This window comes from Balaenoptera ricei, chromosome 7 (assembly GCF_028023285.1).
Source record: "Balaenoptera ricei isolate mBalRic1 chromosome 7, mBalRic1.hap2, whole genome shotgun sequence".
Taxonomy (NCBI): Eukaryota; Metazoa; Chordata; class Mammalia; order Artiodactyla; family Balaenopteridae; genus Balaenoptera; species Balaenoptera ricei.
In genome coordinates, this window is record NC_082645.1 from 107,574,127 (window position 1) to 107,862,484 (window position 288,358).

General features: G+C 42.5%; 3 protein-coding genes and 1 long non-coding RNA gene across 5 annotated transcripts; 2 read left to right on the forward strand and 2 right to left on the reverse strand.

Annotated features, from left to right (window-relative positions):
- Positions 1-37,363: 37,363 nt before the first annotated feature.
- Positions 37,364-85,463, reverse strand: WDFY1 (WD repeat and FYVE domain containing 1). The gene is made up of 12 exons (XM_059928815.1): positions 85,232-85,463; positions 67,065-67,132; positions 62,573-62,646; positions 55,904-55,958; positions 54,278-54,428; positions 52,558-52,670; positions 50,278-50,404; positions 48,016-48,121; positions 43,038-43,139; positions 41,298-41,428; positions 39,677-39,785; positions 37,364-38,881 (listed from the first exon to the last, which is right to left on the reverse strand). The coding sequence occupies exons 1-12, from the start codon at positions 85,366-85,368 to the stop codon at positions 38,822-38,824; spliced, it is 1,233 nt and encodes a 410-aa protein (XP_059784798.1). The 5' UTR covers positions 85,369-85,463; the 3' UTR covers positions 37,364-38,821.
- Positions 85,464-88,662: 3,199 nt separating this feature from the next.
- MRPL44 (mitochondrial ribosomal protein L44) lies at positions 88,663-95,419 on the forward strand. The gene is made up of 4 exons (XM_059927441.1): positions 88,663-88,880; positions 90,465-90,933; positions 93,850-94,028; positions 94,876-95,419. Exons 1-4 carry the CDS (start codon positions 88,702-88,704, stop codon positions 95,045-95,047), a joined length of 999 nt encoding a protein of 332 aa, XP_059783424.1. The 5' UTR covers positions 88,663-88,701; the 3' UTR covers positions 95,048-95,419.
- A 7,702-nt stretch (positions 95,420-103,121) lies between these two features.
- Positions 103,122-179,152, reverse strand: SERPINE2 (serpin family E member 2). Of its 2 annotated transcripts, none has more exons than XM_059928817.1 (9): positions 179,070-179,152; positions 132,168-132,448; positions 128,841-129,068; positions 123,309-123,506; positions 112,612-112,810; positions 110,396-110,496; positions 107,725-107,811; positions 104,831-104,914; positions 103,122-103,882 (listed from the first exon to the last, which is right to left on the reverse strand). In XM_059928817.1, exons 2-9 carry the CDS (start codon positions 132,424-132,426, stop codon positions 103,845-103,847), a joined length of 1,194 nt encoding a protein of 397 aa, XP_059784800.1. In that variant the 5' UTR covers positions 132,427-132,448; positions 179,070-179,152; the 3' UTR covers positions 103,122-103,844. The 2 variants fall into 2 exon arrangements, with proteins under 2 accessions (XP_059784800.1, XP_059784799.1); XM_059928816.1 differs by lacking the exon at positions 179,070-179,152 and adding an exon at positions 178,458-178,656.
- On the forward strand, positions 178,976-182,115 carry LOC132369267 (uncharacterized). The gene is made up of 3 exons (XR_009504314.1): positions 178,976-179,441; positions 179,985-180,155; positions 181,387-182,115. It is a non-coding gene; the product is annotated as an uncharacterized LOC132369267 (long non-coding RNA).
- The last annotated feature ends 106,243 nt before the right edge of the window (positions 182,116-288,358 follow it).

The following is a 288,358-nucleotide window of genomic DNA, read 5'->3' on the forward strand; positions in this document are numbered from 1 at the left end:
CCCTCAGGGCAGGACACTTCACATAGGTGGTCTTACCTGGCCTTCAAACAACCTGTAAAAGAGGGGGTGCTGTGCCCACTGTACAGATGAGAGCCTGAGTCTCAGAGGCGGTGAGACCAAGGCAAGCATAGACGGCTAATGAGGCCGAGCTGAGCCTACAATCAAGGCACCAAGGTGAAACAGGAGGAAAGGAGGCAGGGCACAACCTCTGAAAGAATGACACAGCCCGAGGACATGACATAAACTGATTAGAACCAAATGGGTCCAAGATGGCAGACAAGTCGACTTCCACTAGACCTTGAGCCTCAGTATATGCTCACTGTAACACATCAGCAAACTAAATGACACACCCACAGGCTCCATGACAGTTCCAAGACCGACCATAAGGATCAAAGAGTGCGGGGTGGCCCAATTCCTGGAAATCCCCGCCCCTTCCCGAAATAGCTGGAATACTCCTCCCACTCATTAGCCTATGAAATTACCCACCCCTATAAATACTGACAACTCCATACCCTGGTGCCTTTCTCACCTTGTGAGATGGCCCACACTCTGTCTGTGGAGTGTGTTTCTCTCTAAATAAATCCGCTTCTTACCTATCACTTTGTCTCTCACTGAATTCTTTCTGCAATGAGACATCAAGAACCTGAGCTTCATTAAGTCCTGAAACCAGGTGTGTGATCTCAGTTGGAAGACTGTGGGTTTTGGTCGGGTTCAAGCCCCAATCAGAGTTTTGGCTGGGTTCAAGTCCCAATCTCAGGTGCACGGTTTCAAAGGCTCGAGTTGATTCTCGCTGAAGCCTCACACCTGGCAGAGCCACTCAGGACACTCAGTGGGGGATAAGCCATGTTTATTCAGAATACCCATGGATCTTAGTGGAATTACTTGCATTTTTGAGTCTTGACTTCCCTATCCCATCTTTGCTCCCTTTTGAACTCCACAGCAGGCCCACCAATAATGAGGCCAACCCCGGGGAGGACCCAGAGGCCCTGTATATCACGGTGCTCCACCAGGAAGATGGTCCAATCCTGAAGGTGCCTTTGATTCCAAATCTACTGCCATAAGCAGAAGCCAGGGAGCACGGTGGGTGATGTGGTTCAGATCAGGCCATCTCTGAGCAGATTGGTGTGATTCTGTGCACAAAGCCCTGGTATTAGGTCAACTCGATTTATGAGTTTCACTTCTCAGATCACTCTATAACTACATAGTAACAGAAAGTACAGAGAATTTAGTAAAAGCCACCGTGGAGTCCATAGAGGGGAAGTGGGGTGGGTGAGGTTACAAATCAGGGACATGGGAATAAAGCAAAATGATGACAGTCTATAAACCAGAATATCTAGAAACTGATATTCTAGAAATTGAGGAAAGTAAAGCTACAAGTTTAATAAAATAAAAGAAGCGGACTTCCCTGGTGGCACAGTGGTTAAGAATCTGCCTGACAATGCAGGAGACACGGGTTTGAGCCCTGGTCCAGGAAGAGCCCACGTGCTGCGGAGCAACTTAGTCCGTGCGCCACAACTACTGAGCCTGCGCTCTAGAGCCTGTGAGCCACAACTACTGAGCCCGTGAGCCACAACTACTGAAACCTGTGCGCCTAGAGCCCGGGCTCCACACAACAAGAGAAGCCACCGCAATGAGAAGCCCGCGCACCGCAACGAAGAGTAGCCCCCGCTTGCCACGACTAGAGAAAGCCCGCGTGCAGCAATGAAGACCCAACGCAGCCAAAAATAAATTTATAAAAAAAAAAAAAAAGAAGCAAAGGAGAAGCCAAGTTCAAAGCCAGCCTGTGCAATTCCTGCATGGCAGCACACGTTTGATTGAAGCCTGGCCCTGCTGTTCTTCAGTGCCTTCCCATTAGTGTCTTAAGCAATCAACATCTCCAGTAATCCCCTCTGCAGTGTTCAGGAATTCACCTCGTCATGGGGAAACTTGTGGTTTGAGGACTTATGTTTTTAGAAAACTTCTTTTCAAAACTGGACATTTTTTATTCCAAATTAAAGAACCCTATCCAATATGTTTCTAAAGAATATTTTTAGAAAATTTTCTGTTAAAAATATTATAGGTTCACTGTAGATTTGGAAAACACAGGAAAGTGTTGTTTTAAAGCCCCACTCTTAATCTTACCATGAAGAAATAACCACTGTTACATTTGGTATATTTCCTTTCAGACAGATTTCAGACAGAGGCGAGGAGGGAAATTTAGTTTTTAAAACAAAAATTGGAATCCTACCATATGTACTGTTTTATAGCCTACTGATTTTTTTGTTTGTTTGGGGCTTTTTTTTTTTTGGTAACTGAACAAATATTAATTGAGCATCTGCTTTGTGCCAAGAACTGTGTTGGCTACTGGGCATAGAACAATGAGAAAAAAAAAAAAGGCATGGTCCCTCTCAAGATGAGTATGCACTGCTATAGGGAAGACACTTTTTTCTGTAACTAACATACATAAATGTGTGATTATCACAAAGGAGAAAGTGCTGTGCAAACATGTAAAAAAGTTCCTAGCAGACATTTGTTGTTTGCCTCTCCAGGATCCAGTCTCCCTGCCTCCTGAAGTCCCAGTTTAGGTTTGGGGACCCAACACACACATAACGCTTAGCCTTAGGGGTAGCACATGGCCTGACAGTGTCCTAGTGGATCAAAGCATTGCTTTCCCATGGTGACGATGATTGGTTCTAAAATAGGCATATGCTTGGAGTCAAGTAACCTAAGCCAACAAGACTAAATTCTGGGACACTTATTGGGATCTCCTTGGAGAAGTATATCCACTCTTCCTCCTAGGTTTGTAGGTGAAGAAGGAAGCCGGAGCCACTGCAGCCATCTTAGCATGAAAGGTGAGCTTCTCTTTGGAACCAGCACCAAAGAAATGCGGCCAAGAGACACTTTTTGAGTCCTGGATCAAGCCAGAAACTAATCCTGGATTTTGCAGTTACCTGAACTAATTTGGTTGTCACAGTTTGGGTGATTAAGATGATTTGAGGCATAAATGAGTCAGGTAAGGTTTCTCTGAGAAAGGGAGGTATAAGGTGAGATCTGAGGAATGAGTAGGAGTTAAGCAGGCCTGGAGCAGGAGGGAGGTGAGGAGACCAGTTGAAGGCAAGAAACAGCATGCTCGTGCTCAGGAGCCTGGAGCAGGTGAAGCTGCAGAACACGGGTCCAAAAAAGCTTGAGTGCAGGGACGGGGCAAATCACGCAGGGCCCTGGAGGTTGGATTAAGCATTCAGAATATGAGATCAAGAAGTGGGAAACCATTTAAGGCTTACAAGTAAAGAAGTGTCAAATTTGTATTTTAAAGATGTTTATTAACAATTTGCTGTGGTGCGGAGAACAGAACTGGTGGCAGACAGGAGAGGATACAGGGCATCTGGGTGGTCTTTGCAATATTTCAAGTGAAAGATGATACAGTGACTTTGACCACGATGCTTGTAATGGATTTTTTAAAAATATATTTATTTATTTATTTATTTGGCTGCATCGTGTTTTAGTTGCGGGATCTTTCGTTGCGGCACGCGGACTCCTCTCTAGTTGTGGTGCACAGGCTCTAGAGTGCACAGGCTTACTTGCCCCGTGGCATGTGGGATCTTACTTCCCCTGACCAGGATCGAACCTGTGTCCCCTGCATTGGAAGGCGGATTCTTAACCACTGGTTCACCAGGGAAGTCCCTGGAATTTTTTTACTTAATGCTATTTTGTGAGAATCTCTCAATATCAATTTCTAGTTAAAAAAAACAAAAACAAAAACACAGTGACTTCCCTGGTCGCGCAGTGGTTAAGAATCCGCCTGCCAAGGCAGGGGACACGGGTTCGAGACCTGGTCTGGGAAGATCCCACATGCTGCGGAGCAACTAAGCCCATGCACCACAACTACTGAGCCTGCTCTCTAGAGATGGGCGAATCAATAAGAAACCTGTTTGGACTTCCCTGGTGGCGCACTGCTTAAAGATCCGCCTGCCTATACAGGGGACACGGGTTTGATCCCTGGTCTGTGTGCCACAACTACTGAGCCCATGTGCCACAACTACTGAAGCCCGTGCGCCTAGAGCCCGTGCTCCACAACAAGAGAAGCCACTGCTCTCCACAACTAGAGAAAGCCTGCGGACAGCAACGAAGACCCAACGCAGCCAAAAAAACCACCAACAACAACAACACAATACTTAAAGGACATATAAATAGCCTATCCTTGGGCTATGCATATTCTATTTCCTTATAACTGACACATAATGAAATTCCAGGAATCTAAGTCCTTATGACTAAATACTGAGATTGTTTCCACTTGTTATTTTATGAATATTATTCAATACAATGGAAATCTTGTACATAAAATTTTTCTCCAAGCTTCTGGTTACATCAGGATAAATTCATAAAATTCAAATTACTAGTTGAAAGAATAAACCTTTTGAAGCATCTCTCTCTATATATATCCAGCTTACACTGGTCTATATTCCCACCGGTAATAAACAACCCACATAACTCTTGAATTAAGAATAAATTTCAGTATAAACAGAGTTCCAGCTGAATTCAGTTGGAGAAAACTCACAACTCTGCTGGCCTGTCTCAGTTTAAATTCCTGCCCACACATTTAAATATCCTTTAGGGCCAACTGGCAGTCTCACCACATCCCCCAGCCAACTTGCTCCCCTCTGCTGAAGGACTGCTGAGGACCTTCTCTCCTCATACTTCAGCACCTCCTCCCCTTTCCTCCCAATAGCTTTTTATTCCACTGAGAAAATAGAAGCAATCAAAAGACACAGTGCTATATTTAAAATAGATAACCAACAAGGACTTACTGTATAACACAGGGAACTCTGCTCAATACTCTATAATAAGCTAAATGGGAAAAGAATTTGAAAAAGAAGAGATATATGTATATCTATAACTGAATCAGTTTGCTGTACACCTGCAATTAACACAAAATTGTTAATCAACTATATTCCCATATAAAATAAAAATTTAAAAAAAAAAAGATAACTTCCCCAGCCTTAAAACACCAGTGTTCCAGCCTTCCCGAATTCTCTCATGTCTCCCCTTGCTCGTCCCTCCATTACTACCACGGATGGCCTGTCTGGACCTGTCTGCTTGGGTACGAAGTACCCCCCGCCCCTCACAGAGGCAAGGAGCCTGTTCTGGAATTGCCACACTTTTTTTCATCATCACTTCCTCCCATTCTACAAGCCCATCCCCATACAACATTTAAACATGCAGTAATATCCTCCATCCTTTAAAAACAAGACAAAACTTCCTTTGGCCTCGTGTTCCCTTCTAGCTGCTACCCTATATCTCCTCTCTCCTTTATAATAATGTTAGGGGAACCACTGACTGAAACCGCCCACCCGGGCCAGGCACCACAGTAACCATTTGCATGAGTTATCTTGCGACAGGAGGTTCTGGTAAGGAACGCGGAGGTAACAAGCCACCATCAACCAGAAGAATTTGGGAAAGGTCAAAAGGACAGAGGAGACCCCTGTCCAAATGTCCTACCAACTTCCCAGAATCCTTCTCGCTGGAATCCATCTTGGCTGAGCGATGCACGTGCCACCAGGAAGGACCCTGAGTCAAAGTGATTGGCCAGAGACAACCCGGAAACTAACCCCATCACCATAAAACCTGAGACTGTGAGCCACACGGCAGAGCAGGTCTCCTGGGTTCCCTCACCTTCCTGCTCTCCGCCCTGGTGCCCCTTCCCAATAAAGTCTGTTGCTTTGGCAGCACGTGTGTCTCCTCGGACAATTCGTTTCAGAGTGTTAAACAAGAGCCCGCTCTCGGGCCTGGAGGGGTCCCCCTTCCTGCAACAATAAAGACTCAGTTAGCTGTTACTCCCTGTCTTTGCCTCCTCTGATCCCACATTCTTTTGAACCCACTGCCATTAGGCTTTTGCCTCCACCACACTGCTTTTATCCAGATCGCCAATGAGCTCACGTTGCCCAGGCTCGTGGGCAGCACTCAATCTTCATCTCAGTCCACCCATCAGCCAGGTTTGACCAAACTGCATGCAACCTCCTCCAGGAAACACTGTCTCCTTGGCCTCCAGGACACCACTCTCTAGGCTCTCCTTCTGCTTCACTGGCCCCGTCCTTTTGCCTTTGCTAAATCCCCCTCATCTTCCAATCCTCTAAGCGTTGGCCTACCCAGGCTCAGTGTTTGGACCTCTCTCATCTTCACACTCACTCCCTAGTTTAGCTGAGATGTGGCATGAGTGAAGATAGTGTTTCAAAGCCACTATTGTGTATCTGAACCAATTTTTTTTTTTTTTTTTTTTTGGCTGCGTTGGGTCTTCCTTCCTGCGCTCAGGCTTTCTCTAGTTGCGGCAAGCAGGGGCTGTTCTTCATTGCGGTTCGCGGGTTTCTCATTGTGGTGGCCTCTCTTGTTTCGGAACCTGGGCTCCAGGCACATGGGCTTCAGTAGTTGCAGCACGCAGGCTTAGTAGTTGTAGCTCGCGGGCTCTAGAGCATAGGTTCAGTAGTTGTGGTGCACGGACTTAGTTGCTCCGTGGTATGTGGGCTCTTCCCAGACCAGGGATCAAACCCGTGTCCCCTGCATTGGCGGGCGGATTCTTAACTACTGTGCCACCAGGGAAGTGCCCTGGACCAATTTTTGAAGGGCCCTAATGTCAGTCAAATAATTCCTGTTTTACTTTTAGACAATGAAGATCTATTGAAGTTTTTATAGTGGGGTTGAGCATGTCAGGAGGGGCTTCAAGTGGAAAAGGTTAGCATGTGGCTGAAACAAAGCTGTGCTTGAAAGAGATTAACTTGAGAAAGTATTTGGCTGCAGGGCATAAGGACATGATGCCTGGAGGGACTGTTCAAACAACTAGATGCCCAATCAAGTGGGACTTGAAGTGTACTTTTTGAGATTTGAGAAGAAACTAGTAACCTGGCCAAGAAATTCAGTGTGTGTATGTGACTTAATTCACTGACATGCATGTAGGCACATGCACACATGTGCATACACACACACACACACATCCCCAATAAAGGCAAAATTTCCACAAGAATTCAGTCCCTTTGTGTTATGGCTTTTAATGATTATTGAAACCAATCACCAGGGAAGGCAGTCCACAAACTCTCAAGCTGTTTCCATTTCTATATAAGCTTGTTTCCAACATGATTTTCATACAGTAGGGATTTATGGAAAGAGGGTTGCAAGCCCTAGAGCCAGAGTTGTGGTGGAGTTGGGAAATATCCTTGAGGAAGGTGGGAAAGCCAGATGCTGCAGGTTTACTGTTGAAACCAAGCGGGGCCCTGTGGGGCTCCCAGGCACGGAAGCCCTTTTGTTCCCCCTTCCTTGTAGGCAAGACTCCAGCCTCCATGACCTTCCCTGAGTTCCAGAGTTGAACATTTGTTAATCAAGGGAGGAGTAGCCGAGAAACCACCTGAGGCAAGATTAAAGGGACCAGAGAAGTTCATCAAGATTAGGAAGACCAACCACCTGAGACGAGATGAAGGGAGTGCAAGCCCTTCTCACACCCTCATCTGGCTGGAGACCCCACCTTTGAACCATTGTTATAAAAGCCCTCATCAAATCCTCCCGGGTTGCTACGCAGTTTTTCTAGGCAGAAGCCCAGTGTGTCCCCCTTTGCCCGGCAAAGTAATAAAGCTGTCCTTTTCTACTTCACCCAAAACTCTGTCTCTGAGACTTGATTCGGCCCCGGTGTTACCAAAAGAGAGGCCAAGTTTTTGGTAACACTGTCACCCCTACAAGTTCTCAGTGGCGGGTACTTTGAGACTCCTCCCTCTTAGGGGAAAGTCCTAGACTGCCAGGCCCCATTGGTGCCTCGCTAAGTTAAGTATGCCCATTATCTCTAGAGACCACAAATTGGCTTTAAAAACATAGCTACAGGGGCTTCCCTGGTGGCGCAGTGGTTGGGAATCTGCCTGCCAATGCAGCGGACGCAGGTTCGAGCCCTGGTCTGGGAGGATGCCACGTGCCGCGGAGCGACTGGGCCCGTGAGCCACAATTACTGAGCCTGCGCGTCTGGAGCCTGTGCTCCGCAACGGGGGAGGCCGCGGTGGTGAGAGGCCCGCGCACCGCGATGAAGAGTGGCCCCTGCTCGCTGCAGCTGGAGAAAGCCCTCACACAGAAACGAAGACCCAACACAGCCATAAATGAATAAATAAATAAATAAATAAAATTTAAAAAAAAAAAAAAAAACATAGCTACATGCGTATCACCAAGAGTGGGCTGGTCTAACATCTCTTCCCGACATACTGAAGGATTCGTGCAGACATTGCAAATCCCTGAGAATGTGAAATTATTAAAGCATGAGACAAATATCCCTGCAGTTACCTGCATTTCTGCCTTAGAGGTTTAATGGTATCTAACCAGAGGTATGTACTGATTAATACTATTCAAATGTTAATTTATCACACTGTAAATGCCAGATTGTCTTTAGAAAAGAAAAAAGGTACAAAGTGTGCCTTTGTGTGTGTGTGGAGTGGGGGAGTGATTATGCAAAACCCTTCCTGATTGAATTCTTAACAGTAATCTTTGGAATCTGCAGATAAATGAGACTTACTGATGTCATCAAACAAGATTTGTCAGGAAATGTACAAGGTCATTCTTTTTTCCTTATCATAATGGTAATCTGGTTAAAGGCTAACTAAAATAAAAATAAATGGAATGGGAGGAGTAGTCCCTGGGTTTCTCATTTTGTTAATCTGGTCAAATACAAGATACCTCAACAAAGCAGGCAGATGGTTATCACTGCCACACCGAAGGAGAAAAGAAAATGGAATGCAGATACACCTTGATATTGACTGGCAGCTACAATTACCATTAACAATGCAGAATATGTCAGTGTAGTGGGTGCCATGGAAACTGGAGAGCCTTAGAAACAATTTATTGTGTGAGAGCTGGCCTTCGATTTGATCCTCCAGTCATGTTCAGAGACTTGCCTTCCCCATTCTGGGTCTTGGTTTCAAAGGATTGACATCAGTCCTGACTGCTGCATTGCGCTTTTGTCTGACTTCTGCCACCATTTTCTCACTGCTTATATCCACCCGACTTTGAATTCTGAATGCTCAATCACCATGGTCCAGGAAGTTCTTGTGGCCACTCACAATACCCAGTGGTGACGCTGATGAGTTGCCCAAGACATAGATGTGATGTTTGGGGCCAGATTTATAGCTGGGTAGGAGGGGGCTTCAGTTTGTTCTGAAGCTTAATGCCACATTGGTATCATACATTGGCAGTCTCCTGTGAAATATACTGAACTCCATGGTTGATATTTAAATTTCACATCAACCAGAGAATCCTTTGCCTTGGTGTTCCTGATAAGCAACAACTTTTGGTTTTGTAGCATTTAGTTGAACTCCCCATGTAATCCTGTGGTCATGTGTAGGCTAAGCATGTGTACAGAGTCACTAGATAAATGTATATGTTGGGCAAGAGACTGAACGTCAAAGCCAGTGATTTCCAGGGCGGGGAGTGGGGAGGGGGATGGAGAACAATTAGAATCACCTGGTCCTCAAGTGAGTTGGGACAGGGAAAGAGTGGAGAGCTAACATCTCCCCAAGGTAATGTGCTGGGATTGTCTTATGGGAGGAGAGGAGTTTCTGCAATCAGATGCCCTGAGTGCAAGTCTGGTCTCTCTTCTTACCCGCCATATGAATTTGGGCACTATGTTTAACCTCACTGTGCCTCAATTTCCTTATCTCATTCTTATGCCTCCTAAAGATGTTAGCAGTATTAAAAAGTCCACACTCAATAATTATAGCTGTTACTACCACTAGTAGTAAATTTGATAAGTATTAACTTTATTTAAAAGCTGCCTTGTATACTCACTGACCAAAACACCTTTTCCAAAGCATGATGTGCCTTCTTAAAAGCATGTTTCAAAGCCATGGAGAGAGCTAAGTGGGATGCATGGTAGCTCCGTGGGTCCAGCCAGCTTGTCCTCAGCAGTGCAAGCCACACGTGACTTTCACATGAAACTCAAGTAATAAGCAGAATAATAATCTGCACACACAAGCAGGACTTGGGCGATCACATGGTCTCAAGGATCTTTAGGGTAAGTGATGTGAATGCCTAGGGGAGATGGTCACCTAAGAAAATGTCAGCTCACTGCCTCCTACATTCAGGAATTTGTGAGAGAGTATTTTTCCTCCCTCTGTTGAGAGAGATCAGGTTCTCTGCCTTCTAATTTCCATCCTTATAATATTATGCCATCATAAATACCTGATTACATGTCGGCTTTTTTCTTTTTCTTTTTTTTTAATAATAATAGCGAACATTTATTAACTGCTTACTGCGATTCCAGTAGAGGGTTTTAAATGTATTGCCTTATTTAATACAATTATCCATTGATATAGGTTGTATGTACTATTTGCATTTTTTTAAATTGAAGTATAGTTGATTTACAATGTTGTGTTAGTTTCTGGTGTATAGAAAAGTGATTCGGTTGTATATATATCTACATAGATATATTCTTTTTCATATTCTTTTCCATTATGGTTTGTTACAGGATAATGAATATAGTTCCCTGTGCTCTACAGTAGGACCTTTTTGTTTATCTATTTTATATATAGTAGTGTGTATCTGTTAATTCCAAACTCCTAATTTATCTCTCCCCCCCTTTCCTCTTTGGTAACTGTAAGTTTGTTTTCTATGTCTGTGAGTCTATTTCTGTTTTATAAATAAGTTCATTTGTATCATATTTTAGATTCCACATATAAGTGATATCGTGTGATATTTGTCTTTGTCTGACTTACTTCACTTAGTATGATAATCTCTAGGTCCATCCATGTTGCTGCAAATGGCGTTATTTCATTCTTTTTTATGGCTGAGTAGTATTCCATTGTATATATGTACCACATCTTCTTCATCCATTCATCTGTCAATGGACATTTAGGTTGCTTCCATGGGGCTGGAGCACAATGGAGAGCAGAGCAGTTGAAGATCTTGGTCTCAGGTGAAGCAAGCCTCGAGGGCTCTGATAGAGCTAGAATTTTATTTGTAAAAAAATCTCTTTCTTTTAGCTTTCTAAACAAAATGGCACCCTAATCTCATGAGTTCCCATGATTAATAAATTCATGAACAGAATGCTCATTCCCCACTCCTCTCTCCTCTCTCTGAATCCTTCTTTAAATGGTGTCACCTATCTCAACCCTTGGCTATGGGGGTATTTGCTTACCTGAACTCCCGTAGACAGCACAGGAAATCATTTTTCTTGGAATGTGGTGATTGGGAGTGATCCACATTTTTCACTGCTCCCAATTAGTAATCATTGAGCATTTGCCTAGATAGTTCTCTTGCATTAAACCTACACTTCCAGGCAAAAGGGGAGTGTGAATATTAGCTCAGAGTTTGACTTCTGGTAAAATGAAGTTCCCAGAGCAATAAATAACTTTTCTGTTCCTGCTGGATTTAAAGACTAGATTCTAACAGTCTTATGAGAGTTAGGTGTTAGTACAGCTTTCAAGGAAAACCAGAAGAGTGAGCTAATTTCAAGCCAAGACATGGCAGTAGAGACCCCCTGTGTTCATTTTGAGTAATAGCTGCTAGCATGAACCTGTTTTTCTCCTGACTTAAGAAAATTAGAGGAGGGAGGGATAAATCAGGGACTTGGGATGAACACACGCACACTACTCTGTATAAGGTAGATGACCGACGGGGACCTACTGTATAGCACAGGGAACTATATCCAATATTCCGTGATAAACTATATGAGAAAAGAATCTAAAAAAGAATGAATATATGTATATGTATAACTAAATCACTTTGCTATACACCTGAAACTAACACAACATAAATTAAATTAAATTAAATTAAAAAAAAAAGTGAATGGATTCCAATTACATGCCTTACAGACAGTAAGAATGTAATCAATGTTTGCTAAATTGAAATGAATTGATTTGAATACTTGGATAATAAAAAAAACACACACACACAAAAAAAACAAAGAGATTTCTCCCTAAATTGTATTAATAAAAATAAGTGACATTTCACATAAAAAAAGAGAAAATTAGAGGAGTTAAGTGGAAAAATGTCCTTTATGCACCAGGGCCATTCTTAGGAACTTTATTTTTTCTATAATTAGTTGCCACCTTTCCAAATAAACAAGTCAGCTCAGATTCAGTGGTACTAAGAAGTAGGGCCAGTAATGAACTGTCTTTCAGCCATACTGAGCCTTAAGTGTTACCATCTGTGAAAATATAAGTTTGGTCCATGTACTGTGCAGCGGCCGTTTCAACTCTAAACTCCCACACATATATATTGTATGTGATGAGGACTGGAGATGTGGATTCTAGTCTTGCCTTTGCCTTGGGATGTTCAAGTCACTGAGCCTCACCAGGTCTCAGGGTCACAGAGGAGCTGGGGGATTGCATCAATGCTCTCCTAGGCACTTCTCAGCTACTTTAAACTTGTAACCTTCAAAAGTTCCATGCAACTTCCCAGGCTTAAAAGAGTCACCATTGCAACTTGTCCAAATCTATGGCATTCCCCAAGCTTGGCTCTCAGACTGGGCAGCTCCCATTACACTGTGGTCTCTGTCCCCAAATGAGAGGACATGATTACAAAAGGCCAGTCAGGAACCAGAGAAGAAAGACTCAGACGTGAAACCCTGGGATGCAACTTGGGCTTTTCAAACACCCCCTCATCAAGCAGGGCTGGGAACTGGGTCTGGGATCTGCCCGACACTGTCTTCGCCTTCATGACAATACCCAGCCTCCACCTGCTGGGCATGAGGGCCCTCTAAGTGCCTAGCAGGCCTCTGAGATGCATTATTATTCTTTGAATTTCTAATCTTCTGGCCCACTCTGGTGCATCAAAAAAGTTCAAATTTATATCTATAGAATGGAATTACTCAGCAATAAGATAAGTAAACGAAAGGTTCACTCAGCAGCATAGCTGAATCTCCAAGTCATTATGCTGAGTAAAGGAAGACATACAGAAAACAGTACATATGGTACAATTCCATTCATATAAAATTCCAGAAAATGAAAGCTAATGTATAGTGATGACAGAAAGCAGATCAGTGTTTGGAGACAGAGACGCAAGGGGGATGGATAACAAAGGGGCATGAGGAAGATTTGAGGGTGAGGGCAAGATCCATTACCTCGCTTGTGGTGATAGTTTCATGGGTGTATACACATGTCAAAACTCACCAAAGTGTACACTTCAAAGATGGGCAATTTATTGTATGCCGGTCGTACATCAATTAAGTTGTAAAAAAATACATATGCATTTATTATATAATTTAAAAGCGACTGAAAAATATAATAAAAAAACAAAAAAAGTTCACGTTTACTGAGCATTGAATATGCGGCAGGCAGGGTGCAAAACACCTTGTATGTATTAACTAATTTAATCTTCACTACAAGACTGTCTGCAGGTAATTACTCTCCCCACCTTATAGACAAAGAAATCTTAAGCCAGAGGTTAAATAACTGGTCTGAGACCACACAGCTCCTAAGGGAACTTGCAGTCCAGGCATTCGACTCCACAGCCCATGGTCATGGCCACCCCCCCCCACCAACTGAACCCTAACAGCTTTGCAGAGTGGGTGCTCAATGAATACATGTTGAATGAATCAATTTTTTAATTTATAACTCCAAATGCTCTATATTTATTTATTTAAATATTTATTTATTTGGTTGCGCTGGGGGCAGGCGGGCTCATTAGTTGAATGAATCAATGCTGAATGAACGTTTGAGTGAATCAAAATGGAACTCACTTCAAGAGTCAAGATCCCGGGTTTCCCTGGTGGCGCAGTGGTTGAGAATCTGCCTGCCAATTCAGGGGACACGGGTTCGAGCCCTGGTCTGGGAAGATCCCACACGCCGCGGATCAACTGGGCCCGTGAGCCACAATTACTGAGCCTGCGCGTCTGGAGCCTGTGCTCCGCAACAAGAGAGGCCGCGATAGTGAGAGGCCTGCGCACCGCGATGAAGAGTGGCCCCCGCTTGCCACAACTAGAGAAAGCCCTCGCACAGAAACCAGGACCCAATACAGCCATAAATAAATAAATTAAAAAAAAAAAAAAAAAGATTCAAGATCCCACTGAGGAGTGTTCCTGGACTCCAGATTCTCCTAGCCCCTTCCCTTCCTTTCTGGCCCCTAAGGGACTCTTGGCCAGCAGGTCTATTCCGGGCCCATGGAGGCTGTTTCCCCTCCATGAGTACAGAGCACTCTTGGTTACCCTTGGAGAGGTGGCCTCACTCAATATCGCTCAATCCTGCTGAATCAGATTTTATGGGTTTTTTTCTTTGATTGGTAATAAGCACCCCTGGGGCTGGGTCAGGGAACACTTGCGTGCACTGCCCAGTATTGACATTTTGTTCTTTTTAGGCCATGAACCAGGAACTCAGGATGCAATCAGACCACACACCTCAACTCTCCACCCCAAAGTAGGTTTTGCCTCAAGGGGCATATCCCACGCACCGCTCTCCTCTTCTCCATCGACTTCCCCAAAACATGTTCAATCTCCACCTCATCGCCATCATTTCTAATGAAAGGGAGGGAGAGGAAAGAAACTAATATCTATTATGGATACTAAGCTAGCTACTTTAAACACCTTGTGCTTTACATACGCAATATTATTGTACTCATTCTACAGGTAATGAAAGCAATGAGTGGCCCGGATGTTTGCATAACTTGCCAGTGTTAACATATCCAATGAGCAGCAGCCCTGGAATTCAATCCCAGATAAACCTGGGAGCAAAGTCCACGCACTTTCTACCCCACGCTGTCTTGAAAGTGTTTATTGGCACTTCCTGTAGGCTTCCTCTAGGAAGTCAGAATCAACGCTTGGGCAGAAAAACCAGAATTTGAGGAGCATTTCTTCACCTATAAAATAGGAATAAAAATAGTTCCTACCACAGAGGGTTTTTAAAAGGATTAAATCAAATAACCCAGATGAAGAATTTAGCACCGCCTTTAGAAAAGAATAAGCACCACCACTCCTCCTCCTCCTCCACCTCCTCTGGACCGCAGGGAACCCACACTCGGCCTCACACAGGAGAAACAGTAATGCCAGGCCATTTGGAAGATGAAGCAGCAGCATGGTGGTAAAAAATAAAAGGGGGGCGGGGGGGAGTAAAGATGTAACTTTACATCCAGACGGGCTTGGCCTCAAATGAACACAATTTAAAATCATATGCTGGCAGCAAATATGTTTTGAATAGAGAAATTAGCTAAGCTCTAATTCAGATTTATAAATGAACTGCCGAAAATCCAACAGAGAAAATGTACAAATGCAAAGAGAAAGCAACAAATAACAAGAACACAGCATACTGAAGATGTTATGTGCTGTAGAAATTGGGCCTGACCCCCATGCTAAAATGTAAGCATTGGATTCAAGAACAAAATGCAATACAATACATATTCTGTGCCTTTTTAAATTTTTTTAAAATTTATTTATTTATTCATTTTGGCTGCGCTGGGTCTTCGTTTCTGTGTGAGGGCTTTCTCCAGTTGTGGCGAGCGGGGGCAACTCTTCATTGCGGTGCGCAGGCCTCTCACTATCGCGGCCTCTCTTATTGCAGAGCACAGGCTCCAGACGCGTAGGCTCAGTAGTTGTGGCTCACGGGCCCAGTTGCTCCGCGGCATGTGGGATCTTCCCAGACCAGGGCTTGAACCCGTGTCCCCTGCATTGGCAGGCAGATTCTCAACCACTGCGCCACCAGGGAAGCCCTCTGTGCCTTTTTTTTCAGCATGCAAGAGGCCATTCTTTGAAGGTGGACATTTTCAATTTTATTTTTATAAAAATACGGTAAATGGAAAGAAACAGGCTTATTAAAATTTAAGATTACAGTTAGGGACTTCCCTGGTGGTGCAGTAGTTAAGAATCCACCTGCCAATGCAGGGGACACGGGCTCTATCCCCGGTCCATGTGCCACAACTACCGAGCCCATGCACCACATCTACTGAGCCTGCTCTCTAGAATCCGTGAGCCACAACTGCTGAAGCCTGCACGCCTAGAGCCCGTGCTCCGCAACAACAGAAGCCCTCACAATGAGAAACCCGTGCATCGCAACGAAGAGTAGCCCCAGCTCGCCGCAACTAGAGAAAGCCCATGCGCAGCAACGAAGACCCAACGGAGCCAAAAATAAATAAATAAATAATAAATAAATAAATAAATAAATTTATAAGATTACAGTTAGAGGGAACCAATGTGGGAAAAGCTGTAAATTAAAGCTAAAGAGGTGAAACTACATGGACCTATGCATGTTTTAAAAATCTTTAGTATGCAGTAGCTTCTGCATAACTTCCTACTCACAGTTTTCTCTCTTTTCCCCAGGGAAACACTTTAATTAAGTTGTATATCTAGATCTGTATCGGTATCTCTATCCCCTAGGGATTCTTCACCAACCAATCTAACTAGTCCTTCACTAACCATCTTCACGTCCTACTCAGTGCTCCCCTCTCAACACAACTAAGGAGTCATCTCCAATTAATTGAAGCTTCCCAGGAAGATGGACTTTTCCTTCTTATTAAACTCTGTGTATTGCCCAAAAGACCCTGGAATTTTAATTAAGGTCCAGATAGATTATAAATAGTTCCTGGACACCAAAATGTCAGCTAACCCTTTCTGTTTTATTCCATCATCGTGTAATATTAAATCCAGCACTCAGAGATTCATGTGTTTTATTTATTGCTATATACCTAGTGTTTTGCTTCAACCGGTGCCAGAAACTAAATATGTGAAGAGGATATTTGACTGAATGAATAAATAAATAAATACATGAATCAATATTTACCCTCTTTGAAACATTGGTTCTTCAATGCTCTACTTTTTAATTTGACTTTGTTGAAATCACCAGTTGGCTGTAAGTAATAACCCAATATTCTTTCATTTCACCAGAGATATCTAGAAGAATATATTGGACATTTTTGTTGTCGTTGAATTAACTCTGAGCCCTGTGATGTCAGGAAAAAAAAAGGCAACTAGGTTTCAAGACTTAAAGCACACACACTTCCTTTCATGTTCCTTTGAATATTTGCTTTCTAGACACTAAGCGCAAACACTGAGGCAAATTCTGTAATGGTATTTTATTTTCTGAGCTGTAAATGCCCCTCTGGATCCTGCTGTGACTTGGTTTTGAGACTTAGGCAATAGGTGGAAATAAATCCAGCACTCTGCATTTAATTAGAAGCTTTCACTGCATTCATTAGAATGCGGATAAATAGTTTAAATAGGGAGATTAAAGAGCAATTGAAATGATTATAGGAGTACAGAAACAACTTTGCTACTAGGGAGATTTTTCCTAAATGTGCAATTGCATTTTCAACACAATTAGGTACTTAATTGTGTACTATCCTTAATTAATACATTTTAACACATAAGCCATTAGATTGAAAAGCAAAAGGTACCCTTGTCTACTGCCTTCTGGAAATCTGAAATCTGAAAACTATTTGGAGGTTCCTCCCTACCCTTTACCCAGTAAGTTTTGAATGGTTCAAATTCACATAAGTATAACCTGCTTAATATTTGTAAACAATGCTTAAAGTTTTTCTAAAGAATTTGTTAGGAATAAAATAGATAAACAACAACAAGGACATACTATATGGCACAGGAAGCCATATTCAATATCTTGTAATAACCTATAATGGAAAAGAATCTGAAAAAGAATATGTAAATATATATGTATATATATATATATATACATATACATATATAGAGAGAGATAAAACCAAATCACTTTGCTGTACACCAGAAACTAACACAACATTGTAAATCAACTATATTTTAATAAAAAGTCATCTGTTTTGAAAAATAAACTTCATATAATATTCAAAAATAAATAAATAAAAACAAAACGAATTTCTAAGGAGCCATGTGAAAGAAATATATATCCCATTCCCAGACACCAGCTACAAATTTAACTTTGTTGTATAATTAGGACTTTGACATTTGTTACCATAATTAAATATGAAGGTTTGAGAAAACACTATATTAAAATGTACATTTCTTAATTTTCATTTTTCTGCTTTTACAAGTTGTGGTTGAAATGTGGCAGAAAAAAATCTTCAAGTAATTCATTATAACTATATCACTGATGTCCAGGTTTTATGAAGACTAACAGGGTTTTTTTTGGTGCGGGGAGAGGGAAACACAAAATTGTTTAAAAACCCTCAGCACTCAACCAATAAAATAATTCATTCAAGAAGCAGGATATAAAAAAAAAAAAAATGGTTCTGAAGAACCTAGGGGCAGGACAGGAATAAAGACGCAGATGTAGAGAATGGACTTGAGGACACGGGGAGGGGAAGGGTAAGCTGGGATAAAGGGAGAGAGTGGCATGGACATATATACACTCCCAAATGTAAAATAGCTAGTGGGAAGCAGCCACATAGCACAGGGACATCAGCTCGGTGCTTTGTGTCCACCTAGTGGGGTGGGATAGGGAGGGTGGGATGGAGACGCAAGAGGGAGGGGATATGGGGATATATGTATACATATAGCTGATTCATTTTGTTATACAGCAGAAACTAACACAACATTGTGAAGCAATTTTACTCCAATAAAGATATTTAAAAAAGAAAGAAGCAGGATATAATTTCAAAAGACAAAAACAAATCAATAACCTTCATATACACAATTACCAGTTAGAGGATATAATAGCTGAGAAACCTGCATTTACCCTAACAACAAAAATGAAAGAAAAAAAAAAACCACTTGGGAATAAATTTAACACAAAATGTGCAAAACCTTAGAGGAGACCAAAATTTTCCTGAAAGACACAAAGTAGATTTGAACAAAAGGAACACATTCTCTTTTGCACAAGATGACTCAACATTATAAGATGTCAGTTCTCCCTAACTTAATTCATAAATAACTTATCCCAATAAAAGTACCAAGGCATTGTTTACAGAGCTAGACAAGTAGAAATGAAGTTTATATGGAAAAATAAACATTCAAGAACAATCAGGAAACATTTTAAAAGAGCTACAAAATAGACTAGCCCTACTAGACACTAACACATACTACGAAGCCTTTAGAACTAAAGCAGTACAGCACTTTGTGACAGGAGCAAATAGACCAGTGGAATGGCTTATAAAGTCGAGAGACAGACCCAAATCTATTCGGAACTTTATGACAAAGCTTATCTCGAACCGCTGACACAAAGATGGATTTTTTAATAAATGGTACTGGTACACTGATTTATCATTTGGAAAAAAATAAAGTCAGGTCTATATGTCACGCCACATGAGAGTAAACTCCACAGGAATCAGGAATCTAACTGTAAAAAAGAAAGAAAGGGAGGAAGAGATAGAGAGAGAGAAAGAGGGAGGAGGGAGGGAGGAAGGAAGGGTAAGAGAGAGAGCAAGAGATAAAGGAAGAATGAAAGAGAAAGGAAATCACACAGGACTAAAGAAAACATATAAATTCCTCTTTAACCTGTGTATGTGGAAGAGTTTTTCTAACAAGAGACAAAATCAATAAAAGATTGATAACTTTGGCTACATAAAATTTTTTTAAAAATTTTATGGCAGGAAAAAAACACCATAAGTCAAAAGACACATGAAAAACTGTGGAGGGACTTCCCTGGGGGTCCAGTAACTGGGTTAAGACTCCACACTTCCACTGCAGGGGCCACAGGTTCGATCCCTAGTTGGGGAACTAAGATCCAGCATGCCACATGCAGGATCAAACAAGACAAAAAAAGAAAAACTGGGGAAACATTTCTTGCCACATAGCCACAGAAAAAGGGCTAACTTCCCTAACATAGAAAGAACTTCTCAGAATTGAGAACAAAATGATCAAAATACCTGACTGAAAAATCTCTCTCTCTCTCTCTGTCTCTCTCTCTCTCTCTCACACACACACACACACACACACTCACACATACACACACACACACACACACATGCACAAGTTGTTTTTGTTTGCTTTTTGTTTTTTATTGAGGTATAATTGACATCCCACAATGTTTTAAATGACCATTAAATATATGTAAAGATGTTCAACTTGAGAAATGCAAATTAAAACTGGAGATTCCTCAACTTTTTGGTTAAGGATCGATCATTAAACAGTATGACAAAAAACTCTGTTGGCAGGCTGTGGGGAACAGGCTCTCTCATCCATTGCTGTGGGAATGCAAACCGGTTCAACCGTTATGTAGGGTAACTTGGCACATCTAACAAAACTATATATGTGTTTACCTTTTGATCCAGAAATTCCAGTTCTAAGAACACACATGAAGATACACCTCCAACAATACAAAAATACAGTGCACAAAATAAATCTCTGTGACATTATTGGTAATTGCAAAATATTGGAAACCACATGTAATCTGTGCATAGGAGGCATCTAAATAAACTATGGTACAGCTATACTTTGCAGCAGCACAAATGAATGAGAAGAACTTCCGTGAACTGATGTGGGTGGTTCCCAGGATATATTGTTAAATGAAGAAAGCAAAGTATAAGAGTATGTATAGTACGCTACCTTCATACAACAAAAAAGAGCAAACAAAACACACGTGCATCGGGGCTTCCCTGGTGGCGCAGTGGTTGAGAATCTGCCTGCCAATGCAGGGGACACGGGTTCGAGCCCTGGTCTGGGAAGATCCCACGTGCCGCGGAGCGGCTAGGCCCGTGAGCCACAATTACTGAGCCTGGGTGTCTGGAGCCTGTGCTCCGCAACAAGAGAGGCCGCGATAATGAGAGGCCCGCGCACCGTGATGAAGAGTGGCCCCCACTTGCCACAACTAGAGAAAGCCCTTGCACAGAAACGAAGACCCAACACAGCCATTAAATAAATAAATAAATAAATAAAATTTTAAAAAAGAAAAAAAAAAAAAACACACGTGCATCTGCCTCTTGTGCAAAAGGAGCCTAAACCAGGCACTGTCCGATTATTTACCCAGGGACTGTGGGTGGGATGGGAGTGGAGAAGCTAGGAAGGGGCTAGGGGAATGTCACTTTTCTACGTATAGCTCTGGGCACAGTTCTAACATTTGGATCCAGGTTAATGTTTCACATCTGTATTAGTCCGGGTTTCCTAGAGAAACAGAACCAATAGGATGTGTATATATAGATGGCCCCCAACCTATGATGGTTCGACTTAAGATTTTTCAACCTTACCATGTTGTGAAAGTGATACGCATTCAGTAGGAACCATACTTCGAATTTTGAATTTCACTCTTTTCCAGGGCTAGCGATACTCAGTTCCATATTCTCTTGTGATGCTGGACAGTGGCAGTGAGATGCAACTCCCAGTCAGGCGATCATGAGAGGAACAACTCATACATTTAAAAACATTCTGAATCCAACAACCATTCTGTTTTTCATTGTCAGTAGAGTATTCAATAAATTACAGGAGATATTCAACACTTTATTATAAAATAGGCTTTGTGTTAGATGATTTTGCCCAACTGTAGGCTAATGTAAGTGATCTGAGCACGTTTAAGGTAGGCTAGGCTAAGCTATGATGTTTGGTAGGTTAGGTGTATCAAATGCATTTTTGACTTAAGATATTCTTAACTTAAGATGGGTTTATTGGGTTGTAACACCATTAAGAGTTGAGGCAGATCTATATATAGAGAGACATTTATTTTAATAAATTGGCACATGCAATTATGGAGGCTGACAAGTCCAAAACCTGCAGGGTACAGTTTTTGGACCATATCCCCTCTGGTTAAAGATAAAGAACTGTTAAATACTGGATCAGAATTTAGGAAACAAATTCTTCCTCTTCTCTCTCCTCCCCCCAACTCGTCCTCCTCCTTTCCCTTCTTCTTTGGAGATATAGATTAGGAATTCTAAAACTATTTCCTGTATGTTCTAGGATCCAACAAGTAAGTAAATATATTATGGGTCATGGGAGACAGGTTTCTCACTGTTGTAGAAGGGAGTCATAAATGCAGAAAGAGTGGGTGGTAGAATGAACCCTGTAGTGTTGGCTTGACGTTGGAATTATCATTAAGAATGCATGATAGGGAATTCCCTGGCGGACCAGTGATTAGGACTCCATCCTTCTACTGCAGGGAGCACAGGTTCGATCCCTGATTGGGGACCTAAGATCCCACATGCTGTGTGGCACGGCCAAAAAAAAAAGAAAAGAAAAGAAAAAGAATGCACAATAGAGGTATAGAATAGATATAGGTATGTGTAGGTATATATGTATATGTATATATGTGTGTGTGTGTGTTTGTGTGTAGACATATATCTATTTCCTAAACTCTCTCCTTTGAAAAGGCCTAAAATCAGTAATATCCCAGAAGCAATGAGCTCACCTAAAACCCAGATCTTGCTTCTATATACCATGAAATAAAACAAACTTTGAAGAAATGACAGGTACCAGGGCTGACAAGGGAAAGCATAAGAAAAGCCTGGAATGTCTTGTTGTGCCAGAAAGTAAGCAAAGAATGATAGTGACATGTTAAGAGGACACAAGAGCCAGTTTGCAAGGACTCCCATGGGAAAAATCTAAACTAATTCAAGCAATAAAATAATAATAAAAAAGGATTATAACCTATTGGATAAAATAAGAATTCACTAGTCTACATGGATTGATTGATTTATAAACAAACAAACAAGAAAACAGATGAAGGGAAAGGCAAAGCTTTTTTTAAAAATTTTATTTATTTTTTATACAGCAGGTTCTTATTAGTCATCCATTTTATACACATCAGTGTATACATGTCAATCCCAATCTCCCAATTCATCCCACCACCACCCCCACCACCCACTGCCACTTTCCCCCCTTGTTGTCCATACGTTTGTTCTCTACATCTGTGTCTATTTCTGCCTTGCAAACAGGTTCATCTGTACCATTTTTCTAGATTCCACTTATATGCGTTAATATACATTTGTTATTCTCTTTCTGACTTACTTCACTCCATATGACAGCCTCTAGGTCCATCCACATCTCTACAAATGACCCAATTTCATTCCTTCTTATGGCTGAGTAATACTCCATTGTATAGATGTACCACATCTTCTTCATCCATTAGTCTGTCGATGGGCATTTAGGTTGCTTCCATGACCTGGCTATTGTAAATAGTGCTGCAATGAACATTGGGGTGCATGTGTCTTTTTGAATTATGGTTTTCTCTGGGTAGATGCCCAGTAGTGGGATTGCTGGGTCAAGGCAAAGCTTTTCTTACTAGAAAGCAACTAATAAATGTAGAATAAATGCTGGAATTAAAAAAATCATCAAGCAGTCTTGGTGAGTACCAAGAAAATCATCAAGCAAGAATCACCAATGGACGCTGAAACTAGTGGGTGAAAATTTGAAGAGTAATAGGGTGTTCATAGAGTCTCAAAGTATTCATTACATGTGTTACTGAACCAGGTTGGTTTGCCCAAAGCGCCCCAAGCCAAACACTGAGATGCCAAGGGTTGTAGCAGGGAAGGGGTTTCTTCACAAGGCAGCCAAGTGAGGAGATGGGAGAACAATTCTCAAATCGGCATCCCTGAGGGCGAGGGGCTTGGGATATTTATGGGTAGAGTATAGGGTGGTCAGAGGTGCAGGGGAAGGTGATTTGAGGCAGGAAAAAGGTGAGGTAATTGCTGCTCTGCACAGACATATCTGAGTTACGTGCTCTTCATGGGATGCATGTTCAGAAAATGGTGGCATTAGCTTGATCTGAGGCTGGAGATTTTGACCCTCTGACGTCAAAAGGTCAGACTGGACAGCTGCCCAGGCCCAGTTTGAGGGTTGGTGGTCCCAACCAGTCTTAGCCAGCTCCAACTGTTATGACAGCAACCCATAGGTCAGAGGTATTATCCAAGGTGGGGGGGGAGTTAGGGAGTCTTGCGATATATTACCAAGACTGTGTGAAGCTTGGAGGGTATACAACTTGCAAAAATAATTAAAGAGAGCTTAGTCAGTGAAGGCAGTTTACAGGACATTATTTATTAAGAGAATTATAGTTTAAGGGATCTAACCGATGACTGCCTTCAGTTTCACATGTAGTAAAATATTAACATTTGGAGAATTTGGGAGGGTGCATGGGAATTCTTGCAACTTTTTGTAAGTCTGAAGTTGTGTCAAAATAAAAAGTTAAGAAAAAAGCAGTTGACAGCATTCCCAATTATTGATCATTGAGGACCAAGATAAATTCAACAGTCTTATGCATGTCCCAGATGATTGGACTTTTTTAAAATAATGTTTAAACGCTGACAAATACACCAAGACCATTTGTCTTTTAAAAAAATTTTTTATTGAAATATAGTTGATTTGCAATGTTGTGTTAGTTTCAGGAGTACGGCAAAGTGAATCTTTTTTAGACTCTTTTCCATTATAGGTTATTACAAGATATTGAACTTGGAACTAGGAGCTACTGTATAGTTCCCTGTGTTATACAGCAGGCCGTTGTTGGCCATTTGTTTTGAAGGACTTATTTCTGTAATATATTTTCTATTTTTTAAAAAGATGATTATTGTAAAGACAAAAGGCCATTGAAATCTTTTTTACCTGGGGTGAAAGTCACTGTGAAATCATTGAAAACTAGAATTTAGTTGCTCTTTTCTCTAGTAATCAATTAGCAATACTGTGTCAAAGTAAAGAAAGCTGGGTGTTTTGTGGGGGTGGCGGTGGTCAGTGGGAAGGAAGGAAGGAAGCTTTCATATCTTGAGAGAGGTGGTGGTTATGCTTTAGCTTTTAATTCATGAACTTAAAATGGAAGCTTTAAACATTTTAGATTAAAATTACATTATGAGTAAAATGATGTCATAATAGTTTTAAGTCTTGGAGCTAAACTGGAAACCTAATTAAAATCAACATATATATCACTCATAATTATGACTATTAAACAATGTGAATTAATTTCAAAATCAAAATAGAAATTAAAAATGGAAAAATGCATCAAACATACTCTGTAGAAATAATAATTCAAAATCTTCTTTTCAAAATTTAATTCTAATGAAAATTGATCCTGTTTTAACTGGGTCTCTTGTAGAGTCTGATAGAAACTTTAACCTTGACTAATTTGGGGGAATATAACAAAGAAACAGAAGGAATTTGAGTATGACAACGTTTATATTTTATGAGAACTTGCAAGAGTGTTGGTATTAATCTAAAATTTGCCTCCCTGAGTAATATAAAGCCTGTCTGTTTATAGACAGAGAGGTGTTTATTTTAATTTACTAAGGCTTAATAAGCTGTATTTTGAATCTGCATAACATATCCTGAGCACACGTCCTATGTGCCAGGAACCATTCTAAACACTTCTACATGGATTAATTGATGTGGCCATAACAACCTCCCAATGATGAAGGCACCACCACAACCTTCTCTTTAGAGATAAGGAAACTAAGGTGCAGAGAGGTTAATTAACTTACCCAAAATCACACAGCCAGTAAGTGATAGCTGGGATTCAAGCCCAGGCATGAAGTCATCAGGGGATGCACTCCTACCCATTATCCCACACTGCCTCCCCTTCCCAAACAAAGTTAGTTGCTTGTAAAAGAAAGGGCTATCACCATTAACAACAAAAACTAAATTTTTTGAATTTATCAACTGTATTTATCATCAGTCCCAAAGAGGTTATTCTGTACATTCTTTGAAATAAACTATGTGAATTTCCTACTCCTGGGACTTGAAATATGAAACACTGTGATCCGCTTAACCCTTGGGCATGGTGCCCCAGAGTTCACTGAGATTGACCAATGTTTCCTGACATGTATAAAGTGTTTAAATTACAACTTGCCGAACTTGAACTAATGAAGAGAAGACACTAGGCAACTTTTTAGATAAATGAAAGGCCAGCGAAGGGAGAACAATAACCATTTATTTTCACCAAAAGCAAAAAAACAAAAAAACTTCCGTTTCAGCAAGAATGCTGAAGAATGCTGGGCTGGGCTGTTAAGAACGTCCTCACATTCTTCGTAAATCACACAGACAGGTGGTTTTGCAGAGTCCATATGGGAACGTGTATGGATTAGAGAGTCCCTGGGTATTTGTTTCAATCTAGATTAAAACGTGAAATGAGGGGCTTCCCTGGTGGCGCAGCGGTTGGGAATCCGCCTGCCAATGCAGAGGACACGGGTTCGTACCCCAGTCCGGGAGGATCCCACATGCTGCGGAGCAACTGGGCCTGTGAGCCACGACTACTGAGCCTGCGCGTCTGGAGCCTGTGCTCCACAACAAGAGAGGCCGCGATAGTGAGGGGCCCGGGCACCGCGATGAAGAGTGGCCCCCACTTGCTGCAACTAGAGAAAGCCCTCGCACAGAAACGAAGACCCAACACAGCCAAAAATAAATAAATAAATTTATCAAAACAAACAAACAAACAAAAAACTTGAAATGAGAAGCAATAGTTCTTAGAAATGGAAGACTCCAGGGACAAAACTCTTTGTTCAATATCTCCTGACTCGACTCCAAATCTCTATTTTGGTTGAGTGTTCCCTTCACTAACTCATTCTCATGACAGAGATTTCCTGAGCACCTGCCATGTGCCAGGCACAGTCCCAGGTGCTGTGACCAGGGCTGCGTTATGACTTCTGTGGGCCCCAGGCCACTCTTGCCATCATGGCCCCCTGTCCCCATAAAAATATCTTAAATAGTATATTTTATGACTACGTTGGTATAAAGTCAAATATAATCCAGGCTAGACTCGTTATTATATATTCATTCTTCTTATCTTCATTTTTTCTTCTGATTTGAGAAGGAATTAAAATAAAAATGCTTTTGTGAGCCTGTAGGCATGATGCTTCCTAAACCTACTGGACAAGCAGGCTGTTTGTGACAAAGAGCTTATATTTTCATTGAGCTTATAGTCTAAGGCGAGAGAGAAATATTAGTCACATTATTCACATTAGTAAATGAACGAAGAGGACAGCTTCAGATGATGGTAATTCCTAAGAAGATGAGGGTAACGTGACTCAGGTCAGGACTAGGGTGCAGCATGTGAGGCTCCCGGGGCATAACATTTAAGGAGTCAAAGCCACACAAGCTATTAATCCTGAGCTTGTAGGACCCTGAGGGTGAGGGTGATTCTGCACCATTTAATGGAACCAGAAAGCGAATGAAGGTGAACAAGCTTCCATTTAATTTCACTTATAATTAAAAGTAAGAAACCAAGATTTAAAAGCCCTGAGGCAGTCTGGAGCGGTTGTAGTTTTGCATGCACCCTGCATACCAGATCGCGTGCCTATCAATGATAAAGGTATCAGTGGACACTTCACCCTTTTAAAATGGTATATATAAAATTATTAACTACAATGGACAAGAAAACAAATAAAATGGTATAACTGCAATGACTATTCCATGCTGGGATAATAAAATGTCTGCAGACCCCCTTCTCAAATGGACAAGCTAGGCATCTAACAAAGTATCCTGGACTAGTTCCCCACACCCACACCTCCCGAGGAGCTGAACAGTCCGGCAGGCATGACATTTATGCAGCAGTAATTCCCCTGCAAGCTCTGCCACCGTTCATCAATTCCCTCCTATTAAACATCTCCAAGGAATTCCCCAGCGGTCCAGTAGTTAGGACTCTGCACTTCCACTGCAGGGCGCACGGGTTCCATCCCTGCTCCGGGAACCAAGATCCCACATGCCACCTGGCACGGTCCAAAAAAACCCAAACCAAACAAAAAACCATCTCCAAATAATTCCCCGGCGGTCCAGTGGTTAGGACTCTGCGCTTCCACTGCAGGGCGCATGGGTTCCATCCCTGCTCCGGGAGCTAAGATCCCACATGCCGCCTGGCATGGCCCCAAAAAACCCAAACCAAACAAAAAACAATCTCCAAATAACAGAAGTCTAGAACGACGTAAAAATGTAGTTTATCAGGCATTCCTAATTCACAGATCATCTGGCACCATAGTGAATCCAGATGTCAAAAATAAAATGGTGCCAAAGTCAGCGTAGCAAAGATACAGAAACTATAGGTAACTCATATACCTTCTCTTAGAAACCTTACATACTTAGATACCTATGATTAGCAATTATGTATTTATTATGCGAAAACTATAGGTAGGACCCAAAGCAACCTGGCTTCAACAGCCTTTGGCAGCAATGTGTTCAAGGGATATGAGACAATAAACAGTAAGGACAGAAGCCATTCAAGTTGAATAAATGGGTAAATGCAGTGGATTTGTAGGTATAAAGATACTGGAGGATCTATTGATTCAGGAGAGGGGAGATTTAGAAGGCAGTGACACTTTTTAATCAATAATTAATTTTGTCTTACACAACTGGACAGTTGAGTAACATATTATGAAAAACAAATAGTGAAAATGCCAGCTGCTAAGGTCCAGTGGAGGAAGAGTGTCCCCGAGGGCTGCAGCAGAATCTACAGGCAGTAGAGTCAAAATGGAATTGAATCCCGGCTCCTCCACTTAGTAGGCTGGGCAAGGTCACTGAACTTTAATGTCTCTGAACCTTTCAGAACTTTAGTTTCCTTCTCTGTAAAATGGGGATTCGTTCTCATTCATGGATGTTGTGTGAAATAAAGAAAAAATGCACACGGAATATTGGCTTGGCATCTGGTCAGTTCTGAGTATGCTGGGTTCTTTTTGTGGTACGAGTTCCGATCAGGGTTCCCCAACATCTACTTTTCAGCTCAACAACTGATCGTACTTCTGAGCTATATGGCAGCCCCACCCTTCCCAATGCTCAGGGGAAAACTTGGAGCGTTTTCTGACTGAGCCGCCATCATTTCTCTCCTGGATTACTTCCCAGCCTCTTCAGCTACCTGCCTGCCCGCATCACTACAGCATATGGGCAGCAGAGCAGCCAGTGACCCTCTTAATATGCGAGTCAGATCACGTCACTCCTGTACTCAAAGCCTTCCGGTGGCTCCTACCTCACTCCGTAAAAGCCAGCATCCTTGCAGTGGCCTCCGTGATCCAGCCCCCACTGAGCTCTCACTTTCTCTGCTAAAACTCTCCCCGTCACTCATTCCACTGCAGCCACTCTGGTCTCCTTGCTCTTCCCCCGACACATCAAGCTCACCCCTGTCTTGGAACCTCTGATCCAGCTACCTTCCCTGGGAACTCCTTCCTTGATTTCCACTTAGCTATCTTCCTCACCTCCTTCAAATCCTTTGAACATGTATCACCCTGATCACTCTATTTGGCAAACTACCCCTACCCACCACCTGCATGCTCCATTTGTGGCAACCTGTTCTTTGCCTTTTCTCCATAGCACTATTAACTTCTAGTATACTGTATAACTTATCTATTAGGCTTACTGTGTATTGTCTGTCTCCCTCTGTAGGAATGTAAACTCCACAAGGGCAGGATCTTTGTTTTGTTCTTTTTTGTTTTTTTCTCAAGGATCTAGAATAGTACCTATACATGGTAGAAACTCAGTATTTTTTCAATGAATGGTGGTGTGTCAATAAAAACACAATATATATGATGTAATACACATCACATATAGTAACGTTTCAGTGCTTGGAAAACTGGGAATTCCATAATTCAGAACTCTCCATGCCCTAATCATGGTACATAACTTGCATTTACATAATGGGCAAAAAACATTGAGAAAATTAGAGCACCCTTAAATATGGCCAGTATAAAATCTGAATATGCTTAGTACAGACTGGGTTAATTCAAAACCAAATTCATGTGGCAGCCTGGATGGGAGGGGAGTTTGGGGGAGAATGGATACATGCTGTGCACCTGAAATTATCACAACATTGTTTTTTGTTTGTTCGTTTTAATTTATTTATTTTTGGCTGCGTTGGGTCTTTGTTGCTGCGCGCAGGCTTTCTGTAGTTGCAGCGAGCAGGGGTTTCTCTTCGTCGCGGTGCGCAGGCTTCTCATTGCAGTGGCTTCTCTTGTTGCGGAGCACGGGCTCTAGGTGTGTGGGCTTCAGTAGTTGTGGCATGCAGGCTCAGTAGTTGTGGCGCACGGGCTTAGTTGCTCCGCGGCGTGTGGGATCTTCCCGGACCAGGGCTCGAACCTGTGTCCCCTGCATTGGCAGGCGGACTCTTAACCACTGCACCACCAGGGAAGCCCTATCACAACATTGTTAATTGGCTATACTCCAACATTAAATAAAAAGTTAAAAAAAGAAAACAAGTTTAATGTGGCCAGAAGGGAAATCTCAAAGAAAAATTTGGAGTGGAGGTAGGGTGATGGGCTTGGTGGGTAGGAACGTGGAGGCAATCTGAAGAAAGATAATGAGGATCATGACCCATTAGCTACAGGTCCCTGGAGTACTCTTACGAGAAAGAAACCCAATTGTTTCTGAAGAAGCTCGTGGGTACTATGTTGCCTTGGGTCCACTTCTCTTGCTTGGGTTGGCGGGTGGGTAGGGACGGTGCTCTGCCCTATGGCTCCCAGATGAGGAATTAATGGCTTGTTGTTCAGGTTACTACTGCTGTGTAACAAATCACCCCACAACTTAACAGCTTAAAATAAGCATTTTATCTTGTTCACAGTTTTGTGGATCACGAATTGGGGAAGGGCTTACCTCGGCAGCCCTCGCTTGGCTCCTCTCCTGCTGTGGCAGTTGTCAGCTGGACCTGCAGACATCTGAAAGCTCAGATAGGCTGCCTCCAAGATGGCACACCCACGTGGCTGGCAGGTAATGCTGGCTGTCAGACGGAGCTCAGCTCTGCCGCCGACCACAACACCTGTTGGTCTCAGGTGGCTGGTTTCCCGCAGAGAACCAGGTGGAAGCTGCGTGGCATTTTCTTATCTAGCCTCAGACACTGCACTGTGTCACTTCTGCCATATTCTATTGGTGAGTCACTAAGGTTGGCCCAGATTCAAGGGGAGGGTACCTAAATCCCACCACTCAACAGAAGGAGGGTCTAAGCATTTGCAGAAATATTTTTAAACCATCATACCCATCAAACATGAAGCTGCAGAGTGTTGTCTTCTGATTAGGTCTTAATGATGACCAGACTCCCAGAACTAGTGCTTGATGCTTTAGAAACATCTCATGTCCCCCGTGTACTTATCTTCTATAACCTCTCTACACTTTTCTCTAACTGTTCTTTCCAGCCTCTGGAAACTGTAATAGTAGCTTGGAAGGTGAGACAGGGTGGGTAGGAATGATGGTGGTGGAGGAACAGGAATTTCACACTACGGACTCACTCCCTAAGAAAATTCACCTAAGTTCCTTGGCATTTATGCACACAGCACCCAAACTGTACACAAACAGGCATCATTATTTAAGTGTCTATGATGTGCCTGAGCCTGAGCTCCATGCTGTGTTTGCACAAGTTCTCTGCCCCCTAGAAGTTAGAGAGAGGAAAACAAGAACCGCATGGTTAGACAGGAGCAAGCAAGGAGAACACAGAAGTCAGGGAGATAATGACGGGACAGTTTAGAACTTGGGCTTCTACTGTGAGTGGTGTGGAGTCGTGAGGGTTTTGTGTACGGGAATGGCATGATCCGAGTCGTGTTTTAACAGGTGTGTTGAGTAACAGGCTGTTAGGGGCAGGAGGTAGGAGACTGGTTAGGAGGCCACTGGAACAACCCAGATGACAGGGAACTGGATCACGGTAATAGCAGCTGAATGGTGAAAAGTGGCCGTACTGGGATACATTTTGAAGGTAGAGCCAATAGGCTGTACTGAGGTTTGTGTCTGCAAGCTTGCCTGTATTTTCAGCACACATTTGCAACTTGGGATTCATCTGATAGATTACAGCTGACATGACTCCAGCAGCAAAAGACATTTGATGCCATGTCAATAAAATACAAGAAATAGGAAAGTACAATAATAACGCAGAAATAAAGTCCCAAGTCACTTGAGCAAAGAATTATTTTTACACAAGTAAATTCAGAAATAAAACAAATTTGTTTGACCGTATGTTTTTTCCTCTCCCTTCCTCTTTTTGACACTACACTGGGTTAATTCAACCAGGTGTTCCTACTTAATTTTAGAAGTTGCTCTCCAATTAGTTCCTCTAACTCCAGGTAACAGCTCAAGGAAGAGCACACAAAACGTTCAAAGTATTCAGCCTAATGTGGCATTTTCAAAGGATGGGAAGAAACAAATGTATGATGGGCAATGAGGATACAGACAGAAAGGCTGGTCCCTGCCTTTCAGAGGCTCTCAGGCAAGAACCAGAGCACATGTTAGCAGGCCATCACCATGTATGTATCAAGTCTCCTGTCGTGAGTTAAAGCATGTGGTGGGTCCAGAAGAAGAGTTTAGATAAGCCTGCAATTGTTTGAAGATAATTTTCCTTTCTGTGACTTAAGGTATCTTGAATTCAACAAATTGTGCAATCATGCAAATTTTGTTATCACAGCATTAACTGGAACAATCTACAGCTATTGAAATATCTGGTTACCAATATCTTGTCAAAAGAATATCATATTATTTAATAAGGGAATGATACTTTGAATTCTGAAATAGTAAAATCATGTAACTGTTTTGTGACTTTATTAGTTGGGTTTGATTTTGGTGGAGTCACGGGCTGTTGGCTATTCTTAAATGTTGCAGGAATAGAGGAAAATCCCTGTTACGAGAGCAGATTTAAGTAAAAGTCCCTTACCAGTGTCACAGGCTTAACAGCCATACTTTAGAAGAGTGATTCCCAAGTTCTTTCAAATTTATTAGCTTGATCTGGGGACACTGCTACATTCTTTGCTGTGCATTAATGTGAATCTATTTCAGATAAAAATACAATTTACTTTCTGGAAGGAATTTTTTAACAGTTTCAAAATGATGTATAAATAGTAGAGGATCATAAATATCATAAAACACAGATTAAGAATCACTGCTCTTTGGAGTATACGGGAAATGATTGGTTTGTAAGAAACCTGGCGTCATAAATGTCACCACAGAAGCCACCTATCAGTGACACCACTGATTCACGAGTCCGGGGTGCGGGTGAGGGGGTGACAAATAGAATTCTAATGCCCCTCTTGACCTTAAACTCTAGGGTGTGGGAAAACATACCACACATCCCTTGCTAATGGTGTAACGAAATTTCTATTACTTTATCTTTCTCCAGGATCTAAAATTTCTTCAAATATGAAAGACCCAGATGGGGTACTAGAAAAAGAAGCATGAGTTTTGAGGTCAGATAGACCAGAGCTTGAATCTTCAGTTTTCCACTTGGGTTTGACCTGGGAAGCTATCTCACAGGCTCCATTTCTATACCACAGGTGACAAGACTAAAGTCAAGAAGGTGGTCTCATAGTGTGTTACTCAACTGTTGTGGGAAACTATAGGTATCAATATGTAATAAACTCCCTAAGGGGTGGTTTGTGTGTGCAGTGAAAAGATTTAGAAAGAGATCTAACTATAGTCAAGGAAACTTAGGGACTAAAGAGTGATGGATGGGAAAGGAAGCTATAACTCAAGTATCAGCATTACCCTGCCGAGAATGTTTTTATAAGTAAGCCAGGTGAAACCTACAAAGGGAAGGCAGGAAACAACTTGCTGGTCTGTTTCCACTTTCCAAGGGAAAAGCCACCAGCTGACTCTCCAGCACCCTTGGCAACAAGCACATCAGGCTGTCGTAACAGCATCGAGGTCATCCAGCCAACCTTTTATCCCCCGCATCCTTGTCCACCGCACAGCCTGCCAGAGGTGACCTGGGTTCTATCTAGACTGTCTTACAGAAAGCCGTACATCAACAAACTGGAATTCCATAGATTAAGACACTAAGCTACGCCTGTTTATTGCCTATTCAAAGGAACAAATTCAAGTGTTGGCAATGGTATGAGGATATTAGCAATAAGAATAAACACAATATGCATATTCTTTGACCTAGCAATTCCTACTTCTAAGAATTTATCCTAATAATTGGAAAAATGGGAAAAGATGAATATACAAGCATGCTGAGTTTAGTATTTTAAGATATTTAGTGTTTTAATTAAAAATTCAAATATTCAAAAGATGTATAATCTAATTTCAACATGGGATTGGTGACATACACGATGGTTCAGCCACATAATGGAACAAGGGAATACCACTGTCCAGCCTAAATTATGCTGCAGCTAAAACCCACACACACATACCCTGCCTCAGTGCACTAAAACAACAAAGATTTATTCTCCCCTCACGTAACACCCACTGCAAGTCCAGGGCAAGCCGGGTTCCACGGGGTGGCTCGGCATTATACTCCTCTATCAACATGCACTTCCGTGACCGCTCAGGAAGAAACTGGTGGTTGAGCCTCTCGCCTACCATTAAATGCTTCTGCCTGTACGTCATTGGCTGAAGTCAGTCACGTGGCCTTACCTAACCTCACAGAGTTGGAGACGGGCAGTCCCAGTACACGTTCGGACAGCACAGAGCTAGCGTCCACTGCAACTTTGCAGCAGCTAATAATGCTAACAGCGTGCACAATTTTTTGACATGGGCCAACTATCCGTACTACATCAGGTGGGGAAAAAAGGTAGTCACCCATGAACACCATATCTATAAGTGTGTGTTCTATACGTACATGTGCATTTAAAAAAAACCCTGGAAAGAGGCACAGCATAATTTCAACAGTGGTTTCTCTGGGTGGTTGGACTAAGGGGTTTTTAAAAAATCTTTTAGATATTTGATATTTAAAATACCAAATATTTTTGGTATTATCTTTTTATTTTCCTTTTCTTTTTATTATAATAAACATATTATTATTATATTTTTTTCTTTGGCCACGCTACGCACCTTTTTGGGATCTTAGTTCCCCGACTAGGAATCGGACCTGGGCCCCTGGCAGTGAGAGCACCGAGTCTTAACCACTGGACCGCTAGGGAATTCCCAATAAACATATTATTTTGGTGATGAGAGAAAATAAAGCTTTAGTGTTTAAAAAAAAAAAAATCAATAAACTGTCATTCTGATCTCTAAACCAACCGCTTATCAGTTAAGCTGAGGACTCAGTTCTCCTGGGTCTGAACCACCCTGTGTTTCTTCATAAGACTGAGCTGTTGGCGAGGGGACCTAGGGAGGGATCATGGTGTTTCCACGTGGCTCAGGGCACTCAGGGGGCCTGTATATCCTGAGTGATCCGACTCCAGGGCTTCACAAACTTCAAAACAGATCATACCTACTTCCTTTATATAAAACTCTCATTACACACTAGCACATGAAGGCAGGCGGTATGAAGAAGGCACATGCTTTCAAGTCAGACAGACAGTATCTACTTGGTTTTCTCATTTGTAAGACGGGGAAAACAATGCCTTGTAGAAGTGTTGCCGGGACTGAATAAGGCAAAGTCCGCAGAGCACCCAGCACACAGACACTGCTAAACCACGGTAGCTACTACTGCTGCCCTATGTCCAGATCAAACATAACAAAAGCCAAATTAAGCAACAGAGCAACAAGCAAGGAACACTTTATTGTACGCATGCACGTTCTCAAAAAACCACAAAAACAGAACCCGCAAATAGAAGCAAAGAACAAAGTTTTCTAGCTGTCTGGGACACGCAGGGCACCCTATACTATAGAAACATAGCTAGTACAAGACAAAATGTACTAATCAACATTGCCCTTTGCTTCCCCAGTCAAAAAAGTCTATAGAGAAAAACACTTTAAATTGTATTCTAATATAAATTTGTGGCACAATTCAACTTCAACTTACTCAAAGAGCTACTGTATAGTAAATAGCAGAAAATAGAGTAGACATTCAATAGTCTGCTCACAATCAACAATTAAGCAATAGACACTTGAATAAATATAGCATGTATTACTTACTTGTTCAACTTCACATTTATAATGAGGAGATGGTTTATCATTAATAGTAACGGGTTCCTTACATTTTAGGAGATACCAGGTCCAGTAATGGAAGTAGGACGTAATTTAATGAAAACTGATTTTAGAAAGTATCTCCTTGGGTCTGAGCCACTATGGTATTTATTCCATACTTAGGCCAGTTTCAACAGTTTACAATTGTAGGTATTAACAAACTGAATGCTTCAGGGGGAGAACAAAGTGACGCCATCTTCTAGAGCAATATGTTTTGTTTATATCCTCTAGGCAGCAGGATAGAACTAGGACATAGTAAACAGAGATTTACAATGTAATGAGTAATCTGTTTCCATCTCATGCTATAAGGGTATATTCCTATCACTTGCACTAATAAAGAGCAATTTTAGAACGCGTTTAGAATGAAGAATTGGCAAGTCCTGATCACAAACATACTAGATCTAAACAGAAGGATATTCTCTAACATTCTGTACTTTGTGATCCCTAATTGCAACTCAGCATGAGTATTCAGGAATGGAAAAACCAGTAAACCCTTACTCGAAGAACTATTTTAAGTGACCCGTTTAAGAGTAACGCAGTCAAAATAAGGCAATAACTAGAAGTCTAGCTGTACTCTATGTGCCCAGTCACTAAAATAGTGAAAATAATTTTTACCCACCTTTATAAAAAATATTACCCCATTTGCTACCTAGTGTGGGATAGAGACAAGGCAAGCCTGTCATGTGCGTTTCAAAAAAAAAACTGGTAATAAGCTCTGGTGGAGAAAAAATACATTGAAACATTCTCCTTTCCTTTTCTGGATACCCTGCTCCAATTCTTCCTCACACAGACCTTTCCTCCTTGACTTAGGTTAACCCCTTAGGAAGCGCTATATCAGCCTTATATTCTCTATGAAACACTGAGTTTTTCATTAAGGATTTTTTAAAAGAAAAGAAGTCTCAAAGCTATGGCATATTCTCAGCAGCTGCGAAACTCTGCTCAGTCTACCACAGACATCATAAAATCATATTTTACAGAGGTTAAAGGAAAGCAAAACCACAGTTCGGCCTTCTTCAACATGGCAAGGGATAGATCATATTCTATTTTCCTTGCAGGACTTCATAAAATCCCCAGGATAGCACCTTTGTATGAGCTGAACCATTGACTAAACTAAGCTAACACTCAACACTGCCATTCAGGTTACCATCACTCAAATTTTCTTCTGGATTATGTTAGTAACAGACATTATGCAAAGGGCCTAGTAAAAATTTTTAAAGAAAACATCTTTTTCAGGTGATATAACACAAAAATTACAAGGAGCAACAAAGTCGACTTCTACTGCAGATCATTCTAGAACATGATGTGCCTGACCTCCTTTCCTTATTTGTGCCACTTGGCCATTAAGACATCTTAGTTTAACTGCCTGTCTTAAAAAACTATTATTTAAAAAATTCATACAGAGTGAAGTAAGTCAGAAAGAGAAAAACAAATACCATATGCTAACACATATATATGGAGGAATCTAAAACAAAAATGGTTCTGATGAACCTAGGGGCAGGACAGGAATAAAGACGCAGACGTAGAGAATGGACTTGAGGACACAGGGAGTGGGAAGGGTAAGCTGGGACAAAGTGAGAGAGTCGCACTGACATATATACACTACCAAATGTAAAACAGATAGCTAGTGGGAAGCAGCTGCATAGCACAGGGAGATCAGCTCAGTGCTCTGTGACCACCTAGAGGGGTGGGATAGGGAGGGTGGGAGGGAGACGTAAGAGGGAGGAGATATGGGGACATATGTATATGTATAGCTGATTCACTTTGTTATAAAGCAGAAACTAACACACCATTGTAAAGCAATTATACTCCAGTAAAGATGTTAAAAAAAACATTTTAATTAACAGCTGTTATTTTAAAATATTTAGTCCCTTAGTTATATCATACAGAACAATGTTGTCTTGATATGATCCCCCAAAAGCGATGCAGTAGTTTTTTTCAATATCCATTAGTAAGACTAACAAAAATATTTTTGCTATCTATTTTAAAATCTGTCCTTACAAAAAGTCGACTTGTCTCCACTCACTTCCATAGCCCTAAAATAACAGATACACGTTTTGCTGTTAAAAACAAATAGATATTTGAATATTAAAAGACAGGCTCCCCATTCCCTACCTCTTCCCCATCCTGGTACTAAGTCGCCGAAAACTTTTAAAATGCCGTTTGATACAACAGATTTTGCTAATTGTTATGAAAGTAATTTACAAGTGAGGAATTACTGTGCAGGACCTGGCTAACAGTTACTGCTCTGGATTACCGATTTCCTTCTATGAAATAAGTTATAACTAAAAGTCGACCTAGTTTAAAAAGCTTTGGAGTTCTTTTCTGAGGTGTCTATTAAATTGCCACAGTATCACAGGGGCTCATCTTGGACCTGCAAACAGACTGTGTCTTTTAGGAGGACTGGGCTGTCCCATGGAATGGACTGACCGTTTCCCATCCCAGGCATGCTGGTAGCCGGGTTTTCCATTAGTCGTCACTGACCGCAGTCAGAAAGCGTCAGGCGGCTTGTGCAAGTCCCGCGTTAGCAGCACCATAGAAACGTCTTGTCCTCAGAGCACATTTGGGGGAAAGGGAAGAGTGTGGACTGCCTTGGTTAGTACAGAAACTGTACAGCTCACTGAGTGACAATCTGAGAGTTCGCCCACGGCTTGCTGGCTGGGACGAGAAACAACTGAGGCGGGCCACACACTAAGAGCAGACGTGGCACCGCCTGGAGAGGACAGATATCGTTAAGAGTTTTCTCAGTGGCTAGGGGTGGAGAATATTCACAGACTGCCAGCAGACGAGGAGGGTCTCTGGGCTCCTAAGTCCCGCTGCACCCCCCAAGGGAGAGAACAAGTCCTCCTCCCCTGACCCCTGCTCTGCCTGCGGAGAAGCGTGGGGGCCCGTGCGGGCCCAGCAAGCCCGGGGAGAAGCGCGTTTGTAGTTGGAACTGCTTGAAGAAAGTTCTAGGCTTTAACTCTTCCGTTCGGTATTTTTCCCCCGAAACTCTCGCGTGCTAAATGACTGCCTCGGCACACGTCAGCTCACCACTCCCGAGGACGTCTCGCTGGAGTAAATAACTCCACTCCTCGGGGACCCGCTACATCCCACGGGTAGTTCCACAAATGCCCCAAAACACACCTCTACATTTTTTTTTTCTTTTTAAAAACGTTGACTTGTTTGTTAGTGGCTGCTGTCCGTCCACGCGACAGTGACCGTGGAGCTACAGGGAAGCATCGTGTTTGGTGAAGGCTGATGCTGGGAAGGCGCAGACCCCGCCCGGCTCCCGGATCAGTGTGGAGAAAACCCAGTCGCCAGGCTGCAGCCCACCACGGGCGTCATGTCCCAAATCTGCAAGAGAAGGGGGGGGGCCTGGAGACGCAGCACCGGTCACGGTCACGTGGCCCCCCAGGAGGCGCTGCTGGCGCTGAGAACAGACAGCTGTTACACTCTCAAAGCGGCCAGCATAACTCATTCTCTGCTTTCCCTACAAAACCTTCTCGAGATTTACATAGCGACGAAACAGCGTGGTCGGCTAAAATATGAAAAAAAGCTTATAAGCAGTATCTCTCTCGACACCTGCAAATTACATCATCATGATGTTTTACTATAAATTTACTTTTATTTTTAATAAAAAGCCCACTGGGGAAAGGCCCATTTTTTTTTTTATTATGAAATAAACTATGTCATCGTTTTACAACTCAAGAGTGGTACTAAGGATAAAACACTTACTTTCAGTTCCTGCGTTAGCCACCCAGGGATTTAATAAAAAAGCGTGTGGTTATTTCGTATACATGGGAAGCCTTCTGCCCAGGATGAAAGGATCAATAGCCAGGGAAGGAGTGATCAGAGAAAGGGGTCAGCTAAGGCCCGGCAGGGGGAGGGAGGACCCTGGGGCTGGCTCAGTGCAGACAGTGACAGAGGTGTGCCAGGCCCTCACTGGCTCACCTGGAGAGACCGACGTGGCCGAGGGAGACACCACCAAGGGCGTGGAAACTCACAAACATGCAGTTTGTTTCCAGGTTTCCACGTGGCTATAGGTTGTTCATCAAAAGGCAAGGCGAGCTTGCCAATCAGAAATGCCTTATGCACATTCATAGCATGACGGTGGGGCAGTCTACACTGAGGTGCTAACTGGCAGGTTACCTTCACCACGCGATCGGTCCCGCAGGTCACCATCAGGCCCCTAGCAACATCCATGGACATGTGGGAGATGTTATGTTTTCCTTCGTGAAAGGTTGCTAGAGAAGTCCGACTAACAGAGAGAAAAGAGACCATTTAAACTCACCCCACTGTTTCTAGAGGTAAGGGATGAATTTTCTTAGCAACAGAGAGGAAATACGATAACACTGTCAAAATTCGCTCCTAAAAATGTGGCTACAGTTTTGAAAACTATAATTAAAGGATGATGGAAAGCATGATAAGTTGCAAGACTGTTTTATAAAAGATTTTCTAAAACTCCCAAAATAACCAAATTTTTTTTTTCTTTTTTTTGTTTTTTAGTGGAAAGGCTGGTACCTTCCTAGACATCAGGACAAGCCTACACTGCATGAGATCCCAGGCTGCAGGCTCCCCCGGAACCCTGGTGTGAGAAGCAGCACTCCTGCGCACACTGACCCTCACTCTGCTCCAAAGCCCGCAGCAGCCCAGGCCCCATCACCAGCTCACGGACCGACACCAGTGGTGCCGCACTAGCTTTCCATACTTGGGCCTCCACCAAGGTGTGTCCGTCTGCTACTTTCCAAGACGATTCAGAAAGGAGCAAAAGAGGGCTTCCCTGGTGGTGCAGTGGTTGCAAATCCGCCTGCCAATGCAGGGGGCACGGGTTCAAGCCCTGGTCTGGGAAGATAGCACATGCCGCGGAGCAACTAGGCCCGTGCGCCACAACTACTGAGCTGCGTGCTGCAACTACTGAAGCCCGCGCGCCTAGAGCCCGTGCTCCGCAACAAGAGAAGCCACCGCAATGAGAAGCCCGCGCACCGCAACGAAGAGTAGCCCCCGCTCGCAGCAACTAGCGAAAGCCCGTGCGCAGCAACGAAGACCCAACGCAGACAAAAATGAAAAAAAAATAAAAATAAAAGAAAGGAGCAAAAGAAAATGCTGATTCTGTCCAAATGGATCTGTCTGAGTCAGGAGAGAATGGAGGACAGACAGACTTGTCTTACACATAAATAGTTATTTAAGAACAGATTGCTAGGTCAGATTGTTGTGGAAGAGAGAACATGGGTCTCCGGAGTTTTCCCACAAATAAAATTTCCACGTGCGTGTGTGCACAGGTGGAAGCGGGGGCGCTTTTGCAGGGCGCCAGCTCAGCCACCCATCAGCGTGCACGCGGCCTTGACCCTCACAGCATCCCGAGTGGCGCGGGCTCGCGGCCCCGGACTGGTCTTAGCTGCATCATTTCTCACAGTGTTTGGGAGAAACTCGTCTTAAGTCATAAAGCTAGGGCAGAATCCTCTTTAGAAACTGTTTATGAAAGGGATAAACGAGTGGGCAGAAATACAGCTGATCCTGAACAACACGCTTCCAACGGCATGGGTCCGCTTATACCCGGAGTTTTTTCAACGGTAAATACCACAGCACTACGTGATCTGCAGAACCGTGGATAGGAAGGGCCAACTCTTTTTATACCCAAATTATCCACTACGCGGAGGGCTGCACCTCTGACCCTCGCGTTGTTCAAGGGTCAACCATGTACCTGTATCATTTCTCAGGCTCTCCCACTGCAGATGGACACACAAAAAGATAAAGATAAGCAAACACTCACTCCTCGTCCTTGATGGAGTCATAGCAGGAATCGCAGACGCGGACCTGGAACTCAAAGCCCATGACAGGGTAGCTGGAGCGCTTGCTGCTGCACTTCCCACAGACAGCCTGCCCACACTTCCTGCAGTGATGCTTCGGGGACCAGAAGGAGGAAAGGGAGGAGTTTACCTTTTGCTTCAATGCAGTGATGCTTCGGGGACCAAAAGTAGGAAAGGGAGGAGTTTACCTTTTGCTTTAATGCCCGTGGCCTCACTTCAGAGTAGGGGAAATGGGATTGGGACAATGTGCCTCGAATTATAATCACCCCCCATTCAATGTATCAATAAACACGCCAAAGGCAGACAATATCAACACCCGTTGAGGATTTCCAAATATCTTTGCTTTGTTATTGGTCAAATACTAGTTTTCATTCATTCATATTATCTGCCTAGGCGACCATAAACAACATTGTTAAGACCAAGTTCAAGCTCGTTCAGGAACCCAAATGGCTAGAGACTTCAGGAGGGAAAAATGTATTCCTATTACAGAGAAAAGTTTTGATATAAAGTTTTAAATGTAATTTGCCCTCATTAAGAAACAGATACCCATAATCATGTTGTGCTATTTCTTTTCATCTTTCCAATTGTGATTCTGGAAATAAGCACCAAGAACATTCCAAAATAGCCCAGTTATTATTACTAATTTTAACATATATATATTTTTTTAAACCACTAAAAGCTTTGTGACCCACACCTTTCCTCTCTCTACCACTAGTTGTTAACTCATAAGATTAAAATTAATTCTTCATGTTTCCTTTGAAGTAGAGACTACTTCACACACCAGTTAGCAGCAGACATGCGTTGCGAAAGCTAGGCGAAGGATGCAACGTGGGTGCTGTTTCCGAGCGTTAGAATGTTATGAATGCGGAAACAATTCCTGCACTGCCTGCCAGTCTCATATCTGACCTTGCTGTAGAGTAGCTTCATAGGTAAAGTCCAAGAAAGTTTATTAACACACACAAACTTTCCGTCAACCCCTTAGAGAGGTGCAACCAGTAATAAAAGGAATAAAATTGGCATTCTTTTTCACTTACCTGCACAAATTCATATTCAATCTGAATGAATGGCTACCTTCAAGGCTACTGCAGAACTATGTTTTTTGCAGAACGTTAGTGTTACGTGACTACCCAGTGATAAGCGCTTCCTTGAAATCTGTAGGCTATTTGGGACATGTTTCTTCAACTAATTAAAAAAAATAAAAAACAGTACAGACTTGAAACATGCTTAATAGAAATGCTCCAGGTACACTTACGTGGAACAATTTAGGAATAATCTAAAATTCTCGGTGTCAGAGTATTCCAGTGAGGGCTAATCTGTTACTTTTTATCTGTTCGTGCAAGCATTAGGCTTAGATGCCCTAGTTCATTCTGATTTTGTGCTGGGCTAGTGCAAACACTGACTTTAACAAGTAATAGTCCTAAACTCAAAACTCTTTCATCTATTTACGAATAGGCTCTCAGGGTTTTCTGCGCGTCCCGGCTTTTCCAGTGCAGGACAAGCAAGGGCATAGTTTGGTAACAGTCTCGCAATTACCCCGGGAAAGGCCCTGCTCATTGTCAGTCACACAGTGATGGTGGTACCACAAAGGTGGGATTTAACAGCATTTACAGGGAAAAGTGTGATTCCAAACAAAATGACAGATCAATCACGTAAATAACAAAATACAGAATTAACCCAGTGAGGACTCGACGCTGGCTACTCACCTGTCTCAACCCCAGTGTCTTCGTGTCCCACATCTGCTTTATATTCCAGAAAAAGGGCTGCTCACATTTCTGACAAGAATCACTTTCTAACCACTGAGGAGCCTGGGGGAGGAGAAAGTGAAACCCAGCATCTGAGCAGCTGCAGGTTTACACTGAGTGGTCAGAAGTTAATACGACAGTTCCAGACCTTGGTGGGGTTATCCTTTTTTTGAACTCTTCAATATATTATAGCTGTTGCCATATTCAATATTATGTTTGTGTTTTGAATAATCTTTATCATTTTTGCCATGTTTTCAGGATTGCTCATTCGTAATCTATCGATAGGAGGGAGTAGTTCAATTTGTATTATGAACTCTTACGAGTTGTCTTCATGTATTTCTTTTTTATGCCCAAAGTTTTTAAAGTTGTTTGATAACTATATCCAGTTGAGCAAAAACCTTTCTTGCAGAACCTGACGAACTACCGCTTGGGAAGGCTTGTGGGGTCACAAGGTGACCAACAGGAGTTCTTCGGGGTGGGCATCATGTCAGACAGATTAGTTGCCCCGCCCCCACTCCCAGCTCCCGTGCGTGGGTGTCCTTCCCTCCCTGTGCCCGCACAGCCAGCCTGCAGACCCCCATTCGAGCAGTGATCTCTCTGCACTGCAATTCTTTATGCACATTTCCTTCCCCCAGCCCTTTCGACTAACCTATGGATTAGTCACTGGCCTTTTCATCTTTAAATACGTTCAGCCTGTCACAGGGTAGGCTCTCAATGAATTTTTGTTGAAACATGGCAATTAGGCCTCAAAATTACTTCACTGAGAACTTAGAAAATATTTCTCTAAACAAAACATTACAAGTTGTATTCGATTACAGGATGAACCTGCTAAAAGTCTCTTTAACCTCAATCATGCATCATCATATACGTGCAGTAAAAATAGAAAATACTATTTCCATAAAATTAAACCAAAGGTCATGAAGTAAGAAATAACCTTTTCTTGATCTTGAAAGTTAACACTCAAGAAAAATGTATCTGATAAGAGGAGATGATGGGAGAACCACAGGAACTGACCTACACTGATCCTTATAAAATACGCAGTGAAGATGGTCAGCTTTACAGAGATTCGAAAGGGGACTTCTGGTGGTTTAAAGAATGAGTGTCCCAACTTCTTTTTTGTTTCCTATTTCATCAAAACTTTTGGCTTTCCTATTTCTTATTTTACATGGTACTAGAAATATTTCTGTATAGGACAGCCATTACGAAGGTCTTTCTTTCGGGGGTTGGGGGGTAAGGCACTCACAAACAGAATGAAGTGGGCTGAGACAGAGGAGAGGTTTCTTTAAATAACTGTGCTAACGTTGGAAATGGGAAGGGAGGACAGAAAGAGTGATAAAGAGATGCGCACCTCCGTGAGGAAGATTACTACTTGATGTAGAATTACTTGTTTCTGTGACCAGGGAAGAGAGAAGGTGGTTTGAAAACACTGCCTGTGAACAATGTTCCTGAAGGAGAAACGGTGATTACGACGACACGACGGGCCCTGCTGCCAACAACGTGGGGACATTAAATGGCAGGGGGAAGGAAAGCAGGGGCCACTGTCTAGTCTTATGTTTGTGACACACGCCAGTGTAACTCCTGCAATACCACCCACGTAAGGAACAGTCACGTGGAACAAGATGAACGCAAAAACATATTCATGGCAGCGATATTCAAGTATGAGTGTACACTGCATAAGGCTGTGAGGATTAAATGGGGCAACATTTGCGAAGTGTTTTGCATAACGCCTGGTATATACAGAGGGCCTTATAAGTCCAGCAGTGTGCCAAGGGTTTTATATGCCTTATTTTGCTTAATTTTCAACACGACCCTAGGAGATGATACAGAGCAACATTCTCCCCATTTTACAGGCAAAGAAACTGTGGCTCAGAGATTGAAGTGACTGTCCATGTTGGTTAGTGGGTGGAGCTCCCAGTAGACCCAAGAGTCCAGCCCACAGCCCTGCACTCGTCCACTGCGCTCTACACAGCCTCTGGACATGGTCCTCTTCGCTTCAACATGTCAGGGTCTCCAAACATGTTTCTGGAGTATGACAACCAATGGGGACTGAGTTTCTGCCCTCAGGAAGCATGCTTCTGCCTAAGGGTTAGGAAAGAATATTACTTTGCGGAGCTGGAGGGCAGAGGGGCATGAGGGAAGGAAAACATATGCTTAAAATAATTTGAGATAACAAATGAAAAAATGAACTCAGAAATAAACAGACTTTTTGGAACATATTTTGATATAAGAAATACCCATAACTTTGTTTCTTTTAACAGAATTAAGTGTTATGGTGTAAGCTATCATGAACCATCCTATTAAATGCTTATTCTCCAAGGAGACAAAGTTTTCTTTTATGCTGAGAAGAGCTGAAGAGAACATTAATCAAGTTTTCTGTTTCACTCTCTTTTCTACATCTTGTTCCATCTGCCTAATCTGGACGAAGATGATGTAACAAGAATAACCCCAATGCACTGCTGCTGCTAATCGCTGTGCTCATCTACTTCGCACTAATGTATAAAATAGTATCCATTCTGTGATCGACCAGCTCCAGATAAAGTTCTCATTCCAAGAGGATTCATTCTCATTATTGCTACTTGCTCATTTATGTTTCATGCCTACTTCCAGAAAGGAGTCCCTTTGATTACAATCTGGCAGGGAGGTAGATCTGCTTCCAGCCTGCCAGTGTGGTGGCCGACAGCCACTGTAGGCTGGGGACACTCCACTCAGTGTTTCCAGGTGACTCAGAAAGAAATTCCAGCAAACACCGTGGTGCTAGAGAATCTGAGATTAACCCTCTAGGCCTGTGCCTAAAGAAGTCCTACAAATTGTCCAAAACCCTAACTCAAGTTCAGAATCTAATAGATTGGAGGCTGCTTACTTTTGCACTAATATTTACTCAGCTGGTAGAAACAAAACAAAACAACAACAAAAAACCCCCAAAAAAACCTACTAAAATTGCTGCATGTTTTTGACATAATCTTCTTTCCCACCAATACTGCCAACCATTGAGACAGAAAAGCTCGTAGAGCAAAACGTGTTACCAGCTGTGTGCTCATGATTTGGGGTACTCTTCCATAAGTGACTACAAGGAAACGAGTGACACCCACAGGAATGACAGGACTGTCTTTTCTTTCCCTAGAGGCACAAATAAACTCCACACTCACATAACCTTGAAGGTAAGAACTCTGCTTCTACTTTCTACATCTAAAAGAACTTACCAAGGATGAGAATAGTGGATTGAAATCCAAGTGGTTAAACCCTTACAAGAGCCACTAGTAGCATCAGGCCCCAATGGTCTCCTCCCTCACGATCCAGGGAACACAGAATAAGACTGAAAAACAACAGGCCGAGTCTAGGAAATAGAACAGTATACTAGCTGCCACTGTTGCATGTAACTAGCAGATGATAAATATAAAACACAGTTCAAATAAATCTTTGCAAAGAAAGTATTACACATTCTGTAATATCGAGCCAATGTTACATATGTTTAATAACAAGTTACTCTAAGCCTTACCAAAAGATCTTTAGAAAATTCAAAAAGGGAAATTAACCAGCAGATATGCAATCAAGATTTCCTCTATGTGACTTGTCTTACAAGGTCACTAAAAAACTAGCAATCGGTACTTCTCCAGATGACGGACTGCATTTTATCATTTATACGGTAGTCTGTTTCCTTCACCAGATTACAAGCTTCTTGCAGGTATGAATCTTTGTGTATAAAGCATGGTAATCATAAAGTCTGGAAGTGAGTAATATTGCAATTTCTTTTAAATAGACTGAACCCCTTTGATTACGTCCCTAGGGTATGCTAAAGATGCAAGTTTATTCAGTGAGAATCAGACTCACAAGTAATTAGAGGCAACACAAAGCAGACGCATGCAGGGGTGGGTGGGAATGCTGCATTCACGCCTGGGGTCCACCACAGAGGTGTGCAGCATACTGACCTACATGCTGTGTAAAGGACAGCACCCGGAACACATCATGTGACATCACGCAATACAGTATGTACTGCAATGCAGTATCATTTATGATGCATATGCACCTAAGTTTCCAGACTTTAGGGCCACCCTTTAGATGCTCAATAAATGCTTCTGAAGTTAAACCATAAGTCTTTAACACCCCTCACACTAAAATCTTCTCTGGAATCAACTCCGCTATCTACGTCACAGGTTTTAAACGCCACTTGGAAAAGACAGATAAATACCTGTGCTGGCAGAGATAAGAATGGAAATCCTGCCTGGAAATCATCTGACAACATCTATAAAAAGCATTCAGAATGTACATATCCTTGACCCAAAGGGTCTATTTTCAGAAATTTGTCTGAAATAAATAATTGAACAATCACACAATGACAAGGTCAAAAATGTTCACTGCAGCATTATCTGAAATAGAAAAAAAGACAGAGAGATTGCTTAGATAGAGTGTCTGTCTAAAGAATTGGAAGAGACCTTAGAAGTCATCTCATTCAGCTATTTCACTTTATGGAAGAAGGAACGGAGACTCAGGGAAATTCAGGCACTTAGAACTCAGGTCTCCTGAACAGAACACTATGTAGACATGGGCTCAGTGGAAAATAAAAGCGGAGAACAGAGATGTATTTTCCCAGAGGAGCTATGCCCCTGGTGCGCGTCTCGGGGACCCCAGGACAGGTGTGCAACCTCGGAGCTCCTCCCCACAGTCACTTCCCTGGGCGTGCCAGACCGTCTCCCGTGTCCTCTCCTTGCCCTTCTCTGTGAAAATCAGCCTAAATGCCTGGCTGTGTGTATCGCTTGTCCCTGTGGAAACTCTCCAATGAGTAGTGAATGCAGCGCAAAGTGACATGCAGGACCCTGTCAGATGATAATCAGTAAGAGCTGGGACTGTCTGCACCTTGGCTGGCATCTCCGGTCACTGGGTAGAAAACCAAGAGGCAGGCTGTGGGAGCTCTCCTGATCAGCCTTGCCTTACCCTCTCTTACCTCCTCTCTGCTAACGTCCATGTTCCACACTGCAATTCCGCCGTCTGAGGAACAGGAGACCAGCTGCCTCGTGAGCTGAAGGTAACACAGCGACTGCACCCTGTCACTGCAAACAGCACACACAACAGTTACATGTCTCAATGTGGAAAACACAGACATCACCTTCATGCAGGCTCAAATCTCTCCCCTCGCTGGAATCAGCAACTGACATTTTATCATTGGTGATCTGGATCCCAGTATAAACTTTAATTGGCATTCTATAACTTATTATACAGAATAATAGCTTCTATGAAATAAACACTACTAATCAGTCATTAAGATCTGCAGGTCAGAGTCCCCCACCAGCGGCTGGCAGGAGCCCTATTTGTGGGGAGACGCTAACTCCACGTCTTCCCACACCGCCATCTTGTTTATAGCAATACAATCTCACCTCAAGAAACAAGAAAAATCTCAAATAAACAATCTAACCCTACACTTAAAACAACTAGAGAAAGAAGAACAAAGAAAACCCAAAGTCAATAGAAGGAAAGAAATCATAAAGATCAGAGCAGAAATAAGTGAAATAGAAAGGAAGAAAGCAATAGCAAAGATCAATAAAACTAAAAGCTGGTTCTTTGAGAAGATAAGCAAAACTGATAAACCCTTAGCCAGACTCATCAAGAAAAAAAGGGAGAGGACGAAAGCAATAAAATTAGAAATGAAAAAGGAGAAATCACAACTGACACTGCAGAAATAGGAAAGGATTACAAGAGACTACTATAAACAACTATATGCCAATAAAATGGACAACCATGAAGAAATGGACAAATTCTTGGAAAGGTACAATTTTCCAAGACTGAACCAGGAAGAATTAGAAAATATAAACAGACCTATCACAAGTAATGAAATTGAAACTGTAATTAAAAACTTCCAACAAACAAAAGTCCAGGACCAGATGGCTTCACAGGCGAATTCTATCAAACATTTAGAGAAGAGCTAACACCCATCCTTCTCAAACTCTTCCAAAAAATTGCAGAGGGAGAAACACTCCCAAATTCATTCTACGAAGCCACCATCACCCTGATACCAAAACCAGAAAAAGATATCACAAAAAAAGAAAATTATAGACCAATATCACTGATGAACATAGATGCAAAAATCCTCAACAAAATACTAGCAAACAGAATTCAACAACACATTAAAAGGATCATACACCATGATCAAGTGGGATTTATCCCAGGGATGCAAGGATTCTTCAATATATGCAAATCAATCAATGTGATACACCATATTAACAAATTGAAGGAGAAAAACCATATGATCATCTCAATAGATGCAGAAAAAGCTTTGGACAAAATTCAACACCCCATTTATGATAAAAACTCTCCAGAAAGTGGACATAGAGGGAACCTACCTCAACATAATAAAGGCCATATATGACAAACCCACAGCAAACATCATTCTCAATGGTGAAAAACTGAAAGCATTTCCTCTAAGATCAGGAACAAGACAAGGATGTCCACCCTCACCACTCTTATTCAACATAGTTTTGGAAGTCCCAGCCACAGCAATCAGAGAAGAAAAAGAAATAAAAGAAGTACAAACTGGAAAAGAAGAAGTAAAACTGTCACTGTTTGCAGATGACATGATACTATACACAGAAAACCCTAAAGATGCCACCAGAAAACTACTAGAACTAATCAAGTGAATTTGGTAAGGTTGCAGGATACAAAATTAATGCACAGAAATCTCTTGCATTCCTATACACCAACAACGAAAAATCAGAAAGAGAAATTAAGGAAACATTCCGATTTACCATTGCAACGAAACAAATAAAATACCCAGGAATAAACCTGCCTAAGGAAGCGAAAGACTTGTACTCAGAAAACTATAAGACACTGATGAAAGAAATCAAAGATGACATAAACAGATGGAGAAAAATACCATGTTCTTGGATTGGAAGAATCAACATTGTGAAAATGACTCTACTACCCAAAGCAATCTACAGATTCAATGCAATCCCTATCAGACTACCAATGGCATGGTTGTTACTACCAATGGACTAAGGAGGAAGAAAACCCTGGCCTCTATTTTTGCTACAGAACACCAGACACTGAGGACTCACGGAAAAGCAGTTAGGAGCAGACTGAGTGAGCCCTATCAAGCAGGGCTCACTGTCTGCTAAAAGACGGGGTTTAGGAGAAAGTAGTCTCAGAACGCTAACACCTCCCCCGACCTGCCCCAACTCAGATTCTTTCCCCAGCCTCACAAACGGTCACGCACTGGTGGCCCTGGAGCAAGAGCGCGCGGCCTTTCCTTCCTCCGATGTCCCACATGATGATGCTGTTGTCGGAGGCTCCTGAGAAGAGTAACCGTTGAATAGGGTCCCACCAGAGGCAGGCGACACTACCTAGGCGTGAGAGAGGGAGGCTAAATGTAACTCTACGTCAGGACATACACATGTGAGGCAGAAGACCGAACGAGGCCTAGCTGAGTCTTTAAGTAAAAATGCATTTTCGTTGTACAAAAGGGCGTTCAACACTTTATCGCGAGCCACAGAGAAGGCACAGCACGTCCGCTGTCCCGAGCTACAAGATTAGGATTTTCAGTTGTATATCAAACTGCTTTGAACACAAATGTGTTTAAAGAAGATTTCCCTCGTCTATACCAAAAAATTATAAAATAGCTGTATATGAGGGTTAGTTCAGAAAAAGCTTTTGAAGAAAAAAAAAATAGTTACCAATATCTAATGAGAAAAGGCAGTGAAGTTTTCTGTGGTTGGTTATCTTATATAAGATTAAAATCTAGATGATTCTAGGGCTCTGGGACCTTGCAGGTGTCTTACCGTAGGATGCCTACGTTTAAGAAAACTGAATTAAGTATCTCAGAGAAAAAAAAAAAGAGATGCAGGTGTACCATACAATTATGCCAGAGAACTTAGGTAAAAAAATCCAAACCCTACATTTCACGCTCTATATTGGCTAAACTTATTAAATTTGATATCCTTGGGAAAATCTTTCTTTCTACAGATTTCTCTTTCAACAGATCTCTTCATTGTTCCATTGACTGCTGCTTGCCTAGAAAAAAACTATTAATAAACTTAATAAAATTGAACCAGTCACACAAGCTAATAATATTTTTGGTGGGTATACAGAAAACTGATAAAGCCACATTCAAAAGCAACCAACAGAGACTAGTTTCTCACAGAAGCTTAACGAAAGTGAAAAAAGAAGTATTGTGCAAAACTGGCTTCAGGGATCAACTCTGCAGAAATCCTGACCCTGTTTGATCCTATGCCCCATGCACTTCAGCTAGAGGCCTAATAGCAGACAAGCAAGGTCTTTCTACATGAACACTGCTAAGTAGTTATCAGAACCCACTCTGTCCTTAGCAACCCAGAGAATACTTAACAGCATGGGGATCATGAGACCATTAGTCATAAACAGAAAGTGGTTTCTGCAGGGCCTGTGCTTTCCTGCCTAAATCTATTCAAACTTAACTGTCCTTCTCTCTCCCTTTTCCCCTTCAAGGTCCCTGATCTGATAGACTCGGTTTTACATACATAGATTAGCTATGGAGGACATTTAACTTGTTACGCTTAAAAACACTATTTTCATAAATAAGTCCATCATTAATTCCTTCAACAAACCCCCAATTCTTCGATGTGAACCAGATGGCCTCAGAGCTTCTCATTTGTTACTCAACATAGCCGATTGAGTTTCAAAGCCCTTCCACGAAGTCTGGCCAACTCACCACCCTACAGAAATGATAAAAGTCCACCCAGTCATTCTTTTCCCTCGGTCCCTCCCCCGGGGATGTTTCCCAAGTAGAGGCAGAACCAACTCATACATTTCTTCTAATCGTACTCACCGACTACATCTTGCTTGGTGTCCTAGAAGGTGACAAATTTAAAACAGTAATAACAACATTCTTCCAAAGGTCTCACCATTTATAAGACATTTTAAAAGGTCTTCAAAAATCATTTAATTTGGGCTTCTCTGGTGGCGCAGTGGTTGAGAATCTGCCTGCCAATGCAGGGGACACGGGTTCAAGCCCTGGTCTGGGAAGATCCCACATGCCGCAGAGCAGCTGGGCCCGTGAGCCACAATTACTGAGCCTGCACGTCTGGAGCCTGTGCTCCACAACAAGAGAGGCCGCGATAGTGAGAGGCCCGCGCACCGCGATGAAGAGTGGCCCCCGCTTGCCACAACTAGAGAAAGCCCTCGCACAGAAACGAAGACCCGACACAGCCATAAATAAATAAAAATAAATAAAATTAAAAATTAAAAAAAAAATCATTTAATTTAAAAGGTAAACAAAATAGAAAGTATTATCCACACAAGCAATCTAGAAGGGATTTGGACAACACAAAACCCTACCCAACACCCTGCCTTCACTTAGCTTTCACTCTTTGAGATCTTTTGAGATTTAATTCCCCTATCTGGCCAATCAAACTGAAATCTGACAGATCATAAGGAGCTGATCATTCGTGAAACCACAGAGCCGAGAACTAAATTTGGATGCCCAAATTAGGTGAAAAACGGCAGTGATTATACAGCCTACCTTCATGTCCTTTAAGGGTGGTAATAACTGAGCAGGAGCTCTGTTCAAGCTTGAGCAGGGTGATCTGTCCAGAACAGTCGCCGACAAAAGCATACTGGGTATCAAAGTCATATCTGTGGAGAAGCAGTCAAGGACGTATAATACAATCCATCTCAAAGTTATAAAGAAGAAAAGGTACATTCTAAAGAGAAGAAGCACAAACCTAAAACTATGAGAAGAGAAAAGAAATACCCAACTGAAAATCATACAACATGTAAATATGGAAGAAAAAGAATGTTTTAAGCTAGAATTATCAGGAAAATTAATATTCATTCATTCAACAAGAATACACTGAGTAGCTGCTACTATTCCAACCAGTATCCTAGGAATTGGCAACAAAAATGTTAAGAGCTGATAGAGAAGACAGACATAAAAACAAGTGATTATAAGCAAGTTATAACAAAGTGTTAAAAAGTAAAACACTCAATAATGAAAACAGCCAAAAACAACTGGAAGAAAACTGCTTTTCATGAAATATCTCTGGAAATAGTGTAAAAATGACAGCAAATATGGACGTGAACCCACCTTTTTGGGGGGCCTAGATGATTTAGCGTTAAGTGAAGAGGATGGTTTAAATTGCTGTGAAGAGTTTAATTTTAATCATCCAAAAGGCAGTCATTTGGGGTAGTAGGAAACTTTAAATTTAAAAATATATTAACTATTGGCAACAACTCATTACTTTCTTGGTTGCTTTATGGCCATAGACATTTGTGGCAAATCAGTAGTTTACACACAATAAGATAACTACTATTTTAATTCCAAAACATAGATCAAAAGGAGGACCACAGGCTGGGCCATGATTATGTGATTCTGTGCCATTTTCTATCAATCCATACGAAAGCCAAACACATAACAGAAAAACTTATTTAGCACATGATACATCTGAGTAGTCTTCCCTTGTTTGATTCTAAAGCATATGGTACTATTTTAAATATCTCATGTTGTGCATTCATTTGTAGCACACATTTTTTTATAAAGGCTTTCAATGGAAGAAAAGAATTTTACTACACCAGACATCCAGCTCTCAAAGAGAGACTACTGCGGGGCATTTGCCTGTTGCTGACAGCCTTGACCTCGCCATCACTAAGATACACAGCTACCACAGGCAGCCTTAAGCAAGAGCGAGCTCTACGTGAAACAAATCTCATAGAGTAGTAGAAAAATTTGAGACCAGCAATTTTGTAACATTTGGGGTATCCTGAGGCACCTCTGAGAGTATTATAAGGATTATGAACCCTCTCCAAACACACACAAAAAACCTAAAAAACTCCTTGTAGCCCATTTATGAACTCCAGGGTAACAGACCCTTCTTATATTCTCCTGTGGGGTCTGCAAATAAACCATCACCAGGAGAGTCGTTCCTTTCTTTCCTTATACAACAGAAAGTCTTTTCTTTCACTTTGCAAAGCAAAGGAGTGAAGGGAGGGGTCTGCGTTAATGAGGTTTAGGTTTTCCGAGATTCTGTATTAAAACACCTAGAGCACATCCCAGCAGGGAACAGCAATTCATTTAATTATTATCTTTAATAAACCAACTTTATAGCAAAAAAGCAGAGACAGAAATTCTTAGATTTTATGTGAAATATGTAGGCATCGTTCAGTCTTTGGATGTCAATCAGCAATTTCCAAGCAGATTCAAAACTAACTCCTGAGAGCGGGAGGCGCTGGGCGGGGAAGGATACTGCAGACACGAAGCCCAGGAAGTGGAGAAGTGCCGCCCGAGCATGCTCCCACTGCGGGTGCACATCCAGCTGACACACTTGTCGTGGCCGGTGCTGATCACCCACTCTGTGGCCAGGCTGAAGATAATCGCGGTCACCCGGTTCTGATGAGCTGTGGGGACAGAGAGGGAAAGTCTGCGCCCTTCAGGAAGAAATGTGACCTTTGGAATCCAGTCTCCGTGGGTGTGAACTGAGGCTCCCCTTCTCCACTTGGTCGGCCTGCAGACTCACGGGCTCAGCAGTCCTATCCCGGAGATGCCCGCACTCCAAACAGGCTGCAGAGCATGTGCCCGCCCCAACCCCAGATCTATCGCAGGCTCTCCGTGGCCCTGCCCTCTGCCTCCCTACAGGGAAGACCATCAGAAGCTACAGATCATTACAGAGTAATGCTCAAGAGGGATTCAAATAATATATTAGAGAACTGATTAAAAAACACACATACAACTCTCAATGAGTTCCCTATGGAAAATAGCAGTCTTATCTCAACAGAATAGGTTTGTTTGTTTTTTACTGTCAATACCTTTAGTGTTTTGACTCTTTAGAAAACACTGGCACTGTAAAAAAGGGCAACTGAAATTTTCTGAAATTAACCTTTTATTATTTTTAAGATGAAGCATTTGTAAAGTTCTGCATTCCAAAGCAATAGCTGAGAATGAGAAGGTGTTCAATTACCTAACTTCTAGAATATTTGTATTTCCAGGTCAATTGCAAGCCACACCAGGGCAGTGACCTGTCTACTTTATCTGGAACAGGATCTTGCATGCAGCTGGTGTTTAATAAATGCCCAGTTTGATGAATGAAGTCAGAGGCTAGACAGAGACACCGCTGACCTTGCTCTCAGCTGTGTAGGCTGCTTCAGAAAAACGGAGGGTCTCTCTTATAAATCAATCAGCAAAATCAGAAAACACTACAACTCCCAGGAAATATGGGCAAAATTATGAACAGATATTCATAAAACATGACAAATGGCCAACATTAAATAAAGCTTAAATAATTTTAAAACTGAGAACTATTTTTGACTATCAAACTGGCAATAAATATTTATAAAGATCAATATAGACTTAATAATGAACAGGCACTCTCAATCACCACTCATTAAAAATTGCTGGAAAGAGTTTTGCAAAATAAATCCAGAGTATTAAAAAAAGTTTTAAAGTTTGACCCAGTTATTCTACTTTTAGTAATCTGTCTTAAATAGAAGTAATCAGAGTTACAGAATTAGAGTCAGAGTAACCATCAAGGACACACACACACATGTGTATATACATATATGTGAAATACACACACAGATATGTATACACACATATACACACCATCATATATGTTAGTATGTGATATCAAAAAATGGAAGCAGTATACATTTTCAAAAACAGAGGAATGGTTAAATTAAATCTGACACATGCACCCAATGGAATAGTATACAAAATTTCAAATGTTAATAAGCAGGAAAAGGATGGTACATAACTCTGAAGAGCTAATAGCCTCCCACATAACTGGGGTAACAAAACTTTTAAAAAGTTAATGTGAAAACCTAATTTTGATCCTAAGACATGGTATTCTAGTTGTGTGTGTGTGTATGATAATTACCTGGGTAGGTCTTGATAAAGTTCATTTTATTAAAATCTTCAGAAACGTGAAATTCCTAAAAGTAAACACATGCAATAAGAAAACAGTTATGGTTTTAAAAACAACAGGACCTTAACTTTCAAAAGGAAGTAAAATCCAAAAATGGCCATCACCAGCCTCGGGACTCAAGATTAGCTACATAAGAACAATAGGGACTTGCTTCTTGGTCCTGTCCTCGGGTTACCATTTCTTTTGGAAGCAGACAAGTAAAGAAAGTGCTGCTGACCAGTACAGCATTTTTGTCCAGTTCTTCCTCTACAGATGAGTGCTCTGTATTTCCTCTCCCTCTAATTGCAAAGGAGGCATCTTGTTCATCTTGCTCTCTTGGCTTCACTAGAATTTCCTCAAGATGATACATACAAAGCAAAACTACAAAGACCCCTTAGGAACAGAATTCTCAGCACCAGTGAAAATAAGGCATTGGGTATCTGAGGCAATAGAAGAGGAAAATTACATATATTTAATATAGAAACACACACTAAAAAGGAAATTTAGACACTGTGGGTGTTTTTTTTTGTTTGTTTTTTAATACTCCTGTATCTTCCAAAATTTATATAGACTACGTAATACTTTATAACTAGGAAAAAATTAAAAGTACATATTTCTTAATGAGAAAATGAGCCTCAGCATAAAACTGAGAAGATAAAACTCTAAAGAAAAAGCACTAATTAAAAATTCTATTGATCAGTGCTAAATTGATAAGTTCTTAAGAGTCTCGATAACATGGAACATTATGAATTGCTGATTGGTCAGGATGAAAAAAAAAAAAAAAACAACCCACAAAGGAATACTGATTCCTTGTCCTCCACCTTGGTTTTTTGCAAAGTACAAAAAATGTACCAGCATTTTATATATACTAATTTCTATTCGGGGGAAATCAATAGATTAATACTAACTAATAATAAATTGGATTTACATTGCCCCTTTCCACTGAGGAGCTATAAGAATTTTTATATGCCATCCTAAAACCGCAGAGGGTACCCTTGAACCACGAGCCACAAGAATGGTTCCTAGAGAAATAAATGCATGACCACTACCACCACTGGAGAAGGTATTTGAGGCTTGCACTCGTGGCTTCTCGTTACATATGTGTGCACACATCGCCACGATATTCCTATAAAATCTTCAGAAGGAGTAAAACAAGACCACCGGCATTTATTACTACACAACGTATACACAGCAGCCCCAAGCAGGTGGGCGCTGACCCCCAAGCCTGCAGCTCCCCAGCCCTCACCAGCTGCCCACTGTTGCGTGAACTGCTTAAGCAGAGAGCCTGTCCTTTCTCCTGGCTCTTTCTTTCTTGGCTTTTAAACACACTCAAGGCTTCCTCTCCTTTACTTTAAAAAGCAAAACAAGCAAAGAAAAAACAACAAAATTCTCTTAATGATACTAAAACTTTCTTCATCCCCTCCTCAGCCAAAGCCTTCTCTACAGATGAGCCCACACTCACCACGTTCAGGGTCTCTAGCTCCTCACCCCGGTCACTGTTGAATCCACCTCACCGCAGGGCACCACCCCCGCTGCATGGGAAGGGCTCTCCCTGCAATCACCAGCTGCTGTCTAACTGCCATCCCCAAGGTCGTGTCACTGCCCTGATCTTAGGCTCTCCTCCCACATGGCCCATTCCGTCTCTGTCTCCCCTGTGGGTTTCCAACCCCCTGACTTTCTCTTAAATGTTGATATTCCCCAGGGAACATGACCTTGGCCCTCTGCTCTTCCCATCCTACCTGCTATCCCTAACTGACGCCAGCCACAGGTGTGGTCTCCACTGAGACCTAAATTGGGAGGACTCCCAACCCCAGCCCAGACCAACCCCTTGGGCACATGAACCCAACTGTCAAAGCTGAACCTGTCACCTTTGCCCTCAATATCAGCACGTCTCCTGTCTCAGGGAGCAGCTAACCGTTCACCATCATCTTGGCTCGAAACCGGACGCCACCTTATCAGCACTGCTATTAAACACCTACATCTAATCAAACATCTTCCACTTATCGGCACACTGAGCAAACAAACAGACACCTGACCGTTCCATCCTCCCCCACCGCATGCTTTCCAATGGCTCCCCATCAAGCAGTGATTCCCTGATGCACTCGATCCTGAGGGTCACCGAAAGGCCTTGCTAAAATATAGAGTCCCAGGCCCCTCCCTAGCGCTTCTGAAGCTGTGGGTCTGGCATGGAACCAGGCAACGTGAGTTTCAGTAAGTTCCCTGAATGATAAACGTGACTGACTATGCAGGCTTGGGAAGCCCGGCTTACACGGTGTAGTCCAGGCTCCTTAAGGCACACTCAGGATCGCCATTTCCCCTTCCTTCCTGGCTGGCTTCCTCGTCAGCCCCACTCCTAAATCAGAGTCATTCAGCACTCAGGCCCGGGGCCTGTCTCTTCTCATTCTCTCCCCAGGTGATCACAGCTATTCTTATGGCTTGAAAGATGTCCTATGTGCAGATGACTCCCCAACCAGGGCTCCCACTGGGCTCCAGGCCTGCAAATCCAATGCCAACTCCGCATCGCCATTGGGTGTGTCACTGGTACCTCAGCTGCACAGCTGGTTCCTCACTGTCTTCTTTCCCTCTAAATGCCCCCCTCTCCTCACATACCCCTAAGCCTTTCTCTTCTCAGTAAATGATACCTCTGTCTACCAGTGACTCAAGCCAGAAACCTGGCTGTCACCGGAGTTGCTCCTCCTCCTCCCCTCCCCACACCCAACCTGCCACAGATGTATGTCAGTCACCTGCTTCTGTCCATCGTCACTGCCACTGCCCTCTCATCCACAAGGCGACAACACCTGACGGTCCCGCCTCCACTCTTGTGGTCCCTCAATCCACTCTCCACTGAGCAGCCAGAGTGATCTTTTAAAAATGTGAATTAAATCACGCCATTCTTCTGCTGAAAACCCTGTAAGGGCTTCCCACAGATTTACAAAACTTAAAACTTCACCCAGACCTCCAAGGCCCTGCGTGACCTGGCCTCAGCCCACTTGTCCCCTCGCCCCTCGTCCTGCCCCGTCGCTCAGCACCATCCAGCCAAGATGACCCCCTTCAAGTCCTCAGACACGGAGATCTTCCTGCCTCGAGTCTTTACTTGGACCTTCACGTCTGGAAAACTTACTCTGGCTCTGCCTGGCTGTCTCCTACCTGCCCTTCAGGCCTCAGCTGAATGTCACATCCCTGGAGCGGTCTTCCTTCCTGACGATCCTGTCTCCTAGGAGCGGGGCCACACATCTCTCTGGATTCCCTCTTTCACTGCGCCTGTTCACTTCTTCACAGCATCTACCACAACCTGCAACTTGATGTTTACTTGTGTATTACCTGTCCCTCCCACGAGGCCATAAGACTCCTGAGAGCAGGGACCATGTCCACCTTCTTCCTAATTAGCACTCTGCACGCATGACACCTAGTGCTGAACTCAAGGCTCTCTATGACCCGCTCCAGCCATCTCTTCAGTCTTACGTGCTTCATGCTGCCAAGCTGCTTCATTCTTGTTCCCTGTGCACACTCTGACTTAAAAAACCCCTCTGTCTTTGCTCATACTGTCCTCTGCGTCTGGAAGTCCTCCTCCTCCCTCTTTCCTGGTTAACTCCTAGCCATCCTCTATGACTCAGCACAGTAATAGGCTGGCCTTGCCGCTCTCCGGCCAGGTGCAGGCACCGGTCTGTGCTCTCACTGCTCTGTGTGCAGTTCTGTAAAGCAGTGATACTCAAAGTGCGGTCTGCGGACCACTGGTCCTGATGAAAGAAGCAGAGAAACAGGCAATGTGTGTTCAGAAACCTTTACAGCAATTTAATATTATTATGACATCCAAGCAGACAAAACCAGCAAATTTCCTCAATCAACAATGTAATACCCAAAATATCAATCCAGCAAACTAAACTCAAAGCAAACCAAAGGAAAAATAATAGAGTTGAAATACATTATCAGAGAACAGAAAAAAAACAATAGAGAATCAATGATATCAAAACTGGTTCTTTGAAAAAATCAACAAAATTGACACACATTTAGCCAGAGTGGTGAAGAAAAAAAGAGAGACGACTCAAACTACTAAATTCAGGAATGAAAGGGGGAGCGTTACTATAAACCTTACAGAAAGAAAAAGGACTGTAAAAGGCTGCTGTGAACAATTACATGCCAACAAATTAGATAAGCTAGATAAAATGGACAAACTCCTAAAAAGACATAAACAACAAACACTGGCTGAAGAAGAAATAGAAAACCCATAACAAGTAAACAGATTAAATTAGCACTCAAAAAACTTCCCAGGACGAAAAGCCCAGGACCAGACGGTTTCACTGGTGAAAATCTTCCAAGCTGAAGGTCCAAGTCTTTTACAACTCAGCAATTAAAAAAAAAAAAAAAAAAAGGCAAAGGACTTGAATAGATATTTCTCCAAAGAAGATACACAAATGACTAACAAGCACATGAGAAGATGCTCAAGATCACTAGCTATTAGGGCAATGCAAATCAAAACCATAATGAGATACCACTTCACACCGACTAGGATGTCCATAATAAAACAAAAACAAACCCAGAAAATAACAAGTGTTGGTAAATATGTAAAAAACTTAGAACCTTTATATATTGCTGTTGGGAATGTAAAATGGTATAGCAACTTTGGAAAACAGTTTGGCAGTTCTGTAAAAAGTTAAGTACAGAGTTACCATATGACCCAGCAATTCCATTCCTAGGTGTATATACCCAATAAAATTGAAAACTTCGGTTCACACACAAACTGTTATGCGACTATTCACGGCAATATTATTCATAATAGCCAAAAAGTAGAAACAACCCAACTATCCATCAACTAATGAATGGATAAACAAAGTGTGGTATATCTATGTAACGGAATATTATTCCACCACAAAAAGAAATGAAGTATTAATTCAGGCTACAACATAGATGAACCTTGAAAATACTATGCTAAGTGAAAGAAGCCAGACATAAAAGGATATACATCTTATATGATTCTGTTTACATAAAATGTTTAGAATAAGCAAATCTCTGAATTCAGAAAGTAGATTAGTGACTGCCAGGAGCTGAAGGAAAGGGGACTGTAGTGTGACTGCTAATGGGTGCAGGATTCCTTTTTTTGGGGGGGTGGAGGAGCTGATAAAAATGTTGTAGAATTAGAGTATTAATGGTTGCATGATCTTGTAACTATACTATAAGACCAATGAATTGCACACTTTAAACTGGTGAATTTTATGGTATATGAATTACATCTCAGTTAAATATATGCACACACACACACAGTTAGACCCACAAAAATACCAATCTATAATAAGCTGAAAATTTAAATATCCGGTCCGAGACGTATAGCCTCAAAGAGTTATATGAGCTGTTGGCTGAATGACTAGTCCCTAGTCTTGTTTTCCTTCCTCCTCATCTTACACACACACACACACACACACACACACGCACGCGCGCGCTCTCTCCCACACTGTCCTTGCCCCAGCCTCCTCCTTCATGGGTTCAGGGATCAGGGCTGCTACAGGACTCACGTTCCCTGCACGAAGGCTGTGCTTTGTGGGCTAGACTGAGCACCAAACCATCAATCATGACAGCATTCAGAGCTCCGTGGAACTACAGATGGTCCCTGACTTACGATGGTTCAACTTATGATTTTTCAATTTTACGATGGTGCTAAAGCAATACGCCTTCAGTAGGAACCACGCTTCGATTAATGTTGAGCTTTTCCCAGGTGCCTGATATGCCGTACGGTCCTCTCTCATGACGCTGGGCAGGGTCAGCCGCAGCCCCGCTCAGTCATGCGATCGTGAAGGTTAACAACCAACACACTTACCATCATTCTGGACTCACACAATCATTCTGTTTTCCACTTTCAGTACGGTATTCAAGAATTGCATGAGATATTCAATGCTTTATTATGAAATAGGCTTTGTGTTAGGTGATTTTGCCCAACTGTAGGCTAATGTAAGTGTCCTGAGCACGTTTAAGGTAGGCTAGGCTAAGCTATGATATTCAGTAGATTAAGTGTATTAAATATATTTTCTTTTTTAAATTAATTAATTAATTTTTTTTTTTTTTTAAGTTTTGGCTGCGTTGGGTCTTCGTCGCTGCGTGCAGGCTTTCTCTAGTTGTAGCGAGCAGGGGCTACTCTTTGTTGCAGTGCACGGGCCTCTCATTACTGTGGGTTCTCTTGTTGCGAAGCACGGGCTCTCGACGCGCGGGCTTCAGTAGTTGAGGCTCACGGGCTCAGTAGTTGTGGCTTGCAGGTTCTAGGGCACAGGCTCAGTAGTTGTGGCACACGGGCTTAGCTCCTCTGCGGCATGTGGGATCTTCCCGGACCAGGGGTCGAACCCATGTCCCCTGAATTGGCAGGAGGATTCCTAACCACGGCTCCACAAGGGAAGTCCCAAATGTATTTTCAACTTATGATATTTTCAACTTACGATGGGTTTATCAGGACATAACCCCATCATAAGTTGAGGAAGATCTGTAGTTTACAATTAAGCACTAACTAAAATTAATCCATTTTTTGGCCTAACATCTGTACTGAATGAAACATTTTCTAATGCCAAACAAGCAGGCATTCATTGTTAGCTTTATTTACACTGTCCAACAGGAGTGAACACGGGAGGTCAATATAATGAATACATTCTGGAAGCTACCTACCATCACGGCTCCGTTATCCTGGCCCACAAATATCCGTCTGCTATCATGATGGTAAGCCATAGCAGAGCAAGGAGCTGCCAGAAAGACAAAGACCACGTTACGCGCAAAGCTAAGCATGTTAAGTCATTGTTCAAGGTACATTATTAAGAAGAGCTATAAAACTTAGGTTAAAAGAGGGCAAAAACACTTTATAAAAAAAAAATTACTAAAATTCTGTTGTCTTAGTGTAAAATATTAACTTTAACAATCTTCCAAGTTACTTTTATAACTTTGGGTGACGCGAGCTCCATGAAGTTTCATCTGATTGAAACTCCTACCTGTTTCTGGAAAGGTCTGGGGTCCAGTGCTTAGAGCAGGTGATCTGCTACCCAAATTCCACAGGTCATCCTGCCCCTCCCGCTTCCCCATCGCACATAAAACAGCACCTGGCATCTGTGGAAAGAAGGGTTCCCAGCACCACAATTCCCTTTCCGTGGCATGTGAGCAAGCTGGGAAAGCCACTTTGGGATTACTTGGTTTTTTTTCCCAATGATGAAAAAAATGTTCCGTTTTGTGATGACTCACACAACTCCAGTTTATGGTAACGAGTTGTGAGGGGTAGACATGTTCCTTTGTCCATAGCATGTCATGTGACTAGGACAGCCCCGACTCTTCCCACGTATGCACCCCTCTTCCAGCTTCTACATAGTCTTCTTCCAGAAAGCATGGGCCAGAGAATGAGTTTCACAAAGGAGAAACTCTAAATCGTCTCCTCTGCTAAAAATTAGAATTAAAGTGATTTAGAAAATGGAACATTTGGAAAAAGAAATGTTTGGGTTCACTTCAGCCTTAAGAATTTTAATTGAGTGTGGAAAGAAATGCATGCTAGGAAATAAACAAACAAATCTGAGTTTATTTTGAAATAAAACTTCTTAAAAAAAGTAAAAGAAAAATCTTATAAATGAAGTTACCATTTGCAAACAGTTTAAAGTTCTCTAACTACAATGGCTGATATTCTCCACCAAAGGAAGAAAATAAACTACAATACTGAATTGTACTCAAAGGCAGAAACATAGTTAGCTGTATGATCAGACTATTTCAGTTGCATTCAAAAAACTATCTCGTTGAAATATAGAGACCAAAACTGTCTACACACAAAACAATTAGAACTGACTACAAGTTTGTACACCCTTATCCACCATATTGATGTTTGAAACTACAAAGAACGATCATGTTTAAGAATTATAACCACAAAGATATATGTGTCTTCATACAAAGTGCTTTTTAATAACCATGCATAAAATTATCTTTGAGAAATCAAATCTCTTTGATGATTTTAAAGATTCACTGTCATTATTTTTGCTTGCTTTTCAGTTGGTACTAAATCTTAATGCTTTAGTTTTAAGCTTCTTTTCAATTCTTTTTATGCCCAATGTTATAACTAACTGTACATAAACATGTTAAAATCTTTTGTGTAAAAATTACAATGTGCTGAGTAATTTTATAAGACTAGAGAATTCTCACATATTTAAAAAAAAAAAGCCTCGCTAGTTTGCTTTGTATCTAAAAATGTCCTGGCTTTTTTCCTAGAAGGGAAGCTTCTACTGAGATAAACTATAATTTTTTTTTAATGTGAATGTTCACATAGCTTTATAAACAAGCAAAACACAAATCATCTTTCAAATCAGTGACCTTTTAAAAAGGCACCATTGCAGTCCAAAATCATATGCTTAAAACTTTAGTTTTGTAAACAAAGGGTTTTCTGGAATATAGTCAGGCTCTTTCATTTATGTATTCCTTATGGCTGCTTTCACATTACGATGGCAGAGTTGAGAAGTTGTCACAGAGATTGTTTGGCCCATAAAGCCTAATATTTATGTCTGGCCCTTTGCAGAAAAAGTTTGTGGACCCACCCCATATTGCAGTGAGCAGCACAGTTTTGGAGTCAGATGGGCATGAACTGGAATTCCAACCTCTGGCCTCAGTTTCCCTGTCTACTAAGTGGTGAAAATATCGTCTACCTTATATAGCTGTTGGGATGATTTCATAAAATAGTACCAAAAAACAAAAATGCATGAGGCACATAGTAGATACAGAAACTAAGAGTTACATTTTTCTTCAGCTAAAGCAGATTCTGAAAGTTATTTTTGTTATGTGAGGTAATGTTCTGAATCATAATTGGTCCACGTATAGCAACATTCTAAGGTTTGCTTACTGATCACCTCTGTCAGGTCACAGGAAACAAATCGGTGGATGGCCACTAAAACGTCCTCAACTGGGTAATCTGCAGACAGTTTTTAAAACCAACATGGCACTTTCCTTCTCATACTTCAAATTTAATTTTAAAATAAAACAGACAAGCAGTTATTTCTCAAAATTCATTCATTCTGTTTTCTTCTGGCAGTGTTCTTGCAATTTCATCAGTAGACACCGTTCCAGATGGAGGTGATAAAGAGGCATCTGGAAGCAACAGGCTGCATACGTGTAGATACAAACATGAAGGTGTCAGTCACCCACAGCAGAGATGTGTTTTTACCAGTCTTTCCAGCCACAGCGCTGGAAGCTACTTCTGGAGGCTACAGTTAGGCCAAGATAGCAAGGGATGGCAACAGAGAAAGCAAAGCCATGTGCCCAAGACCCAAAAGCCAAGGAAGAGTGTGCACTGCTACTGCTAGGTTCTGGTGCCCTGGGAGAGAAATCAATTACAAAGTGAACTAAATATCTGGGGGAAATACAAGCCAAGGAGTCACTGAACTAAACACTGGACAAACATCTATCTCAGTCTCTCTCTGTTCTTAAGAGCATGAACTCCAAGGTTGAGGTCTCAGGAGACTGAGCTGTGGCCAGATTATGAAGTGCGGGGTAATGGAGAGGAGGGAGGGATAACAGCAAGAGCGTTAGCAGGACTGGCCACAAAGACGGCAAAACATCCCCCAGCACAGGTAGCAGGTCCCCAGGCTGTTGCTGTTCCCGGCTATCAGATCTACCACTGGGTCACTGGAAGTAAGGAGTTATGTGTCTAAGAGAAGCCTCTTATTTTTCAGTTGGGTAAAGGATAGGCTCAGAGGCCCAGGGTATCCCACCTACCTCTGCCCTGCTCCCTAAAAATCCCAAAGTAAATTTATCAAACGGGCTCCACAAGCACATTCACAAGACATCAGCTGCTTCCTATTTCACACTGAGTAACCAAGGTGACAAATCCACAGACACACACGGACACAGGATGGGAGGTACTACTTACTGCCTGGCACAGTAAATCATGATTAGGGTTTCAGGTAGTCTTGACACACTGCATATGGTAAAGTTTTATGGTTCCTTTTAAAATAGTTAGCTTTATACCAGTATTCCAAAGAGTCCACTTCATTTTCATTGAATGGTTATCAAGATAGAGAAGATAACCAGCCTGCCCAAGCTGTCAGTAGAAGGCAGAACAAATGAAAATCCTGACAAACTATTAATTATTTGTGGAAATGCTTATAGGATCTAAACCCTGCACGTACCCTGCGATAAATGTGCAGATGAGAAAGTGCTAGCCAAGAAAGGAGGTGCTTGGAAGGATAATTCAAGCTGATATAAGGAGTTTGCTGAATAACAGGCAGCTCTGTGTTTGTAAGAAACTCCACAGCCCCCGGAATAACTCTTACGGGAACTATGAACCGTGTCCACAGCGTCTGGAACTAGCAAACACTCTTCTTTGGAGAACTTCGTAACAGTCGTCACTAGCAAACCATCAAGCCTGCTCCAGAGCCTTTTGTCTTTTCCTAGGGGATCCTCTGATTATTGAAACCTTAACTGAGGAAAACCCCTCATTAAGGACCAAAACCACCAGGAAATAAGCAGCTACGGATGCCTTCCGTGTGGCCACTGCGGGTGGCAGGACTCAGCCCCAGCTTGGACCCGGGTGGTATCCAGGCACTTTTTTCAAGAAAGGATGGAGAAGTGGGAGATAAGGATGCAAAGCTGCTTAGATCTGCAGGAAGGGTTGGATTTAAATGTAATTTTATATCACTACATCTCAGGGCTGTTCTAAAATCTCAATGCAAAAGCTTTATCATCAGGGTTTATTTTCAGAACATATTTGACTACTGAGAAAAATCTCCATTTAGAATGCGTTGTGCCTTGTACCAGATCTCTCAACAGTACCCAGAGTTTATGAAAAAGTTGGGCAAAAGGCCAGTTAAGAAGGCAGAGGAGTGTTCAGAGCTCTGTTTTAGTGTCAATATCAGCTATTACTAAGAAGAAAGTTACTACTAATAGAAGTTGGCAAAATGAAGACAAAGGAAAATGGAGGAGGTGGGAGGCTTTCCTCTTCCTTTTATTTTTTCCAGTTCTGTTCAAGTCCGCTTCAGTTAAGCCGGTAGACCCAGCTTCATTCGCAAGAGAAAGGGAGTTTTCCCATGGTTTAACACAGCCTATCAGAGGTATTAGGCAACTAAGAAGCTCATTTTGAAATCTAGCGGCATTTTTTTAATCAGGAATTTTGAAATTTAAATCCTCAAAGACAGCTACTCACAGGCCATTGTGTGGTAAATGCTGGGCCAGTACTGACCGCTGTCTCTTTTCAGCCATACTCGGATAGTTCTGTGGGGAAAAGAAAAGAAAAAAACGAGTAGTTTTTAGTAATTTTACCTTCTTTTCTGCTCCAGGCAAACTTTTTATTTTATTTTCAATACTGTTTCCCATTGACCTTATAACATTAATCAACTGGACAAATTAGACAAATACACACACAGAGTATTATGGTATACTTTATACTAGTATATATGTGTATATACACACACATATTATATAGTTACCTACAGTATGTCCATACATGGTAAGTTTTGCAGTAACTAGGAGTCAGGATTCTAAATAACTTTAATAATATGGAAAATGTTCATTATATAATGATATACAAAGAAAGCTGAGAACTATTAACTACTTTTCTTGGCAACAAACTGCAAACTTGGTCGCTTGGCTGCCTCAGCCAAATGAGAGTCGTAGACGTAAATGGAAAGAAAATGTTTCTGGAGAACTGGGAGCGACGTGCGTACAAAGCAGAGCCCACACCACTGCTCGTTCACAGATAATTCCCAGTCGTCTCGGCCCCGGGAGGAAATCCTTCCACACCCGTCTCTGAGCCTCTCCTTTCACCAGAATGCACACAGAGAGATGAGGAAATCCTGGACACAGGCAGGAAAATGACACACGACCAAAACAGCCAAGGTTTAATATTTTGGCTTATCACCTCAGAAGAACAATATGGAATATTTCTCCAGCACTCATGGAACCTCCAGGAAGCTCTGGGCCTCTTCCTCTTCAGAGTAGGACACTCACTGCCTTTTCCGGCACAGCCGTGCTCTGCCTTCGCAATGACTCCTAACTGTCTCAGCGTCCCTTATTGTCAGCTCTGTCACACTCTTGTATTTCTAACAGCAACGCAGATTCTGGCCCACAGCCAGCACTGAATTAATGGTTGCAACCTTGAACTAAAATACAGTAAGGCTAAATGTTGACACTATGTTTCCATTCTGCTTGAAGTTCAAGACAAGTAAGACAGGTCTATGAGGATAAAAATCAGAATAGTGGTTGCTTCTGGGCGTGAGGACAGAATGCAGTGAAGGGATATGAGGGAACCTTCTAGGGCCACGGTAAGGCTCTGGGGAGTAGGCGACGCGGGTGTATGCATTTTTCAGAACCTGCCCAGCTGCACTTAAGATCTTACAGATTACTGTAAATGATTAGAGCTAAATAAAAGAAAATAAAGACCAGATGTTGACTTCCATTCATCCAAATAAATAAGATGACCTAGCAGCACAGCGGGAATCAGGCTATCTTAAATGTGAACTGGCCGTACAGGCCTTAGTGTGGGAACAGCCATTTGTACAACACGACCCATCTTCCAGCCACTGCTAACTGGTCACGATGGAACCTTCGGCCAAGGTGAATCACTCAGAGTTTTTCTCTACATCGCCCCTCTGATCACAACTGGCCAGACCAGAAATGGGATCCGTCAGTTCCTTCCCTGGGATATCAGAAACCAGGAGAGACAGACATAGATCAGTATGTCTCCAGTAGTTGACATGACTGTTTCTGGTCACACATCTGGCAATTTGGACTGGAGAATTTTGTACGTTAATAAAAGGGAAAGAATGAAGCCGACCGAAGAGGAGAGGCAGGAGCAAACTGGAGACAGGCCAGGTGGAAAGTCCCCCATGCCAGCTGCTCCTGAGGCCGCTACTTCCCTAGACTTGGGTTCCGTGAGGCAGGTGTCCCAGCATCCTCACCATAAACACCCTCAGCGGCTTAAGCGAGTCTGAGTAATTTTTGTTATTTGCAATCAAACAGGTACTCATACACTGTGTCTGTGTGGGACACCATGAAGACTCTCGGACACCGTCTCTTCGTTCAAGCACCATTAAACAAGGTCCTACGTGACAAAGTTCACAAGGCAAGGCAATCAGGCAGACTCCTTCAGGAGTACCTATATTGTGATAGGAAGTTCTAGAAAGTTCAAGTTCACATCCAAAATTAAAAGGGAAAGAGAGAGAAAGATCAGACTAAAGCATCTGGGAACAGACCTATACTTTTTACTGTCTGTAGTTCGACATCTTAAATCAAAATTTGACACTCTTTGAGGTAACGTTTTAAACCACTGCTATTATTTCTGGGTTCTTGGTTACTGTTCGTGATTATTTAGTTTTCTTCTTCCACAAACTTCAGAGGTTAAGACTTTTTCATGGAACAGATCTTTCTAGTTTGAAACCATTTAAATGAAGCTATGAAAAATACTTAATGGGGACTTCCCTGGTGGCACACTGGTTAAGACTCTGCCTGCTAATGCAGGTGACACAGCTTCGAGCCCTGGTCCGGGAAGATCACACATGCTGCGGAGCAACTAAGCCCGTGCGCCACAACTACTGAGCCCATGCGCCACAAGTACTGAAGACTGCATGCCTAGAGCCCATGCTCCGCAACAAGAGAAGCCACCGCAATGAGAAGCCCGCGCACCGCAACAAAGAGTAGCCCCTGCTCGCCACAACTAGAGAAGGCCCGCACACAGCAATGAAGACCCAATGCAGTCAAAAATCAATAAAAAAATAAATTAAAAAAAGAAACTTAATGGCATGGGAAAATGTTCATGATATAATGTTAAGTAAAAGCCCTATACAAAATTGGTAAGTGCAGTATACCAACTTTATTTTACAGTACATCTGGTCAAACCTCTAGATCCAACTACCAATCTACGGGAAATGCAGAGGAACACAGTATACATCACCACTGGGGTGCATTCAGCAAAAATCAAGACTGCAGGAAACTCTATAGACAAATGACCCAGTTTCTTCAACATGTAATTTGCAAGGGGGAAGAAACAGAAATGGAGCACCAGCCTGTGACTAAAGAGGTCTTAACAGGCACGTCAAACATTCTCAATGTGGAGACTTGGTTAAATCCTGATTCAATCAAACTGTTAAATATACATATATTATTATGAAACAATTGAAAATACATACAGTGACTAGATATTTGATATTAAAAAATACTGTTTAGGGACTTCCCTGGTGGCACAGTGGCTGAGAATCTGCCTGCCAACGCAGGGGACATGGGTTTGAGCCCTGGTCCAGGAAGATCCCACATGCCGCGGAGCAACTAAGCCCGTGCGCCACAGCTACTGAGCCTGTGTTCTAGAGCCCGCAAGCCACAACTACTGAGCCCACATGCTACAACTACTGAAGCCCACGCGCCTAGAGCCCAAGCTCTGCAACAAGAGGAGCCACCGCGATGAGAAGCCCGTGCACCGCAACAAAGAGTAGCCCCCGCTCGCCGCAACTAGAGAAAGCCCATGCGCAGCAACTAAGACCCAACAACGAAGACCCAATGCAGCCATAAATAAATAAATAAATAAATTTATTTAAAAAAAAAATACTGCTTATTTCTTTAGGTGTGATAATGGTGTTGCAGGTTTTTGCTTGTTTTGTTAAGAAGGAAGCAGTAATGCCTACCTGGGACACTGGCCCTTGTCTCTGTTCTCAGCATGCCCACCGCCGTCCAGCCCTCACCACTCACGCCTCAGTGCAGCCTCCTCTCAGGTCATGTGGTGGGCTCATCCCTCTGGCCCACCTCGGGCATGTCGACTACTGGCTACATCTCCCAAGGAACCATGCATCCCACTGCCCCTGTGTTCAGAGCCCACCAGCCGTTGTCTCAAATCAGGGGTTCAACTGACATACTTATGATTCCCAGACCCAGACCCTACATCCCAGCAAGCTGTCAACCTCAGATGCCCCAAATACGCTGAGCTCAGGTTATGTCCTAATCCCTCCTCCCTCACCACTCCACCAAGGACTTTTCTCTCTAGGCAGTAGTTCATCTGGGCAGCACCCGCAGGATGGGTACCATTTCAGCATGACCTCCCTCACCTAAATTAATCAATAGAAGCTTGTAATGATGATCCTTAGGCCTGAACTACTAACACAATATTACATTCTGTTGACTACATTTTATGTTACTTAGTACAGAATGTTTATGGATACATTTCATTATTTATGTTCAACACAGGGGATGAAACAGGAGTTATAAGAAGTTAAAGGCCAACTCACCTCTAAGCATTAAATCTGTTCAAGGATTCTACTCCACTTGCAAAGACAGGTCAGCAAAGGCCAAGGCACTTGAAGATGAGAGCACCGTACAGCGCCTTCATTCACTCAAAGGGATTAAACCTATCTGTCTGGTTTTTTAAGGGTCTAAAGACCAGAATGCTGATGTAGTCTAAAAGCCCCCAAATCAACCCCGTAAGTTGTGGGTCATGAATGCATTGGTAGCTCAATGGAGCCCTCAGTGGCTCATGCTTTTCCCTGAGTCCTCTTGAAAGAAGAGTGATTTCAGACAGCACGGAAGTCACTGTGAGCAGGAAACCTTAAAGGTTGTCTCTTCCATCCAATCATCTAACCTGGAAAAGTCAAATTTTAACTTCATGCAGCTTAGTCCAAGGTCAAAATGGGACCTACCTAGACCCCAGCATCTTTGAAACACAGTATTATTTCCTTTGGAGGACAAACATCAGTTACTACCATTTGGTCTGCACCCAGCTGGCACACTAGGAAATTGGCAAGACTTAAATTATCTCTTGGGGTGTTTCATTTGGAAATTATTTATCACATCCAGGCTGAGAGAAGACCATCCTTTTTTGGGAATCAGGTTCCGAATCAGGCAGCTGACCTTGATAGTTGGCTCTACCTCTGTACTCACACTTTCTATCTGGAATTCCCTTCCTTCTCTTTTCAAGCCAAACTGTTTCCCTTCCTTGGGGGACGCATTAAACTCTCCCACTTCTGAGATAAAAATCAAAATGATATTAAATTTAACTCCTAATACTCCAGCACTCTCAAGAAACTATGATATTAAACAAAGGTGTATAATTTCTACTAAGTAATATAGAAATTTGTTTTGTACTGTAGTCAGAATATGCCTCATTGGTTTAAAAAAATGGTTATAAAAACAGGCTTAAGTTGGGCTGTTTATTTAAAAAAAAAATCAATAAATTTCACAGACTAAAAAAATTTACTATTCAGAAAACTGGAAACAAAATCTACTAGTCACAATAAAACAGTTTAGTAACATTTTACAGGAGCAAACTATGAAAAACTCTAGGATGATATTAATGAACGATATAATCACCAAAGTGTCAGGATCAGATGGCTTTATTTTTCCAAAAACCACAATATTTTTCTGCCTAGATGAATGTCTAAGACCCTCTCTGACTGAAGTAAAACAGCTTAACTTTTTCCTTCACTATTTTGACAACCTACACCCACTCACCTAAACTCATTTTATGTTTTGCTTGCTGCTTATTCTACCCATTCTTCTAGTACAGGGATCTTGTTTGATGTTCCAAGACTGCGTCAATCTGGAAAACAAGTCTTTCCTTAAAACCAGAACCTTAGAAACATGTTCATCTTTGCCAAGATCTATTTTTAAGTTGTTTTAAAAACAATAGTCTGATATTTTTCCAAAAGGTACTTAGAAAGGAAATGTGTCATCTCTTTCAGAGCCTACGCTACTACAAGTGCTTTTCAATCTTCCCCACGCTCCTGCTGTGGAGGACTGCACCATCAGTCTCGTCTGCCCTCCTCGTTTGAGAAGCGTGAACTCATGTAGGGCTGCAGCGTTTTCCATGGAGACACGAGAGGAAGTCTCTCTGTAAGGCTATAGCCCCACTGTATGCACATCAAACCATCATCTTATCTGTCTCGTTGTTCAGCACGGTGGATCACCATCCATTTATTTTCTAAATAAATGAAATGCCAAAGTTGGATTGTTATTTCTTTACTTTAAATATTTCAGACGGAAATGTGTTTAAAATGTATTGCGGGGCAGGGCTAAGCCAAGGAACAACTGAAAACAGTAATAACATGCCATTTCTAGGGCTCTCGTGATTTTCTGTCGGCATTGTACATCAGAGCTAATTCTTTGGCAAGAATTTTGCTCCACAGAGTGAGAAACACGTTTCCTGCCTAATAATAATGGTAACAGTAATAACAATGATGATGATGGTAACGACCACAATAAACTGATTTAGGAATTCCAGGCTTGGCAATTGACCCTGAAGAAATTTTTTAATAGATGAAGAAAAGAACTACATATTTTAAAAAGTTCATATGAGCATTATTCAAAGGAGTAAAGTTAGGGGAAAATGTTAAATAATGAAATGGGTTAATGACACATTCATTCAACTGCCTATATAGTCATTAAAATTAGTTATGAAGACCATAGAACCATGAAAAAATGTTTATAATATACTAAGGTTTTTTTTTTTTAAGCTTAATATAAGATGATAGAACTAAATTCCATAACTGCGCTGAGTCGGGCTGGGCAGGGAGGACAAGGAGGCTGATGAAGGGCAGAAAGACAGAGAGAAGAGAACACGCCCGCGGGGCAGACAAGGACACTGGTTCCTGGGGGGCGGGGGGGGGGGGGTGGTCCCCAGAGAAAAGATGTGGAGCAGCTGAGAAGCGGGGGAAAACAGCAGGGCCACTAACAGTTAAACACCTCCTCATAAGCCTCGAGGCACATAAGGACTTATCTTGTCTGATTTTTTTTTTTTTAATTTATTTTATTTATTTATTATTTTTGGCTGTGTTGGGTCTTCGTTGCTGCGTGCGGGCTTTCTCTAAATGCGGCGAATGGGGGCTACTCTTCATTGCGGTGCATGGGCTTCTCGCTGCAGTGGCTTCTCATTGCGGAGCACTGGCTGGATCTAGGCGTGTGGGCTTCAGTAGCTGTGGCATGTGGGATCAGTAGTTGTGGCTCGCGGGCTCTAGAGTGCAGACTCAGTAGTTGTGGCGCACGGGCTTAGTTGCTCCACGGCATGTGGGATCTTCCCAGACCAGGGCTGTGTGGGATCCTCCTGGACCAGGGCTCGAACCCATGTCCCCTGCATTGGTAGGCGGATTCTTAACCACTGCGCCACCAGGGAAGCCCCTCTTGTCTGATTTTCAAGGGTACCTATCTCAAATTCTAAATGTAAAAACCGCCCCCTCCCTGGGAGCGTGCCCGTTAAGTCATTACCACTGAGAGCAAGTGAGGCTGAGGAGAAAAACGGGGGTCAGACTGAAGATCTGGAGCAGCTGCAGGCACTAGAATCAGAGGCAGTTTCAAATAGGGCTCGACCACTTTCCTTTTTTCAGTGCAGCAGAGTCTAAGAGGCCCTGTGCCCCCACGGAGTCTGTCAGGGGATCTGCTGCACCCATGGAGGTCAGTGCAGAGGAGTGGAGAGGGCCTGGACACAAGGGCTAGAGGTGCTGGGTGGACGGGGCCTCGAGAGCATGAGTTACGCCCCGGGAGCAGTGAGCAGGGGCACAGTGGGCAGAGCTGGGCAAAGAAGTCCCGTGCGGAAAGGCAGGAGAGAGAAGACACCAAAAGGCACAGGACTCGATGGCCTGAAAGATACAAGGCAATAAACCGCGCCTCTTTCACAAACGTGTCCCCACTTAACTTCTCAAAGTTCCCAGAGAAGAACTCCAGTGGCACAGACGCTACCTCCTGCCTTCTGCGTATGCCCTGGGAGTCTAGAAAAGCTGTGGTCTGTTGAGAACGTGATGCCACACCCTCAAGGCAAAGATGACAGCCAAGACCTCCATTTTATACTTAGGGAGGCAGAAGTCAGGAGGGAGAAAGTCCTAACATCAAAGAAACCAACAGCAGCCCTGGGTCAGATTTTCTAACTCTGTCTACTTATTCTGCCAGAAGGTGATGAAAATTCACATTTCAAAACAATACCAAGGTAAATAATTCAAAGCAAAGAAGCTTTATATGGTAATTAATTAATATATAGAACAATTTTTTAAAGGGCATTCAGAACACTCTACATTTTATCCTCCAAAGCAGTAACTCCTAAACAATAAGGAAACATGAAGCATTAAATTCCTTTTTTCTCCAAATAAATGCAGAATGTGGAAAAGTCCAGGTCTAACTCCAAAATTCTCACTTAGCTCAAAACAGTCCTGACTTCTGTGCTCAATATGTACAGTGATTCTAACAAAATCTCTCACTACCTCAAGATCAACTGCAGTATACGATACAATAAGTAAGTGCTTGAGGCAGCAAGTTGCAAAAATGGGCCCAATTCTTTACCCGTCCCTGCATCCCTGCCCTTTACAACGTGACACTGTAGCTCTTCCCATCAAGAGGTGGAAGCTACTTCTCTGATCTTGAAAATGGGCTGCCTGGTGACTTGCTTTGGCCAGAAGAACGTGGTTGTAGCAATGCAGCGCCAGCTCTGAGTAAAGAGGCCCTCTCTTGGAAGCCTACCATGGTTACATGAACAAGAGGGGCTAGCCCGCCGGAGGATGAGAGATGGCACAGAAGAGAGCCCCACTGTGCCAGGTGAAGCCGTCCTCCACAGGGCTGCGGCTAGCAAGCCACGTGAAAGAGACGGGCTAAGATGAGCAGGGCCAACACGTGTATAAGTGAGCCTGGCTGTGACCAGATGGACTGTCTAGGTGACCCATAGGCTCATGATCAATGATAACACTTGTTGTTTTAAGCCACTGAATTTTCGGTTGGTTTGCGACATAGCAATAGCGAACTGATACAGTGTTATCTGTTCCAAGCAGTATATCTTTAAGAATAGTTATGGGACTTCCCTGGTGGTGCAGTGGTTGAGAGTCTGCCTGCCATTGCAGGGGACACGGGTTCGAGCCCTGGTCTGGGAGGATCCCACATGCCACAGAGCAACTGGGCCCGTGAGCCGCAACTGGGCCTGTGAGCCACAACTGCTGAGCCTGCGCGTCTGGAGCCTGTGCTCCGCAAAAAGAGAGGCCGCGATAGTGAGAGGCCCGCGCACCGCGATGAAGAGTGGCCCCCGCTCGCCGCAGCTGGAGAAAGCCCGTGTACAGCAACGAAGACCCAACACAGCCAAAAATAAATGAATAAATAAATAAATAAATAAATAGATAAAATTAGAAAAAAAAAAGAATAGTTAAGAATCTGACCTTAAAACTGGAAACAAAAACAGCGTTTGGCATTGACCAAGTGTCAAGAATTTCAAAGTACTTAGTAAACACGTAAGTCCACTTTAACTTTTAACTGAGCTCTAGGATCCTCACTTTGCTCAGATGCTAATTCGATTCCCAAGAAACTGAAGACATTACTGTAAAAGCATAAATGAAGTCATTACTCTTAATTAAATATTATTCAATATTTTCATCCTGTCTGTCAAGGATAATAATTCTGTATGTTCTTTTACCTTACTACAGTAGATACATAAAAAGCAGACTAAAAACCAAAGGTTTGATTAAGAAAGAAGTACTTATTCCAGGGAGATTAATCTGTGATCTGCTCAAAGACATTCCTGATGAGGAGCAGAGAGGCTCCTTTTATTTCTTCCAGTCTCTTTGTTTGACTCTTTCAAAGAGCTGACTGATAGCAAGTTAAAGATATACTTTAGGAAATCACCAAGTCTATAAAGCCTCATCTGCTTAAGCTACAGCGTACTAGAGCAAAGACAGATTCAAAGCATGATTTTTCTTCTAAAAAGCACTGGCTCTCAAAACAGGAGGCACCTCGTGTAAGTCATGATTAATACCATTTTCAAACCTGTAACTCCATGAGAACATACATTTGGTTCAACACATATTATTTTCTGGTATGATTACCTTGAAAATCATGCCCACACTTTGATAAACAGATTCAAATAGCACACAAGTGTTTCTGTAAAATCACAAGGCCAAGTTCCACCTCAACGGACACATCAGCATTTCTACAACCAGCTTTTTTTTTTTTTTTTTTGGTGAGTATGACTTTTTTTATTTTAACATCTTTATTGGAGTATAATTGCTTTACAATGGTGTGTTAGTTTCTGCTTTATAACATAGTGAATCAGCTATACATATACATATATCCCCATATCTCCTCCCTCTTGCGTCTCCCTCCCACCCTCCTTATCCCACCCCTCTAGGTGGTCACAAAGCACTGAGCTGATCTGCCTGTGCTATGTGGCTGCTTCCCACTAGCTATCTATTTTACATTGGTAGTGTATATATGTCCATGCCACTCTCTCACTTCGTCCCAGCTTACCCTTCCCCCTCCCCATGTCCTCAAGTCCATTCTCTACGTCTGTGTCTTTATTCCTGTCCTGCCCCTAGGTTCTTCAGAACCATTTTTTTTTAGATTCCATATATATGTGTTAGCATAAAGTATTTGTTTTTCTCTTTCTGACATACTTCATTCTGTATGACAGACTCTAGGTCCATCCACTCACTGCAAATAACTCAATTTGGTTTCTTTTTATGGCTGAGTAATATTCCATCGTATATATGTGCCACATCTTCTTTATTCATTCATCTGTCGATGGACACTTAGGTTGCTTCCATGTCCTGGCTATTGTGAATAGAGCTGCAGTGAACATTGTGGTACATGACTCTTTTTGAATTATGGTTTTCTCAGGGTATATGCCCAGTAGTGGGATTGCTGGGTCGTATGGTAGTTCTATTTTTAGTTTTTTAAGGAACCTCCATACTGTTCTCCATAGTGGCTGTATCAATTTACATTCCCACCAACAGTGCAAGAGGGTTCCCTTTTCTCCACACCCTCTCCAGCATTTATTGTTTGTAGATTTTTTGATGATTAAAACCAGCTCTTTTAAAAAAGTTCTCAGGGGACTTCCCTGGTGGTCCAGTGGGTAAGACTCAACACTCCCAGTGCAGGGGGCCCAGGTTCGATCCCTGTTTGGGGAACTAGGTCCCACATGCATGCCACAACTAAAGATCCCATGTGCTGCAACTAAGACCTGGCACAGCCTAAATAAATAAATAAATAAATATTTTTTAAAAATTAAAAAAAAAAAGTTCTCAAAAAAACAGCCTAATGGGGCTTCCCTGGTGGCGCAGTGGTTGGGAATCTGCCTGCCAATGCAGGGGACACGGGTTCGGGCCCTGGTCTGGGAAGATCCCACATGCCGCGTAGCAACTGGGCCTGTGAGCCACAACTACTGAGCCTGCGCGTCTGGAGCCTGTGCTCCGCAACAAGAGAGGCCGCGACAGTGAGAGGCCCACGCACCGCGATGAAGAGTGGCCCCCACTTGCCACAACTAGAGAAAGCCCTTGCACAGAAACGAAGACCCAACACAGCCATAAATAAATAAAATTTAAAAAAAGAAGAAAAAAACACCCTAATCATCCCAAAATAGCTAAATAAAAGCAATTTAACCATCTTTAAATTGTAAACTGATATACAGGGGTTATTCAACAAAATGATTTAAAAGAATACAGGGTATAGCATATGCTACAAATTAATTAAGCCCCAGGCCTGATTTCTTTTAAACTCTGAACAAACAGTAAGTTTGGGGAAATCTGATTTTCCAGTCACTCTTAGGATTGCTGATGTTATTTTGTATCTTGGTAAATCACTAAACATTTGTGTTACCTACTACAAAGGATATTTTTTTCCTAGTCTGACAGTACCTCCAGGGCCACCTACAAAAATGTGTAATTCTGGTAGCCTGGCTGGTTTCTATAACATTAAAATGTTAGCCTAAGAGGGAGAGGAAAGGATATGGTACAATCTGCTTTTATCAAATAAACAGCAGTTTCCTTCCAGCCAAGTCTCCTGAACTCTGCCCTCTTCATTACTGCGGCAGAAAGCAGCCTTTCTCCTTTGATAACAAAGGGGGGAAACACTAGATTTTTATTGAATTGATTATCTAAACTGAAAGGCAGAGAAACCAGCCTCTTTCTACAGAGGAGAATCAGACTGGTTTAAAAAAATTAAAATTTCCACCCCCTTCTACAGTCTAGGGAAGGAATCCGGGGCAGCTTCAAGGGTCCATGACAATGGTGACTCTCAGACTGCAGATCATGTCACAGGCAGATTTTTATCCCGGAGGGAGGGCCACTTGCACTTGTGTGGTACTTGCACCAACCCCTAAATGAATAATGCTGCTCTAGAAGCCTGATGGCTGGGTTTTCTACCTGCAGATGTTTTCTTTTTTACTTGAGGAACCACTCCTGCTGTTATCTTTTCACTGTTAGCATAAAAATTATTTTTTTGTGACCTCTGTGCCACCCAGGAGGGTAAAAGCTATCACAACCTTTGAGGAGCAGGGGCAGGAGGATAGGATGGAGTCAATCAATGTAGGGTCCAAGCAACACCGATTCTTGAATTAAAAATTAGAAGTTTCAAACTCTGTTCACAGCCTAGAAGTCTTGAAACGCAAGGTTAAACTAACCTAAAAGAAGCACCGTTGGAGGCCGTAAGGAAGAAGCCTGTGTTTCAATTCTGGTCCATGCTTCTTCATTCCTACCAGGTTTATTTGTTCATTGATTCACTCAAACTAACATTTGAGAGACCGCTGACCACATGCTTTCCTTCTGGGAGTCTGGAATTTCAGCACGTGTGAGGCAGAGGCTGCCTTCATGACCAACTCCTAGTGAAAGCCTTGGGTAGTGAGTCTCCAGCCACCTATCATCGGTCTCCAGTAGACGGTATTTCACACATGTGATGTAACTCACTGCTGGAGGAACGGAGCACCTCATGAGTGCCTCCACAGGGCCAGGACTCTTGGAAGCTCATGCCTGGTTTCCTCTAGACTTCACCCCACGCCTTTCCCTTCATGGATTTCGTTTTGGGTTGTCCCACTGTAATAAATCATGGCTGTGACCATGACCGTATAATGACAGTCCTAGTGAATCAAGGAAATTGGCAGTGGCCTTGGCGCCCCCTAACACAGCAGGGCAAAGATTTTTATAAGGGAAAACTTATGACTGACGTGACTTGTAAGTGACCAAATATGGAAATGATGAAAAGGCATAACTCGAAGACAGTTATAAGAACTTAGGTCTGTAAGTGACCCCCAAAACGGTATTATCCTATTCAGACAGGAGAAATTTCATTTTATTTACACACACACACACATACATACCCACAGACACAGTAAGCAGAGACATCTTTAGCGTCTGATAAGGTTAAAGCAATTAAATGGAAAATAAATGGGAATGAAAACAGTAATAGCCAACACACAAAAAGCGCTTTATCTGTGCCAGGCACAGTTCAAAGTGCTTTGCATATGAATTCATCTAATTCCCACAAAACCCTATGAGGTAGGTGCCTTTATTATCTCCATTTTGCAGATGAGAAAACTATGATACAGAGAGAATAAGTAACCTGCCCAGGGTCACATGGCTGGGATTCAAACTCTGGCATTCTGGATCCAGAATCTGTTCTAAACTATGCTATAAACAGAAAATGATCATAACAATGAAAAACTACTCTAACAACAGAGGAATAAATGCTCTCCCACCCAGGCTTCCCGTTTCTCACTTCTTCACTTTATTTTATAACACAAACGAAAGAGTCTATTTTTAGGCACTGCGTGACAACAAAAATACAGTGGTTAACATTCTGGTTTTCTGTATAAACTAAAAACTTCCAGCTACGCCAGGTTTCCTCCTAAGCATAACACTTAAAAATCAAGTTGTTTATTTAAGATTGTTTCCATGTGAACAGCTACTAAATATACATTTTTTCCTTCAAACCATCTTAATATGCTTAGAAATGTCTAAAAGGAAACAAAAAATTAAATAGCTGGTGTAACAAAAAAAAAAGGAAGATGCCACCAAAAATATTTTAAAAGTTGATTTTCTATAATCTCTATTATTTACCAGCCTAAGAGCAACATCCTAAAATATCTTAAAACATATGAGATATCTCTTTGTTTGACTTGGGCCAGACAAAATTGAGTTTCTTGCAGAAATCAATCTTGGCTTACAGGCCCCTGAAGCAATAGTATTAGCACGCTTTTCTCCAAACTCTATTTTTCAAAAAATGAAGACAGCGGGCCCACAGCCTTAACTTATTGATAAGGCTTTTAATAAAGTTTTTATCTTTAAAAAATGCTATCTATCCTTTTCAACCAACTGACTAATTTTTTGGTGCAGTTCACAGCAAAGAAGTTCAAAAAGCAAACGTGTCTAGGGAATCAATTCCTGCTGCCTCACCACATTTCAGTTCTGTCCTGAAAGCAGAGTCTCATTTTCTGTTTCCCTTTACCAGGAAAATGACTGCTGCGGTTCAAATTCTGAAACGTAATACTGAGGTTATTACTTTTATTTTCACAGTCTCCTGACTAGAAAGACAGTCATACTCCATTGACTCAAGAATATTTTTTTTCACTTTACAAATGTATCACCCTACTTTGCATGCTCAAATATTCTAGTTCCAAAGTGCAAGCAACTGAAAACTAAACTTTAAAAATACTAATTAAGGTTTCATGAAGAATGAAGTTTAAGCAAAAGAGCTTAGGGTACTTATTACTTCAACAAAATAGAAATGGATGCATGTGAGAGTAGCGCCCTTCTCTGTTAACCCTTCATGGCACTGTAACCCCTGAAGGTTTCTGATTAGACCCCTAAGCTCACTGCCCAAACCATTACCAGTGACACCAGGTCCGATGGAATTAAGCTGAATACTCCACATTGGTTTATTACTCCCTGGGCGGGGGGGGATTCTCTGTATTTAGCTCTATCATATATAGTTTGGTTTTACTGGGAAATAGGTGGGTATATCTAAATGACTCCAGGCAAATACATCCCAGAAGCTGACAAAAAAGAGGACAAAGTATAAACAGTATTCTCTCCCAGTGGGTTTCCACAGGCAAGCACCATGACGGGTAATTCTCCGTTTGCGTAGAGCAGTGGTCCTCAAAGTTTGGTTCCTAGACCAGCAGCATCAGCATGTGGAACTTGGCAGAAATGCAAACTCTCAGGCCCCGCCCCAGACTTACTGAACCAGAATCTCTGTGTTTTAACAAGATTTATCTCCATGCGACTCTGATACACACTCAAGTTTGAGAACCACTGTCTAGAGAGACCAGATAAACAAGTACATTAAGCCTAGACCAGGGTTTCTCAACCTGGGCATTATTGACATTTGGGGCTGCATAATCCTTTTTCATGAGGGTCTGTCCTGTGCATTAAAGGATGTTGAGCATCCTCTACTCACTAGATGCCAGGAGTACCCTCCCCCAGTTATGACAACCAAAATGTCTCCAGATATTGCCAAATGTCCCGGGGGGAGGGGGGAGGGGGGAGGGGGGAGGGTGTGGAAGGCAGAATCCTAGCATTTTACACTTGCTGCCAGAGTAGACAATCACTGACACTGCCTGGACTCAGGTTTTCCAAATGTGTAGAACTAGGGCCACGGCAGAAAGAACTGGGGCCTCAGAGTCAGACCTGGGTTCAAATCGCAGTCCTGTCATTTACCAGCTACATGACCTTGGGTACTTACTCAGTGTCCTTTGTGCCCCAGTTTTCTAAATGGTCAAATGCCCGTTACAATAAGATGCCTACACCAAATGTTCCATAAAACTCCCAGCGGGGCCTGGGGCAGCGCCTGCAATTAAATGCATTGCTATTTCTGCAGTGAAACAAATGAATATTCACACCACATGGGACAAATAAAGATTACAAATAGTCTCAACTATACAGGCCAAGTTTTAGCACCAATGAGTTTTCAGGCCTAACTCACACAAAAAAACAAACAAACAAAAGCACATTTGACTTTTTAAATGCTTTGAATTTTGGAACTGCTGATAAGACTAGGTGACTGAACCCACCTCACAGGGAGATGTGAGGATCGGATGCAGTCACGTACATTGGTCCACTCTTCTGTACTGAGAGAGGAAAGGGACTTTTAAAAGGTTAACTATTGGTATTTCTCAAGTACAAATTCTGATCATGTCATTTGCTTGCTTTGAACTCTCTGATGGTCCCCCACTGCTTGCAAACTGAAGTCCAAATTCTCCTGTCCTTTCCCTCTGCCTGGACCAGGGTCACACAGACCATTCCTCTCTCCAGTGATTTCTCCTCCGGGAGGCTTTCCTTGAAACCCAGCCCTCACCCAAGGATACTCCTTCCTCTGTGTCTCCCCAGCACCCAGGAAGCTGAGAGCACATGGCCATCTCTTCACCACAACATCCAGCCCTTTGGAAAACACAATTTCAGCATCAGTTTTTTCTACCCACTGGTCTAGCATGGGCCCGGCATACAGTAAGTGTCCAATAAATGCTTGTTTGATGAATTAGGGCGGTCAGTGTTCTATTTCCTCAACAAGCTGGTTCTATCAGATCAGAGGCCATAAAATCAATGATTCCTAAGTTATATAAGGGTGGGTGCTATGACTTTTGATCCTTGTTCTATCTCTAGGGCCTGGCACTCAGTAAGTACAGTATTGCTAAATATAGAAATGAGTGAATAAATAAATGATTGAAGAATATGACACATATTTATGACAATGTAAAAACAAACCACCACATCCAACAACAAAAACCCCATAGCCGTGTGCTTTTGTAAATATCATAAAGTGTAGCACCTGCTGAAGAGTGTCCTACCTTCCAGGATGGTCCATGGGCCTGAAACACAAATTAGAAACCCAAGGCCCCAACCCTCGCCTGGTCCAGTCATCTGCCAGGACCCTGCTGTGCCCCAGTGACAAAATGAGCTGATATAAGGCTCCCCCAGAACACTTCAGTCCCAGAGCAGCTAAGTAATCACTTTCCATAAAACATTTATCAGCACTGCTCCTGGCCAATAATCTCAAATATTCAGCGACTGACCCAACACACGAGTCATGAATAAAATATTTTACCGAATAAAGACAGCTAACTTGTATAAAGCGTTATCTGCATCTATGCTCATATCATGCAAATATCATTATTCTGTCCTTTGCCTTTTTTTACATTCCCCTCTTCTCCCTGTGGCTCATGCATCCCTCTCTCTCCCATTCCCATCCTGGTGACGCACCCACACCCAGGTCCCACCAAGGTCAGCTACGTGTGAATTGCCTGCTCACAATAAACTCACTCAAAAGCAAAATACAAAGGTCAAACAGGCACTGAGGGCTTCAGGTTTCCTCTTTCCATTTGGGACAGGCCCTCAAAGGTACTTATTTCAAAAGATAGATTACGAAAGGCCTCCAGCTTTAAGAGAACAGCAGTACCTTCCTTCTTCCAGAAAGCCTTTCCACTTTTGCAATATCACCATTTAAGACCACTCATTGTAGCAAGGAAAGGCAGCTTCTCTCAGTAACATCAGTCATTTCCTCCAAATTCCCACAGAAAAGCCACTAACCTTTTAAACTTTTAGGGTTTAAAAAAATACCAAAGTTTTAAAACAAACAACTTCTCTCCGATCCAATCACACAGCCCTGGGAAGACCAGAGAGCTGGACTGGGGAATCCTGGGGTGCATTTGTGGCGTCACCAGTATTTCTGTGCCTCTCCATGGGCCTCAGTTTCCTCTTGGATAGAATGAGAAAATCGTATCAGATCAGTGTTTCCCAAAATACGGTGGGCAAGACGTCGTGTTACAAGATAGAGCTGACTTTAGGTGACACAGATGAACATGTTTTAGCTATTAGTTTAATTTTTTATGGCAAGTGATAACCGGTTTTCCATTAATAGTGGAAATATCAAATTATCTTAAAAATAAAAGTATCTTTCACTGTTCTTATTTTAAGTTTTTTCTTAAATGAGTCACTTTTAGAAAAAAAAAAAAAAGAAACTATTATGTAAATAACAATTCAGGTGGTCCCAGCTGCTGTGATAAAATAACTGATCTAAGGACCTGGTGTGCGCGACACAAACAGAAGTGTAAACTCCAGCGTAAAGTAGAAGGAAGACCGTTGAAGGCCCGGGAGGTTTGCTGCAAGAAGGGAATCACTGGCACCGGGTCCCGCGGTCACCGGCCGCCAGTCCCGGCTCCCAGAGAAAGCGGCTCGGAACTGACCGAGGAGGGGACGCATCCAGCTCTGGGCGAAATCCCACAGAGGAAAGTGCGGGGGGGGGCGGGAGTCCCAGACTGGAGGGACGTGGCGGGGATGCGGGTCTCGGGCTGGCAGAGCGCAGTGGACGGGGGTGGGACAGGTGTCCCGGACTGAAGGTGCGAAGCAGGTACCCGGCGTCCCGGGCGGGAGGGGCGCGGCGGGGGTCGAGACTAGAGAACCCAAAAGCGGGAACCCTGGACGGGGGTGGGGCCCAGAGGCCAGAAAGGGCGGCAGGGGCGACAGGCCGCGGGACCCGGGGGCCGTGGACGTCCCCACGAGAAAAGGGACGAGGCCGCTGACCCCACGGTCCCTACACCCGGTCGCCGGCGGGAGTCCGGGCGGCCCCCGTCGCGCCTCGGCCCCGCGCTCGACCCTCCGGCCCTACCTGTCCTCGCTGGCTGTGATCACGCCGTCCTCCTTGGGAATGAGCAGCGCGGCCGTGACGGCGTCCTGGTGCCCCTCGATCTTGCTCAGCAGCACCGGGCGGCTGCTCTGCGGCCTGGAGTGGATCTCGGCCGCCATGTTCGCACAGCAGCGGCGGCGGCGGCGGCGGCGGCGGCGGTCTTCGCGGCGGGCGGCCCATCAGCTGATGGCCGGGCGGGGACCTGCAGGTTTCGCTTCGGTTCCTTGGCGGTGAGGGAGCCGCGCCGCCGTAAGCTCCCGAGTGCTGCCGCCAACGATCGTATTGGCTGGGGAAGACGCGCAACTAAAATTACTTGGCAGAGAGAGAGAGAGGCCCTTAGGGATTTGCCAGAGCAGTGGTGAAACTCACAAAGGTTGAAAAGTAAAGTCATTCACCCAGGAGTGGATTGAGCAGATGGCGGCGAAGAGGAATTGTCCCCCAAACCAGAGCCTTGGGAAAATAATAATACTACATTGTATCCATTCTAAGAAGCCTTTGTTTGGACCACAGCTCCATTTCAGACATGATAAAGTGTGAAAAAATGAGTGCAATTTAGAATCTTTGAAAGGCACTCATTGAGGGGTGACTATATACCAAGCACTCTCCCAAAATCTTTACATGGGTTATCTCAATACTGATAACAACCATAAGAGGTGGAGAGATAAGTGCTTTTTTAATCTCATTTTGGAGATGAGAAAACTGAACCATGGAGAAGTTAAATCACTTGCTTAAGGTCACAAAGCTATGAGAAAGAGAAAAGCAGCCCTGGACCTCTAGGAGCTGGCCTGGTACTGTCAGCCAGACTTGGGTGTTGCTAAGAGCTGGTTGGGTGCTCACAGCTGGTTCCTGTGGAAAACATAAACGTCACTGAACCAAACTTGGGACCATTAGGCCGCAGTGCAGCAAAGCCAACCTACTGACACCAGGTTGTGGTGAAGGAAAGTACAGCGTTTATTTTCAGGGCACCAAGCAAAGAGAACGGGCAGCTCGTGCTCAAAAGACCCAACTCCCTGATGGCTTTCAGGGAAGGGTTTTTAAAGGCAACATTTGGGGTGCGGGTTGCAGTTTGTGGACTTTCTTCTGGTTGGTTGGTGGTGAGGTAACAGGTTATGTTTCAGAATCTTAAACATCAACCTCTGGTTCCAACTGGTCTGGAGTCTACGTGCTTTTGGTCAGCCTGTAGTCACCATCCTCCACCTGGATGGGGGGGGGGGTCTTAGTTTCTGCAGAATACCTCAAAGATATGCATCAGACTGCTATGTCTCTTCCTTGAGGAGGAGCAAGGACTCTGTTTTATGGCTAAACGATTTTTTAAGCTATCATTACTTTCCTTGCTTGACTGCTTTTCCTTTGTTTCTGTGTTCCTTCACTCCCCTAATTAGTAACTGAGTCTGCTCTTTGGAACTCAGGGAAGACCTAGTGACTAAAGCCTTTTTCTACAAACAAGAAACTGGGGACATGGAAGGGCTTTTTTGTCCTGCTTGGTTTCAATCCCCCCCTTTTCTTTAATACTCCTCAATGAGAAACTTTCAATACAGAGACACTTCATTTAACATTATTGTGCTCCAACTAGATTATTAGATCGTTTGTTAGATTATTTCTCTCAAGATATTGCAAAAATACAGTTCCCTGTGCTTTCTTCCATTCCATTTATTTGACTAATGTTCCATGAATTTTCAATACTTCACATTGCAGTGTAATACAAAAACCAATCACAATCCCCTCTCACCTTTTTTTAGAGAACTTGCTTCATCCAGAAATTCATCAGCTTGTTTTGTGATATGTACCAAATCCCTCTTTTCTTCTCTCCCTCCCCATAGGGAACCTTTTTACAAGCTGGAATGAACAGTTCAGATTCTTCCTCTTGAAAAGTTAAGCTAAGAGACCTAAACTGTTGTATGACCTGTCAAAGACAAATAACAGCTAGACAGTAGTTAATAACAGATTGTATTTAGGAACTATTGTAACAAGGGAAAAGGGACCCCAGCATACAACTGGGATCAATTCCCAATATAGCATGGACAAGTGGGGATTTGAAGCCAAGGAGCAGGGTGGGTGGTCAGTGGGTGGAAAAGTACTAAGAGGAAACATCAGGGGTAAAGGAGGAGTCTGGCTAAACCAAGTTGACAGAACTCTTGCAGAAGGCAGGCCAGGGTGATCAGACATCACTGGAGGATAGAGAGGCTTATAAATTTGATTAGATATCAAGGATGATGAGATAACGAGGATGGGGGAGCCTCTCTAAACTGACTTAACAGGATTCTTGCTGAAACTGGGTGATGCAGGCCTGTCAAGGGGGGGACACTGGAACCTAAGATCAAAGCCTTGTTGAGGAGAGGGCTTACAGCAGCCTGACTGAACTTTGGTCAAGGGAGAATCTTTGCCAGATCCTAACATCAGAGATTCTTGAGCTAAGTAGTAATATGTTTGGGTCTGTGTTTCAGGGAGATGAATGTAGGTGAGATGTGCGAGAGAAGAGAGGAAGGTATAAGATTGATTACAATGAAGGCTGATTACAACAACCTGGGAGGGAGGTAGGCTAAGCCATCTGGTAGCTGCTTTCAGTCTAAACTGAAAAAAGGCTTGGCAACTAGACAAAAGAGGGTGTTTGTGGAAAAAGGAACAACTGAAGACATAGGAACCCAATCTGGGTGAGGAGGGATTTTAACGCCATTAACAAGGAGACCACAGAAAGAGGTGCCGCTTTCAACATCTAGGTGTTCCGCACCCAACTCAAAATTTGAGAATTCAGACAAGACTTCCTTTGTGATTTAATATTAAATTTAAAATATATATTTACAGTTTGGTAAGAAAGCAATATAATGATATTGCTAAAGAGTGAAAGATTAAAAAAAGACATAAGTCCACTGTTCCCATTTTGATGTATTTTTTTCCATTCTTTCCCTTTTTTTTTTTTTTTGCTGTAAAAAAGTTCGTACTTAGTTTTTAAATAAAAATGTTTATTTTGGATAAATCAATATGTTTTAGTATAGGGCTCCTAAAACGAAGGCCTCTGGAGACATGCCAGGTAAATATTTTTTCATAAATAGCGGCTGGATTGATGGTCTGGAGCTCTAAGACATGTTGATAAGAAGTGTTTTCTTTTTTTGAGAATTTAAGTGTTTTCTTTAAACTAAACGTGAAACAACTTTTTTGTTTTACTTCAACTAGAACGGAAGGAACGAGAGCAACTGACAGGATGAGGAAACTTTTCCAGAAATTCCTGCACCCAAACGCCCAGCAGGCCCTATTCCCTCAAGAGAAATTCCCAGGCGCGCAAAAACACCAACGTTTGCGCATGCGCACTAAAAACATTCCCCCCCAGTCGCGCAACCCGCCGCGCGCTGGCTCCGCCCCGGCCTCGCTCTCCTACCCCAGTTCCGGGGGAACTGTGTTACCGCGACGCTGGGCCGACTTTCTTCCTTCCGCCGTCCCTTGGTTTCTTCTGCGCGATGGCATCCGGGTTGGTGAGGCTGCTGTTGCGGAGGCCCCGCTGCCTCCTGGCACCGGCCGTACCCGCTCTCGCCCCGCCGATTCGGGGAGTGAAGAAGGCATTCCGCGCCGCCTTCCGCTTCCAGAAGGAGTTAGAGCGGTGGCGCCTGCTTCGGTGCCCGCCGCCGCCCGTGCGCCGGTAGGAGCCACCTCGGGAAGGGGTAGGGGTGGCGCTTGGGGACCCTGGCCTCCCCTCCCCGCAGCTTCGGCCCGGCGGCGGGAAGGATTGCTCACTGCTGGTGCGCTCCCGGCTTGACCCTAGTTGTGCGATAGGGACCCGCGCGGGACGTGGACGCGTGGTCGAGGCAAAGGGAATGATGGGTTTCTGCTAAGGGGTTGGGCGCGTGGCTGCCCCCGACGCTTTCGGAACTCCCATTTAGAATCCGAAAGTTGTGAGAAATGAGGCCGGCTGGAGGGTGATTTTTATCTGGGCTTGGGTGTTGTAGCCCCTGCTTTGTGATGATGCCTGCGAATTCTTTGGGTACGGACAAGAGGGAAGAAAGCGCTCCACAGTATTGCGATTTAGGGCAAGAAAAAATTATACAATCACAAGTCCACTGTCCAGAGAAAAAGGGAAACGGTTTGGCTTTAAGTTTCTGCCGAAATTAATCTTGTTCCAGTAGTAGAAAATCTGGTAGGAATAGACGCAGATCTTTATGGCTTCAAAAAAGACCCTACTATGCATGAGGTCTTGCACCTTTTTCTCTTTAATAATGTGTCTTTGACATGTAGTTGTGGCTATACAGGTAGATGCACCTCACTCTTTTACGACTCCATTTATGGGTGTTTGAGTTCCATACTGTTGCTATTACAGCCCATGAAACAGTGTACATCTGTTAGTTACACCGATGTAACAGCTTTGAAGTTATTACTCTTTTGGAAATTTAGTATGAAAATTTGATAGGTACTTTAATGTTGCCCTCCAAAAAAAAAGGTTGATCCGGTTTATACACCTACTAGGAGGTGTATACGTGTTCATAGTCCTATATGCTTTCAACACAGAATATTAAGTTCTTTCTAAAAAGAAAAATTAAATAATGTTTCTTCTTAATTCACATTTGATTATTGTGAGGTTAGTCACTTTAGGCTTTTATAGTTGGAAGAAACTTTATGGATTGTATAGATTATATACATCGCATGACTTACAACCCATATCTTTATACTTTGCTGCACTTTTTTACTTAAAAGAGTTTTATTTTCGATTTATTGTCTTTATTTTAAAAAAGACCTATTAATCATTCTTGAGAATGATTATGAACTTTTAACCTATTTGTAATATTGATACTGGATTATTTAATTGCTAATTTAAATGGTTGTTTTCAAAACTTAAAATAATAGAATACAAGATAAATATACTTACTGTTTATGGGTTGACCCTATGAAATTATAATTTGTATTTCATATCTAAGTATGAAGCGTAGTCCCATTTAGAGCAGAAGTAAAGAACCTGAAAGTTAGGATAATGGCTTAGTCTCTGATGTTGAAGAACCACTTTGATGTGGCATTTGACTCAAAGGGAAAATTAATCTGGCAAAGAACCACAAGTAACCATGTGACATAAGTTTTAATTTTCAGAAAATCGGAGTCTGGAATTTAAATGAAACTCAGTATTTTAAAATCTCCTTTATATAATTAATAAAATTGCATCGCAATGAAAAATGTTTGCATCATAGTAACATCTTGTTGTTCTCTTTACCATCTATCTTCTGTTTTATATTTTCAGTTCAGAGAAGCCCAACTGGGATTACCATGCTGAAATGCAAGCATTTGGCCATCGGTTACAGGAAACCTTTTCCTTAGATCTTCTCAAAACTGCATTTGTTAATAGCTGCTATATTAAAAGTGAGGAGGCCAAACGCCGAAAACTTGGAATAGAGAAAGAAGCTGTTCTTCTGAACCTTAAAGATAATCAAGAACTATCTGAACAAGGGACATCTTTTTCACAAACTTGCCTCACACAGTTTTTTGAGGACGCATTCTCAGACTTGCCCACTGAAGGCGTTAAAAGTCTAGTCGACTTTCTCACCAGTGAGGAAGTTGTGTGTCATGTGGCTAGAAACTTGGCAGTGGAGGAGTTAACGTTGAGTGCAGAATTCCCAGTCCCCCCAGCTGTGTTAAGGCAGACTTTCTTTGCAGTGATTGGAGTCCTGTTAGAGAGCAGCGGACCTGAGAGGACTGCACTTTTCATCAGGGTAGGTGATTGTTAATTGCACACGCTGGGACATGCTTGAGGTAGACAGAAAGAAACATTTCTTTTTGTACTTAATGTCCTTGCTCTATGACCTCGGCAGGTTACGTGTGAGTTTTTCTCCCTGCCCAAACTGAGAAAGACCTAAAGCTTTTTTGTGGAGCTGTCTTAACTATTCCATTTGTCTCTTACTGAGGACAGCATCAGAGGTGAATACTAAATTCTGGGTTGTGAGTTCGTAAGCACCGCAAGCCATGTCTTTAGCTTTACATCCTCAGGTACAAGGGTAGTGCCTACATGGTAGATGCTCAGTAGATGTTTAGTGAATGAATGAGTCCAAAGGACACTATTGGAGGGCCTAGTATGGTTAGGGAGCTCCATGCTTAAGTACTAGCTGCTGTTCTGTTCTTCTAAAGTGATACAATCTTGGATTTCTGGGTCCCTATGATGTATACCTAACTCCTTGTTAGCCAGTAGCTTGGCTAATTAAAATACTTAATAAATAATTGGTATAACTTAACTCCACTGTCCTTTTAGAATTGTTAACTGGGAGAAGTTTCATCCTTTGCTTTTGGATGAAAACATGAGTTTTTGGTCTTTCTTACATAATGGATAGTCCAGGCAATCACTTCAAGTCACAAAAACAGTCTTGATTCAGACCTTTGAACGTCAGGTGTTTTAAACCAGCATCCCTTACTGTTGGAATCTATTTATTTAGTTTTTTTTTTTTTTTAATAAGATTTTTTAAAAATTATTTATTTATTTATTTATTTTTGGCTGTGTTGGGTCTTCGCTTCTGTGCGAGGGCTTTCTCTAGCTGCGGCAAGCGGGGGCCACTCTTCATTGCAGTGCGCGGGCCCCTCACCATCGCGGCCTCTCTTGTTGTGGAGCACAGGCTCCAGACGCGCAGGCTCAGTAGTTGTGGCTCACGGGCCCAGTTGCTCCGCGGCACGTGGGATCTTCCCAGACCAGGGCTCGAACCCGCGTCCCCTGCACTGGCAGGCAGACTCCCAACCACTGCACCGCCAGGGAAGCCCTATTTATTTAGTTTTGACACTGAGTTTGCTCATTTTGATCAAGAAGGATACCTGTATTAACCAACACTCAGACTTCGTTCATAGATGAGACCTGTCTTCCTCCTTCCCCAACCAAGGCTTATAATAGGTAGCCTACCTGTTTGCCTTTGGGAAGCAAGCATGTTAAGTGACCCCTCTGGAGGGGAGCTGAGGGAAAAAAGGAAAGCAGAAGATATTTACTTCATGTCTGTAAACTGGTTTAGTGCTTTCTGAGCCTGATCAGTGTTTAAAACAGACTCTAGTGAGCATTTTGTTCCCCGCTGGAACCGTGTAACCCGATTCCTTTACATGGGGGTTGGCTGTCAGTTTCCTGGGTGGGATTCCTTTCAAAATGACATCCCTTCTGTGAGTTCCACGTCAGGTCTTAAGGATTTGTATACCTCTGATATCAGGTGCAGACTTCCACCCCACTACTGCAGGCAGCTTCTGCCAGCCTGTTAAGCACGAGTGTGTGTTGGCTGCCAGTTGACCGAACATCGCTTGCCTCAGACTCAGAAGCCAGTGGACCCTTTGAAGCCCTCTAGGCTTAAGGTGAAAAGGGAAGCCTCTCCTGCCCCTTCCTCCCCCTGCAATTAAATAGCTTTTTCTAAAGAAATTCTGACAAAATCCTCCCTTGATTTCCATTCTCTCCCTATCACTATAGCTTACGTAGAGGCTAGAACTGCCTAATTTTTGGTCACCTTTTTGAAATTTTCACAGGGTAGTCATGAGACCATTTTGGAAATACTTGTTTACCATAGTGCCTCTGTTGACAGTTCCAATTGTAGATCCTTGTAGAGTCAGATAATTCAGATATCCATTTCTAAGTCAAGAGCTTTGATATCTCCCATAGTAGAACTGACTGCATTGGTGGTACAGTGGTGAGTGTAGCTGCCTTCCATAGTAGAACTGACAGGTTTGAATTGTCTTATTTCATTCACTTGTCCACCTAATATTTATTGTCTGCTGTGTGCCGGGCACCGTGCTGAGCGCTGAAGCCCGAGCTTAGTAGCATTCGATCCTTGCCTTCAGGGTCCTGCTCACAGCTCATTAGGCAGATAGAGTGGAATGTGGGCGGTGCTCCCAGTTATTGTAAGGAGTAGGGGGAGCTCAGGAGGCAACAACTAACTCTAGCAGGGCTAGGGAAGTTTTACAGAAGTGACACCTGCCCCAAGAAGGTCATTCCAGGAAGAAACCTTGAGGATGAGCTTCTGCTCTAGGAACTACAAGTAATTTTGTGTGGTCAGATCATTTTGTATCTGGGGAAATGATGGGAGGTGGGTCTGGACCTTTTAGAGCCAGTGTGGGGAAGATCTTTTGAAACTGTGCATCAGTATTACCATCACTGAGAACGTGCTAGAAATGCAGACTCTCGGGCACCACCTCAGACTGCTAATGAGAATCCCTGGGAGTAGGGCCTAGGAATCTGTTTTAACTAGGTCTCCAGCTGATACGTAAGCACCCAGAATTTGAACAGCGCTATTTTTAGCCATGCTGAGGAGTCTCTATTTGATGGTCTGGTAAAGGCTAATGTGGAGACACAGCTGGAGAAGCTCTGGGTAGGGGATCTTCATGATCAGATGTGCGTTTACTTGTTGATTTTGATTTACGGTATTAATTTCAGGTGTGCAATATAGCGATTCAACATTTTTATAGATTATACTCCACTTAAACTTATTATAAAATATTGACTGTATTCCCTGTGCTGTACAATATATCCTTGTGGTTTATTTATTTTATACATAGTAGTTCTTACCTCTTAATCCTGTTAAATTTTTAAATTTCTATAAAAAATGTACTTTGAATTATGGCCCTTATTTTCTTTATACTAATTTAAATGTATCAATTGTATTTTTTATATGCAGGACTTCTTAATTACTCAAATGACCGGAAAAGAACTCTTTGAGATTTGGAAGATAATAAATCCCATGGGGCTACTGGTAGAAGAACTGAAGAAAAGGAATATTTCAGCTCCCGAATCTAGACTTACTAGGCAGTCTGGAAGCACCACAGCTTTGCCTGTGTATTTTGTTGGCTTATACTGGTTAGTAAAATTTTAATCTTAACTTCATAATATTGATCGGAAGCCTTAAAAACTGACTTTTCACAATTTTTTAGTATAACCTGTGATTGCATTAAAAGATTTTTTAAAAATCTCATTCCCATGGTTATCTAGTTGCTACTTCCTTTCCTGCTGGTCATCCTTAGGGGAAGGTAAATAATCTGTGGTATGCTAATAGTAGCTTTTGTTAACCAACTATTCACTGTAGAATTTCATGGAGTATCTGCTAATCTAAATATTTCTGTAAAAAAATTTTGACTCATAAGTATTACAGATTTAACCCCAATCCACACTTGTAACAGCTTCAATTGAGCCTAGAACTGGGAAAGAAAAGAAACTAAACGTTGTCCACCAAAAATGAATAATTCAGCCCATGCTGAGAACATTTTTGGTTTCTTCGTAACGGTTGACCTGCCTCAAATTGATTTCAGGTGGATTGAAGTGTTAAATGTAAACTGTGAATATCTAAGGTAACTAACTAAAATTTAGGTAAATATTTTTCTGATCTTTATGTGATGTAGGACTTTATAGGTATGAAAGCAATGGAAGACATCACAAAGGAGAAAATTGATAATATTTTAAGAAGTTTCTTCTTTAGTTTTAATTGAAGTGCAAAGCAAAATGAGATACTCTTGCGTATCAGATTGGCAAGCTTTAAACACATCCTTTATCAGCAGTTCATACACTGCTGGTAGAAAGAAAAAAAACGCAATATTTCTGTTACTTCTGGTGAATACTGTTGCCAAAATTAGATCAGGCAAAACTGATATGTGCACTTTGTTTTATGATACACCATGTAATTTTAGGCTACTGTTGGGTTTTTTCCTAGTGATAAAAAGTTGATTGCGGAAGGACCTGGGGAGACAGTGATGGTTGCAGAAGAAGAAGCTGCTCGAGTGGCACTTAGGAAACTCTACGGATTCACCGAGAATCGCCGGCCCTGGGACTATTCCAAGCCCAAAGAACATGTGAGAGCAGAAAAGGCCATCACTGGCAGCTAGCCAGCCAGAGATGTGGCAGCCTGAAATTTGTAAGCAAAACAGTGAGACAAGTGTCAAAAGACGTTCAAAGCTGGACATTTTTTAAATTCTAAAGAAATATATCTTATTCCTCATACTGAGTTCCTAAAATTAAACAAGTATTGATATTTATCAGGTCACTTTTTTTTCTTTTTAATCATTTTTGTTTTGTCAAAAGTCTTTTTTGTTATTTTTCTGATAAATTTTAACTAAAGTTCTTGATTTTATTATTGTAAATATTTAACTTGTACAGTTAGGTGTATTTTATTCCCTTCTAGCTTTGAGGTATCATAATTTGAATATACGTTTTATGTGAAGTTTGCTGTAATGCCAATAAAAAAGTTACTCTTTTAAGTGTTTCATTGTAGCTTAATTTGCTATACCCAGGTTAGTGAACTTTGCCTCTCTAGTATGGCTTTAGCTAAAAAGTAATGTTATAACTTAACCTTTAGAAATGTAAGGGGCTGTTTATAATAATTAGGCATTTACATGAACTCTATTCTGTCTAGGTTTAAAATTCTGTATACTAATTAATTTCATAGTTATTCAATATCTATAAAACGAATGGCAGGGAACATATGTTTTATGCTTTTAAAATAAAACAGAAATCAAAAGCAGCTTAAAATGTTGAAGCTAATGGAAAAATAAAGTATGTATTTATCAATTAGTATTCCATAATCATCATCATAACTACCATGTACCAGGCACTCTTCTAAGTATTTTATTATAACACGTTTAATTCAGTAGAGGACAAATCTTAAAAGAGTGTGTCCTTCTGGTTCTTTAATCCTTTGTGTTCAATTCAGTAATCCTTCTCCTGCAAATTCCCTTTGATTTATTTCTTTTCAACTTTTTGGCAACAGTAATAATTTTTAGTTTCAGTCTGCCAGTAGTCACTCCCAGAGGTTAACAAGAAAAGTGGGACTTGGGAGTTGAGAATAGAAAAGTGGTAAAATGTTTAAACTGACAGCACTTTTGCCATGAAATCTTTTTTATAAGGGAAGATGAAGGATCTTTGAAACTCCTTTCCTGAGACTGGTTAGGAAAGTGGACTTAATGTTATATGTAAGAGGGCTCACAGCTATGACAGCTAACACAGAGACCGCTTTTGGAGGGAAGTTTGAGAATGACCTAGTTGGCAGAATTAGTAGGCTAAATGTAAACTATTTCACCTTTCTTTTGAGAGTAACTCCAACTCCTAATAATTCAACACAGGGATAGTGGACCAAATCCAGTAGTAAAATGCTACTCTTATGCATATCATTCATGACAAGTAAACCTGACTTGATAAGCATCTCATTGACACCATAGGAGGAAAGAGATTATAGAAAGTTTCTGGGACGCAAAAGATGGTACGTGTCCTCCGACCACTTACTCATCCAGCGTGTGCAAAATGTCAGATTCTAGCTAGAGCAGTGTTATAATTTTATTTTAGTTCAATATTTTTTTGAAAAGTCTTTGGAGAACTCAGTGGCAAACTCAGTAATCCTTTCTTTTTCCCCATAAATTTGTGCTGATCTTTCTCCTGTTCAGGGCAGTTTGTAGGACCTTAATCTACAAGGTTGGAGGGGAACTATCCTCAGGTTTTCAAGCTTCTAAACTTGAATGCTTTTAGATTAACATGTGGAACAAATCTAGCTCTAGTTCATGAAAACTGCTTTGCAAGAGATCCAAATCCCTTGAAGAAGAATGATTTCAACACAATTCTAAAGTCTTAGAACCTAAATTAAGTTATACCTTTTAAAAGCACCCATTAAAACATGATGGACTAGAATGCAGAAAACAAATATGCTTTTGCACTTCTGTGTGAAATAGCTTGAAACTTGGAACCAACCTGGACAACTACTTAATTTGCTGTATGAGAATAAATACTGCATAAGTTTGACGTATGGGCAAGAGGAACATGTGGGTCTGAGGGTGTTGCCAAAAGGGGTTTGTGCCCAAGAGCATTCAGTGACCATTCGGAGAACTCCTGTTTGACTGAAGTCTAATCCACGTTGAGAAGACAGTCGTTATGACCGTAGGAAGTTGGTGGGATATAAAAGCACTGATACTTTACCTTGGCACCGGAGAAAGACATTTAAAGTCATTTGCTTTGAAATTCTGACACTCTTTCCCACCCTCCAGTTTCCTAAGCCCAAAATACAATTGCTCCAAAAAGATTCCTTAGCCAAAAATGTTGAGATTGATATTTACAGACTCAATTACACAAGGCTTATTCTTTTTAGTTCATATTATGTTTTTATTATATGCATATGTAAAATAGGGCATATTAGTCTCAAAAGTGTTTGATATGGTCATGAGAAAGTATTACTAGAAACTAGTAAACTATTATCCCAAGTAAGAATGGAACAAATGCGGCTTTTTGTGTTCGGCATGTGTTAGATTTTGGCCACAAGGTGGTGCTCTAACCCCACTTGCAGTGAAGTAATATATAAAGTGCTATTATGGGGAACACCGTTTTCTCCCTATACAGGAAAGATTGATTACATTTGATTACAGTGAAACATGACTTTTCTAGACCCCTTACAGCTACAGTATTTTATGACTATATCTTCAGAAGCTAGTTCACCTCTCCCCTAAGGACGTAAGGTTAAGAGTTTCATGTATGAACAATTCATTTCTGATGCCAAGGTATGGATGTTTGAGCTCTTTTATCTTTACTGGAAAGAGGGAGAATTGCAGGGCTGCCATGGATAAAACTTTGAAAAGACTTGTTTTTCCTCTTCTCTTTTTATGATGGCAGAAAATGCACTGCAGAGGCAAGGGAATCTCACTGTCCCTCTTGACACTTCATAAAACCAGATGTGGACCTTCTCATGGGGGGGTGGTCCAGCTCACAACTTTCCCCAGCTGAGGGTGGCCCCATGCTGCCCACGTCTGCATCCTTAAGCCCACTTTTTTCTTCCCCTCAGCAGACCCCTGAGTCTTCTCTCAGTTGGTAAAGCCCTCCACCCTTGTTGCTAGGCCCTAGAGCTGTGATTCGCAACTTTGGTTGACTATCAGAGCACTTGAAAGCCACAGTTCTCTCTGTAGGATACCAAGACTGATGGCTAGATTGAGTTGCATCTTGCAAACAGAGAACAATTTTTCCAGGAGAAAACTCATGCAGTCAAAAATCATAATCACAAGCACACACGCTCTTGAAAAAAGAAAGCTGTCTCGGCATCAGTGTCTGTGCTTTCCACTCGACGCTCATTTGCTCCTGTTCAATTATCCGGCTGCCTGTTAGTGCTCACCGATAACAGAAGACTAAGAGTTTTATGAAAATTTTCCGAGAGAAAAACGATTGAGAAAATTAAATACATTAGCTTATTCCCCCTTCAACTGAGGAAGAACCCCATTAATTTGATTATTCACAGAACACCGTTTTACCATATCTGTTGTACATTAAAACTGCACAATGAACTAGTGAGTTTGTTTTAATGAGTTTTGCAGGAGAGATGAGGAATGAGGTCATTGTCAGCTAGAGAAGGACATTTTTAGTCAGAGGAGGAAGGGTTTACCTGACTTTCTGATAACACCTTCCTCTACATAAATTATTGGTATCAGCGCCTCCACAGCAAGAAAACATGTCAGCAAGGGCCAGGAGATACTGACCAGCAGACGTTACGGTTAACAAGACACATACAGTCAAAAATCAGCTGACCATCCACAGATGAACTTGGCAATGGTGACCATTAGTTAGGCTCCAGACAACCTGCCACTAGGACTCAGGTTTTGGTCCTGGGATTGTTTTTTGTCTAGAAAGGACAAGCACAAAAGTCTGCCACCCTTCTCTTTACCTTTGGTAGCTGGGATTATAAACGGCAGATGAAGGAGGTATAACATTAAGGGATTAAAAAACTCATTTCCATCTTACTACCTCATATACAACAATTTAATCTGCAAACAACATACCTGATATCCTGTAGAGCAGGGGTTTCTCATTTAGCAAATTTCTCCTTTAGATCACAACATCTGCATCCTTTTTTCTTCAAGGTTTGGAAGAGGGTCAAAGGGGCAGTTTGGGGAATCTTGAAAGAAACATGGCTTTGGAGCCAGTGGTGTTGTCCACTCTTTGGCCGCCCGAAGTGGACTCTTGGTAGGACACAGTGTCTTTCAGCATTCACGGGAGGTCAAGGACATAGAGGTCGTCCACCAGCTCACCCAAACCTCACCTCTCCTGGGCAATCACCGCCGATCACATTTACTCTGCCAGCTCTGAGCAAATCCCTGCCCTTCCTCCTTCAGTTTCTTAGGTCCCTTAATGTGGAGCGCATGTGTCCTTCAGTTTTTTATTTTCAGGAAAACAAAGAGCTGCGGGTACAAAAACCGCTCCCTTGTGTCTTTCTGTAAAGTTCTCTTATGATTGGCATTTTTTTCAGGTCACCTGTCATCATTTCCTTTTGAAAACAAAGACTCGAAGGCCAACAAGACATAGCGCTTTCAACTTATTTGGGTCAGTGCCTACTCTTTTTTTTCATTGTGTATCAGGCAGAATTGAAAGTCCCAGCACTTCCCTGGTGGTCCAGTGGGTAAGACTCTGCACTCCCGATGCAGGGGGCCCGGGTTCGATCCCTGGTCGGGAAACTAGATCCCGAATGCATGCCGCAACTAAAAGCTCGCATGCTGCAACTTAAGAAGCCTGTGTGCCACAACTAAGACCTGGTGCAGCCAAAATAAGTAAATAAATAAAAATAAATTTTAAAAAAAGAGTGGAAAGTCCCCATCTCACTAAGTGTCAGAGGAGTGAGTTTACTAGTTGTTGTTCCCAGCTTTTCCAGAAGTCTACCGTTTTGTTACTTTAGGGAGATTGCAGCCTGTCTCCTGTCCGAACTCAGTATGACATCTAATCCATGTGTAGATTGTTTGCTCAAATATCTACATAGCAAATAAAGATTCCGACACCCAATTCCAGTGTGTGTGGGTTTTCCCTACACCAGCTGGGTGTCCTACAATTCAACTCAATTCCGACACTATCTACGGGGAGAGAGTATCATAAGATTCCATAGGTTAAGGGCTCAGGCCGGTAGGACTGCCTCCCACCTCGGATGCCAGTTGCAAGCCCTGGTTGTTACCTGTGCTTCTGACCCACTGGCTATAAATCAGAGGTTTCCATGACCCCCTCCTTGGGTTCGATGAATTGGCTAGAGCAGCTTATAGAATGCAGAGGAACATCTTATTTACTAGATTACTGGTTTCTTATAAAAGGATATAACTCAGGAACAGCCAAATGGAAGAGACAAATAGGGCAAGGTCTGGGGGAAAGTCAAGGGTGAGGAGCTCTCAATGAGCATGCCGCTTTCCCTGTATCTCCATGTGTTCAGTTCACCAACCCAGAAGCTCTGCAAACCGTCATTTTGGATTTTCTTGGAGGCTTCATTTCATAAATACGACTGATTAGATCATTGGCCATCGGTGTGAACCCCTAGCCCCTCCCCCTGTCCCAGGAGGTCAGAGGGGTGGGACTAAAAGTTCCAACTCCCCTCCAGTCACGTGGTTGGGTCTCCTGGTGACCAACCCCCATCCTTGGGAGCAGGAAAAGCTAACTCATTAACATAACAAAAGACCCCTTTTTTTGTGTTCCTCGCTTAAGAAATTCCAAAGGTTTTGGGAGTTCTGTGCCAGAAATGGGGATGAAGACCAAATGTATATTTCTTATTATAAATCGCAGCAGCACAGCAAACATGATCTTTTACCCCAGGTATGTCATTTTTTTTTTTTTTTGAGTCCTCATTTTATTTATTTATTTATTTATTTTGGCTGTGTTGGGTCTTCGTTTCTGTGCGAGGGCTCTCTCTAGTTGCGGCAAGCAGGGGCCACTCTTCATCGCGGTGCGCGGGCCTCTCACTATCGCAGCCTCTCTTGTTGTGGAGCACAGGCTCCAGACGCGCAGGCTCAGTAATTGTGGCTCACGGGCCTAGTTGCTCCGCGGCATGTGGGATCTTCCCAGACCAGGGCTCGAACCCGTGTCCCCTGCATTGGCAGGCAGATTCTCAACCACTGCGCCACCAGGGAAGCACCCCCCCCCCAGGTATGTCATTTTTGTGACAGTCTCCATATTTTAAATTTATTCGTTTCCTTCAGGTAAAGGAGTTTTCATAAACTTTATCATTTTGGAGACAAGGCCGACAGACCCACTAAGTATATCAAAAGATAAAAGTTGAATTTTAGAAAAATAATAATTTGAGAGGAAATTTTTCCCCAAGTCCAGAGATTATAAACAGGGTCTATGAGTCAGCCAGGGTCAGAATCTGGGTGTTGACTGGTAAGTGTAAAAAGTTAATAAACAGAAACTGCACTAGAGTCTGGAGACCAGAAGGGGGAGCTCTCACGCCCTGTGAAGACAGTTGAGTCCAACAGGGAAAAGACAGACTCCTTTCCCCGCAAGGACTCAGCCAATGGGAAGCCATGAACCCTTTGTTATCACAGCCGCTCAACTTCCTTTTCTCCTCTATAAAAGCATTTCCTTCTCTTGCCATGGGCGTGGACTGTACGAGCCTCCCCAAAGTTGCAGACCCCGAATTGTAATTCTCTGCTGATCCCGAATAAACCCATCTTTGCTGGAGAAACACCTGGCATTCTACGTGTTTTAGGTCAACATGAGGAAAGGCTAAAGATGAGTAGTAGGTTGGGAGGATCAAATGAAAAATAGGATATATATAGTCTGAGAACCTTGATATTATGAATTTTCCATGAGATGTTTCCAAGTTTTGTATAGCATAAATTTGAAATGCTATAATCTATTGAAGAGGCATTCAGAAATGGGTCCAGATACTTCAAAATTTAATGTGCCCAGTAAAATTTGACTAATTTATTTTACTGGGGAGCAGACTACCTGTATCATGTAATAGGGCCACTATACTGAAAGGCAAACTCTTCCGGTCCTTTCTGGAATGAGCAGTGCTGGAGTCAAGAGCCCAGGGATCTAGTCTTGACCCCGCAGCCACTTTTATATCCTCTCTCCTGGACTAATGACCACTTGATCCTACTTCCACATCTTGTAAATACACTTGCAATAGTTAGATACTTTGCTGGGCTAGGATTCCCTCTTTCCCTTCCAAAATCAAGTCACTTAGGGAAAGGACATATTTATCTTTGTACCGCCTGGTACTTGGTAACCCATAGGTATATAAACGAATGAATGAATGAAGTGTATAATTCTCGAGTTACTGCTAACACTACTCCTTTTTTAAACTATTCAAAATAATATAACTGAATGGGATCAGAAAACTGGAAAACCAGTAAAACTACTTTAGAGGCATTAATAACTATACTAACATGTTTGCTAGAATGTAACTGGCCTCAGGTAACCCTTCAAAATAATTTTTTGGCATTTACTCTTAAATCAGGAAAACAATTGCCCCCTTTCTCCATTCTCTCTTGGTTAACCAAGGTATCCACACTTAAATAGTTGCAAACAGCAAAACTCAGTCCACTTGACAAATAAAAATTACAAATGGCAAACTGGTGCAGAGTTGAACGTGAGGTTTAAATGTATAAAGAGAGACGAACAGAGCTCGAAGGTTAAAAAAAAAAAAGTTCAAAGTTTTGATAAGAAATATTTTTAAAAGCATTCTGATTTAGATAAGACTACCCAAATCTTTAGGAAATTAGTAAACAAACAAACAAACAAAAAAAACAGGCAAATAAAAAATGGTAACATTAGAATTGTGATGAGTTCTCCAAAAACACAAAAGACCAAAAGCTTGTCATTTCGAAAAACAAAAGCTCCGGCCTATCATCAAAAATGAAACAGTCACTGTTCACTAGGTAACTTCTTTCTGCTCTTGCTACAAAATCCGTACCTTTGCTGAGAAGCCTCAGCCCTCACCTGAGGAACCACAGCTGACATCAGAGATGGACTTACTGTGACAGTGGCTTCCCTGAGTGGTCTGTAAACTGTCAAATGCTGGGGCAGGGAACAGGGTCTGATTGCTAGGCTTGGAGGGAAGGGAAGGGAAGGCCAGGGGTTTCTTGCTGTTTGCCTAAGTGCAAAGGTTTACTAGAAGAGGCTGAGGTATTTTTAAAAGGCTATTTCTTTTGTTGTATTTTCAAATAGCAGAGAAATGGCTTTTTTTTTTTCTACTACTCATAACACTTTATTTTTACTTTGTACAAAATACAAAAATGCAAATCCAAAGAGTACAGAACAGTAGTGACAGGCACACTGCACAACAGCAAACCTTGTCTAGCAAGACATTAGTTTTTTAAACTTTATTTTAGTGAATACATGCATTATATAAAACAACAACAACAACAAAAACACACAAAGAGCCTAGAGATTTCGCTATTTCTATCCCCAAAGTAATTCTTACTATCAAGACTTTGGATGAGACAAAAAAAAAAATTTAAAAGGCCAATAATATTTTTTTCATATAAAAGTAAGAGCTACCATAAAATGTCCTTTTTTCCCCTCCCATCACACTGATTAATTTTTTTTCTGAAAAGCCACACATATAAACAAAACAAAACAAAGATCCTGAACTGTTCGGACAGTAAATACTCAAGAGGGTTGTTGACCTAGGTAACCACTCAGTAGTTTAAAGAATCTTTTAGACATTTTGAAGCCTTCTCTTCATTTCTCAGTACAGTGTTCCAGCCATCTTGCCCTTTTTTCCCTTAACGCCTCCCAGAACAGAAATGCTGCATCATTGAGTCTCTGTTCCTAAGAACTAGTTTTGAAAAAGAAAGTAATGTACAAAAATATTTAACAGAACTATGAAAGATGTAGGAAAGGAGTCTTTTCTTCATAGCAAAGTAGTCTTTGCTTTGCATGGTTTCTTTTGTATACTCTTCAGGGTTTGTTTATCTGCCCCATGAATAAAACAGCACCTAGAGAATTAAAAGGAAACAACACATAACTCTATAAAAAAACAATCCTTAAAAGAAGATGGAAGGTATATTTAAGGGGAGGTTTCTGGGCTGTGTTTAACCCACTGCTCTTAAGCAGTGCTGTCCAATGGAACTTCTTGCAATGATGGGAATGTGTGTATTTTCATTGTCCAATATGGTAGCCGCTAGTCACATGTGCCTATTGAGCCCTTGAAATGTGGCTAGTGTGATTAAGACACTGAATTTCTAATTACATTTCATTTTAATTAATTAAAGTTAAAAAGCTAAGCATCCACATGTGGCTAGAGCCTCCCATATTGGACTGTGGCCCGGGAGCACACTAATTATAACAATGAAGATGCAATGAGATAAAAGGATAAGGAACTAGCTTATGTTATTGATTAAAAGCAGAGTAAAAGCTAGACTGTGATAGTTTCTACTCTGTAGCAATATGACGACAACGTCTCCACAAAGACAGCCTTAATTATTCTTCGTAACTGTATTAAGAGGTAGGAATTATTGTTATTCTAATTTTAAAGATGAAGCTAAAGGACAGAGCCAACTTTGAACCCATGACTCATGGAGCTAAGATAGACTGAATTAACAATTCTCAGGTCATAACAGCAGGGTGCCCTGACGAAGGTTGAAGACAGGGAGCTTCCTGCAAAATTTACCTACTGCATTTATAAAAAAAATCAGTAGACATCAAAATGCCCCAAAGGGCTGCAGAGCTCTCGAGATGTTAACAAAACAAAACAAAACCTAAAATTCTGTGTTTGAAAAATGCCATCACACTCTGTAAAAACAGCCTGATTTTCCTCTCTCTGTGAGGGGCGTGGGTACATTACTGAAAGCGTTGGCACTTGTTGACACATGGGACAAGGATTAAATCAGCGCTGCTGGAGTTAACTAACAGCTAGCGAACAACGGAGGAGGAGAATCACTTACCTGTAGGATTATGTCGGATGAAAAACAGAAAAGGTCTGTCTACTATAAACCAGGGAGGCGATGACCTTGCAATCAGAATCGCAGCTGCGGGAGGAAAAGGAAAACCCAGCATGAGGCCAGCAAGGCAGCACGTAACTCACGGCGGGACATGATGCCTGTCCCACAGGCTGGCCATGTGATAACAGGCCCAGTGGTCACCACTGATGGCACACCTGCCATGGGCCAGGCCCTTTCCATCCGTCCTCCTTTAGTCCACACAAGCCCCATCTCCTTTAATAAACGTACTTACTCCTTGTAGGGTTGTTATTAGGATTAAATGAAACATATTACAGCTCTTAGAACAGTGTTTGCCATTTAATAAACACCCAACGCATATTCACCGTTATTATTAGCTGTTTTTCATTCATACCATCTTCCTAGCTGATGCCTGGTCCCTGGGCCTTTTAGCTTATCCAAATCCTGTATCAAGGACCCGCTCACTTCTCATCCATTTTGTCTGTGCCTTCTTTAAGCACATCATCTAGACTGTCCTCTCACTGGCAGTGTAGACTGCTCATCTGGGACCTACTACCTTATACTGCTGTTCAACTCACCTGGTGTAGACATTGGACTTAGAAGGCAATCTTATTTAGGCTTATGGTCTTACACATGTTTACTCTGCCGTTTACCAATGGTAGCTTTGATTTATAAGCCAGTGATAAGGCCTTGCAGGAGGGTAGATGCCTGGCATAACTGCCCCACGCTTGCTGCAATGACCCAGTCTTCTTCCTCAATCCCCTGGGAAGCAGGAACGACTTGGACTTGATGTTATAAGGGAAACATCTGCACCTATGCTTGGGTAAACCGCTCAACCCAGGGTTATTAAAATTAAATCAACAGTTAGCAAGTGTTATGGACTGAATTGTACCCCCTCAAAACCTGTATACTGAATCCCTAACCCCAAATGTGACTGTATTTGGAGACAGGGCCTTTAAGGAAGTCTTTAAGCTTAAATGAGGCCATGAAGGTAGGGCCCTAATCCAATAGGACTGGTGTCCTTATAAGAAGAGAGGGAGACGCCAGGGATGTGAGCACACAGAGAGAAGGCCATGTGAGGACACAGTGAGAAGGTGGCCGTCTGCAAGCCAAGGAGAGAGGCCTCAGGAGAAAGGAACCCTGCCAACACCTTGATCTTGGACTTCTATTCTCCAGAACCGTGAGAAATAAATTTCTGTTGCTTAAGCCTTCTAGTCTGTGGTACCTTGCTATGGCAGCCCTAGCAGACTAACACAGCAGGGCTGGCTTCAAGCGCATGTGACCGGGGCAGTCACAAGAGCCCCACACTCACAACGGCCCTGCACTTGGTTTAGTGCTCTGCTACTGCTGTCTTGAAATTCTTAATAAGTTTTGAACAAAGGGCTCCATATTTTCATTTTGCATAGGGCCCTGCATCTTAAGTAGTCAGTCCCGATAGTTATACCAATTTGGCAAAGTTGCTCAATAACGTTGGCAAAATTTAGAGGTCACTTTCTAGGTCTTTGTTTTAAACCCTATTTTAAAGGAATAAAAATTAAATGTTTATTCTAGAAAGGCAATAAAATGTCTATTTTGAGTATAAATGGTACCTTTTAATGACCAGAAATATTTGACCCACTTACAGGTATAGCTAAGATATTCACTTTACGAATTCACAGAGCTTGGCCAGATCTATTCATCCAATCTCATGTGGATAATTAGGGGGTATAAAAACCAACCTAAAATTGTTCTATTTTCTCCATTATATAAGCTGTTGAGGAGAAAGCAAATGTGGATGTTCTAATTATCGAGGAAGGCCGCATAGCAATCTTGCTGTAATTCAATAGTTGCTTGTTAATTCTTTTTTTTTTTTTTAAAGAAATTCATGTTCTTTTATTTATTTATTTATTTATTTATTTATTTATTTATTTATGACTGTGTTGAGTCTTCGTTTCTGTGCGAGGGCTTTCTCTAGTTGCGGCTAGTGGGGACCACTCTTTTTTTTTTTTTTTTTTTAATTTTTATTTATTATTTATTTATTATGTTTATTTTTGGCTGTGTTGGGTCTTCGTTTCTGTGCGAAGGCTTTCTCCAGTTGCGGCGAGTGGGGACCACTCTTCATCGCGGTGCGCGGACTTCTCACCATCGCGGCCTCTCTTGTTGCGGAGCACAGGCTCCAGATGCGCAGGCTCAGTAATTGTGGCTCACGGGCCCAGTTGGTCCGTGGCATGTGGGATCTTCCCAGACCAGGGCTCGAACCCGTGTCCCCTGCATTGGCAGGCAGATTCTCAACCACTGTGCCACCAGGGAAGCCCTGCTTGTTAATTCTTCACTTCGTCCAGACCCAGTTGGCTATTTTCCTATTAGTAGTTGCTACTATTTTATGTTTTAATGTGAAGATGGGTCTTTTCTGTCGATAAGAATCCACAGTATGCTTCATCCTTCTGAGAGCGGGGTCAGTAAACTACCGTCCTTAGGCCAAGTCTGAGGGGCCCCGCTTTTATGAAGAAAGACTTATTGGAACACAGCCACGCCCATTTGCCTGTATAGTCTATGCTGCTTTCACACTGCAAGGGCAGAGTTGAGAAGTTGTGAGCGACCCTGTATAGCTCACAAAGCAGAAACTATATACTATCTAGCTTTTTATAGAAAAAGGTTGCCAACTCCTGTCCTAGAGGAATTTCTACTGAAGTGCTTTCCTTAATGTAACAGACTCTGAGCTTCGTGGATGCAGATCCTCCTAAAGTCATCACTGTCTCCCGAGGGTCAGTCCACAGTGCCTGGCTAGAAATAGGGCTCAGGACACATTAGTTGATGAGTGGACCAGGGTACACTTGCTCCCTTCACCAGGACCAGTCCTGCCCAGGCCTTACTTACTTGCTGACCCAGGGCATACTTACTTGTTGCTGCTGAAGCTTTGGTTCCATCTTCACTGACTTCAATTTTCGCTTTTTGCAAGATGTGAGAAACATGAAGGTTTTCTGACCCTGTTCCCAGAAAATAAAACAAAAACAGCATTTATTTGATATGCAGGCCATCGGGTTAGTGGGGGAAGTAACCTCAAAGCCATGGCAAGCTCCAATTCTTAAAAGGTGTCAGAAGAAGTGACCTCTTACAGTCCTGGTGATTGAAGGCTGTATGTAGGGTCACCCACAGTTAATTTCAGTCTCTGCTAAGTGAACTGTGACATCACTTCAGAGGAGGGAGTCCCGGACCCCAAATGTGTTAGTGACTCTATCAATTCAACTCTGATCACTAAGAATTTTATTAAAAAATGAAAAGAGCAGGGCTTTAAAAAGGTAGCCTAGTTTTCCAGAAGAAGCAAGCCAACAATATTATTTTTCAATTACAGAATGTCAGATCCAGAAAAAAATATGGCACTTACAGATGGGGGAAAGTGAGGCCCAGAGTGTTAAGAAATCTGTCCCCCAATCAAGTGGCTAATTAGTGGCATGGTAAGTGCTGTCTTTTTTTTTTTTTTTTTAAATTAATTAATTAATTAATTAATTTATTTATTTTTGGCTGTGTTGGGTCTTCGTTTCTGTGCGAGGGCTTTCTCTAGTTGCGGCGAGTGGGAGCCACTCCTCATCACGGTGCGCGGGCCTCTCACTGTCGCGGCCTCTCTTGCTGCAGAGCACAAGCTCCAGACACGCAGGCTCAGTAGTTGTGGCTCACGGGTCTAGCCGCTCCGCGGCATGTGGGATCTTCCCAGACCAGGGCTCGAACCCATGTCCCCTCCACCGGCAGGCAGATTCTCAACCACTGCGCCACCAGGGAAGCCCAGTGCTGTCTTTTCATAACAAAAGTCACTCATCTTATGGGCATATTGGTGAAGAATAGGAGCAGAGTTTAGGCTGCTCTGGAGGGCCAGGCTCATAAATGCAGCCGTGCCTCTGGGACCTTCTAGTGAATTCACTTTCCTTCTCAGTGAATCTTACCATTCCAGCAACGCCCACTGGGGTTAGCATTCGAGGAGAATGCAAACAGAAGTTAATGGTGACCTTGATGGGACACAGGTCTGACGCAAATGGAGAAAGTGCTTTTTGGGTCATCTGCACCGACGCTCGGCTCTAATGTGACCAATCATGAATGAGAGGCACGTTTGCAGGGACCACGTCACCTGCACGGTTAAACAGAACATCTCAGGAGAATTTCTGGCACCTGGTCCTCCCTCTGAACACCTGTGAATGCCCTGCGACTGCTATCTAGTACTTAAGCTACAAAGCTAATCCTGAAGGGGAAAGGGCAGGTTAAAACAGTGCTTCTCAGGGCTTCCCTGGTGGTGCAGTGGTTAGGAATCCGCCTGCCAGTGCAGGGGACACGGGCTCAAGCCCTGGTCTGGGAAGATCCCACATGCCGCGGAGCAACTGAGTCCGTGCGCCACAACTACTGAGCCTGCGCTCTAGAGCCTGTGAGCCACAACTACTGAGCCCGAGTGCCACAACTACTGAAGCCCGTGCGCCTCGATCCTGTGCTCTGCAACGAGAAGCCACCACAATGAGAAGCCGGTGCACTGCAAGGAAGAGTAGCCCCCGTTCGCCACAACTAGAGAAAGCCCGCACGTAGCAATGAAGAGCGAACGCAGCCATAAATAAATAAATAAATTTATAAAAAAAAACCCAAAACAGTGCTTCTCAAACTTCACTGGGATGAGGAATCTTGTTAAAGCGAAGACGCTGATTCAGTAGGTCTGGGTCAGACCCAAAATTGTGAATTTCAAACAAGGTGATGCTAATGCCGCTGGATGGGGGAAGAGAGTTTGGTTCAAAAGGGATGAGAGTATCAGAACATCCATGGAGCTTCAGTTTCACCAGGGAAGTCGCCTTAATCCCCAGCACAGGTACTCAGGTGTTCACTAGCAGGCAACTGAGGTTGGTAATGAACTGTTTGCTTATCACTCAGGGGAAAAATACAACATGGAGCACAAATCATGTTTAAGCCATGCCTTTGGCAGGAGGTGGCTATGCTCTAACTTAAAAAGACAAAGGACCGACCGTTCAAATATGACTCTAGGAAAAAATTACGTGTACTGGCAAATGAAGGAATACTATACCAGCTGTGTCCTAGATGGTTTGGCAAAGGAAAGCTCTAATCAGACTCCTTTGAATTTATATTATTTCAGATTAATGGGTGATGAGATGCCAAAATACCTATCTGAATATAGTGGTGCCTGCTGTAGTTTGGTGGAAGTAAGCATTTGAGAGCTCAAAAATCTTGATTTTGAAAATTTGAAAATACAGGGGAAAAGTTTGCATTTGGAAAAGGAAGAGACTAATGTCTAATTAAGAGCCAAATTTTTAGGTAACAGAGACAACACATGAAATGCTTCTTTAAATGTGTGGGATCGTGTGGGCTTCACATGAAATGTACATGTGAAATGTAGGGATGGATGACTTATGCTGATTTAAGTGATAAAGGCTCAACAGCATACTTTGGTGATATATCAGATTAAACCTTGGAGAGTTTTATGGCAGCACATTCCTAATTTTGACCTTTTCTCTCTGAACAAATCAGAGACTCAATCTGTAACATACTCCACAAGTTTAAGAGCAAGTTTTAAATTGAACATACTTGTTATTTTTGCAAAATTTGCCTTTGATGGATCAAACATATCGGTGATGCCAAGGACCTTCAGCGGCTCCTTCAAATCTGTTTGTGCTACAGCTGTGAACCTAGCACGAAAGCAGAAAATAGGGGGGAAATCAATATACTATAAATGATATAATCAGTGCCAGTGGAAAAAAGGTTTACAAACAGATCCTTTTTAAAGTACACTCTGAACACCTATATCTTTAATTTTAATCCCAAGATTTAAGTACCAGGTAAGTAGAGAACAACTCGTCTCTCAAACACATACCTGGCAAAATGGCACAGTATCAGCAAGTAGGGGTGTCCTTACCCTCATGGGCAATAGGCTCCCCATTCCAGTCCTAGGAAGATCTACAGAAGCACTTTCTCTTATGCTGATGGGGAGATGCAGGGTTGCAATAGGGAAGAACCTCTGTATGCTATTACAAGTTAATCATTAAAGGGATGTTGCCTATAAGCTTAAATTACACATAAATGGCCCATCTCTGGGAACCCTGCCTCCCAGGTAATGAGCATTAAGCTAAAATACTTTTGTTTAGCTCACAGTAACTATCCTGACCAGGCCCGCCTGTGAATGACTGCAGGAAGGAAGAAATGAACACATCCCCTCTGGAGGCTGACAGGAACCAGGAAAGGTCTGACTTTACTCCCTCCCCTTTGTAGTATAAAAGAAGCCTGAATTCTAACTTGGGGAAGATGGTTCTTTGGGACACTAGTCCACCATCTTCTCCATCTGCTGGCTTTCTGAATAAAGTTGCTATTCCTTGATATTTCTTGATTTACTGGTCTGTCAAGTGGCAAGAAATACAAGCTTGGACTCGGTAACAGGGTGTTGATGAGTGTCTGGTATTCTGGAATATCTACAGTTCTTCCCCATACCCAACTACAGAGTCATGATCTTGGCTGCTGTAAGAGCCACCATACTTACTGGGATTGGGGATGGTCAAAAGAGAGGAAATACATTCCTGCTGGTTCGTGTTGGGATTCTGGAAGCATTTTACCATTAAAACTGGGGCAAATATTAGGAATGGTATTCATTTGGGTTTGATATGGATTTCTTGGATATTTGTAGACTATCTGGCATTATAGTTATAGATATGTAAATGTCAGTTATTAAATCTATCATCAGAGGGTGTTTTACCAGATTTTATCACATCCTGTGGGAAAGCCACAAGGGTAAGTGAGCAGATTCTCATCACAGATGGGCTATTATGGTAATTCACATGGTAATTTACCATTATAACTATAATTTATGTACATCACCAGCTTCTTCATTTATGGCAAGCACTGCCTATGTGAAGGCTTATTTTATAACAAAAAGAAATACTCTTGGGAGAATTACTAATACTAATACTAATAAGAATTACTAATACTTATTATGAATGTACTCTTCTGATTACTTAACTCAGTGGCTAGAGAATTAAAAGCTATTAGAACTGGAAGGTATTGTCACCATCACTGAGGCCTGGGTGGTTTAAAGCCCTGGATACTGACAAAACAGTAATGTTGAAAAGTTTATAAAAAGGGGACATTCACTGCCTGCTTCACAGATCTGGGCAAAGTATTCTCTGACCTGTTAGAAATTTAGGAATCAGACAGAATTTGGGATTCCTTTCCCCTTGGTTTCAAGTTGTAACAGTTCAGGTTTCATCTATATTATACTTTTAGGGTATAATAGAAAAACTGCCCTAGATACTAATGTAAGAACTCTGCCTGGGTGGCTTCAAAATATTTCCTTATTACCTACCTTTTGGACCTTGGTCTTTAGCAACTTCCAGGTAAAACTTAGGTACCTAGAATGAAACTCCTTATCAAAACAAACAGAGCACTACTAAACTTTACTGTATTATCAGCATACTATCAGATGATGATTTGCATCTGCTTTTCAGTCTTTTGAATAGTGACCTATATTAAAAGCCCTTGTAGTGGCACAAGAGCTGTAGTCTTGTGGAGGCTTAGAGACCAGGCTGCCTTCTTTCCTTCCCCGTCATCACTATCCTGCCATATAAGAGGCACAGGGATTGAAAACCAACTTTTACGAAAGCACAGCCTTGTAGTCCCACCATGCAATTTCTGCAAAATAAGGCAGGTTTCATGATGTGTCTATTTCAGCCTTCAGTTGGCCAGTATCTGACACAATCACTCCCAGGGATGGAGTAGTCCTGTTGTTTTCTCTTTTAGGGAAAGGGGCTACTTACTTGGGCAGGATGACCTGCACCCTCTTGGGCACCATGGTGCTCATCCAGCTGTCTATGGTCTTGGTGCTGATGTGCGGGATGATGGCCGAGAGTGGGGTGGAGCTCTCTGTCGGCAGCGCAATCAGCATGCTGATGCTCTCCCCGTGGTAGGGCAGCTCGATGAAGTTGTACCATAAGTCACTGGGGGTGCTTGTAGACCCTAAAGAAATCAGAGGCAGATTCAGTGCATCCTTGGTGACTTCCAGAAGGGGCATGAATGGTTGCTGATCGCCAGGGTAGCTTCAGAGGGAAGAGAGCAATTCAGGTTGAGAACTTCCCTATTCTAAAAATAGCTTGCTTAAAAAACCCTCAACAAAATACTAGCAGACAGAATCCAACAACACATTAAAAGGATCATACACCATGATCAAGTGGGATTTATCCCAGGGATGCAAGGATTCTTCAATATACACAAATCAAACAATGTGATACACCATATTAACAAATTAAAGAATAAAACCCATATGATCATCTCAATAGATGCAGAAAAAGCTTTGGACAAAATTCAACACCTATTTATGATAAAAACTCTCCAGAAAGTGGGCATAGAGGGAACCTACCTCAACATAATAAAGGCCATATATGACAAACCCACAGCAAACATCATTCTCAATGGTGAAAAACTGAAAGCATTTCCTCTAAGATCAGGAGCAAGACAAGGATGTCCACTCTCACCACTATTATTCAACATAGTTTTGGAAGTCCTAGCGACAGCAATCAGAGAAGGAAAAGAAATAAAAGGAATACAAATTGGAAAAGAAGAAGTAAAACTGTCACTGTTTGCAGATGACACGATACTATACATAGAGAATCCTAAAGATGCCACCAGAAAACTACTAGAGCTAATCAATGAATCTGGTAAAGTTGCAGGATACAAAATTAATGCACAGAAATCTCTTGCATTCCTATATACTAACAATGAAAGATCAGAAAGACAAATTAAGGAAACACTCTCATTTAGCATTGCAACAAAAAGAATAAAATACCTAGGAATAAACCTACCTAGGGAGACAAAAGACCTGTATGCAGAACACTATAAGACACTGATGAAAGAAATTAAAGATGATACAAACAGATGGAGAGATACACCATGTTCTTGGATTGGAAGAATCACTATTGTGAAAATGACTATACTACCTAAACAATCTACAGATTCAATGCAATCCCTATCAAATTACCAATGGCATTTTTTATAGAACTAGAACAAAAAATCTTAAAATTTGTATGCAGACACAAAAGACCCCAAGTAGCCAACACAATCTTGAGGGAAAAAAATGGAGCTGGAGGAATCAGACTCCCAGACTTCAGACTATACTACAAAGCAACAGTAATCAAGACAATATGGTACTGGCACAAAAACAGAAATATAGATCAATGGAACAGGATAGAAAGCCCAGAGATAAACCCACACACCTATGGTCAACTAATCTATGACAAAGGAGGCAAGGATATACAATGGAGAAAAGACAGTCTCTTCAATAAGTGGTGGTGGGAAAAATGGACAGCTACATGTAAAAGAATGAAATTAAAACACTCCCTAACACCATACACAGAAATAAACTCAAAATGGGTTAAAGACCTAAATGTAAGACTGGACACTATAAAACTCTTAGAGGAAAACATAGGAAGAACACCCTTTGACATAAATCACAGCAAGATCTTTTTTGATCCACCTCCTAGAGTAATGGAAATGAAAACAAAAATAAACAAATGGGACCTAATGAAACTTAAAAGCTTTTGCACAGCAAAGGAAACTACAAACAAGACAAAAAAGACAACCCTCAGAATGGGAGAAAATATCTGCAAACAAATCAACGGACAAAGGATTAATCTCCAAAATATATAAACAGCTCATGCACCTCAATATTAAAAAAACAAACAACTGAATCCAAAAATGGGCAGAAGACCTAAATAGACATTTCTCCAAAGAAGACATACAGATGGCCAAGAGGCACATGAAAAGCTGCTCATCATCACCAATTATTAGAGAAAGGCAAATCAAAATTACAATGAGGTATCACCTCACACCAGTTAGAATGGGCATCATCAGAAAATCTACAAACAACAAATGCTGGAGAGGGTGTGGAGAAAATGGAACCCTTTTGCACTGTTGGTGGGACTGTAAATTGATACAGCCACTTTGGAGAACAGCATGGAGGTTCCTTAAAAAACTAAAAATAGAATTACCATATGACCCAGCAATCCCACTACTGAGCATATACCCAGGGAAAACCATAATTCAAAAAGACACATGCACCCGAATGTTCACTGCAGCACTATTTATAATAGCCAGGTCATGGAAGCAACCTAAATGCCCATCGACAGATGAATGGATAAAGAAGATGTGGTACATATATACAATGGAATATTACTCAGCCATAAAAAGGAATGAAATTGGGTCATTTGTAGAGACGTGGATGAATCTAGAGACTGTCATACAGAGTGAAGTAAGTCAGAAAGAGAAAAACAAATATCGTATATTAACGCATATATGTGGAACCTAGAAAAATGGTACAGATGAATGGGTTTGCAGGGCAGAAGTAGAGACACAGATGTAGAGAACAAACGTATGGACAACAAGGGGGGAAAGCGGCGGGGGGTGGGGGTGGTGGTGGGATGAATTGGGTGATTGGGATTGACATGTATACACTGATGTGTATAAAATTGATGACTAATTAGGACCTGCTTTATAAAAAAATAAATAAAATAAAATTCAAAAATTCAAAAATAAATAAAAAATAAAAATAGCTTGCTTAGAAAGTCAAAGATAAGGGCAATTATTTCTTCCTTCCCTGGTAAAGAATTCTTTAGTCTAGACATGTCTAAACAGAATGCCTTTGGCTGTCACTAAAGTCATACTAATTCTGTTCAGTAGAACTTAACTAGATCACAAGGCACCTAGAATACAGTGCTTTGCAAGTTGACCCTTATCATATGGATGAAGGAATGAATCTGAGCTGCCTAAGAATGATTCTTTTGGTGGCGTCTCTGAATGCATGTGAAGAGGAGGGAGCAAGGGAGGGGGTAAACAGCTTCCACTGTTTAGGGTCCACTCTGTGCCAGGCCCACACCAACCACCCCAACGCAATTAGCATCTACAGCGCCCCACCAGGTAGGTATACGCAGTCCTATTTTACAGCTGGGGAGGCTACAATTAGAGAAATTAAGTAACTTACCAAGGGACACATGGCTAAAAAGTGGACCAGGACTCAGTACGGACTCAGTACGTCTAATGCCAAAGATGATCCTCCTTCACTGCCTGACTTCCTACTCACTCTTCATTCATTCCAGTAACTACCATTAGGGCTTTTTGATACTTTATGGTACTTGTGCTTACTGATGAAAACCCAAGAAGGATTTAAACCAGCATTTCTCAGAATGTCATCTAGAGAACACACATCCTGCAAGACGTCCGGTAGACAAAACGGATTACACACCCCAGGAAGTTGAGGAAGCACCAGACACTTGATTCTTCCTGCAGATTCATAATATACACCAATGGGCTTCCCTGGTGGCGCAGTGGTTGAGAATCTGCCTGCTAATGCAGGGGACACGGGTTCGAGCCCTGGTCTGGGAAGATCCCACATGCCGCGGAGCAACTAGGCCCGTGAGCCACAACTACTGAGCCTGCGCGTCTGGAGCCTGTGCTCCGCAACAAGAGAGGCCGCGACAGTGAGAGGCCCACGCACCGCGATGAAGAGTGGCCCCCGCTTGCCACAGCTAGAGAAAGCCCTCGCACAGAAACGAAGACCCAACACAGCCAAATAAATAAATAAATAATAATTAAAGGTGCTAATAATTAAAAAAATATATATATATACACCAATGATAGAAAGGCTCTGAGATATCCCGAAGAAAACTGTTTAGCTCTAGTTATTCTCAGGTTTCCCAAACTAATTTGATCTTAGAACCCTTTTATCCCCACGTAAAATATTCAAAACATTTAGCAACTGAGCAGCACAGCCGAGCACTGCCCATCCGAGTGGACGCAAGTGCAGACATGATGGGCTCTGGAGAGAAGCCCAGGGCATGAGCATGGGGCCCAGAGGGGCCATGAACTCCCGGGAGAAAAAGCCTTCCACAGAGCATGCCTTAGGAGCCCACGGAACCTTTACATTAGACATGCGATGGGAGAGTTGTAAGAATTAACCAGGTGAATGGAAAACCAGCATTTCTAGATGACGGTGGATGTCTGAAATGTTTTCTGAAACACTTCCAACTTTTGAAGAAGACCTCGGTGATCTTGCTGAGGTTACTTAACCTCTGTGTGCCTCCTGGTTTGGAGAATGGAGAGACCAGGGATATTGAAAGTGTGTAGCTCACAGGATTGTTGTGATGATGAAAGTAGAAGACATACACGTATAAGGTACTCAGCAGGGCCTGGCCCACGGTGGGTGCCCAGTGAACACCGGCTCCCTCTCCCTCCTCCTCTGAATGACCCGGAAGGACAACATATTTAAGAACGAGAGAAAAGAGAAAGCGAGTTTCTCTCATGATTGTCACTTGTCTTTTCTTTGGGGATGACTTTGCTAATCACTGCATCTGAGACAAGGAACGTCAGTAAGCCAGTTGTCCAGAGACAGGGGTTGGGAGGGAGGTACTGATGGAGAGAGAGAGAGAGAGAGAGAGAGAGAGAGAGAGAGAGAGAGAGAGACAGCGTACTGTGTCTTCGTTACGTAACAAACACTTTTAGCTGTAAAATATGATAAGAATGGTGAAGCTCTTAGTATACATGACACTACAGGATGACACGACAGCTTCTCCTTGAGGAAGAAATATGTGGACAATTCATGGGGGTGCTCGGTGTCTCCTGTCCCCATGTGCCACCCTCGCCTGCAGGGCTGCTCAGGTACCCAGGGTGCCTGGCCTCAGCTCCGGACACACGTGGACTCTCCTTCTCGCCCGGGTCCCATCTTGGGGCTGCCAGAGACTCCAAGATGGGAGTCTTCACCTTTACTTTTACCCTGCATGATAAAATGGTCTCAGCAGAAACTGAAAAATTGATGGAAAAGTGAGAAAAAAAACCCACTTCCTAATAAGCCCTTTAATCCTCAAAGAAAACATTAGGTTCCTACACTGGTAGAGCTCATTTTTAGAAACTGCGAAAAAGGGACTTCCTTGGTGGCGCAATGGTTAAGAATCCACCTGCCAATGCAGGGGACATGGGTTTGAGCCCTGGTCCGGGAAGATCCCACATGCCGCGGAGCAGCTAAGCCCGTGCGCCACAACCACTGAGCCTGCGTTCTAGAGCCCGTGCTCTGCAACAAGAGAAGCCACCGCAATGAGAAGCCCGTGCACCGCAACGAAGACCCAATGCAGCCGAAATAAATAAATTAAAAAAAAAAAAAAAAAGAAACTGCGAAATGTGGGAAGTTGTTAATAAATGACTGCTCCAGGGCATGAAATTAGGACCTGGAAGCATTCATTAGCCACTCTAGAAATGTTTACTGTTCTGAAAGGTCAGGATCCTGAAAAATGAAAAGTTAGAAGCTGGGGTGTGTTCGAGGTGGGGCGAGAGCTGCTCCTTCTACCAGGGAATCCAGCCTCGACGGGACCATCATTAACTGGTCAGTAAGGTGAAAAACTGCTCACCATTCTGCATCTCGTCACCCACATCTGCCTGACGGTCCATTTCTTCCCGCCTACAGGTCTGCTTCTGATCACGGGAGCTGATGACAAATGCTGGCTCAGCTGACTCCGTACACGCGCCCCTTCCATGCTTATCTTTACAAAATAACCCCTTTCCTCTCCATCCACCCAATCACAGAGGTACTGCTTTCACAGCATGGTTTTACAGAGGACAAAGGTTAAAGACACAAGATCTGGAGTTACAGGACCTGAATTCAAATCCTGGCTCAGACACATGCTAGCTCTGGGACTTCGGCAAGTTCCTGAACTCCAAGTCTTAGTTTCTCTATCTGTAAAATGGGACGTTAGTACCTACCTTACAGAGCTGTTGTGAAAATTAAATGAGAAAATACACGCCCAGAGCTCAGCCCAGTGGCTGCACACAGCAAAAACCTTCATCTATGGGTGTGAGCAGCTTTGTAAGATACTTTGCTTCTTAAGTGTCAGAATCGATCCACCAAGAGAAACCACACCCGCTGCATTGGGGCACAGCTCCCGGGTGGAATGAACCAGGCAGGGAAGGGGTATTTGGGAAACTTGTGTCAGAGCAGGAAGCCTGTCATCATGCCAGACCTCTTCCAGCCCCAGGCCCTCCATCCTTTAACATCTGGGAAGCAGACTGAGTGTTCTTTAATGAAGATAATTCCTGCAATATATAGAGATGTGAATGGAGCAGGCCTATTCATTCTAAAAAGAAGGGAAGAGATGAAAGGGGAAAATCGGTCTTTTCTCTTAGATGAATCATGATCAACAAAAACCTTTAATGAGACATAACAGGCAAAGAATCAAGTATTGAAAATATGGAGAAGATGTAAAACTTTCTGTAGGTGGTGCTTTGGGGATGGTCCAGTTTTTCTGGAAAGCCCCCTGAAGTACTCTGATTCCTATTTTAAGCCCTACAAGGGAGGCTGTATTGATAGCTAGGCTTGCTGAAGTACAAAGAACTCTTCTCAGCCTGTAAAATCAGAGACAGTATTTTAAATATTCAGTATCAGGAAAGCCTTATAGATGAAAGTCCCTTTAATTACCTTCTACTACAAGCAGCGCTGTGGATTTCTGAGTCTTAAGGAACTGTTCAGGCTATACTTAAGTAGAAATTGAAATATACATTTGAAAAAAAGAACCACAACAAGTAGACCCACTGTATATAGTAGTCTATATTCAGGCTGCAGTGGAAAGGGAGTTTGGGGAGAGTTAATGGGGAAGGAGGAGTGGTTTAAGCAACTGGGTGAGTGTTGGTGCCATTTGCTGGGCGAAGGAACACTGCGGGGAGAGCTAGATGGCAAGGGCAAGAGTATATTTATCTGTGGAACCAGAACTTAATAGACAACTAATTAGAGACATAATATGGATATGTAGGTATGAGTTGGAAGCTCAGAGGAGAGTGGAAGCTAGAAACATACTGTATATTCATAGACACACATGTATATACACATACATATGTATGTTTGGAATTCTTTGTGGTCTTTTTCAAAGCAGAAAAGTCTCTTAAATCTAAATCCATAACCATAAAAACAGAAAATTTGTAACAACTTTGATTCAGCAATTCCTATCCAAGGACATTACCTTTAGAAGTTCTGACACAAATATCTAAAGATTTATGTACAAGAATGCTCACTGTAGTGTTGTTATAGGAAAAAAAGTAAATGGCCATCCCTAAGGTATTATGATACATTTATAACATTATGGAGTGTTATGCAGCTGATAAAAGTATCAAGTAGATCCACAAGAATTGACATAAGAGGTTTTCCAAGACAGACTGTCTAATGAATAAACAGATTACAAAATAGAAATTATAGTGTAATCCTATGTATGCAAAAAAGTTGGATAGACAAATTTTACATATCCATAGAAAAAGCCTCAAATGATATCCATAGAAAATGCCTCAAAAAGCCTAGCACTTAATAGGGGTTTTTATGCTGGGAAATGGGAATATAGAGTAACATTTACTTTCTGCCTTATATACCGTTGTATTTGAGGACTTTGCAATGAATATGAAATACATTTCTACTAATTTTTAAGGCTTTTTTTTTTTAATGGAAAAGTCTCTGCCCTCAAAGTGCTTACACTTTATGGGGCTTAAGTCAGAAGAGTTTTCCCCTCCTATTTTCTACCCTCTCCCTTAATGTTATTAAGGAAATCCTCTCAGAGACCTTGATGATTATCTTGGAGGAAAAGTCAGGAAGGCTGAAAAACAGGTAAATGGAAGGACAATGTTTCAGCAAAGTGACCAAAGATGGCGAGGCCTGGCTGAGGCCTCACGAGGCGCTGGGCAGGTGGCACCAGAGCCTGAGTGAGTGAGTTCAGGCAGCCTGGCCTGGCTCAGCCATCAGGACCACCTGCCTCCCATCGCTGGCTGGTCGAGTGGGCCAGATTGCGATGAGACAGGACGAAAATGGGTGACCGGCTGTGTGGTCTATGGTCATGAAAACAAATGACTTCTTGGGGCCACCACAGACTGCTGAGCTTTCTCCAGAAGACAAACCTGCCTCGTCTTTCCATGAAAAACTTCTCTGCCAGCCAAAGAGGGAAAGCTGGGAGTCGATGACACCACTGGACTCTGTCTCCTGGCCCACGAAGGAGCTGGGTTCCAACCCCAAGTTACTCAGTAAAAACCCATGACAGCGTAGAAAGGGGGGGCAGGAAGGATGGTCCCAGACCACTTAACAGTGTGTACTTGGCAGGGAATGAGAGCAAGGGGACTTTCACGTTCTGTTCTGAATTCAGTACAGATCAATCAAGGTCTGACAGCTAACAGACAGGACACCAAACTGGGTCAATTCAGCAGAGTTTAATGAAGGGACCACTTATAAAGCAAGGATAGGGTACAGAGGAGCCATTAAGGATGGTACCCTGGGCTACAAACAGTGGGGCACCATTACCAGCCTTAGCCTGGGAGGGCCGAGGGTAGGGGCTGGTGGCCCAGAGAGAAAGAGCCTTTGGGCAGGTCCTGATGGCAGGAGACCTTGGGTGGAGGGATGCTGCGGCCCTGGCGATGCAGGGAGAGGGCTGGGAAGCCAGTGCCCAAGCGCGCTCTCCTCCCTTACCCCATCACCTGCTGGTTCACCGCACTAGCCAGTCAACGGGAAGCCAGGGGAAAAGGGAGCCCACTGATGCAGTCTCCTGGGGCTTCAGAAGAGGGTGGAGAAGGGAGGGCATGAATCAGGGAAGGCGGGGGAAGAGATCCCCCACACTGTGGAGCTGTGGAGTTTGAATCTTGGACCATAAGAATGTATGTGTGTCTTACTTTCCATAAGGCACACCACAGATTCTTAGACAAACCAGTTCTCAATTGAAAAGCCACCTGGATATGTAACTCCCTCTCTGGGAACATCCTATATACTCAAGAAAAGCATCTTCCATTCCTACAAACATTTTAATCTTTCATGGGAATGCCTACAGAAGCCTTGCTGATTTATTCTTTACTGACTTATTCATTATTTTTCAGCAACAGAAATATACAGTAAATGAGGCCTTCTCGCGTTTTGTTTTATTAGAATGTGTACAAAGATTGACCTAAAATAAAATAACTGTGCTTCGGATAGGAGCTGGGGGCCACGCTAGCATTCCATGACGTCTTCCTGGGCAACGTAACCTGAGAATGAGTTCTGGACAAAAAGAGCCTTTCATTGGTCTCAGTTGCTTAGCATGCTACCTTTCTGCAGGGCTTTTTTTTTTTTTTTTTTAATATTTATTTATTTATTTTGCTGCACTGGGTCTTAGTTGCGGCATGCGGGATCTAGTTCTCTGACCAGGGATCAAACCGGGGCCCCCTGCATAGGGAGCGCAGAGTCTTAACCACTGGACCGTCAGGGAAGTCCCTCTGCAGGGCTTTTAAATACCTATTATCTTGATAAAATGTATTGAGTGAATGACAAAATTCTACCTGGACGTTTGATGAAAGACATGGGAGAAGGAAAGTGACTTTATTGTGTCCCTCGCATGAGTCATTTCTGAAGTTAAAGAATTAGGCAGCTGGAGAAACGTTGAGCAGTGCTTGATCTAATATATACTGTATATGCAAAGGGAATACTTGGGACCCACATATCCGCATATAGATTGGAGACATAAAGGCTAACTTATAGAGGAAAAAGAAGTTTAACTTAAACTGGACCACTGATACTTCAGTGAAAGCAGGTTTAAAAAACAGTCACCAGCCTTAGTTACCTATGTGTGGTAATGACTGCAGAGGTGGGTCATTTTCTTTTTCCCCCAACTGTAAAACTGACACATGTTCCTTCAAAAAAATTTCAAACTCAAACAAAGAAAAATAATCATTTGAAATACTACCACTTAACATTTTATTGAACATCCTCCAAGACATGTCTGTATGAATATATAGAAAGTATTTTACATAAATGAGATGAAACAGCATCTGCTGTTCTGTACCTTGTTTTCTGAAATCAACCACATATTATATAACTCTCTACTTATATAAATCTAATTATCATGTGTGTTCCACTACATGTACGTATATGGCTTCTATTTATTTGCTAGTGTATGATTATCTTCATATTATAAATTCCTTGGCGTGAGACTGCTGAGGCGGGGCTTCTAGAAAGTCCTCCAGACCACGGCTCCCCACCACCAACAGCACCCAAGGGTGCCCACATGCCCCCCACACCAGAGCCACGATTGGGCTTTGTCAATCTTCGTAATTTTTGCTAATCTGATCAGTGGAAAAGAGATCTAATTTTTACTTTTATTTTCGATTTGGTAATGTAAGATTGCTAATGATGACTTGACAATACATGCAATATGTTTCATGTCCATGATAATTCTCATTTTGTGAATTATCCTGTCATCTTTAAATTTCAACCTAAAAGCGTTACATGTGTTATACATTAATACATAACCTTTGTAAATAATGCAAAGACTTACCATGAGCTTTTAAAAAATCCTGCCCTCTCCTCCCCTGCCCTTTATAAAAAATAAAAAGGCAGATTTGCTCTTGAGCTAAGTGACAGCACCCGAGGGCCTTTCTGCGGCTGGCACATTCTAGGACTGAGTCTCACCGAGTGTGAACTTACCGCACCGGAACACGGAGAGCTGGGCCAGCATCGGCACTTGGTAGGATTTCCCATCAGCTGCCACAAACGTGCGCTTCTTTGTGTTCTCAGGCTGAAACCGTGATTTCCATAAACCCTTAAAATACACTGCATTGACCAGGACCAGTCTGGTGAGGACACCGTCGAGGAGATCCGGGGACAGCAGATTGTCGATCATACCTGGGCAGTCAGAGAACAGACACAGAGGACACTCAGGATTGGCAGTCCGCTTGGGGGCAAAAGGCAGCTGCAGGGTCGGGGGGAATGAAAAATCTGAGAAATTTTAAGATTCAAAGATTTGTAAAATTTAAAAATTCAAAGATTTTTAAAATTTTAAATTTACAAGATTTTTAAAAGAAATTTTATAATATCCTCTAGTCCCTTCTAATTTTTTTCCTCACTAAAAATTAAAAGCTGAAAACAAGTTAAAAATCAGAGGACCAGAAAAGACTTCAGAGACCCTCTATTTAGGGTTACCAAACTTTTCATCAAGAAATTCTTTTATAACTAATTCCCTATAAACCCCATATTTTAAGAACATTTTGCTCATCCGCATAAGCTATACTTAATTCATAATTAATTTCTCTGTTTTTGATAACTGACATGTATGACTGCCAGTGAGGGCTTTTGGTCGGCACAAGATAAACAGTTGTCGTGTTGCTTTGTTGTAACCACTGGGTTGATTTAATCCCAGTTAAAAATAAAGGAACGCTTCAGCCTGTGTAATGTTATCAAAGGCAAATGCTTAATTTCTCTTAAGATTTTAGGAATGTTGAGCATTAGTTTGGAATCCCTGATTATTATATATTTACTTAAAGAAGAGTTGAGACTAAAATTGGTATCTATATTTATGGGTCAGGGATCCATTTAGGCTCATATTATAGAGATAAGAAGAAATGGGGTCTCTCCCAGAATAATTAATTGTTAAGGAAGATGCTCTTCACAGGATATCAGGATGGTCCAGCTTGTTTGTGCAGGAATGAAGCACACACAACTGTTGCAATTTCAGGATGTTCTTGTGAAGTCACAAAGACCCTTCTAAAGTGCTACCTGTGCTTGAAGCTTTGAATTTTCATTTAGGTTCCTTTTGCTTGGTTTTTGAAGATTCAACTGTGCGTTTGTGTGTGTGTGCGCGTGTGTGTGTGTGTGTGTGTGTGTGTGCGTATATGGGTTTAAGAGAGATCACTAACACTAAAGCTATTAAAAATTAGTTCAGTGTAGCTTTTGGTCCAACTTTTTAAAAATGTTCATAATATAAATGCAAGTTACAATACATTAAATGGTGAGAATAAAACCAACAGCTTCTGAAGAAGCAAGAATATCTGATTCAGCAGAGAGAGCTTTAAGTTCTTTGAAATGAAGCTCAAGAAGATTCGGAGGTACAATAAACAGATGTTTACGTCAGTCATGGTAAAGAAGCACACTTGGAGGATTCCCTGACCCACAGGGCGCCCAGCAAGACAGTGTCATCATTGCTCATTACTTACACAAGGGGGCACCAACGCCACCTTACATCAGGATCTGGAAGGAAAATACATGCGATATAAATAGCCATCGCTCAAAGCAAAGCGGCTTCTGTGAACAGACTCTGTCCTGTGGGAAGGAAGTGAAAACTCTGTGCTCCAGCGATAGCAAGCTCTTGAGAGTTGGTTTCCCAATAGCGAAGGCTGTGTTTTGCCTTTGCTGGGACCATTACCCAGTCCAATTCCTATTTGCCTTTGAGACATAGCTCAGTGGTCCCCTCTTCTTATATCTCTTCTCTGTCACTCCTCCCCATCTCCTGGAGTTTCCATAAAGCCCAATGCTCAGCACCATCGTTACACTGCAGTATTTTATTCTAGCCAAATGCAGCATCTGTCTCCCTCAACTAAACTGTGAGCTGCACAAAAGCAAGAACCCTGTCATTCATTTTTAAAAAATCACACCTAAGATTCTATGTTCACTATTCTGTTGTTGCACACCGAGAGTCTGAAGGAATCTCTTCTGCCCTTATTTCCTAAGGTAAATAAAGCCTCTTATTGCCACTGGTAGAACTAAGATATAATAAGGGGGCACAAAGAAATAAAAAGAAAGGATAAAAGAGAAGTGTAAGAAATGCATGGTTTAGAGGCAAGGAGGCACATGGGGGACCTGCCATCAATAACTGCCATAAACATGCATCCATCACCCATCCACCCATCCATCCACCCACCTATTCATCCATCCATCCATGTATCCAGTCTTTGATGGCTACCTGAGAAAACAAAACAAAATAAAAATAAAACCCGCCCTTCCAAAAGCTATAGATTAGAGGGAAGTGGAGGCTGATATAAGTGACTTGGAAATGCAATTGTAATAAATATCTTCAAGTGAAAGTACTTAAGGATGTGAGGGCAAATAAGAGGGGGATGCGATCTGGTGGATGAGGTCAGGGATGGATGGATTCCTTGAGGAAGTATTACTTGAGCCAATAGCTATAAAAATAGCTCACATTCGTTGAACATTTGCAAAGTGCCAACCACCTTGCTGAATGACTTATGCTTATTATTTATAGTCCCATAACAACCTTAATGTTATTATAACTATTCTAGTAGGTACCACTGCTATATCTCCATTTTACAGACGAGGACGCTGAGGCACAGGGTTAAGTAACCTGCCTAATGGTACACAGCCAGCAGGTGGCAGTACTGAGGTTCAAACTGGGCTCTCACGCTTGTAACTATTATGCCATTCATGAGATAGTGTGAAATGAATCGGCAAGGGGCAACGGGGAAGGAAAGCATTCCAGGTAGCAGGATGCGCCGGGGCGGGGGAGGGGCCGGGGGGGGGCTCCTGTGATTGGAGAGAGGATGGCTAGTGTGAGAGCTGGGAGGAAGCCCGCGTGGTTGGCGCTGAGGCCGCAGAGAGGTGGCGGGGCAGCCCCAGCCAGGCCAGCACCACATCCCTAGCACACTGGAAAGGCCCCCCCCGCCCCCCCACTCTCTGCAGGGCAGGATCTGTCATCACGCAGCAGTCTTCCACACGGGGACAGTTTGATCACCAGGGTCCTTCCGACACCTCGCATATACACAAGTGCCTCTGAGCGGGCAGTTTGGAAATTTGTGGGAGTGTTTCTGGTTGCACAGACAGCGGCCAGAGATGCTACACGTCCTGCAGTGTTCAAAACAACCCAAACAATGAACTATCCTGCTTTCAAACGCCCCGCTGCGTAGTCACGTTCGTGAGAAACCTGCTCCTTGTCATCTGAGCCCAGAACCTTATTCTTTTTCCGGTGTAAACACAAAGTATCTTTTATTTTGGATACTTTTAATGTATGCTGAATTTGTCAGGAATGCGACTACCACGCAAACCAAGTGGAACCTGTACTTGTTTTGCTCGGAAATTTACCAACAGTTTTGCAGCGTTTTAGAAAAAACTGCCTCAACGATTGGTAACACAGCCCGTGGTTTTCGTGTCGCCAGTGCAGTGTGCCTGTCTCGGTCTGCTTTTGTGGCTGTCAGTTCACAGGCAATGTGAATGTCGATTCTTATTCTAAGAATCTGACTGTTACGTATTCAGGGATGGCTGTACCCCAGGGTTTACCTGCTGAACTACATCTGTAAATAACTTTTGTTTGTCCTGGTATTACAGTTTGGCATTATATTAATTTTTTTTAAATTTGTGTACATGTGCATAGGTTATATGAGCTACGAGTTTCATTTCAAGAGAGTAAACAGAGTGAAAATCTTTGTTTAACAGCGGGAGTTAGGTCTGCAGGGGTGAAAATCACTTTTCTAGCCTCATCGCTTTCCCTTCCCCGGTTGCTGCGAGAAATGCATTGAGTCAGTGTGTGTTCAAGTGGTTTGAAACGGTCGGGCGGCATCCTGAGGGACTTACTACTCCCAGGACACAGCAAAGAAGAAGGCTGGGTGGGTGCTGACACATCACATCATACAGCTACCCGCATCTGAGGACCATCATCTTCCTACCTCTGTTCTTAGCCCTACAGGCTCAGAAAAACACACTAACCCCCTCCCATTTGCTGGTCTCCTGATCATTTCGTGTTTTCAGGAAGGGAGCCCAGGTTGCACCGTGCAGGATCCTGTTGAAAAGGGATGTCACAGGTTTACCAAAACCACACGCTGGCTCTCCTCCACCCTCCAGAGCATTCCCCATCCGGCTCTCCTCTAGCCCCTCACATGGTTTGCAAATATGCACATCTGCAAGTCTGGAGGGAGACTGGGGGAGGACTTGCTTTAGTGCAGAATGCTAGGCCCCCTGCCTCAGAGATTCTGCCTCAGTAGATTGGGGTTCAGAGATCTGCATTCTTTTTTTTTTGCTTGGGATCTTAGTTCCCTGACCAGGGATTGAACACAGGCCCTCAGCAGTGAAAGCACCTAGACCTAACCACTGGACCATCAAGGAATTCCCCAGAGATCTGCATTCTAAACACATGCCCCAGGAACCACGCTTTGAGAGACATGACCCGAAAAGCCAGAGTTTCCCCAAGTTTTGTCTTTGGGCTTACTCTCCTTATTAAGTCTCTTTTGCTTCCACTCTTGTGACTTCAACTCTCCCCTTCGGTGAAAAACGGTTCCCAAATCTCTATTTCTAGCCTTAACTCTCCTCTGATGTTCTGGACCTACCTCTCCCTCTGAATGTTTCCACCTGAACCTGAAGTTTACAAATTAACAGGCTAAAAACACTGATGTTAGACATTTCTTGAGTTTCGTGGAGGGAGAGATGCACGTACACAAGTAATTACATAGTGTGGATGTGCTCTAACGAAGGGTGCGGTCGTGGATAAGCACATGCCCATCATAACCGGGGGAGGCACTTACTTCCTGGGAGGACAGAAGCAAGAGATGAGGAAGGGGAGGGCAGAGGGAAGGGGGAGGGCCATCACAGGGGCAGGGGGTTAAGAGGAACAAACTATTATGTATAAAACAAGCTACAAGAATGTACTGCACGACACAGGGAATACAGCCAGTATTCTATAATAACTATAAATGGAGTATAACCTTTAAAAATTGTGAATCACTGCATTGTACACCTGTACCTTATATAATATTGTACGTCAATTATACTTCAATGTAAAAAGAAAGAGGCAAGGAAGGTGTGGGGAGAGCTCAATCCCGAATCTTAAAGGCTGAGAAGCACATTCTGGGCAAAGGGAATGTGGATACGGAAGTAGGAAGGAATGAGCACTAAAACCTTCGAAACAGACAAGGGCCTGTGGGCAGGGACTCTGGAGATGAGACGCTGCGGAGAAAGAAGAGAGTCTGCAGAGCTGTATTCCGCCCTGCTGCCCGAGAGCCACAGGGAGACAAGTCCCCGGGGGGCACAGGGGATGGCGGCAGGAAAAGGGTAGGAAGGCGGACTGAGCCGTGGGGCTGTGAGAGAGAAAGGGCGGAGCAGTCAGCGGGCCCAGGCCTTTCACAACAGAAGGGCCACTGGACACGCAGGCCCCAGTGAGGGTCTCAGAGCCCAACTCACGCTTTCATTCATAAAGTGGGAAATCACGCCCCCTCATTCCCGGGAACCGTGGCCACTCACCCCTGGTCTCGTTCCTAACCCACACGTTGATGGAGTCACAGGCGGAGGCGGGGTCTTCGAAGTTCGCGTTCCGGACTTCACACTGAAACACGTCTTTGTTCCTCGTGACGAAAGGCACTTCCATCTTAAAGCCATTCTTCACAAACACGGCATTGGCCACCGTCACAATATCTTTATTCTTCTTGGAGACGATGGCCTTGTTGATCTTCTTTAACACTTTACCGACTCCTGAAGGAGAAAGGAGAAAATGCAGCAATATTTCCGCAAGAATGTAGGAAGGTTTTTTTTTTTTTTTTAATATCTTCTATATTATGGCAAATAAGAACAGTATAAACAAAACTAGTACGAGTAGCAAGAGACTAAGTCATCTGCTTTCTCAGTGGCCTTCTGTTAAGAAAAGGGAGGGCGTAGAATGAAGTATAACTATTAATAGCCCCTAAAGATCAATTGCGCTTCTAGCTTCAAAGCAGGCATCTTCCAGGCCTTCTCCACAACTTCCCCAAGTAGACCTCGCTCTCCTGGAAGACTTTCCTGGCACCAGGTCAATAGGGAGACTGGAAAACTCTTCAGTTATGTAGCCATGGGGGAATAAACCAAAGGACTCTTCCTAATCCCGTCTCTCTTTCTTAACAATCTGAAGCGCTATTTCCTTTCTTGCCAAAGATTTAACAGCACAATTTTTCTCTATTTTCGGGAAAAAAAGGCATAAAGTTGAGCATCAGAAAGACTATAAAAAATGGCCACGTGCCACCATCCAAGAACAAGGTGATTTTTACTTGATACGAAGCTCACAAAGTAAGGGAATTAGTTTTATGGCAACGTAAGCTTTACTTCACACAGGCCATTCATACACGCTCCATTTAGTTTCAGAGCATGGAAAAGAGGGAAATAAGTTATAAAGGATGAAATGTGTTCCTACAGAGAGCTCGAATTACAGATCTGTCTTACTCGCTTGGGGTCCTTTCAAAATGACACTGTCCTAAAACAACCGGCAGAGTCACCTTGACGGTCCCCTGGAGAGCTGACCTGTCATTCTTAAATAATGGCAGGTAAGAGCCCCACGGTTTGGCCCTCTGTGAGGCCTCTGGAGACTGCACCGCTCACGGGTTCTGTGGGGCAGGCCCAGCAGGAGTGGGCAGGCACGTTGTACAACGAAGGGACCAGCAGACTTCAGAGCCCAATCGCGGCACTTGTCCCTTTCAACTCCTCCACGGTCCCCAGTCTCCTGCCCAGAAAAGATCAGGGCAGATCCTCCTCCTGTGCCCCAGACTGTCCTGCCTCTGCCCTCAACCAGAGTGCCGCTGTCTTGAGTTCTCAGAGGCTGAGCCCAAAGCAGAGCCTGAAAACCCACCCGGGCTCCCCCGGTGAGTCTGTCATGTGAACTGAAGTCATTCCACAACTCGACTGCTAGTGATTTTGGAGGAAGAAGAGATGGGGGTTGGGGGGAGTTGCCAACAGACCAATATTGTCAAAACTTTAGAAACACTACTTAAAATGAATGTGGCTCAGCGGGAAGACAAACAAGGACAATCCAGTTGCTCTTTTGGAATGGTGCTGGCCGACAGGGCCTGGATGGCGCTGGGAGAGGCCAGGAACCCCGTGGGTGATTCACTATGAGGTTATAAATCACCAAGAGTTCTGTGGGCTTCCAAGCAAGGGTACAATGGTGTGTTCCAAATATTTAGTCCCCCAGTGCTTCCAACAGGTGAACAAACTGCAAACTCACGCAACAGTTTAATGCCCTGTAAACAGAGCGGGGCGGGTGGGCATCTGGTGCTGGCAGCCCCCGGGGGCTACACTGAGAAGGATCTAACTGGGGCACAGAGGGGAGCCCTGGAGTACACAAACCCCCATCTCTCCTCCTCTCCCAGCGAAGGCACCAACGTGGTCAAGATTCCTAGAACTTTATGGCCAGTGGGAGTGGAGGAATGTGGGTGGGAAAACATCCTCGCTTCCCAGTAAAGCAACTAAAACCTGGATGTGAGATGTGACTTGTCAAGGTGATGGCACAGGCTGGTGCCAAGGAAGGGCTCCAAGGCTAGCGCTGGCCCATGCCCAGCACTGTGGAGGGGGCGGTGGGAGGGGACTCAGCTGAGAAACCTGAGCTAAAGCTGAGGGACAGCACTAGGGGGTGTAAGCTCTTAAGCTTAAACAGGTAATTAAAATGGGGCTTTCTTTCAAGAAAACGAAACCATTCCTACTGGGCCTTTTTTTTTTTAATTTATTTATTTTATTTATTTATTATTTTTGGCTGTGTCGGGGCTTCCTTGCTACGCGCGGGCTTTCTCTAGTTGCGGTGAGCTTGGGCTTCTCTTGTTGCGGAGCACCGGCTCCAGGTGCGTGGGCTTCAGTAGTTGTGGCGCGCAGGCTCAGTAGTTGTGGCTCGTGGGCTCTAGAGCACAGGCTCAGTAGTTGTGGCACACGGGCTCAGTAGTTGTGGCTCGCGGGCTCTAGAGTGCAGGCTCAGTAGTTGTGGCGCACGGGCTTAGTTGCTCCGCGGCATGTGGGATCTTCCCGGACCAGGGCTCGAACCCGTGTCCCCTGCATTGGCAGGCGGATTCTTAACCACTGCACCACCAGGGAAGCCCTGGGCCTTACTTTTAAACAAACTTCTTTTATAGCTTTTTATTTTGAAATAATGATAGAATCACGGGAATTTGCAAAACAATATACAAGGTGGTCCTGTATATCTCCACTTTCACCCAGTTTCCCCAATGGTAGTATCTTGCATGGTGGTAGGTACAGATCCACAACGAGAAAACTGCCACTGGTGCAGTCCCCAGAGCTCATTCACTTGTTTTTCATACGTATGCCTGTGCGTGTGCGTTTGTGTGTGTGTGTGTGTGTGTGTGTCTCTATGCAATTTTACCCCCATGGAGATTCGTGTGTCTGCCACCTCAACTGAGACGCAGAGCGGTTCCATCAGCATAAGGCTGACCCGGGCTGCCCTCCATGGTCACACCCACCCACCTCCCCAGATTACGGATTTAAAAGTACGTTCACAGCCATGATGCATTCTGAGCCCTGTACAACATAGAGAGGGGGCAGACGGGAAGTCTTCTTGTTAGAGATGAGAAAACAGGGGCATTCAAGAGGTCAAGTGACTGTCCAAAGCCCCACAGCTACCGAACGGAGACGAGAACCCAGCTCTCCTAACTCCTAGCATTGCCACTGTCCCTTAGAGGAGACTGGCCCTCAAGCCCAGGAGGCACCAGCAAGACCCCTCCCAGCTGCTCTGCTCCTCGGTGCGGTAAGCAAAGACCAAGCCAGGGGCCCTCCAGACTGGGACTCCTGCAAGGCCCGCCAGCCAGGCCCAGGCGCACGCACCATTCACGCCGTATCTCATCACCGTGGTGAGCTGCTTCTTGGTCCTGCCGTCGGCTCCCAGCTGAAGCATCCCCAGGACGGACGCAATCCCGTGGGGGGAAACGACGATGTTGTCATGAGGCCGGGACTTGACAATCTGATTGAACACCTGGATTCCTGTGTCCGAGCCTAGTTCCTCCAGAGACAGGGGGTTGAACTGGGAGCACACAGAGGGCAATGTCACGGTGGCCACGAGGAAGAAGGGAAAATGCCAATTCATGGTTCCTTCTGGCAAGGACAACCTGAAAAATGAAATCAAGAAAATATTTACATTCTACATTTAATGAATACTTTTTTGGAGGCTACTTTGTACTCAGCTAGATATGATTTACTATACTCAGTGTAACTGAATGTCTTTAATATATTCAAGACACAAGTGTGTAGATTAGATTGTTTTCCTTTATGTATATTTTGTTAGGGGGATGGGGAGCGAGAGGAAGGAAACTTCCACTTGCTGGTCCCAACTCTGTGCCAGACACAATTCTAATCATTATTTTATCCTTGTTACCACCCTTCATCCAATCACACCAATATTTACTGAGAGCCTACTGTGTGCCAGGCACTTGTCTAAGTGCTGAGCATAGAAATATAAGTAAGATGGCCAAGACCCCTGCCCTCCTGGAGTTTATATTCTAGAGGGGAGACAGAAAGTAAACCAGGAGGCAATAAAGTCATTTCAGAGAGGGATCAGGCCACAACAATAAGACACGGTGATGTGAGTGAATGGAGTGGGGGAGCATGGGACAGGACAGGCAGGGAGGCCACCTCTGCAGAGGGACACGTGTGCTGACAGCTGAGTGACGAGAAAGGGCGGAAGGATGTGCCAGGCAGAAGGACGGCAGGGCAAAGGCCCTGAGGTGGGAACAGAGGTGGATTGTCGGAGGTTGGTGTGCCAGCGATGTAAGGGACATGGAGGGGAGAGGTGGGGGAGGAGGTGAAGAAGAAAAAGGGGCCAGATCCTGAAGGGCCTGTCACACCAGGTATGGCTCTTGCATTTCATTCTAGGGGTCATGAGAAACCCCTGGAGGGAGCTCCCCGCTGGCACAGTGGTTAATACTCTGCACTCCCAATGCAGGGAGCCCGGGTTCGATCCCTGATCAGGGAACTAGATCCCAGATGCATGTCCCAACTAAGAGTTCGCATGCCACAACTCAGGAGGCTGCGTGCCGCAGCTAAGGAGCTGGTGAGCCGCAACTAAGGAGCCCGTGAGTCAAAACTAAGGAGTCCACGTGCCGCAACTGAGGAGCTGGTGAGCCGCAACTAAGACCCAGTGCGATCAAATAAATTAAGAAAAAAAACAAAAGAAAGAAGGCACTGGAGAGTTTGAAATAAGGGAGTGAATCCCTTGGGTTGCTGTGATTATCTTATAACTACACGCTTTCTTTTTTTTTACTATATATATAACTTTCTTAATTAATGAATTGTTAATGAAAATAAATTTAAGTGACACCCTTAAATCTACAAGAGGGCAGAACAATTGGCAAATTCATCAATTGTGAAGATGGCGTTGTTTATACTGATATTCTCAGTTACAGTGATTTTTTTGAAATATGCTTTCTTCCTTGACTACCACTTACTGAGCTTTCTTTGGCTGTGACAAGCAAGAGGTAGGAAATTTACATGTGTTTATGGAAAAGCAAATATTTTCATTAAATAAGACCTTAGAAGCGGCAGCTGGTAAAACAAAAGCAGAATTTGAGATGTGGCTAATTTGGTCCCTCCCTTATAGACCCGAGACTTCTGATCAGCACAAGTTTCCCCAGGAAACAACTTGTCCTCCTGTTATGTGCATTTACATGGGGGAGGTTGGGGGTGTCTGCAGAGAACAAGAAAGAGGGGAGCCTTTTAGAGAGGAGACCTGGAGCGAGGGGAAATAACGTCCATATGCTCCAGGGAAAGAAAGGGCACCAGGACAGCATCGGGCAAAACGGGCATGTGTGTTCCCTTGCCTTCCTCTCTATGTACTTGGCCTTCTTCCCCCCAAGTAGATGTTCAGTAAATACGTGTGGGATTAAACTTGATGGCTGATACACATTCTATTTTTGTTCATTCTTTTTCATTGCATCAAAATAATGTTTACTGAGCGTGACTAATTTAATCCTGAGCCTCACTCACTCTTAGCTCCAAACACTTCTCAAGCAGAGTGAAATTCACTGGGGTGGGAAGAGGCCTGTCAGCAGAGGCAGAGCTCCCCGCCCGTGCTCCACCAAACACTCAGGGCCCCAAGGTGAACCATTAAAGACATCATTGTTAAAGGTGATGGTGCAATTTTCTTATATGTTGGGAAAAAAGCACATTATCAAAAATTTAGAACATTCAGAACTTATCCAGCGCTTAATTGTAAAATGATTGTATAAACACAGCCTGTCTAAATTCAAAACATGTAAGTGACCTACATACACTCCCACTTGGGGCTTTCCTATGGCCAGCGTGGCCTGTTTTGACTTTGGCACCTTGGACTGTCTCTAAAACCACGACAATCCCCTGAGTTACTTTCAGCCTGTTGGATAATGGAGCGCTTCCAAATCCTGAATGGAAGTTCTACTCATTTGGTCTAAAAATTAGACATTGTGTCCGCTCCCCTGCTTCTTTCTTTCTGGAAATAAACTTCCTCTTTAACATTTAATATACTACAAAGCCATCATAAGTATAAAACAATTTGTACCTTCTTTGTTACAAATGGCCAAATTCAGTGACTGGCACCAACTTCATCAATCTGAACTGTTGACTCTTGCATTACGATGGCTTCTGGCATCTGCCTTCAGTGTGCCATTAGCTATTCTCCCCAAGCTTCCCAAAGAAATCCTCCTGGATCAGCAAATATTTGAATAAATATTTGAATCTGCATACTCATAAAGGACATCAAATTGGTTTTGCCTCTGATAGCTTAAAGTTGATTCACCCACATACTATAGACTTATGTAGAAGATTGTAAAACGGGTAGAAAACAACAGTAACGAGAGAAAGCTAAGTTCCAAGGTCTTGGAATCAGCAAACACAGTCTCCCAAATAAATACCCACCTTATTTAGCAGAATTTTTCTTGGTTGTGAATTTTTTGCTAAAAGAACAGTTTCATTATAAAGTGGGGGAAGGCTGCCAGGGATGTTTTTCTTAGTTCCTTGGATTTGGGAAGTTTTTGTGAGATGTCTGTGTGTAGTTTCATAACAGTGCATTGGGACAGTGTCAGGGGCTGTGCAGAACTTGGAATCAGAGCAGTTTTTCTTTCTTTAAATTTTTTTGAATTTTATTTATTTATTTATACAGCAGTTTCTTTTTTTTTTTAACTTTTGATTTATTTATTTATTTATTTATTTATTTATGGCTGTGTTGGGTCTTCGTTTCTGTGTGAGGGCTTTCTCTAGTTGCAGCAAGTGGGGGCCACTCTTCATCGCGGTGTGAGGGCCTCTCACTGTCGCAGCCTCTCTTGTTGCAGAGCACAGGCTCCAGACGCGCAGGCTCAGTAATTGTGGCTCACGGGCCTAGTTGCTCCGCGGCATGTGGGATCCTCCCAGACCAGGGCTTGAACCCGTGTCCCCTGCATTGGCAGGCAGATTCTCAACCACTGCGCCACCAGGGAAGCCCTACAGCACGTTCTTATTAGTTGTCTATTTTATACATATTAGTGTATACATATCAATCCCAATCTCCCAGTTCATCCCACCCCCACCCCCACCCCCCCGGTGGCTTTCCCCCCTTGGTGTCCATACGTTTGTTCTCTACATCTGTGTCTCAACTTCTGCCCTGCAAACCGGTTCATCTGTACCATTTTTCTAGACTCCACATATATGCGTTAATATACGATATGTGTTTTTCTCTTTCTGAATTACATCACTCTGTATAACAGTCTCTAGGTCCATCCACAGCTCTGCCCAGCTCTGCAAATGACCTAATTTTGTTCTTTTTATGACTAAGTAATATTCCATTGTATATATGTACCACAGCTTCTTTATCCATTCATCTGTCAATGGGCATTTACATTGCTTCCATGACCTGGCTATTGTAAATAGTGCTGCAATGAACATTGTGGTGCATGTGTCTTTTTGAATTATGGCTTTCTCTGGGTATATGCCCAGTAGTGGGATTGCTGGGTCATGTGGTAATTCTATTTTTATCTTATTTATTTAGTTTTTAAAATTATTTATTTATTTATTTTATTTTTGGCTGCATTGCGTCTTCGTTGCTGCACACGGGCTTTCTCTAGTTGTGGTGAGCGGGGGCTACTCCTCTTTGCGGTGCATGGGCTTCTCATTGCAGTGGCTTCTCTTGTTGCAGAGCAAGGGCTCTAGGCACGTGGGCTTCAGTAGTTGTGGCACGTGGGCTCAGTAGTTGTGGCTCGTGGGCTCTAGAGCGCAGGCTCAGTAGTTCTGGCGCACAGGCGTAATTGCTCCGCGGCATATGGGATCTTCCCAGACCAGGGCTCGAACCCGTGTCCCCTGCATTGGCAGGCGGATTTGTAACCACTGCATCACCAGGGAAGTCTGGTAATTCTATTTTTAGTTTTTTAAGGAACCTCCATACTGTTCTCCAGCGTGGCTGTATCAATTTACATTCCCACCAACAGTGCAAGAGGGTTCCCTTTTCTCCACACCCTCTCAAGCATTTGTTGTTTGTAGATTTTCTGATGATGCCCATTCTAATCGGTGTGAGGTGATACCTCGTAGTTTTGATTTGCATTTCTCTAATAATTAGTGATGCTGAGCAGCTTTTCATGTGCTTCTTGGCCATCTGTATGTCTTCCTTGGAGAAATGTCTATTTAGGTCTTCTGCCCATTTTTTGATTGGCTTGTTTGTTTTTTTTAACACTGAGCTGCATGAGCTGTTTATATATTTTGGAGATTAATCCTTTGTCCTTGATTTGTTTGCAAATATTTTCTGAAGGTTGTCTTTTCGTCTTGTTTATAGTTTCCTTTGTTTGTCATATATAACCTTTATTATGTTAAGGTAGGTTCCCTCTATGTCCACTTTCTGGAGAGTTTTTTTTTATCATAAATGGGTATTGAATTTGTCAAAAGCTTTTTCTGCATCTATTGAGATGATCATATGGTTTTTATTCTTCAGTTTGTTCATATGGTGTATCACATTGATTGATTTGCATATATTGAAGAATCCTTGCATCCCTGGGATAAATCCCACTTGATCATGGTGTATGATCCTTTTAATGTGTTGTTGGATTCTGTTTGCTAGTATTTTGTTGAGGATTTTTGCATCTATATTCATCAGTGATATTGGTCTGTAATTTTTTTTTTTTTTTTGTAGTATCTTTGTCTGGTTTTGGTATCAGGGTAATGGTGGCCTAGTAGAATGAGTTTGGGAGTGTTCCTCCCTCTGCAATTTTTTGGAAGAGTTTGAGAAGGATGGGTGTTAGCTTTTCTCTAAATGTTTGATAGTATTCACCTGTGAAGCCATCTGGTCCTGGACTTTTGTTTGTGGGAAGATTTTTAATCACAGTTTCAATTTCATTACTTGTGATTGGTCTGTTCATGTTTTCTGTTTCTTCCTGGTTCAGTCTTGGAAGGTTATACCTTTCTAAGAATTTGTCCATTTCTTTCAGGTTGTCCATTTTATTGGCATAGAGTTGCTTGCTGTAGTCTCTTAGGATGTTTTGTATTTCTGCGGTGTCCATTGTAACTTCTCCCTTTTCATTTCTCATTTTATCGATTTGAGTCCTCTCCCTCTTTTTCTTGATGAGTCTGGCTAATGGTTTATCAACTTTGTTTATCTTCTCAAAGAACCAGCTTTTAGTTTTATTGATCTTTTATTGTTTTCTTTGTTTCTATTTCATTTATTTCCGCTCTGATATTTATGATTTCTTTCCTTCTACTAACTTTGGGTTTTGTTTGTTCTTCTTTCTTTAGTTCCTTTAGGTGTAAGGTTAGATTGTTTATTTGAGATTTTTCTTGTTTCTTGAGGTAGGCTTGTATAGCTATAAACTTCCCTCTTAGAACTGCTTTTGCTGCATCCCGTAGGTTTTGGATTGTCATGTTTTTGTTGTCATTTGTCTCCAGGTATTTTTTGATTTCCTGTTTGATTTCTTCAGTGATCTTTTGGTTATTTAGTAACGTATTGTTTAGTCTCCATGTATTTGTGTTTTTTACATTTTTTTCCCTGTAACTTATCTCTAATCTCATGGTGTTGTGGTCTGAAAAGATGCTTGATATGATTTCAATTTTCTTAAATTTACCAAGGCTTGATTTGTGACCCAAGATGTGGTCTATCCTGGAGCATGTTCCATGTGCACTTGAGAAGAAAGTGTAATCTGCTGTTTTCAGATGGAATGTCCTAGAAATATCAATTAAATCTATCTGGTCTATTGTGTCATTTAAAGCTTGTGTTTCCTTATTAATTTTCTGTCTGAATGATCTGTCCATTGGTGTAAGTGAGGTTACAGTCCCCCAGTATTACTGTCTTACTGTTGATTTCCTCTTTTATAGCTGTTAGTATTTGCCTTATGTATTGAGGTGCTCCTATGTTGGGTGCATATATACATATACATTTATAATTGTTATATCTTCTTCTTGGATTGTTCCCTTGATCATTACGTAGTGTCCTTCCTTCTGTTGTAACATTCTTTATTTTAAAGTCTATTTTATTGATATGCGTATTGCTACTCCAGCTTTCTTTTGATTTCTGTTTGCATGGAATATCTTTTTCCATCCCCTCACTTTCAGTCTGTATTTGTCCCTTGGTCTGAAGTGGGTCTCTTGTAGACAGCATATATATGGGTCTTGTTTTTGTATCCATTCAGCGAGCCTGTGTCTTTTGCGTGGAGCATTTAATCCATTCACATTTAAGGTAATTATCGATATGTATGTTCCTATTACCATTTTCTTAATTGCTTTGGGTTTGTTTCTGTAGGTCCTTTTCTTCTCTTGTGTTTCCCACTTACAGAAGTTCCTTTAGCATTTGTTGTAGAGCTGGTTTGGTGGTACTGAATTCTCTTAGATTCTGCTTGTCTATAAAGCTTTTGATTTCTACGCCAAATCTGAATGAGATCCTTGCTGGGTAGAGTAATCTTGGTTGTAGGTTCTTCCCTTTCATCACTCTAAGTATATCATGCCACTCCCTTCTGGCTTGTAGAGCTTCTGCTGAGAAATCAGCTGTTAACCTTACAGGAGTTCCCTTGTATGTTATTTGTCATTTTTCCTTTACTTCTTTCAATAATTTTTTTTTGTCTTTAATTTTTGTCAATTTGATTATTACGTGTCTCAGCGTGTTTCTCCTTGGGTTTTCCTGCCTGGGACTCTGCGCTTCCTGGACTTGGGTGGCTACTTCCTTTCCCATGTTAAGGAAGTTTTCAACTATAATCTCTTCAAATATTTTCTCGGGTCCTTTCTCTCTCTTCTTCTGGGACCCCTATAATGCAAATAGTGGCGCATTTAATGTTGTCCCAGACATCTCTTAGGCTGTCTTCTTTTCTTTTCATTATTTTTTCTTTATTCTGTTCCATGGCAGTGAATTCCACCATTCTGTCTTCCAGGTCACTTATCTGTTCTTCTGCCTCAGTTACTCTGCTATTGATTCCTTCTCGTGTATTTTTCATTTCAGTTATTGTATGGTTCATCTCTGTTTCGTTGTTCTTTTATTCTTCTAGGTGTTTGTTCTTTAATTCTTCTAGGTCTTTGTTAAACATTTCTTGCATCTTCTCGATCTTTGCCTCCATTCTTTTTCTTTTTCCTGGATCATCTTCACTATCATTATTCTGAATTCTTTTCCTGGAAGGTTGCCTATCTCCACTTCATTTAGTTGTTTTTCTGGGGTTTTATCTTGTTCCTTTATCTGGTACATAGTCCTCTGTCTTTTTATTTTGTCTATCTTTCTGTGAATGTGGTTTTCATTCCACAGCCTGCAGGATTGTATTTCTTCTTGTTTCTGCTGTCTGCCCTCTGGTGGATGAGGCCATCTTGTGCAAGCTTCCTGATGGAAGGGAATGGTGGTGGGTAGAGCTGGGTATTGCTCTGGTGGGCAGAGTTCAGTAAAATTTTAATCTGCTTGTCTGCTGATGGGTGGGGCTGAGTTTCCTCCCTGTTGGTTGTTTGGCCTGAGGCAACCCAACACTGGAGGCTACAGGCTCTTTGGTGGGGCTAATGGTGGACTCTGGGAGGGCTCATGCCAAGGAGTACTTCCCAGAACTTCTGCTGCCCATGTCCTTGTCCCTGCAGTGAGCCACAGCTGCCCCCCGCCTCTGCAGGAGACCCTCCAACACTGGTAGGTAGGTCTGGTTCAGTCTTCTATGGGGTCACTGCTCCTTCCCCTGGGTCCTGATGCGCACACTACTTTTTGTGTGCCCTCCAGGAGTGTCGTCTCTGTTTCCCCCAGTCCTATCAAAGTCCTGCAATCAAATCCCACTAGCCTTCAAGTCTGATTCTCTGGGAATTCCTCCTCCTGTTGCCGGACCCGCAGGTTGGGAAGCCTGACGTGAGGCTCAGGACCTTCACTCCAGTGGGTGGACTTCTGTGGTATAAGTGTTCTCCAGTTTGTGAGTCACCCACCCAGCAGTTATGGGATTTGATTTTATTGTGATTGCACCCCTCCTACCATCTCATTGCAGCTTCTCCTTTGTCTTTGGATGTGGGGTATCTTTTTTGCTGAGTTCCAGTGTCTTCCTGTCGATGATCGTTCAGTAGTTAGTTGTGATTCTGGTGCTCTCACAAGAGGGAGTGAGTGCACGTCCTTCTACTCCGCCATCTTGAACCAATCTCCAAATGAATCATCAGAGCTATTTTTGATTGATGTTCTGGGAATAACTTCTTCTTGGCCTCAGTTTCCTAGGCTAAATGCTCAGTGGTCTAAACTCACCTGGCTTGTGTATATGTCCAAGACTAAGCTTTCACTTCTCTCCAAAGTTCAGTAGCCAGGAAAGTGGGTATTAATCCATACATTATTATAGGCTGATAACATTCCTAATATTAACACATATTCATGTCAAAATAGATAGTCTTTTACAGGAAATAACTGTTGGAGTTATCAGGCTTTGAAATGCTTATTCTCTAGAACGAAGAGATTCTCATTATGGGAAGAACATAATAACATCCTGTTTTATTTTTTAAGAGAAATTATACTTTAAACTTTCAAATAAGGGAAGGGATAAAGATGTTGCTCAAATGTATTACATAGCATTAATATGGACAATCATAATCTATATAATATTTCAATTTCTTGAATAATCTTTTCTTAACACTGAAAAAGTCTCTACTTTAGGCCATCCTTGGAGGGAGATCATATACCTATAAATAAAGCCATTACCACAGGCATATCCTTCCATATGTGGGCTTCTCTTTCCCCATGGACTTCTAGTTTCACTTACTCCAAACCTTTCCTTTCCAGTGTGGGGAATGTTTTTGAAGTATTTGGGTGCTGCTTTGAGCTTTAAGTAAGATTCAGTGTTATAAACAATGGGTTGGTAGTTTTTGAAATGCCAGACTCAGAGAGCATCCCTACCACCAATATAAATGTACCACCTGACAATGGCAGGCATTAAAGAAACACACTCTCTACAGGCCCCATGACTTCAACCATCACTTCTAGACAGATGATACTCTGATCTGCTGCTCAGATGCTCAGCTGAGTTTCAGTGCCATGCTTTCCACTGTTTGCTGCCTATTTTCACCTGATTGCACAGAACACAATCTTGTCTTGAAACATCCTTCATGGGTGGGCTATGGAGGGCCACTGACTCTCCTCCTAAAGGGTTGGTTTCCTGTTGCTGGGCCTTGCTCTTGCCCATGTCCATGACATTGCTTCTCTCCCTGGCTCTCCACCTAGAACACCAGGGCTTCCCCCAACTCCTTCCGTGGCCTGTGGGAAGCTTTCCCTAATTTCTCCAGATGGGGTTAGCCACCCCCTTCTCTGAATTCCCATAGCATTTCCTATCTACACCTCTCATTTTGTTTTTCAAGTATGTTTTTTTCCCTCCCAACTAGACTGGAAGCTCACAGAAAGCAGGGCCAGGGCACTTTAGAATCCTGGTGCCCACAGGCTCTCATTTAGGGCCCTGCCATTGTGTAGACGCTAAATCAGAGGTCTAATCCAGCTGTGCAAGTGTTTGGTTTGGAAGACAACGCATTGTAGAAATATTTTAAGCAACTAAAAGTTAGATAATGTCACATACAATCTAGATTTAGAGTTCTTCTCAGGAAAAAGGAAAATGAATGGGTGTTCTGGTAACACAGGGCCCTCATTCCCACGGCAGACATCCTGCATAGCAACTGCCCCAGGAGCTGGGCGCCTGCTTTCCTACATGCCCCCTCTGCTCCCCACCAGTTGCCATCACTCACATTACCTCCCCAGGCTGTGAAAAGCACTTGTGGCCAGACTCCTGCACTGAGCAAACGCTCATCCATTAAACAATGGGAGCCTAGTATAGTTGGTCACAAAAGATGAAGCTTACTTTCAACCTTATAAATTCTTTTTTTACAAAACAAAATGTCTGTTACATATAACACATGAGCAAATGATAAATAACATGATATCTGTCAGCTCAAATGATAAATAATATGATATCTGTCGAGTCTATTTAGAATAACAAATAAGATGTGTGAAAACAGTGTTGGGGGGAAAAAACACTGGAAAGACTCTTCTGGCGCCAACTCTTAGCCAGATGATTCCCACCAGTTTTAGGAGGACCCAGGAGTGCCTAACAGAAAATACTCCATCCCTTCTTCTTCTCTAAAAAATGTGTAAAGTGATATATTTTGTAAAATGTATATATTTAAACATTTTTTATGTCATAAAAGATTTCAAATATATGCAAGATAAACCCTCAATACCCAACATCCAGAAAAAATAATTATCAACTTGTGGCTTATTTTATTTCTTTCAAAATCAAAGATTATTTTGAAGCAAATTCTAGAGAGCATGTAATTCGAAATATTTTCAGTATATACTCTAAACCTAAGGAATACACACACACATAATATCATTATCCCACTCAAAAATTAATAACTCTTTATTATGTTAAATATCTAGTCAGTGTCCAAATTTTCCTGATTGACTTCTGTTTTACAGTTTATTTGAATCAGGATCTAAATAAGCTCCAAACATTGCAACTGGTTATATATCTCTTGTCTTTTAAAAAATCTTCCCCTAGTTGCTTTATTTTTAACTTTTTCCTTGGAACTCTTTTTTTAACTGAAGAAACCAGCTTACTTGTCCTATAGAGTTTCCCAGTCTAGATTTTGCTAATTGCACTCATGTGATGCTGTTTAGCAAGCTCCTCTGTCTTCCTTACTTCCTGTAAACTGGTAGTTAGACCTAGAACAGCAGTCTGCAAACTCCTGGGCCAGATCTGGCCACACTTTTTGTTTTGTCTCTGGCTGCATTCAGGCTCCTACAGCGAGTTGAACAGACAGCTGCCCAGTTGGACTGCAAAGCCAGGAAACATTCACTACCTGGCCCTTCACAGGAAGTTTGCCAATTTCTGCTCTAGAGGCTGATCAGATTCAAATTTCTTTTTTGCAAGAGTATTTCACAGAGGTACTGCCCAGGAGGCTGGAATCAGGAAACAGAGGCTGTCTGTCTCTTTTCTGTGACGTTAGCAGTTACTCATGATCATTGCCTAAGTGCATTGTTTTATTATGGCTTGCCAAATGGTGCTTTTGTAATTCTTTCTTTCTCCATTTATTGGCTGGAATATTTCTATAAAAAGAAATTTCCCATAACCAACGATTTGGTTGTCTTGAGGTTCAGTTTGTATAGCAAAGGCAAGATCCATTCCCTGTATCATTCTCCAAATAAGGACTTGGTTACCCAGAATTCTTAGTGTTGACCAGAGGGGGTTTCTTTGTTTGTCTGCTTAGTATAATTACGAACTCATGTTTTTCAACATATTTTAAGGGTTTTGATCTACTAAAATGTTATTACTTTTATTAATGCTCAGAACGAGCCTCTTCAGGTTGGCTCCTGAACCTTTTATGTGACCCTGTAGTCTCAATAGCTTCCTTGTTTCTGGTTTGGCAAGATGTTCCAGGCTCATTTTGCATACCCAGTTGGAATCAGACACTTCTCTAGGGAACTCTGGTTCCTTTTAGTGGGAGGCAGTATTTAGAGACCACAATCTGAGTATCTTGACCAAATAAACCCTAAGTTAACTGTGGGGATACTGGGCAACAGACATGTAGAAAAATCCAAAATCCACTTACATCCCTCTCTGGACTATAGCCGAATACTGAAATTCAAGTTATGGAAGATAGACTGCTACCCTGTGAATTGGTTTGCCTCCCAGGGCTGTATGGCATAGGGGAGGCACACTAGATAATGAAAATATGGGGGAGTGAGCTGGGCATTAAAAGTTGGGCTAGGATAATCAAAATGAATCACCCTCATGTGAAGGCACTGAGTCTCCTGGATCAACCCCATCCTGAGTGAGGTCCTAACAATGCAAGCTCCTGAAATGAACAACTGGCCCACAGCATAACAAGGACAGTCCCCCAGTTTATCTTGGTGGGGGGGGCAAGGTGTGACAACCAGCTCCCTCCCGTCAATGAAAGCTGACATGTTCTCAGGCACTGGGAAACTGTTGATATCCTTCTGGTCTCTGTGTTCCTAGGATCCTGGTTCTTGGAAACTAAGATCCTTTATGAATCTACCTCTGGATTAACCAGTTCTTCTGGGGGGGGGGGGGCTCCAGGAGGAGGAGAAGAAATAGCACATCAGATTATATTAGAATCATGACCTCTCCCAACAGCTTTCTTGACAGAGCTTCCCAAAGAAGTAAGTGTGAAGGAAAGGCTGCCACACTGAGACTTCTAAGTGGCCTTAAGTAGGACTGTGCTGCCCAGCAGTCAGGCCAAATGTTCCTCACCGACACTCTGCCGACAGGCAAAGGCCTGACACTGTTAAGGGTGTTTGGCAATAGGCATTCTGGAGAACTTCAGGAGTTGACCTATGGAAGTGAAGGCTGTATCTGCAAAGTGACTGCAGTTGCTAATGAACAAATAACTGTGGTTAAGCCTCAGGTCTGGTCCTAGAATGGAGAGAGGAGGACTCTAGTCCCTCTAGCCTCTACAAACATTACTGAACTACATCCACCGGAACCTGTCCTCATTTCCAAATGTCTACCACATTCTCTTTTTTTTTTTTTTTTTTTCTACAATTTTTTTTTTTTATAGCTACTTTATTTATTTATTTTATTTTTGGCTGTGTTGGGTCTTAGGTTCGTGCGAGGGCTTTCTCTAGTTGCGGCAAGTGGGGGCCACTCTTCATCGCGGTGCGGGGACCGCTCTTCATCGCGGTGCGCGGGCCTTTCACTATCGCGGCCCCTCCCGTTGCGGGGCACAGGCTCCAGACGCGCAGGCTCAGTAGTTGTGGCTCACGGGCCCAGCTGCTCCGTGGCATGTGGGATCTTCCCAGACCAGGGCTCGAACCGGTGTCCCCTGCATTAGCAGGCAGATTCTCAACCACTGCGCCACCAGGGAAGCCCTACCACATTCTCTTAAGTCAGAAAGTGAGATGAACAAGCAAAACTAAAGGGCCTCTTGATACCCTTGGGAAGTGTACAGAGTATTATCTGAATGAGTTAGCATTCTTAAGACTTAGGAGAACAAACAGGAAATGCCAACTGATCAAAGTGACAGTAGCTTGGTGGTTCTAAAATGTCTTCTTTCAGGTTACTGGAGAGAGACTTAGAGACCTCTTTGGGTTTTTTTCTTACATTTTTATCAGACTTCAAAGTATATGCTTGATCTATGACACTAATTAATTTTTCCAGAAAGGAACCTAAAAATACCCAGGAAAGAAATGTTCAGCTACTGAAATGTATGGCAACAATGTCTAAAAGGTTCCTTCAACAAAGAGACATATTATAAGTACACTCTAACTGATATCCAAGTGTCTTTCATCCACATACCATTCATTCTGAAATCTCTTTTGAGGTGAAAGGGGAAGGTTATGAGGAAGAAGGCAATTGGGGCTTTGTTAGTTGTCCATCTTTTTTTTATGGTCTTTTTTAAATTGAGAGGTGTCCATCTTTTAAAATACAAGATTATGGGATATTTATTCTATTTTCCTCTAAGTGTCAGGGGAAATTCATGTAAGGTTCAAATCCCAGTTTCACCATCTACTAACCAAGAGATCCAAGGCAAGTCACGATCTTTATCAACCTCAGCTTTCTCCTTTACTGTATTAGAAATCAAATTTCAAGGGTGGTCATGGGAATTCCATATTCACAACAGAAAGGCAGACAGGAACTAGCACAGTATCTGGCTCAGAGTAGGGGCTCAGTAAATGTCGCCCTTGTCTTCCTCATTGCTCAAGACCCGAAACAGTCTCTGATTTTTACTTCAACAGCTATTTAGAAAGCCTCAAGGATCGAGCTAAGAAAACAGGTCAAACAATACTTCCACCTTGATATAGCCCTGTCTGTGTCTTTATAATTTCTTTAGACTATTTAAAACACAGAATAAGACAATGCTGGTGTGTTCCCTTACCCTTATAAGAGAAAGAAGGGGTTCTATTATGGCGGGGGTGGAGGTAGGTAGGTATGTTCCAAAAAACCTTTCATAGTTCTGAGATGTGCTTTTTAGTCTGTTGACTTGGGTCATTAAATCTGCTTTATTATGTATGGTGCCAAGTCGTATAGACTTTCTTACTGACAAATCTTTAAGACAAAACAGTTTATATGGGTGATTTTCTAATCAATAGTCAAGACATGTCCTAAGACATCATAGTGATATTGACTCGTGGTTCTCAATCTTTAAAACAAGGTAGCACCTTTTTGAGACCTAAAAAAAAGTGTTACAGATGCTTCATGACTGGTTATATTTTTAGTACTGGTGAAAATACATGATAAAATGCTACCATGAATTCATAAACACTAATAAAATGCAAATGCTTTTTATCTATACATAACAGCATCTTGATACATTTCAAAACAATCATATTTTGAGATATCATTTATTCAGTTTCTACTCAAAGCTGGACCAGGAACATGACTTTTCTGACCCCTGAGAATAACTCTGATGTTGTCTACAGGTCTTCAGTTCATAGGTGAGAAATCAATGCTCTCTAGATTGTTGCTAAAAAAGAAAATGAACAGTAAGTGTTGGAAGTGTAAATTGATAAAAATCTTTCTGAAAGGCAATTTTTCATATGCATATTCTTTAAAATGTATATACCTATTGGAAAAGTAATATTCCTTCTATCACTCAGTTCTAAGGTAATAATAAAAAAAAAGATTTGAGTCTAAAAATGTTCACTGTGGAGTTATTTCTAGTAGCAAAATCACTGCAATATTCTTTGCAATAGATAAATTGCAATAACAATGATCACTGCGACCTAAATTTCCAATGAAGGGACACCGTGGGTGACCTCTTATCAGCTTTGTGCATTTCTCCTCTAGCGTCTGTGTTCTTCGTTGCTAATCATTTGCACCTGCTATTTTCAGAGGCTTGCTATTGTGAGTTGGAGCCCACGATCTTAGTGGGTTCTAAGTGGCTGGGAGTTTACATACAGCATTCTGCCATCCGGGAGGTCAACAGCCACTGACTACTGGTCAGGAGTACAAAAGCCCAGCTTCTTTGCCTCAAGGTGGCACAGACCACCTGAAGGTGCAACAGACTCTCTAGAGCTCCCCGTGGGATTAGGCTGATGTAGGACTTCACCTGATATTGCCCCTTGATAGGCTGCTTCCCTTTCTAATTCCCATTTCTTCCATTCCCTTACTGTTTCACCTGGGAGCACTTCCTCAACGAATCAATTACACTTTATCCTTGACTCAGGGACTACATCTGGGAGGGCACAGCTTACGACACCCAACAATAAAGGATAGTTCATGACATCCATCCAACACAGTATCGTTCAGAAGCTAGGAAACTATCCTTGAAGAAAACTTAAAGATATGGTAATATATTCCAGATAGCTCAGCTGAGATGTGTACTAAGAGGGAGCAGAGAAGGCTACAGAACACAATTAAATCACAGTGGTTGAATCACAGGATCATAAAAACTTGAATAAAAAATGGTACTTATTGGAAAATGAGAGAGTTGAGAAATATGTTGGGATCCTTTTATCTACACTAAAATGAATGCTACACCCCATTACAACCCATGGACCATTTCATGTTGAGCTTTTTCAGTAAGCGATGGCTTTATTTTGATGAACACGATTTGACCCATTTATGTGGCTAAATCTACATATTAGATATTTAATGGCAGGGATTACAGTTAATTTTTTTATTCCCTGCATATAGCATAGTACCTACTATATAGTTGGAACTCCATAATGTTTATGAAATAAGCTGTAATTCTATGGAAATTAACTGTTCCCATTACTATTTTAGGTAGCAGCAGCAACTGCTATTGCTAACTCAAAAAAAAATCCAATTTGTTTAAAACTTGTAAAATACATTCTTAAGTACTCAAGAATACTAGCCATCATTTATGGAATGCCTACTATATGCCAGACACTGTACCTGGAGCTTTATATATTCAACGTCTAGCTGAATCCTCAAGTTAAGAAGTAGGCATTAGTACTTTTATTTTACAGATAATGAAAACTGAGGCCCAATTAAATGACCTGCCCAGATCATACAGATCATACAAGGTGAAGAGATGTCTGAAAACCAACACTTTTAGTCAATACATCATGGTGACTCTTGTGCGGGAGTTTAAAGGGTCAACCAAGGAAAAAGTAAAGAAACACTGCCTTCTTTCTACCTCTCTGTCCTGTGCTTAAATCACCAAATACTTGGAGTAAACAAGTGACCACAGCTCTACAGGGCACAGGAATTGAACAGAAAGCTTGTTACTCTACTGCAGTGGTTCCAGCTGGGAGGGAGAGCGGCACTGCCCCCCAAGAGACATTTGGCAACGTCCGGAGGTGTTTTGGGTTGTCACACCTGGGACGGGGTGCTACTGGCTTCTCACGGGTTGAGGCCAGGGATGCTGCCAGACGTCCTACGGTGCAGGAGACGGTCACCACCTCAAGGAATTATCCAGCCCCAAACGCTAGTTGTGCTGAGGATAAGGAAGGCTCTTCTAGAGCACAAAAAAGCACACATTTCCACTCTTCCCCAATGCGTCACAACTGACTTTCCTTAACTTAGAATCGAGCCTTCAGTCTGAAGTCACAGACTGTTTCTTGTCAAAGCAACAATTGTGCTCACACCGTCACAGTGGTCCTCCCTGGAACTTTTGACCCATGAGAGAGGAAGGGATCCAGTCCATCCCTTTTGTGAATCCCAGAAGGGAAGGTTTGTGGTACCAGTAGTTAAAGCTTTGGCCTGCCAGCCCACCTTATCAAATCAGGCTCTTCTACAGCCCGCGGACGTTCTGCGGCTGGAGTGGAGAATGCCTGCGTCATGCCGAGCCTCCCGCAAGGATGGGCAGGGAAGGCGTTTACAGCGGGCCCAGTTGTTCCTCCACGGCGGGGGGAGGACCAGCCCCGGCCTCCCTCTGCTGCGGCATCTCTGAGCAACAATGAGACCCCTCCCATAAAGCAGCGGCAGGGAGCCGAGGCTGGCATACCCAGCCGTTACCCCCATCAGCCTCTCCTCCCCACCCACTGCCTGCTCCCCCATGCCCAGCAGCCCTTTCCCCGCCCCCCCCCCCAAAGCAAAGTCAGCTCTATCATTCAGGGAACCAAACTGCCAGGTACAGAGAAAAACCTAAAATGCTCACACATCCCTAAATTATTCTTACGACTACTGTACTTACTCCCTGGGAACTTTCTGAACTAATTATATTCAGTTACATGCTTAGCTAAGCAAAACTGAGCCCAAATCTCTCTTTTCCTCCCTTTCCTCATGAAAAGGGAGCAGAGGCCAGAGAGGGAAGGAGACTCAGCAGACGAATGCAGAATTGCGTCTCCAGCAGAGCCAAATTACCGGCAAAATGCCACCTGCACGAGGTTCCCATTCTGCCGGCAGGGATGTCCTCTTTTTCTTGGAAGAAGGAGCGTTCAGAGATAGTGGGAGGCCTCCCAGCCCTGTGAATGATGGAGGTGCTCTGGCAGTGTTAACAGAGGATGTGGGCTTTAATCAAGCAGGAACTCGAAGACTCCTGCATCTTTATTTCAGGTAGCAGGGGAAGAGGGCAAGGAAACTGTATTTAACTATGAAGAGAGGAACTCTAGATTTTGAGGCTCAAATTCACAATGAAACCCACTTGATTCTTTTGAAAGAATCAGGTGGTCTTTCCAAGGTTGCCACGTAAAGAACTGTTCGATAGCAGGTACTGTTCGTCCATTCATTTATTTCATTAACAAATATTAATGAAGCACTAGTGTGTCCGGCACAGGGCTGGGGAGAGAACACAGACAAATGGGCTTGGTGCCTACTCTCCCAGAGCTGAGAGTCTAGGGCCGTGGTTCTCCATCTGGGCAGTTTGTCCCTCAGGGAACATCCGGCAACATCTGGAGACATTTTCGGTTGTCACAACTGGGCATAGGGGGAGGGTGCTACTGGCATATAGTGGACGGAGGCCAAGGGTGCTGCTCAACACCCTACGGGGCTCAGGACAGCCCTGCACAACAAGGACCTGTCGCCTCCAAAATGTCAATAGGGTTGAGGCTGAGAAACCTTGGTCTAGAGGGAAACAGACTTTAATGAAATCATCATAAATACTGAATGGATATTGACATTCATTTTGACACATTTGCTTCCCAAGTGGTATGACAGCAAGTGAAATTTACAACAAAGGGAGCCGAGACACACCTGGGGGGATGGGGGCAGGCAGGGGTTGAGGAGGTACTCTGAGGAAGGGCCGGGTAGGCCAGCTTTGGAGGAAGAACTTTATATGACAAAGCAGGAGAGGGCTGGGGGCAGGGGAGAGTGCTCCAGACAGAGGATCTCATGTGCAAAAAGGCCTTGTGTTAGAAGGTACCACGTATGGTTCTGGAAACTGAGATTTTGGGAGTTTTGCTTTACACCATCATCATCTTACAGTCTTTGTAGGACCAGGTCTACCCTGGGGCCATAACCTTGAGCAGCAACTCACCATGACACACACCAGAGTCCAAACTAGACAGAGGCTGGAAGAACAACCCTTCACACTCCAGTGTCCATCCTGCCCCACCGCCTTCTTTCTCATGATCAGACACTGCACATTAGAGGAGGCAGGAATCAAAACCCTACTTTGTCTTAGACTTGATACTAAAAGTCTGACCCCCAAAAAGGAAACACTGATAAATCAACCTCATCAAAATTAAAAATATGTGCTCTACAAAGGACTCTGCAAAGATGATGAGAAGACAAGCTACAGATTAGGAAAAAATATTTGCAAACCACATATCTGACACAAGGCTGATACACTATCTAGAATATACAAACAATTCTCACAACATAAAGTAAAAAACACCAAACAAGTCAATCAGAAAATGGGCCAAAGACACAGACTGACATTTCATTGAAGAGAACATACAGAGGGCAAATATGCCCATGAAAAGATGTTCAACATCATTAGCCATTAGGGAAATGCAAATTAAAACCACAACTGGCTGTCAATACACACCTATTGGAATGGCTAAAATAAAAACTAGTGGGCTTCCCTGGTGGCGCAGTGGTTGGGAATCTGCCTGCCAATGCAGGGGACATGGGTTCGAGCCCTGGTCTGGGAGGATCCCCCATGCTGTGGAGCGGCTGGGCCCATGAGCCACAATTACTGAGCCTGCACGTCTGGAGCCTGTGCTCCGCAACAAGAGAGGCCGCGATAGTGAGAGGCCCGCGCACCGCGATGAAGGGTGGCCCCTGCTTGCCGCAACTGGAGAAAGCCCTTGCACAGAAACGAAGACCCAACACAGCCATAAATAAATAAATAAATAAATAAATAATTTAAAAAAAAAACAAAAAAAACTAGTGATAATACCAAATGCTGGAGAAGATGCAGAGAAACTGGATCACTCACACATTGCTGGTGGGAATGTAAACTGGTACAGCCACTCCAGGATACAGTTTGGCAGTCTCTTACATGCATTTAACCATATGATCCAGCAATCTTAGACATTTATTTCAGAGAAATGGAAACTCATCCTCACACGAAAACCTGCACCAATGTTGGTAGCAGCTTTATTTGTAATAGCCCCAAACTGGAAACAACCCAGATGTCCTCCAACAAGTGACTGGTGAAATAAACTGTAGCACATCCATACATGGAACGCCACTCAGCAAGAAGAGGGGATGAGCTATTGATACATGTATCAACTGGGATGCCTCTCAAGGGAATTATGCTGGTGAAAAAGGTCAGTTCCAAAAGGTAACATACTGGGGAATTCCCTGGCGTTCCGGTGGTTAGGATTTGGCGATTTCACTGCCGGGGCCCAGCTTCCATCCCTGGGCAGGGAACTAAGATCCCTGCAAGCCTTGCTGCACTGCCAAACAAAACAAAGCAAAACACAACAACAACAAACCCTCCCCCCCAAAAACCAAAAGGTTACATACTGTATGATTCCATTTATAAAATATTTTTTAAATAACAAAATTAGAGAGATGGAGAACATATTAGTGGCAACCAGAAATTAGGGGAGCTGAGAGGGAGGTGGATGGATGTGACTATAAAAAGCTTGCATGAGGGGTCCTGGTGATGAAACTGTCCTGCGTCTTGACCGTGGTGGTGACACAAATCCACAATATAAAACTGCATAGAAATAAGTACACACACAAACACACACACACACACGAGTACATGTCAAACTGTTGACATCTGAACGAGGTGGATTATACAATGTTAATGTCCTAGTTGTGGTATTTATTGCTGTGTACTAGTTGTGCAAGATGATACCTTTGGGGGAACTAGGTGAAGGGTTATATGGGATCTCCCTCTACTGTTTTTTATGACTGCATATCAATCTACAACTACCTTCCCACTAGCCATCCATTTTACATTTGGTAGTGTATATATATGTCAGTGCTACTCTCTCACTTCATCCCAGCTTCCCCTTTCCCCCCGTGCCCTCAAGTCCGTTCTCTACGCCTGCATCTTTATTCCTGTCCTGCCACTAGGTTCATCAGAACCTTTTTTTTTTTTTTTTAGATTCCATATATGTGTGTTAGCATACGGTACTTGTTTTCCTCTTTCTGACTAACTTCACTCTGTATGACAGACTCTAGGTCCATCCACCTCACTACAAACAACTCAATTTTGTTCCTTTTTATGGCGAGTAATATTCCATTGTATATATGTGCCACATCTTCTTTATCCATTCATCTGTTGACGGACACTTAGGCTGCTTCCATGTCCTGGCTATTGTGAATAGTGCTGCAATGAACATTGTGGTACATGTATCTTTTTGAATTATAGTTTTCTCAGGGTATATGCCCAGGAGTGGGATTGCTGGGTCATATGCATAGCACAAGGAGATCAACTTGATGCTTTGTGATGACCTAGAAGGATGGGATAGGGAGGGTGGGAGGGAGGGGATATGGGGATATATGTATACATATAGCTGATTCACTTTGTTGTACAGCAGAAACTAACGCAACATTGTAAAGCATTTATACTCCAATAAAGATGCGAAAAAAAAATCTACAACTACCTTCAAATAAAAAGTAAAAAATAAAAACCCTTATTTAAAACTTTTGGTCAGCAAATAAATACACCTTAAAACAGATCTTTTTATTATTTACTTTCTTTTCCCAATTACTGCAGGCACACTAAAAATGTCAATATTCTAAAAAAGATACCAAAAATATGTTTTTGCATAACTGTGCCTTTTAATAACTTTTTGAGAGAGCACCAATTCTTAGGCATCTTGGCCTCTGTAGGCTCCTGAGACAAACTACCCAAGTTCAGACCAGGTACCCCACCAATTCACTGCATGAATTTTGACAAGCACTACACTTCACTGTGCCCACTGTACAACAGGTAAAACAGTAGTCCCTGCCTTATGGGCTGATGTGAGGAATAAAAATGGGTGATACATCTCAGGTTCTTTGAACAGCTCTTGAACACCAAGGGCTCAACCAAGCTGGCTCTGCCATGACTGCCGTTATCACAGAGGGTCGAGGAGTCCTGGGGTCTCTCTCCTCAGCCCCTGAAGGTAGACTCGCCAGCCCATCCTAACAGTTTCCTCAGAGGCAAAATTTCCCCAAATTTCAATTTCTGAAAATCAAAGGGAATTTTTAAGCTGCCTTTTCTATTTACTCGTGGTCTTTTTTCAACTGTGGGCCATTTCCTTCATGTTTCTGCTGCAGGTGGGCTTCAAGGGTCTACCATGTGACTTTATCAGAGTTTCACCTCTGGTCACAAGTCCTCAGGGAAGGTGACCTGAGTGGCCTTGTCCTCCCGGGGCAGCAGCTGGGCCCCGTGCAGCCTCCTTGAATGGCCCTGGTGTTGGCGTCAGGAAAGGACCAATGGTCACTGAGGGACCCAGGAAACGGGCATCAGGCTCTGATGATTTCCTGGTGCACTTCTTCCGAGACTGCCAGGCTCATGAATAAGGAAAAGGGTTTCCTACCAGCTGAAAATGAAATAGGGCAGGATTAGACTATCACAGTTTTTAAAAAGTTTTAGTGTGGCAAAGCCAGACAAGCTGTGTCTCAGAAGCCTGGATGGTGAGCGGAGTCTCATTACTGTTTTATTTGCTTAGATGGAGAGAATATCTCACACAGAAAATGCTTGATGACTGCCCAAGGAAGCCATTTAGAAATAACTCTGAGCTACAGTGGAAAGCCTACTATGATGGGAACTGGAGAGAAGAGGTAATCCAGGAGAAATATCTTAGATTTTAGCTAACAGAGCTGACTCTAAAGCCCAATGCTTCTTTTCGAAAGAAACATTGGGTAGAAAGCTATAGAGAAGTGCCCTTATCCGTCTTCATAGAAATTCTGCAATGGGAGGAAAGAGGACTCCTCCTCCCTAAATGTGCTGTTCCTCCAGGATCTACATCTCCGTAAGTGCGGCTCCCCACCCACTCAAGAATCTAAGCGGAAAGTCTGGGAGTCATCTTCCAGTCTCTCCCCGGCCCCACTGAACCATCAACAAGCTCTGTCTCTCCACCTCAGAGATGGTTCCTGAACGGTCTACTCTCTCTGCCTTCTTTGTGCTCAGCAAGCCACCCACATTCCTGGAAGAAGACATCAGTCTCCTACACCGAGCTCACCGGCTGCACTGCTCAGTGACCTTGCTGATAGGGAAGGCTGACCTTGACTTTTGGCACCAAGACCTGCATCAAACCTGCAGTGGCTTCCCTGAGCTCTTACCCTCCCACAGCCTGCGACCTGGCCAGCCTGCTCGGATTTGGCTTCCTTTGACAGATACACTCTCCCCCTGGCAGTTTGCAGAAGCTGCCAGGCTCTTTCCCACCTCCAGCCTCCATAATCCTGCTCTTTCTGACTGTGGGTGGGGCGGGACATTTTCTGTCCTGTTCACCAAGCTTCCCCAGTGTCCAGCGCCGCACAAGGAACACCAAGGGACTCTGTAACCAGGGCATCGATGAAGAAGCCAGCCCTCTGGCGAGCACCTGAATTCACCTCACGTACTAATGTCGATTGCAGAAGCCACCATCTTACAAGCAGGTTGGGATCGAAAAGTCTTTGGGGAAGTTATTTCTTTTTTTCTAGAGCAAGCTTTCACAGCTTGGCACTATTGACATTTGGGACTGGCTAGTTCTGTATTGTAGCGGCAGCCCTGTGTATTGTGAGATGTTTAGCTGTATCTCTGGCCTCCCCATTAGATGCCAGTAGCACCGCTCACCCAGTTGTGACAACCAAATGTCTGCAGGCATTGACAAACGTTCCTGGGAGAGAGGGGGATAGCCCCTGGCTAAGAACTGTTGATCCAGAGAAAAATTAAAAATTGGTGGTTAGGATTTTAATTCTGCCCACAGAATACCTAATTAACCCATGCTTTGATTGAATCACAGGAGCAAGAATGCATTTTAATACAGCGTTACCTAACCACCATTTACAACATCCTTTCAGCGGGAACACATATTCCAAATCCCTAGTAATGTTTATGAACCACCATGGAGGGGCTGGTTGGTCCATCCTGAGAGTCTCAATCTAGCTTCCTGCCTTGGTGAGCTGGGTGACAGCTGATGTGAAACAGGGGGCAAAAGCATGGTAGGGAAGAAACAGGTAGTCGGCGAAGAATCAGGGGACGGATGGGGCTCCTCACACATGATCGGACCTTCCATCTGTGTCTGGTACATGAAAACAGGAGAGAGAGACAAGAGAACACCTTAGTGCTTTGGGTCCTTGCTGAGACACCCTCTCACGGCATCCTTAGGCCAGGCGGTCTCTTTCTTTCCATGGTGTAGCACAGCCCGGAATGAAATGGGAAGGATCGAGTCTCAACACTGCCCTCACCCGCTGTCCACTGCCCGCCCCTTGGACTAACATAAGCCTATTGAGCTCGGAGGAATGCAAAATGACTTCCTACTTTTACCTGCCACACTGCAATAATGTTTTCAATTATTGGTTAAACTGCAAATGCCCCATGAGTCATTGAAATAAATCTCACATGTATGAAATAGTCAGTTGTGTTTTCAGGGCAATTCCCAGCTGTAAAAATAGACTCACAACGAAGGTACTTTTTTCTGTAGCTAATTGAAAATACTGCACATATAATGCACGAGTTAAAGCACCCAGGAGGAATTTCAACATGCATCCCCTGTTTTACAATGTACAATCAAGCGTTGTCACAAAGTGTTCTGCACACTTAAGTCAATATTGCTTGCTGGGCCTCTACCATGCCTAAGTTTTCACACTAGGAATTGAGGTTTTTATTGCTCCAAGTAACTTTTAAAACAATGGATTTAAAAGGAATACAAACACTCCTAGACTTGACCGATTCAAACTTCTGTGGCCCAGAGAATATCTCCCAAAAGGCAGAGAGATGAGTTTGTAAACAAAATCCCAAAGGAATATTTAAGAAGATGACCACTCTATACTTACATGTTTTTGTTGTTGTTGTTTTTGGTTTTTCTTTTCCCAGCAAGCAACCGTCTAACCAGCAAAGTTCTGCAAAGCTTAGAAACCACCTGAAGTTATGGGAAGCACAATTCCAAACTTGGCTTTAGTTACTCAAATACCAAGGGTCTTCCTTTAGCCTGACTTGATTTTTCTCACTGAGGTCTCCACTGGTGCCTTCCAAAGGGATCTGGTAGGGGGAGGGGAGTTGCTCTAACCTGTGTCCACTTTGAAACGATGGTGCAATAGGATTGTCTAGCCCTAGGCCTGCCTGTGTAGCATAAATCCCTGCTCTGTGTCCCAGCTTCCTCATCTATCAAATCAGTGATTACGCCTCTCCCCCATTCTGTACCTCAGAAGGTACACACATGAAACACTGTCCTGAGAAGCGATATGACAACTCTCAGGTCCCACAGGACTCTTCCTCATAGGAACGGCCTTTATACAATGCTCAGGTAGAACAAGGATTTCAGGAATTAAAAATCAATGACTTACAACGTTATGTTAGTTTTTAGTTTCAGGTGTACAGCACTGTAAATCAACTATACTCCAATAAAATTAAAAAAAAAAAAGAATCAATACCAGACATACAAAAAAAAAAAAAAAATCAATGACAATGAAAGTTCTCACCATTGCCTAACCTCTGCTATAAGGCACTGCACTGAGGAATCTTTCGGGATGGAGGAGGCTGAGCTTCTTTTTGTCATGAAGTCACAGTTTGCAGGGGGAGAACGTCTCCCCAGCTTCTCAGGGCCAGTTGTGGAGACGATGTTCACCAACAGTGGAGCCAGCGAGTCGCTGCTCAGGAGACGGGAGGCTGTTTATAAAGCTCTTCCTGTGTGTACAGCCCTGTGAGCACATCGTCTTACTAAATCTCACATGAGCCCTTCGGGATACGGTTGAGGTAACAGAAATGCAGAGAGGTTGAGGCATCTGCCTCACGTCACACAGCAAGAAAGAGGCGAGGACCACGTGGATATGCCCACCTCGGCGCGACAGATGTTGCCAGAGGCTTCTTCCAGAGAGAGGGCAGAGATGCTCCTGTCACGCTGTCAACTGCCTCCCCCTCTGTCCTATCCCTCCGGGTCCTCTTTCACCCATCTCCCCACCCAGCCCCCGTCAGCACTCAGGACTGGCGTTGGTCCCATCCCCCAGCTTCGCCTCGCCCTCTGCTCCCGGTTGCAGAATGGTGCTCTGAGCACACCCGACGACCCTCTCCCAAGCTGCAAGAGGCGCCCCTTCTTCCATCATGAAAGTCTTTACTTTTTATGTTCTGATATGTGCTTGAATATATGGTCTCTCCCAAATACGACAGCCCTCTTCCCCAACAAGAAGATCCCGACACCTCCTCCCCAACCGACCCAAGTTTTGGTCCACAGGACTAAGTAAACTTTATGACTAATACGTGAAAGCACGTATATTATGTGACTCTAGAAATAGAACCTTTCTTTCCATTTCCACCTTCTGTGAAGCAATTTAGTTCAGCATTTTCCCCAGACATCTTCTACATGCCTGTCATCGCTTTTTGTGTTGTCTAACGATTTCCCGGAGCACATTATCCACTTTTCTTCCAAGCTGCCTGTGATACCGCACTTTCCAAATCTATGTGTGACACTGCCATGGAAAAATCTATCCTAAGCCATAAGAAGCCCTTCACAGAGCATCAGGGCAGTGGCCCTCATAGGTAAAAAATATATCTGTGATCCCCACAGCACATTACTGTGTTCCATTTTAAAGTGACCCTTTGTGGTTTTGATAAAATTTCATCTGACAGAATAGCTACCTACTCAGCAAACCCATTTCCTCTTCTTCTGAAGATAGGACTGTAGCCTGTGCTACAGATGGGAGTGACTGTGTGACTGAAACGCAGTCAGCGAAATGGGAGTGGAAGTGATGTATGCTGCCCTCAGGCCTGGCCCATCAAGACCTGCCGTGTGCAATCTGCCAGGACCTTTCTGCTTCCACCAGCTTGTTGCTGACAAGCATCATGCCCTGGGAACCCACATGTTAAATGAAGTGGAGCCACATGATGGAAGGAAGCTGGGTCACTGAATCACCAGGTCCGCACCAGGAAAGTGACACACCCATTTGGGGCTTTATGCAAATGGAGAATAACCTTCCATCATGTTTGAACCACGGTACACGTTTGGGTTTATTTGTTACGGCAATTAGCATGACCTTAACTAATACAACATTCAACATTTGGTGACTGTGAAGTCATGACCTCTGCAGTAATGACTAAGCCTGTATTCGATTTCTCTGCCTTTTTTTTTTTTAACATCTTTATTGGAGTATAATTGCTTTAAAATGGTGTGTTAGTTTCTGCTTTATGACAAAGTGAATCAGCTATACATATACACACATCCCCATATCTCTTTCCTCTTGCGTCTCCCTCCCTCCCACCCTCCCTATTCCACCCCTCGAGGTGGTCACAGAGTACAGAGCTGATCTCCCTGTGCTATGCGGCTGCTTCCCACTAGCTATCGGTTTTACATTTGGTAGTGTATATATGTCCATGCCACTCTCTCACTTTGTCACATCTTACCCTTCCGCCTCCCCGTGTCCTCAAGTCCATTCTCTAGTAGGACTGTGTCTTTATTCCCATCCTGCCCCTAGGTTCATCATGACCTTTTTTTTTTTTTTTTAGATTCCATATATATTGTTAGCATACGGTATTTGTTTTTCTCTTTCTGAACTTACTTCACTCTGTATGACAGACTCTAGGTCCATCCACCTCACGACAAATAACTCAATTTCGTTTCTTTTTATGGCTGAGTAATATTCCATTGTATATATGTGCCACATCTTCTTTATCCATTCATCTGTTGATGGACACTTAGGTTGCTTCCATGCCCTGGCTATTGTAAATAGAGCTGCAATGAACATTGTGGTACATGACTCTTTTTGAATTATGGTTTTCTCAGGGTATATGCCCAGGAGTGGGATTGCTGGGTCATATGGTAGTTCTACTTTTAGTTTTTTAAGGAACTTCCATACTGTTCTCCATAGTGGCTGTATCAATTTACATTCCCACCAACAGTGCAAGAGCGTTCCCTTTTCTCCACACCCTCTCCAGCATTTATTGTTTGTAGATTTTTTGATGATGGCCATTCTGACTGGTGTGAAGTGATACCTCACTGTAGTTTTGATTTGCATTTCTCTAATGATTAATGATGTTGAGCATTCTTTCATGTGTTTGTTGGCAATCTGTGTATCTTCTTTGGAGAAATATCTATTTAGGTCTTCTGCCCATTTTTGGATTGGGTTGTTTATTTTTTTGATATTGAGCTGCATGAGCTGCTAGTAGATTTTAGAGAATAATCCTTTGTCAGTTGCTTCATTTGCAAATATTTTCTCCAATTCTGAGGGTTGTCTTTTTGTCTTATTTATGGTTTCCTTTGCTGTGCAAAAGCTTTTAAGTTCCATTAGGTCCCATTTGTTTATTTTTGTTTTTATTTCCATTTCTCTAGGAGGTGGGTCAAAAACGATCTTGCTGCGATTTATGTCATAGAGTGTTCTGCCTGTGTTTTCCTCTAAGAGTTTGATAGTGTCTGGCCTTATATTTAGGTCTTTAATCTATTTTGAGTTTATTTTTGTGTATGGTGTTAGGGAGTGTTCTAATTTCATTCTTTTACATGTAGCTGTCCAGTTTTCCCAGCACCACCTATTGAAGAGACTGTCTTTTCTCCATTGTATATTCTTACCTCCTTTATCAAAAATAAGGTGACCATATGTGTGTGGGTTTATCTCTGGGCTTTCTATCCTGCTCCATTGATCTATATTTCTGTTTTTGTGCCAGTACCATACTATCTTGATTACTGTAGCTCTGTAGTATAGTCCGAAGTCAGGGAGCCTGATTACTCCAGCTCTGTTTTTCTTACTCAAGATTGCTTTGGATATTTGGGGTCTTTTGTGTTTCCATACAAATTGTGAAATTTTTTGATCTAGTACTGTGAAAAATGCCAGTGGTAGTTCGATAGGGATTGCATTGAATCTGTAGATTGCTTTGGGTACTACAGTCATTTTCACAATGTTGATTCCTGCAATCCAGGAACACGGTATATCTCTCCATCTGTTTGTATCATCTTTAATTTCTTTCATCAGTGTCTTATAGTTTTCTGCATAGAGGTCTTTTGTCTCCTTAGGTAGGTTTATTCCTAGGTATTTTATTCTTTTTGTTGCAATGGTAAATGGGTGTGTTTCCTTAATTTCACTTTCAGATTTTTCATCATTAGTGTATAGGAATGCAAGAGGTTTCTGTGCATTAATTTTGTATCCTGCTACTTTACCAAATTCATTGATTAGCTCTAGTAGTTTTCTGGTAGCATCTTTAGGATTCTCTATGTATAGTATCATGTCATCTGCAAACAGTGACAGCTTTACTTCTTCTTTTCTGATTTGGATTCCTTTTATTTCTTTTTCTTCTTTGATTGCTGTGGTTAAAACTTCCAAAACTAGGTTGAACAATAGTGGCGAGAGCAGGCAACCTTGTGTTGTTCCTGATCTTAGTGGAAATGGTTTCAGTTTTTCACTATCGAGGACAATGTTGGTTGTGGATTTGTCATAAATGGCCTTTATTATGTTGAGGTAAGTTCCCTCTATGCCTACTTCCTGGAGGGTTTTTATCATAAATCGGTGTTGAATTTTGTCGAAAGCTTTTTCTGCATCTATTGAGATGATCATATGGTTTTTATTCTTCCATTTGTTAATATGGTGTATTACATTGATTTGCGTATATTGAAGAATCCTTGCATTCCTGGGATAAACCCCACTTGATCATGGTGTATGATCCTTTTAATGTGCTGTTGGATTCTGTTTGCTAGTATTTTGTTGAGGATTTTTGCATCTATGTTCATCAGTGATATTGGCCTGTAGTTTTCTTTCTTTGTGACATCTTTGTCTGGTTTTGGTATCAGGGTGATGGTGGCCTCATAGAATGAGTTTGGGAGTGTTCTTCCCTCTGTTATATTTTGGAAGAGTTTGAGAAGGATAGGTGTTAGCTCTTCTCTAAATGGTTGATAGAATTCGCCTGTGAAGCCATCTGGTCCTGGGCTTTTGTTTTTTGGAAGATTTTTAATCACAGTGTCAATTTCAGTGCTTGTGATTGGTCTGTTTATATTTTCTATTTCTTCCTGGTTCAGTCTCAGAAGGTTGTGCTTTTCTAAGAATTTGTCTATTTCTTCCAGGTTGTCCATTTTATTGGCATATAGTTGCTTCTAGTAATCTCTCATGATCCTTTGTATTTCTGCAGTGTCAGTTGTTACTTCTTTTTCATTTCTAATTCTACTGATTTGAGTCTTCTCCCTCTTTTTCTTGATGAGTCTGGCTAATGGTTTATCAATTTTGTTTATCTTCTCAAAGAACCAGCTTTTAGTTTTACTGTTTCCTTCATTCCTTTTTCATTTATTTCTGATCTGATCTTTATGATTTCTTTCCTTCTGCTAACTTTGGGGTTTTTTTGTTCTTTCTCTAATTGCTTTAGGTGTAAGGTTAGGTTGTTTATTTGAGATGTTTCTTGTTTCTTAAAGTAGGATTGTATTGCTATAAACTTCCCTCTTAGAACTGCTTTTGCTGCATCCGATAGGGTTTGGGTCATCGTGTTTCCACTGTCATTTGTTTCTAGGTATTTTTTGATTTCCTCTTTGATTTCTTCAGTGATCGCTTGGTTATTAAGTAGTGTATTGTTTAGCCTCCATGTGTTTGTATTTTTTTACAGTTTTTTTTCCTGTAATTGATATCTAGTGTCATACCGTTGTGGTCAGAAAAGATACTTGATACGATTTCAATTTTCTTAAATTTACCAAGGCTTGATTTGTGACCCAAGATATGATCTATCCTGGAGAATGTTCCATGAGCACTTGAGAGGAACGTGTATTCTGTTGTTTTTGGATGGAATGTCGTATAAATATCAGTTAAGTCCATCTTGTTTAATGTATCATTTAAAGCTTGTGTTTCCTTATTTATTTTCATTTTGGATGATCTGTCCATTGGTGAAAGTGGGGTGTTAGAGGCCCCTACTATGATTGTGTTACTGTCCATTTCCCCTTTTATGGCTGTTAGCATTTGCCGTATGTATTGAGGTGCTCCTATGTTGGGTGCATAAATATTTACAATTGTTATATCTTCTTCTTGGATTGATCCCTTCATCATTATATAGTGCCCATCTTTGTCTCCTGTAATAGTCTTTGTTTTAAAGTCTATTTTGTCTGATATGAGAATTGCTACTCCAGCTTTCTTTTGATTTCCATTTGCATGGAATATCTTTTTCCATCCACTCATTTTCAGTCTGTATGTGTCCCTAGGTCTGAAGTGGGTCTCTTGTAGACAGCATATATACAGGTTTTGTTCTTGTATCCATTCAGCCAGTCTATGTCTTTTGGTTGGAGTGTTCAATCCATTTACATTTAAGGTAATTATCGATATGTATGTTCATATTACCATTTTCTTAATTGATTTGGGTTTGTTTCTGTAGGTCCTTTTCTTCTCTTGTGTTTCCCACTTAGAGAAGTTCCTTTATTATTTGTTGTAAAGCTGGTTTGGTGGTGCTGAATTCTCTTAGTTTTTGCTTGTCTGTAAAGGTTTTAATTTCTCCGTCAAATCTGAATGAGATCCTTGCTGGGTAGAGTAATCTTCATTGTAGATTTTTCCCTTTCATCACTTCAGATATGTCCTGCCACTCCCTTCTGGCTTGCAGAGTTTCTGCTGAAAGATCAGCTGTTAACCTTATGGGGATTCCCTTCTATGTTATTTGTTGCTTCTCCCTTGCTGCTTTTAATATTTTTTCTTGGTATTTAATTTTTGATAGTTTGAGTAATATGTGTTTTGGTGTGTTTCTCCTTGGATTTGTCCTGTATGGGACTCTCTGCACTTCCTGGACTTGATTAACTATTTCCTTTCCCATATTAGGGAAGTTTTCAACTATAATCTCTTCTAATATTTTCTCAGACCCTTTCTTTTTCTCTTCTGCTTCTGGGACCCTTATAATTCTAAAGTTGGTGCATTTAATATTGTCCCAGAGGTCTCTGAGACTGTCCTCAATTCTTTTCATTCTTTTTTCTTTATTCTGCTCTGTGGTAGTTATTTCCACTATTTTATCTTCCAGGTCACTTATCCGTTCTTCTGCCTCAGTTATTCTTCTATTGATTCCTTCTAGAGAATTTTAAATTTCATTTATTGTGTTGTTCATCATTGTTTGTTTGCTCTTTAGTTCTTCTAGGTCCTTTTTAAACGTTTCTTGTATTTTCTTCATTCTATTTCCAAAATTTTGGATCATCTTTACTATCATTATTCTGAATTCTTTTTTCAGATAGACTGCCTATTTCCTCTTCATTTGTTTGGTCTGGTTGGTTTTTACGTTGCTCCTTCATCTGCTGTGTGTTTCTCTGTCTTCTCATTTTGCTTAACTTACTGTGTTTGGGGTCTGCTTTTTGCAAGCTGCAGGTTTGTAGTTCCCAATGTTTTTGGTGTCTGCTCCCAGTCGGTAAGGTTGGTTCAGTGGGTTGTGTAGGCTTCCTGGTGGACGGGACTAGTGCCTGTGTTCTGGTGGATGAGGCTGGATCTTGTCTTTCTGGTGGGCAGGTCTGCATCCAGTGGTGTGTTTTGGGGTGTCTGTGACCTTATTATGATTTTAGGCAGACTCTCTGCTAATGGGTGGGGTTGTGTTCCTGTCTTGGTAGTTGTTTGGCATAGGGTGTCCAGCACTATAGCTTGCTGGTCGTTGAGTGGAGCTGGGTCTTGGCGTTAAGATGGAGATCTCTGGGAGATTTACGCCATTTGATATTACGTGGAGCTCGGAGGTCTCTGGTGAACCAATGTATTGAACTCGGCTCTTCCACCTCAGAGGCAGAGGCCTGATGCCCGGCCGGAACACCAAGACTCTGTCATCCACATGGTTCAGAATAAAAGGGAGAAAAAAAAGAAAGAAAGGAAGAAAGAAAAAATAAAATAAAATAAAATAAAGTTATTAAAATAAAAAATAATTATTAAAAATTTTAAAATAAAAAAAAGGAAGAGAGCAACCAAACCAAAAAACAAATCCACCAATGATAACAAGCGCTAAAAACTATACAAAAAAAAAAAAAAAAAAAAAACACAAAAAACAGACAGACAGAACCCTAAGACAAATGGTAAAAGGAAAGCTATACAGAGAAAATCACACACAGAAGCATACACATACACACTCACAAAAGGAGAAAAAGGGAAAAATATATATATATCATTGCTCCCAAAGTCCACCTCCTCAATTTGGGATGATTCGTTGTCTATTCAGGTATTCCACAGATACAGGGTACATCAAGTTGATCGTGGAGATTTAATCCGCTGCTCCTGAGGCTGCTGGGAGAGATTTCCCTTTCTCTTCTTTGTTCGCACAGCTCCTGTGGTTCAGCTTTGGATTTGTCCCCCCCTCTGCGTGTAGGTCGGCTGAGGGCGTCTGTTCTTCGCTCACACAGGACGGGGTTAAAGGAGCAGCTGCTTCGGGGGTTCTGGCTCACTCAGGCCGGGGGGAGGGAGGGGTACGGAGGAGGCGGGGCGAGCCTGCGGCGGCAGAGGCGTCGTGACGTTGCAGCAGCCTGAGGCGCGCTGTGCGTTCTCCCAGGGAAGTTGTTGTCCCTGGATCACGGGACCCTGGCAGTGGCGGGCTGCACCGGCTCCTGGGAGGGGCGGTGTGGAGAGTGACCTGTGCTCACACACAGGCTTCTTGGTGGCGGCAGCAGCAGCCTTAGCGTCTCACGCCTGTCTCTGGGGTCTGTGCTGATAACCGCGGCTCGCGCCCGTCTCTGGAGCGCGTTTAGGCGGCGCTCTGAATCCCCTCTCCTCGCTCACCAGGAAACAGAGAGGCAAGAAAAAGTCTCTTGCCTCTTCGGCAGCTGCAGACTTTTTCCCGGACTCCCTCCCGGCCAGCTGTGGCGCACTAGCCCCTTCAGGCTGTGTTCACGCCGCCAACCCCAGTCCTCTCCCTGCGATCCGACCGAAGCCCGAGCCTCAGCTCCCAGCCCCGCCCGCCCCGGCGGGTGAGCAGACAAGCCTCTCGGGCTGGTGAGTGCTGCTCGGCGCCGAGCCTCTGTGCGGGAGTCTCTCCGCTTTGCCCTCCGCACCCCTGTGGCTGCGCTCTCCTCCGTGGCTCCGAAGCTTCCCCCCTCCGCCACCCGCAATCTCCGCCCGCGAAGGGGCTCCTAGTGTGTGGAAACCTTTCCTCCTTCACGGCTCCCTCCCACTGGTGCAGGTCCCATCCCTATTCTTTTGTCTCTGTTATTTCTTTTTTCTTTTGCCCTACCCAGGTACGTGGGGCATTTCTTGCCTTTTGGGAGGTCTGAGGTCTTCTGCCAGCATTCAGTAGGTGTTCTGTAGGAGTTGTTCCACATGTAGATGTATTTCTGATGTATTTGTGAGAAGGAAGGTGATCTCCACTTCGTATTCGTCCGCCATCTTCTCTGCCTTTTTTTTAAAATCCCTTTTTCATCATGCAATCGGTAAAAGCATTCATAGTAAGAATTGACACAGGGGATTTCAGGCTAATGCGCCTCCCCCACGTGTTCTCATGAGCCTCGTCCATCCAGTGCTTTTGGTGAACTCTGACCAAAAACATATCAGGATCTTTGTAAAATGGAAGATTTTGTAAAGACCCTAATATATAGCAAATCTCTCTTTCTCTGAGGGACAATTTCAGATAAATTTTTCACTTCATATTCATGTACACGGTTTTTAAACTAGGACACTCTCTTTTTCACAGACAAAATTCCACCATTTTAGTGCTTTTTAGTGACTCATTAAGGCATCTCTCAGGCACCAATTCAGTGTGCATGCCTGACTCAGAAGAGAGCGGGCCTTACTGCAGTTCTGGACCCTCCAGTGTCTTGTAGTCTTGAGTATTTAATGAAAGTAAAAGTTACATGCAAGTAATGTTTCACACTTTCCAAAGTTGTGCACTAAAACTGTCATATTTTTTATGAGATCTGATTTCTCCCCCATGGAGAAGTTATCTCCACATCTTTAGTCATAGAGAGCACATGAGAGACTAACCGGCCAACTCATTATTATTGATACAAATCAGTAAATAGCAATTCTACACAATTTAGATCAAAATGGTTTTCATGGAGAGTCACATGAAAGAAAAAGAAAGGACTGCATTACCCCCGAGGGCTGTCTGGACATTTGTGCTTATCAGCTACGAGCCAACGCTTCACATTGTGCACAGACTTACCTCTACACATACACACACACACACACACACACACACACACACGCCTGCGCGCGAACACGAACACACATGATTAGTAGCAACTGACATTTAAGAAACTCCTATGTGTAAAGGGCTTTAGCATCAGCACGGCTGAGCCTCCTGGGCTGCTAGAAAGTGGGCATCAGAGCCCTCATTTCACGTGGGAGGAAATCGAGACCTGGACACCGTCCCTCACTTGCCTGCATTCCTGACCCTCACGGAGCCTCCGGGTCCCTCATCCATAGAACGACCTCGGGCCTCCAGCCTTTCAGGGCTGCCAAGTGGATTTAGGGAGGCAGTGCACGGCCGTGGCTTTGGGCTGGCACCAGTGGCCGCTCCAGTCTCCAGGGCCACACGCTGCGCTCCTAGAGTCCCTTCACACCAGCAACTCAGTGCACACCGACCAGTCCAGGGAGAACGTCCTGAGCATCTCATCCATGGCACTCATTACACAGCAGTGGATAAGTGACCCAGAACAGTACTGAGGGGCAGGGTGATGGTCTGGTCCAGGGGAGGCATAGTTAATCACAATGGCACACAGTGATAATAAAAAGCAAACCAAGCCTGAGGTAACTTCCTATTACATTTAAATCCTCTACAGACAGTGCTTCCCCTGAATGCCCCTGCTGCCACCCCACTACGGCGTACCGCTGTTCTAGACTATCTTCAATTGCTAAAGTCTCACGGATATGCCTTTTCTACCTACATAGAGAAGATCCTCAAAGGTCAACCTATGTTGTGGCTACTTCTGTGTCTCGCAGAGCACCTATTACAGAGTAAGTGCTCAAAAACTAGCTCTCAAACTGAATGCCACCCAAATACAACAGGGCTGCCACCTCGTGCTCCGTTGAAGTCCTGTGTGGGGCAGGTTATCAAGAGTAAGCATTGGGAAACCCCTTTTCTCTCGGGGAATAATCCTCTTTGAGAACATGGGTGGGAACAACAAAGAGGAAGGGAGACATGAACCAGCCAGTGGCCCTAAGGAATGAGCGATAACAGTCCGCAGGTCAGTGGGGTGCTCTGGGGGTCAACCAGGGGTGAGTGACAGGTCATGGCGGTCTGTTACCAAACCGTCCCTAGACTTGCGTCTGGAGAGGTGACAAGTGATAGGAGCAGAGAGGTGAATCCTCACTCGGCCACAGCCCTGACCTTGCCAAGTGACCTAAGTCACAGCCCTGACCAGTGACTGACATTTAAGAAACTCCTATGTGTAAAGGGCTTCCGCATCAGCATGGCTGACCCTCTCGGGCTCCTGGCAAGCCAGGCATCAAAGCCCTCAATTCACATGGGAGGAAATTGAGACCCGGACACAGTCCATCACTTGCCCATGTTCCTGACCCTCATGGAGCCTCCGAGTTCCTCATCTACAGAATGACCTCAGGCTTGTCAAGTGACCTAATTCATGATACTTCCTATTTCCATGTGTGTAAGACAGGAACAATACTATCTCTCTCTGCAAGGAAGCTGAATCCTCATCACCTCCATTCTCTAGCTTTGGAAATGGAGCACACTGGGGGCGGGTAGTATTTTGCAGACACAAAACTACTAAGTGTAGAATAGTCATTTAAACCCAGGTCCATCTGACTCCCCAAGTCATTCTCCATCCGGCAATGGTCTGTGGTTCCCTGCTCTGTTGCCCCATCACCACTGTTTAGCCTCAGTCATTCCCTGAAAAAAATGTCTCAGAATCAAAAATCTCCTCTGCAAGACACCCAGCCCTGGAGAGAACGTCCCCATGGGCGGGAATCTCAGAGGGGTGCTCCACACACCTGAATCTCAGTTTTCTCACCTGTAAACTAGGACTAATTTCTACCTTACAAGGGCTGTTTAGATTCAACAAGACCATGTATAAAATGTGCCTCACAGCCCTTGACACCCTGATGATCCAATGATCTTGCACTTCATTCTCCCCTTTCAAGCGTCTTTTGGGCTCCTCTGTGTCAGGTACTGTGAAAGGAGCCCAGAGGAGTAAGAGAGACCACAAAGTCCTGGCGGTTTCCTAGTGGGGGTGGATAAGACACACACATAACTAGAACACATGGTAGAGAGTAAGAGAAAAGCACATTTTTGCCATTGTATACATAAAAAATATATTGTTCTCAAAGAAATTTTACACTAATAAGTGATATACACGCATGGAACGACTCTGTTTTCAGTAATTGCTGAATTAATTCACATTAGTATGATTAGCACTTTGATAGTCATGATTTACCACCTTGCTGCGCAAGAACAGGTTCACTATGAATACTTCGGCATCTCTGGCCAGTCCTCCAAGTTGCTAGAAATGAATATAGGTTTGGCAAGAGATGATATGAGTCTATCAAGTAAATTAATTTCAAAGAGAAAATCCACACCTTTAGAAAGAAAACTCTCTTTATAATTAAGTCATCACATAGAATCTCCCTGGCATCTCCCGTCCCATTGTCTGAGCAATAATTCACGTGTGGGCATACACTGAGAGCTGTATAAAGTCCCATATGGATATCTGCCAGTAAAATCCTAAAAAAAATCATACTAATGGCAGCAAAAAATACATTTCCTATCTAACGATGTTGGCAGTGGTTAATCCAACATTCATAGAACTCTTTTGTATATTGAAGGAATAATTAAACGTGTTTTAAATACATTCAGCGTGTGTTTAAAATGGTTATTTCTAGGTATATGGACATCACTGGATACAGTAGAATGACTTTTTCACAATCGGAAAAATGAGAACAAAAAGAGAAGACTCTGGATGCTACATTTGCAAAAACCTAAACAGATGATTTTTCCTACTGCACAGTTTATTCATTCTTCATAACTAACATTAAAAAAAACAAAACAAAAAAACACAGCGCCCAGCCTGACAGGGCTAGCCTGCAATGTGCCTCTAGAAAGAACTTCTGGTAACACTGCTGCTTACATTTCCTCATAAGGTGGAGTAAAAGGGAGTTTATTTCATGCGTCAGCCATCCTTTGCTCCATGGCCAGTACTGGAGGAGCTGGAAGCCTGTGGAAAGGACAGATGACCAGCTGATCACTGGGAGTGCTGCCTACTGAGAGTTTTACAGAAAAGGGGTCTGGAAACTAAGTATGCAAACACAGAGAGCAAGTCACTCATTCATCATGTCAAAGGCACAATGAAAACACCAGTCGCAGAGGAGTTAAATGTTTGCCTGGAACCCCACTGCCACCTCGTGCCCTGGAAGTCAGCTCCATTCTAGACCCTGTGCTCAGCACCTAAAGCATACTCTCCACTGCACCCTCACAACACTTAAGATGTGGTTACCTTCGTGCCCAACTCACAGATGATGAAACTGAGGCTTGGAGAAGTCTAGTCAATTGGCTATGGTCTCCTGGTCTCCAACTAGTAACCGAGATAATCTAGATTCAGGCCAAAGCCTGTTGGTCTCTACATCCTCCATACTCTTAACTACTACACTATACTAAGCAAGAGGGGGAGGAGGAGGGGGAGCAGGTGGAAGAAGAGGAGGAGGAGGAAAGCACATACCATTTGATGTGACAAACTTTGAAATAAAGTTAAATGTAAAAAAAACTATAAAAAGAAAAGTTAAACCTCCATGTTTTAAGCTAAGTCTCCACACATTCGTGGCGTTCAATTAGACATCTTTTAAAAATCATGTCACACTTGTTCTTCAGTTGAGTTTTATCCAGCTCAGCCTAAGTTATTCCCCTGGACTCTGGGTATATGTACTCTACATTTTCAATCCAAAGGTCAGTACTAATTTTAGCATCTGAGTCCCAGGAAAAAAACAAGTATCTAAGGAAAAACTGGGCCCAGGGGCCAAAAGGCATAAAAACATTAGTTCAAACATAACACAAAAATATTAGTCTCTTTCCATCTCTGTTTTGGTTGTCTTACTGAAGCAGATCATATAGCAAAGTGAGAAGCTGGTCTCTTGAAAGGAGGCCCGTTGTTTGACAGGAATTTCCTTTTGAGAGGTTATAAATATTGACGAGTCATAAATCTTTGACAGCTCATGGTACCAGCTCACAACTCACACATTTACAGTCCTGGGTTCAGGCTCTGGCATTGACACAAAGAGGTTGTATGAATTACCATGGACACCTGGGCAGCTCCACATTCTTCTCCACAACTGTCCGACTGGGAATATTAGTATCTGTCCAACAAGCAAACATGAGGCTGGAGGAGATAACACAGTGCCTCTGTCAACTGCAAACAAATACTAATGACAGTTGAGGTAACTTGCCTGTCCAGCACACCCTCTCAATACTCCCTCCTCCCCTGACTGCAGGCTTGAACACGTGACTCAGAATCTGGCCAGTCATAACATCCCACTGCCCTGACCACAGCCACTGGTCCAGGGAAAGACACATGACCCAACCTGAGCCAATCAGAGTGCCTCCATAGGGTTTTTCCCACTGGAACTGACTGGAAGCTCATCTTTCCTCTTTGATCCTAAGGCTGTAGGGAGATAAGCCTGAAGGTGCCTGCAGTCATGTCGCGGTCCAGAGACAAGAGACATGGAGGGAGAGAAAAGAGGCCCAAGGCCCTGAGTCTCTAGTTCCAGTCACCTCCAAGGCCAAAGCACCTCCGCCATGGCTCGGGCTCGGCGACATAAGCCAGTAGTTCCCCCCATGCTCTCCGTGTTTCTGAGTCAGTTATTTTGATTAGGTTTTCTGCCCTTATAACCAAAAGATAAGACAGTAGTTAAAGCTCATATAATCCAATCAGTGACCAAATCCTCAATAAACATAATTTCTTCCTAAGTGGATTCCTCAGTTAAAAAAAGAAAAAAACTCTTTAGTAGAAGATGAAAACACTGCCATTATCCATATAGCATGGATTTCTCAAAAGAAAGGAAGAAAAATCTATTTTCATTTGCAGTCACCGTATACATTTTCCAGTGGGCTTCGTATTTGGGGTTAAACTCTCCCGCATACCCACACCCACTTTCAAGATTTGGTCCATAAAAACTTAGGCCAAAAACAAGTAGTTAAGTTTTCTATAGCTGTATTAGTTGGCACTAAATGGAGCGGGGAAGGGAAGGGGGAGAAAGTACTGATGCTGTTTTTAGCATGTTCTTAGAAATTCCCCAGGTTACCGGACTTCTCACTGCTGCAAGGTGGGGGAAGGCATCACAAAAACAAAACAAAGTACATGCACCAAGATTTGCACTCACTATAAGAAATCCTTTCTGCCTTTTCATAGGAATTTTTCTGTTTTATATTAAGACCCCTCCACATTATCTTTCTACCAAGAATTAACTGATAAAAATAGAAAGGCACAGTAGATTCCAATTCTCCAAATTATCTTCTGAGACAAGGGCAAAGTCTGAGGTCAGACTGAAGCAGGAGCATGGGGTATTCCTCATCTGATCTTGAATTAGGGTGTCCACCCCAACCTTTGAAGGAATGCAAGGATGAAGTGGAGATGAAATGTTTGTCCAGATGCATGAATGGAATTACAAATAGAGGATTGCTTAGGCTCCGTGGCCATCCCCATGCACAAAAAGAGTCACAGAAGGAACGCCAACTTCTCTGGGCTGGGCTTACATCCAGACCTAGAAATCTAACAGCAGAATAAGGGGAGAACCATTTACTGTGTAAATTGACTTGGCCCATTGGGTGAAAGGTAGCATTTCTCAAAAGAGAAATAAAATTGTCCTAGTCTTTCAGTGTTCTTAGACAAACTGTGAACTTATAGATAAGAAATAACCTAAAGATGTAGTTTATTGCATTTCACTCCATTTCATATCTAAGGGTATTTTTTTAAAACCCAATATTGATTTTTAGATCAGGCGTGCAATCTACTCACGAGGAAAGATGGTTTTGGAAAGAGAAGACGGGCACATTTATGGTTGGAGACAGTGGTTTACAAAGAAGATCCAAGTATACGGGACCCAATTTATTTAACATTTTTATAAATGCCTCCAAGTGGGAATACAAACTAAATAAATCTTCATGTTGGGCCTCAATGCTATTTCTAAGTCCTGAAGAACCAAACTGAATATATATTTCTTAGGTTTAAAAGAGAGAGAAAATGAAAGAGAAGAATTTCACGTAGATAAACATAAAACAATGCATTTAAGAAAAAATTTCATCTAGGCCTGATATTTATGAGAAAGCTGGATCAGAAAGGAAAATAAGCCAAGAAGTTAAATTGTTTTTTAAAATAAGACAGCTTTGAGATCACTATTTCAACACATCCATTGTATAGGCAAGGAAATTAAGTTCTAGATAGTCAACTATATAAATCATTTGTGGCACAGCCCAGACCCTCTCCCAACCCAGGGCTCTTTCCACCAAACCTGGCTTAAGACATTAGACAAAAAACTGCCCTGGCAAAAATTTAAAAACAAAACGAAAAACAAGGGTCAGCAAGAGGGCATGTATCACCCTCACTGAGAAGGTTAATGGAAATAAATCAGAAGGTATTCTCCTACCTTGTACAAACCGTGAAATACGAAGTACAGCCAGTGGACTTCAAGGAAGACAGAATGAAGCCAAAGAGGGTTCGGATGAGGGTAACTGAAGTGAACGCAGACACAGAAGCACTTCTGTATTAGACTTCGGCTTTTTTCTAAGTAATGTTCTGTCTTAGAAGCCATGGTTGATCAAAGATTTTTTTTTTTAAATGTGAAGATATATATTAACTGCAGAAGTACCCGGCACCAGGGATAGAGGTCTGGGAGGAGAGCTCCTCTTTAAGCCCCAAAGACAAGCTCTCTTTCATAAAGTGTGCAGCAAACTTATGAAAAATATGAAAATGGTTTAGTTCAACATCCATTAAATGCCTTTGGGTCACGCACCACTGCTGGTACGAATGAAACCAGAACAGAGGCACGACTTCACGGCACTAAGAATCTGGTGGGTAGGGTATGTTGCTATGACACAGTAACCGCCATCAGACAGGCATCCACTTGGTAGGATGTACATGTGTGTGCACACACCACACGTGTGCCACAGAGGATTGGGAGATACTGATCTTCAGGAAAGACTTCTTGGAACAGGTGATACTAGACATGAGTCTTGAAAAAGGGGAAGTTGGCCAGACAATGAATGCAGAAGATGGAGAAAGAGAATTCCAGGCAGAGGTCCAATAGGAGCCAAGGCGGGGAGGAAGGGCACCGCCATGGTGTGAGAAGTCTGCAGGGAGTTCAGTTTTGCAAGAGAATAAAGTTTGCGGAAGGGTACAAGGCAGGGAGGTGGGAAAGGGTTGAAGAACGCTTGGACTCTGTCATTACAAATGGCCAGCAGTCTGGGGAGTTGCTAGGGAGGAGAGCAGGACACTGTGGAAAGTTCCCTGGCTGAGTGCTGAGGACTTCTGGGACAGGACTGCCCAAAGGCAGCTGAGTGACCTTGGGAACATACTGTATGACTCTGGGCACCATGTGAAATGGGCTCTGCCACGTTCCAAGGGCTGAGGTCTTCTGGGGCAGCCCGTGCCTTGGGATGTGGAGTCACCCCTGCCCCGTCTCCTTCCAGAGTGGTTATGAGGCAGTGGGAAGGGGGTGAGGTCTGTGGAAACGATTTATAAACAGCAGAGACTGCATCTCAGTAAAGGTGAGATAACACTGGAATTACATACTCGCGACCCTCCTTATAGAGGTTCAAAAGCATTTTGAGAAATGCAGGTACATCACCTTAAAAAGTCAATAGAAAGCCCACCTTTCTATCTGAGATACCTAGCTTGTGACGCAACACAGCTACTCCTTCAGAGTCGGGGTCTGTCCCCAAGGAAGAGGGAGGCGCTGAGTTTTTATCGGGAGGGACACAAGCAGATTCGGATTTGAGGGCCCTGAGGTAAGTAGCCCCAGCAGCCGTGCGGATGACGGTTTGAAAGGGGTGCAAAGCTAGCGCAACAGACCAGGCAGGAAACGGTGCAGTCGGCCACTCGGCATCCCCGGGCTGCTGCTGGGCCCCCAGCCTATGGTCAGAAGCCCGCGGGAGCTAGGAAGCTGCTGTAAATGGGGACCACGGGTGCAAGGGGATGCGGAAAGCAAGCAGCCTCCAGCATAGCCAGGCACGGGGAGCTCCGTGCCAGTCAAGGGCTGCCACGTGGGAATGTAGGCCTCCTGTTCCAGGCCTCCTGATTTTTAAGAGGAGCTATAAATCCAAGTGATATCTTAACATTTCCAAATATTCACACGATTTTTGTATACTTGTGTTCAAGCCAACAACACATCTGCCAGCTGGAATTGGCACACTGGCCACCATTTTGCCACTTCTGGGCTCTAAAGCAGGGCAGGGCCATGGTGACTAGAGCAGAGGTTTATGGGATTTCACAGCACGAGAAGCAGCAGGACTCGGTGAGTGTCCGGATGCGGGCGGCGGGCGGTTGCTGGAGGAGCCCAGCGTCACTGGGAGGTTCCTGCTTTAGCACCTTGGTAAACAGCCGAGTCACCAGCAAAAAAAAAAAAAAGAGGACAAATTTTGGTCAAGGCTGAAGCAGGTACGGACTGGGTGATGAGAACTAAAATCAGTTTTCGACTTACTGTGGGTTTTTCTGCCTAAAGGGCATAGACTGCAGGTAACTAGCTGGAGATACCAATCTGGGACTCACTTTGTACTGGTGAAAGTGGAAGCCGTGGGAATGTGGTATCCCAAACATTCCGCTTGAAGCTGAAGAGGGGTAAGAACAGAGCCCTGGGTCACCCCCAGGAGGTAGTGGAGGTGCCAGGGTGGCAGAAGGCAAACCAGGAGGAGGTGGCAACTAAGGAAGGCGAAAAGCATCCATCAGAAAAAGAGGAAAGATCCGTATCCGATGCTGCAGAGAGGTCTAGAACACATGCTCAGGACCACTCATTCAGGAGTTGTGGGGTCTTCTCCTACTCTGGGGAGTCTCTGGCCAGCTTGCAGAGAGTTCAGAAGAAAGGGAAGCCTGGGGAAGTGTTAACTCATTTAAGAAGCCTGGGAGACAGGTGGTGGCCGTAGGTGAGTTGGGCATGCATGGACAAGGGAGGTTATGGCGTTTTAAAAACACTGTTAAAGAAGAAAAGAGTTCATTGGGAGACATGAGGCACTGCCACAGGAAAGTCTTCTCTCTAACCTTCTCTAAGTCCCCGCCCCAACTTGATTTCTCTTCTATTATTCAGCCTTATTCCTATTTTATCAGAGCATAGTCAGGTTTCTTTGTGTCTGCTTGCTGCCACAGGAAAGACTGTTCCAAGAGAACAGCGACCTGCTATATTTACCATACACCAGGGCCTAGCAAAGTGCCTGGACACAACAGATGCTTAAGAAGATTTCTTGGATGTGGGTAAATTTGGAAAAGTCTGTAGGAAGGAAATGGGGTAGGACGTGGGGAGACTTCAATCCGGTGACCCCTACTTTCTCAGTAGAGTGGGCCATGAAAGTCACCTGCCAACCGGAAGGAGGGAAGGGAACAGATCTCTTGTGTTCAAGAAGAGTTGCCATGGGAGTACCAGTTTGCAACCTGGAAGGAAGGCGCCTGTGGTGCAGAGATACTGAGATGCTGATTTCAGAAGTTGAGCATCTCTGGGTGAGGGCAAGACTTGGATGTAGAGGACCCAGTAGCTGGAGTGGGTGGAGGTCCCTGGAGTCGAGATGGTCAAGGTAGCAGGAATCAGAAGCATCCCCTACATGGACTGTGGGACTAGGGGAGGAGAGAAAGCCCACAGGCCAAAGTCTCCCATGCCGCGAGAGAGTGACTGGCTGGCAAAGAACGGCCACAGAGAAGTGTAGCCGGGACCTGGCTAGGTGACCACCTCATTTCCCACTCTGCCACCTCAAACAATCTCTGACTAGTATTTAATCACTCATGTCTGGAACTGAAAATGACTGTCCTTTGGAGATTGAATCATTTCTGTCCTTTTCAAATTACACTAATATGTGAAGTTCACGGGAGGCAGAAATTTTCTGCATAGATTCGTTTTTGTAAAGAATAAGAGATAGGTGACATCTTGATGACCTTCAGTAATTGCCCTGCACTGTACAATATTTTTGAACATGATTTTGAGAAAGCCTCAAAACTTGGGGTTGAGAGAAGCCTTCGATGATTTAGGCTAACACCTTCATTTGCATAGCTGAAGAAAATTTTTGCTGAAATACTGCAAACAGCACATAATTACTGATTTAGATATGCAGTCAGCATTGAAAGTATCTTCAATTTTTGAAGTGTGCTTTAGATATACAAATTAGCAATGCTTACATTTTTTCCCCAGTTATCTGTGTTCAACTTTCCGATATAAAATCTCCGAAGCATAAAATTATCACGTAAATTGTTTCTGAACAGTTCAGAGGAGCAAACTGCTTCCTGGCTTGAAAGAGGAAGTCAAACCTTCAAACAGCTTTTTATGTTGATGCTAAATATAAATAATATAAATATAAAAACGTTCCCTGCGAAGTAGTCAAAGCAAGACACAGCAGCATTCGAGATTTCTCAAGAGAGACACACACGAAGACTATTTTTTGCTCATTAAAACACTAAAACCTTCAATAGCATCTTCCATAATACCTGAAGGTGGAGTGCTGTCTTATGTAATAGAAGCCTTCCCTCCGCACTCAGTTTGTAGGCAAATTAAACACCTAATTCCGCCCAGAATTTCTGAGTACTTTCACCTTACCTGTAGGCACTGATCAGCATTGCAATTCCCATTTCTACAGACGATGAAAATGGCAAAGATCAGCTCCATGGGGTTACATCGGTTGCCAGAAGCCAATTTAAAGGCTCTCCCCCAAACCACCGGTTACCCCCAGCCCGCTCAGGCAGCGGTAACAACAAGTAGGAGTCCGTTTGTCTTTCGCGAACAGGCGGCGCACACGCAAAGTACGGGGAAGGGGACGCCCGCGAGTACCTGGGTACCCCAGGTTCAGGGTCACGGGCGCCCGCTAGGATGGACCGGCAGCAGCAGACACGCTGGCCCCAGGACTCCCGGCCGCGGGGACACCTGGCCCGCCGGCGCGGCCTCTCCGCGCCCCGCCCGGGTCGTATTCGGGCTCCCCGCGGGCCGGGCACGGGTGCCGGGCGCGCACGCAGCTTTGACCGAGGCAGCCCGGCCGGGGGAGGCTGAGAAAGTTCCTCCTCCTCGACACCGGCGCCCCCGGCCCCGCTGGCCCCGCAGCCTCCCGGCCCGGCGCAAGGTCGCCGCGCGGAGCCGGCGGCGCGCCGAGCCCCGCGACCGTCCCCGGCGCGGCGGGCAGCGCCTGCCGCGCCCCTCCCGCCCCGGGCGCCCGCGATCGGCCGTGGGGCGCGCAGCCCGTACTCACCGCCCCTCGCTCGGGATCCCCAGGTGGCGGCCGCGGAGCGCGGCGCGGCCCGAGCCGGAGCCGGGTGTCGGCGGGGCGGGGGAGTCGGAGGAGGAAGAGCGGCGGCGGCGGCGGCGGCGAGGAGGGGCAGCGGAGGAAAGAGGCGGAGACGCCTGCTCACGCCGAGCAGCCCGGCAGCCCCACAGCGCTAGCGGGCCGGCCCCGGCGGCGGGGGCTTTATCGCGGCGCGCGCCGCCCCCGCCCCTTCCTGCCGCCCCCGCCCCCGGCCCGCCCCGCCCCGCCTTCCCGCCGCCGCCTTTGTGTGCCAGCGGCTGCCGCGTCTCCGCGCCCGCACTCCGGGGCGCCCCCGCTCCCGCCGGCGTCCCGCCGAGGCCGCCCCGCGCGGGTCCCCGTCCCGGGGCTGCGCCCAGAAAGAGCCGGGAGACGCGCCGACCCCGAGTTGCGGCACCAGCCCGGCCCGAGCTGCACGTGGGTCGCCGGGCTCGGAGGCGAGGAGGGGGGGGTGTGGGAGGGGGGAGGGACCCAAGGGCTCGCGGCGCGTCCCTGGGACGCGTCGTCTGGGCTGCCTCCCTCCCAGGGAGAAACAGGGGGACGCCCCGGGACAGTGCCTACCGGTCCGGGTGATGGGGATAACGGTGCCAGGTCGCGGCCGGGGAGGGACAGATCACCCCTCGAAGCGCTTCGCCGGGTGCCCCAGAGCCGACTTCTCCCGGCCTCGCGAACAGAAGAGACGCAGCTGGTCGCCTTAGGCAAAAGGCAGACCAGGGGATCCAGAAAACTGGATTCCTGGTTGCGGTGACAGAGTGAGGTACCCCGCAGAGACCTGGGAATCCGGCCCTTCCAAACCGGTTACTACAGCCGATGGGACCTCGTGCGCCGCAGAGAAGCACAGACCCCACAGGCCGGTGGCAAATTACCGTCCTGCTCCCAGCTGTATGACCCAGATCTCCCGTATGCGGCCCGCCTTTGCATCAGCTTAGTTTTGTAGGTACCCAACTTTAATGGCATAATTTATGTTGCCCTTAGACAGTGCAGAACCCTCACCAACAGGCCCACGGCCCCGACTGTGAGAAAGAAATATGGTAAATCTCCTAAAACACAGCCTTGAATTAAGCTGGCATCTACTCATGAGAGCAACTTGGAATCTTGGAAGGGTATTCACAGCCTCTCATATAGGGAAACATGCTATGGGAGTTTTGGCCCTAAAATTAAAAGGAAACACAGCCCACAGAAAGAAAACCCATTTCATTGCTTTACACTCATGCCCAGTGATTCATATTCAGTTACAGGCAGGATAAAAATCCTTTTTCCTTGTTGTTCCCTCTGCCTGAAATGCTTTGTTTCTCCCCACCGTCTTCCTGATGACTGCTTCCTTTTACTTCAGGTCAACAACTCAGATGTCACCTCTAGAAACCCTTTCCTGGTCGCTTGAGCTAAAGTCACTTCCGCCTTTCTCCAGCCCATGACATTCTAAATAGTCCTCATCATGATTTGATTTTTTTTTTTTTTTTTTTGTTTCTTGACTAGTTTTTCCACACTTCCTCATTAGAATGTATGCTCCCAGAAAAGGAAGGAAGAGAAACAAGTTGAATGCGGTTTCTAACTCACCTGGTTCCTAGTGCCTGGAGCCAATACTCCACCTATATAGTCTTTGCTCAAGAAATATTTGTGGACAAGTGCCAAGTGACTGTTAACATGGTAAGTACTGCTCCAGGGAGAGGGTTATCATTTGTTCTCATCTGGGAAGGCAAGCTGGAGCTGGGAAGAATGAGGTGGGGATGGGAGAAGCTACAGGAGAAAGCCCAGAGGTGGGATTGAGCTTGGTGTGTTTGAGAAGCTAGGATCAGCGTCTTCCAGATGGAAGGGAGTCATTCAGGGGACTAGTGGAGAAACAGACTATTATAGAACCAAGAAGTGGGTGAAGCCAGGTTATGAAAGCCTGCCCGATTCCCTGCTTTATCACTTTTTTAAATTGAACATTTTTATTGAGATAATTGTAGGTTCACATGCAGGTGTAGGAAATAACACAGAGAGGTCCCTTGTATGCTTTGTCCAGTGTGCCCCAAGGGTAGCATTTTGCAAGACTACTGTGTAATATCACAATCAGTATATCAACATGTATACATTGATTCATGTCTCAAACACTTTGGGTAATTATTTGCCATTTTGAATTTTTAGTAAAGTTGCTCTAAAATTTTGAAAGAAATGAACAAATATTATTATTATTTTTATAAATTTATTTTATTTATTTATTTTTGGCTGCATTGGGTCTTTGTTGCTGCGCTCAGGCTTTCTCTAGCTGTGGAGAGCGGGGCCTACTCTTCGTTGCCTTGCACGGCCTTCTCGTCGCAGTGGCTTCTCTTGTTGTGGAGCACGGGCTGTAGGGCGCATGGGCTTCAGTAGTTGCAGCACGTGGGCTCAGTAGTTGTGGCTCGCGGGCTCTAGTGCGCAGGCTCAGTAGTTGTGGTGCACGGGCTTAGTTGCTCCGCGACACGTGGGATCTTCCCGGACCAGGGCTCGAACCCGTGTTCCCTGCATGGGCAGGCGGATTCTTAACCACTGAGCCACCAGGGAAGCCCAGAAATGAACAAATATTATGTTAAAGGGTTTAAGTCTCTTGTTTTAATGGAACCAACATTTTTTTTAAAGGGGAAGAATGTTTTATTTTCCCAGTTAGAGCATAATGAGGGTCCAGGTTCTTCATCTGTAAAAGACAGTCAGAAATCTTTGGGACTTACCTCTGGCTGTTCACTTCCCTGCCCTACCCAGTACTGTTGAAGGAACATTTTGAGCAATACTGTACATGACTTGTCAATTCTGAAATCAGACAGGATGCAGTGTTAACTAATGTGCTAAACTATGCCTAACCACTAATGGGCCTTTCTCTCTCCTTGGACATTGCATGGGACTGCCACTGAGTGTCTCCCAGAGGGAAGTGATTCAAGACAAAGACCCATTCTGCCAGTGGGCTATGCTGGGAATACCAACTATGCTTGTTACAGAATGTGCACGGCGACTGCTGACCGGCCTTCCCGATGCCAGCAAGAGGGTACAGAAGCAATCTCCCAAGCTTTCCACGACGTTCAAGTGACCAGGCACTTTGACCCCCATCATTAGGGGCTGCCCCAAAGAAGCTGTGTTCCTACCTCACTTGGTGCCCCTAAGCGGCAGTTCAAACACCAGAGGGTGTTTGACCCTTGTTGAAATGGATTTGTCATAGGTGTGCGCTTTCAATTGGCGTTTCCCTCCTGTCTTGTTTGAGAAATCCAAATCGTTTAACGCTCCTACCTGCTTCTTTTTTTTACAACTTCACAGTCACAGCAGAATTTCATTTTGTCCTTCAATTGTGTGGCTTGCCTTAATCCTCTGATAGAGCTTCAAATTGTTTATTCCTTAATTTTTTTTTTTTTAAGTGACCTGGAGTTTAGCCAGCTCCAGCCGGTCTCTGAGTTTGGCTTTGTGTCCATAAGCCGCAGTTGGGAGAAACGCAAGAAATGCCCAAACAGAATAAAACAAATGATCTATTTAGTCTCATTTCCTCTCTTGGAAGAGGTCCAGCTTCGAGTGCTTTGGAAGAAGATGAAAATCCCCCACTACTCCCTCATACACCCAAACAGTATGACCTTGTATTTAAGTAAAAGCTATCCTTAGCTCCCAATGGGTGATGGTGTTTTGTCTGGAAGAGGTACTGATATTTCTATAATAAGATAATAATAGTTGCTCCTCTCCTATCTAACCCCTATTTAAAATACATTTCACCACAAGACGACTTGTTACACAACTTTATAGATGCAAATGCTGTTTCGTAAGGTTGTTTCAACCAGGGGAAAGGAGACTGGTTATAACAGTTCACTTAGACAATTAGTTTCTGGGACTGTTGCATTGGTATGATTTTTTTTTTTAAGCTTATAATAGGTATTTTTTGTCTTTTCATTTCCCTTTCAAGTTGGCTTTCAAATAAATCCAGTTTCCTCTTTCTGTAACTTCTGAAACAGATTCAACCAGAGCATCAGTTCACACTTTCCCACTATCGTCGCTACTTTTCACCAAGGGCTTCCGAGAAAAGACGTCAGTAAGTGCTGGGCTGAGGATTATTTTCCGCTTATATTTGACCAAAGAAGATGCAAAGCCCTAGGTGCTGAGGATCACTGTGAGGCTGACCCCTTCAAACAACAACCTAGCTCTTCTTCCTTTTACCACCAAACATGGATGCCGCCTCCCTTTCTTTTATCCTCTCTCTGCCCTCGCTTCTTACCTGCATCACTGTGTCTCCTCCCTCTCTCTCTTCCTCCACCCCCCCACCCTCTCTCTCTCTCAAAAGTTACCAATCACGTCCAACGCCAACCCCAGTGGTTTTTCATCATTCTTTATCACCCTTGATCTCTTGGCAGCATATAACTCTGGTGTTTTGCCCATTTTTGAAATTCCTTTGCCTGTTTTCTCTCTTCTCCAATTCCTTAGCCAGCCTTTATCTTTCCCTCATCAAATCCTCCTCCTCCCACATGTGGGTGCTATATTATTGTCTGCCCTCAGCTCTCTCCTCTCCTTCACACGCTCTCTCCCAGTGGAGTGACCACTGATTGGTTTGTGGCCTCCCAGCATCTATTCCCTGTCTTTTGATTGCAAGATCTGTTTTCCTTTGGAGAATCACTTCTCCTGCTTTATGTCACCCTGTTGGGAATGGATAACAAGGTGTCTTTACTTCTTCTAGTCAAGGGATGGGCATATGACCAAGCTCACTGGATCCCCTCCCAGGACTTTGAATACTTGAAGGGAATGGGGAAAGTAGTTGGAGCTGGCTCATCCTAACTTGATAAGATTGTTTATGAATTCTTCCCATCTGGATCCCCAGAACCACCATGGTCCCTGCCTCTTCTGAGTAGAAGTCCACACTGGACTCTTTTCTAGCCAGATTTGGTTTCTGTTGCTTGTAATCAAGAATCTTTAACAGATACATCCTAGATGCATGTAACTTTGCTTAGTTCTGGATGATTTCCAAGCCTGTATTTACAGATGGCCTTGACCCCTGTTCAAGTTCCTACTCACATATCTCCAAATGCTTGGCAGATACTTCTACTTAATATCCCACTGTCAGGGACTTCCCTCATGGTCCAGTGGGTAAGACTCCATGCTCCCAATGCAGGGGGCCCAGGTTCGATCCCTGGTCGGGGAACTAGATCCCGCACGCATGCCGCAACTAAGAGTCTGCATGCCGCAACTAAGACGTCCGCATGCAGCAACTAAAAGAACCTGTGTGGGCAACGAAGATCCCTCATGATAAAACTAAGACCCAGCACAGCCCAAATAAACAAATAAATGAACAAATAAATAAATAAATAAATATTCCACCATCACCTCCTACCTAACAAGTCTAAAGCAATTTATTATCTCCCTCCTGAAGCAATTCTTCCTCCTGAACTCCATAAGAATTTTAGAGGGAGGAGTGTCGTCTCAGTCACTGAAACCAGAAGGATGGGAATGAGTTCTGATGACTCCTCTTCCCTTTATCCTATATCCAGCCATTACCTGGTGCTATTAATAGTTCCTTCCCTAAGTCCCTCTTATTCATCCCTTTCCTATTTTGTTTTTTTCAGATTAGTTCAGACCCTTATCACTTCATCCCTGGACCACTGCAATATACCCTAACTATTCTTTCAGCTTCCAGATTCTATCCACCCCTGCCAGCTTAATCTTTCTAAGGCACTGCTTCAGTATGCCACTCCAAGGCTTAAAATAATTTCATGTTTAGCATTAAGGTCTGAATTCCTTGGCTTAGGCCGTCTTTTGTAGAGGTTGGGGTCACAGGTTCTGGAGTTAGATTGCCTGGGTTCAAATACCAGCCTCATCACTACATAATTTTTTTTCAATTAACTAAACCTCTGAGCCTCAGTTTCCTTATCAGTAAAATGGGGGATACTAATCGTATAACCTACACATAGAGTTATGTGACAATTAGCTAATCTGTGAAAAGGGTTTAGCTGAATGTAAATAGTAGGTGCTCAATAAAAAATTATTACAGTGAAAGCTCTCCACAGGCTAACTCTAACCTACCTTGCTAACCTTGTCCTCTCATTTTCTCTAATATGTTCATAAAGGCTGTACCAACCAGAATTACTCATCAAAATTTCTATTGTATTTTTCTACTATTGTGCTGTTGCTTAAACCATTCTGCCCCAAATATCCCTTCTTTCACTCCACCTATATCAATTTCTAGTCTTCCATTATAAACTATCCCAATTTTAATGGCTTAAAGTAACTATTTTATTTGTTCATGATTTTATGGGTCGGCTGGGCAGGGTTCAGCTGGGATGGTTCATCTCTGATTCACCCAGTGTTGTCTGACCTGCACAGCTGCAGGATTCAAGATGGCTCCACTCACATGTGTGGACCCTGAGCAGGCATGGCTGGAACTCTGTCTTCTCTTTGCTCCAGTTTTTTCATCTTTATGGGCCTTTTCCCCCCTTGTCATATTTCAAACTGAGAAGATTCTCTCTGCATTGGTTTTCCAACAGTGCACAGGCTGCCTTTTTGTTTGTTTGTTTTAAAATTTTTGTTGAAGTATAATTTACATAGCCACTGTTTTATTTATTTATTTATATTTCGGCCACGCCGTGCAGCATACAGGATCTTAGTTCCCCAACTAGGGATCAAACCCATGCCCCCTTCACTGGGAGCACAAAGTCTTAACCACTGGACCACCAGGGAAGTCCCTACACACAGACTTCTTTACAGGATAGCTCAAGACTCTGAGAGGGTAAAACCAGAACTTGCAAGACCTCTTAAGGACTAGCCTTGGATTTAGTATAATGTCATATCTGTTGCATTCAAAGCAGGTCACAGAACTATCTCAAATGAGGAAGGAGATGTAGTCTCTACTTCTTGATGAGACATGTAGTAGTCACCTAGGGCTGCCATAATAAGACACCACAGACTCGGTAGCTTAAACAACAGACACTTATTCTCTCACAGTTCTGAAGGCTAGGAATCTGAGATCAAGGTACCCTTAGGGTTGGTTTCTGGTGAGACCTCTCTTCCGGTCTTGTAAGCGGCTGCCTTCTCACTGTGTCTTCATGCGGTCTTTCCATGTGCACACAGAGAGAAAGAGAGAGAGAGAGAGATCTCTGGTGTCGTTTCTTTTTATAAGGACACTAGTCCTACTGGAGAAGAGCCCCACACATTTGTCCTCATTTAACCTTAATTACCTCCTTGAAAGCCCTATCGTCAAGTACAGTCACACTGGGGGTTGGGGCTTCAACATATGAATTTCGGAGGAACACAGTCTAGTCTATAACAAGAGGAGTAGAAAAATCACATTGCAGAAGCGGCTGCAGGAAGGGAGGGATCATTGCACCCATTTCTGGACTTAATTCACCACCCTTCTCTGCCACTGAAATAATAATTTTCATGCTTCACAATTTTCCCCTCTCAGCCTCGCTGGTGTTGATATCTCCTCACTCAGCACTCCTGTAGCTCTAAGTATGGGTTGTTTATTTCACACGACCACATCCTTCCTTGGATGTAAGCATTTGGTTTAGGCTCTAACCTCAATGCAGTAGCCATTTTTTTTTTTCATATCTTTAAGTTTTCATGTGGTGCCTTGCACAGAGGGGGCCCTAATAAATGTTTATTGAATGAAGAAAAATACAATTAATTTTACTGTTCCCCAAAGTGACAGCCACTCACAGATCAACTAGGTTTGGCACCTGGGCAGTTTGCACACTTCACTGCTTCTTCTGTGTCCGCAGTCCTCCACCTCTTCCGGTTCTCTAGACAACTGCACGTGGAAGAACTAGAAGACGGGACACTGGGAGCCAAAATGCCTAGGTCACTGTCCCATTCTGCCACCTCTTAACTGTGTTTGTGAGCAAGTCATTTGATGTCTCCAAGGCTCAGTCTGATAGAAGAAGAATAATACCTTTTTAAGGTTGTCATGAGAAAGGAGTATGATATTTAGGTGAAAGCACTTTGTGAAATCCAAAGAGCTTCACAGATATTATTACTTGCCTTAGTCTAGTGGGGCTGTCATTAACAAAGTACCATAGACTGGATGGCTTAAAGAATAGAAATTTATTTTCTCCCAGTTCTGGAGGCTGGAAATCCAAGATCAGGGTGCCATCATGGTCAGTTTCTGGAGAGACTCTCCCCTCCTTTGGTTCTGGATGGCCTCCTTCTCACTGTGTACTCACATGACCTCTTCTTTGTGTGTATGAATGGGAGAGAGAAAGAGAGAACTCTGATGTCTCTTCTTATAAGGAAACTAATCCTATTGGATCAGGGCCCCACCTGCATGCATTTAACCTTAATTTCTTCCATAAAGACCCTGTTTCCAAATTTTGTCACATTGCGGGATAGGGCTACAGCAGATAAAATTTGCGGGGACAAATATTCATTCCATAACTTTACTGTTGTTAATTCTGAGGGAACATAAACATTCAGCCATAACACTACTATTGTTAATTCTGAAGCACACAATTGATCTTCATTGGTCTATCTTGGTTCCTTGCAGATTCTGCTCTATACCAACCCTTCTGGTGTGCCTTCTGTAGTGCCTGGCACATCATAGAAATCAATAGATAATAGCATTTATTATTGTTCTCCCAGTCCCTATGGACAGATGTTGGGGGAGTGGAAAGTAAAGACAAGTGTTCTGAGATTTCCAGTTCTAAATAGAAGGAATGAATTTGTTTGTTTAGGTTCCCAACTTCATACCAGGTTAGAAAGCTGTCTTCAAATGCTCAGAAAGACCCCTGAATTATCAAAGGCGGCTCAGATTGCAGAGTGAGAATAACCAGGCTTTGAAATCTCAAGAATGGCTTCTGAGTGAAAAAGAAAAAAAAATTTTTTTTTAAATCACAGGTTGCTTAATCTTTTTTTTTTTTTTTGCCACGCGGCATGGCGTGCAGGATCCAGGAATTGAGCCCGTGCCCTCTGCGGTGGAAGTATGGCATCCTAACCACTGGATTGCCAGGGAAGTCCCTGCTTAATCATCTTTGTGGTGGTTACAGGACAGGAGCTGATATGCTCTGCATCTTGTCTCCCCTTAGAGTGGTTCTCGCTGTTCCAGGCCCCCAACATCTCCATTGTGGGGAAGGACAGTTCTGGAGGCTGGAAGTCCGAGATCAGGGTGCCAGCATGGTTAGGCAAGGGCTGTCTTCCAGATTGCAGGTGTCTTGCTGTGTCTTCACATGGTGGAAGAGGGTAGGGAGCTCTGTGGGTCCTCTTTCATAAGCGTATGAATCCCATTCATGAAGTTTCTACACTCATGACTTAATCACTTCTAATACCATCACCTTGGTCATTAGGATTTCAACATACGAATATTTTTTTAAATTTCTATTGAAGTATAGTTGATTTACAATGTTGTGTTAGTTTCAGGTGTATAGCAAAGTGATTCAATTATACATAAACACACACACACAGATATATGTGTGTGTGTCCTTTTCCAGCTTCTTTTCCATTATATTTTAAGATATTGAGTATAGTTCCCTGTGCTATAGAGTAGGTCCTTGTTGGTTATCTATTTTATGTACAGTAGTGTGTATATGTTGATCACAAACTCCTAATTTATCCCTCCCCCACCCCCACCTTTCCCCTTTGGTAACCATAGTTTGTTTTCTATGTCTGTGAGTCTGTTTCTGTTTTGTAAATAGTTCATTTGTATCATTTTTTTTTTTTTTAGATTCCACATATAAGCAATATCATGTGATATTTGTTTTTCTCTGTCTGGCTTATTTCACTTAGTATGCTAATTTCTAGGTCCATCCATGTTGCTGCAAATGGCATTATTTCATGATTTTTTTAATGGCTGAGTAATATTCCATTATATATATATATATATATATATATATATATATAGAATATATATATGTATATATGTGCCACATCCGTGGACATTTACATAGCTTCCATGTCTTGGCTATTGTAAATAGTGCTACTATGAACATTGGGGCAAATGTATCTTTTTGAATTATAGCTTTCTCCACACATGTGCCCAGAAATAGGATCACTGGATCATACAGTAGTTCTATTTTTAGTTTTTTAAGGAACCTCCATACTGTTCTCCATAGCGGCTGCACCAATTTACATTCCCACCAACAGTGTAGGAGGGTTTCCTTTTCTCCACACCCTCTCCAGCGTTTATTATTTGTAGAGATTTTGATGTTGGCCACCCTGACTGGTGTGAGGTGATACCTCATTGTAGTTTTGATTTGCATTTCTCTAATAATTAGCAATCAACATATGAATTTTGAGGGACACAAACATTCAGACAACAGCAATACCCTTTAATATGAGTTGATGGAATTATACCAAATCACCATCAGAAAATTTTATAACGGAGAGAGTGAAGGCAGAGTAGCAACACCATTTGCTTCAGGAACCCAGGCAATCCAGTTCTTTGATATTGTTGCCTAATCCAAGCATAGATTTTAGAGCAATTGTTCTCAACCTGTTTTTTTAATTACACTTTTTAAAAATTAATTTTGAATTTTGGAATAATTTTAGGTTTACAGAAAAGTTGCAGAAATAATATGGAAAGTCCATCTTACATTTGTGGAAACGTAGAAATTAACACTGGCACATTATCATTAACTAAACTCCAGACTTTATTTGGATTTCACGCCTCCCCCCACCTCCTTTTTCTGTCCCAGGATCCCGTGCAGGATATCCATTGCATTTAGTTATCATGTTTCCTTAGTCTCTTCTGGTCTGTGATAGATCTCAGTTTTTCCTTACTTTTCATGACTTTGACAGTTTTGAGGAGCCCTGGTCAGGTGTTTTGTAGAATATACTTCTTCTTGTGTTTGTTTGATGTTTTCCTCATGATTAGATTGGAATTATGGGTTTGGAGGAAGAGGACCACACAGGCCAAGTGCCCTTCTCATCACATTAGATCAGGGCTGCATTCTTCAATATCATCAGTGAAGTTAACCTTGATGATGTGGTTAAGGTGTTATTTGCCTTTTCTCCATTGAAAAGTTACTATTTTCCCCCTTTCCATGTACTATTAGGGTGCAATTCACTAAGTCCAGCTCGCACTCAGGGAAGTCAAAGTCCACCTTCTGGAGGTGGGAATGTCTCCTTATATTAAATGGGATTCTTCTGAAGGGAAGGTTTATCTCTTCTTCCCCAGATATTTATTTAATTCATTTATTTATTTATATCAAATGAACTTATGTATGTTTATTTTACATTTTGGATCATAATGCAATACCACACTAGTCATTTTGTTGCTCCAGATTTAGCTCCTGGGAGCTTTTCCTGTGCCCCTTTGATATGCCCTCCATCTTTTTGTTTTTTGATTACTTCTTTGCTTTCTGGAACTACACGATGCTGTAGGCTCATCTTATATTTTCTCTCCGCAGCCCTAGAATCGGTCATTTCTTGAAGGAGCCCTGATTCCTTTTATTAGGGAATGGCATTTATTGTAGAAACCAAGATCTGGTTACTGTGTATGTTTGTTGCTACTGAGGCATGGGACACTCCCAGAGCCCCTATGCTGAAGTTTTAGTGCATAAGTTATATCCATATGTATGATCAGGCCACCCAGATAGCCGTTCTCTTGCTCAATGTACATCCCCTGCTCAACCAGCCCCTGCTTCACCTACACTCTACTCTCTACTCACCTGACTGAACTTCCCTCTTAATCATAGAGCCTAATCAGTGAATGCCAACATACTTGCCCTTGGCCTCAGCTAGTGATTGTTCTAATCTTTAGATCAGAACTATCTCCACCAGGATAGTTTATCAAAGGGGCGTGCCTCTCTGTTGGTTTCCCTGGCATCAGTTCTCTCTATAACTGGTACCTTCCCTCTCCCCCTTCTCCCACTCCCCAGCAAAGACTACTGCCATGTCCTGCCCACCATTTGCCACACACGGGTGGAGTGTCACTCCGAGACCTTGCTTCCGATATGTAAGATCCTCCTTATCCATTAAACTGTCGCTGACTCTGGGTTCTTTCTTCGGTCTTGAGGCTGAGCAAGTAGAGCTTGCAGGCCTGTGGGGTGCAGCCCAACACCATAGATATGAAATAATCCACTTGGTGCCTCTTTAGACCTATGTCTCCATTGTCCTGGACATTTACTCTGATTTACTCATGAGAAAAGGTTTTCATGTGTTCCAGCACACATATCTTTGTAACATTTGATGCCTCCTGACTCTTATTCATGTGAAAATATACCCTGTACCATACCACAGCAACACAATTAGCTCAACATAGCATTTTTATCTGACACCTATTAATATATCAAGATAAGTATTCATATAATACATTCTATACTCAGATCAAAATTTGGCAATACATCTGTAAAGTTGCCAACCAATGTGTAGCAGATATGGTTGTTTATCTGTTAATGCCATCCCTCTTTCTTGCTAGCAGAATCTGGATTTTGGTCAGACACGCATCCATCTCTCTGATACCTGTTTTAGGAGTAAATCCTCATTAATCTTGACCAGTAATAATAATTTTATTCTCTTTGCCAATGCTTGGTTTAGAGGTAGAAATGACCTGTAGGGAAGTCAGTTGGCAGGGAAGCATCTGAAAAAGTTTGTCCTGACGATAAAAGAGGTTCGTACTGAAAGAGGAGATCACTTCTTCTACTTGTTTCCCAGAACTACTGCAGCCACCTTGTGACTACGGGTGGAAATAAGCTACCTGCTGAGGGTGGAAGAGACACAAGATGGGAAGAACCTGGGTCTTTGATGATGTCACTGAGTTGCTGAATTAACCAACCCAGGCAGTCCCCTATCTAGGAAACCCTCATTATATAAGATAATAAATAGCCCCTGTTGTCTTGGGAATTTTGAATTGTTATTTCTTTTACTTGCAGCCAAAAGCATCATAATGAATACATCTTTTAGAATACTTTAAAGCAATTAACTTTTTGGGGAATCCAAAGTCTTTTTCAGAATTTACCCATTCATTCATTCATTTTTAATAAATACAATATTACTGAGAAATGGCAGCAAAAAAGAGAGATTGATTAAATAATCACATGCACATAGCATGACAAACTAAGATAAGTAATAAGAAGGGAAAGTATAAGAAACTATGTGAGAATAACTGAAGGATACAATCTAGACTGGGAAGGAGTGGTATTAAGGTTAAGACTTTACTTAGCAAGTGGTGTGTGTGAACTGAGGTCTGAAAACAGGTGTAGGAGGAGGAAGGTATGGGGATGGAGTATTGTGTGTGCAAAGCAGCAGCATAATGCCCTGGAGGAAACTGAAGAAGATCTATGGGATGCGGGAGAGAGACTGGGGGAGAAAGTGTCACATCTAAGACCAAAGGGGTCGGCAGGGTCCAGATGGCATAGGATAGATCTTGGAGAGCATAATGATTTTTCTCTTTCTCCTAAGAGAAAAAAAGAAAGAAAATAAAGGGCTCTAATCTGGGAATGACGTGATTATATAAGCTAACCAGTCCCTTCTGGGCACCCTAGGGCTCAGTCTTGCCACAGCACCGCATTTAAATGCAAATCACTGTCAATGAAATGCAACACGCTGTCAATGAAATGCAACCAAAGGTTCTTCTAGTCATTACTTGTGCCTTTAAGGGGGATCTTTGGCAGAGCATTAGAGGTCATCCGGTATCTATATGCTCTCCTCCATTTTCCAGCCTGTCTTGCAGCTTGGCTGGGACCATGAGACTGGGTTTGGCAGTAATGATGGAAGTCATTTTCAGGTCTGGTTTTCAAAAACATTTTGTGTGATCTTTCAGTCCTCGCTTTACCAGCAACAATGATCTTGGAGGTCATCTTTCTGGAATGTAAGATGGAAGAGGGCTGGGGACCTGCCTCAGACTTTGGGTGAGTGAGAAATCACCCCCCCTTTTAAGGCCCTGAGGCTTCAGGGTTTGTTTCTTGCTACAGTGTAATACGACTGTATTAGCTTCCTAGGGCTGCTATAACAAAGTACCACAAACCCAGGGGCAGCAGGAATTTATACTCTCAGCTCTGGAGGCTAGAAGTATGAAATCAAGGTGTCAGCTGGGCCAGGCTTCCTCTGAAGGGTCTAGGGACAAATTCTCTCTTGCCTCTTCCCAGCTTCTGGTAGCTGTTGGTAATCCTTGGTGCTCCTTGGCTTGTAGCTCGTCACTCCAAATTCTGCCTCCTTCTTCACATGGCCTCTTTCTCTGTGTGTGTCTGCATCTTTCTGTGTCTTCAGATGGCCTTCTTATAAGGACACCAGTGCTGTATTAGACCCCACAGTAATCCAGCATGGCCTCATCCTAACTAATCACAGCTGCCAAGACCCTATTTCCTAATAAGGTCACATTCTGAGGTTCTGGATTGACATGCATTTTGGGGGGACATTGTTCAACCCACCACAATGACTAATACATAGTGTCATTTATAACACACAGCAGCCCTTCTTAAAACCACCGTGTCTATCCTCCACAATTCCAGAGCAGCTCTGGAACCCCTCACCTCTTCATTCCCCCTTCCTTCTTTCACCCTTATTCTTCCCCAGCTTTCAGCCTACAGGGCCACGGCTTTACCATGACCTCACCTTTTTCTCCTACTCTCTATGTACCATCTCTCCAAATATTCATCTTGATTCAGGATCACAATAATCACCAGAATTGGGCTGGCAAAAGCAGAACACCCATAGAGGGTAGAGCAAAAGGGAAGAAATAAAGCAGCAAAAGCAAAATATTTTAGTGGATGACTGGGAATGGAAGGGTAGAACCCTCTAAGTTAACAGGCTACCCCCGTCAACTCTGCATTTTAAAGCATCATTCTGGCCCTAGTTTGAGTCTGATGGTTGAGCGTGGGCAAGACCATAGGTCAGGAGGCCACTGGGAAGTTATTGCAGCAGGTTTTTTTTTTTTTTTTTGGCCATGCCACATGGCAGGCGTGATCCCCGATCAGGGATCAAACCCATGCCCCCTGCAGTGGAAGCACAGAGTCTTAACCACTGGACCACCAGGGAAGCCCCTATTGCAGCAGTTCTGATAGTTTGGACTAGGGTGATGGAGAAGGAATGCAGGTGCAGATATAGTCCAGGAACAATATTGATAGGACGTAGGAAGGATGGGTGAGGGGGAGAATCTGATCAAAGCTGTGGACCCTGTTTTCAGGAAAATGCACATTCAAAACATTTTATATAAATACAATTGTTCCTGTTGCAGACTCCTGAAACCCACTCTCATTCCTGAGGTTAACAGTCTTGGCTCAAGGGGAAGAGTTACAGACCTTTGGAAAAATTACTTCCTTCATCCGAGCTTCTGATAGCTATTAAGCAACAGCCAAGCTGACGTTATTCTTTGTGAGGTTTGCCTGGAGTGGTTCAATGTTGCCTGACATGAGTGAAGCCATCAGCTTTAATAGCCCGGTGCCTGAAGTACCAGGGCCCCACCTGTGTGGAGACCCTGTCCAAGGGGACAGCCACAGAAAGGGCTTTCATAACTATTCTTTTTCCAGAAACAATACTCACTGAAGAAATGCAGTTTCAAAATGGGAAAAGCCAGTGGGTATCTAGGGGAGTTCTGGGCAAGGGTAAGAGGAGGCAGGTCCCCAATAATAGAACATCCAGTACAGATGCCGAGAAGTGGGAGGGCATGCAAGAGGGAGTGAGGTCACGTGAGGCCCCGTGACTCACAGCCCTGTTTTTGTGGAGCCAGCTAGCGCACCATGGCCTTTATCCTGGTGACCTGTGCTGCAGGAGAGGGCATCAGGCCGGGCTTCTGTTTTGCAACCTGTGTTATGATGACGTGTTCCAGCTTGGTTCCCAAGTATGTGGGGACCCCATCCATAGGCTGGTAGGGAAGGGGAGTAAGCAGACTCAGACTGGGCTAGAGCTGCAGGGACGGATACAATTGGGAGTGACCATTTGGGAGCTCCTGCCCAAGAAGGTAGCCAGCCATCTTAATCACCAGAAAGACTGGGTTTAATCACGCCTGGCATCAGCAGCCAACTGGTCCAGTTTGGGGACCGAGAGTACAGTAATAAGATCTCTGAGTAGTCGTGGGAAGCAGCATCAATGGTTAGTAGTGTTTTGAATCCGGGGGGAGATGTATTTGGAATGAAACAGTGTTACTGACAAATAGATGCTGGGTTAAGGAACAGTTCAGCTCACTGGAGAGAAAAGAGGACGGGAAGGGGCTGAGCAGGTTTTTAGGGTTCTGGTCAGCAGGGAATGGATCTGAACCTGGCTGGATACGGTGACTGGGCACACACGGTACTGGCTGTGAGCAGGGCTGGAGGGAGTACATAGGTTCTGGTTCTGGCTCTGGTCTCTTAGGTGACTGTTTATCTAGGCTCGGGGCCAGACACTGAGCATGGCCCTAATGGTTTGGCAACTGGATATGTTGCCAGGCTCGTCTCTCGTTGGCTTGTGAGCTTGGCCTGAACCACACCCATCAGGTAACAAGTCTCTGGTCTTCATCCTGGACTTGCCTGTGGCAGTCATACATGGACCCTGGCATATGGATTTTTGCTGAGACTTAACACCAGGCCCCCCAGCCATTTGACCCTCCTCCCTGCAGGATTTCCCATAGCCTGCCCAGTCCAGAAATCCTCCTCTTGTGGTGCTGGCCTTTCACCTCCTTCCCCCAGAACCCTCAGGCAGCTGCACGCCACAGTGGGCACTCCGTCTCCACCTCCAACATTGGGTCTCACCCTTGTGGGGACAGCCATTTCTAATCTGGGTCCTGGAGCCAGATTACCTGGTCTGAATTCTGGCTCTGATACTTCCTACAAAGTGTTATCTTGAATATATTTCTTCACCCTCTGAGCCTTAGTTTCTTCATCTGTAGGTGAGAAAAATAACCTGAAAGCCAGGGTGGGTAAGAGAATTAAATGAGACCATGCATGTAAGTCACTTGACCTGAGGTCCAGCACCTGTGAATACTACCTGATATTATTATTATATTTCATGATTGGCTGATTTGGCTGGGGGCTGGTCTTACAGCTCGGGCTGCTTGCTGCCCTTGCCCCGGCTCCTTCTTATTATGGCTTCTGTCTTTTCTCCACCAAACTAGGATGCTGAGATGCTAACATATCTCAGGCTGAGATGCCTTAATGTGCTCTAGAGAAGCTCTGCCATTGCATTCGTGTGAGAGGATATTCACACGCATATATTTTAAAGGAAGGATGGGGATCAAATTCCATCAGTTCAGTATGATTCTTCCTTTTTATTTTTTTATTTTTTTATTTTATTATTTATTTATTTTTGGCTGTGTTAGGTCTTCATCTCTGCGCGAGGGCTTTCTCCAGTTGTGGCGAGCGGGGGCCACTCTTCATCGCGGTGCACGGGCCTCTCACTATCGCGGCCTCTCCTGTTGCGGAGCACAGGCTCCAGACGCGCAGGCTCAGTAGTTGTGGCTCACGGGCCCAGTTGCTCCACGGCACGTGGGATCTTCCCAGACCAGGGCTCGAACCCGTGTCCCCTGCATTAGCAGGCAGACTCTCAACCACTGCGCCACCAGGGAAACCCTGATTCTTCCTTTTAAAAAAATCATTTCCAGGGCTTCCCTCATGGTGCAGTGGATAAGACTCCACGCTGCCAATGCAGGGGGCCCGGGTCCGATCCCTGGTCAGGGAACTAGAGCCCATGTGCATGCTGCAACTAAGAGTTCACATGCCACAACTAAGGAGCCGGTGCAACCAAATAAATAAATATTTAAAAAACAATCATTTCCACTCTGAACGGAGAACAGATAGACCTCTGTCTCTTCTGAGAACCCAGTGAAGGTGACACGTCTTCTTTCAGAAAAACTTGTTTAGGGCTGAGTACATAGGACTGATGGGAGAATGTCGTTTGATCGTTCGGCTTGGTTCACAGCAGGGTTGGGATTGGTTTAAGAATGGTAAGCATATGAGGAGATGTTTATAGGAAGGGTAGTAACATATTACTCTCTACCATCACTAATAATAATACAAGATTAAGTTAAATTAATTATAAGAGGAAAAAGTCAGTTTAGGTACAAAGAAGAGAGGACAGAGATAGTTCTAGGAGAATCAGTTTAGAAAATACAGAACGCGTGGTTGTTCTAAGTATCTCTGAAGTCACATTTAAGCAGCAGAGTACAGCGATGTTACCACAGGCAAGCACCCATTCTGGGTCTGTCTAGTCTGTGTGGTCGCATAGGGAAGGAGTAACTATCTTGGCATTTTTTTCCTTCATAACAGATTTATTTCCTTCCCCTCTGCTTTTTAAAAATTAAATTATTTTTTAAATTTAAGTATAGTTGCTGTACAATATTATATAAGTTACAGGTGTACAATATAGTGATTCACAAGTTTTAAAGGTTATACTCCATTTATAGTTATTGCAAAATATTGGCTATCTTCCCTGTGTTGTACAATATATCCTTGTAGCTTATTTTATACCTTATAGTTTGTATCTCTTAATGCCCTACACCAATGGTAACCCCACTTGCCTCTCCCCACTGGTAGCCACTAGTTTGTTCTCTATATCTATGAGTCTGCTCCTTTTTTGTTATCTCCTTCACTTTTCATTGTTTTTTTTTTTAATTTATTTTTAGCTGTGTTGGATCTTCGTTTCTGTGCGAGGGCTTTCTCTAGTTGCGGCAAGTGGGGGCCACTCTTCATTGCGGTGTGCAGGCCTCTCACTGTTGCGGCCTCTCTTGTTGCGGAGCACAGGCTCCAGACGCACAGTCTCAGTAGTTGAGGCTCACGGGCCCAGTTGCTCCGCGGCATGTGGGATCTTCCCAGACCAGGGCTCGAACCCGTGTCCCCTGCATTGGCAGGCAGATTCTCAACCACTGTGCCACAAGGGAAGCCCCGATTTTCATTGTTTATGTGTGTTTTTGCTTCCCCATATTCTCTACTCCCTTTTTCACTTTGCCTTAGTGACGAAAGCAAGATCTTTTTTATGCCCAATTAAGCTGAAAGCTAATACCCTCTCTCCTTTCAAATTGCCCTTAAAATATTATATCTCCCACCTTCACCCCAGGCCTTGTCTATGGAGTGTTTTTAACAATATTTGTAAGCCTCTACATAGAGCTGAAGAGGATAGAGCAATGGGGAGGGATCTTTAGGTTTTATTCAGCTTCCCAAAGTGTTTTAAGCATGGACATCTGTGTAGACGTCTGTTGTTTGATCTCTCAGCACCCATTTTTTATTCTTCAGATTATGGAACCCTGATGTTGCTTTGGGGACCTACCTCCTTTCCTTCTACACATACTCTGTCCCATTGGATGCATTCCTGATGGGACTGTCAATTGACGCGGCCTAGCCCTCCCTTGGGCAAGATTGATTAGGTGACACAAGTTAGGCCAAGTAGATACTCTCTTCCTGGAAATGAAATCATAAAGAAAATGGCACAAAAAGACGAAAACAGCCAGAGGTTGTTCATCATGACAATGGCAATTTGAACAGGTGACTCATTAAATAGTGCCTGACACCTCATACCTGGAGCCTGCTCTGTTCCCTGTCCTTTCAGGTGTCTGTGGGGTTTTTCTGTTTGTTTTAGCTTTACTTTTGATTGTGAGAGTCATCCATATTCTTCTCAACAAGTTCCTTTTTGCTTAATTTAGTTACAGCTGATTTCTGTGTTGTAAGCAAAGAACTCCCAAAGACACTCCAATACACTGTTCTTTAATAGATTATCAAATATTACAAAACAATTCCCATATGTCTTGTTAAAAAATCATCTTTTCTTGCTTTAAGGCACTAATAAAATGTTGATTATTGGCATGGAGATAGTTGTAACATTTTGAGGAAGTCACCAGATGGTGACATTACATACTATTTTCTAACCCAATTTATCTTGGAATGTGTGTTTGTTAAATCTTGAGGAAATGCCTTATCATCATTGCTATGTTATAGCTCTGCTTTTTTAAAAAAAAACTAACTATAGAATATCTCGTGGGGATAGAATTTGGATGTGATGGAAGCAGTTCTTTGGCAATATCTCAGAGGTATGTACCCTAACTTCAAAATAATTTATGTCCAAAATGTCTGAAAGCAAACAAATATCCTTAGAAGGGGAATATTTCCTAAGTGGATGCAGCCAATATGTAGATTTTATTACAGCTCTGTCAGGAACCAATGACTTATACATTGCTGTTGCTCACACATAAACCTTTCGCAGATTATGATAAATGCTTCTTTGATATGTAGGCACTACTCTCAGCAAAACCCTCAAGCAGCGGACTCTGACCAGAAGCCATGTGTGTGATAGAAAAAGACCTTTGCTTTGGATTATAAGGAAAATTGCAGATTAAATTGTTATGATCAAGTGGAGGCTAGAGAAGCTTTTTACATTTGTAATAGGAAGTCCATGGATACTTCTTTTTGACCAGAGTTATTTTGGTAGATTGGACCAAAAGAAAAAGAAAATGATAACACTGCAGCCAGTATCGCTGCTGTTAGAAATTCTCACTGATAAATATCAGCTTCTACCAGAAGGAAACAAAATTTATTTATGAGTCTTGTCTATTTCCCTTCTGCTTCCAGCTTTGATTTCCCTCTTTCACTAATGCATCAGTTAGCTATTGCTGTGTAACAAACCAATCCAAAAGGCAGTGGCTTAAAGCAGCAAACATTAATTAGCTCATGAATTTGTGTGTTCGTTGGGTGGCTCTTCTGGTCTTGGCTGGGCTTGCTCATGCGTAGGTGATGGGTTGGTGGGCTGGCTGCTGGCTGGCTTTGCTGATATTGGCTATACTGTCACATGTTTGGTGGTTGGTTGGCTGTATGTTTGTCTAGGATGTTCTCAGATGGAACAACAAGGCTCTCCTCCAGTCATCTTCCAGAAGGCTAGCCTGTGCTTGTTCACATAGTCATGTCAGGGCTGAGAGAGAGAGAGAGAGAGAGAGAGAGGGAACAGACAAGGTAATTTTTGAAGTCTAAACTCGGAATTGGCACACAGTCACTTCTACCTCAACAAGAGGAGCTACAAAATCACATTGCAACAGGTACAGATATAGAGAGGCATAAAACGTTGTGGCCAGGACTTCCCTGGTGGTCCAGTGGTTAATACTCCATGCTCCCAATGCAGGGGGACCGGGTTCAATCCCTGGTCAGGGAACTAGATCCCACATGCTGCAACTAAGAGTTTGCATGCCGCAACTAAAGATCCCACATGCGGCATAAAAGATCCCTCATGCCACAACTAAGACCCGGCGCAGCCAAATAAATAAATAAAATACTTTTTTTTTAAAGTTGTGGCCATTTTTAATTTCCCACACTTAGGAATGTTGCAGCTCTGCTAGTCTGGTTTTGTGTGTGTGTGTGTGTGTGTGTGTGTGTGTGTGTGTGTGTGTGTATGTGTGTGGTGTCAAATGAGAAGAATGGGTGGAGAGGAATAGTGGACCAGAGAGGAGGGTGGAGGAGAAAGAGAATTCATGTGGGTTGAATGTCAGAAAGAATTTCAGGATTTGGTAAATGAGAGGCTTCAAAACAGCTTCAGAGTAGAAGAGAAATAGGTGTAAGAGGAAATAAGATTTGGATATGTGTTCCCATGATTTAGGAATTTGATCTCTTTTGATATTCTATAAGAGATGCAAGTAAAGAATGAAATTTCCATTAAGTGATTTTTTTGCCTATTGAGCCATGCATTTTTTAAATGCAACTGTGTAAGATGAAGCTCTGCGGGGTCCCAGGACTTATTTTGATTAAGCATTTAGACTTCTAAAGGAAGATCTTTAAAAAAAAAAAAAAAGACTCTATCAAACTAGAGGAAAAGTAAAACATTACTCTCTCTCCCCTGCCCCCCCAGAGAAGACAATCAATCATATTTCGATGTTGAATATCTCCTGAGCACTCTTAGGTTCAGCAAGCCAAAATTTTGAGTGAATGTGGTGTTCTCTGAAAACTTTGTGATTTGAGTTTTTTCAAATAGCCATGGGAATGTAAAGAAATAATGTATTGACTAATTCCTAGTCGTATGATGCTGCCAGTTTGTTTGATCATTTGACAGTCAGCTCCTCTGAGCCCACGCCCTTTTGTTCACCCATGTCTATAATAATGGTGTTGGTGCTTATGATCTCTAATACCTACAGAATGACTTGGAGATGCTTTGAAAGTTAGCCCAGCCTGTAATTCAAATCCTGACTAACTACGTGAACTTGGGCACGTTTCTTACCTGACTAAGCTTTTCTAAACTCTTAACATGAGGATAACAATTCTTTTACATAAGTTTGTAGTAAGGATTAAAGATAATGTATTATCAGTGTTAAGCACATACATGTTTATTTTTGACTCCTCAGAAAGAGACTACAAACCAGGTCTTATTGTGCCAGTGTCAAGATACTACAGATTTCCCAACTTTGGTCAAATAAACTTGTCTAAAGTCCAGTGTCAGGAAGTCACTGAACCAACAAAGACCCCTCTTCTTCTAGTTGCTTATAAGAGAGAACCAAATGTATAGCCATGAACTTAGGAGTTAGTGTTAAGTGTTATGCCACTGGGGCCATTTACAAATAAATCATCAGCTATAGTTTTCATTTTCCATACAAATGTTCAAGATCTCAAGGCACTTACAATTTACTTGGGAAAAAAAGACAACAGAAATGTTTAAAATGCAGTAAGTATATAATGAAATGCTAAATTTGGAATTTTGGGGCCTTTAAGGAAAGATCAATAAAGGTTTAAGAGGATCTTGAAGGTGAGGCGAGCTTCAGGGTATAGAAATGGCAAAGGGAACATCTAAAAGAATGCCCCTGGAGGGGGATGTAGATCAGAAAGGAAGGTAGAAATTAGAGAGATGGGTGGGTGGAGGCTGATCTGGTGGGGAAAAAGTAGATGATGGAAGGTTTTGAAAGCCAGGCAGAAGACCCTTGTTAGGGCCAAGGCTAAATTATCACTACAATTTCTGAACAAGTGAAAGAAATCGTGAAGATTAGTGCCTGGCAGGGACCTCCAGATTCCTGAGGCAGAGCCTGGAATCAAGTGTCAGTTGGCAGGGAGTCAGGTACATGATGATGGAACCCTGCCTAATGTAGTGGTGGTAGGGGCAGAAGAAAGTCACAGAGACTCTTCACTATTGGAGTGTTGGAGAGCTTTGGAGTTTTGGGTTCTTCTGAGCCCCATTTAGTCAGCTGACCACCAGTGTGATCTTGGCTCGAATATCTGCTTTGGGTAAAGATTCAGAAGGCAAAAGCTGTCCTGTTGGGTACTAGAAAGATGAACTGAGATTCTCGTTCCTTGTTGTCAACTTCGCAGAACCCAGGGTACCTGCCTATTAGATGTTTCCAAACAATGCCTCATCCTTCAAGTGCTAGACAAATAGGAATGAGAACAGTAGGCCTTAGCCAGCAGCTGTTATAACAGCTACAATTTTCATTCTGCCTGAACTCTATAATAAAACAAAAGACAATTCTCTCCCTATCCCCAGGCAAGGGACAAATAGAAAAGTGGAACATGGGATGAAATAACATGGGTCATCCCCTTAATTACTAGTGTTCATTTTTGTCTTCCCCAGATTGTCAATTACAGGTAAATTGGTCCACAGGACACCTCAGGAAAACTCAAGGTCAAACGAGTCCTCTAATTCAAGTATCAGTGGGACTTGACTGTCAGACAGAGAAAGACAAATATGGTATGATCTCACTCATATGCAGTATCTAAAAAACAAAACAAAACAAAATGAAAAGAGACTCATAGATACAGAGAACAAACAGGTGGTTGCCAGAGAGGACGGGTATGGGGTGGGCAAAATATTAAAGGGGATTAAGGGGTACAAACCTCCAGTTATAAAATAAATAAGCCACAGGGATGTAATACACAGCATAAGGAATACTGTCAAAAATGTTGTAATAACTTTGTATGGGGAAAGATGGCTACTAGACTTACTGTGGTGATCATTCCATAACGTATGCAAATGTTAAATCACTACATAGTACACCTGAAACTAACATAATATTGTATATCAACTATATTTAAAAAAAAATCAACTTCCATGTTTCTAAGTTGGCATTCAGCATGGAACAAAGAAGGGAAAATATTCAAGTGAAGAAGCCCAAGAATCAAGGTAAATCCCCTTCTTGCTTGAGACATTTTCATATTGAGAGGGTCTGTCATGATGAGTGAAGGGGAGGTGAGAGGGAGTATTATTCTTGAAGGAGAACAATATTAAAAATTAAAACTTAAATTCTTACCTGCAAATCGTCTCTATAGAAATCAACAATTTAAAGCAAATTATAAGCTATTAAAATTTATTTATTTAACAAGTAGTTACTAAGGGCCTATCCTGTGCCAGACTCTGTCCCTGGAATGAGAAAAATGTCAGTAAATGAAACAAGTTCCCACTCATATGGGGTGGATGTGCAAGGTGGGGAAGATGAACAATAGCCTATAAAAATACTCTCTGTCAGGTTGTCATAAGTACTAAGAAGAATAATTAGGCTGGGAATGGGGATCGAGAGGGATGGAGTTGATGGTGACGTGCCCTTTTAGACAGAGTGCCGAGAGTGGGCCTCTCTAATGGGGTGATATCTGAGGGAAGTGAGGGACTGAGCCATGTAGATGCCCTGGGAAAGCGTGATCCGTGCAGAGGAATCACCACATAGGGTTGCCAGATAAAATACAGGATGCCCAGTTCAAGTGGAACATGAGATAAAAAAAATATTTTTAGTATAAGTATATCCCCAATATTGCATGGGACATACTTATACTAAAAAAAAAATTCTAAAATTAAACTTGAGCTAAGCATGCTGTATTTTATTTGCTAAATCTGGGAAGCCATGTTAGGGCTTGAAGAAAGAGTATGCTTGGTGTGTTCAAGGAAACAGAAGACCAGAGATATGAGCAAGGGGAAGACTGATAGGAGATGAGGTCCTACAGGTGGCAGATGGCTGGGTCACAGGGGGCCTTTGGGCTACTGTAATGACTTTGGCTTTGGCCTTTGAGCGTGATAGGAAGTCAGCAGGAGGCTTTGAGCAGAAGTGTCAAGATTCATTCATTTTTTCCAATTGTTTAATGAATTTCATTCAATACTTATTCAAACAAATTATTGAATATCTATTAGATTTCCTGGGCTAGGACAATGTTTGGATCCTGTCCCTGCTTTCCAAGGAGATAACACTTAACAAGGTGGTAAGTAACAATATAGACATTTGGGTTGGCATGGGTGGATCAGCCCAGAGTATCATAGGTGGATGGATTACTTGGGCCAGAAAAGTCTGGGAAACATTTTGGAGGAGGTGGGCTAAATGGTCCAGGAAGGATGGGTGGGAACGATCATATTTTCTTTTCTTTTTTTTTTATTATTATTTTTTTAAATTTTATTTATTTTTGGCTGTGTTGCTGCCCGCAGGCTTTCTCTAGTTGCGGTGAGCAGGGGCCACTCTGCGTTGCGGTGCACAGGCTTCTCATTGCGGGGGCTTCTCTTGTTGCACAGCACGGGCTCTAGGCGCGTGGGCTCAGTAGTTGTGGCCCACGGGCTTAGTTGGTCCGCGGCATGTGGGATCTTCCCGGACCAGGGCTCGAACCCATGTCCCCTGCATTGACAGGTGGTTTCTTAACCACTGCGCCACAGGGGAAGTCCCGGATCATATTTTCCTGTTTCAAACCTGTAGATGTTGTTCTCTAGAATGTGAAAGGAGCTTAGGGGGGCGTTGTAGCTTCTGTATCCAGTGTCCCCTAGGGACAGTTCTCCCCCACTGCATCATGCCAAGACAGCACATCCAGAACAAAATGGATCACAGGAGGAGCATCAATCCCCAACTAACAAGTCAGAGGGCCAGAACTCTGAACAGAGTCAAAAACGGATCTTTGCCACGCTGACACACCACATGCACAGACCTTGTCTGGAGTGGGAATACGGACTTCAATAAATGTGCAATTTATAAAACAATCATTGCTTTTCCCTAAGGATTCCTATCTCTGTTAGCACCCAGAAAAATTCCTGGTACACCAGAAAAACTGATAAATGTTTGTGGAATAAATATCCAACTTGCGCATCAACTTGCAGAATGCATTTTGAAGTGCTTCTAATAGAGTAATCAGCTTCCTCAATTAGCTTTAATTTAATCTAGCTTTCATTTTTTTCAGACTGCCTGAGTACAGAAGAGATGTCATGCCCTGTGGCTTCTCTGAAACCGCCAGAGAACCCCAGAGAAGTGTTGTGCTTATAGTCTGGAGCCAGGGGACCAGAGGGGACCAGAGGTGAGAATCCCCTGGTTCCCAAGGCCTGGAGCGCATCTGCCAATCTGGGAAATGCAGTCAGCATAGGTCCCCCAAGTGAGAGGCTGGTTTGGGCTGGAGGACTGGTCTGCATTCAAGCCTCTTTCTTCTTTAGCGAAAAGCTAAGTTAAGGCCATGGCTGCTGACATTCTCTGAAGAATGCCAAACACATCCAGAAACAAATTTATGGAACACTCCCTGTTTTCATTTCCTAGGCCTGCTATGACAAATTACTATAAACTGGGAGGCTTAAAACATCAGAAATTGATTCTTTGCAGAGTTCTGGAGGCCAGAGGTGCAAAACTAAGGTGTCGGCAAGGCTGTGGCCCCTCCCGTCTTTAGGGGGATAATCCTTCCCTGCCTCTTCCATCTTCTGGTGGCTCCAGGTGTCCCTTGGCTGTGGCAGCATCACTCCAATCTCTGACCCCGTGGTCACACTGCCTCTTCCTCCTCTGTCTCAAAACTCTCTGCCTCTCTTCTTTTTTTTTCAAATTTCTGAGTTCTTGTGAGTTTGAAATGTCTTTATTGTGCCCTCACTCTTTTTTTTTTTTTTTTTTTTTTTTGTTTGTGTTGGGTCTTCCTTTCTGTGCGAGGGCTTTCTCTAGTTGTGGCAAGCGGGGGCCACTGTTCATCGCGGTGTGCGGGCCTCTCACTATCGCAGCCTCTCTTGTTGCGGAGCACAGGCTCCAGACGCGCAGGCTCAGTAGTCGCGGCTCACGGGCCCAGTTGCTCCGCGGCATGTGGGATCCTCCCAGACCAGGGCTCGAACCCGTGTCCCCTGCATTGGCAGGCAGATTCTCAACCACTGCGCCACCAGGGAAGCCCTCTGCCTCTCTTATAAGGACATTTATCATTGAATTTAGGGCCCACCCAGATGATCCATATCTCAAGACCCTTAACTTACTTACATCTGCAAAGACCCTTTCTCCGAATAAATTCACATTCACAGGTCCCAGAGGTTATGATGTTGACACATCTTTTGGGGGGACACCATACAATCCACTATACTCTCCAAAACACAAAACAGTGAGAGGATCAAGGGAAAATGGAAGTGTATGAATAAAGTGAAAATGTGCAAGGAGATTGCTGTTAGTGTATAATATGTGCAAACACAGCCGGCAGCAAATGTTCTCACTGCCCTGGCCGCATCCCCACAGCGCTGCCGTTCCCACAGAACCAATGGCTCCTACCTGAAGGCACCTCTCCGTCTCTGCCTAAGAGTTTTCTCTCATTGCTGGACTGTGTTTCCCCCAGAGCAGGTGAGGCAGAACTAAAATGATCAAGGAATTAATCCTCTGGGGAAAAGCATTCAACAGATGATGGGTAGGATTTTGGGGCGAATACCCCAATTTCCTTACCCATCTTGAGGAGACCAAGTTCTACCCAATCTTTCAGAGGTCCCTGGTGAGACTGAGTCCTAATTGCCCACATCCTTAACTTTCTCATTAACATACCCAGGATCGACTTCTTTCCTTTCTCCATCTCATATCCTTTTCCCCCTGTGAGTGCTTCCTGTGGGTCACCTCCTCAGTAAACTACCTGCATTCAAATACTAGGCTCAGGGTCTGCTTCAGGAGGAACCCAGCAGAAGACACACTTAAGTATATTTGCTTTCATTTGAGTGCTTATTATGCGAAACACTGGGCTAAGAACTTTATCATAGCTAATTTACACATCAACCATAGCCATTTTTTTTTTTAGTAAAAGCAAAGATGTAATTATCATAAAAATCACAATAATCATTAACATCAGAGAACATATAGGAGTTCTGTTATGCAACCATAGCCATTTGAGGGCCATATTATTATTATCATTTTACAGATGCAGAAACAGAAGCTTAGAGAATGTAAGCCTTTGCTTACAAGTTCACAGGTAGTAGTACATGGAAAGCTGGGATTGGAACTAGCTCTATGGAACTTCGAAATCCATACTCTCCTTAAACCCTATGTGATACCTTCTTCCTATATTCAAGCTTCTGTCTTAGGTTTCCCAGGAGAGAGACTCTGAGTTGGAGACTGGTCTGTAGAAAGTTCATTGGGGAGTGTCGCCAATATCAGTACTCATGGGGGATTGACAAAAGCAGTGTTGGTCAGAGGGAGAAATTGGACTGTAATACAGTCACAAAGACCTCATTCTGTTTTATGGGGAGCTCAGAAGCTGAGGTGGTCCTCCAGGGTCATCTTGCCTTGAGGCAAAGGGGGTGGTTCTTTATACCCTCCCAGAACTGTCCAGTCACTGGACATGAGCTGCCAGTGAGAAGAAGGCATGGTCTTGTGTGAGGTGGCTTTACTTAATCGAGGGCAATTTCTGGAGGACAACTCATCTGAAAGTCTTCTGCTGTCAACACTCGCAGCAACTGGAAGAAAGGTTACCAGAATCTTGAGAGGGAGGATCTGCGTGGTGCGCTAAAACGTGCACTGCTGTTTACCCTTGACACCGCTTGGATCCAGTTTTTTTCATATAAGACATTCTGGGACCAACTCTCCCAGGATTATAAGAAAATGGATAGTGGGATGAACTATGGGACCCATCACTGTAGCTCATCTCAAAGCTGCAAATGAGGAAGATGGTGGAAGAGTAAGACGCGGAGATCACCTTCCTCCCCACAGATACATCAGAAATACATCTACACGTGGAACTGCTCCTAAAGCTGCAAATGATCTGCCCATTCGAGATTTCTCTCACCCTCAGCTGTCACTTCTGCTGGTTCAGGTGGTTTACTTGGTGGGATGACCCAGAACCTCAACACTGAGAAGCCTGAACATTGGTCAATCTGCCCTTCTCAGGCTGTGGCTGCTACGTTTATCCATTCACTGTCAAAACCGGGCAGGGGAGTACCAAGGGAGGCCAAAGTGGCTCACCTGGGTACCAAACGTAATCCTCCCTCCCCCCACTGTGTAACAGGAGCCTCACCTCCTCGGAGTAACAGAATCAATCATTCCTGCCAGGGTGGACAACTTGCTCTATTACTTTCTTGTTTCTTGGCACCAGAAGACTGAAGTGACTGGGTGCAGCCCAGTAGCTGAAATTTTGATGGGACCCTTGCTTTGTCCCTTGGTGCAAATGTTTCTACCCTGGGAACTAGGACCTTTAAATCCATAGGAACTAGAGTTCTGAAGACCAAGAGCAAGTCACCGGGCATGATGGTGGATGGGACCACTCCTACTTACCCCCGTTGGTTATGGATACTTGTGTTCTACCTTCTGTGGGCCAACACCATGTAATGGTGACTGATTTAGAGTATATATTGAATCCTGGGGCGTGGGGTGGGGAGGGAAGGCAGCACCCTTTCAGGGTATCATCTTCAAGACAGAACCTTAATTGCACCTTCGAAATCCATCCTATTGCTCTATCAGGCCAGCAGCTTCTGAGTGGTGTAATAAGTCATGGGACCAGTAGAGCCCATGGTCATGTGACCACTGCAACATCTCTTTGCTCTAAAGTGGGTTCTGGGCTTCCCTGGTGGCACAGTGGTTAAGAATCTGCCTGCCAATGCAGGGGACATAGGTTCGAGCCCTGGTCCGGGAAGATCCCACATGTCGCAGAGCAACTAAGCCCATGCACCACGACTACTGAGCCTGCGTTCTAGAGCCCGCGAGCCACAACTACTGAAGCCCGTGCACCACAACTACTGAAGTCCACACACTTAGAGCCTGTGCTCCGCAACAAGAGAAGCCACCGCAGTGAGAAGCCTGCACACCACAACGACGAGTAGCCCCGGCTCGCCGCAACTAGAGAAAACCCGCATGCAGCAGTGAAGACCCAATGCAGCCAAAAATTAAATAAATGAATAAATAAATTTATAAAAAATAAAATAAAATAAAGTGGGTTCTTTGGTCCAGTATGATGTTATGTAGGACCCATGTCAGTGGATCAGATGCTCAGACAGCGTTGTTGGCTGAGGTCCTGTGGGAAGGAAGGGCAAACCCAGACCCCACAAAATATGTTTATATGTCTGTCAGAATCAATCTCTGTCCCTTCTGTGTGGGGAGTCCAATGTAGTTCTCATCAAGAGATGGTGTCATGTCACGGCATTTGCAACAAAGGCTTCAGCCAATCCCACAGGGAGCTTGGGAAAAGAATGGCCCCTTAGGGTTGTCTTAATCTAAGGCAAGAGGGCTGAAACTTTATACTTACCCCCCCACCAACCAGTCATTGCATGCTGGCTGTCCCCAGAAAGGTAAAGACTTTGGGACAGACAGCTGCTTTCAGCTGATGCAGATTCCCAAAGAGCAATCTAGCTGAAAGCCTTCAGTCCCCAACTGTGCCAGCAGCTGGAGAAGGATCTGGCAACAGAGCATCCACTAGGGCTCATTTGTCTTCCATGAGTGAGACTATGTTTGCCACTGTTTTTCCTCCCTGGAGAAATGGATTGGCTCTGAATGGTCCTTACTCAGAGCAGTTAGCAGATTGTCGGTGGTTTTAGCAGGAATTATTTCAATGGATTGTTGGGAGGAGGAAGGAATCCAGACATTTAAGGAGTAACTGAGAAAAGGAGGCTGAGCTAATGAGTCTAAACATCTCTTGCAAGAAACTTTGTTGAGAAGAAGAGGGAATCTGTAGATTTGGAGAGAGTGAGTCAGAATGTCCTTCCTCCCCCAGTGAGTGAACTTCCAAAAGAGATGGCTGGGATTATGAGGGAAGTTTGGAAGAATTTTTTCTCTGTGTGAAACTAATTAGTCCTCAGGAGAGCCGAATCTGTAGCCCCAGCTTCATTACTTCCATTCCAGCTGAATCAACTGGCTGGAGAGCAACTGGGCTTCGGGCAAGCTGCAGCAGTCAAATCCAAGATTATCTGGGAGGTCAAGTTATTGACTGAGTCAGACAGACAGGGTGGGTTCACATTCTTGTTATCTACAAAACTTTTATATCATAGTGTGTGAGGTCGGACACTAGGGAGTCTAGTGGGGTTTGACTGAAACTTTGAGGAAATAATCCTATTTATGCCCAAATGGGAGAATAGATTTTTTTTTAAATGAACACAAGTGACTGGGATATTTTAATGGGACAAATCTGAAGAACGTCAATGGATTCAGATGCAATCAGAGACTTCCATGTTATCAAATGAGCAAGTCCAATGCAACTATACTTTCTAGGCATCATTTTTGTTGTACATCTGTTTAGTGTGTAAAATATGGAAAACCAAGCTCATTATGTGATAAATATAACTGTTGGGCTGCACCTTGCAGACCTGCAAGCCTTGCAGTTGCCCAGCCTCGAGACTGAAGAAAGAGCCTTGAGACAGCGACAGAGACACAAATGATTTAATAGATGGGGATCTTATACAGCTGAGGCAAGTCCGGGAGAAACACCCCACACTGTGTGCAGCAGACAGCGGGCAGGACACAGCAGAAGTCTTCGCTTCCTGGGGGAGAAGGAGGCTACCATTTATAGGGGGAATTGACATCAGATTGGCTCATCAGCTACCAGGGAAGTCAGCAGCAGGGGCACGTCCCTCACAGCCCCTCAGGTTAATGACCATCACGAGGCCAGATGTTTCCCTTTAACAAACTAGCAGGTAGAGCTATTCTGGTCTAAGGGACAAGGGGCAAACATGTTCATGTGAGTAGGGTGCAGGTGAAGCAGGGGCTGGTAGAGCAGGGATGTACAAAGAGCAAGAAAACAGCCATCTTGAGTGGCCTGAGCATACGGTAACTGATGAGAGCGGGTGGGATTCTCATCTGCTCATGAACTATGTGAATAACTTCCTAAGCCCTATATTTGATTATGTTTGCCCCTGCCAGGAAGATCTGCTCTCAGTCTAATCAGGAGGAAGTCTAGCTTGTTTGAGCAGGGCTAGGAGTAGGAATCTGAGCAACCTCAGCCTCTTTCCTTCTGTTGTCTGTGGCAGATGGTTGGGATGGGGGAGAGGATGGATAAGCGTGTGGGTCTCATTCTAGATAATAAGAGGAGAACCCTTCTTATGAATACAAGAAGCATTGTGTTGAGTTGAATGAAGAGTTGAACCAAGTATGTATGGGGGTCAGGCATGGTTCATCCTTGGACATCATAAATATGTCCTTTATCAGAGAACAGTCTAGACTAACTTCATGCTCAGCAACATTGAAAGCACCTCTGTATGCCTGGAATCTTCTTCTCATGCCCCTCCAAACTCTTCTCTTGGCTATCTCCTTTTCTTCCTTTAGATCTCTGAGCTTAAATGCCTCTTCTGTCCAAAGGTGGGAGTTATTATTTGGTAGGTAAGTTGATACCTCCCTGTTATTCTCTTTCAGCCCCTTAAGTGTTTTTGTTTAGAGCTTATGTCCTAATTTTGTAATCATCTTATTTATCTGTTCATCTATTTCGACCACTTGAATGTAAGCTCTATGAGGGCAGTGACCAACTCTGCATTATTTCACAGTCAAATCCCTGTGCCTGGTACCTCGTGATCAGCCAATAAACTTACATCGATTGAATAAATCATAATGAACAGGTTTGGCTTGAAAAGGATCCTAAGGCAAAGGCAGTGCTTCATTTTAGTGCCAAGGTATAGAGTCGGTCTTGGCTCTGCCATTAATCAGCTCCCTGACTTTGGATACAACTTTCAATCTCTCTGGGCCTTGTCTGTAAAAGGAAAGGTTAGAAGAGGTTCATTCTGACTCCACAGTGATGTGACTAGAACTGAAGCTGATTGGGTACATTTTGGAGTTTTATGAGTGTGTTAGTTTACACTGTAGCTTCACCTCAGGAGTTTCTAACTGATTTATATACCTTATTTTTCATAGCGCAGCTTGTTTTGACCCAAGGCATATCTATATCCAAAACTGAACAAGCCCTTATTGGAAAAAACGTTCACGTAATTAAATTCCAGTACTCACGATTTCTAAAACCACTTTACAGAGAGAATATGGTCAGTCAGTGTAGAAATTCCCAATACAAATTAAATTAAGCAGTAGGGTCCATTCAAAATGGTTACAAATAATATACAGGAAACTCAAAACTTTTGTGGTCTGTTCAAAATATTTCAAATGCTTGAAGCAATGGCAGTATTTACTAAGGTATCTACAACTTGTTCTTTCATGTTAAAAACAAATGTATTGAAAAGTTAAGAAATCCCTTTGACAGACTTGCTGGTGAGGACAAAGGCATAAAATTACCACTACATTTATACTTTGACCACAGAGAAGTGGTCATCAGGGTTCACGGAAACACATGACCCAGACATGAGTTGCCAGTTGAGCATCAGGTTCAGGTTCCTTTGTACAGATCAATGTCATTTTCATCAGTACCACAAGTAGAAGGAAATCATGTCTGGTTCTCTTGGTGTCTGTGGTATCAGCAAGTCTTTTCTGGCATTGCGATGTTTGCTAGGACCCAGCTATTCATTTCATCACCATTAAAACTCTAGTGGTGGCTTCCAGAAGGAAAAAATTAATAGCAAGTCCCAACATCTATCATGGTTAGTAGCATTATTTACATTTTCCTCAGTAAGTTGGAATCAAGCATTTAGTTGACTTACTGGCATGAATGTACTCAGCGCACTGAACTGCTGAGTTGGAGAGGTAGGTAACAGGGTGGAAGTGAGCTCAGCTGCAAGGACTCAAAGGACCACATTAGCTGAGAATGGCTATCTGGAAATGAGATTCCCTACACCACTGGCCAGGCTACTGTGTAAAGATTTCATCCACGTGAACATGGATGACTTAGTGCCTTTATTAATAGTGCACTATGATAGGGCCTTCAGTTTGGACTCACACCCAGAGAGAGATTCAATATATTTCTGCATTTGAAAAGGGATTAACAAAACCTATAATCCAATAGGGCGTGTCCCGGAAGGAGCAGACTTTTTTAGAAACCTGAATTCCATTGATACTGGCTAAACAATTCTTTGAGCCAGTGGTTAAGGATGGATTTATTCAGACCTCAGATTCAAGTCTCCATAAGATCAAAGGAAAAAAATGTTCCAGCATGTAAGTAAATACACTTTAAACTCTGGTTGATCTGCTCCAGGCAAAAATATCTCCTTCCAGCCTTCCTTTTAGAACTCATCAAGATTAAGAGGGCTTTGTCCTCCTCCTCCTCTTTCCCCTTTGTCTTGTGTTTTTGCACTTTGCTCACTCCCTTAACCCATAGACTTTTATGAAAATTTCTGCAGGTGCTACACTATTTTCCTTGCTTCTTACTGAATTTTAGTCAAGAAGAATCTATTTTCTTTCAGCCCCAGAACCTTCTAAAAGTGTTAGCTTTAAAGATGCCCTGCCCTTCATATACATATTATAGGAAATATGTATATAGATAGGAAATACAGGATGTCCATTAAGTAAAGAAACATAGATAATATTATGTTATTTCTTTATAAATTGAGGATCTCGTAGAGAACATTTTGCATATTTGCCTTTTTTTCCCCCAGACTCTAAGGACACCCCATGCATTTTTTTTTTAAACATCTTTATTGGAGTATAATTGCTTTACATTGTTGTGTTAGTTTCTGCTGTATAACAAAGTGAATCAGCTATACGTATACTTATATCCCCATATCTCCTCCCTCTTGCGTCTACCTCCCACCCCTCTACGTGGTCACAAAGCACCGAGCTGATCTCCCTGTGCTATGCAGCTGCTTCCCACTAGCTATCTATTTTACATTTGGTAATGTATATATGTCAATGTCACTCTCTCACCTCATCCCAGCTTACCCTTCCTCCTCCCCACGTCCTCAAGTCCATTCTCTATGTCTACGCCTTTATTCCTGTCCTGCCCCTAGGTTCTTCAGAACCATTTTTATTTTTAGATTCCATACGTATGCGTTAGCATACGGTATTTGTTTTTCTCTTTCTGACATGCGTCACTCTGTATGACAGATTCTAGGTCCATCCACCTCACTACAAATGACTCAATTTCGTTTCTTTTTATGGCTGAGTAATATTCCATTGTATATATGTGCCACATCTTCTTTATCCATTCATCTGTCGATGGACACTTAGGTTGCTTCCATGTCCTGGCTATTGTAAATAAAGTTGCAATGAACATTGTGGTAGATGACTCTTTCTGAATTACAGTTTTCTCAGTGTATATGCCCAGTGGTGGGATTGCTGGGTCATATGGTAGTTCTATTTTTAGTTTTTTAAGGAACCTCCATACTGTTCTCCATAGTGGCTGTATCAATTTACATTCCCACCAACAGTGCGAGAGGGTTCCCTTTTATCCACACCCTCTCCAGCATTTATTGCTTGTAGATTTCTTGATGATGGACGTTCTGACTGGTGTGAGGTGATACCTCATGGTAGTGATTTGCATTTCTTTAATGATTAGTGATGTTGAGCATCCTTTCATGTGTTTGTTGGCAGTCTGTCTCTTTTCTTTGGAGAAATGTCTATTTAGGTTTTCTGCCCATTTTTGGATTGAGTTGTTGCTTTTTTGATACTAAGCTGCATGAGCTGCTTGTAAATTTTGGAGATTAATCCTTTGTCAGTTGCTTGGTTTGCAAATATTTTCTCATTCTGAGGGTTGTCTTTTCATCTTGTTTGTGGTTTCCTTTGCTTTGCAAAAGCCTTTAAGTTTCATTAGGTCCATTTGTTTATTTTTGTTTTTATTTTCATTTCTCTAGGAGGTGGGTCAAAAAGGATCTTGCTGTGGTTTATGTCATAGAGTGTTCTGCCTATGTTTTCCTTTAAGAGTTTTATAGTGTCTGGCCTTACATTTAGGTCTTTAATCTATTTTAAATTTATTTTTGTGTATGGTGTTAGGGAGTGTTCTAATTTCATTCTTTTACATGTAGCTGTCCAGTTTTCCCAGCACCACTTATTGAAGAGGCTGCCTTTTCTTCATTGTATATTCTTGCCTCCTTCATCAAAGATAAGGTGACCATATGTGCGTGGCTTTATCTCTGGGCTTTCTATTCTGTTCCATTTATCTATATATCTGTTTTTGTGCCAGTACCATACTGTCTTGATTACTGTAGCTTTGTAGTATAGTCTGAAGTCAGGGAGCCTGATTCTTCCAACTCCGTTTTTGTTTCTCAAGATTGCTTTGGCTATTCGGGGTCTTTTGTGTCTCCATAAAAATTTTAAGATTTTTTTGTTCTAGTTCTGTGGAAAAAGCCAGTGGTAGATTGATAGGGATTGCATTGAATCTGTAGATTGCTTTGGGTAGCATAGTCATTTTCACAATGTTGATTCTTCCAATCCAAGAACATGGTTTATCTCCTCTCCATCTGTTTGTATCATCTTTAATGTCTTTCATCAGTGTCTTATAGTTTTCTGCATACAGGTCTTTTGTCTCCTTAGGTAGGTTTATTCCTAGGTATTTTATTCTTTCTGTTACAATGGTAAATGGGAGTGTTTCCTTAATTTCTCTTTCAGATTTTTCATCATTAGTGTATATGAATGCAAGAGATTTCTGTGCATTAACTTTGTATCCTGCTACTTTACCAAATTCATTGATTAGCTCTAGTAGTTTTCTGTTAGCATTTTTAGGATTCTCTATGTATAGTATCATGTCATCTGCAAACAGTGACAGCTTTACTTCTTCTTTTCCAATTTGGATTCTTTTTATTTATTTTTCTTCCCTGATTGCTGTGACTAAAACTTCCAAAACTATGTTGAATAATAGTGGTGAGAGTGGGCAACCTTGTCTTGTTCCTGATCTTAGTGGAAATGATTTCAGTTTTTCACCATTGAGAACAATATTGGCTGTGGGTTTGTCATATATGGCCTTTATTATGTTGAGGTAAGTTCCCTTTATGCCTACTTTCTGGAGGGCTTTTATCATAAATGGGTGTTGAATTTTGTCGAAAGCTTTTTCTGCATCTATTGAGATGATCATATTTTCTCCTTCAGTTTGTTCGTATGGTTTATCACATTGATTGATTTGTGTATATTGAAGAATCCTTGCACTCCTGGGATAAACCCCACTTGATCATGGTGTATGATCCTTTTAATGGGCTGTTGGATTCTGTTTGCTAGTATTTTGTTGAGGATTTTTGCATCTATGTTCATCAGTGATATTGGCCTGTAGTTTTCTTTCTTTGTGACATCTTTGTCTCATTTTGGTATCAGGGTGATGGTGGCCTCGTAGCATGAGTTTGGGAGTGTTCTTCCCGCTGTTATATTTTGGAAGAGTTTGAGAAGGATAGGTGTTAGCTCTTCTGTAAATGTTTGATAGAATTCACCTGTGAAGCCATCTTGTCCTGGGCTTTTGTTTGTTGGAAGATTTTTCATCACAGTTTCCATTTCAGTGCTTGTGATTGTTCTGTTTATATTTTCTATTTTTTCCTGGTTCAGTCTCGGAAGGTTGTGCTTTTCTAAGTATTTGTCCACTTCTTCCAGGTTGTCCATTTTATTGAAATATAGTTGCTTGTAGTAATCTCTCATGATCCTTTGTATTTCTGCAGTGTCAGTTGTTACTTCTCCTTTTTCATTTCTAATTCTATTGATTTGAGTCTTCTCCCTTCTTTTCTTGATGAATCTGGCTAATGGTTTATCAATTTTGTTTATCTTCTCAAAGAACCAGCTTTTAGTTTTATTGATCTTTGATATCATTTCCTTCATTTCTTTTTCATTTATTTCCGATGTGATCTTTATGATTTCTTTCCTTCTGCTAACTTTGGGTTTTTTTGTTTTTCTTTCTCTTATTGCTTTAGGTGTAAGGTTGGGTTGTTTATTTGAGATGTTTCTTGTTTCTGAGGTAGGATTGTATTGCTATAAACTTCCCTCTTAGAACTGCTTTTGCTGCATCCCAGAAGTTTTGGGTCATCGTGTTTTCATTGTCATTTTTTTCTAGGTATTTTTTCTTTCCTCTTTGATTTCTTCAGTGAGCTCTTGGTGATTTAGTAGCATATTGTTTAGGTGCTCCTATGTTGGGTGCATAAATTTTTACAATTGTTATATCTTCTTCTTGGATTGATCCCTGGATCATTATGTAGTGTCCTTCTTTGTCTCTTGTAATAGTCTTTATTTTAAAGTCTATTTTGTCTGATATGAGTATTGCTACTCCAGCTTCTTTTTGATTTCGATTTGCATGGAATATCTTTTTCCATCCCCTCACTTTCAGTCTGTATGTATCCCTAGGTCTGAAGTGAGTCTCTTGTAGACAGCATATATATGGGTCTTGTTTTTGGATCCATTCAGCCCGTCTATGTCTTTTGGTTGGAGCATTTAATAATCCATTTACATTTAAGGTAATTATCGATATATATGTTCCTATTACCATTTTCTTAATTGTTTTGCATTTGTTATTGTAAGTCTTTTCCTTCTCTTGTGTTTCCTGACTAGAGAAGTTCCTTTAGCATTTGTTGTAAAGCTGGTTTGGTGGTGCTGAATTCTCTTAGCTTTTGCTTGTCTGTAAAGGTTTTAACTTCTCTGTCATATCTGAATGAGATGCTTGCTGTGTAAAGTAATCTTGGTTGTAGGCTGTTCCCTTTCATCACTTCAAATATGTCTTGCCACTCCTTTCTGGCTTGCAGAGTTTCTGCTGAAAGATCAGCTGTTAACCTTATGGGGATTCCCTTGTTTGTTATTTGTTGCTTTTATCTTGCTGCTGTCAATATTTTTCTTTGTATTTAATTTTTGATAGTTTGATTAATATGTGTTTTGGCGTGTTTCTCCTTGGATTTATCCTATATGGGACTCTCTGCATTTCCTGGACTTGATTGACTTTCCTTTCGCATATTTGGGAAGTTTTCAACTCTAATCTCTTCAAATATTTTCTCAGACCCTTTCTTTTTCTCTTCTTCTTCTGGGACCCCTATAATTCAAATGTTGGTGCGTTTAATGTTGTCCCTGAGGTCTCTGAGGCTGACCTCAATTCTTTTCATTTTTTTTTCTTTATTATGGTCTGTGGTAGTTATTTCCACTATTTTATCTTCCAGGTCACTTATCCGTTCTTCTGCCTCAGTTATTCTGCTATTGATTCCTTCTGGAGAATTTTTAATTTCATTTATTGTGTTGTTCACCCTTGTTTGTTTGCTCTTTAGTTCTTCTAGGTCCTTGTTAAATGTTTCTTGTATTTTCTCCATTCTATTTCCAAGATTTTGGATCATCTTTACTATCATTACTCTGAATTCTTTTTCAGGTAGACTGCCTATTTCCTCTTCATTTGTTTGGTCTGGTGGTCTTCTACCTTGCTCCTTCATCTGCTGCGTATTTCTCTGTCATCTCATTTTGCTTAACTTACTGTGTTTGGGGTCTCCTTTTTTCAGCCTGCAGTTGGTAGTTCCCGTTGTTTTTGGTGTCTGCCCCCAGTGGGTAAGGTTGGTTCAGTGAGTTGTGTAGGCTTCCTGTTGGAGGGCACTGGTGCCTGTGTTCTGGTGGATGAGGCTGGATCTTGTCTTTCTGGTGGACAGGACTGTGTCCGGTGGTGTGTTTTGGGGTGTTTGTGAACTTATTATGATTTTAGGCAGCCTCTCTGCTAATGGGTGGGGTTGTGTTCCTGTCTTGCTAGTTGTTTGGCATGGGGTGTCCAGCTCTGGAGCTTGCTGGTCGTTCAGTGGAGCTGGGTCTTAGCTTTGAGACAGAGATCTCTGGAAGAGCTCTCACCAATTGATATTATGTGTGGCCAGGGGGTCTCTGGTGGTCCAATGTCCTGAACTCGTCTCTCCCACCTTAGAGGCTCAGGCCTAACACCCGGCCAGAGCACCAAGACCCTGTCAGCCACACAGCTCTAGTGTTGGAGGGTCTCCTGCAGAGGTGGGGTTTTCTGTGGCTCACCACGGGGACAAGGACACTGGCAGCAGAAGTTCTGGGAAGTACTCCTTGGCATGAGCCCTCCCAGAGTCCACCGTTAGCCCCAAGAAAGAGCCTGTAGCCTCCATTGCTGGATTGCCTCAGGCCAAACAACCCAAAATTTATATTTTTAAAGTTTATCACAAATTTATCTCTATGTTGCTATAACCTATAAAACTCCAGTAACAGTTGCAATGAGCAGAAAGAGCTTTTCCAAAATAAAAAATTTATCAAAAATTATTTGTCATCTTGCATTTGCCAGGAGTGACTAATGCTGCTTTCAGTTATGTCGATTGACGTATACATTTTGTTGACCTCCTGGGAATGATGCTGTTTTCCAAGCTTGTGGTCTGGCTCCAAAGCCAGTATCACTGTTAACTGCTGGAGGAGGATGTAGAGGAGCTTGGAGATGGGAAAGCTGTGATCAGAAGCCTGCTCAGGGCGGCTTTCACTTCAATGCTAACCCGGCCCTCAACTTTTCCACTTCTCAAAGGGCAAGGGAGACTCATCTTAGGAACAATTCAGAGTCGGAATCAAGGACACCTCATGTATTGCCTACCTTCCCCTGCCTCCATGGCTGAAATCTATAGATAAGAGTTTGAGGCTTAATTTGTATTAAAAAGTTCTGACGTTAAGCTGTTCTTAGTCATGCAATACAGTGAAGGAGTTTATTTACTCCTTCCTAAGAGCAAGTTTTGCTGGTGCAGAGAGTGGAGAATATATACTGAAATGGGAAATGGGAGATGGGAGGAATCATACACGATGGATAAGGCAGAGCCTCCAGTCCCCTCCCTATTCTCCATCTCATCACCTTCTCAATTTCTGCCAGAAAGAAATGATTGGTGCCTTCTAGGTTAGCCTCCCCCTACTTTTCTCAGCCTGGACAACAACCGAGGAGTCCTAAGTTACTTCTTTCTTCTGGTTTTTACTTTATTCAGTTATTTTTCTACAATGTGCCAGGCACTGTGCTAGTTGATGGATGGGTGTTAGCAAATAAAGCATGCCCCTGCCTTCATGGGTCTTAAAATCTAGGACCAACAGGAAACAGGCAAATAAATAAAACTGTAATCAGATGTGATGAGCTCCATGAGGGAAGCAAATGAAGCTCTGTGATAGAGAATAACTGATGAGTGATCTATTATTATAGATCAGGCAGGAGAGCTTCTTTGTGGAGGTGAAAAGGAAAGGGAGAAGGGAGATGGGTGTTCCAGGCAGGGAAATAGGAAGTGTGAAAACCATGACTCAGAGGGCAAGTTGGAATTTTAAGAAGAATGTTAAACCATGAATCATTGACACTATCTAAAATCTTCAGCACATGCTTTCAGGCATTGAGTGTTCACTCTCAAGTGATTTATAGTTCTCATACCAGTTGACTATTTCCTGGGCTGGGGGACATTTGAGTAGGACAGGAGGATAGTGTTTTTAAAATATTTTCTTTAACCTTATTTTAAGCAATCAAAAACTAGAGGGTGGGGGGATAAAGGAAATTCCTGAAGTCTAAATGAAACATAATTTTTCAATAAGTATATCTAAAAAATGTTTTCTTTCAATTCTAGGCACTTTGTCTCACTAAACTTCTTTTCATTCTTATTACATTTTTGAGTGTCTGGGTCTCAAGTCTCCTATCAGCAGGCATCTCAGAGAGGGGAGATAGTTGGGGAAGAGGTTTTACAAATGTAAAACCTATAGGTTATCACATAGCTATAGGATATCACAACTGCTAGGAGTCCTTAGCAGTGTCTTGTGTAGGAAGAGGAGGCTAGCTGAGCTCTGAAGCTCCCTTCAGCTCTCCAGTGCTATGGTTTTCAGGAAGTGAGTGTCTTTTGTGCTAGTCATCCTTGGGTGCCTGCCAGCCTCTCTTATTTTGGAAAACTGTCCCTCCCACCATGGTGGTAGAACATCAGCTCTGTTTGCCTTGACTTTAGTGTGGGCACGTGACCTACGATTGGCCAATCAGAGTAGCTTTTTACTTTGGTCATGGTGATTGGTTCAGCTGTAAGCACATGACTCAGGCAAGTCCCACCAGAGCATTTCCATGAGGTTTGATACTGAGAAAACTGGAAGAGAGTCTCTTTCTTCTTCCAGAATCAGGAGATAGAAGGACAAACTGTGCTTGGGGCTATGAACAGATGTCTTGCTGTCCGATGGAGAAAGAACCTGAGATTAAAACCCAGCAAAGATGAGTGGAGAGATGAAGAGGGAGAGAGTTCAGGTGTGACAAACTGAGTCCCAGACCTCACTATACTTGAAGCAAGATACATGTCTCAGACTTCCCAGCCAACACATTGTCTTTTTGGCTGAAGTGCTAGTTTGAGTTGGATTTCCATCTCCTGCAGCCAAAAGATAGGGATTAATAGGACTTCCGAAATTTTTTTTTCATTTTCACCAAACCCTGATAGAAAAATTAGGTGTACATTCATGCATGTGTTCCATCCACCACCAAACATTGGCAATTTCTCATGTAGGACGGTTAGGTAGCTTTCCTGGACTCATTCAAATTTGTAACAGAAGACTTTCAACTCTTCAAGTACAGATTATCATCTAGTAGAAAAATCAAAGCATGTGTTTGCATCTGTGATAAGAACAAACAGTGCTAAGAATGAGTTGCATAATGGGAATTAATTTCCCTTTTGAATGTACTTTGTTACAACCTTATTACCTAATTAGACATTAGGCAAAAGCTCTGTTCTCATCCATAACCAGAAACCAATTTTTTTTTCTTAGGTTGAGAAACAAGCAGAAATAGTTGTTTCTATTTCTTGGATTTAGAAAGAAGAGTCATAAATTGGAGAGGTTGGTGGCCTGTATTTGTGATTTGCACAAACTGCTTCTACTTCTTCCTGAACCATCAAAAGACAAATCAATGTTGAAAATAGTGTGGTTGTTGCCAGGCCACTTAAACCAATCCTGAAGATGAGTCATTAGATTTAAACCCCCAGGAAGTGAAGACTCAGAGGGAGAGGAGATGGGCCTGTGACCTCCTTTTCCATCCCTGTTCACTGTACTGAAGAAAGAAAACCCAACACATGGGTAAACTGGAAACACTGGAGGGGTCCTAACTTCAGACCTACTTCTATCACATTTAAGAAACTGAATAATAAAGTCTTTTAGCCTCTCTCATTTTCCTTACTCAAATGAGTAAGAGTTCTAGTGATAATTCCATAAAAAGTCTTGGACTATTGAAGCAGCCATCAGCAGACATTTTTGGTGTTCTTAACACTCAAAGGTTTGAAATGCCACTTAAGGAGCAGTGCAGTGGGTCTCTGGGAAAATAAAACCTGTTTAACCTCGGAATCCTAACTGTATTTCTGCGAAGTCAGGTGGGTCTGGGAAGTCCTAGAACTCTGTTTTATAGAATAGCTTTCCTTTTTTTCATCCCCTTTAGTCATTTAGTGAAAATGACCAAATACAACATCATAAAGTTCTGGGGCAAATCAGAAACTATTCGAGCTGGAAGAGAAGTTAAACTATTCACTTTCCAGATGAAGAAAGAGTGACTCACAGGCGTTTTGAGACTTGCTCAAGGTCTCATAAAGGTCTTATACTTTTGGGGGGTGGCTCAGTCACAGGGATGATGCTGAAGTATTAAGTATTTGTAACAAATTCTGCCCACTAGCCTGCCCTGGCCTTTTTAAAATGATGTGCCTTGCAATACTGGTGAACAGATGTTCTGTGCATAGATTTTGCTAGACAAATAAATTTAGGAAATAACATGTACTGTAACTTTTCTTGGAACATACTAACAACACAGGTCCTACAGTAAAAAAAAATTAGTTGCCTATATTTATGAGACAGTTTGCCCAGTATATTTGACCAAGGAACCCTTGCTCTGTAGAACACCCACCAAATTGAGACCAAGTTTCCCACATGGGAAAGACTGATATATTGGTTTAGCGTTTGCTCTGCCACAAGAACTCAAGCTCCTGGGTACATTTTTCACTTTGTCCTGGGATTTATTGGGCCTGCTTAGATTTTGTTTAAAATGTTAAATTAAAAAATAAATATTCTACTGAGGGAAAATCTCAAACATGTTGTTTCTGGTGTTTTTATGGCACAACTTAGGAAATGTCAACGTGCCATAACTCAATGCAATTTAGCGTCTGGTTCTTGGAGTCAAACAATCTGTCAATTAACTGAGTAAACTTGAAATATGAATCCATGAGTCAGGATGACCAAGCCAGCTCTGCATGGGTGTGCCTAGCAGACTAGGAGTCGTTAAGAACCCTCAGTGGATCTATTAGCCAACACCACTGAACATCTTCCAGTGAAATTGCTACATCTCTCCAGGGCTCAACAATTCAGATGCCTCAGGCAGTGGCATAAGTGGATAAAAATGAAAAGGAGAGTGGTAGGAACCATGTTGAACTGGGGAGCACTTGATCACTTAAAAGCAAAAAAAAAAAAAAAAAAAAAAGGTTTTTATACTATGTCTTCCAAACAAAACTAACTGGGGAGATGGGGAGCTGCATTAGTTACATGAGATATCAGTGTGCAGCCCCTGTCTTGACCCTAAACTGAGAGGCAAGATTTAAGTAATAGCAACTAGAATGATCCTAGAAAATAGTGGCATTCATCTATCTAGGAGGACTAGGGAACAGAGCAAATGAGCTTATCAACATCATGATTTATGATTCATGGTTACAATCCATGAGCTTTATCTTACCAACAACATGCAGACTTGCCATTTCTGTGAAATTGGCAGAGGGGGAAATGTATTTAGCATCTAAACTTGACTGATCATTATTGATTCTCTTAATGATTCAGAAGACACTAGAAGAGCCTGGCGATGCTTTGAGCAGCAGTCTTATTGTATCAGGGAAACTCAAAGGGGGACACAAGGAGGGATTTCTCATTTGATAGTACAAGTGCTCACAGGGAATTTGCTATGATTAGATTAGACCTTTAGAATTTGTTGGCCGAATCAAAACACCACAACTTAGAACAAGAGAAGATTGCTCAAAAGTGACTGAAAGGTTGAAAAGGAGTAATAACATGGAAGAGGAGGAGATGGGCTTACCTAGTTTGTAAGAATTTCCAAGCACAAAAATAGAAATATAGAACAATGGAACAGTATAGAAAGCCCAGAGATAAACCCACACACATATGGTCACCTTATCTTTGATAAAGGATCTTATCTTTGATAAAGGAGGCAAGAATATACAATGGAGAAAAGACAGCCTCTTCAATAAGTGGTGCTGGGAAAACTGGACAGCTACATGTAAAAGAATGAAATTAGAACACTCCCTAACACCATACACAAAAATGAACTCAAAATGGATTAAAGACCTAAATGTAAGGCCAGACACAATAAAACTCTTAGAGGAAAACCTAGGCAGAACACTTTATGACATAAATCACAGCAAGATCCTTTTGGACCCACCTCCTAGAGAAATGGAAAAAAAAAAAAAAATGGGACCTAATGAAACTTAAAAGCTTTTGCACAGCAAAGGAGATCATAAACAAGACGAAAAGACAACCCTCAGAATGGGAGAAAATATTTGCAAATGAAGCAACTGACAAAGGATTAACCTCCAAAATTTACAAGCAGCTCATACAGCTCAATATGAAAAAAACAAACAATCCAATTCAAAAATGGGCAGAAAACCTAAATAGACATTTCTCCAAAGAAGATATACAGATTGCCAACAAACACGTGAAAGGATGCTCAATATCACTAATCATTAGAGAAATGCAAATCAAAACTACAATGAGGTATCACCTCACACCAGTCATAATGGCCACCATCAAAAAATCTATAAACAATAAATGCTGGAGAGGGTGTGGAGAAAAGGGAACACTCTTGCACTGTTGGTGGGAATGTAAACTGACACAGCCACTATGGAGAACAGTGTGGAGGTTCCTTAAAAAACAAAAAATAGAACTACCATATGACCCAGCAATCCCACTCCTAGGCATATACCCTGAGAAAACCATAATTCAAAAAGAGTCATGTACCACAATGTTCATTGCAGCTCTATTTACAATAGCCAGGACATGGAAGCAACCTAAGTGTCCATCGACAGATGAACGGATAAAGAAGATGTGGCACATATATACAATGGAATATGAAGAAAAACTAGTGCAGGGTAGAATGCAGGGGATGTGACATTATTGGACTGCTGCTCCCAGACCTAAACAAGATGGATCATTTCTGCTTCCAGCCTCTTGAAACTCAGCAGCCATGCTATGAGGAACCCAACGCACATGGAGACACTACAAGGAGGAAAACCATGAGGCTGCGGTCTACAGCCCCAGCTGAGCTCCCAGACAGCAGTTGGCATGGAGACACGTCAGCGCCATCTTGGACTTTCCAGCCTAGCCAAGTCCCTAGATGTCTGCAATCCTAGCCAGTATCATACGGAGCTGAAGAGCCACCCACCAGAGCCAGTCAATCCACAGAATCATGAGATAATAATACAATAACTGTTGTTTTAAGTCGCAAGTTTTAGAGTGATTTGTTATGCAGCTAGAGATAACCAGAACATTCCCTCTTTCATTCCTCTCCCCTTCGTTCTTTCCTCCCTTCCCTCCTTCCCTTCTCTTTCTTCTTCCTTCCTTCCTTTCCTACTATCTTTTATTCTTTCTCTTTTCTCTCTTATCTTTCTTTCCTCTTCTCTGCCGTACAACATCACAGTTCATTCTGTCCTCCTATATTGAGCCCACATAGAAGGAATACAGGCTAGATTCTTATGTCTAAGGAAATATTTAATAAGTGAGGGAAATATCTAATTAGACCATGAGAGAGATACCTACCTACATATCAGAGAATAGAAGGAAAAAGATTTGAGAAAAATATAAACATTTAAATAATGTATTTGTTTCTTTTTTTAAAAAAAACTGAGATATAATTGACATATAACAGCACCCATTTATTACTCCACAGTGCTATATAGGTCAGAAGGCACGGTGCGGCTGGGGTTTCTGCTAAGAGTCTCAGGGCTGAAATCGATGCATCAGTCAGGTTGAGCTCTAATCTGTGGACTCCAAGGAAGAGTCCACTTCCAAGCTCATTCAGATTCCTGGCAGAATTCAGGTCCTTACAGTTGTGGGACTGAGGTCCCCATTTCCCTGCTGGCTTTTTCAGCCAAAGGCTTCTCCTACAAGCTGCCCACATTCCTTGCCTCATGATCTCTGCCATCTGCCTGTTGGCAAGGGTGCATGGAATCCTTTTCCAGTTTCCAACCTCTTACTTTCTCTTCTGTGATGAGCTGGAGAAACTCTCTGCTTTCAAAGAGCTCTTGTGATTAGGTCAAGCCCACTCAGATAATGTCCCTACCTTAAGGTCAACTATGCCATATAATGTAATCTAATCATGAGGGTAAAATCCATCGTATTCACAGTCCCAGGAACTAGGCAAAGGGTGCACACAGGGCTTGGGGGAGAGGACCTTGGGGACTGTCTTAGAATTGTGGTGAGCAGTACCACAACTTTGTAAGTATTCGAGTTTTGAAAGACTTTGCTCTTTGTGGAGCAGGAAGGCTAGACAATTAAGCAGTCTACTTGGACTATGCTTGAGAATTACTTGACTACAAGCTGATAGGCTCAGAGACTTGTTGTTTTGACTGAAGGAGGAAAGAGGAGAGCTTTTGTTTTCATTTGTCTTTGTCAGTGGGTGTCCAAGAGTGGAGGAAGAGACTAAAAGAACAATTCAGCTTGTGCTTCCCATCACCACCACTGTGAATTGACTGTGAATCCTGGTGATAGCTCCACATTTGGGAGATAAGTTTGAGTGGCTTTTTAAAAAATCTTCTTTTTAAATAAAAATTTTATTTTTAAGGACTTATCAATGACATTTTATAATCCCAGCTAAGAATGGGAATTGTGAAATTAATTTCTATTTTACCACCTTTTACTCCTGGAAATATTTTTATCAGTTTCCTTCCTAGAAGTTGTAATGAAATGTTATTTTGCTTTATTGCTGATAAATTGCATCCCAAGAAACACATTTCTTTGTCTTGTTCATCCAGTTGTTTAAAGCCATCCTGATGATATTACTGTGTTGCAGACAGCTGCTTCCCATGTACCAGGGACCTTTCTGAAGACTTCAAATAGTTTCTTTATTTTAAAGAACGTCCAGACACCAACAGAGGATAATTACTCCAGTGTAGTCTTTCCAGTAGTAGACATATTACCTAAAAGTAGACAAGAATAATTTTTGCATTAGTGATATCTAAGGGTCCAAGTGTTAATGATGTGTTTATGTCAAACTTGCTTCTTGGTCATTCTTTCTAAGAACAGCTTCACTGAACATCACCTATCCCCTGTCTTTATTATTGCGAGAAGCACTGCCATGTGCTCTTGTTGAAAAGAAAATTGTGTCATTGGGTAGGAGACTAAGGATGGAGGTGTAGTCTTGCCCAATCCAGGCAAAATTCATATTGTAAAGCACATTGGCTTTCTCTTTGTTTCTCAAAATAGTTAAGCTTACTCCCACCTCAGAGTCTTGGCACATGCTCTTTCCTTTGCCTGAAATCATCTTTTCTCATATCTCTAAAAAGGGTTCAGTGATTTCCATTATTCTGGTGGGTACTCGGGTACCACCTTCTCAAAGAGGCTGTCCTTGCCCTTCATATCTAAAGTGATTCCCTGTCGCTGTTTGTCATGTTGCCTTATTTCATTTTCTTCATAGCACTTATAACCATCCAAAATCATTGTTATATGTTTCCTTTGTAACCTGTCATTGAGTGAGACCTTTTATATTATTTTTAAATAGCTGACTAAGGTTCAAAGCTGAGGACAAATCATTTGTTATATACACCTGAATTCTAAAAAATGCCATAAAAAATCAGGGCCGGTCCCTCCCCTGGGTCTAACTAAATAGCTGCAGATATGGCCCTGTTACCCTCAGGAGATGGTGGGAGGAGGTTCTGGAAAAGGAAGGGGAGGCGGAGAGAGGCAGAGAGAGAGTCAGGGACCACTGGTCTTGTGTTAATGATGGGAGGTTACTTCATCCACCCCCACCACCATCTTGCCTGAACAAGTGACCCTGGAATCTCCAAGAGACTTATTTCTAGAGTTGGGGGTTTTATCTGAGGGGAGACTGGCTCCCTGGAGAGAAGACTGACAGAGCTGCAGACTGGTTCACCCTAGTGCAGCTGTCTGAGTGGAGCGGAGTGTGGTGAGGGAGATACTGTACACATTTAATAAGTGTTCTGGGGAGCCTGGAGTCATCAGAAAACATGGAGGGTATTAACTACTTCTCACCTGGAATTATATGAAGGTAGGATGCTTAATGGAGCAGATTGGGCCCAAGGGGTGAGTTTGGGCTGTGGTCTGGTGTACCTGGGAGAAGTCGTATTTCCCATGGCTCTTAAAGGGCCCGGAAGAGGATCACGGGGGTTCTTGTTGCTCCAGGTCAAGGAGCACAGAGGTTGGAGGAAAGAACAGAGTTGCATTCCTGACCAGGTGACAAGGGAGGTGATGCCCACCTGGAGAATGTTGGAAGGGCCTGAGTGTCCCAAAACACATGCCCACAGTTCATGTTGAGACCCCATCACTTACAGACTATTTGGTCTAGCAGATGTTTTCCTAACAAAGATTTATGAAACCAGCTCAGCTCAAAGTAAGACATGATAGTGACAGTACGTTTTAGTACTACACCATCAGCTAGAAGCTTTGTTTGCCTAAAGCAGGATATCTGGTCAATTTCTGGCATTTCTTGATGACTACTTCATTATCTGGAAGGAATTATAGACATAGTAAGACATGTGTCCAAGATTTTACTGTAGCAGATATTTTTTAAATATGAAGAAAAGATTCTAAACAGGAGTATGACTCAAGAGGGAAGGGCATTTCTAAAAGTGCAGGAGGCAGAAAAGGAAGTCTTTAAAACAACCCAAACAGTCCCCCAGGGAGCTCTCCAGTGAGTGTACATTTTAAAAGGTCATGTACAAAAAATTGAATGAGCAAGAGATAACCAAGACTGAAAGTGAAGAGGATGTTGTGAAAGTGAATGACTGGCCTCAATGAACACTTGTGAAAAGTAAAGGAAACAAAAGGCATAATATCTATTCCCAGAACAGAACATGAGAAAAATGGCCCAGAACAATGTTTTGGCAAGACAGTGATCATTAGCAGGTAAAAGAGAGGTCAGAATTTCCTTGCCCCTCTCTTCTTTCCATCTCTTTGACCAGGGCCAATGGACAACAAACTAGGTGAGTGTAGAAGAAGCATTACTGAAAGAGACTTGGATTTTTAATAAATGGATAGATCTATCAAGTTCCTGGATCAAGGAAAGTAAGTATTCAATTCTTGCTGAAGTTATGTATGGAGTTTATAAATATTCTAATTAAAATCCTCATGGCTATATGTTCTCCAAAACATGTCTTCAAGAATGATTATAGACGCACAACTCACTATAACTAAAATCTGGAAATGATCCTGCAGAATGTATAAATAAATTGTGGATTCACACAATGGAATACTATACAGCAATGAGAATCAGCACCTGCAAATTACAACACGGATGGATTTTGCAAACATAATGCTACGTAAAATAAGCCAGACATAAAATAGTACATACTGTATGGCTCCATATGTATAAAGTTTGAAATCAGACAAAACCAATCTATGCTTTTAGGGGCTCTTGATTTGGGAACTGGTTGGGGAAGTACTAATTTTGTGAAAATTTGAGTGTACGCTTGTGATTTGTATACTTTTCTATGTGAATGGTATACACTAATAAGATGTTTACACCATCTGCAAGCAAAGAAACATTTCCACGGGACTTTGCTTTAGAGCTTAACCAAACTCTTCTGAAGTTTATTTGGAAAATTACAATGATAAGTTTGTCTATTAATAATTACAATGATAAGTATACTTAAGTATTATGATATAGAGTCAATACATCGTATGTTACATGATAAGAGAATAAGAGAGGGAAGAAAACAAAGAAATATTAGTATATACACACAAACATATTCATAACAAAGTAAGGAGAAAATACTCATGACAATTATGTACTCGTTTCTGAAACTGGTCATGTGATCATAGCTGGTATTTGTACTGCCTTCTTCCACTATCCATTCTGAATTCCTTTTGCCATCAGCAAACACCTCAGCTGGTCATGGTTCTTTACCTGGAGGGGTGACCCAGCTCTTCATTCCTGAAGGATCTGAGCCAATGGTAGTCCTACCTAGAGTAGATTGTTGTAGTTTTCCATTGACTTTAATCGCTGGGCATGGTAATCCTAAGAGATGTCCTCAGAGAGCTCCTGTATTCCAGACATACTCTTCCTCACCTCCATGTGGAGTTTCAGTCCAATTTCCCCTTGGCACTCAGGATCAGTCTCCCCAACCAACAGTAACTCCCTTCTTTGCTTGATGATTCAGAAGTACGAGGAGCCCAAAGTGACCAGGTGGCAGTCTTAACTTCCAGTTCAATGAAATAATTGTTTTGTCTACTGGTGGAAGCACTCCTCTCTTTGGAACTAAGGCCTCTAGGCCAAAAGAGCATAACATCACAGGGACAGGGAACAAAAATTTTGCTAGTGTGTCACTAAGGGTAATAGTGAGTTGTGCCACTCCCATTTCCACCTCTTAATTCCTGGACTCTTGAACCCTGGTTATGGGAGAAACAGCACCATATATTGAGTGTTGGTTCAGAGCATACACAGCCTTCTGGATAACTAGGTGGCTAGGGATTGCCACCTAGCTAGTGCTGTAACTGCATCTTCAAAAACCATACAACATTTCCATCAAGTCAGCTGCTTCAGGATGGTGAGGAACATGGTTAAACCAATGAATTCTATGAGCCTGGGCCCACTGATGCACTGCAATTGCTGTGAAGTGTCTTCTTTGATCAGAAGCAACATTGTGTGGAGTACCATGACAGTAGAAAAGGCATTCTATAAGTTCACAGATGGTAGTTTGGCAGAAGTATTGCATGTAGGGAATCTACATCCAGAGTAAAAGTCTATTCCATTAAGAACACAAAAAAATGTCCCCTCTATGATGGAAGTAGTCCAATATAATCAACCCGTCACCAGGTAGCTGGCTGATCATCTCAGGGAATGGTACCATATTGGGTAAAGAGCTGGTCTCTGCTGCTGGCAGATTGGGCAGTCAGCAGTGGCCAAAGCCAGATCAGCTGTGGTGAGTGGAAGTCCATGTTTCTAAGCCCATACATATCCTCTTTCCTTGTTAACATGGCCACTTTTCTCATGAACCCGTTAAGTCATGACAGGGGTGGCTGGGGAGTGAGGCTGATGGGATTCACAGCATGGGTTGTCCTTTCCACTGCATTATTAAAATGCTCCTCTGCTGAGGTACCCTTTGGGGAGCATTCACATGGGACACAAACATCTTCACATTTTTTGCTCATTTAGAGAAGACTATCCACAAACATCTTCCCCAAGTTTCCTTGTCATCAGTTTTCCCACCATGTTCCTTCTGTGTCCCTGACCATCCAGCCAAACCAATGCCTACAGCCCATGGACTGGAATACAGTCCCACATCTGGCCATTTCTCCTTCCAAGCAAAGTGAACAACCAAGTGCACTGCTCAAAGTTCTGCCCACTGGGAGGGTTTCCCTTTACTACCTTCCTTCCTGGATGGCCCAGAGAGGGGCTGTAATGCTGCAGACGTCCACTTTGGGGTGGTGCCTGCATACTATGCAGAACCATCTGTAAAACAGGCCCGAATCTTCTCTTCCTCTGCCAGCTGATAGTGAGGACTCACCATGAGGTGCAGGCTGGGAGAGAGAAGACAGCGTAGCAAGAGTGGGGACCATGGGAATTTTGGTCACTTCTTCATGTAACTTACTTATGCATTTAGGGCATGCTCAGGCCCCATCACATCTATGCCACTTCCATTTGATGATGGAGTGTTGCTGTGTACACCCAACTTTATGGCTTAGTGGGTCACATAAAACCTAGTTCATGATGGGGAGGGCAGGTCACATGGTAACTTGGTGGCCCATGGTTAAGTGTTCAGTCTCTGCTAAGGACCAATAGCAGGGCACAAGATGTTTCTCAAAAGGGGAGTAGTTGGGCTTCCCTGGTGGCGCAGTGGTTGAGAGTCTGCCTGCCAATGCAGGGGACACGGGTTCGAGCCCTGGTCTGGGAAGATCCCACATGCCACGGAGCAACTGGGCCCGTGAGCCACAACTACTGAGCCTGCGCGTCTGGAGCCTGTGCTCCGCAACAAGAGAGGCCGCGATAGTGAGAGGCCCGCGCACCGCGATGAGGAGTGGCCCCCACTCGCTGCAACTGGAGAAAGCCCTCGCGCAGAAACGAAGACCCAACACAGCCAAAAATAAATAAATAAAATAAATGGGATGGCTCAAATGTGAGAACTGCTAAGACATCAGCAGCACAGAGCAGAGTACATGCCACTGTTAAGGATAGAATTGTGCCCCCTCCCCAAATGTTTATGTTGAAGCCCTAACACACAGTTACCTTAGAATGTGACAAAAAAAAAAAAAAAAAAAGGGAATAGTTATTTGCAGAGGATGGCAGGACTTTGCTCCAAAATTCTGAGGGCTTAAGCTGTGATTCACCTATAGAGGCCTGCCTAAGTATCCTCTCTGCCACTGATACTTCAAGCACCATTGGATCTGCTGGATCCTATAGCTCAAGTGGCAACATAGCTTGCATAAAAGCCTAAACCTGTTGCAGAGTCTTCTCTGGTTCTGGGCCCTTTCCCAAACCAGCAGCTTTTGTGTCACTCAGTAAATGAGCCTGAGTATCATGGAAATATGCTGCCTCCAAAATCCAAAGGGGCCCACTAAGTGTTGTGCTTCTTTTGTGGATGTAAGAGGGGTCAGAGGAAACAAATTATTCTTTACCTTAGAAGGGATATCTTGACATAGTCCTCACCACGGGACCCCTAGCAATTTCACTGAGATAGAAGGCTTCCAAATTTTCTTTGGATTTATTTCCCACCCTTTGACATGCAAATGTCTTACCAATGTGTCTAGAGTAGTTGCTAATTCTTGTTCACTAGATCCAATCATCATAATGTCATCAATGTAACGGACCACTGTGATGTCTTGTGGAAGAAAAAAGTGATCAGAGTAAATTACAATATAGGGCTGGAGAGTTGATATACCCCTGAGGTAGGACAATGGCTGTGTATTGCTGGCCTTGACAGCTGAAAGCAAACATATGGAGAGGGATGGGAGAAAAAGCATTTGCCAGATCAATAGCTGCATACCAGATACTACCAGGGGATGTGTTAATTTGCTTAAGCGATGAAATTGTGTCTGGTATAGCAGTTGCAATTGGAGTCACCACCTGGTTAAGCTTACAGTAATCCACTGTCATTCTCTAAGATCTATCTGTCTTCTGCACAAACCAAATAGGCGAGTTGAATGAGGATGTGGTGGGAATCACCTCCTCTGCATCTTTCACGTCCTTGATGGTGGCACAGATCTCTGTAATCCCTCTAGGGATGTGGTATTGCTATTGGTTTATTATTTTCCTAAGTAGAGGCAGTTCTAATGGCTTCTACTTGGCCTTTCCCACCATAATGGCCCTCACTCCACAAGTCAGGGAACCAATGTGGAGATTCTGCCAGCTGCTGATTATGTCTACTGCAATTATGCATTCTGGAACTGGGGAATAACCACAGAATGGGTTCAGGAATGCCCTGATCCCACTGTGAAACATACCTGAACTTAAACCTCCATTGATGATGTGACCTCCTTAAGCCCTTACTCTAACTTGTGGACCACAGTGACATTTTGGGTCTCCTGGGATCAGTGTTAGTTCAGAGCCAGTGTCCAGCAGTCCCCCAAAAGATCTGATTATTTCTATTTCCCCAATGTACCATTACCCTGGTAAAAACCCATTGGTCCCTTTCAAGTAGGCTGGGGAAAAGTTAACAGTATAAATTTTTGGCAGTGTACCAGGGTCTTTCCCCAGGGGGATGCAGCCTCTCCTTCATTTAAGGGGTTCTGGGTCTGTAAACTGGCTCAAGTCTGGGAATTGATTGAGGGGCTGTAACTCTATATTTTTATGATTCAGGTTAGACTTTTGTTCTCCTAACCTAGAACTTTTCTGCTTATACAGATCAAATAAGAATTTAGAAGCCTTCCTATCTATTTTATTTCTAGAAATGCCATGATTAACTAGCCAACACTATAGGTCTGTATGAGTCAGACTATTCTGAATGCTGCTTTCACTCTGCGGTCAATGCAGCAACCACTTCCACCTTGCCCTTGTCAGTCGAGTGCTGACACTTGACCCCTGCCATACAATTACTCCCACTGCATTTAGATTTCCCAACTAAGTGATCACAGTTCCCATTGTAACTGAGAAGTGTGATCCCAGAGCTCTTCAAAGATGCGCCCCTGGGAACCCTCCTACACTGTTGGAGGGAATGTAAATTGGTGCAGCCACTATGGAGAACAGTATGGAGATTCCTCAAAAAACTAAAAATAAAGCTACCATATGATCCTGCAATCCCACTCCTGGGCATATATCTGGAGAAAACCGTAATTCAAAAAGACACATGCACCCCAATGTTCATTGCAGCATTTTTTACAATAGCCAAGACATGGAAGCAACCTAGATGTCCATGGACAGATGAATGGATAAAGAAGACATGGTATATATATATGTATGTGTGTGTGTATATATATATGTGTATACACACACACACACACACACACACACACACAATGGAATACTACTCAACCATAAAAAAGAATGAAATAATTCCATTTGCAGCAATATGGATGGACCTACAGATTATCAAACTAAGTGAAATAAGTCAGGAAGAGAAAGACAAATATCATACGATATCACTTATATGTGGAATCTAAAAAAATGATACAAATGAACTATTTACAAAACAGAAACAGACTCACAGACATAGAAAACAAACTTATGGTTACCAAAGGGGAAAGGTCAGGGGGAGGGATAAATTAGGAATTTGGGAGTAACAGATACACACTACTATATATAAAATAGATAAACAACAAGGACCTACTGTATAGCACAGTCTTATATCTATATATAAAATATATACAAAATATATATAAATTAATATATATAGCTAAATCAATTTGCTGTATACCTGAAATGCAAACACAACTTTGTAAATCAATTATACGTCAATTAAAAAAATAAAAAGTATGCTCCCCTCATGAACACTTCTTACAGTAGTGGTGAAAGGCATGTCTTCTGGACCCTCCCAGTGTGGTTGAGTGGGTTTTAAATAACACTAAAACCTCATCATTTTAAATCTCATCCCTGCAGCTGCAGGTTGGGGTCTCCTTCAGGGCACATACAGAAGCTTTCAGGTCATTTACATGGCACTAGAGCTGGGAATTCAAATCACTGAGCTTATGCTTTTCTTTCCTCACTTTGTCCCTGAAAATTAGGAGCAACCAGCCAATCTCATTATATTCATTAGTTTGCCCAAAATGTTCTAAAGTATTTGAAAATGTTCAAATGTTTGAAAGGGCACAAATGTCTGGGTGACTGACTCTCCACAGTCACTCAGATCCTTGCTTCCAATAAATCATTGATTAGGAGTATCGGATGGTGATATTTTGCAGATCTTCATTGCCAGGGCACATCATGGATGATTAGTGCTCAATTTACAACTGGAAATAGAGTCATACAACCACAAGGAATTCAATTCTGTAACAGCCAGTGAACTTGGAAGAGGATTCCAAGCCTCAGATGAGAATCACATCCCAACTGACACTTTGAAACCCACTCAGCTTTGTGAAATGCTGACACACAAAAACTGTAAGATAATACATTTGTGTTGTTTTAAGACATTAAGCTTGTGTTCGTTTGTTATGCAGCCATAGAAAATGAAGACAGTAAGAAGAAAATTTTGAAAGAGTATTAAGAAAGGACTTATTATATGAGATATTAAAATTCACTTTAAAAGTCTGATCATCAAAACTGTGTCATTCTTAGCAATAAAAGTTGATGAAAAGATCACAAGAAAAGAATAAGTAGTTCTGTAACCAACTGAGCATGTACATATAAAGATACGGCACCTAACATAAGGAAATGGTTTTTAACAACACTTGGGAAAATTGACTAAATATCTGGGGGTAAAATTAAATTTATAATCTTACCTTACAGCTATGACAAAAATGTTAAAGAGTTAAATCTAAGAAGTGAAATTATGAAAAAAAACAGAGCTGCAGAAAGATTTGCAAGTGTAAAATATGGTGACATATACCTTGTGCCCTAGTAAAATTCATATTCCTAGATCTAGTAATTCTACTTCTAGGAAAACATTCTCAGGAAACTCAGAAATTAAAGATTTTCAAATAAGAATTTTTCTTTTAGCATTTTTTATAATTCCAAAAATATTAAACAATAGAGAAATGTTTAAATAAATTTTGATATAGTAATATAGTAGTATGTCCACATACTACTTTTTTTAAAAAAAAAGAGTCTGAGTACATTAGGCAAAACATTTTTACTAAAAGCACTTACTAATTTATACTATGATGTTAAATAGAAAAACAAGAAAAAACTATTAAGTTACTTAAATATAACATGTTTATATAGAAAATTTAGAAAACATATTAAAAAAAAAGAAAAAGAAAAAACTATGCATAATCTCACCACCCAGGGCCAAACACTGCTACCATTTTGTTAAATACCTTTTTAGACTTTTTTCAATGTATGTACCCATATGTAAGAATAACTTTTAAATAAAAACTATAATAATGCCTTATACTATATTTTGTAACTTATTTTCATTCAATAATATAGGATAAACATATTTTTATGAAAAAAATTTATTCTAAAAATTTGACTAGCTGCAGAGCATTTCATTTTATGCAAGTGATTTATTTAATCATTTGAATATTGTCTTCTTTTTAAACATTTTCTTTTTCTCTAATATTTAATGCTGTGAAGATCAATCTGATAACTAACTCACATTCTTAAAAAGTTACTTTAGGGTATTTTTTGAAGGCAGGAAAATATAAAATGTTATGATTTATAATTAATATGAAATTGTAAACATAAATGGGAAATGAACTCTAAGATGATAGAGAATTTAGTAAGAAAGTCACTTCAGTTTTTAACTTCTAAATTTATGAAACCAACTTTCAAAAATGTTAAAGAAATAACTGTATATAGTTAAAAAGTCAAATAGCCCAGAGGGGTTTCTAACCAGCTCTATGAAGAAGGGAGAAGCTTGTTTGCTGTAAGTTAGGGTAAAAGACTGGTGAACCAGCTCTTTTGCTTTGGAAGCCCTAATGTTAGAATGTACAGAACATTTCTCTAGGGTACCATCTTCCACATAAAGGTCTTAGTTCTCTTGACTCTTCCATTCAATCTTTAAGAAAAGAACTCCTTACTGGAAGGGTAGGTAAATGCCTGTCTACTGGGCACCTGCTCCTGGGGTGAAGGTTGGCTTGACCTGTTAGTCTATAGACTTCAATTGTTCCCCTGTCATGACCCACCCTGACCCTCTATTGTACCTTGAATCCCAAAATTCAAGCTTTCCTGTGCTTCTTGAAATCAGGGCCGATCATTTCCCTTTTCAGATGCTCACCCATCTCTACCTGTTATTGACTACAAGTTCCTCCACTTGGATCATCCACAACTCCTGCATCTGCTTTCCATTTTTCTAGAAATTTATTCAAATCTTAAATCTACTGATGGTCTCCCCTTTCTCTTCTTTGTTGTGAGAAGAACACACAAATACCTGTTATTATACTGTTACACCTGTTGTTTTTGTTGTTATTATTCCATTGCAATACATTTAGTGTAGGCACAGATGAGAAAGGAGACAGATGCACCTGTCTAATACACCACTTTGAGCTGGTAGTTACCTACTTGTTTTATTTATTTTTAAATTTTATTTTATTTTTTAAAATTTTATTGAAATATAGTTGATTTACAATGCTGTGTTAGTTTCAGGTGTACAGCAAAATTATTCAATTGTACATATATATATGTATATATACATACATATATATTATTTTTTATTTATTTTTTTATTTTTTAGGTTGCACCATGTGGCATGAAGGATCTTAGCTCCCCAACCAGGGATCGAACCCATGCCTCTGCAGTGGAAGCGTGGAGTCTTAACCACTGGACCACCAGGGAAGTCCCTATGTATTCTTTTTTAGATTCTTTTCCATTATAGGTTATTACAAGATATTGAGTATAGTTCCCTGTGCTATATAATAGGTCTTTGTTGGTTATCTATTTTATATATAGTAATGTGTATATTTTAACCTACTTGTTTTAAATATGCTTGGTTATTGGTTGTAGCGTGCGTACTTAGCAAGTTAATATCAATTTATTCATCTGTACAATGAGTGTAATAAAACATGTCCTATCTACTTTTTAGATGGGATCAAAGGAAATTATCATATGCATGAAAAAGGACTTTACAAAGCCAAAAGTTACACACAGCCAGGGTTTCTTTTATTTCCTTAGTCTTCTTCCACTTGAAATATAGTTACTTCAGCTCATAACCTGGCTCATAAAGGAGGTTTCTCAAAGAATATAGACTCTTTCTCTTCTAAACCTATTTTATGCTAAACAAAATATAATATGATTTTTTAATGGTTAAGCAAATTTGTTTTAAAGGGGATTACTTTTTGGATCACCTTTATGGTGCTATTTTCTTTTTATTATTTCAACATGTCACTGGTCTTAGTGAAATACTGTAGTAGGCAAGCCTACGCCAGGCTGCCTTTTTCTCCAATAAGCAAACCTATTAGCAGATAAAAGGAGAATAAAAGTACATGTGAAATCTTTAATCCATGTGCTAATTGAAAAAGAAGTTCTATTTCCTTGTTGTTGTCAGGTCGTTAGGATCATGTTGTAGCTCATTCATCAGCCTCCAAAGAAGAAGGAAACGTGGGCTGGTATCTCGACTCCTGGTATCCTCACTAGATATAACTTACTTGTAATGCCTTGCCCTACGCGTTCTAGCTTACCTAAAGGTAAATTAAAAATGATCAATATAACTAAGCCTTTATTCTTTCTCATTTGCTGCTGTGACTCAGTGCAGTTCACTTTTTGATGATTAATAACAAACTAAGGCAACTTGCCTGTCGACATGCACAGGATTTCCCATCCAGTTATCAAGCCATCAAGCTGCATACACCACAATAAGCATTCATCATTATACTAATACACAGTGTTGTTATTAGGCCAGGGATCAGAAGGAGTGCAGAATGTGCCCATTGCTAGAAAACAAAGAATTCAGTACCTATTTCCAGATGCTCAAATTCTGCACTTGAAAAATCATGATTGCACCATAGCCTGTCACTCTAGGATTAACACAATTAAGAACCTTTACCTGCTTTGATATCAATTCTGCCCTTCATTTCTGGTCAGGGGATAGAGAAACTGAAATATATATTTTTAGAGGGTTTGTGATGATCATAGATCATACACCTGAATACTAGTGGTTATTTCCATAACCTAACCCTAAGCCTCCCCAGGAGGTCATAATTCTTGGCTATTTTTTCGACAACTTTCAGTGGATAGTTTTATACTATTTAAAGTTAATGTAGGCTTTTCCTAATTATATTTTCATTTGTGTTCAGTTAATGGGCAAATATCAAGGGATTTACAGAGGTTGGCGTTCAGACTTTTCTCTTTATTTCAAGAAAGCTGCAGATCTTGCAGACTAACATTTCCAAGCTTGCTTGATTAGAAGAAGCAGAGATGTGCATAGGTTAGCTACCCTCAAACTCAGTTGCTTAAACCAGTCATCCCTTAACTTCCTGCAAATCTGTGGGCTGGTGGGTGGTTCCGCCAGTCAGATCAGCTGGGCTGATCTTGGGGAGGCTCACTTGTGCGTGTGCAGTCAGCTCTCAGGTAGACTGCATGTTCTCACTCCTATGTCTGACGGTTGGTGGTTTTCAACTGGGGTGACAGGGGCCACGTGTCTCTAATAACCCAGCTGACCAGACTGGGCTTGCACACATGGTAGCAGCAAACAAGAGAACGAGTGGAAACAAGCAAGACCTCTGGAGGCTTAGGCTCAGAACTGGCCCATTGTTCCTTCTGCCACAAGGAAAAAGCAAGTCAAAGCAAGTCTATTGTTTTGGTCAAAGCAAGTCAAACGAGTAGCCCAAATTCAAGGTGGGGAAATACACTTCACATCTTCATGGGAGGAGCTTCAGTACCACTTTGCAAGATGGCAAGTGGCATGGATACAGGGAAAGGTGGAGAATTTTGGCCACCTGTGCAAATTAAAAAAAAAAAAAAATCCACCTCAGGGAACATGTTTAAAAATGTAGATTCCTAGGTCCCTCCCCCAGGTATCATTGTCCCTCTTAAGACCAAGTGAGCTTGTCAATCCTGTTTAATACCACTCCCATCCAGTGCTTTCAGAAAACCTAGGGAACTTTCTAGTCTACTCCATCTCACCCACAACCTCTTCCCTCTCTAAGATGTTGAAGTAGGCAAGGACTTATAACCCATTCTCTGCAAAATAAGATAAACTAGGCCTATCTTTTTAGTTCTTTTTTGAAATATGGGGTGCTTCAGGGACAGATTATAGCTCCATGGTGTTTGTATGTCAATGTTACTGATCATTTGGTCAAATTTAGCCTTCAAAAGATCGTACTTTTAACCCTATGGCAAAGTATGACTAAAGTCATTCCCTTAACGAACATTTATTGAGTATCTGTTATGTACCAGGTTCTATAAACATAAAGATATTAAACACAACATTTTTGTGTAAACATCAGCCTTACTAGAAGAAAGAAGAGAACTTTATTGCCAGAAAACTTTCCAGGAGTGACTTGGAATTAGCGACATTAAGCAAATAACATATTTTATTATGTATATACCTGACCTAAACATTGACAAAAGCCTTCATCTTGAAAACTCAGGTAACCTTTGCACTATAAGAGTATGTATATAATAAGAATTTAATGTTCAGATTCATAATTAGCACCCTTAAAATTTGTATTCTTGTGGGTTTTTTCCTTGTTGGGGCATCTTGGTTGGAATTCAGTCCACTAAGGAGTGGGATAGATCTTAAAATAACCAAAATTCACAGTGTGACAACAGGTTGAAGAGAAAATTCTATTTTTTTGGCAAGGACTTTGGTATAGATTATACCATTTCAGTGTTTATACTTAATGAGCTATATCAGTGGGTCTCTCATATATTTCCTAGTCTATATTAATGGCTCTTAAATAATGAGTTCTTTCCTCCCTTCGGGAAACTTCTTCCTGAGTGTCTATTAAATGTGAAGCACTGGGGATATATCAGTAGAAAGCAGAGGGCCCTGCTTTTGTGGTACTTCATTCCAGCGTATTGAAATCCAGAGGATTTCCCCATCATTAAGGGTTTTTAGTGCTGTTAACAGTACCTTGTCCTTAAAGGAAAAAATAAATTTCAGGGGGAAGTACCGTATTATAGGAGTGCTCATTTTATAGACTTCCCCCAGAAGGTTTTGATTTTGGAAGATATCAATTGCACCTCCCCTGAAAAACGACCTCTTTAAATTATGAAGTGCTGGAAAATAAAGATAGGAAATACTCTGAGGAGGCTGGGGACCTGAGCGTGGCTGGGGAGGGGCATGGGAATTTGGGCATTCAAGGTTCCCAGAGAGGCCTGCAGAGCGGGAGGCTCCAGCTGCACGTCTCCGGCCAGGCCAGGGCCCACAGGAAGCCGAGGGCGTGGCTGGCCAGGGCTGAAGGAAAATTCCAGAGCCCAGAGGCAGGGCCTGGGGGACACCACAGTGTCTTCAGCCTAGACTTCCTTAAACAAACAATAACCAAAACCTACTCTGAAAACACCAACAAAAACCACCGCTGAAGTGGGAGTATTCAGAAACAAAATAAAATAAATAACACGGAAGTAGTTTATCTGATTAAAAAAGAACCCACAAAAATCGTTCCAGCCTTCAGGCCTTGTTAATAAAGGAGCCGTCAGAAAAAAAGATATTGCGGAAGAAGCAGGAAGGAGGCAGTGAACCCAAGGGAGCTGCTGTTCGGTGGGGTGGGGGTGGGGGGGCGGGGAATCCAAGCTTGGATGAAGCAGAGGCTATGGAAGATGGTCTGGGAGGAACTGGCCTGAAATGAGCGCCAGGAAACGGAGCAGAGAAAGAAGGTTCTGAGAGGAATCTGAGAAGCTTGACTTAGTGTGTGGTTTGGGCCCGAGCACAGTCTTGGCCAAGCAGCCTGTGAGGTTTAGGAGCTTGTCTGCCTGGGACAGCTACATCCATCCCGCCCCAGGGCCTTCACAGCCACCGCCTCGTGCAACAAGCCATGGCTCATTTCCACCCAACGGCTGCCAGTGTCTGTAGCTTAGTTTTTCTGCTCCTTTAGGACCCTCAGAGTTTGAACAGATGAATAAATATTTGATATATATGTGTATATATATATGTGTGTGTGTGTATATATATATACCCCTGCTAATAGACATATAACATGTGGCTTATGCAATGTATTACACTGAAATTCATTATTTATAGTATAGTATGGACCTGTAGGTACAATGTGCATGTCCATAAGGTGAGAAAAACTTGTGAGGCCAGAACCGAACCAGGTAATCAAACAGAAGCGAGATTACAAATTGGAAACGTTCTAAAGAGATAGCGTATTTGGCCAGTCTTAAAGGCGGGGTTAGATCGGAAGTCAGGTATTGTGATTCCAGAGTCAACTGTCTTTGGCTTTTCTTGGATTTTTGCCACTTACAGCTGTGTGACCTCCGGCAAATCACTGAACTTTTCTTGCCTCAGTTTCCCCTTCTCTAATCTGTGGAGAGTGACAAGGTACACCTCTTGGAGTTGGTGGAGGGTTCAATGAGGTCATATAGGAAAAGAGCTCAGAAAGGCCCATCATAAGCACTCGATAAATGGTGGCTGTTGTTCTCTGCTTCGGACTAGTTGTCAAGGTGGTCAGAGCAATTTGTCAGCAATTTAAGCGCTTTCAAGGGCGAGGCAGGTAAGGCTCGTGAGTGAAATCAGGGAGAGAAATGGAGAGCGCATGAATGGCTCATACAGCAGCCATTCCTCACAGCCACCCCCTTCTTGGCCGTATTGCCAGCGCTTCTGATTTATCGAGTAGCTGGATATCAAGACTTTTAGACAAAACCTCCAAGTTTTCAAATGGAAACTATCTCAAAAAAAAAAAATGTTTTTTTAATTCACTGCAGCCCCAACAAAATATATCTGTGGCTCACGACCTGCCCATGGGCCAGAAGACTGTCAGTGCTGACGGACACAGTCAGACACAGTCCCAGAGGTCTGAGAAGGAGACACGTCTGGGAAGATCTCCGCAGGGGAGGAGAAGCGGTTCTCACCTTCACGGAGGGGTGTGGTTGGTTAGTCTCCACTGCAAGCCTGCTGCAAATAATGTCTCTTTATTCTCGCTAGTGAAGGAGCTGGGCAGTTATCAGACACACAGGCCTACTGTGCACCACGGCTCAAAAATGAAAAGCTGGAGGACCACAGTTGGTGTTCATCTCCGTTTTAAACCGGGTTGGTTTTCACCAGGCCACCCTACTAAGCACTCCCTTGGTAACGAGAGCACATCTCAGCTCATTCCTACCAGGCTACTTGCTGCTCTGCCCAAGGCCTTCTCTGGGGCCTTGAGTTGGTTACAAAGAGGAAACAGATGCCTGTTCGGACATGAATGACCTCCACGCAAGGCATGAAAAGGTAGATATGGTTCAGACGCTTGAGAACTGATTCAAGCCCAGCCATGTGGGTCAGCAAACACTTCCATTAAACTCTGTTCCTGGGGTTTTGGTTTTGGTTTGGACAAATTTCCTGAAGTATGGCCTTTGTCCCAGGATTTATTTATGATATGGACCCTTAACTTTTGAGATTTTGCAGATGGGCGATAGGACATAAGAAAGTGATAAGTCTAAATATGAGAAGCACTGTTGTATGTTAAATGTATATAATAGAAAGCATTCCACATTTGAGAATTTAGTATCTTGGTTGTTTCCTGGCTAAGGGCCAGCTTTTGTCTAGCCTTGTGAACCTACTCAAGTTATGTCTGCTGCTTGCAGTGAAAGGAATCAATATTAAAACCATGGAGAGGAATTGGGAGATTGGGATTGACATATATACACTAATATGTATAAAACTGATAACTAATAAGAACCTGCTGTATAAAAAATAAATAAAATAAAATTCAAAAATTCAAAAAAAAAAACCATGGAGAGGGACTTCTCTGGTGGTGCAGTGGTTAAGAATCCATCTGCCAAGGCAGGGGACACGGGTTCGAGCCCTGGTCCGGGAAGATACCACATGCCACGGAGCAACTAAGCCTGTGCTCCACAACTGCTGAGCCTGCGCTCTAGAGCCCACAAGCCACAACTACTGAGCCCACACACCTCAACTACTGAAGCCCGGGCGCTTAGAGCCCGTGCTTCGCAGCAAGAGAAGCCACCGCAATGAGAAGCCCGTGCACGGCAAGGAAGAGCAGCGCCCGCTCGCTGCAACTAGAGAAAACCCGCACGCAGCAACGAAGACCCAACACAGCCAAAAATAAGTACACAAATTAATTAATTAAAAAAAAAAAAAACACGGAGATTCTCACAGCAAGTCAGGGGCTTATCTCATAACCTCAGCCTCACTCTCCCCATTTTCTAATTTGTTCTTGAAATTACGTGTACCTGCTGGTTCACAAAACAGTATGTGCCAGCCCTTCTTGCAGCCTCCTTCTTGCAGAATGTGTCTGGGGAGGTTCAGTCTATAGTTTTTCCCTGACTACTGCCAGGGACTCTGTCACCCTGACCACAACAGACTGGTTCTCTGGTCTTTGTCATGACAGAATGGAACCATAAGGAAATTCAACAGTGACGTAGCTTGGGATGATTCTGCCTAAGAGTAGAGTTCCATAGTGAAAGGTGCCATATTGGCCCCAATAGGTTTTCTCTCTTGGGTTCAGTGAGTGAGAAATTCACCAGGGAGAGAAGTAGGGAGAAAGAGGTATGTATGCTTGTTCTGGGGGACAAGATGACCAAACCCCTTGGAAGGCAGTAGGGACTCTGTTAGAGAAATGAGTTAACATGTTAAGCCATGATTTCTCAGAGGAGAGTGTTTCATTTATTCATCATTCATTCGTTCATTCATTCATTCATCAAACTAGCTTGGGCATGTAAACGTCTGAGCTCATTCTCAAAGGATTTAAGTCTACTTGGGCAGTGAGATGTACAGTCAAATTTCAATTTAGAAATTTTTTTTTTTTTCAATTTAGGAATTTAATAGTGGAAAAAGAGTTGTGATTTTTTTTTTTAGCTTTCCTGGAACCCTTTTGGGTTTTTCAAACATCGGAGGGTTTTTCCTTTTAGAACAAAACTTTTTTTGAGGCCTCCCTGACTAGTCTACTTAAAATTGTAACCTGTTCCTCTCCTCCCCAACCTCTCCCGACTTCCATCGCCCGTGCCCTATATTTCTTTCACTGCTCTTAGCACCTTTGAACATAGTATATGTTTACTTCCTTGCTGTATTCATTGGTTATTGCTTGTTTCTCTCTGCAAAAATTTAAGCTGCCCAAGGACAGAGATTTCTGTCTGTTTTGTTTACTGATGTATTCCAAAGTAATGAACAGTGCCTGGAATGTGATAGGAGCTCAGTAAAGATTTGGAAGACATTAAATGAATGAAACTTGAAAAATCATGGATGAAAATGTTTCCAAAATCTTTCTTGCTTCCTGTCTTCTTAACTACAATATTCTGAATAGAATGTAAACTTTTTTGTGGGGTGTGGAGGTGTTGTCATGCTAAACCATTCTTACTTTACTGAGTTTTTATAGGAGAATAGGACTATTTTCTCTTACTTTGGGCCCTACAAGACTGCAGATAGATGCACTATTTGAGTTCTGGTGTCAGTGTTTCCTTTGGTACCAGATGACCCCAGGTCCTTTCTCACCACCATCTAGGGGAGTGTCTTCCTGCTTCGAATTCTTGGGCTAGTCAGTGGTGGACTTGGGAAAATCCAGAGAAGGAAACTGGCCGTATTTGTGTTAGAAAGAAGGTAAGAGTTACCTTTGCTATCTTATTTTCTAATTTCGAATCATAACAATCTTTTAAGCTAAATTTCATGTTACCCCTTTATGGATGGAGAAAATGAGGACTAGGGGGTTGCCTCTTAACCAAAATGGATCTGAGTTCACATGGTTGATCAGTGAAAGGGGTGGGACTTGACCGAGGTCTGCCTGGCTTCAGAGTTAGTACTCTTTCCTTACCATCATTTTGCTTCTGTGAAGATCTAGAAATGTATTCCGTCAAGTAGTGTGTATAAAATTCCATTCATGAAACTTTCACTATGGCTCCTGGCTGCCTGTGTTACTTTTACTTCCTGGTTCTCCTTCCTTCCTTTTTCTCTGGTTTTTTTTTTTTAACCTTCTTTATAAAATTGAGGTGTCAGTGGCTGGGTTCTAGTCAAAGACATTTCATAGCATATGCTGATGATATGCCCTTGTTTCTGGAAGATGTGAGTGGGGGGAGGGGCGGGGGGAGGGTCCCTTTTGAAAACTAAATGTGGATTTGCAGATTAGTACTTGCATCCAGAGCAGCATGAAAGAGCAGGTATTTGGACAAAAGGCTCCCCTCAATGTGGGGCAACCACCTATGATTACGCCAGTGACAATGGCTTTGACCAAAAATCAATACAGACCAGCTCTTTCATGTTTTTCTAGATTGGAAAGTAACACTCCCTCCTGAGAGGAACGGTTATGTATCTGTTCCTGGCAATACTTTAGAGGTTTAAGAGAAAAAAAAAATTAATTACTAAGCTCCCTGCATAGTGAATTAGCAAAATGAAAGAGGAAAATCACTTAAGGAGATCAGGGTAACAATAACACCATTTTTATTATCAAAAATATAAACAAACGTTCCCTAAGTTTCCCTCTGAGGACACTCTTCACGTAGAACTGGTCCCAGCTTGACTTCTAGTGTTGAGACCTATTCTCCATGGAAACTCCTCCTTCAGCCCCGGGGGGTCTAACAGCGACAAATAGCCCTACTGCTCGAGAGCAAACACACACTTGTGACAGAGAAAACAAACAAACTTTTACTTATGCAGAGCCCAAGGGTTCAGATTTCCTCTCACCATTTCTAGAATAGGATTTTGTTCTTAATAATTATGCCTGGCTTCTGACCAAACTAAAGAATTCAGCTGCTGCCTTTTCTGTGGCCAGAATTATCTTTGCATGAGTCCTACTCTCTTCTTTCATCTGCACTTCCTCTCCTCTTTCCCAACATTGCCCTTATTTTTCAGATAATCTGGCCCCAGACTTTTGGTCTCCACTTCTGAGAGGCTGTTTTCTTTCTGACTTCCTGTTGACCATCCTTTGGTATCAGGTGGTCCTTGAGGATTGACCGTTGAATCAACTTTCCTTATCCTAGAGCAGTGGGAAGAGGGTGTGTGACATCAGGCTCATCGGACAGATCCAGTGACTTTCAGATTAAGTTCTTCGGTGGATAACATAGGGACATGAGGTGATTCTCAGAGCTCCAGTGTCTCTGATATCATTCATTTATTAAATCCCTCCTTCATTCATGCCTTCAACCTCCCAACAAACATGTTTCACCGCTCTGTGCCTTAGGTCTTAGAGATAAAGACAGGACTTCCTGTCCTGTTTGCAATGCTTCCTCCTCTCCTCTCTTATTCACTCTTTAGACTTCAGCTCAGTTATCACCTCCTCAAAGATTCCTTCCCCAGCCTATAATTTTATGCACTCACAGAATCCTTTTTCTTTTCCTTAATAGCACTTAACACAGTCGATGCTTCTATTTTTATACATGATTATTTGTTGGTTTTCCCCACTAGACTATAAGCTGGATGTTCCTTTTGCTCCACAGAATATTCAATATCTAGCAAACACTCAGGGGTGGGAACTTGTGGTGACAGCCTTCCAGGTTGGGGTGACATCCTGAGCCAAACATTGGAAGTGGGGTGAGATCGTGGCTGACCGGTTTGTGTAAAGGCACAAATCTCAGGGAGTCTGAGGTACAGGGTGTAAGGTGGAGACTGGAAACTAGCCAGTTGAGACTAGACACGTAGATTGAGAACACACGATGAAGACCTTGCATGCCGTGCTAAAACGTCCTGACTTTATCCAGCAGGGGATGGGGCAGCCGTCGAGCGCTTTAGATAGAACACAGGCACGACCGCACATGCTCCGTGCTCAGGTGGGTGTGTAGACCCTGCCTTGCACCACAGGCCACTGGAGGACGGTCAGGAGATTTCTAGGTCTGCTAGTCCTGAAAGCAAGCTGCCAGGAGAAGTGGGGCCCCAGAAAAGATAGGGGAGCTGTCGCCTTAGTGCTCCATAGAGGTGAAGGAAGAAATCTGGTTAAGATTAATATAGGGAAAATTTTATTTCTACTGCAAAAGCCAGGATTTTAGAAACTCATCTTTCATTTTTCCAGGAAAAAAAAAAGTATTCGGGGGGGTTTGGATGGTACATAGGAGACAGGAGCCCAGAAAGATAGGCATCATTACTCTTTTCTCTTTCATGGTAAAGTTCAGTGATTATGCTTCATTTCATGTAATGGCCAATGGGACCAGCCACTTTTTAATCTCACCACAATGCTTGGTATTTTAGGAAAATGCATACCAAAGAAATTCTAAGAAAATGATGCATGAGAGAAGGAAATACATTGTATTTCACTGGAAATAATTTATGACTCAATCATCATGATTTAATTAGGACTCCCTTGAAGTTCTCCTTCTGGGATGTCTGAACACTTGGTGTTCATTCTTGTGAAGAATTCTTACCCTTTTACATACCGACTTTTTTTTTTTTTTTTTAAAGATGTGTTTATTTATTTATTTATTTTTGGCTGCATTGGGTCCTTGTTGCTGCGCTAGGGCTTTTCTCTAGTTGTGGAGAGCAGGGGCTACACTTTGTTGCAGTGTGCAGACTTCTCATTGAGGTGGCCTCTCTTGTTGTGGAACACGGACTCTAGGCACACGGGCTCAGTGGTTGTGGCACATGGGCTTAGTTGCTCTGCGGCACATGAGATCTTCCCAGACCAGGGCTCGAACCCGTGTCCCTTGCATTGACAGGTGGATTCTTAACCACTGCGCCACCAGGGAAGTCCTACATATCGACTTTTAATTTTACCACTCGCCAAGCTGCCTCTTTCCTCTTAGCTCAGGATTTCCTCAAGTCCTCCCACTTCTGAACCCAGGAAACCTAACCACGTCTTGACTCACCAGCCTGTTCGATTTCTCCTATGCTCCCGTGTCCACTTGGTGGGAAGGAATACCAACCCATGAAAACCTTTGCTCCAAACTATTTAATTCTTAACATTCCCAAATGTCAGCTGAGGCAACACCTGTAAAGGGCAGAGCTGCAAAGTGTGCTTCCTGGGTTGGAATAGGGTGCCTGCTCTTAGGGTGGGGTTCCCTAAATGGACTGACCATGGGCGGCCACTTCCAGGGTAAATTGTGAAATGAGTGACCTTTGACTTTTTCTCGCATCTTAATTTGTCCCCAGGTTTTATTCCCTGTCCATTGGAGGCTCATCCCTCATCAATCACACAGCGTTGGCCTGGAAAGACCCTGGATTAAAATAAGATTTGGGTTCAACTCCAAACTAGAGTACAAACTGTACAGACATTGGGTGAGTTCTGGATGTTTCCCTCATTCATAAAAGCAGAATCCCCACACCTAGCAGCCATGTTGGCTCTGAGAATCAAATTATATGGTACATTTACAGGTGCTTTGCAAACTATAGAGTGCCATGTAAATGTGAAGGATATTGTTAATGGTGATGCCCAAAGCCTGGAAACTGCTGAGCTGCTTCCTCAACCTTCCCCTATTTACGCTAAGTCACTCAGCCTGGACATAATCCCTCTCAGTCCTGCGTGTTTGTCTCTAGTCTCCTTTCCGAAATGGTCCTATATATTTTCCTCTTAAGTTCACATTTTCTCTCTTCAGTATTCTACCTAAATATTCAGATAAATTTATAAATATCAATGAACTAGTAAAAAGAAAGAAGACAGCTGTGATATACTGTGTGGTATACTTATGTATATTGTGGCAAACATGCATATTATGAAAAACATACATATTAATGAACTAGTAAAAGAAGGTATACCATGTGGTAGGCTGGGTAAGAGTTAAAGGCCACAGATTCACATCTCTGCCCTCTTTCTTACTCCCTCTTACTGGTTCTGTGATTTAAGCCAGTATTTCCAAAGGTGCTACATAGGAACAGAGAGATCAAAGTGTGGGAAATACCGGGTTAAAATAAGGTAAATAAGTTTCTTTACTGTGGGATTCACGTGCACTGGGAATATACAAGAGGGGATTTATGCATCTTTTTGCAAACATGTTGCACCCTAAAATACTTCTTTTCCAACCGAAGCATCTGGCTGGCTAATGTTTTATGGAGTACACTTTGGGAGAGTCTGCCTTTAGCAAATTCTGAAAAATGGGATGATGACAGTGATCACAGGGATTTAAAGAAGTAATATGTGAAAGTGTCAGCAAGGATTCTGGGCACGGAAGCCTGAAATAGTAACGTCTGGTGGCTCTCGTCCAAAACATGTTCAGGGCTGATGCTCAGGGGAGGTCATGCTGTTGACAAATAGGGAGTGCAATCTCTGGTGGGCTCTGAGCAGGAAGCGATTCCCCCTGCCTCCATGCAAAGGGGCATGCAAACCTTTCCCACCAGCTGGAGCCGCATTAGGCATCCCCCGGACCAGGCTGTGGGTGGCACAGAAAGAGCAGACAGGATTTCAGGGCAAAGAGTGCAGGTTAAAAAAAGACTCATGACTCTCTGTGATCATGCTAAGGGCTCTTGCACAAGAAGGGAAGCTTGGAAGACAAAAGCAACGTGGAGGGAATTCCCTGGTGGTCCAGTGGTTAGGACTCTGCACTTTCAAGGTTCTATCCCTGGTCGGGGAACTAAGATCCCACAGGGTGAGGCTAAAAAAAAAAAAAACAGCAACATGGAACCCTCAGGAAAGGAAGCAGGTGGGACCCATACAGAGGCTTTAGCTATCCCAGTTAAATTGGACACCAGCTTTTCAGTGAAGAGGAACTAAAAACCAATAAAGAACCCATTGTCTCTCCTTCACGGTTTCTCATGTATGACTGTGTTTAAGACACTGGAACTTGTTCTCATTAGGGGTGTGGGATTGGTCATCCTCAATCCTTATCAATGGCTTTTATCTCTGTCATAAATCTTAAATTAAGAACCCCTCAGGTGTGCTCACAAGGGGATACCTGGTGTGGGTGGACCTGAGTCAGATTCTGGCATCCAGAAGGGGCAAAAATAAGTCAGCAGTGCCCTTCACAGAATGTCGTCTTACAATGAATAGCATCGGTCACAGAAGGTATACACTAGACGGTATATACTAGGTGCTCAAGCATTATCTCACTCATTCATTTGTTTGTTCCATATTCACTGTGTCCACAGTATTCCTTGAGGATCTTTTCTTTCTGACAGGCACTGTGGCAAGATCTGGGAACTCAAGGTGAACACGACAGACAAGGTCCTGGCTCTCGTGGGCCTGTGTTCCAATGATAGAAAATATTTCTTTACTTAATCCGGAAGGAAGGATGGAACGAAAATCCTCCATGCCATCCAGCAGCTTATGTCAATTAGTGTCATGACCTATGAAAGGCATAGCACTCCCCCCTGGTCCAAAGGAGAAACCCTAACTTAGGATGTCCAGGTAGCTCCAGGTCGGTAGAGAGTATCCTCGTGTCACGCTTCTGAAGAAGATGTCTGGAAATGCAGGGCTTATCTGGGGCATTTAGTTCTTTGCATATAAGTACTGTTTTGCCAGTAAATGGCCTGGGTGCTGTGAAAGATCACATTTATTTTTCATTCTCTGGATCGGAGTCATTACTCTAGAAGACAAGGCCTTTCTGCCCTGATTCGAGATGGAAGCTTGGTCCAGATCTACCCAAGATGATCGGCCATTCCCAGGCAAGTGGGCAAGTTGGTTCTCAAGTCAGATTCCCACTGAGGAATGTTCCTGGCACACAATCTTCTCCCTCGCTTTACTCCCCCTCTTCTGGTTTTAAACATAAAAGGCTATTTGAATTACTTTAGAAGAATCTACAGATTACTATTGTGTGAATAAAAAGCCTAATTTCCCACTCTGTACTACTACTTTCCTTTGTTTCCAGTAATTTTGATTGTACTAAAAATGAAGTCAAGTTTTTCATCAGCTATAATTCTGATTAGGAAAGTGACTGTTGCAAATGGATGAATGGTGATGCCAACAGTCAACTACAAGTTCAAATATCTCAGAAAAATACATTGTTTGAACTTTCCTGGGTGGGAGTGCAAAACAGACATAAAAGAAAAAAGAGAAATGAAAAGAATAGTTGCAGGAAAAGGCATCTTGACAAATGGCGGACATTTCCCTTAAACTTGGCTTTCATAAGATTCAATGATAAGCACAGAGAGCTTTAATACAATTGTGAAAAGCTAAAGAGAAAATAGTAAGAGATGGCTTACGGTCCACAGGGTTGCATCTCAGTCTGAATGTGCTTTCTCCTTAAACTATTTTGATACCATTTGCTACCTTATTGTCAGTTTTCTTTTTATGAATATGTGAAATGTTACATCTGTACAAATGGCTTCAAAATCTTTCTGCCTGGTCCTGATGACTCTTTCTAGCTTTTTATTCATTCATTCATTCACTCACTCACTGGATAGGAGAGTACCTCTTATGTCCAAGGCACTGAGAATTTAAGATTTTTCAGAGGCTGCTTTCAGAGAGTTTATAATCTAGAAGGGGAAATGAAATGTCACTCAAATACAAGATACAATAAAAAAATATATAGGAAAAATGTGATTGGAAAGTAGAGGAGAAAGAAACTAGTTTTGGCTTCATATTCTCACTTCTGCTCAAGCTTTAATCTGATGTCTCAGCCAGCGTAGTGCTAAAGAGCATGGCCTTGAATCAGACAGGTGGGTTCAGCTCACAACTCTGTCATTGAAAGGCTGCGTCACTTTGGGCAGATGACACTCTTTAAGTCTCAGCTTTCCCATGTGTAAAATGGGGATAATAATGATAATAATAATATCCACTTTTTTCTTCCAGAATATTTATATATTCACTTACTTATTTATTTATATTGAAGTATAGTTGATTTACAATGTTGTGTTAGTTTCTGGTATACAGCAAAGTGATTCAGTTATACATATATATATTCTTTTTCATTATGGTTTATTACAAGATATTGAATATAGTTCTTTGTGCTATACAGTAGGACATATATATAGTAGTTTGTATCTGCTATTTTATATATAGTAGTTTGTATCTGCTAATCCCAAACTCCTACTTTATCCCTCCCCCACTGCCTTTCCATGTTTCAGAGGGTTTACTCTGCAACTGTGTTCTTTTATTTACCTATAATAACCTGTATGAGGTGGGTAGTATTATTTTCATTCCCGTTTACAGAAGGGAAACTAAGGTTTAAAGAGGTTGAATACCCAACTCAAGATGACACAACCAAGAAGTGCCAGCACCAGGGCTGGACCAGACCTGTCCACTCAGTGTGTCCCATGCCATCTCCATGCCCTCAGCCCTGGAAGGAAAACATAGTACCTTTGCTCACATGACCAGTTGTTCTCAGCCCCAGCTCCACTTGTCACAATCCTTCCCAAGAATTATGTAGATCTACAGTCGTCCCAATGAGACATAGACACAGTGGAACATACTCTTTGAAAATCCAAATACCAAACCTTGACTTTCTGCATTCAAGCCTTGATCCACCATTTACTAGCTATCTGGCCTTGAACAATCAACTTGTCCCCAGTTTCTTTCATTTCCCCTCCTGCCCCCAGCTTTACTGATGTATAATTGACAAGTGAAATTGTAAGATATTTAAAGTGTACATTGTGGTGGTTTGACATTATGAAAGGATTTCCACCATTGAGTTAATTAACAGATCCTTTATCTCAGATAATTACCTTTTGTGTGTGTGTGTGAGAGAACAGTTAAGTTCTACTCTCTTAGCAATTTTCAATTATACAACACATTATTATCAACTAGAGTCACCATGTTACACACTGGATCCTCAGACCCTATTTATCTTATAACTGAAAGTTTGTACCCTTCTACCAGCCTCTCCCTGTTTTCCCCATCCCCCAGCTCCTGGTAACCACCATGCCACTGTCTGTTTCTACGAGTTTGACCTTTGTTCTAGATTCCACATCTAAGTGGTACCATGCAGTATTTATATTTCTCTGACTGGTTTATTTCAGTTAGCATAATGTCCCCCACGTTCATCCAAGTTGGTTGGTGCAAATGGCAGAATTTCCATCTTTTTAAACGCTGAAGTATATCTCACATTTTCTTGATCCATATATCTATCAACAGACATTGAGGTTGTTTCCATACTTTGGCTATTGTGAATTATGCTGCAATGAACGTGGGAGTACAGATAATCTTTTCAAGATAGTGATTTTGTTTCCTTCAGATATATATCCAGAAGTGGGATTGCTGGGTCATACGGTAGTTATCTTTTTAATTTCTTGAGGAACCTCCATACTATCTTCTATAGTGGCTGCACCAATTTACATTCCCATCAATACTGTACCAGAGCTCCATTTTCTCTACATTCTCACCAGCATTCGTTATCTTTTGACCAACTTTTAATTAGGTTATTTATTGTGTGTGTGTGTGTGTGTGTGTGGTTTTTTTGATATTGCGTTATATGAATTCTTTTTATATTTTAGGTATTAACTCCTTATCAGATATGTAGTTTGCAAATATTTTCTCCAATCCCATAGGTTGTCTTTTCATTTTGTTGATGGTTTCCTTTGCTCTGCAGAAGCTTTTTAGAGTGAGATATGTCTTTGTCTTTAAAATAGGGATTGTAATAATAACCACCCCAGAGTGTTATTGCAAAAATTTAAAGAGATAAAATATATAAAGTGTGAAGAAAAAAGCTTGGCACACTGTAGACCTTCAAAGTCTGCCTGTGTTTGAGGAAAAGAATAACATTTTCTGCTTTTTGCTTCATCCCTGACCCACTACAGTGACTCTGGTATAATAGGCACTCAGAATATGAAGATACGATAGCCTTTACAGTCTTCTGAATAAATTAAGGAGGTGATGCAATTAGTAGTGAGGGAATCTTAGAATATCAATAGGAAAACTACAAAGCTCTAATAAGTAAAGCCATTTCAATTATTAGTGTTGTCTTTTTCCCCCAGCTGATTTTTTTAGGTAAAGATTTTTTTTTAAGTAGTAAATAAGTGCAGTGAGTGTAGTGTTAGCTACCCAGGGATTATGAGATTTAATCTACTCCAGAACTAATTTAGGGGATTTGAAATTGGCCTTCGAGCTACGTGCTGGATTTGCCAAGTGAGCAATTTCATCTGGAAGTGTGAAAAAGATAACATGGAGCAGAGACTTTCATGGATAGCCCTGAGTGATTTGACTGTGTCTCATGCCTCACTGGAATGACTGGTGTCTTGTCCACCCTGAATGGGTGAGGAGCTGCCCAGTGAACGCAATGGTTAGCCTCGCTGTTCTGAGCGGTCACAGTCTAGCTGCAGCAGCGTCTCCCCGAATCTTGTTATAAACATAGTATCTGGCCCACACCCCAAACTAAACAACAATTTGCATCTTAACAAAATCCCCAGATGCTTGGTATGCACATCAAAGTTCGAAAAGCAGTGGTCTAGAGGCTGAAAGGATAACAGGATTTGAAGTAGTGTTTCAGTTATATTATATCTTGTTGGCTTCCCGGCTCCACAAAGGGAAAATGGAGCTCTGATTTGTAAGGTGAGACTGGTGAGGTTCTATACCTAAATCCTCTTTTGAAGATGAACCAGTTTCTTGGCATTCAAAAACAACTGGACTGCGGAAAGAAATCTCATTGTTCAAAACGTATACGCTACTACAAACTGTAATCATTGGCCGATTGGAAAGAACACTTCATAAGTCTCCTTGTTAATTTTAAGGAGAAACTTACTGACTAGGAAACATACCTGCCTGGACAAGTTGTCCACAGAGCATAGCTAACTGCCCGGCCACTAAGACTGCAGAGTGAGTGAGGCTGCTGAGGGGGTGTAGCTCAGAGAAGCCTCCTGTACTAAAGTAGCGCGCATTCAAGGATTTTAAATGACTATAGGAAAGACCAGTTCTGGGCTCCAAGACTATTACAGATTACACGTCCTTCCCTGAGGACGTGCATTTCTGGCAAGAGGATTACACAGCTTATGTTTTTGAATCAACCTCAGAGATCCTCAACTTTGTTTTTCTGGGTTTCACAAAGATTAAGTGACTTGCCCAGGGCAACAAGGCTGATTATTTCTGGATCTACTTTTCCTCATATGAGTCATCTTGAATAATGTAACCTCTAACCTCAAGGTACTAAATATGACATAGAAACTGTTCTTATAAATGGTCCAAAAGTAATAGGAGGGGGGGAAATGACAAGCAAAACAAAGGAAGGGAAGTAATAAAGCTAGGCATTGACTATGGAGACAAATGTACTAAAATACTTCAAATATGAGTTAAATTAAGGTTGTCATAATAGATGAAGCATGTAAATTTTTTCTGTTGAATTGAAGTTATGGGACATGGTTGGAATTTTGTTGACTGTTTTAAAAAGTGTCATGTTAATCAAATTACTCCAAATGTGTCATTGACTCATGTGTAAAAGACACAAGAGTTTTGTAATTAGAAAAAAATATTGCTGAACCATAAAAATCTGTGTTGCCTAAAAGCAAATACTGTTATCTTGGGAAGTGTATAAAAGAGAGAAAAACTTTAGCTAAAATGAGACCCAAGATCCCAGGAAATAATTTACAAAAGCAATTCTTGACATATACAAATCAGTTCAAGCGAAAGAAAATAACAGGGGTTGCCTATTGAAATCCCAAACACTTTTGAGCCCTCTTCTGGCCAGTAGTTGGTGACAGAAAATTCAAGACTAAATAACATCTGGAGAGTAACAAAGGTGCGAAAGCAATCATAAATATATTTGGGCTTTAAAAGAAAAATTAAAACGAAACTGTTTCACTGAATCAGATGAAAAACTTCTGTAACTTAAAGAGTTCATTTTCTCCTCTCTTGTCTGCTATATGTACACATGAAGGGAAAACATGTAATAATCTTAACAGATACTTCAAAGCAACAAGTAAACCTGTTTTTCTTCTGTGGCAGTAGTAGACAAAGAAATGTATTCCTTTCTAAATATCAAGAAAATTGGATTATATGAATCCCAGAATATCTTCATACATATTTGTACTTTATTTGGGCATCCTACTGGTACTCTCCTATCAAGGTCCCCTTCTGTGCTCCTTTTAAGACTAACTTTGGGGATTATGGATGCCAGTGAACAATTTAACCAATGGAACCAAAACCAAAGCCAAAACGTTGTCAATAAATGAAGCCAAACTGCCTGGAAATACAGTCTTGTACTGCTGTTCCTTAAGCCATCCTAGGAATCACCAGCCCAGAAACCATACCACAAATAACTTCCATTTCTTCTGGGGACAGCCTCACGTGGATGTTTCTGGAACTACCCAGCATTTAAAGAGTCCTCCAAATAGGCAATGGTGTGTCCTAGCACTAACCCCCAATCTTATGACCAGACCAGGATGATGGCACTTGTGGTGGGGTGGGGAGTTCAACAAAGACTGATGTACATTTCGGCTAAGAAATGTGTTAAGAATATCCTGCTGAGTAAGGTTTATGTTAGAACATATTGCCACAATTATTTTGAGATTTTATGGCTCTGAATTTGAAAACATTAAAATCTTAAAATATTCTGAAGGTAGTGAGATTGTGGCAAAGCAACTCCATTGTAAGAGCCCCAGTGATGAAATTTTTAGAGGTTAAGTTCAAGGAATTACTGAATGCCTTGCTTATTGCCTTGAAAGAGGGCTGCCCCATGGAAGTAAATTCAGATGGAGCATATGAGAAAGACCCAGGGTCAAGGCTTTGAATAACTGCTTTGTAGGAGACACTCTTAATAAAAAAGTGGAAAACATCAGAAATTATCAGGAACCTTCTACAATTCTACAGAGTGAAAAAAACAGAAGATGAGTCTTGTTCTTGACTACTGATGTTAAACAATGCTTAAAAGGCATACACTTTGCAGAAAAAACAAATTGGAGGTATTACATCAAGGCTCTTGTAACCAGAATAAGTTTAAATAGAACAGATCTTCCTTTGAAAGATGCTTGCCAACAAGAGTCCATTGAAAATGAATGGTTAAAGCCATTGGGATACTGTCTGTATGGATGATACTACCTCTCTCTGAAAACTGTCAATTTTAAAAAATAAAAGAGAAAACTTTCTAAAACCTAGGTATAAATTCAATTGCAAATGTGATATTGAATGAATTTCACTGGAGAATGTTGTGCTTTCCCCCCAATTTATTTATGCTACAGTGACACCAGTTCTCACTGGGATTACAATGGTGGACAATCCATTATCTACTAAATCATGTAATAAGGCATACATGCAAATGAGAGTGGATTTGAGCTTGGCTGTATCTAGACTCTCAAAACTGAGTTGTAAAAGGGAGAAAATACAGTTGAATCCAACTAAATATTTTTTTTTTTAAATGCCCTGCTATCGACATTGGTACGTTGGTTGTGTGTGCTTAGGTGTGCATGTGTTTTTCGGGGTAGAGGAATGTCAGCAGAAAGTGAGGTATAGGACAAGCAGCCCCATTCAAACAATCTGCATTATCTAAAATAACTTCATATCCCATAGAAAGATGAGAACATATACATAGGAACAGAGCCTTTAAGGTCTTGCAAGACACAATGACGTGGTTTTTAAAAAGTGATTACGTAATTGACAAATTACATAAATTTCCAGATGAGCCCCTGGATTTCTTTTTTTATTTAATTTCTTCCCTAAAATATAGTACAAAGCCCAAGAAAGCCCCAAGTTTTCCAGTGAGTTTCATTAAAAGCTGATTTTTCTTTTTTTCAAAGTCATCAGGCCCGAGACTTAGGTCTTTAACCATTAACTTTACAAGGCCCATATGACTTCCTTTGTATTTATAAACTATATTCTCTCTCCATATTAAAGAAACACTTAATTCTTTTTTTTAATACTAATGGACGTTGTATTTCTGCTAAAGTGACAGTGACACAGATAAGGCAAAGAGCTGAGGGGCAGGACACGTCAGGTGGGAAAGGGGTAGACCGTGCAAAATGGCAACTTAAGATTAAAAGGTAGATGTAACACCTTCCCCCCGGAGTTAGGTGAACCCTTGGGCCAGTGTATAGCAGTAAAGCAGATTTTGTCCTTCAGAAGGGAGATTTTAAAAGATAAAAGCTCCAGGTGAAGGGCAGGGTTGGGGTAGGTTAGGAATAGGGGAGGTGTCTCGGGGCTAGGGGTGATCTGGGCACAGGGAGGGGCAGGCCTGAGAAGGTCCAGTGGAAACGTAGGGTTGGAGGCACTGGGCACAGGTTTGAGGGTTCCTTCCAGCCCATGCCATGCTACCCCCTGCCCTAAAGCCCTTGGATGGGGGCAGGAGCACCTTCCCCAAGACCCACTGTGTTCCAGGCACTATGGGAAATGGTATGGGGTTTTCGTTTGGCAGAGCTGACGATTCCCAGAAAGCCCTCCTCTTGAATTCTGGCAATTTTCTACTTTAATCACCAATTTTCTTTTTTAATTGTCACCTTGTAGGGGTTACTAGCATGTTGTAAGAAATGTAAAGTCCTACACAGATGTAGAGAACAAACATATGGACACCAAGGGGGGAAAGTGGCGGAGGTGGTGGTGATGGTGGGATGAATTGAGAGATTGGGATTGACATATACACATTAATATGTATAAAATAGATAACTAATAAGAACCTGCTGTATAAAAAAATAAATAAAATAAAATTCAAAAATTCAAAAGAAAAAAAAGAAATGTAAAGTCCCAGATCAACATCTCCATCCCCACCCAGCTTACCCCCAAGCACCCGTAGCATTGCAACCTGATGTGAATTCAAGAGGTAGAAGCTAATTTCATCTTAGACATAACCATATGAAGGTAGAGGGCAACATCTCTGCCTGACATCATAGGGCACATTCCATGGAAAGTATTCCCTTGGTGTGGTTGCTTGCAGTTTTGTTGTATCTGGCCCAAGCTCTTCTTTATTGGGGTGTATAACTGAGAGGTCGCCTCCTTGGGAATGAATCACATCCTGCTTTGGTTAACATGGTAGGATGTTTTCAAAAGCACATATCCGATGAGAACTTGGTTTGGCCAGAAATTCACTTGCTCTTTATTGGAATATGCTTTTTCATTTTGATCTTCAGAGAGTTACAAGAGACTGTATTAGAGCTCTGTGGGTGAGTGTCAAAGATATGAGGGAGAATGGGCGAGTCGAGGTCTCCGTGAAGGGTAGGATGGAATTCTGGAAGGCCAGTGGGAGTGGGTGGAAAAGAGAAGTATTGACCACAGCCAGAATGAGCTGGGTTGGAGCGAAGAGGGCACCAAGAGGTGGTTGAGGGGAAGTTGAAAGAGGCCGTCCTTAAAAAAGAGAGGTTTCAGAATGGAGGAGCTATAGGTAACATTTAAATATATTTTTAGGCTTAACAGTTATAACTGTGGTCCAACTCAAGACTGTTTTGAATCAGTGCATTTACTTCCCAAATTACCATTAAAATGACTAGCAGAACCAGGGAAGAAGGCATCTGCATTCCCAAAAAGGTCAAGGAATTTTATGCAGATACAGCAGAGCAGGACCCTGACTGAGCAAGCCTTCCTTGAGAAACTGACTTTCAAATCCCTTCTAGGGAGTAGCAGAATGCCCCTAACCCTAATGCTTCCAACTTCAAGTATCTAAAGTAGGACAAGAGAAGGGGTTTCAGGACTGGAAATGTGGCCATGGTGTGCCTGTTGATCGCATCTTTGGTGTCCAGAGCAAGCTAAGGAACTCCAAGCACAGGCTCTGATTCATAGGAACTCACCCAGCTGGAAAGTAAGCTATATTGTAAAATTGTAAAAGCAATGTGACATGTTAAGGAAAAAACAAACAATATAAAATCCCAAAGTCAACTGAAGTGTGTATTAAAAATTAGACAGGCAGCTTGAGGTAGTACTTAAAGAATGTGGGCTCTGGAGCTAGCCTGATTGAGTTTGATTCCTGGCTTGCCACTTCTTAACTGTGTGATCACCAGACCCTCTGTGACTATCTTCTTCTCAGTAAAAAGAAGATAATAATAGCAACTCATGGGGTGAGGATGGAATGGGTTAATACATGAAAGCACTTAGCATAGTTCCTGGAATACAGTTCACATTCAATAGGGGTTTGTTATCATTATTGCATGGGAAAAGTATCATTTTAAACAAGAGAACATTATGATTTATATGACAAAAAGTGTTGTGACAACCAGCTAGATATGAGAATAAACATTCAACTCTTTCTTTATATTCTACTCTAAAATAAAGTCCAGCTGAATTAAGAAGCATAACTATGCTAGAAGAATATATATGTGAATATTTAAATATTCTCGTGGTAGAGAGGGTCTTTCTAAAAAAGTGGGAGAAAGCTGGCAGGAAAAGGAGAATGGATAGATTTGATTATATTAAAATTGAAAACCTCTGGGCTTCTAAGCAAAGCAAAACAAAACCAATCCACCCTAAGTGAAATTAGAAGATAAATGATAAACTAAGGAAAAAATATTTGCAACATCTAAGGCAGACCAAGGGTAATGTATTCCCTGTATAAAGAGTATATGATTCTCTCTATACTCTTATTATACAGTAAAAAAATCTCATATATGTCGATAAATATAAATCAATCAATAAACGTTTAACACCTCTGCCAGAAAAATAGACATAGGACGCTATGTAATTCATAAAGAAAAACTATAAATGGACAAAAAACATAAAAAGATGATAAATTTAATGGGTAATCAAAGGAATATAATCTAAAATGAAACAGCGATTTTCACTTCTCAAATTGGCAGTGCTTTTTAAATGACCATATCCAGTATTGGTGAGTCTGCAGGAAACAGGCTCTCTCCCATCCTTCTGTCAGAAGTGTAAATTGACTTGACTTTTCTGTAGAGCGAATTTTTAATACCTATCTAATGTATATAACCTTTGACCTAGCTTTTATACTTCTAGGAATGTAATTTTAAAAGATATTCTGAAATGTGAAAAGAAAATACATTTAACTGCAAACATATTTTTGCAGCATTTTTTAAAATAGCAAACAATTGGACCACCTTAATATCTTGTAACCCACTATTGCTTAAATAAATGTTAGTACATCTTTGGTGACCTTGAGAACGAACCTCACAGTTCTCAAGGGAGCTTAGTTGACTAAGGCCCCCAGGGGCTGCTCTGAAATGCATCGCCTCCTTATGGAGAACTGGAGGAATACAATAGCCATCGAATATATTACTATATAGGCATTCAAATAATGTGGCAGGCACCCTCTCACCATACACAAAAATAAACTCAAAATGACTTAAAGACTTAAGCATAAGACATGACAACATAAAGCTCCTAGAAGAGAACATAGGCAAAACATTCTCTGACATAAATCGTACCAATGTTTTCTTAGGTCAGTCTCCCAAGGCAATAGAAATAAAAATAAACAAATGGGACCTAATCAAACTTACAAGCTTTTGCATGGCAAAGGAAACCATAAACAACACGAAAAGACAACCTACAGTTTGGGAGAAAATATTTGCAAACTATGTGACCGACAAGGGCTTAATTTCCAAAATATACAAACAGTTCATACAACTTGACAACAAAAAAACAAACAACCCAGTTGAAAAATGAGCAGAAGACCTAAAGAGACATTTCTCCAAAGAAGAAATACAGATGGTCAACAGGCACATGAAAAGCTGATCAACATCACTAATTATTGGAGAAATGCAAATCAAAACTACAATGAGGTACCACCTCACACCAGTCAGAATGGCCATCATTAAAAAGTCTACAAATAACGAATGCTAGAGAGGGTGTGGAGAAACGGGAACCCTCTTACACTGTTGGTGGGATTGTAAGTTGGTGCAGTCACTGTGGAAAACAGTATGGAGGTTTCTCAGAAAACTAAAAATAGAATTACCATATGATCCAGCAATCCCACTACTGGGCATATATCCAGATAAAACTATAATTCAAAAAGCTACATGCACCCCTATGTTCACAGCAACACTATTCACAATAGCCAGGACATGGAAGAAACCTAAATGTCCATCAACAGATGAATGGATAAAGCAGATGTGGTACATATATACAATGGAATATTACTCAGCCATAAAATAATGCCTTTTGCAGCAACATGGATAGACCTGGAGATTATCATACTAAGTGAAGTAAGTCAGAAAGAGAAAGACAAATACCATATGATATCACTTATATGTGGAATCTAAAATATGACACAAATGAACCTATATATGACACAGAAATAAAGTCAAGGACATAGAGAACAGACTGGTGGTTGCCAAGGAGGGGGGGTGGGGGAGGGATGGAGTGGAAGTTTGGGATTACCAGATGCAAACTGGTATATATAGAATGGATAAAAAACTAGGTCCTACTGTATAGCACAGGGAACTATATTCAATATCCTGTGATAAACCGTAATGCAGAAGAATATGAAAAAGCATATATATCTATAACTGAGTCACTTTGCTCTACAGCAGTAACACAACATCATAATTCAACTATATTTCAATAAAAAATATGCAAGTAATGTGGCAGGAAAATAACATATAATGACATAGAAAGATGTTCCAGCTGTATAAAGTGATGTGTGTGTGTGCGTGTGTGTGTGTATAGATAATATTCACAGTGTGATCTCATTATGAGGGAAGGTAAGTGTAAATATATGCATAGACACAAAATATTAATGTAATTTCAGAGGTGAAATTACGAGTTATTTTTATTTTCTGTTTTTCATCTGTCCAAATTTAATTTTTTCCCTAAGAGACATGTGTTACTTTATAAAGAGAAAAGAAAATAGTTAAGGTTATTTGAAAATGAAGCTGTGTTTCTTTGTATTCTTTAATTCAACTTTTTTTTTGCATTTTTCTCCATGATCTAATACTCATTTATTTGCTGGCAACTTAACATTCAAAGTGGAAAGTGAGATATTTTAAAGAAATAACTAATTTCTGGATCAGAGTAAGAGTTTGATGTCATAAGCATGAAAGTTGTTCCTCAAAAAGAGTTATTCTCAAAGACTTCATTAAGCTGTTAGATAGGTAAATGGTGTTATGGGTGAATATTTCCTTTAAAAATTGGTACAGATGAACCTATTTGCAGGGCAGGGATAGAGACATAGATGTAGAGAACAGACGTGTGGGGACACGGTGGGGGGGAAGGAGGGGCGGCATGAATTGGGAGATTGGGACTGACATATATACGCTACCATGAGTTAAATAGATAGCTAGTGGGAACCTGTTGTAAAGTGCAGGGAGCTCAGCTCGGTGCTCTGTGGTGACCTAGATGGGTGGGATGGGGAGGTGGGAGGGAAATCCAAGAGGGAGTGGATATAGGTATACATATAGCTGATTCACTTCATTGTACATCAGAAACTAACACAACATTGTAAAGCGACTATACTCTGATGAAAAAAAATTTGTTTAATGTTGCTGTAAAGTTGTCTTGACAGACAACATGGCATTCACCATGCAGCCATTGAGAAGATATCCACCAGACCCCCAGATTTTCCTGCCTGGCCCAGTGGATTTGGGCCAAACCATAGATTGCCCTCCCTTCCAGGACAGTGCTCTGGCCTTTGGCTTCCTCTTGGTACCTGGAATCAAGTCTCTTTCCATTGGTGGCCTCGAATGGATTTTGCATTTGATCAAGGCTCACCCACCGTTGCCTGTCTCCCAGGGTGGGTGTCCTCCCAACCTGGCCTTTGCAGTAATTCTTACCTTCTCCCTCTTACTCCGCCTCTTACCCTAATGTGCTTCTGGGAGGTGATTTTACTCTTCCTGGCGGTAAATAGACTTTCCATCTTCTTACTTTCTGTCAAAATAGTTTTCTAAAAATCCTTTCCTAGGTCTTTACAGCCTTGACAGTTATAAACAGCCCATCTGGACAGCCTCACCTGACACATCTCTCTTTAACCTTCTGAAGATAAATTCCATCTGGCCTTGAAATACCTCATGGATGGTCCTTAAACTGAATACTGAAGAGTCCACGCTCACCAGTGGTACATACATCTCCAAAGTTTGGTCTTGTGCCCCTAGACACCCCACTTCCTAGTGGAGATGAGGGGTTATTTTCTCTGTGCTACCCCTCCTTACCATCCCCAGGTCTTGGAGGATAGGAACCTCTCTCTGGCTTCCCGTGAACCCACACTCTGACCTTTCTCTTTTCTAGCCTGTCAAACATAACTTCCTGTATCCTATCCCCTCCAGGTACAATCTGTGGACCATGATGCTGCAAGCAGGCAAACCCAAGGTTTTACGTACATCAGGATCACACAAGGAGGATTTTCAACAGACAGTTGTCTCTATCCCACCCACACAAATTCCAGTTCAGTAGTCCAGGGTAGTGCCAGCTGTGAGGACTTCAGTGGTCCTTATGTTTCAGTGCACATCAAAAGAACTTGGGGAGTTTTAGAAAACACATGCCCAGACATCAGTCTAGGCCTCCTGCAGGTGTTCAATAAACAAGGGCAAGGATTTGTCATCTTGTTTGCCATGATATCTCAATGTCTAACATGCATCAGTGGAGTGGTCTAGTACAGCTGCACAGACTGAACAGTGTCAGGGAGAATGTAATTTACCAGAGATTATTGACTTGTGCAATGTGGTGGTCAAATAAGCATTTAATAAATAGTGAGTAACAAATGATTGGGAAAGAAAGTTTTTCTAGAGCTCTTACTCTCCCTCTCAAGTAGCAAAAAATATTAATGATTAAAAACAGACCAGGGACTTCCCTGGTGGTCCAGTGGTAAAACAATCCACCTTCCAGTGCAGGGGACTCAGGTTCGATCCCTGGTCGGGGAACTAAGATCCCACATGCTGCAGGCAACTAAGCCCGAGCACCTCAACTAGAGAGCCCGAGTGCCACAAACTGCAGAGCTCACGTGCTCTGGAGCCCACGCCACAACTAGAGAGAGAAAACCTGCACGCCACAACTAGAGAGAAGCCCATGTGCTGCAACTAAGACCCGATGCAGCCAAAAATAAAATAAAATAAATAAAATAAAATATTAAAATAAAAACAGACCAAAATTAGGGAAACCTCTTATGATAGGCTGAAGAATGGACCCCAAATCTGTTCATATCTGGGGGAGTTCCCTGGTGGTCCAGTGGTTAGGACTCGGCGCTTTCACTGCCAGGCCTGGGTTCAATCCCTGGTGGGGGAACTAAAATCCCCGTGCAGTGTGGCCAAAAAAAAAAAAAAAATGTTCACATCCCAATCCGGGAAACTGTGCATGCCTTACATGGCAAAAGGAAGAGATATAACGATTTTTTTAAGTTTCAACTTTATTGAGGTATAATTGACATATAAAATTGCAAGATATTTAAGTGTACATCATAGTAATTTGATATACATATACATTGTGGAAGGATTCCCACCATCTATTTAATTAACACATCTATCACCTCACATATTATGTGTGTGTGTGTATATATATATATATATATATATATATATATGAGAATATTTCAATTCTACTCTCGTAGTAAATTTCAATTACATGATACAGTGTTATCAGCTATAATCATCATGTTTTCTTGGGCCTTATTCATCTTACAGTTGAAAGTCTGTACCCTTTACTAACCTCTCTCTATTTCCCCCACATCCAGCCCTTTCTCCTCTGTTTCTGTGAGTCTGACTTCTTCTTTAGATTAAGGATCTTGATATGAGGAGATTATCCTAGATTATCAGGGTGGGCATGATATAATCATATGAGTCCTTATAAGTAAGACAGGGAGGCAGGAGGGTCAAAGTCAGAGAAGAGATGTGATGATGGAAGCAGAGGTCAAAACAATGTGATTGCTGGAAGGATGTTGTGAGCCAAGAAACGTGGGCAGCCTCTGGAAACTGGAAAAGGCAGGAAACAAATTCTCAACTAGAGCCTCCAGAAGGGATGCTGCCCTATCGACACCTTGACTGTATCCCAATGAGACTCACCTTGAATTTCAGGCAGAGAGGTATATTCATATACTGTTGCTGTGTAACAAATAGCCACGCACATGGCAGCCTAAAACAACACCCATTTATTATCTCGCAGTCCTGGTTCTTTGCTTAGGATTGCACAAAGCTGAAATCAAGGTGCTGCCCAGGCTGAGCTTTTGTCCGGAGGCTCTAGGGAAGGGTCGCTTCCAAGTTCATTCAAGTTGTTGGCTGGATTCAGTTCTTTGGGAATTGAGGTCCCTGTTTCCTTGCTGGTTCTGAGCCACGGGCTACTCTTAGCTCCTAGAAGCCACCATATTTCTTACCACATGGCCCCCTCCATCTTCAAGCCAGCAATGGTACATCAAATTCTTTTTATGCTTCAAACCTCTAACTTTCCCTTTGGTGACCAGATGGAGAAAGCTCTGGTTTTACATGGCTCATGTGACTGGGTCAGTCTCACTGGACAATCTTCCTTGGCAATATCATGTAAGTCATGGGGTGTTACCCATCATAATCATAGGTCTACCTACATTCAAAGGGAAGGGGACAATACAAGGACAAGGGTCTTTAGGGGTCATTCTTAGAATCCTGCTGCCACAGGAGCTTCAAGGATAGCCCTGGTAAGCATTAAAAGTGACTCTCTTCCCGACCCAGGCAGAAAGCTGGCACTGGGTGCCTGTCCCGAGGACCACAGCAAGCAAGCAGGGGAGTTCCATGCCAGAATGGGGCTTCTCCTGCGTTAGCTGTGGATGAACTGATAAGGGGACGTTAGGTTTGACTGGGGATGGGGAATGGGAGGTTGAAATTAAAAGGAAAAATAAAATTATTCACTGATTTTAATCATTAGGGCTTTCTCTTCCGCACACTCTTGATCTTTAGATGACTAATTCCATTAGTATTCACTTGGTCTTACACAAATGTCTGCAGTTTTTCATAGGGGCTTGAGTCAAACCCTAACGTTCCTCCCTTCATGCTTTTCTGCCCTCTCCCAGGCCCAACCACTCTCTTATCAGCAGACTAAAGGGATTCACATTTTGGCAACAAATATTATCAAAGTCCCATCTTGAGATCAGATTCCCATGCAAATCAAAGTACTGTAAAGAAAACAGGAAGAAGACCACAGAAATATGAAATCTTTCTTAAGCAAGTTCTTTATTTTCTTTAAGCAGTGGATTCCTACTCATTTGACCAGGCTGATTCATTTTTGGTTTTGAAAAAAATCACTGAACTTTAAAAATCCCATCCATTTTCGTGTGACTTAGAAATCTTCTGAGAGCCAGCTATTTCTTCAATCACTCTCCCTTAAGTAATTCTCATTCTATTTCTAATCTACAGGGTTTTCTGACTTTCTGCCTTCAAAGTGATTTGGTAGACAGGGATCACAGAAGCCTCTTCTCACTTCATTTTATCCTGAAGTTCTGCCACCCACCCAGAGCCTTTGCAGGAATTTAGGGCTATTTTTGTCCTATCTGGTTAATTCCAAAGAACAATGCTCTGGTCCCATTGCTGAAGCTCTCGGGAGCATCTGCTAAGTTACTTTTGTATTCACTTCCTGTTATTTCCTGTCATTTCTTGCATCTTCACAAAGTTATTCAGTTTGGAATTCTTGAGTTGTGTCCTGATATTTTCCTATTTCTTGAAAAGGAGAATTTTGGCCCTTCTCTCCTAAAAGCAAATAAATAGACGATTGGATCTTTAATACCCCTCCCCACCTCCACCTTCCCCATGAAAATCTGAAGAGTTATGAATGGGGATGGTCACATCATGTCTTATCAAAAGCCTCTCACTATACATTTTATGAAGGAGCATTCTGGAAATTTTTATATTTGTAAACATGAAAAACAAGCTGCTAAGAATTTAATGCCCATGTATAAGCGCAGAATGCAAGCCCAGGGAGTTTCTTCATGACACACTTGAGGTAGGAATTAGGTCATACTCTTCTTCTGTTGCCCCTTTATGCCCCTTGTTCTAAGCTTATGGCCTTCGTTTTGATACAAACATTTTCTCAGTCATTTGCTAGCTTCGCATAGCAGGCACTGGTATCTGACAGAGTTTGAAGAATTTAGAAATAGCTGATTCTTTCTGCTCCTCAAGCATGCTTTGTTCCATGGGGTTCTCACGGGAACAAGAAAGATGAGAACCCATCTACCATTTTATTACAAATTGTCCCAGGGCTCAATTTGTCCATAGTGAAGCACTCTGAAAAAGCTCAGAAGCTGTCCCCTTCACATCCCAGACCTGAGTGTGCCTGTGTGGAGGAGAGGAGAGAGCCAGAGGACACAATGGCATGGTTTGTTCAAGGACTCAGGCTCTGCCTCGACTGACCCAGCCAGCCACAAGAAGAAAGGAAATGGGGGGTGCACAGTTTTGTGATATATTTCCCCCTAACCTCCTGCTTTTTCATTACTGGCCTTCTTTCCATCCTTGAAATACACCAAGCTCTTTTCTCTCTCTGGACCTTGCATTTGTTAGTAATGCTCTTCCCTGAGAAAGTCACTTCCTCCTCAATGTCCGGTCCTAACTCAGATGTCACCTCCTGTGAGAAGTCTTCCTCACCCATCCTAGCCAAGAATCATTCCTGGCCCTCTGCACATGTGAGCCTGCTTCATACTCTCAGTGGCACTTACTGGCAAAGTGTGTGTGTTCGTTGCTTGCCTCCCTCCCTTAGAATGTCAGGGGTACTGTCTTGCTCACTGTCGTATCTCCAGCACCTAAAACAGCACTTGGCTCATGGTAGAAACTCAGCAAGTACTGGTTGACCGGTTGCCAGAGACCCCATTCACCAGTAAACATAATCCAATCCATGTCTTGAAACCTGGCCAATCAGATCAGCATTACTTCTTCTAGGAGACAAGCGAGGAAGACGTATTAGTTACTTATTGTTGCATAGCGAATTATGCCCAAAAATAATGGCATAAAAAAATGATCATTGGGCTTCCCTGGTGGCGCAGCGGTTGAGAATCTGCCTGCCAATGCAGGCGACACGGGTTCGAGCCCTGGTCTGGGAAGATCCCACATGCCGCAGAGCAACTGGGCCCGTGAGCCACAATTACTGAGCCTGCGTGTCTGGAGCCTGTGCTCCGCAACAAGAGAGGCCGCGATAGTGAGAGGCCCGCGCACCGTGATGAAGAGTGGCCCCCGCTTGCCGCAACTAGAGAAAGCCCTCGCACAGAAACGAAGATCCAACACAGCCATAAATAAATAAATAAATACATTCAAAAAAAGAGAAACCTTAAAAAAAAAAAAAAGCATGGAAAATTATTAAAAAAAAAAAAGATCATTGATTGTCTCAGTTTTGGTGGTCAAGAATTCAGAACTGGCTCAGCTGGATGGTTCTTGTTCCGGGGCTCTCACGAGGTTGCAGTCAGGATGTCAGCTGGAGCTGCAGCCATGTAAAGGCTGAATGGATCTGGACAGTCTGCTTCCAGGAAGGCTCGCTCATAATGCTGTTGGCCAGAGGCCTCAGTTCTTCCCCACACAGACCTTGCCATAGGGCTATATAAGTGTTTTAACAACATGGCAGCTGGCTGCCCTTGAGTATATGATACAGAGAGAAAGGCAGAAGCCATAGTCTTTAATGACCTAGTCTTGAAAGTGACATAGCATCACTTCTGCCATATTCTGTGGTCACACATTCCAACCCAGGTCTAATATGGGAGGGAACTACACAAAGGTGTGAATACCAAGAGGTAAGGATTATTGGGGGGCTTATTGGAAACTACCTACCACAACTTTTTTTCACTCCTACATTGCTTAGATTTTTTTTCTTCTGTAGAACTGATTTGCTGTGAAGGACTAGGTTGAAGCAGACCAGGGGACATAAAGACTAGGAACTTAACCACCGACTGTTGGGTTGAGGGTGGAGTAAACCTGTGTGCAGAATGCAGAGAAAATTCCAGTTTGGCAGGTGGAACAAAGTATCTGGGGAAAATGATAATAAGTAACAGTGTCAGTTGTAGAAAATTGTTGAGAAGACATGGAGGAGGGCCCAAGATGTACAGAAGGGTGCTAAAAAGTGGATAGGGCCCAGTGATGGAGATCCACGAGCAGACTATGTTTGAAGATTAAGGCAGAAAGACATGGAAACCCAGAAAGTCTATAATGGAGTATCAGGCTCCGGATCCATACTTAAGGTATCAACACAGGACTCTGATTCTGGAAGAGTTTCACTGAGTCCTTTACTGGTTCTTGGTCATCCTCCATTCTGTTCCCCTCAAAATGGTTCCAAAGGTCACTGTTCATTTCTATTTCCTGAGTCGCAGAAGATTCCTTATCTCCTCCTTTACTGAGAAATTTGACATCAATGTTCTTTCTTTACTGGCTCCTTTCTACAGCCAAGAGAAGCGTGCAAATCTCTCCGATACTAAACAAAACAATAAAACCTTCATTTACATTCTGAAGCAGCTAGGAACTGTCCAACATCTTTACTCCCTTTGTCATGCAACCTCCACACAGAAGTCCAAACCATCATTTCTCTTTCTTTACATCCCATTGACTCTAAAATCTAGTTCATTTCCTGCTATTTTGATACAACTCCCAGGTCACTAAGTAGGGTCAAGACATCCATATTTTACTACAATAGCTGTTTGCAACCCTTATCATCTAGGGTCTCTCTGTTACACCCAACAAGGACACCATGGACCACATTTTCTTTACTGAGCTCTCTCAGTAAAGAGAAAGCCTTTGGCTTTCTTCACATCCCTCCATCCTGGCTCTCCTCCTTCCTCTAACTGCTCCTTCTGAAAGACCCTAATGTTTTGCTTTTGGATCACTGTTTTTTTCTCCTACAAGCTCCATGTGACTGATCCACTCTCATGATTTAAACTGTGACTTATATGCCTATCATGGCCACCTAGATCTCCCAGGTAGGACCTTTCCTGGGAGATTCAGACTCCTATAGTCAACAGTCTATCTGTCTTCTCCACCTGGATATCCCCAGACACAGCACCGTCAATTGTCTACAGCATAACCCATCACCCTCCTCCCTACATCTGCTTCTCATACACATTTGCTCTCATCGGTTAGCAGCACCACCTACCCCAGCCCATACTGGGAAGCAAGGTGTCATGCTTGATGGCTTTCTTATCCTCATCCTCCCATTCAGTCAAACATCGGACCTGCTGGTTTGACTTCTTTGTTATTCAGTGATCTCTTTCTCTCCATTTCCCTTACCCGACCCTAGTACAGGCTATCATTAGTTCTCTCTTGATTACTTTAGTAGCCTCCTATCTGGTCTCCCCTCTTCTCTTTACACCTCCTTAAAACTTTCTTTCACAGAGTTGCCAGAGTGCTCTGTCTACAAACACAAATTTGACTGTGTCACGGACTGAAACCATGGCTTCCCCATTGTCTTCAATCTACAGTAAAACTTGCATCACATTGCGTACAAGATGGTCAGAGAGTTAGAGCCTTCTTGCTGCCTCTTTTATTTCATCTTCTTGCGTTTCCAGTAATGCTGCATAGCACGTGCTTGCATGCATACAACACCCTCTTTTCTTTCTCTTTGCTTTTAGAAATGCTAAACCTTCTTTGTGGAATACACATTTCCATTTTGCCTGACAAATCCCGGCTCCTCCTCTCAAGTTCATCTCAGGCTAACCTCTTGCAAGTTGACTTACCCTACCACCTCCACCTGCCCTGACAGTCCAGACACCCTCACCCAGAGTGCCCTGATAACCTTCCACTTGTCCCTGACAATGCACTCACCCCATCTCTTCAGAGGCCTCTCAGCTCCTTAAAGGCAGAGACTGTGCCTATTGTCACTGTATCCTCAACTCCTCGCCCAGTACTTGGAATATCAGAGGCTTCATTAACATTTTTGTTGATTAATGCAATGAACTGCCTGAGAGGCTTTTTCTCACTTTCCATTCTAGTGTCAGAATGTAGAATGTCCTCTGTGATGCCTTTGGAGAATGGATAAAAAATGAATGTTCTCAAGGACTCAATTCCAGATCAGCACCCAGGACCACACGGGACATGATCTCACAGGTGCTATAACAACAGCAGAGGCAGGAAAGAAGCATTATGCCTCAGGAGGTGGCATCTCCAGGCAGTGACACGCACATGGATGCTGTCAGGGCTAAGGTACAACGAAGCCGGGAGGGCTGAGGAGAACCCACAGTAACCTAGAAGTGAAAACACACCTGGATAAAAGCCTGCACTTTACAGCCTTCCTTGCAGAAAAGTCTGGTCATGTGACTAGATTCTGGTCAGTGCGACTCCGGTGGAAATTGTGTGTTAAATGCACGTAAAGTGTCCTTAAATGGAGCATGTGCTCTTCCCTTCTCCTTTCTGCCAGCAGGAATGTGGACACACTGATTGGGACTAGGCCGCCATCTTGGATTCATGTCTGACGACCTCACTATATCCCTGGACTTGAAGGCATAACGCTTTCACTTATTCAAGATTTTACTCATTCAAGATTTGTGGAAGAGGAGACATCTATATAGGCAGAGTGAGCTTACGAATAGACGACGGTTGCAGATGAATACCACAGGAGCATTCTTTGGCATTTTGAAGAAAAATAATGCTCACGAATGTTCTCATGGCTTCTGATGGAGTCATTCGGATGGGGCCTTCAGGCTCCTCCTAGGGATGTCTGTGTATTTAACTCAGTCTTGTGTGGTGTAGAGCTACAGTCAAAACCGACTAATGAAAGGGGTGGGATGGCAATTATGAGGTTGACAGATCAGTTTTGGGATGAGGAGTTTCCTGGAATAGTTGAGGAGCCCAGAGGGCGCGCCAGACCAAAAAGACCCACCTCCTGAATCCATTTTAAGACACGGAGGGGGATTTGAATTAACAAAAACCCTTTGAAAGCTGCCAATGCATAAGTCATCCATACTTTAGTGATAATTGCTTTAATCGCACCAATCATTTGCAGTAACCAATTTCAAAGGAATGGAGTTCGCATGAAGGCAATGGTGAAGAGAAAACGATGGTGGTTCATTTGGGAGAAGACAGGCTTGGATGGGACTTGGTGCTTTAGCACCTGCCGGGCTGGAAGGAGAGCAGTAGGAGAAAGACTGGGAAAAAACTTCGTCCACTTCCCAGTTTGGCTCAGGGCTCCATCAGGGCCACTGTGCACTGGAAATCACCTCCATGCTGTCCTGGCACTTTTTCGATGCCTGGGAATGCCAGAGCTGCCATGTCAGGACTTGTCCAGAGGCTGTAAATCATGGCCTAGTCTGAGTTGGCCTGGACCTTTGAGGGTGGCAGCCATTTAGTGAGTGCTATTGATAAGGAAACTGAAGATCAGTGAATTTAGGTAATTCACACTGGTCACAAATAGCCAAGCAGTCTGACCCCACTGGGTCTGACTCCAAAATACAGATGTCCATCCAGCTTCCCCCAACTCTTTCCAGTAGTTAGTGGAAAGATGAGAAAAAGCAGAGGCTGAGAAGTGCCAGTTTCCTGCTGCAGAAAGACACAGAGAGACAGTCAGTCCCTTCCACCCACTTGACCTCTGTTCCCTAGTCTCTCACCTCTTCCCCCTTCACTTTTTCTGTCATTCTTGGGAATTTTCAGTGTTTTCCAAATCTGGCTGTTTAGGGAAATTTTGAAAATATGAATTCATGCTCCAAGCCCAGGAGGCTCTATCCTGATGGCTTTGGTGACTGTGATGTGAAGACCAGGCTGAGGCTAGGAAGGGATTGGAGCAGGGAGAAGCCTCAGACATCTCCTTCTCAGATGCACAGGCCTCCAGTGTGTGTAAATCCTTCATGACCCTCCCAAAACACCACTCCTGTGGAAAGCCAATGGGATAGGTCGAGAGAAACTCCACCCTGTTTGGTGGCTGACTATGAAAATTTAATTATTTCAACAGATCTGGAAACCAAACATTCCTTAAAATGCATCCTGGGTATCCTTAAAAACCATGATGACTTAGGAAAATATAGAAAAGTAGGTGAAGTTTGCCTTAGTCTGTTTTCTTCTTTGCTTTCCTTTGAACAGGTGCCCAGGACTCTAATTCGGTCCCACAGATGTTCTGAACACGGATTCCTGCACCTTTTCCCAACCTTGTGCTTTACAGGCAATGCATCTTCCTCTTCTCTCCACCTTCTTCACCCCTAGATTCACCTCAAATTCAAACATCCTCATGTTTGCTTAGGCCAAGAGAGTAGTCATTCTCAAAGCAAGCTAATAAGTGGATGCCCTTTGAGGTACTGGTGACTTCATACTTCTCTGGAGGGTACCATATTTCTTGACCTTTCTTTCACCCTTTCTGTTTCCTTATAGGGTTGGTTGTACGATCTTAGGAAGAGGCCATATGCTAAGAAAATCAATAATTCCCTTGAGGAGAATCAAGAATTGAAACAACTACAACACAGGAAGTTTGGTATTTTTGAAGTCTAGCTATTGGTGACCAAAGATGAAAGTGTAGACTAGACAACAAGCCAATTTTTCAGTGTCAATCTGAATCCATTGCCTTGAAGTATTTTTGAATAAAATAATTGCATATCATGCTCTGTTCAAGCAACGTGGCAGTCATTTGTTAATACGTGTGCATTCGAGGATGGTGGAAAGATGGGCAGAATGCATTCCTGATTATTCCTATTCAGAGAGGGAGCTGTGAGATGGGTCATTCAAAGTCAAACTCTACTTAATTTAAGGACGCACAGTATGTTTAGGGGTATCAGGAGGTTTGCTTTATGATCACAGAATGTTAGATGCAGAAGAGACTTTTCAGAGTGTATCTTTCTTTGGCTGAGAGCAAAATTGGTTTGCCATCTCTGAGCACTCCTGCCAGCTCACAGGAGAAAAAGGTAGCTCCAATGATTGCTATGCATTGAGGGCTGGAGAGAGAGGTTAATCATTTTCAAAACAATGGAGAAGAGCTGATACTGGGTGTCTTCCAGAGTTTTTTCCCCATGCCCTTCAATAATCAGCAAAATGGAATCAATTTCTGATGGCCAAGGATCCTACTGGTATTCTCGACAGGAGATGTTCAGTGCTTCATTTATGGAAAATGTATTCAGATCTCGGGACCAGTTGTTTACCACAGTCATTCTTTGTTTAAGATACACCACCCTAGATGGTGAGAAAGGCCAAGTAAATGTTCCCGGAATACTCATCCTGCTAAAAGAGAGACAAATGCAGGAGTCACAACAAGTTCATACACACTGTTGGGTAAGACCTCTTTGTGAATTTTTTTTGTTTTAATTTTATTTATTTATTTATGGCTGTGTTGGGTCTTCATTTCTGTGCGAGGGCTTTCTCTAGTTGCGGCAAGTGGGGGCCACTCTTCATCGCGGTGCGCAGACCTCTCACTATCGCGGCCTCTCTTGTTGCGGAGCACAGGCTCCAGACGCGCAGGCTCAGTAATTGTGGCTCACGGGCCTAGTCGCTCTGCAGCATGTGGGATCTTCCCAGCCCAGGGCTCGAACCAGTGTCCCCTGCATTGGCAGGCAGATTCTCAACCACTGCGCCACCAGGGAAGCCCCTCTTTGTGAATATTAAGCAACAGTAAGATGCTCTTTCAATTTTTCCCAGTTGGGCTCTCCAATCTCTGTATGTCCACAACCTCTTTTTCTACTTGGCTATTATATCTTGGACATCATATAATAGCTCAAGGTCCTCTGGCAACACATTTCCTCCCTAACTCAACTTTCACTGCCAACATGTACTCGCTGTGACACTCATTCTTTGAAAGGTTGACCCTGCCGTGCAGGTTTTTATTTTCAATCCAAACATTTCTTTAAATCATGAGGTCCTAGATTTTCCCCTGCCATGGCCCACAGTTTTATTGGGATTCTGTGTTTATAATAAAGTTGTTATTAAGGAGCATATTGAAAATGGGCCCAAAGCACCAAACCTATAGAGTTTAACTCCCCGATCATAAGACAGGAGCTCAGTCTGCTCTTGGACCTTCTTGATGTTGGCCGGACAGAGATGTGGGTTTTGAAAGACAATGTATTAACTCGTCTTTGGGTCAGGGCCCAGCCTGCAGTGGGAGTTGCTGGAGGCCTGACAGCCTTTGTAGGGTCCTGGGGTGGTGGTGCTGTGAAAATGAACTAGGGCAAGAGATACTTTTCCCTCATGCATTGTTTTTTGGGTTTTTTAAGCTGTATTTATTATTTATTTATTTAATTTATTTTTGGCTGCATCGGGTCTTAGTTGTGGCATGCGGGATCTTTGTTGAGGCAGGCGGGATCTTTTGTTGCAGTGTGCGGGCTCTTCGTTGTGGTGCACGGGCTTCTCTCTAGTTGTGATGTGTGAGTTCCAGAGCACGTGGGCTCTGTAGTTTGCAGCACGTGGGCTCTAGTTGAGGCACACGAGCTCACTAGTTGTGACACGTGGGCTTAGTCACCCTGCCACATGTGGGATCTTAGTTCCCTGACCAGGGATGGAACCCGCGTCCCCTGCATTGGAAGGCGGATTCTTTACCACTGGACCACCAGGGGAGTCCCTCACGCATTGCTTTTTATCAGATGAACTTGTAATCAAAACTTTTCCCTTTATATCATGCTTTGTCTTTCTCAAAGTACATTTACATTCAGCAACCCTCCCCTGTTGCTGCCGTGAGTTGGCATGAAGAGGGTGAAAGCATGAAGAGCTTTCTTGGGTTCCTATTAGATGACCCCACCCACCTCCCAATCCTCACAAACTCTTTACCACCATCTGCCAGGAGGCCACTGGGCTGAATCTCCTCATCAGCCACCATTAGGAAACTAGGACCTCCCCAGCGCCCCGCCGGCCACCCATCTTCCAGACTCCACCCACATACAGCACTGTATATCGCCTATCATGGCCTCACCACCACTCTGCCCCCAAAGCAAAACCTTTCCATGGGACCCTCTCAACCTTAGTCATCAGCAAAATTTCCTGTATCCTTTTACCAGAATATTCCCTCACCTTCTCACCCTTTCTGAATCCTGGATCCACCCCTGAGGGCACTACTTTCGCTGCAGCTCTCTTCAGTGGTGGCAGTTCTATCCCCTGAGCTGTTGTACTTGCCTGAAAACTCCCAACTTGGTTAAATGCAACTTTCTGAATTTTGAAAGCCTGCACCAGAGAGCTGGATGTGGCTAGAGAAAAACACACGTCTATGTTGACGGCTGCCTTTTAAATTCCTAACCACTAATGTCATAAGACACAAGCCAGCCCACAGACTACCCTGGTCTGTCCACTTAGCCTCACTCCTTGGTGATTACTATACTCCCACTGCCCCCACTTGGGGCTGATGTCCTTGATTCTTATTTCACCGAAAGATGGGAGCCATCAGGAATCTCCCATAAGTCAGTGGCCAGCTGGCCTCTTTCTGTATATCTCTTGCTTGTGTTTGTACATAGCTCTTGGACATAGCTGACACTTCTAATTGGACTATAGTTGCTATCTTGAACTTAACATGTCCCAAACCAAACTCATACATCACCCCATGACAAAAACCTATAACAAAAGCAACTAAAAGAACCTGTTCTTCTTGAAATGTTCCTCTTTCAAGAAATGACAACTTCAGTTTTTAAGGCTAAAAACCTCAAAATCAGCCCTGAGCTCTTTCTTCTTTCATTCCCCATATTCAATCCATAAGCAAATCCTATCAGTTCTACCTTCAGAATATATCCAGAATCTAACTATTTCTCCCCCTGGACCCAAGCCGCCACCACCTTAGCCTGGATTACTGCACTTGACTTCTAAAATTCTTCCTGCTTCTACTGTTGCCTCTCTATGCTCTTCTTCCCACATAGTAACCAGAGTTAGCCTTTTCATAAGTACATCACATCTACTCAAGGCCTGCAATAGCTTTCTACTCAGAGGAAAAGCCAAAATCCTTGCAAAGGTCTCCATGGTCTAGACCTCTGCAACCTCGCTGCTGACCCTCTCTCTCCCCAGTTCACTCTGCTCCAGTCTTACTGGCCCTTGTGCTGCTCCCAGATCCTCCAACTGAGAGCTTTCTCCAGCATCTTTAATACTGCTGATCTCCCTGCCTAATTTGTTCTCTAACTTCAGGTCTTTGCTCAAAAGTTACCCTCCTCCTCACATTCCATTCCTCACCTTGCTTTTCCTTTGGTTGTCATCACCACTGGACACATAGCATTTTGTTTGTCTGGTTTGTATCTTCCAACCATCCCCCTGCCTGGTCTTCCACCATAAGGGTAGAGGGTTATAGGTTTTGTTCGTCGACGTGTCCCTAGTGATTTAACAGAGTAGGTGCTTGATAACTGTGTTGCATAAGTAAATACATTTTATTTATTTTTTCATTTTTTACAGATTTTTACGACAGTGCCTGTCACATTTTAGTCACTGTAATAGATGCTCTTAAGGATACAAAGACTAATAACTTTTTGAAACAAAAATCCTAAATATTCTGCCCTTGCAGGATAATTGATCTGAATATTACACTTTATGTAAAAAGTGCTCATGCATCTGGAAGTAAATATATTTTAATCTTAACGCTACTTTTTGAAATCATGCAAGTAATGAAATCAATAATTTCTAAGAGGCCAGGCATTGCATTTGACATTGGAATAGGTTTGTTGGATTATTCTAACAAAAATGCTAGATGGAAATGATTTAACAGGTAAATATTATTTATTTTTATTATCAGGTAAATTATCATTTATATTATGGAATGTTTAATGATGACATTCTGCATTACATTCTTTCTCTTACCAAGTAAGTAAAAGTATTTAAAAAACCTTCAACAAACCACAAAGTCTGGTTTTTACTGATTCAAGAATGGCTCTGTTATAGCCATTAAAGCAAGATTACTCATAGCGCAAAAATTATTTTCAACCTGGTGTTTGGTACAGAAGTTAGAGCAATTATCAAACTAGTTTTTACATAGAGAGGCAGGTTCCCTGTGGAAAACATATTTCCACTTATCAAAAATGACGTTTTCTTGAAAGATTTGAACATTATGTCTCCAATACCAACTCTCTTCCTGAAGAGAATTTGGAGGGAGCCCCTTTTTTCATGTTGACAACCTCCAGATTTGAATTACTTATCAAAAGATTGATCATCATTAGACAAATGCATAATATTGTGAATTCCAACTACTCTTTCTAGAATTTGAGACTCCTTAAATTCACATTTGTGCCTTGGCAGTCAATTTATGATCTGCATAAACAAGAAACTCATTTTTTCTGCAATTTGAATATGGCCTTCAGGCCAAAAAATTGTAGCATCAATTTTTGAAAGGCTCTTTGGAGCTAAATTAAATCTTTAAGATTCTTGATTCAAGCTGGATGAAGTTACCAGAAGTATCTTGCCTTTAAAAAGGTGTGCAATAAATAATTTAAAATTTTGCATGTACTATGATTTACAATTCCCACTTCTAGAACTTTATCCTAAGGAAATAAGTCCTACAAATCAAACTTAAATAGAAAGTGTGCAGGCTTTGGAAATAGACAAAACTGGGTTCTGACCCCAGCTCCAGCATTAATACCATGTGCACTTATATAGCCCTTTCTGTTTCAGTTTTTTCATCTTAAAATGGGAATAACATTATACATTTTTCAGGATTGTTGTAAGAATTCAAGTCTGTATGTGATATATACATAAATGGAATATTATTCAGTCTTAAAAAGAATGAAGTACTGATACATTGCTGCAATGTGGATGAAACTTGAAAACATTGTGCTAAGTGAAAGATGCCAGATACGGAATCACATATACATGATTTCATTTATATGAAACATCCAGAATAGATAAATCCCCAGAGACAGAAAACTGATTAATGGTTGCCATAGACTGGAAAGAGTGAAGAATGGGGAGTGACTGCTTGACGGGTATGGGGTTTCCTTTTGAGGTTTTAAAAAAGTTCTGGAACTAGATAGTGGTAACGGTTACACAACATTGTGAATGTGCTTCATGCCACTGAATTGTACACTTTAAAATGTTAAAATGGCAAATTTCATGTTATATATATATATATAGATAGATAGGTAGATATATTACTATCATAAAAATGTTACTTAAAAAATAAATTGCAAAATTGTGTTTACAGTATAATTGTATTTACAGTCATCTATATCTATACACACACATGCTGGAATTTATACATCAAAATATTCGTGGTGGTTATTTCTAAGTATGATATCACAGGTTTTTTTTTTTAACATCTTTATTAGAGTATAATTGCTTTACAATGTTGTGTTACTTTCTGCTCTATAACAAAGTGAATCAGCTATATGTATACATATATCCCCATATCTCCTCCCTCTTGCATCTCCATCCCTCCCACACTCCCCATCCCACCCCTCTAGATGGTCACAAAGCACCGAGCTGATCTCCCTGTGCTATGTGGCTGCTTCCCACTAGCTACCTGTTTTACATGTGGTAGTGTATATACGTCAACGCTATTCTCTCACTTCGTCCCAGCTTACCCTTCCCCCTCCCCGTGTCCTCAAGTCCATTCTCTACATCTGCGTCTTTATTCCTGTCCTGCCCCTAGGTTCATCAGAACTATTTTTCTTCTTTTTTTAGATTCCATATATATGTGTTAACATATGGTATTTGTTTTTCTCTTTCTGACTTACTTCATGCTGTATGACGGGTGTTTTTTTAAACCACCTATGTTTTCTTAATTTTTTTCAATAAATATGTATTATTTTTATAATAAGAAATGAAGTTTAAGAACAAAGAATCAAGCAAACAAAAGTGCTGAATAAATGAAAAAGATGAAAGTAGATCCAAGACTGACTTGCTCTGTAAGTTTATAAAATAAAAATGTTTAGCATTATCTCATAATTGCTACCTGCCTGCTCACAGCTCTGAACTGTGCTTTGGCTGGGTAGAGCCATTCTGCCTCGTGCACCAGAATTTATGAGGAATCAAGTCCCATACTTAACATCTAATTTGCAAATCAGCATAGTAAGGCATAAGCCTAGAGAGTAAGCAGGAATAATTGCACCTAAATCATCACATGACAAGATAACTCTAATGCTTACCATTACCATATATATAGCTATAAATGCTCCATTAAAAATAATTCCCCTGCCCCTCTCCTCCCAGTGGAAGCCTCAAATACCAAACAGTGAGTTTAAAAACAAGATATTCAGCAACTCTATTTGGAATTGCCTTTATTTCTCTCAATAACCCTATGAGGAAGACATCATTATTTGTATTTTACACACAACAGAATTTGGACTCAGGGTGAGTAACTTCTTAGGGTTCAAAATGCTAGTAAATGGTGGAGTCAAAGTTCAGACCCCAGGCTTGCCTTTCAGGTGGGAGCCTGAAACTCATGGTCTGCCCATGGTGACATACTGCCTCTTCTCATCTGACGGATGGGGAAGCAGATGTCCAGAGAGGTAACCTGACTGGGCCAAAGTGCCAGCAAATGTGTGATTTGACTTGGGATTTGATCCTAGGTTTCCCAGTTGAGTGAATTTTCAGAACACTCAGGGACCTCTCAGGCTTTCCTTAAGGGTATTAACTACATAAATACCAGTGCTTCAAGGAGGACACAAAAAGACCACAATACAACACAACCTCAAAGAATGAGTAAAAACATAACTGGTACTTTAGAATCAATGTATTCAGAGGCCAAGAGAATAATGATTCAACTAAGAATAACGTTCTGACATGAGGTTGTAAAATGTTCCAAGTTCAAGCAGATGCAAATGCTTTATTTGAAATGGTATGATGATGTAGGGATAACATTGAAATGAGACTACATTAAAACTTGAGCTGTCATGCAAAATGAATGAGCCCTCTTAAAGACAGAACTTGGTATGAGCCTTGCAGGCATTACCCACTGCCAGCGTGGTGCGCCATCCGGGGCCTTTGTTCGGAGAACATAATCCATGCGCTAGCAGATTTTGATATTTGAGCCACCCCCTTGTCTCTAAGGATAGCCTAAAGGAGAAGCTTACCTGGACCAAGTTCTATAGCTGCGTTTGTAGGAGTGTGTTCAGTGTGGAACTTTTTAGCCTAAAGAGAACGCATAAATCATTTTTGTTCATTTGCAACCATTTCTAACATAGCAGATTATTCACCCAGACGAATCTATGCTGGGATCTATTTTGCAGGTTCCTCCATGCTTCTGAATACCTTGCAAACCCTGCTCAGAGCCCATCTGGGGACTCTCTAAGCTACGTGTCAACCAGGTGGCCCTTAGTTCCCTCGTTGTGTCATTGCAGGCACTGGTGCTAAAATTACGTTTCTTCTCTGAGTCTCTGTGCACCTCACCTCTTCTTCGAAGATCTGACCTACTCTTTTTCTCCAATAAATAAGTTCAAATTCCGTGACTTGACCTCCTGGTTCTTCCGTGTCTCACTTTCTTGCTTCTGCCAGCCTGCGCCTCCTCTTCTTGTCCCATCTCACACCCTCTTCCCCATTGTTCAGCCTCTCCCTCTGCTTGGTCTCAGCTGCCCTTGTATTTTCGTTCTCAGGCTTTCTCATGTGCTTCCGGTCGTGACAGCCCTTCTGCCAGGAACACTTTCCAACTCAGACGCCAGCCTCTCTCTCAATCTTACATCTTCAATCTCTGTAACGTTCACTTCCTTGGAGAAACTTTCTTATGCTCCTACCTCATGGTGCCACCATCATCTCAGAACCCCACTTGGGTCCGTCCCTTGGTCCCCAGACAAACCAATGAAAGGCTAGGATTAAACTAACTAAGGGGTCTACTCACTGAGATAAGCAACTTGGACACACTTCCAAGCATGAGAAGGTAAACCAGAGAAGCACTGCTTCCTCATTCATTCATTCATTTTTTTAAAAAAAATCTATTCCTCAGTATATTTGCTGAGAAGTCATTATGCATCAGACAGTGTGCTGGGTAACTTGTGTGTGTGTGTGTGTGTGTGTGTGTGTGTGTGTGTGTGTGTAATCATGTTTATGTGTGGGTCATAAAGACTCATGGCAGAGATTCCCAAACTTTCTTGGTCACGGCACCCTTGGTGTCTCAATAATATTTTCATGACACTCCTAGGCTGAATGTAATAACTAACAGTTCTTTTTTTTAATAGTTAGGTTAGAAACAGCTTAAGAAATACTTATGGATCACCAACTCAGTAGACGTTTGAGCTATACATAAATTGAAAGAAAAATAATATTTTTATTTCATTTCTAAATAACCACAATTACTTACCAATGGGATGTTGAGCACTGCACAGATTCTCAATCCTTTGACTCAGATTGGACACGGCCCATCCCTTTCCCTTGACAGAGCCAGACAAAGGCAAAGCAGAAATGGGATTCGTAGAGACACAGCTCCAGCTTCACAAAGCAGAGGAGAGGAGAGTGTGTGCAGAGCTGGGACAAAAGCCTAATAACCAGACACAGCGGCAGGCGTGGCCTTGAGGGTCCAGAGGACTTTCCAGCTCATGGCTTGAAGTTTTTCGATAACAACACTGTTGACATTTGGGGCCAGATAATCTTTGATGTGGGGGCCCCTGTGCTTTGTAGGATGTTCAACAGCATCTCTGGCTTCTACTCATTAGACACCAGGAACACCTGCCCAACTATGACAACCAAAAACATCTCTAGACATCACCAAATGTCCTCTGGAAGGCCAAATTACTCCCAGTTGAGAGCCACTGAGCTAAGCTCTTTCCTTGTGTTCTGTGATGAATTCTTGGACTTTTAATAACCCCCCCTTTCCTCTTAAGCTATTTCAATTTAGTTCATATTACCTGCAACACACAGAGTCCTAAAAGCTCTCCTAACATTTACTGAGATGCTAAATATGTCCCAGGCCCTGTGCTAAGCACTTACAGGCATCATGTACTTGAAGGCTCCCAACAATCCTGTGAGTCAGGTGCAAGTTTTTGTCCTCATTTTACAGAAGAGGAAACTGAGGGCCTGAGAGGAAAGTCACCCCCGTCCCTAAATGAAGCAGACATTTTGGAACCATGAGACTCTACTGCAAAGTCACCACTGAGCCGTGTGACCAGCAGCTATGCTCTTGTCCCAGCCCCTCTGCTTATATTGGGTTGAATCATATGAAATTGCCATTTTGATAGGCCAAAGGAGATCATATATCAGCCACTTCATTTGGATCAAACAAATAACTCCTGCCCTTTGCCAGGAATGCCTGCCCCATCCACAGATCCTAGCCGTCCTTCAGGCCGATTTCTATTCCAATGTCTTCTGCGAGGTCTTCCTGCACCATGCCGGCTCACAGAGATGCATTCGTTTGTTAGGTCTGCCACAACAGAGAACCACTGACCGGGCTGCTTAAACAGTAGACATCTGTTTTCTCACAGTTCTGGAGGCTTGAAGTCTGGGATCAAGGAATCGGCAGGGTTGGTTCTTCTGAGGCTTCTTTCTCTCTTTTGCTTGTAGATGGTTGTCTTCTCCCTGTGTCTTCACATGGCCTTTTCTCTATGCCGGTGTATCTGTGTCCTAATTTCCTCTTCTTATGAGAACAGTCAGTTTGATTAGGGCACACCTTAATAACATCATTTTAATTTATTCACCCCTTTAAAGACTGTATCTCAAATGCAAACCAAGACTACAATGGGCTATCACCTCACACCAATCAGAATGGCCATCACCAAAAAATCTACAAACAGTAGGTGCTGGAGAGGGTGTGGAGAAAAGGGAACCCTCTTGCACTGTTGGTGGGAATGTAAATTGATACAGTCACTATGGAGAACAATATGGAGGTTCCTCCAAAAACTAAAAATAGAACTACCATATGACCCAGCAAACCCACTACTGGGCATATACCCTGAGAAAACCATAATTCAAAAAGAGTCACGTACCACAATGTTCATTGCAGCTCTATTTACAATAGCCAGGACATGGAAGCAACCTAAGTGCCCATTAACAGATGAATGGATAAAGAAGATGTGGCACATATATACAATGGAATATTACTCAGCCATAAAAAGAAATGAAATTGAGTTATTTGTAGTGAGATGGATGGACCTACAATCTGTCATACAGAGTGACGTATGTCAGAAAGAGAAAAACAAATACTGTATGCTAACACATATATATGGAATCTAAAAAAAAAAAAAAATTGATTCTGAAGAACCTAGGGGCAGGACAGGAATAAAGATGCAGACACAGAGAAAGGACTTCAGGACATGGGGGGGCGAAGGGTAAGCTGGGACGAAGTGAGAGAGTGGCATGGACATATATACACTACCAAATGTAAAATAGATAGCTAGTGAGAAGCAGCCGCATAGCACAGGGAGATCAGCTCGGTGCTTTGTGTCCATCTAGAGGGGTGGGATTGGGAGGGGGGGAGGGAGACACAAGGAGGAGGAGATATGGGGATATATGTATATGTATAGCTGATTCACTTTGTTACACAGCAGAAACTAACACACCATTGTGAAACAATTATACTCCAATAAAGATGTTAAAAAAAAAAAAGACCATATCTCAAATACAGTCACATTCTAAGTACATGGATTTGAAACAGCAACATATGAATTGCGAGGGAGGAGGGGGACACAATTCAGCCCATAACAGCTTTTCCACGGATGGGGCTGGGGGGATGTTTCAGGTGGTGATGGCGAGTGATGGGGAGCGGCAGATGAAGCTTCGCTGGCCCATGCTCAGTTCTTGCTGTGCGGCGGGGTTCCTAACCGGCCACAGACTGGTACTGGTCAGCGGCCTGGGGGTTGGGGACCCCTGGTCTAGAAGATTCACTTGTCTCTCAGTCATATCTGTCTTATCTGGATCTTGAAGTGTTTTGCTTTACACAAGTGTGGCTATCTTGCCCCTTCAAGAAGTCCATATGCTTACTAAAAGCATTCCCTTCCCCAGACATAGCGCATTGCTAGGTGCACATCAATAAGATATTATAAAGTTTGGGTACCTTGAATATTCTTGCCATATTAAAGCAGGAAGATTGATTTTTTTAAAAATCCAAGAATTTCTTCTAGCTTATGCTTCCGTGGCTCATTGCTCTTTAAAACCAGTTTTTATGCCATTAAAACATTCTTTGGGGTCTCTTGAAAATCTTTATTATTACCTTAATTTTCCTCATGATGAACCGGCACCAATGCTATCAAGAACTGAGCTTTAAAAGCACTCGAAACTGATTTTCTCTGCTGGAGATTTTCAGTTCTAACTGCTGATGAAGTAAACATGGGCTCTAAGACTAGGGGAAGAGAAAGAAAAATATTAGGACCAAAACAGATAAGTAAACGTCTACGAGCCCAACCCACAGGCCAACTAAAAATAGAGCTCAAGCATGACCACTTTCTTAGCCCAGCAAGAGTGACTTTGAAGAGTGGCTGATGGATGTCATTGCTTGGAAAGGAAGTGTAAGTTTACAGAATAAATGTAAATATATTCATTCTAGGGAGTTCTTTTCAGATTCACGTTGTCTTTTGGCACTGGTCCACAGCGTGTCTGGACTGAAGGATTTAGCGTGAAGGATTTAGAGCTCTGTGTTCTGAACAGTCATTGTTTCTTCTAGGACATGCAAAAATGTCCAACTTATAACATTTTTATTTGACTGGAGAATATGGCGAGCAGTCCCTGCCCCCAAATTTCCCTGATGAGTTGCCTCTGTGTGGGATTTTATTAACCATATTTCTGCAGTTGTTTGTTTGTCTTCTTGCAGCAAATATTGATTGGGTAGCCGCTCTGTGCTGGTTTGTGATTTGATTCTACCCTGCTACATTGTCATTAACTACTTTGGGTCTAGGACCAGCTACAAGATATAGAGAGGCAATAGGAGTGGTGATTAAAAAGTGGATTCTGGGGCCAGACCACCTGGGTTCCAAACAGACTCCAACACCTCCTGCCTCCTTGGCTATAGGCAACTTTGCCTGTGCCTCATTTGTAACACAAGGAGAATAATTTATTATTATTATTATCCTCATGATTTGTTGTGATGATGAATTTATGTAAGGCACATGATTTACTTATTGTAGTTCCTGGAGCATTATAAGAGCTGAGAAGTAATTAGCTGCTATTGCTATTACTGTTCTTCAGAAATATTTTTGAAATTTATTTTCTTGGTATTTTCTGCTACTCTCCCTCTTTTATTTGGGCCATTACCATCACAAACCACTGCTTTGGGGAAAAGTTGCTACAGCAGAAGGAAGTGAGAAAAGGCTTTTGACATTCAGATGCAAAAGAAGAGGCAGAAAGAATTTATGGTGAGTTGGAACAGCCTTCCACCTTCTGAGATGAAACTTTTCCCTCAGTGAGGGGAAGGGGTGGCAAAGACATTCTAGGAGCCTAAGAAAGGGGAACCCTCGTGCTTTAGGGTGGAGGAAGGGGACAATTCAGAGCATCTGGTGCATGACGTGAACTCTCAATAGATTTAGGGAGACTTAAAAGCAGATACTAGGTGCCTTATAGAGGCTGGAAGTAGACAAGGTCTTGGTCAGTCTCTCAGAGCTCCCTGTGGCCAGTGCAGGTGGGTGAGGTGGGGAGGAAGGAATGAGTCTTTGTGTGAAGCACTAGCTTTAAAGATACACAAAGTTTGACTCCAAGGGGACTTACAGACAAGACTCCCAGGAGCAATGTGCTCGGGTCCTACGTGGACCATATCTGAAGATGAGAACCCCCTGCCCAGCAGCCCTATCTCAGCATGACACAGGACCCCAAGAACTTAGATGTAATCATGGTGGGGGCGGGGAGGATGGGTTGGGGAACTTGCAACAGTTATTATCATTACTGAAAGTTTTTGAGGGCAGAGACCATTACTTAATACCCTTACAGAACCTGGTATGTAGTAGGTGCTGAATAAAATTTGTGTTTGAATGGCAGGCGCTGAATTAGATGCTCTGGCTATACAGGTAAGAAGGCAGGATCCTTGCTCTGCAGCAGCTCAGAATCTAATGTGGACACACACACACACACACACACACACACACACACACACAGTGGGGTAAAGATAGCAGGGGTGCAATGAAAGCACCATGGAAAAAGCCCCCAAATCTTATTGCAAAGCTTTAGAGAGGGAGAGACGTTGGCACTAACTCACGCCAAGGGCATCTCCAGCAGAAGGAGTAACATGTACACAAATACAAAAGCAAGGAACAGCATGGTATGTTTGAGGGGTGACTGAGGATCAGACAGCACCAAACCCAGCCGACATTTCACTTCCTGCTAGAATGAAGCAGAAGCTGACAAAGGACACATGTGCCCCAGAGGGCTCTCCAGGGCAGGTTCTTTTTTTTTTTTTAATTTTTAAAATTTTACTTTTTATACAGCAGGTTCTTGTTAGTTGTCTATTTTACACATATTGGTGTATATATGTAAATCCCGATCTCCCAATTCATGCCAACACCACCACCCCCGCCCCTGCTTTCCCCCCTTGGTGTCCATACGTTTTTTTCTCTACATCTGTGTCTCTATTTTTGCCT

Coding starts and splice junctions, on each gene's coding strand:
- SERPINE2 (XM_059928817.1), bottom strand. CDS start 132,426: ATGAATTGGCATTTTCCCTTCTTCCTCGTGGCCACCGTGACATTGCCC. Junction 107,812..110,395: donor AAATTTTGCAAAAATAACAA/GTATGTTCAATT, acceptor TTCTGGGAACAG/GGTCAGAAAACCTTCATGTT. Junction 103,883..104,830: donor CATCCGACATAATCCTACAG/GTAAGTGATTCT, acceptor TTAATTCTCTAG/GTGCTGTTTTATTCATGGGG.
- WDFY1 (XM_059928815.1), bottom strand. CDS start 85,368: ATGGCGGCCGAGATCCACTCCAGGCCGCAGAGCAGCCGCCCGGTGCTG. Junction 50,405..52,557: donor CACCCTTAAAGGACATGAAG/GTAGGCTGTATA, acceptor TCTCACGCCTAG/GTAGTGTCGCCTGCCTCTGG. Junction 48,122..50,277: donor CTCTTGCTCCAGGGCCACCA/GTGCGTGACCGT, acceptor TGCTGTTTGCAG/TGACAGGGTGCAGTCGCTGT.
- MRPL44 (XM_059927441.1), top strand. CDS start 88,702: ATGGCATCCGGGTTGGTGAGGCTGCTGTTGCGGAGGCCCCGCTGCCTC. Junction 90,934..93,849: donor GGACTGCACTTTTCATCAGG/GTAGGTGATTGT, acceptor TTTTATATGCAG/GACTTCTTAATTACTCAAAT. Junction 94,029..94,875: donor TATTTTGTTGGCTTATACTG/GTTAGTAAAATT, acceptor GTTTTTTCCTAG/TGATAAAAAGTTGATTGCGG.